This window comes from Leptidea sinapis, chromosome 22 (genome assembly GCF_905404315.1).
Source record: "Leptidea sinapis chromosome 22, ilLepSina1.1, whole genome shotgun sequence".
Lineage (NCBI taxonomy): Eukaryota > Metazoa > Arthropoda > Insecta > Lepidoptera > Pieridae > Leptidea > Leptidea sinapis.
In genome coordinates this window covers 7,985,696-8,274,053 of record NC_066286.1, presented here as the reverse complement: position 1 = coordinate 8,274,053, position 288,358 = coordinate 7,985,696, and the positions used below count along the sequence as shown (strand labels likewise).

Below are 288,358 nucleotides of genomic sequence, written 5' to 3'. Positions count from 1 at the left end.
ACACAATGGAAGTGCCCAAACTGTGTGGCAATTGCCAGGAAAGGTGGAGACAATAGTAACACACCGATCCGCGTAGACAAATCGAGTAAAGTAGCACGCTCGACACGCACCGACTCTGCCGATCCGACGATATCCGTATGTGATGACACAAGGGCAACTACAGCCGCCAATTCTATGTTAATTGGTCGTTTCGAAAGTATCTTAGACGCTAAGTTGAAAACAATTAAGGATGAAATTGTTGAAGAATTGAAATCGACAGTCTTTACTGAACTAAAAAATGAAATAGTTTCTTTGTCTTCAGAGCTCTCCCAACTTCAGGTTGCACAAAATCATCTAAAGTCAGAAAATGACCAGCTAAAAAGTGATTTATGCACGTTGCAAGCTCGTGTCACCTTTTCTGAGGATCAGCTTTCCGACTTACGCTCTCGTTCGGTAGGCAACAGCAACAGGGTAGAATTAATAATCTAGAAATCGTAGGACTGCCCCAGATGACTAGCGAATCGCCCACTGATCTAGTGCTGAAAATAGCGGAGTATGCCGGCGTCGAACTCAAGCCAGATGACATCGAATTTGCGCACCGTATCCAGCCCCAGAGACCCACAGCAGGAAGGCCTAAGCCCATTGTTGTGAAAATGAGGGACCGAATGTATAAAGATAAAAATACTGTCGGGTTTAAAAAGAAAAAAGGGTATTTGCACAAAAGATATAGGGTTCAGTGGACTGGAGAAAAAATTTTTCGTGAACGAGCACCTAACACCAGAAAACAAACAGCTTCTTAAAAAAACTAAAAGTTTCGCACAAAAAGAAGCATTCAAGTTTGTTTGGGTTAGGAACTGCAACATTTTTTTACGAAAAAACGAAGAATCACCGGCTTTGAGCATACGAACGGAAAACGATCTGATCAAGTTAAAGTGATCTTCTACAAAATGTCTCATGCTACATCCACATTAAACACAAACACGAAAACACAACATGTTTCACTACACTTTCAACAACAACTATCATCGCACAAGCTTAACATAACCGCCAGACATTACATTACCATCTTAGGAACATTCATAAATCAAAACCACGTACATTACTCATTAAATAATCATCATATCCCTATATTTTTTTATTATTATAATATATTGGTACATTCTCTAAACTCACAGGCGTTAATCCTTTAAGTGTATTATATCAAAATGTGCGTGGCTTACGTACCAAAACTGAAGAAGTACATCTTAATATTCAAAACCTCAATTTTAGTTTAATCCTTATCACAGAGTCTTGGTTAACTAGTAGTATCTACGACCGTGAAATTTGCGATAGTAGATACGATATCTTGCGTCATGATCGAAATCCTGAAACCTCCAAAAAGACATTAGGTGGTGGAGTATTATTATGTGCTTCTAAGAATTTGCAAATCTTACATCAACAAGATTGGGTTTGCCCTGGCGTCGAGTCTGTATGGGCGACCATACCAGCAGAAACTCTTCACATTCAAGGAAGACGCAATGTCCACATTGGCTTAATTTATGCGCCACCAGACAACCTCTTACCTGCTTGCATCAATTGCTGAAATCAACCCGTCTTGCTGAAATAATTTCTCTATATCCTAATGACTACATACTCCTTACTGGTGATTTTAATCTGCCTAACATTACATGGTCAGAGTCCGGGCCAGCTATTCAGAGCAGAGGTTCAGTAGAACTACAAAATGCATTTCTGAATTTCCACGACATATGCAATTTGGCAGGCCTGAAACAGCAGAATACAATTTGTAATTGCAAACAAAATACGTTGGACCTCTTGTTTAGTAACATCGATTTTGAAGTCAACCACAGCTCCTTGCCTCTTGTCTCTGAAGATAAATACCATCCATGCCTTGAATTCGATCTGTCTAACTTGCTAATTTGTAATACACAGCGTAAACCTACTAAAGGCCCAAATTTTTTTAAAGGTGATTACACTAAAATAAATGAACCTTTGTCCTCAATTAAGTGGGACGAAATTCTATCAGCGGATTCAATTAACGACATTACCGATATTTTTTACGCTTGCTTAAAAGAATCTATAGACAACTACATCCCAGTTAAAGTTAAGTCCAAATCTAAATTCCCTGTATGGTACTCTAAATCTCTGATTCACATAGTAAAGGAAAAGCTTAAAAAACATAGAAATTGGAAGGAAACTAACAATCCTCGCGACTATGATGAATTTGTGATACTCAGGTCAAGGCAAAAAAATATTCAAAAGAAGTGCTTTACAGATTATACAGAGCGCATGCAAGATTATATTCGTAAAGATCCTAAAGTCGTTTACTCCTACATAAAATCACTCAAAAACAATAACACTGGGTATCCTGTAAAACTCACGTTGGGACAATCTACATATTCCGATGAAATAACAGTATGCAATGGCTTTAGTAAATACTTTGAAAGCGTATTCGTAAAACCAGCAAATTCAAACTACTAAAAAATTTGGATACAAATAAGGGAGCCGGTAGTGATGGCATTCCCTCAATTTTTCTACATAAATGTGCTTCTTCCTTGGCTAAGCCCCTTTCCATAATCTTTAATCTGTCCCTTAACGTTTTCTGCGCCTTCCCAGATAAATGGAAAGAAGCTTTAATAGTTCCCATTCATAAAAGTGGATCAAAAACTAAAATTGAGAACTACCGGCCAATATCAATCCTCAATGGGATAAACAAACTATTTGAGACGGTTATCTGCAAGCGGATTACCCCAACAATTGCTAGGTCTATCCCCTTCGAAAAACATGGTTTTATGAAGGATCGTTCCACCGTGACTAACTTAGCGGTATTCACCGATTACGTTTTAAAGTGCATGGATGAGAGGTATCAGGTAGATGTGATCTACACAGACTTTGAAAAAGCATTTGACCGTGTGGATCACATAATATTACTACAGAAGTTAAATGCACTCGGAATTTGTGGGAATCTGCACAGATGGTTCACCTCATATATCACGAATCGTATGCAGGCTGTTGCGACGGGTAGCGCCAGAAGCGACTTCGTGTCAATACCATCAGGTGTGCCACAAGGCTCTATCCTTGGCCCGCTTTTGTATAATGCCTATTTATTCGATATAGGAAGTGGCTTTACTCACAGCCAACATTTAATGTTTGCAGACGACAAAAAAATCTTCCTCAAAATTCGTGATATTGATGACTGTTACAAGTTGCAAACAGACCTGAATGCTTTGTCTGAATATTATAGTAATAATAGGATTGTCGTTAACGTTAAAAAATGCCACTACATAACATTGAAACGTAAAGTAAAACCAATACTTTTCGATTACAAGATAAACGGCGGATCAATATCTAAAGTGAGCTCAGTTAGAGACTTGGGAGTCAAAATTGATACTAAGCTTTCTATGAACGACCAGGTTAATATCGTAGCAGATAAAGCATATAAACAGCTGGGATTCATCAAACGCGCAACTAGTAATTTCAGCAACATAGAGTGCATAAAAAGTCTGTACTTCAGTTATGTTCGCAGTGCACTTGAGTATGCAAGTAACATCTGCTCACCTTACTATATCATACACAAACAAAGGATTGAATCCATACAAAAGCAATTCCTAAATTATCTAGCGTCTAGCAATTTAAAAACTTTTCATGCTATGAAGAAGCTTGTAAGCACTACGAAATTGACACTTTAGAGAATCGAAGAAAACTAAACGATATGCTGCTATTGCAAGCAATCCTAAATGGTAAAATTGATTGTCCCTCCTTATTAGCGAGTTTTTCATTGAACGTCCCATCATTTAGAACTCGTCACACGCACTTTCTGGCTGTACCAAAAGCTAACACCAATTACACACAAAACTCTGTTCTGCAACGTCTGGCTCTCACCTACAATAAAGCTTATTTTAATTTAGATATGTTTTGCTTGTCCAAAGTACAGCTAAAAAAAGAAATAAGAAATATACATCGACTGCAATGATTATCCAAACACACACACCTATACTACATACACCCTCAAATACACTACACACAACCTTACATACACGCACACACACTCCTGTAACCTTATTTTGTAAAGTTATTTTCTAAGTAGCTTATTATAGTAATTGTAAATATTTTGTTAGCTTATTCTGGCTTGTTTAAATCATAAAATGTTACTTCTTTTGTTTAATACCTATATACTGTAATCAGTTTTTGGCCTTATTTTTATACTTAATAATGTAATTATATTGTATATAAATTGTGACGCTGTAGATTATATGAAAATAAATAAATAAATAAATAAACAGAACATCAGTATCGCATCAGCATCGCAAAACGTATTTTCGGACTTCTTGAAATATTTATTTAGTATACTTAGTATACTATTGTTACAAGGAGATCTAATTCATATATAAAAACTTATTGTTATGCTGTTGACCGTAAAAGTGGAAAAATCTTTTTTTAAACTTAAAGGACACAATTAAGAGACAATCGAAAAGGAGACACAATATCTTAAAGTGGAGTATGAACGGTCGGTTCTCAACCTAATTATTTTCATTAGTTAAAATAATAAAACAGAATACAATAGACATTTAAATAAAATAAATTTCAAAGTATTAAAACGCAAAAGCGTAATGTAAAAATACAGTTTCAATTAAAAGGCATAAAAGGCATGTATTTTCTCAAAATTGATTCCTTTAGAATTCTTTTTGAGTTTATTTCTAAAAAACTAGATACTACTAACACTTCGGAAACAAATGGCGCTCTGAGAGAGAAGAAGCGGCGCAAGAAACTCTCGTTTTAATACTTTGAGCAGTATTTTATTTAAATAGAATACAATGTTTCATTGTGCTATGATCCCGCGTGTGAAGGAAGGGCAAACACGTTTCAGTATTTAAAAATATGTAAACGTCATTCTACTCGTATTTATTTTCGTTACTTTGACTCACTCGGACTCTTCTGCTAAATTATTTAATACAATCCCACCATACATTGTTTTCTTTTTTGTTGCATCTTCAACAATCACGCTTCAGCCACTATAATAATCATAATAATCATTTATTTCGGATTCATTCATGATATTACATCCCATTTTTGTTAGTACACAAACTTACAAAATAGAGTTAGTAATAACTTATTAAATCACATATTTAGAAAATAAATAAAATAAAATAACAGGCTGGTCCGAGTGGACCTCCTGATGATGACGGTAAATTACAATACGACTGCGTGCAGCCGTATCCAACGATCCAGCATTGGGGAGTCCCACCGGTCCCACAGCGCACGCCATATGGTGTTGGGACTATCGCGCATGCGGCGCATGGTAGAAGCGCACCGCTTGCGCATGATGGCCGCAAAGCCATCTGTGTGAGCTGCCGCGAACATAGCGGAGTCGCTGCAGTGGCGCGGCAGTCCCATCAGCAACCGGAACGCGTTATTATATTGAACACGCAGATCGCTGTATGTCCGCAGTGTATAGTTAACCCATAGGCTGCAGGTGTAAAATGACTGCCAGTACGATTTAAAAAGCGCAACTTTAACAGTCTCCGTGCATCGTAAAAACCTGCGGGCCAACATGTTGCATCGGACAGACAGCGCTCTGCGCTCTCTTTCAATGTCTATATTGTCATTGAAGTCCTCGGTAACCCAGTGACCCAAATACTTCATTTGCTTAACTTTATTTTGAGCTGTACCACATAAGCTGAATGTCGGAACGAATGTGTATCGCTTTTTATCCGGCCAGAAAATCATTTTTTCACTCTTTTTCGCGTTGTATTTGAGCCCGTGTGCCATCGCATAGCACTCACAAATTCTCAGTAGCGCTATACACAATGCCTTTACCTTAACTTATATCATGAATCACCGTCTTTTAATAAAAAGTGCATTTTACCAGTAAAAACTACAAAATTTACCATATAACTGCATTCGATTGGTCAGCTTGCGCGCTCATCTATATGAAACGAAATTGCAATTTTTGTTTTGCCATATAAAGGGTCTATAGGCTCCAAAGGGCTCCTTAGCGATGGAGGTATTATCTGTAGAAGCACACGTTAGAATCGTCCATAAATTTTCGCACAAAGTTTGTATACATATAAATGTATTGCATGAAAAACTTCACGACACCGTTACTGAAGTACTTCAAGGAGGTTCGATGGTATTTTTCAGGTAGGTAGCCAATGAGATTAACGAACCATCGATTCCTAGGATGAAGTGTGCAAATTTTATACTGGTATGACTTAGGAACCTTCAAGAGTAGGTCGTACAACCACTCATCTCTGGACATGGACATCCTCAAAACCCCCATACGTTTTGTCCATAGGCAGTAACCTCACCATTGAGATTTTCTTGCGCTGCTTCTTCTCTCTCGGAGCGCCATTTGTTTCCGAAGCGGTGGTAGTATCTAGAATATTAAAAGACATAAAAGGCATTTTTTTTCTCAAAATTGATTCCATTAGAATTCTTTTTGGTGTCATTTCTTATACAACTAGATACTACTACCGCTTCGGAAACAAATGGCGCTCTGAGAGAGAAGAAGCGGCGCAAGAAACTCTCCCAGCATTCTTTTTTTGCGCTCTTTTCAATAACAATATACAATATTGTACAGTCATTTCTATCGCTATAAAATAATCACAATCTAGTCCCAGGTTGTCCGATCATTTAGATATTCAGCAGTGGATTAATAGGATTTACGACAGAGCCATTTTTTTATAAAACATTTAAATTTATTTATAGATAATGCCTGAACTGTGGCTGGGACTTTATTGTAGAAGTGTATACATTTACCCTTAAAGCTATTATGTATCTTATGAAGCCTACTAGAATTAGTTACAAGCAATCCCTTATTTCTAGTGTTATAATAATGAAAATCACTATTAAGAGCAAAAAGGTGACGATTTTTGTGAACATATATTAAATTTTCATAAATGTACTGACAATGAACAGTCATGATATTTATTTCTTTAAATTTTTCTTTGGGAGACTGACTATAACCAAGCTAATATATAGCACAAACAGCTCTCTTTTGCAGAGCAAACACTATATCAATGTCAGCAGCATGACCCCATAGTAATATACCGTACGTCATGATGCTGTGAAAATAACTAAAGTACACTAATCTAGCGGTCGCAACATTCGTGTACTCTCTAATCTTTCTAACTGCATATGCCGCAGAGCTGAGTCTATCTGCTAGATGGACAATATGTGGACCCCACTGAAGCTTTGTATCTAACGTGATACCCAATAAGACCGTAGTGTCCACAAGTTCCAATCTCTGGTCATTTATAGGTACGTTGGTTTGTACCTCCGCTGTGTTTGGTGTAATGAACCGTAAACACTTTGTTTTTTTACTGTTTAAGTGCAGATTATTCGTCTCAAACCAACGCACTATCTTTGAGAGTGCATTGTTTAACTCGTTATCAATATCCGTACGTCGCTTCACTTTAAAAATAAATAAAGTATCATCAGCAAACAATACAATCTCATGGCTATCATCTACCACAAACGGTAAATCGTTAATATATATAAGAAACAAGAAAGGACCGAGAATAGAACCCTGTGGAACACCTATTTCCACAGGTTTTCCCGGAGACCGTTTGCCATTTACATTGACTATCTGAATTCTTTCGCTTAAATATGATTTTAACAGATTTAGGGCTCTATTGCTGCGGAGAAATCACAAAAAATGCCCAATGCATCCTGTGACTCTTCCCAGGCGAAGATGTGCTCAATGAGTCTATTACCCGCATTAGTTGTTGATAAGCCCCTAGTGAAACCAAACTGATTTTTGTTCACTAATTTACAAAAACGCATTTGTAGCTGTTGAAGCAAAAGTTTTTCAAAAATTTTACTAAAAACAGGCAGCACTGAAATAGGTCTGAAATTAGCAGGATCAAAAGAACTGGCCGATTTAAACAAAGGTATAACTTTGCTGTATTTCATGACGTCAGGGAACACACCCTCATCTATGCATTTATTAAATATTATTGCTAATTCAGGTGCTATAATGTCAAGTATGTATTTTACAATATAAGTCGAATGGCCCCATAGGTCTTTTGTATTTTTTAGGTTAATTAATTTGAAGATTTTTATTATATCGCTACCTGTAACATACTTAAATTTCATATTAGAAATGACATCAACAAGAATTCTAAAGGAATCAATTTTGAGAAATAAATACCTTCTTTATGCCTTTATTGAACGTGATGGATCGCGTGATTGTTTTACTCATTTCCCTCTTTTATATAAACAAAAATTGGCCTCCTGGAATAAAAGACTGAATATAAAGGGACAAATCTGAAATCGATTGCAATTTACATTTTTAAAAATTTCGTATTGTAAATTAGATATAAAATAGGTTCTACTACATACATACTTTCAATTGATAGTAATTATTAAGTACATAGTTATATGTTATGAAATACAATAAAGTAGTAACGAATGTAGTGTTTCATTATGATTTGAAAACCTTTAATTGAAATCATTTAATTGTGATGAAGTGATAATTAAAATTGTGTTTGAGTCATAAAGTTTAATAATAAAATATGGAAGTAATTGCGTTGAAAACGAAACACACTCATGAGACAAATAGGGCTAAGCTAAAACCTTTTTTCCCATAAAGAATTCTTATTGGATAACGATAAATTGCTATACTAATAACCACAAAAATAATGAAAAGATGTAATCCCGACTATAGAGAGAATCGAACCCCATTTATCCCGTAAGCAACAAGATACAAGTAAAGCATGCGAAAATATAACTCAAAAATCCAAATTTGTCTTTCATTGTAAAGCTAACTTTATATTCGTACATCAAAGTTCGAAATTGTTTGCCATTTTATTTTCGTAGGCAAATACAAAAGGCAAATGACCCGTAGGTGTTTTCGACCGCTATAATGACGTCATCACCGGCCCAGAGCAATCGAGGGATGTGGCTCTTTCATTGTCCAATAACAGCTCCTCAAATACACCGTATGACTACTAAATAAAAATGCTCACGGGTCTTAAAATTCGGTACCAACGTTAGGAAATATAGACCATAAATCTCGCTAATTAAGGTCGAGTATAACATGACTTGCTGTTACATAAACTAACTGTTTACAAATTTATTATTTCTTGTTGATTTTTATTTTTTTATTATTATTACATTGTTCGATATCATTCAAGAATAATCCTAAGGAGTTTATACAGATTGCACACTTGATTCATTTATTTATCCAGGATACTTGCGACGGGTTTTCCTTCCTGAAAAAAAATCAGTGTGATTTTATCAAGTTCTATAACTTCGAGTGCGTTATTAGTGACCAGTAACTGTATTACATATTAATGGTACCAAGTTAGAATTATTTTTGTGACAGCCGAATCGTGTTATAAATTATTTACGAAACTGTACTGGTATATGCTGGATACTGCCGTCTTGACACGTATAATAATGTTGGAAGAACTAACCTATAAACTGATGTGTACAGTTGTAAAAATGCTTTTTTTAATTAATAATAGTAGTTAGGGAGTATTTTATATTTCGCATATTATGTCGCTTTACTCTATAATGAAAAATGTTAATAATTATGAGTGTATATCTGCCTTTATCGTTAGTACTTGATATTAATTTTAACTTGATATCTCTACGTTATTTTAGAGTAAAAAAAGTATAAATGGATAACTGGAAAACAAAGAAGAGTGCCAATTCTTAACCGACTTCAAAAAAGGAGGTTCTCAATTCGTCGGCATGTTTTTTTTATGTTTGTTACCTCAAAACTATCGACACGGTGAACCGATTTTGACAATTCTTTCATTATTTGAAAGGTGGTGCTTCCCGTGTGGTCGCATTGTAATTTGGTCCAGATCTGACAGTGGCATCCATGAGAAAACCATATAAGTCTTCAATTTTCTATACATATGTTTAGCAAAGTGGATGATAAATTTACGAATAACTCAATATCGCGCCAACCGATTAGTTTGGTGAGAGTTTGCTTAGGTTCTGATTACGGAATCCATGACAAAGTAACGGAACTCTTCAATTCTTAGGAGCAAATTAAAAAATATACTCGGCCGAATCTTTTTTATGCTATCCGGATATTTAAGTCATCTACCATAACATAGTTATGGTCAAGTAGTGAATTACAAATTACTGCTTCTATTGAGCAGTGTAATGGCTTGTTGGACTCTGCTCCTAATGAGCAAAGTAATTATTTGATAAACACTGCTTCTATTGAGCAGTCTTATAGTTTAGTTTCTGGTTTGGAATATGTTCCAAATTATTTAAATTAGTCAATAAGACAATAGGGGACTCCTCTAGCAATATAAATACACAATGTACAAGTAATAGTAAACATATTAAGTGTAAAGTTATAAACCTGATGCACCAAAATATGCAAGGATTGTTAGGTAAAGAACTGGAACTGTAGTTACTAATGAACCATGAAAATATTGATATCTTATGTTTTACTGAACACTGGCTTAGAAAATATGAGCTCATTTTTAACTCCAGTAGTCATCGGGTGGCAAGTGTGTTTAGCAGAGAAAAGGCAACACGTGGCGGCTCTCTTATACTTATAAGTAAATCACTTAAATTCAAAGACCGTAACGATATTGTGGGCCTCTCTGTTGAACGTACCATTGAAATAGCGTGTGCAGAGCTTGAGTGTGCCATTGTTGTAAGCATATACAGACCCCCCGATGCATTATATGAGTTATTTGAGAATGTATTGGAGGAGATTCTATCAAAATTATCAGAATCTAAGAAATATATTCAAATATTTGTTTAAATCAATAATTTATCAAATATTTTCTTAGAACCTACTAGAGTAACCAGCACCTCTAAAAGCTGTATTGATAATATTTTTACTAATTATAAACCTATTTCTCAATCAATAATTAGTAAACTGAGGTCAGACCACTTTGGTCAATTAGCCTCTTTTAATATTGAAAGAAACAAATGTACTTCAACTAAAAAGTTTATGTTTGTTCCGGTAAACAATAGGCAAATGGAGAAATATAGAGGCAATGTTTCAGAAAAACTCTCAAACTTGTATTTGAATTATAACAGTACTCCAAATGAGATGTATTGTAAGTTATTAAAAACAATTAAAACAGAGTTTGCTTCTATATGTACTTCAAAGACAGTCAACTCGGGTGGTCTCTTGTCATTTAACAACTGGGCAACAGCTGGCATTCATAGGAGCAGACAACGGTTATATGAACTATATAGTGAGAGATCATCATGTAATCATGATGTATCTTTCCTTGTATATGTGAAAAAATATTCAAAATTATTTAAGAAAGTATGTACTATTGCTAAGTCAATGCATATTAGAGAAATAATTAAAAATGCTTCAAATAAAATAAAAATGACTTGGAAAGTTATTAACTGGGAATCTGGAAGAGCGAAAGACTGCAAGTCTGAATATAATCTAATAATAAACAATACAAAAATCCACTCTGAGCAGGAAGTAGCTTCTGTTTTTGACAATTTTTTTTCTGACATTCCAGTTTCCATCTCAAGCACCCTTGTCTCCTCCACCAGTGTTGCCGAGTCACTTCTTTTGGAAAATGTTAAGGAATGTAAACAAAATTTTAAATTCAGTGTTGTTAGCCCAGCAGAAATAATTAAAACTTTCAGATCCTTAGAAATGAAAAAAACTGCTGATATATGAGGCATATCTGTAAAAATAATAAGTTGTGTTATTGACGTCATAGCACCATATCTAGCACTAGTTTTTAATAGCTGTATTGAACATGGCGTGTTTCCTGACCTTCTGAAGTATAGTAAAATTACATCAATATTTAAATCGGAACTCACTTCTGACCCGAATAACTATCGCCCTGTTTCGTTGTTGCCAACCCTTAGTAAAATTTTTGATAAAATTATTTTAAGCCAAATACTTCCTCACTTTAACACTTATAAGTTACTTCATATAAAACAATTTGGCTTTACTAGGGGACGCTCGACTACGGATGCAGGTGTTGAACTCATCAGGAATATTTTTGAGGCCTGGGAGGAATCACGGAATGCACTTGGTATCTTCTGTGATTTATCCAAGGCTTTTGATTGTGTTCAACATTCAACGCTGGTCAGGAAGCTATGCCACTATGGTATAAGAGGATCTGCACTCGATCTTCTGATCTCATATTTAAATAATAGGATTCAGAGGGTCGAGGTGAATGGCAGGAGATCTCCTGGGACTCCTCTCGGTATGGGGGTACCACAAGGGTCTATTCTTGGACCCTTCCTCTTCCTAATTTATATAAATGATCTACCTAACCTTGTAGAAAAAAAACACAAGGTGGTATTGTTTGCGGATGACACTTCACTTATATTCAAAGTGAAACGAAGCCAAGTTTTGTATGACGAAGTAAACAATGCTCTATCTGACATCGTGTACTGGTTTAGCGCCAATAACTTATTGTTAAATAATCATAAAACCAAATATATTAAATTCACCGCGCCAAATGTCAAAAATGTAGATGCGAATATTTTATTAAATGGAGAGGTGGTAAAACCAGTGGAATCTGCTATATTTCTTGGCATTACTCTTGATTCCAAATTGCAGTGGGGCCCCCATATTGAAGGATTGGCGAATAGGCTTAGTTCTGCAGCATATGCGGTTAAGAAAATTAGATGGTTAACTGACATAGATACGGCGAGATTAGTATACTTTAATTATTTTCATAGTATTATGTCCTATGGTATATTGTTATGGGGCAGTGCGGCCGATATATAATACTATCTTTGTGCTGCAGAAGAGGGCTATTCGTGCGATTTATAACCTAGGTCCTAAAGAATCGTTAAGAGAAAAATTTAAAGAAATAAACATTTTGACTGTTGCTTCTCAATACTTTTTTGATAATGTTTTGTATGTTCATAAGCACATTGAGGAATTTTCTAGAAACTGTGACATTCATAATGCTAACACGAAGAACAAACATAAACTTGTTATGCCTACTACTCGGTTGGGTCGAGTTAGTAAGACTTTTGTTGGGCGATGTATATGCTTCTACAATATGATTCCAGAAAATGTACAAAACAAATGTGTTACGAAATTTAAAAGAATTGTTAAAAACGTTTGTGTGGGAAAGGTTATTATAGCATAAACGCGTTTCTTAATGACACCACGGACTGGGAATAAAGTGGGTGTTCACTTTAATTATAAATGTTTATTGTACGATATTACATTGTAATCCATATTTAATATTTAAAAAAAAAGTCCGCTGAGTTTCTTGCGCCCATTCTTCTCAGGTCTGAGGCAGTCTCTTTTGAGTGGGTGGTAGATTTTGACGTTCAATAAGTGATTTTAAATCCTATTTTGAATAAAAATATTTGAATTTGAATTTGACTGAAAATCCAAAAATAAAAAAAAAATAACAAAAAAGCAACCGACTTCAAAAACACTATTCCAAAACAATAGATGTAATATGCACTAAAAAGTATAAATATAATTGCGTATATTTATACAATCTAATAATTAATGAATCTTATTCTAGTTACGATTATTTTAATTTTTGGAGTCGGTGTCATCCAAGATAGGTCTGTAACTACATACATAGTTATAGGTGAGTCTTGAGAAGGCGAGAGGCGAGAGCGGGTCGCGGTGGAAGGACACGGATTCCAAAAATTACAATAATCGTAACTAGAATTAGAGTAATTAATTAGATTTAACTGTCAACCTTTTTGCGACGTTCTCTCAGCTGTTATAGTCTATCTAGACGTATAAATGATTTAAGTTTGAATCATTGTAGAAAAGCTCTTCGGTCAAGACGAAAATATTTAAAACTGCGGTGTGATAGTCGGAACCCTTGTTCGTTATAACCATGCGAGCCACAAACAGCCGTGGGCGTACCTTTTGTATAATTCTTATCTGAATTGTGTCTACATCCCTTATAGGTGATTTGGACCCCTCGATTTTGTCATTCTTATTTTAATTATATATTTCTTAATCTGGAATTTTAATGTAATGCAATGGAAGCACTAACGAATGTGAAATTGTCTGTTTATGTAAACATTTTACCAATTTTTAATTAGTAATTACACAATTTTGTATAATATTTATCACTTACTAGCTGACCCGACAGACGTTTTTCTATATATAATAAATAAAATAGTGTTTTTATATGAATTTGTCAATAATATATAATAACGTGAAAAATTACATCGTAAAATATGCACCCTGCTGTCGTAATGAAATTGTTTCACAGCAGAACTGTCAAACCGTGCGTCAATAAATTCTCTCATAGAAATTATGTATGGACACATCAAAGGAAAAACAAATTTGTTGTTTGTATTTAATTAAGCAGCATTTTCCTATTTATTCACCTTTTAAACCTTCTCTGGACTTCCACAAATAATTCAAGACCAAAATTAGCCAAATCGGTCCAGCCATTCTCTAGTTTTAGCGAGATTAACGAACAGCAATTCATTTTTATATATATAGATTACACACACACTAGATACATATAGACTTAAGAGTAATAGCGAACTGATCTTTAAAAGTGGCATTCAAATATATTGGCCAACATTGGAGATTAATAATTATTTAGACGATCTACAAAAATTTCAGAGTTTAGTAATATATATATCTGATTCTCCCTATCTATAAAGTAAAATAGGATTACACTGCAGAAGGCCTACATCACGGTGTAAAGATGTATTAGATGCGGCCTCCGCGACAGTACACGGAAAGAACAGGTTTATAATTTGGGCATGTAGCTGTTACAATAGAATATACGACATATTTCATGAAAAACTAAATAGTTTCAGATCGCTGGTTTGTGATAATGAAAAATAATTACTGATTTTCTTAACCCTATTCTTATATTTCTTTCTATATCCTTTAGGCGAAGAGTAAGCAGAAAACACGCAAACATAATGTTTTTAGACAAGTTTTGTGGTGAAAATATAGCATTACGAGCTATGAACACTATGTAATCGTGTTACATATCCTTAAGTCTAATTTGTAGGTTGCTAATGCTTGCTGTTGGTTATAGTTAACACTGTCGAGCCTTTTTGAACTACCACTTTCTTTGAAGTTAAACAAGTTTTATGGCATGGCGTGACGCATTTTTCTGGTACTTCTCTCAGAAAAGTTATTCTTATAGCTTGTACTTTTTTGTGTAGGTTCATTTATTCAGATAAGTAGTGAATAACGAGGATTGTAAGCATATAAACTGTTTTCCACGCAAGAATTTTGAAAATTATGGCTTTGTTACATAGATGGCGGGCAGGCAGCCGTGAACTCACATCGCTCAAGGTCGCTGGCATTTAGTGTCGCCTTAAGTCATGGTAACTAATTCATTGTAGTACTGTGTAATAGGAGTTTGTAGTATTGTGTAATAAGAGTCGTGTTGTAACTTATCGTAGTTATTATCATGTTAATTTGTATAACTTTTAACTAAAAGTGTTGTATAATTTTTGGTAACTTCACTGTTGAAAGTGCTAGTTTCAAGTTTTGTTCATATTTATTACTAGCTGACCCAGCAAACGTTGTATTGCCGATATTAAAATCGCGATACAAAAGTAACTGTTGATCGTAGATGGGTGAAAATTTGAAGTAGTATGTATTTTTTAGTGTTGACTCATAATCAACAAATTTAAAAAAAATATAAAAAAAAAACCACCCTTAACATTTAGGGGGATGAAAAAAAGATGTTTTCCGATTCTCAGACCTTACTACATAGATACAATATGCACTCAAAATTTCATGAGAATCGGTCAAGCCCAGGTCATGACACGAGAATCTTATATATTAGATTGCAATACTGTTTATTTCCTATATATAAATAAATATAGATCAATACTTACGTAGGTATTTAGTTTTCATTTCAAAAATTCTTTATTAATAAATGATAATTCAACAGAAATGTACAGTGATTTTCGTTTGAACATTAAACATGAGAATGGCTACACAACTTTGAAGCTAGGAAAAAGAAGGAACGCCTATTAAAGTTTTAAAAACATAAGAATATTGATCTCGTTAAGACAATGTATAGGTGCTACAATTACTGAAATAAATTGCGTAATTATGTATTAAGTAATTTCCTACCAAATGATTGTAAGTATTAGGCGCCGTAAAGATTTCCTGTACAACCAGAGCAAACGCAAGAGGCGTACGTCCGTTTTCTATTTTAAATTGCAATCCTAAATTGGCGATCCGATAATATTTCAATTCATTTTCTTCTTTTAGAATTTTAATAACCGTTCAAAGCATATAGATGCTTTGATGAAAATGACATAATAATTCAAAAACCGAAAAAACTTTAGCAATTTTTTGAAGAGTTATATCTCAGAAACGGTGGCTCGTAGGTAAAAAAGTATAGACACATTTTTCATAGATCATTTTATGGTTTACTATTTTTGTCTAAGGTACTTTTATGATAAAACTTACCATTAAAACGCGAAAAACTCGACTTTTTGACATATATAACTTAAAAAAATTATTTAAAATTATGTTTTGAACAACTTTACTGATTTTCAGCTAATCGGGAATTTATGCACCTACACCCTCATTGCTTGGTCTTGATTGACCGTACTAGCCGTTGTGGTACCCATAATGGCATCCTGTGCAAAGGAGCCTTCCATTGTTAAATACCCTTAGTCGCCTCTTATGACATCCTTCAACCTGGGACTTCCCCATTCTTTATATGCCACCGGGAACCACAAGGCTAGATTCTATTAACTAATTAGATAATCATTTAAAGCTTAATAAGATATATTATTAGGCTATAGGTGCACACATAGCAATCATAGAAATATTTTTTTTTTTAATGGAATAGGAGGACAAACGAGCGTACGGGTCACCTGGTGTTAAGTGATCACCGCCGCCCACACTCTCCTGCAACACCAGAGGAATCACAAGAGCGTTGCCGGCCTTTAAGGAAGGTGTACGCGCTTTTCTTGAAGGTACCCATGTCGTATCGTCCCGGAAACACCGCACAAGGAAGCTCATTCCACAGCTTCGTGGTACGAGGAAGAAAGCTCCTTGAAAACCGCACTGTGGAGGACCGCCACACACCGCCATCTGGATGATGGTGGGGATGATATCGTAACTTGTGGCGTGTCGTGCGAATGTGAAATTCGGCGGCAGGAAAGGTTGAACAGATCTTCGGAACACTCCCCGTGATAAATGCGGTAGAAGAAACACAATGAAGCGACGTCTCTACGCAACGCCAAGTGATCCAGCCGTTCACAGAGTACTGGGTCCCCGACAATTCGAGCTGCTCTGCGTTGCACGCGGTCAAATGTATCGAGCTGATACTGGGGTGCGCCAGACCAGAGATGACAGCAATACTCCATGTGAGGCCGGACCTACGCTTTGTAGAGCGCTAGAATGTGGGCCGGCTTGAAGTATTGCCGTGCTCTATTTATGACGCCCAGTTTCTTTGAAGCCAGTTTGGCTTTGCCCTCCAGATGGCCATGGAATTTTCAATTGCTCGAGATTTCGAGACCCAGTATTCCGATACTAGGCGAGGCTTTAAGGGAAGTGTTCTCGAAGAGCGGTGATACGGCAAATGGGGTTTTTTTTGTGGTAAACGCGCAAACTTGAGTCTTCTGGGGGTTAAATTGGACAAGGTTCAACTTACCCCATTCCGCGACCTTCTCGAGAGAGGACTCGATAGAAGACACAAGTTTCTCCCGGCACTGGTCGACGTTTTCCCGAGAGAGACCTGCATGACCCGTGTATACGGCATCACCAGTGCTGTCGTCTGCATAGCAATGCATGTTGGCGGTGTCCAACATATCATTGATATGCAGAAGAAACAGCGTGGGAGATAGCACACAGCCTTGGGGCACTCCAGCGTTCACGGGCTTGGGATTCGAGCAATAACCGTCGATAACGACCTGTATGCTGCGCCCAGTGAGGAAGCTGGAGGTCCACTTGCATAAGCTCTCGGGAAGCCCAAATGATGGAAGTTTTGCGAGGAGCGCCTTGTGCCATACACGATCAAAGGCCTTCGCTATATCCAGACCAACTGCCAGGCCTTCCCCCTTGCTTTCAATAGCCGCCGCCCATCTATGTGTTACGTATACCAGAAGATCGCCAGTCGATCGACCATGGTGAAAGCCGTACTGCCGGTCGTTGATCAACTGGTGACCCTCAAGGTATACCAAGAGCTGGCGGTTAATTATGCTCTCCATGATTTTGGAGAGTAGGGAGGTAATAGCAATAGGCCTGTAGTTTGCCGGATCCGAACTGACTCCTTTTTTTGGGATCGGATGGACAAGGGCTGACATCCATGAATCAGAGTGCCGGAATAAACGCGTTAGCACCGATTAGCGATTGGAGAAATGCCATCCGGCCCGCTCGACTTCCTGACGTCCAACGAAAACAGAGCTCGCCTAACAGTTTTCTGTAGGAACTGTACTTCAGGCATGGAGCTCTGACACCGCGGGATGGTCGGCGATGTTTTTCCGTTGTCGTCAAGAGTGGAGAGTTGGAGGCAAAAAGAGTGCACAGGAGATCGGCTTTCTCTTTTGCCGTATGGGCCAGGGTGTCATTCCTCATGTGAAACGGCGGCATGGACGGCTGGTTGAAGTTACCAAGAGCAGCTTTCGACAACGACCAGAACTTGCGTGTTCCGGTCGGGTAACTGGAAAGCTGCTCGCCAATTTTGACGACGTGCTTCAATTTCGCACGGGCGTTTTGCTGCTTAAAAATTCTGGAGGAACGGTTATATAAAAAAGGAACGCATCCTATCCCAATCTGCTGACTTGTAGTGCCAAACGCGGCGGGTCGCTGGTGGTCTGCGACGTTGGCGTCGGATAGGCACTACACTCCTGACCAGACAATGGTCGGACGTTCCGAGAGGGGCGTCGACAGAGACCTGGTAACCATCGGGATGTGTAGTCAGCAGAAGATCTAATAAGGACAGCATGTGGCTATCCACATCCAGGGGCCGCGTCGGCGACTCAACCAATTGGGACAGACCATACGCCAATGCAAAATTATGCACAGATCGCCCTGCGTAGTCTGTGGTACGTGATCCAAGCCATTCGGCATTGTGCCCGTTGAAATCACCCAAGACTACGATTTCAGCGGAGGGGATCTGAGCAAGCACGTCATCAAATGCCGCTTGAACGCAGCCCATGAGGTGATCCGTTTCTGCGTTACCACTATGGGACCTGTAGACACACGCATAGATGCGGCCGCGGTTCTCTAAATCTACGCGGAGCCAGAGAGTAGACAGGCCCCTACCCTCAAAATTGCCGAGACGGCGACAGCAGATATCCTCCCTAACGTACACACATACCCCGGCATGAGGCATGAAATTATGCTCAATTTTGTACCCGGGGTACGTTAAATATGACGTATCGCTAGGTCGAGATATCTGCGTCTCCGTAAGGAAACACAAGGCCGGCTGCGCCGTCTCAAGGTGGTGGTGGACGGCGTTTAAGTTGGAGTGAATTCCGCGGATGTTACAAAAGTCCACATTAAGCGTGGAGCGGGGTGCCGTGGTTATTAATAGTTAATTAGTCTGCTAAATAAGAAACACACAAAATCACTAATAAAGTACCATGATCTTTCTGTGAGTAGTGAAATACGATCTATCGTATAATCATAATAATATCTACACTTAAAATTAATAATATTCATGCATGCTGTGTTAAAATAATTAATACAATAGAAAACAATACTTGTACGGTTAGATATAATGGCCAATATTGTATGTCATGAAAGTTATTATGAGTGTTTACGGCTGCTAATTAGCATAACTCGTAGCTAAATGTATGTTTGTTGGAACTTCAGTGCCATAACAGCACTGTTATATATTCTAGATAGCAATAATGATTTATATTTTGTCTTTTATCATAATGATTAAATAAGCCAACAAGTCACTGTTTTTCAGGCAATGCGAGCCGATTAGATTCAAATTATGTTTTCAAATTGTAATTAACACTATGCTCTGAAAGAAAAATTATAGAAAAACTAAAAAATATGCTTTTTATAGCAGGCCCAACTACAAGTTAACAATAACTTTAAATATGTAGATTTCATAAGAATGTTAGGACCCCTGAGACTTTTTTGTATCATTCATCTTCTGTATCTATACATATAAAAATGAATTGCTGTTCGTTGGTCTCGCTAAAACTCGAGAACGGCTGGACCGATTTGGCTAATTTTGGTCTTGAATTATTTGTGGAAGTCCAGGGAAGGTTTAAAAGGTGAATAAATATGAAAGTGTTCGGAATTAAATAAAAACAACAATTTTGTTTTTCTTTTGATGTATCCCCCGTCGTCCGATATTTGTTTTGTATGGACATATTTTCTATGAGAGAATTTATTGACGCACGGTTTGACAGTTCTGCTGTGAAACAATTTCATTACAAAAACATGTGCATATTTTACGGAGTAATTCTTGATGACATGAAATATTATTGACAAATTAATAAAAAACATTATTTTATTTATTATATACAGAACAACGTCTGTCGGGTCAACTAGTATTTTATAAATTTCGGGATAAAACTGTGTCATTTTCAACGAAAGGTTTGTGTAAAATTTTATAATTGACAGCTGCCTCGTAAACGTGTATAAGCATAAGAAATAAACTCACATAGAAATATAAAATAATTTGAGTTTTGTTTCATACTGTTATCGTTAGTACGCTTATAACAGCACGCCTAGGCTCAATAATAAAAATAATAGCAGTGCCCGTCATAATCATAGGAAATAATAATTTCCAATCATGGAAAATTTAAAAATTGGTATTGACGAATGTTTTCCTACATAGGAAGACACAATTGATAGACTTTTTTATAATATGATGTTGGAAATTATGGGGTACATTTTTATTTCTTTTTGTCTAATTTCTTTGGACGCTGTGTTTTTTATCTTTTCATCATTCTGATTCGTAGTAGTTATGTCATTTTGTTTGTCATTTGTATATTATATTATAAAAGTATGCATCATAGCAAAAAACATAAGTTTTTCAACAATTTGTTGTAGTTCTAGCAAAGTCTTAGATGATAGAAAAATATAGGTGTGTTTGCGGCAATTTTGAAAATTACGATATTAAACTAAAAATAACAATATTTTTAATCTACACACAGTGTTATGGTGGATATAAACTAAATTTTATTTTTATTCTCTCTTTTCAGCACAGCTTAGGGTGCCCTAATATGTGTTTTTTTCCGAATGACGCTGACAGCTTGAAATAGTTTTTCCAGGCCAACCACTTGTTGTAGGTTCCATGTGTGTCTAAAGCGTAAAGCAAATCCTGTGAGATGCGGACCACGACCTAGCTGTATGCTAGAAGGAAGCGAAAAACGACATTTCAGTCTGATTTAGCACTAATCAACATGTTCTCGGTCGGAAACAAGGGACCTCGCCTTCACCGGCGACGGTGGTGTAATGACCTACATATAATTTTATTAACTAAATTATATTAACATAAGAGGAAGGATCATAGATTTGGTAGTAGTTAGTTATATGGTAGTGTTTTAAATTGACACACTTTTACACAAATTACCTTGCCCCAAACTAGGCATAGCCTGTACTGTGCGTACAAAGACAGTGATAAATTTAATACAATATACTTAAATAAACATCACCCAAGACTTGGAAACAAATATCCATATTCATCATATTATAAATGTTGCAGCTACCGGTATTCGAGCGCAAGACGTTGAAATGCAGCAAGACGGAATTTACATTGTAGTCGTAAATTTGAGTAAGTTGGATTTTAGTCGACTCTGATGAAGTAAGTTGAATAGGTGATGCTTCAAGCCAGCCCACTTTCTAGAGATCTACAAAGTGCAGGTCAGGCCACATATTGACTATTGCTGTCATCTCTGGTCTGGTGCATTCCAGTATCAGTTCGATACATTTGATCGCGTGCAATGCAGAGCAGCTCGAATTGTCGAGGACCCAGTGCTCACCCAGCTGGATCACTTGGCGTTGCGTAGAGAAGTGATTTCATTGTGTGTTGTCTTCTACCGCATTTGTCACGGGGAGTTTTCCGAAGAGCTGTATCACCTGATCCCTGCAATTGAATTCCACCTTCACACGACACGCCATAAATTAGGATATCATTCCCACCATCTGCATGTGTGGTGGTCCTCCACAGTGCGGTTTTCAAGGAGCTTTCTTCCACGTTCTACAAAGCTGTGGAATGAGCTTTCTTGTGCAGTGTTACAGAGACGATTCGACATGGGTACCTTTCAAAAAAGCGCGTACACCTTCCTTAAAGGCCAGCAACGCTCCTGTGATTTCTTTGATGTTGTAAGAGAATGTGGCCGGCGGTGATCACTTAACACCAAATTACGCTCGTTTGTCCTCCTTTTCCATGAAAAAAGGTGATAAACTGCAAAGAAGATCCTGTATATGGGGCCACAGCCCGAGAGTTGAAAAAACATACCAAGATTTACGCGGCATACGTTATCAGTTCAGTTTGTCAGAGCGTGAGCATAATCGGAATGTTGTCGCGCGTTCCAGCCCCGCATCGTTCATAAATTTTGGAACATATTCAATTTGTATCAGAATTGAGAGAGATCACTTACAAATAACAAACTGTTTTCATTTTCATATTTTTTAATTAATCCTTGTTAAAAATACAAAATGCAATACGATGAAGAATAATTTATTTCTTCAAGGCACAAATTTTTCACTTATGAAAGTCAATATTGGTGCCATCGGTTTGAAGGATTACCTTTTATTTTTTCTGCTCGGAACATAATAAAATAATTATTATAATGTTGCCGTACTTATATTACAATTTAGCCTCAACTTAGGCTAATAAGTAATCGTACTTTAACTTAAACTGCTAGACGGATTAAACTAAGAATGAGTCCATTAACACTTTTCTTAATGTATTACGTATGTACTCTATTAAGGGGAAGTCACTATATTCTTGTGTCTATTATGATATCACTATTTTAATACTGTTTTACACTAATTCACTAGAACTCATATGGTTTTGTTCGTCCTTAGTCTTCTTACTATATCAGTGTTGTCAAGGAGCTGGATTGCTTCGACTTTCACGTGATGATGAAGTCTATGTTGAGGAGTTTCAGCGTATATTTATATTACTTTGTGAACGTACTCGATGTTAAGGTTTCGATGGAGGCCTCTGTTTCGAATGTACCAAGGTGCGTTTACAATTTCCCTTATTACTTTATTCTGGAATACCTAATATATTTCTTCACTTAGGTACTAAGTAATTTGTAAACTTATGGAAGTAAATTTTGAAGCCATTGGTACAAGGGACTAAGGCCGAAATATAAAGGTGTAGAATTAATAAGCGAAAAGGCTACGTGTAGCATTGCTTAAGATCGATAAAGTTTGGCAGAAATCCAGGTATGTAGAAGGAAATATGTTTACCGGTCGGCTGACTGGCGTTTCATTGTTTTCACCAAACTGCAGATGACGCAAACAGGTAACAGAAAATGAAGAAATAAACTTATTCGTTCGACTGCTTTATTGGTCTTTGTATGAATTTGCAGACTTATTGATCACTAAAATACGGTTAAGCCGATGAGATTTGAACTTGTTTCGGAATTTGAACTGAACTGGCTATTGTTATTTTTGATCCTCGTTAGTAAATCATTAGTATGACCTGTCTGATTCAAATTCAAATTTAAATATTTTTATTCAAAATAGGATTTAAAATCACTTATTGAACGTCAAAAACTACCATCCACCGATTTCGACTAGAATCGAAATAATACAACATGTTTTATCTGAATTCGTAATATTCATAACGAATTTTCATTATCTTAATTCATAGTATTTATACATTATCTTAATTCATAGTACCTACTTATCATGAGTGTAGACTATTCATATATTATATTAGTTCGTAGTATTCATCATAAGTACTTTATTATTAAATTATCTTCAATTATAGTATAAATACTATAAATACTACAAGATAAACTTGACCAGATCGTCGGTCCATCTTGGCCTACCAACGCTGCGTCTTCCGTTACGTGTGCGCCATTCGAGGACTTTACTGCCCCAACGGCCATCTGTCCGTTCAACTATGTGCCCTGCCCACTGCAATTCAGTTTCGCAATCATTTGGCCTATGTCGGTAACTTTGGTTCTCCTATAGATCTCCCTCATTTCTGATTCGATCTCGCAGGGAAACTCCGAGCACTGTCCTCTCCATTGCCCTCCGAGCGACCATGAGCTTTCTCATTAGACCCATACGTAGCAACCACGTCTGCCTACCGTAAGTCTTCACTGGCAACACACACTGGTTGAAAACCTTCGTCTTCAGATACTGTGGTATTTGAGACGAGAAGCCCATCCGAGTTGGATTCCACGAGTGACCTCTTTCGTGAATACGATGGATGAGGGCAGCGCAGGACCAATCGTCATGGAGATTTTTGGGGGAGGATAGCAGTGGACGTCTTCCGGCTGATAATGAAAATAAAATAGTATTTATCATGATTCTAATAGTTTAACAGTATCTTAATTCGTAATACCTACTTATCATGAGTGTATACTATTTATATATTATATTAGTTCGTAGTATTCATCATGAGTATATTATATTCAGAGACACTGTGCATAGGTAAAGATGTAAGCCGAACAATTATTAGCGACTATAAAAATATATTATAAGTAATTATATAATTAAATATTATAATAAATTACTTAAGCTAATCACAATCACTAAACAGGATATCCGTCAATAGAGCTAAGAACCTGTTCATGAAATCGTAAGGCTTTGTAATAAATTACCAAATGATTTAAAAGGTTAATTTCCTAAATTCCATTATAATTAACATTAACTAAGAATACTTAGTGTTTGATGGCAAAACTTTTAGGTGGGGTCTAATTAAATCCGTCCTATAAATAAACTACAGCGATTAATAGCTGGTGGCGCCAGTTGAGCTTTCAATGAAATATTGTTCCGTATTTGTTACTACCCCATTTGTTGGTACATTGGAATTATAAAGGCTTACTAGCTGTGTTTATCCTCATACCAATATCAACCCATACATGCAAATGTCGACCGCTTTTTAGGAAAAAACTTCTTAAGATGACTCTACATTAATCGTGATTAATACTTATTTTAACTTCAAAGAAAAATTTAGTCTTATTAAGTACAATATGTTTTTTTTTTTTCAAAATAAAATAATATAACTTAACACTGAAGCATGATTTTTAAATTTGCACTATTTTTTGTTGGTGAAAAAAATTATTTTCAATCTGACAGACTTTATTTTAATTTATAATATCGAAGTAGGTACATACTGGATAATTATTTTTGGAATATAATTTGCGTCATTGTGGAATTTAATAATATTACCATTATATATACAAATGATTTAATTTTAATTAAGTTTTCTTTAGTGTTAATTCCGCCAATATTTGTTTTTAAAACAATTCGACACATGTTTCGCCTCTACACGAGGCATCCTCACGACGTGTTGTCTCGCCAAAATCTGGCACGAGATTTTGCCAGATCGATTAAAAACAAATATTGGCGGAATTAACACTAAAGAAAACTTAAATCATTTGTATAATTATGGATTTCCGCAAAGTAACGCCTAATTCAATATATTACCATTATATTAAAAAGTTATTTCTAATAATTATCGCTTTCTTGTATAAACGTACTAGCTTTTACCCGCGACTTCGTCCACTTTGAATAGTAACTTTCGGATTTTTTTTCATCTCTTAGGATACTTTCCAAATAATACACATACAATCTGCTCTTTCCACTGCTGGCAGCGCTCTTCTGTGATACAGCGGATATCCCTTGTCATTGTGGACAGTCTCCTAAATAGTATTTCCCTGTGAACTTCACTCTCCTATTTCATCCCTATGTAGATCAAAAATGCTCGTACAAATATTTATAAATTATTTCTTATCAAGTGCCTAAATACAAAGTTTCATGGTTTTATCTTCGATAATTACGAATTTCCAAACAAACTGCCATCCCCTATTTCAACCCCACCACTTATTTTTCTATCCAAATAGGTTCGTTGATTAAGGCGTGAAAGCGTTACAAACAAACTTACATTCACATTTATACTATAATATAAGGAATTGAATAGAATAAGGGATAACTTGTAAAGTACGCTGTAACTTGATCTATCTTAGGCTTTTGTAAATGAGAGAATTAAGTTAGGAGGTAAAAAAAGATATAACGTGTTTTCCCAAAAATTACAAAATGTTACAATAATTTAACAATTTAACAGTTGGAAAATTACTTTGATTATATTGCAAACTAGCTTCCCGTGTTCATCTTCCCCGTTACTTCGTCCGCATACACACAGCACTGAGCACGTAGTAGCGGAAGTTCAAATTTTTTTTTAAATAAAAGTTTATTTATAATATTTAAGCTGACGCGAAACTTCACCAGGGGATAGCGTAGTTTCCCTGTAACGATAGAATTTTTCAAATTGGTTCAGTATTTTCGAAGCCCATTTAATGCAAGCAAACAATCAATTCTCTCCTCTTTATAATATAAGTATAAAATCCCTACAATTGTCACATTTTAACCAAGAGATAACATGATAATATATTAGCGATCCATTAATTATCAAGTCTTAAGAAAGTCTTTTTTTTTAATCTTCCGTAGCTTAAAAACAAAGAGAACAAATAATAACTCAAAATTCAAAGAACCTTTTGAGACGTATTTTTTAAAGACTTCAAATATTACTAATGTAAATTGCGTTTCGCCTCGGCACTACAACATAAATCTTAAAGCAATATCTTCTCTTGTCATACCAGTGGCTTGTTTTATTAACTAAAAACAAATTTAGATGCGTAATACCTACTTATCATGAGTGTATACTATTTATATATTATATTAGTTCGTAGTATTCATCATGAGTATATTATATTCAGAGACACTGTGCATAGGTAAAGATGTAAGCCGAACAATTATTAGCGACTATAAAAATATATTATAAGTAATTATATAATTAAATATTATAATAAATTACTTAAGCTAATCACAATCACTAAACAGGATATCCGTCAATAGAGCTAAGAACCTGTTCATGAAATCGTAAGGCTTTGTAATAAATTACCAAATGATTTAAAAGGTTAATTTCCTAAATTCCATTATAATTAACATTAACTAAGAATACTTAGTGTTTGATGGCAAAACTTTTAGGTGGGGTCTAATTAAATCCGTCCTATAAATAAACTACAGCGATTAATAGCTGGTGGCGCCAGTTGAGCTTTCAATGAAATATTGTTCCGTATTTGTTACTACCCCATTTGTTGGTACATTGGAATTATAAAGGCTTACTAGCTGTGTTTATCCTCATACCAATATCAACCCATACATGCAAATGTCGACCGCTTTTTAGGAAAAAACTTCTTAAGATGACTCTACATTAATCGTGATTAATACTTATTTTAACTTCAAAGAAAAATTTAGTCTTATTAAGTACAATATGTTTTTTTTTTTTCAAAATAAAATAATATAACTTAACACTGAAGCATGATTTTTAAATTTGCACTATTTTTTGTTGGTGAAAAAAATTATTTTCAATCTGACAGACTTTATTTTAATTTATAATATCGAAGTAGGTACATACTGGATAATTATTTTTGGAATATAATTTGCGTCATTGTGGAATTTAATAATATTACCATTATATATACAAATGATTTAATTTTAATTAAGTTTTCTTTAGTGTTAATTCCGCCAATATTTGTTTTTAAAACAATTCGACACATGTTTCGCCTCTACACGAGGCATCCTCACGACGTGTTGTCTCGCCAAAATCTGGCACGAGATTTTGCCAGATCGATTAAAAACAAATATTGGCGGAATTAACACTAAAGAAAACTTAAATCATTTGTATAATTATGGATTTCCGCAAAGTAACGCCTAATTCAATATATTACCATTATATTAAAAAGTTATTTCTAATAATTATCGCTTTCTTGTATAAACGTACTAGCTTTTACCCGCGACTTCGTCCACTTTGAATAGTAACTTTCGGATTTTTTTTCATCTCTTAGGATACTTTCCAAATAATACACATACAATCTGCTCTTTCCACTGCTGGCAGCGCTCTTCTGTGATACAGCGGATATCCCTTGTCATTGTGGACAGTCTCCTAAATAGTATTTCCCTGTGAACTTCACTCTCCTATTTCATCCCTATGTAGATCAAAAATGCTCGTACAAATATTTATAAATTATTTCTTATCAAGTGCCTAAATACAAAGTTTCATGGTTTTATCTTCGATAATTACGAATTTCCAAACAAACTGCCATCCCCTATTTCAACCCCACCACTTATTTTTCTATCCAAATAGGTTCGTTGATTAAGGCGTGAAAGCGTTACAAACAAACTTACATTCACATTTATACTATAATATAAGGAATTGAATAGAATAAGGGATAACTTGTAAAGTACGCTGTAACTTGATCTATCTTAGGCTTTTGTAAATGAGAGAATTAAGTTAGGAGGTAAAAAAAGATATAACGTGTTTTCCCAAAAATTACAAAATGTTACAATAATTTAACAATTTAACAGTTGGAAAATTACTTTGATTATATTGCAAACTAGCTTCCCGTGTTCATCTTCCCCGTTACTTCGTCCGCATACACACAGCACTGAGCACGTAGTAGCGGAAGTTCAAATTTTTTTTTAAATAAAAGTTTATTTATAATATTTAAGCTGACGCGAAACTTCACCAGGGGATAGCGTAGTTTCCCTGTAACGATAGAATTTTTCAAATTGGTTCAGTATTTTCGAAGCCCATTTAATGCAAGCAAACAATCAATTCTCTCCTCTTTATAATATAAGTATAAAATCCCTACAATTGTCACATTTTAACCAAGAGATAACATGATAATATATTAGCGATCCATTAATTATCAAGTCTTAAGAAAGTCTTTTTTTTTAATCTTCCGTAGCTTAAAAACAAAGAGAACAAATAATAACTCAAAATTCAAAGAACCTTTTGAGACGTATTTTTTAAAGACTTCAAATATTACTAATGTAAATTGCGTTTCGCCTCGGCACTACAACATAAATCTTAAAGCAATATCTTCTCTTGTCATACCAGTGGCTTGTTTTATTAACTAAAAACAAATTTAGATGCAAGGCAACGAGCCAAAGGAGATACTGTCGTGCCGTGATCCCCATGAGAATAAACTTGGCATCATTCTGGGTATAGTTTAAATTCAACTTTTATCCAATTTAGGCAGCAAGCGTCTTACACGTAAAATATTGCGGGCATTTTGGTAAGATCCTACATTTCCGTTATGACTGTAACGTGCTTAAGTACTGTCTGGTTAGATGTTGGATACAATTAGGGGCTTTAATAAATGGTGATCTGAAATTCAGATTGCCGAGCCGCAAGTTAATTCTTAATTTTAATATTAGTGTTCGTGGAATTTTGAATTTCTTATTATTTTGAGTTGAAATTTATTTTATTAAAGTATACATTTTTATAATTTTAACTTTACAAGCAGTTGAAATCTTAAGGGGATTCCCACATGGTCAAATAACTTGACTGCAAGCACGTATTTTTGTTTGGTTTGCTCAAGCAGTTTGATGCAACTGTGGAGAAGGTTCAAACCTTTTTGAGGCAAGCATTTCTCATTTCTCATGTCAAGCAGTCGAATAAGGCTAAGAATATAAGATCACATCGATCGCGAGCACAAGTGAATGATTTTTTTATCTAGTGAAGGAAGGAAGCTTTTTAAAGTACGTCACTCGAGCTTCAAATATTATCGTATCCGTTGTGGACTATACAGTTTATCACGTTGTATGAGAAAATATATAATATAATATGTAATTTTACATATATATATGTCATAGTTAATAATGTAGAGCCACGAGCGAGTACGAAGAAGTGTCGCTACACGTCTTGGCTCGGGTGTAATAGGCGTGATCGGGTTCTGGGCGAGCGCTGAGCAGTCACTCAGGGAGAAGCAGTTGTGTTGCACGCGCATGCCGGGAACGCCTCCTTCTTAAAATGTATTATCATAAGACTTGGTGATGTATTACAACTATTACTTTTGTACAACGTAGGAAAGTTTCAGACCTTGTCTTTTTACACAAACTGATTCGTGGCCACATAGACTATTCTCTATTATTAAGTAAAATTGGCTGTCCCACAGCACTGCAGTCGTATTATTAATTAGAAAACATTCAGTTTACCCACATCTCGCACAAAGTATGGTCAACATTCTAGTTTATATCGCATTTCTTCTCTGTATAATGAAGTATGTCAGAAGGTAGACATATTCAATCAGTCAGTCCCTAGGCTCAGAATACTTCTGCTAGAAAAAGCGGATTATTGGTGACTGTGGGGTTGAATTGTGTTCATCTATAGCTTAAGTTATTGTGTTTAGTTTTATATAAAATCTAGAACACATTTAAAAGTATGCTAGGTTCACATCCAGAAGGAGGTACTCGCCCCTATATCTTAACGTATTTTTCAGTTTTATACAATATTTAGAGTGTATCCCGTGTAGTGAACCTAATAAAAAAAATACAATTGTAATGTTTATAAGAATGTGTTCTACTTGCTGTCATTTAACATGACACCCACAAAAAAAATGGACAACAAAAGAGACCCTGATCCAATTTTGCACCGTCATATAATATATACTCATGAAGTAGTATAACATTTATTTATTTACATACCTACAGTTAGTAACAATAAGAAACAGAAACAATAAGAAGTTTTAAATGTTTTTAAATGAACAATAATGGAAATTATGGTAGTTATCGAAGTAAGCACGGTAACAACTTTATTACTTCCTTCCGATAAAAAATACAGGAATAGATTAAATAATTCTTTGAAGATTTATGAATGTACTTGCATTTTGCAAAGTATGAAATTGTCATATTATGCTATATTGTATTGTTGAAGTGATGTGGATAAACAAAACACCACGTAAAAAAAACTGAATTCAAAAACTAAAGTTATGGGGCAGTGCGGCCGATATTAATACTATCTTTGTGCTGCAGAAGAGGGCTATTCGCGCGATTTATAACCTAGGTCCTAAAGAATCATTAAGAGAAAATTTTAAAGAAATAAACATTTTGACTGTTGCTTCTCAATACATTTTTGATAATGTTTTGTATGTTCATAAGCACATTGAGGAATTTTCTAGAAACTGTGACATTCATAATGTTAACACGAGGAACAAACATAAACTTGTTATGCCTACTACTCGGTTGGGTCGAGTTAGTAAGTCTTTTGTTGGGCGATGTATATGCTTCTACAATATGATCCCAGAAAATGTACAAAACAAATGTGTTACGAAATTTAAAAGAATTATTAAAAAACGTTTGTGTGGGAAAGGTTATTATAGCATAAACGATTTTCTTAATGACACCACGGACTGGGATTAAAGCGAACACCCTCAGGCTCTTTAATTATTAATGTTTATTGTACGATATTACATTGTAATCCATATTTTATATATATAAAAAAAACCCGAGTTTCTTGCGCCCATTCTTCTCAGGTCTGAGGCAGTCTCTTTTGAATGGGTGGTAGATTTTGACGTTCAATAAGTGATTCGTTCAACATTTGAATTTCAGCGTTCAATATTTGAATTTGAATTTGAATTTGAATTTGAATTTGAATTTGAATTTGAATTTGAATTTGAATTTGAATTTGAATTTGAATTTGAATTTGAATTTGAATTTGAATTTGAATTTGAATTTGAATTTGAATTTGAATTTGAATTTGAATTTGAATTTGAATTTGAATTTGAATTTGAATTTGAATTTGAATTTGAATTTGAATTTGAATTTGAATTTGAATTTGAATTTGAATTTGAATTTGAATTTGAATTTGAATTTGAATTTGAATTTGAATTTGAATTTGAATTTGAATTTGAATTTGAATTTGAATTTAAATTTGAATTTGAATTTGAATTTGAATTTGAATTTGAATTTGAATTTGAATTTAAAAATGTAAAAAAGAACTTTATAAGAATTTAATTTAATACACATCATATGCAAACCTTTACCAGTGTGTGTCAGTTAACAATAATAATACATAATTAACCTGAATGAGAACTCTTAAAAAAATCGTACACAAACTATAATTACATCATCCACGTAAACAAAACTTTTTTTTAAAAAATGTTCATTAAATTAAAAGTATGGGCCAAACTATGTATTTTTTATGGGACCAAATGGCATCTATTCTGCATCGAACTAAAGAAAAGTCACGTAAATGAGGTAACAATCGGCGTAAATACATAAAAAAAATACCTATCGAATTGAGAACCTCCTCTTTTTGAAACTAACTTACTAACTAACTTTTGGTTGAAAATACTAACTGTGTGTCACATTTTAGTGACCGATACAACTTTCGACAGGTTGCCTAAGCCATATATAGCATTTATTTACTTTTAAATTATATTAAAGATGTAGTGTTAACCGGTGCACGATTTACAGTACCTAAAGTACAGCTGTACCAGTTTCCGGAACTGCAGTGCTTCGAAGCGCTAGCCCGCGAGAACATTGATGGGGAAATTCTAACCCTGAGGGAACACCTCCTCACAGGTCTGCATGACTAGAATTACTCCATGGGAGGCACTCCCCATGGTTAAACATTGAGACCAACACTTAAGCCACGGTTAATTGGTGACACTTTCTTCTTTTGTCAGTGTTTTTTTATATTCGTTAATCGCCTAATTGAAAATATTAATGTTTTTTCTTCTTTATTTTTCACAATAAAAAAATATACGAGAGAAAATACATACAAAGTCATAGTATTTTCTTTGATTAACGCGAGTGTTACACATTTAAATAAAACACTTTTAAATGATTAAAACGCGTGTAATTGTAACGGTTTTACATTAGGTGTTTGCGTAAAAGTTACATTTTTATTTTAGTTAACCCGACGTTTCAAGACCTTTCCAGATCTCGTTTTCAGGGGGACTGCAGATGAAGTGAGTCAAAGATAGTATTTGTCATAGTTGTCATTATGAAGTTTAGCGCCATTTATTTCCTCGGAGGTGGTATTTGCTGTACATAGATGGTAGATAGCAATTAAAATTACACACGTTTTAATCCTTTAAAAGTGACTATTCATATAAAGTCACCCAAAAGAAACCATGTAAGGTTTATACTTATTATTAAAAATTATATAGTTAGTTCACTAGCTACAGAACGATATTATAGTCTGTCCAACCTTGTTGGTCATCGAAACTTTAAATAACAATATCCACATTACAAATTCGAATCACTTCTGAACTCTAGGGATTAAAAATCCGATTTTGTTCCTGTTTACTAACTAGATATTGTTTAATATAAGTTAATATATTGCTTAATAAACTTAATGAAAATATATAGAATTGAATTATCTTATTTTTATTATACAAAACTAAAATACACAAGATTATATCTTGTTGATTAGCATTGAAGAATTTTCCCATGGAAAGAGTGCGTGCTTCTTTTGTTAACTGACCTCAAGATTTAAAGGACTATTTTGTATCGAATGAGGGCCACCTCGAATAAGATTTATGTAGTTTAAATTATTTTATATTTAAGTAAAGGTTAGTGTCGAGGACCGGAGGCCATACCCCCCCCCCCATAATTATGACAGCGGTGCTCAAAGAGATTTACCCCAGGAGGGTACCGGCTGTACCAGAGAATCCCTACCCGAGCATTCTTGCTCGGGCTGCCTGTCGTATTCTGGGGAGGGCACAGAACCGCGCATGACCGAGGCAGTAACACCACGGCAACCCGCTCCATGCTCACGTGGACTTTTTCAATATCAGGGGAATTCACTCCAATTTAAACGCCGTCCACCACCACCTTGAGACGGCGCAGCCGGCCTTGTGTTCCCTTACTCGGATTATGGGCGGCGGTGATCACTTAACACCAGGTGACCCGTACGCTCGTTTGTCCTCATATTCCATAAAAAAAAGTAATAAATGTTATTTTCAATAGAATTTTTTTTCCTTTGTTGTAACAAAGGAAAAAAAAATCTATGTATATTCTTGCCATAAGTACTGTAGTACTTATGGCAAGATTTGGTATTTAATACAATCGTTGTGACATTTGCTAGAGATTTACATACATATAAAAAAGTAATTTATTGTACAAATAAAATTTACAAAGCAAATTTTATGGACAGACGGGATACATCCCAGCGCTTTAACCACTAAGCCAACAGCCCAAATGACGAATTACCCATAAATTTTGGTATGTTTGTTCTAATCTCGAGTTGGTGAGTAGAGCGGTAGTTGATGGTTTGGTTAAGTGGTTAAAGCGCTGGGGTGTATATCGAGAGGCGTGGGTTCGATTTATGCGTATCTCATAAAAACTTTAACGGCCTTACAAATAAACTTGACATAAAGATATACCTTAGAATAAACAAAGAAAATACACAGTGTTGACTATATGGCTGACAACACTGTCAATACAATGATAATTCTGATGTTTTCCGTATGTCGAGCAGCCTTAAAAATAAACGCGGGAAACGTTAAACATCTGAATAAACAAATCAAAAGCAATATGTCTATTTGTAAACATTTTGCATATTCTTAGTATATGCTTAATTATAACTTTATGCCTATTTTATTTGTAAGGCCGTAAATATTTTGACATTTTGTATATATAATAATTCTAGAAGTGAGTGAAGTGATTCTAGAAGTGACGAGACGAGCAGGACGTTCAGCTGATACGCCCTGCCCATTACAAAAAACCAAAAATTCTGATCGGCACCACAATTGAGCTCGTCACCTTGAGACATAAGATGTTAAGTCTCATTTACCAAGTAATTTCACCGTTTCCAGTTTTGGATAAATTAGTTTCTCGGCTTGAGCTAGTAAGAAATTGAAATAAAGATGAAAATCCCAAAAATAAGGTCTCGTTTTGTCAATAAAACACCAACTTACAAGCACGCCTTACAAATTTTATGCCGGCCATTACGTCCGTACTTGTACACATTTTTACGCTACGCATCGCCATTAAGGACCATGATAGGCCGCCCCTGCCATAGAGCAAATGTATCAGTTGGATTTTGCAAATAAACGGATAGTAATTTTTTTTGGTAGAAGACAACAAACGAGCGTACGTATAACCTAATGTTAAGTGATCACTGCTGCCCATATACTCTTGTAACACCAGAGGGATCAAAGGAGCATTGCCGTACTTTTAGAAATGTGTACGCATCGTAGTTTGTTTAAGAGTACCCAATATGAGATTCTCCGCTTAAGCCTAAAGTTAAATTTATTTGCTTTAAAGATAAATGCAGGATTAATAAATTGTGTTAATTTACTGAAATAAAAATTAAGTAATTCAGTTGTGTAATACAGGTTATAATCCTTTAATTTATATTTATTTTACGATATTTTTAATAAAATACAATAATTAGCTAATAAATATCTATTACGTCTCCTGTGACAATGTTTTTTATATTTCCAAAAAAAATTTTTTCAGTAAAACGTTTCAATTTAAACGTAAATATCTTTGCAATAAATTTATTTAAAAACTTATATCTTTATTATATATATTAACTTTTTATTAAGTTATTATTATTATTGAGCAAGATTTCCAATCCTTAGGAACGACGATGAGGCACATTGATGGGGCCAAGGTCCAATAGGTTCTAGCGCAATGATTGTAGTATTCTCTTCTTATAGAATCATTTTGGTGCACAATAATCAAAACGAGATTTTGGAAAGTATGTATTGTCGTACTCTAAAATATGTTTTAATAAGACTTCAAAAATGGTGTAAACTATTAGCATATATTTCATTTCTTTTTAATTAGAACTGACGCAATTCAGTCACACAAATAAGTGTCTGAAGACAAAGGTTTTTCATCAATGTGTGTTGCCAGAGATGACATACGGAACACAGACGTGGTCGCTAACTATGGGCCTTATAGGGTAGCTCATTGTCAGTGGGCATTGGAGAGGGTTATGCTCAGAGTTTCCCTGCGAGATCGAATCAGAAATCAGGAAGTCCGTAGGAGAACCAAAGCTACCCAGCCCAGATGGTTGCGAAACTGAAGTGGCAGTGGGCAGGGCACATAGCTCGACAGTTAGATGGCCGTTGGGGCAGTAAAGTCCTCGAATGGCGACCATGTACCGGAAGAAGTAGTGTTTATAGGCAGGATGGAGCGATGATATGGTCAATATCGCCAGAATAGGTTGGATGAGGGCAGCGCAGGACCGATCGTCATGACGATCTTTGGGGAAGGCCTTAGTCCAGAAGTGGACGTCTTCCGGCTAAATAATGATGATAAATAAACACCGTTTGAAATAAACATTCATATTTATCATTTACAGAATTGTATCTAAGGGGATTCGTACCCGGGCTTCTAATTTAGTAGTCCAGGTCACTAGCAACTCAGGGCCAAGAAGTAAAGCTTATTCCGCGTGGACTTAACTCTGTCTTCGCCTATGCATTTTTTAAGTAAACGTTTTGATACTCACAAAATAGAGTTCATATTTCAGAAATACTACTTATATTCCAATAAAAAACGGCAATGGGACGAATAAAAAAAACTTCTTTCTATCTTTTATATACTACTAGTTTAATTATGAAATATGCAAATACCTTTGATGTACAATGGAAAGGTTAATCTAGGATTTTATTATATTATTATATATGGATTAACATGCTGTTAAACTTATACTATGACCTTCAGTAGATAAAACTTGACTGTGGCTTGCATATTTCATACCAAATGAACTGAGTAAAGGTTCTAATGCTTTTCCATTTCGCTAAATGCAACAAAGGGATAAATGTTATGTTGTAATATGTTAGAAGTTCTTTATATTTCTTAATTTACGGAATGAGGTTTTTGGATGGGTCTGTTTCTGCAAGCTTGAACTCAAGTCCTGAATAGTTAATAGAATAATAATTATGCACGACATTTACTTATTCTTTAATTTTATGCTATAATTTTTATGTCAGTTGTTTACAACTCTGAAATTTATTTCAGAGTTAATTTCTCCTTTGATTTTTCAAAATTCTTACTCTTAATCCCGAAAGTGACCATGAAATATATATTGCAAGTTCTTACTCTTAAAAATTCAGTCAGTTATTGTGGCTGTAATATTACTCTATCTGTTAAACATTAAATACATCATAATTAACCTTTTAACTAAAAGTGTCGTATAAATTGTTGGAAACTTCACTGGTGAAAGTGTAAGTTTTAAGATTTGTTAATATTTAAGCATCATAATACTGTTTGTTTCCTATACATGAATAAATAAATAAATAAATAAATAATATTCTCCAATTATTTTATGAATATACATTGTATATTATCATTTTGGCGCCAACCTGTGCTTAATATTCTTGTGATATTAAATAGATAAATAAATAATAATAAAAAATATATAGCAGACCGCGAATGTGTCTAAATAAATAAAGTGTAGATATATTATTCGAATAAAAAAAAATATTTCCTATTTTAGTTACCATGAACCTATAGTTTCTAATTTAGATTGTAATAATTTTAATGATAATGATGATGAAACAAGGGTTGTGGAAATTGTTAGCGATGATTCATAAAAGAATATTATATGTATTTTAAAGTATAAAGTATTTTTTGATATTTAATAACATACAATTCATAAATAAAATGCACCTAATAACCTCAGGATCCATCTAAGAAATGTCTAACGCGCCAAAATAAGTTTTTACTTCTGTCGGCAGTTCTGGAGTGCAACCCATTTTTTTTTTAATTCTTTTAAGTGTTAGGTAACAATCAAATATTACAATTTATTATTATTTTATTTATGGTAGTTTACAGGTATCCATAAATTTTATTTAAATTTGAGCGACACATTAAAATGATGAAAAAAAAACTAATTTGCTGTGATTGAAGATGAAATTAAGTATGCAGGAAAATGCAATTTATTTTTACTCTTCATCGGACAGATTTTTGTCGAATATTTGGATACCGGTCTACTGATAGGATCGACATTACTTAACGGCATTACTTGTGACAGAAAAGGACCTTGTCGTGTAGTATTAGTACTAAAAAGTGCATAAAAAGTTGATAATTCATGTCTGATAGTTTTTCAAATCTTAAATGTAGCAAACGTGTAGTAGACATTACAAAATAATACAAGAAGGCGACTTTTATGTAACATATAGTCACGCCATTATTCGACAAAACCGTAGAAACGTGGTCGTAAAATCTAGATCCTTCTGGAAATATATCGTAGTTACATTTATTTTCCTTACAATTTCTGTTAAACATGTGAATACTTTTTTGTATTTTAGTGATTTTTTTATTAAAAAAAAAGTAGTACCATAAAATTTTATAGATTTTATGTTACCAAAGCTACGAATAAAACAGATCTAGAATTGTCTGTGGGTGTCATGTCGATATCGTTATATACAAAAGCAGCATAAACAGAAGGTATACCTTCTGTTTCTGCTGCTTTTATCTCTGTTGTCTCATTTTTGCGGCCTTAATAGTATTTCTCTATATTATCTGATTTTGTATTATGCTTGTCCTAGTGATAATAATAATAATATTGACACACTTTTTACACAAATTATCTTGCCCCAAGTTAAGCATATATAGCCTGTGTTATGGGTAACAAGACAATGATATATTTAATACAATATACTTACTTAAACATACATAAAGTCATATAAACATACATAAATACATTTAAACATCCATGACTAGGAAACAAAAATATCTATATTCATCATATAAATGCTTGCACCTACCGGGATTCGAACCCGGGACTTCAGTGATTGCCATGGTTTACATTTATTTTTATTTATTTATTTAATAGGAAGCCCGCGTTGTATACAATGTGTTGCATTATGGTATATTTACACATTAATTACTTATATTTTTCAACATCGTATACCCCATTTACGGGCTAACTCTACATGCAATTAATTAATTAAATTACAAGTACTTAATAACATTATTAACATAAGACAATTTCCTTGTTTACTTACTATCTAAATTACTCTAGAAAGTAGTTAAAAACCTACACTAGAATATAAAAAACTTATAACTATAAACAAAACAACTAAATTTATTATATTATTATATAATTATATAGATAAACTAAATTTATAATACAGCATCTATTATTAAATACGAAAAAGCGAAAGATATTATTTAATTAAATGATTTTTAATTATGCGCTTGAAAATCAATGCAGAGTTCCAAAACATGTCCAATTCTGCTACATATGTGAGTAGAAGGAGTTGGTAATTTAAACGAACTTAATAAAATTTAAATATCTGTATTTTACAGTTTCCACTAATAATTATAATAATAACTGACTCAATACAATTTGGGCAGCGTTACCCCTTAGAATTCACAATAATTAATGTCTACTCGGGCTTTTTTTTCCCCAAACAAAGGGAAAGGGTTTACCCTCCGGAATAACGACGGGAGGGAAGTGGTGAATGCTCATGCATATCAACGCAGCCTAAGTCTGCGTTGGTTATGTGGGACTCACGTAAAACCTAGGTGCCTACCCACTAAACACCACCTAAGGTTGGTTTAGGTCAGGTGCCCTCTAAGCCTTCATCGAAGGCGACCTTCTCTTGGGGAGAGAGAGGCGCAAGCGGCACTATCTATGCAGTATCCGCTGAGATACAGTCTACTCGGACTTAGCGCTCTGGCTTATAAAGGGTACGACCGTCTACCATGATGATGCTACCAACTGTACATGAATCAAGTTAACAAAAGATCTGAATAGTATATGCTATCATAGTTATTTCTAATTAAAGTAATATTCAAATTCAAATATTTTTATTCAAAATAGCATTCAAAATCACTTATTGAACGTCAAAAACTCCCACCCATTCAAACGAGACTGCCTCAGACCTGAGAAGAATGGGCGCAAGAAACTCAGCGGGCTTTTCTTTTTAAATATAAAAATATGGATTACAATGTGATATCGTACAATAAACATTTATAATTAAAAAACCTGAGGGTGTTCACTTTATTCCCAGTCCGTGGAGTCATTAAGAAAATCGTTTATGCTATATTAACCTTTCCCACACAAACGTTTTTTAACAATTCTTTTAAATTTCGTAATACATTTGTTTTGTACATTTTCTGGGATCATATTGTAGAAGCATATACATCGCCCAACAAAAGACTCACAAACACGAGCCAACCGAGTAGTAGGCTTAACAAGTTTATGATTGTTCCTCGTGTTAACATTATGAATGTCTCAAGTAAGTTATTATAACTAAAATATAATAAAGCATTATAATATAATCTATACTAATATATAAACCTGCAGTGTTTGTTTGTTTGTTTGAACGCGCTAATCTCTGGTACTACTGGTCCGATTTGAATGATTCTTTCAGTGATGGGTAGTCCATTTATCGAGGAAGGCTATAGGCTATGTTTTTTTTTTTCAAAATTAGGGATCCGTAATAAAATTGCTATTTTGTAACACAAGGTGTAAAATCGAAAACCTATTTTTGCGTGCGCTGCAAAAACTATTGACAATAGAACAAAATGATGTATACAGGCTATAATATAGGCAATATTTAATTACTTATAAAACTATCGCGTGAATTATACTTAATATGGCAAAACAACGTTTGCCGGGTCAGCTAGTAATAATATAATATGGTAATTTTATAAAATAACATTACTAACACAGTAAGTAGTTAAATAAATGTAATTAAGTATTAATTGGGATATATGTTGGTAACCCTTGTTAACACATCAACTCAAATCAAATGATGGTGGTTGCTTGCGGCTTTGCCCACATACATTTTGTTTAATGTGTTTTGCTTATTCATTTTATAAAAAATTAATGTAGCCTCAGTTATTCCCATGTTCTATCTACCAGTGTAATAATAATAATTCAACATAACTACAGTGATCATATCTTTGTTTATTCACTACACCGCTTTGTCTATTTATCAGATTACTTATAAGTCGGTTTGGCAACCTTCAATTCCATAGTTCGGTTTGAGTTTAAAATAAAACTGTTTCTAGTACGTAATGAGGTAGCGTTAGCTTAATAGTAATTAAAAAGGTTTTTACTACAATATATTGGCATATAGCAGTATCTATAGAACTTCTACAACTCTTTTCACAATAAAATCAAACATCATAATATAGTTGTTTTGCACTTTCGCTTAACAGAACTTACGAATATGAACTAACATATTTTTTATGACAATAAGGGACTATATGAGGTGTACGTTCAGTTGATGGTAATTGATATGCCCTGCCCATTACAATGTAGTGCCACTCGGATTCTTAAAAAATCCAAATTTTCTGGTGACCACTACAATTGCGCTCGTCTCCTTGGGACATACGATTTTAAGTCTCATTTGCCCAGTAATTTCACTGGCTACGGCGCCCTTCTGGCTGAAACACAAGAATGCTTACACATTACTTCTTCACGGCAGAAATGGGCGCCGTTGTGGTACCCACAATCTAGCCGGCATCATGTGCAAAGGAGCCTTCCACTGGTAAAATTGTTTGATTTTGCATGTTTGAAGTTTATTTTTCCAATAAGCTAGCCTCTGACGATTCATTATATTATATTTATAATCGATTAGCCCTCAAATTAAATCATCAATAAACGTCGCTGTAATCAAAATTTTGCCTAGAACCACGTGGAAGCTGTTAACTAAGTAAACGAAAAAAGTATGTGTGTGTAACCTTTACGCGGTATAGAAATAAAACTTAATAATAATGAACTTTAGGAATAATTAACAGATACATAAACATAATAAAATATATAAACATTATAAGAAGCCGTGTTGCCAACTAACCACTCACGTATTACTGAAGAGCTAAGAGCATTGTTAGATTTTTTTTCTCGGAAACGCTGACGATATACCTACGTCTTTGAGCAAAGTTGGCATTTTCTCTACCTAAAATAAAAAATGCCTTTATTAATATATATTGATATTATTTTATCAAGTGAGATTTTACATATTTTTTTACAAAGAATGCTATAATGTTATGTTTCGATATTATTATTCATCAGAAAATAAACACTTACTTTACAGGTCAAGTCATTAACAGGTTCTTGATTTTCTCTTTTTTTCGTATTGATGAAAGAGTATAAGGTTACTGGGATTCCTCCATTTTATTTGACAGTTCATTATTTTCATTTTATATTCTATTTATAATTTACATTTCAAATTTTCACTCATTAAATAAAATAATTGATAGTAAGAAATTGAAGGTTTAATTATTTTTAGCACATTTCAATATGATGTTGTTATTGAATACTAACAAATATGGCTGTATGGGCTCCAACCCTTTGCCTGTCCTAATAATGGGCGAAGAAACCAAAAACAAATTAGCGAATGTTGGAAATGTCAGAAAATTTCTGAATACTTATATAATATTATTTATTGCGATGATAGTAATAAACAAACAAACGATACACCTGGAGATTTAAAAAAAAATATCACTGAACAATTTGAAATATTTTTTAAAACCATTAAATTATATTGGCTAAAAAAAATTCTTTGAATTGACTTTTGTACTGAGCGTTTCTTCCATCAAAAAAAAAAAATCTGCGTACCACCAAGTCACGCCTAGAGAAGTTTTACTTCAAAAACACTTATTATCTATATTATGTTGAATATGTACATATTATGTCGATTATTTCTTGTAACAAATTTATACATACTATAGGAATAATCTACCTTCTTATTAACACAGTATTTAATAAATGAAGTCTATAAATATTCTCTTGAAGTTATAATAACTTACAAGCGACTGAAGCACTTAGCTAAAAAGCTAAATTAAGTAATGATTAATAGGCAATCTTCACAGGTGATACAAAATTGATGTGACGTCACTTCCCGCTGCCAGATAATGGACTGCTCGCTCTTATAACGTAATAGTTTATTAGTATTAAATGTTTGTAGAGAAAATAATACTCACAACGATAAAATATATACTCTACGCTCACCTGTAAGTAATACAGAGAAATTGTAACTTATAACTAGAGGTCCCGGGTTCGAATCCCGGTAGGTGCAAGCATTTATATGATGAATATGGATGTTTGTTTCCGAGGCGTGGATGTTTTTTAATTTATGTATGTTTAAGTAAGTATATTGTATTAAATATATCGCTGTCTTGCAACCCATAACACAGGCTATATATGCCTAATTTGGGGCAATATAATTTGTGTAAAAGTGTGTCAATATTATTATTATAACTTACTTAAAAAAACATTATCTGTCCTCTATTTGATAGTATCTGTATGTATTGTATCCATCAACATAATTCAACAATTCAAAAAATTTAATTATTGTTTCTACTTTTTATTTACGTATTATTTTACTTTCTTATATATCTATCTATATTTTGTATGGTATATATTAGGTATGTGTATATTTTTGACACTTTTCTCACCCTTTTAATATACTATCTTTCTCTTGTATTAAAAATGGTTATGTATTAAATAAGGCCGCTATTTGCACCATTATGTATGTTAGTATTTAAGTTATTTTTGTAAATGTGGTGTCAAAAAAGTGTTGTAATTAAAATATAAAACTTAATTAAAAGACTATCACGCCAATTTGATATTTTTTATTGATTATCAAGATCATAAAATTTAGATTATTTATTAAAAAGATAGAGATTGGCTGTTTCGTATATTTATCATTGCCTGTTTTGGTTTGATGGATGAAAAGCAATAGCCAAATATATATAGAATTATTCATTATTATCCTATCCATTTCTAAGTTAAAGAATAAAAATACTCCTTGCATCCTATTATTGTATTTCCTTGCATTAACTACCATTGCAGTTTTCTAATTTCGTGAGCGCTGGGTTCTAGCTGAATAATGGAGCAGTGTTGAAAAAAAATTTACTTATAGCGTACAGTAACTGATTTATGAGTTGTGACATGTTATACAATCTTAGTACTTAAAAAGTTCAATATTATAATTCTATTTATAATACTTTCCGAAATATCATTGTAATCTTTGAGATCTTACCAATATAGGTATATATGTGTAGTTCAAAATAATTCTATGAAATTAAAATATTTTGCCTTTTGAGAAATAATATTGTAATTGATATTATAACCTACATGAAATCACATATCTATTTCTCTATTTGTCATCAGTAGACGCGCTAAATTACAGATTTCCAACAGGTATGGGAAAGTCGGCGGTAGCTTTTGACGTTCAGCAAGTGAACTTAAATCTTATTCTAAAACATTTGAATTCAAAATTCAATGGTCCTTTTAGAAGAACTAAGAACCGAAAAGGAAATTATTTCACATATTTTCTAGTAGTTTATTTCCTCTGGCCTTGTTTCGTAACCATGGCAACCATGGCAAACTGTGCCAGTATTTACTTTAACGAAACATTTTAATATCCAAATAAGAAAGTTTTCATCACAATTATAATTACATAGGTACAAAATTACAAAACTTAAGTTAACACTACTCTCGTAAAAAGTTTTAAAACTTTCAACCTGATCCAGCTAAAGTAACTATTCTAAGAAAACACGGGTTCATTAGGATTATTAACCGCAAACTTGTTCTACAACTTTTCTATTTGGAAAGTATTGAAAATGTTACAAGTTTATCTCTTCAATCTTCTTATAACTTGACGTTAAGAGTGTTGAGATATCTTATCGTAGAACATTTTATACTAGCAAGTATACTGATGTAAGATCGCTGCTATTTCTGGAAAGGATTATCAGATAACATAACTAATTGATTCCACCCGCGTTTGTTTCTCCCCACCATTATATTATAATCTAAGCTAGGCATGGTATATCCAGTTACCTACTCAATGTTTATCAATTCTTAATAATTGGATGTTGCAATTGTATATTCTCTTTGTTGTAATTTTTCCTATAGCAAACTATAATGCAGATATTTCCTGTACAAATAGAGAGATACCTTTAGACAACAGATGTATTGGTATCTGATTAGCTAATCTAATAATGAATAAGGTAAATTGTCTCCGAGCACCGAACACAGATCGCACGCAATACGCATAATACTAATTAATAATACATCAGTGGTCAACGACCTAATCGCATCGCATAAAAGTTCTCGGTGTAACGCAATGCATATTTCATTCTACAAACGCCAAGAGGACACAAAGCAAACTTTAGCACCAGGAGTTCCTAGAGGATTAGCATGGTTTCCCAGCTGCAGATCATTTCTTCCTCGAACCTCAGGTATGTCTGTCCATCGTTTCGTCTTAATTCATTTTCATTATTAATATCATATGTTTTTTTACGCACGCGCTAATACAATGCTAAAACATTGATTGATAAAGTACGTTATTAATTTATTTGGTTTTAGGTCTATCAATAGTTATTACAATAAAACTTATGCAAAAGAAATACAAGTGTACAACTTTAACTAAATATATAACTAATTATAGGTCAACACTGTATGATTCGGCTTCTTAAGGCGCGGACTCACTAGGACCGACGCTACAGTATTTGTGTTGATCATGTGGCTAAGCTGCAAATGGGCATTTATTTTACTGGTTTTCTTTTGTTTCTTCAAAGTTTACATATTAATTTTGAATAATTGTTCGCCTTAAGTTTTAGAAAAGTACTAATTCTATTAAATTCTTTAAAAGAGGATGTTGCTATCACTGACAATTCAGAGATTTTATTATTCCAAAGCTTATTTTTTAGAACTTTTTTTGCAACTTCCAATTTTTTTATTGAATATTCAAATTATATATAAATATTCTATTTGGTTCAAAATTTTCTTTAATTCATTCTTTGTGCACTGTATTTCTGCGTCGGAATATTTTCATAGCGCTTAGTTGTAATCGACTCTCTAAGAAACCAATTTTTGTGGATATTGAGGTGTGACCGCGCCTTAACATAAACAAAATAATGGAATACAAAATATATTATGTATAAAGTTATGAATAAAAAAAAATATGAATATATTTTTCTACTCTTCTTCTTTTATCTGACATTTATACAGCCGCGATCATTAATTTAAGTACTTACTTTATATTTGAGTCTTTGAAGAAGTCTCTACTCTATGGCCTAAAAAAGCTTTCTTTACCGTTATATAATGTTGCCATAAAAGCGCAGTTATATCGTTGCCACAGACAACTAAATCTAGGTAAGTTATAGTAGGTTTGTAGAAATAGAAGGTAATAATTGGAAGCAGGTTTAAATAATTGGACGAAGGTTTAAATAATTGTACATAGTTCCTGATAAACGTTCCAAGCCACAAACATCACATTTTAAGGAATTGGTGTTTAAAGTTTAATAAATAGTAGTTTATTCCATACATGTGGGTTGGGCTACTAACGCTGTTATTCAAAGAGTGACAGTAGGGGTGCCATTTTTTGTCAGTCCGTTAATATTAATCACGTGACCACATTTGAGTTTGTAACTCAATTTCGACATGATTGTGGTTTGGAAAGTTTTTCTGGAATTACGTCCAATTAGACTAAAGATTTTAATGTAAACTAAAGTAAAAAAATATAATATGCAAATAAAAAGTATATTCAAATTAATAATATTAATTAATTTTCACATTTTCCGTGATGGCTGTACGGGTGTACTTTTGACATTCCTTGAAGTAAAAATACACCAGAGATAAGTACCTATGTATATACATACAATACATTTCCGCCCATTTAAGGGCAACACGAAAACTTGTGGTATTTGTTTTGTAAGTGCGACACGTTGCATAAAGAGGGTAAAAAAACGCGAGTGGCGTGGGTTGCGCAGGCGAACATCGCAATGAACGACGCCACGAGCGTTTTATACAACTGTTGCATAAATACTACTCTAATGTTGCCAGCACATAATAAATAAAAGTGATTTTAATTTTCTACAATTAAAGAATAATGTAAGATAATATAGAAATAAAATATAATATTAACAATCTAGGATAAGTGATATAAATAAATTATTTTACTTATTACGTTTTGGAACTTCAGACAGTGTTAATCACCTTCATTTGAATTAAATAAAAAATGTTCCTATCAATTATCTGCGAATATGTAATCTTTGCCCATTTTTCGTGATTCGACATTAGAGTGATACCCTAGAAATGGGAAAAGACAAAGAGGACGTCAAATTAAATGGTGGGAGGACGATTCACCAACAGGATGGAGAAGGTCACCTAAAAAAAATTATTTATCATCTACCTCTAGAAATAAAATACTTACCAAAGAAACGATTTACTGGACTTCTGTTTAAATGGTTAATCGACAAAAATATAGTGTTAAGGATTTTTTAAATGTTTAGTATACTTTATGCATGCTTATTTAAATTAGCCGAATAGACGACACTAAATTAAATTTGAGATCTTTATACTGTATTCGACGCAATAAATAAATTTCATTTCGAAATATATATAAATGAAAGAAACTGGGAACTGTGGGAAACGCCTAATATGTCGAAATACAATCTGATCAACAAAGTGGGTGCTGAATTATTAATTTTATTTTATGTATAGATTTAATAAAACATGTTTTATTAATAGTAAGTATATTATATAAAGGGGCAGGAGGGCCTTCATCAAAACTCATCATGTGTGATGTATGTGGGTAGGTAGGTAGGCAGGTGGGTGTGAGCACAAAAACCACAAGTCCTTGTTACAATCACAGTAATTAATCAGCACAGGGTTTAATAAACGAAATACAGAGTCAAATAAACAATGTACAGTCTAAGCAACACGAAACCAACTTAATTTTAACGCTAGATTAAACTATCACTCGGATGCAAAGCGATTCGTCACAAGCGTGTTGTGCGGGCGCCGTCTCGAACAAAAGTGAGTCAAGATGGCCGCCCTCACAACCATCGCCAATGACGCTTCGCTAGGCTGATTTTGACAGCTAAAAGTCAACCTGACGTAGACGTCAGGTTGACGTTAGAACGTTGGCGGATGCGCCGTCATATAAGTTAAAATGTAGTATCTTCAGTGAATAAAGGCTTTTATTATTATTATTATATATTTAATTTCTTGGTAAGTAAATGCAAGCTTGTTTATACTTCAAAGAAAACTTATGATATTGTGGCGGCCACTATATTTTCGCCTGGCCACACTAGATTCAAGTTTTTATTATTATGCCCGTCAGGTTGGATATAGAGATTTTTAGCTTGGGGAAGCTATGTAATGTAACGAGTTAATATTGTGTGAATATAAGTTAAGTTCCTTGATGTGAGTCGTTTTCATTAACCAAAAACCTAAGTGATAGTCTGTTCAGTTATTATTGCAGTTAATAGTGAACCTCGACAATTGATGACCCCGAGGTGATCGAACGGTGTTTATAACTTTACATCATCGACGCCAGATTGAAGCGTCGCACTACAATATGTAAATAGATTAGTGAATTACTACGCCTTACACTTCAAGACTGTACTACATTACCATCCTTCCCTTCGTATGCTACGGGGACATATTGCTGGACGACGCGCGCGCACAATAAACACTATTAAGTGTTCCTGCGTTTGAGCGGTAATGGCGGCCAGGCATATCGTCAATAATTAATAATTATCCCTTTTGGTAAATATTACTATCTACTTAATTAGTGTTGTGCAGTGAATTGTGAAAAGCAAAAATCAGTGCTACCAAGTGTCATATAAATTGAGACTTGCAAATTCTCAACACATTAACCTAATTTCATCATGCCATATTGTTTTCACGTTTTGTAAACCAACTAGGTAGGTACAAACTACAACTCATGTGAGATCTTTTGTTAGTTCGCGTCAAGTGTCAACGAACGTCAAGTGTCAACAACCGTCAAATGTCAGTTGGAAATTGATCATAAATGACATAGACATATAACATGTAATTATTAGAGAGTTGGATTTGCTACTCAACCATTTTCTATCTCCGGTTCTAAGTGATACAGGTACTAACTTTACCCAAATTTCCATAGATTAAGCGAAGTTATTTGTTGTATTTTTAATGTATCAATGAGAATTTTTACTGTGACCTACATTAATTCTGATTATTATATTTTATATTATAAAATGAATAGTTTTGTAATTAGTATTTAACATTGACACAATTTAATTTAATTATTACTTCTTTTTTTTTTTTACTTTTGCATTTACTGTATAACATATTAGTTATGTAATATGTACTATCTTGAGCACCTAATTTTCAGTATTTTACATTTATATAATTATAAGGTGTGTTGTTAGTATCAAGATTAGTATATAAGGATAGTTGTTTTTTTCTTTTTTTTCAATTGTATTTATTTTATTATGTTCATTTTACCTTTTTGATTTACAATTCTACTAATGCATATTTGTCTGTATGTGTACCTACGGTGAAGGATAACCAGTTTAAATATTTCTACTATACTCCCCTTACTAAAATCTTAGCTCATTAGCTTGAACAACACGCTTAACTTTTGTCGCATCATCATGTCTGAAGAAAAATATAGGAAGGAAATAGAGGCATTAATTCAAAAGAATGAGGAGCTCCAAAAACAATTGGAGGAGACCCCAAAACAGATATACAAAGTGTCCGCAAAATTACCACCTTTTTGGGTGGAACGCCCTGCCATGTGGTTTGCTCAAGCCGATGCACAATTTCATTTGGCTGGTATTGTTGCTGATTGTTGATGATTCCTTAGGCACCTTCGCTCCCTCGCTGGAACTACTCTGAGGGATGATAATATATTGCGACAACTGTGGCTTCGTCGACTGCCTACCAATGTACAAGCTATTTTAGCGGCTCAAGCAGACCTTACCTTAAATAAGATAGCAGAGCTAGCTGATAAGATTATGGAGCTGCCTGCAGGCACCTCTAAGGTTTTTAGTGTGGAAGATAGTACAGCCACTACTACACTTACATCATTAATGGAGTGTGTACAATCGCTAAGTTTACAGGTAGCTAGTCTTACAAGAGAGCAGCGGCGAAAAGGACAGCGGGCAAGCAGTTGAAGCCGCTCTTCTAGTCACCACCGAGATAGAACACTAAACGGCGGCATGTCCAGGCAATGCTGGTATCATAGACGGTTCGGTAACAAGGCGAGTAAATGCCTCAAGCCATGTAACTGGAATCCGGAAAACTCAAAAAGCAGCAGTCAGTAGAGGCAGGAGCTGATTGCTGTGCGGTAGGATCCTGCAGTCACCGTCTTTTTGTTAGAGACAAAATAACTGGCCGACAATTTTTAATTGATACAGGTTCTGATATTTGCTGTTATCCCTACAGCTGGTTCCGAGGACAGAGGACACCTACTGACTGGGTACTTAGCGCTGCTAACGGCACTAAGATCAGAACCTATGGTCAAGTCTCTCTCAAGCTGGATTTCGGACTGCGACGTGAATTCGGCTGGCAGTTCGTCCTTGCTGATGTCAAAACTGCTATCATTGGATCGGACTTCCTTGCACGCTACAAACTGCTCCCCGACTGTAGTAGTAAAAATCTCTTGGATGGCACTACTGGTTTATCTCGCCTTGTTTCTTCTGCTTCTTCTAGCCAACCTAGCGTCAGGGCAGTCGTTATCCCGGACTCAGTCTTCGCACAAGTGCTTGCAGAGTTTCCAAATATTACACGACCTCCAGGTCTTCCTCGTGTGACGAAGCACCTTACGGTTCACCATATCAAAACCACGGATGGGCCTCCCATTTCTTGCCGACCTCGACGTCTTGCTCCGCACAAGTTGGTAGCAGCCAAGAAGGAGTTTGAGGACATGGTGAAAAATGGAACAACCCGGCCCTCTAAAAGCGCTTGGTCATCACCACTGCACATGACCATCAAAAAGGACCAGTCATGGCGTCCATACGGTGACTACCGTGCCCTGAAAGCTAGGACAATTCCGGATCGTTATCCCGTTCGGCACATCAATGACTTTGCCCACAACCTTTCTGGAGCCAAGGTTTTCAGCACATTAGATCTGGTTAAGGCTTATCACTAGATCCCTGTTTTGAAAGAGGATATACCGAAGACAGCCATCGTAACCCCGTTTGGCCTCTTTGAATTTCCCTTCATGACTTTCGGGCTACGCAGCGCTGGACAAACTTTTCAGCGATTTATCGATGAAGTCGCGCGGGGTCTAGATTTCTGTTTTCCGTATTTAGATGATGTTTTAGTTTTTTCTCCCGATGAATCTACACACCAAGAACTCCTCCTTCAAACGCTTTCAAGACTACGGAGTTATCGTAAATTCATCCAAATGTGTCTTTGGTTCCAAAGTAGTTGTTTTTCTAGGTCATTTAATAAATGCTGATGGTACGTTTCCTCCACAGGAGCGAGTACAAGCACTGCGAGATTTTTCCCCTCCAAAAACCGTTCAAGGCATGAGACGTTTCCTGGGCATGCTAAACTACTATAGACGTTTCATTCCGCATGCTGCCAAATTCCAAGCTCCTTTAATTGATGCGGTCGTGTCCACCAAAGTAAAGGAGCAAAACCCTTTCCCTGGACACCCACTCTTCATAAAGCTTTTGAAGATTGTAAAGATCATTTGTCCAACGCGACACTCCTGCAACACCCGGTGAATGACGATCGTTTGGCCCTCTTTACAGATGCTTCCAGCGTACATATTGGATCTTGTTTACAGCAGGAAGTGGACGGGCAATGGCGACCACTCGCATTTTTCAGTTGCAAGTTGACTCCACGACAGTCGCAATGGCCCGCCTATTATCGAGAACTCCTAGCAGTGTATGAAAGTGTTCAGCACTTCCGCTACATACTCGAGGTCCAACACGTAACAATTTTTACGCTTGTAAAAAGTCGCTGATGCAATGTCGCGAATTAAGACCATCTCGTTAGAACAAGATTATGAAACACTTGCAAAATCACAGGAGAACGATCAAGAACTCGCTGACTTACGAAATGGAAATTCAAATCTTCGGATTTCGGAAGTCGTCATCCCCGGTACGAACGTGAATGTTGCCTGTGATGTATCCACTGGAAAGTCACGGCCATATTTGACCCCTCCATTTCGACGTGCGGTATTTGACAAGTTGCATAACCTGAGTCACCCTGGCGTTCGCGCTACTGTTCGCCTTGTGACTGATCGCTTTGTGTGGCCTTCCATAAGAAAGGACTGCCGCCTATGGGCTCAATCTTGTGTTGCTTGTCAACGGTCTAAGGTTACTAAGCATATCACTTCTCCTCTCGGCAAGTTTAACCAGCCTTCTGGTCGTTTTATGCATGTCCATATTGACATTGTTGGGCCCCTTCCTGTCTGTAACGAATTTCGTTATTGTTTAACTGCCATTGACAGGGTTTCAAGATGGCCTGAGGTCTGGCCTATGCGGTCAATTACCGCGGAAGAAGTGGTGGACACCTTCACCCGAGAATGGATTTCACGATTTGGTGTCCCGACTACTGTTACCACCGCTCAAGGAACACAATTCGAATCTGATCTGTTCAATCGGTTACTTCTAACTTTTGCAGCAAAACGGATTCGGACCACCTCTTACCACCCGAGTGCTAACGGCATGATTGAACGAGTTCACCGACAACTAAAGGCAGCTCTGATGTGCCATGGTGATTCTTGGGTCAGATCCCTTCCGTTCGTTCTTCTCGGAATGCGAACAGCTTTTAAGGAAGACTTGAAAGCTACCGTCGCTGAAATGGTCTATGGAGAAACGTTGCGCTTACCCGGAGAATTAATAACTCCAGGCCCGAGCCCAGATCTATTGGATCCTGCTGATCTGGTCGGACAGTTTAAACAGAAAATGTCCACTATTCGACCTCTCACAGTTTCTCACCACTCCAAACCTGCAACATTTATTTTCAAGAGTTTGTCTTCAGCAACGCACGTATTCCTGCGAGATGATACTGTCAGAAGATCATTACAACCACCATACCACGATCTGTACGCGATTTTAGAACGCTCTCGTGACGGCAAGACTTTGACCTTAGATATTAAGGGCAGGAAGGTGGTGGTTAGCATCGACCGGGTTAAACCAGCATTTATAGATAACAATAATGAGGACACTTATCATCTAGGCTTAAATACTAACACTTCTTCGGATAACACCCATCAAGAAGCGAATGCGATCTGGTCGTCGTGATAGATTTAAAAATTCAGATGATTTTTATTATTTCTAGATATGGGGTTATCCTTCTCCGTGGGGGGGTGGTTGTGGCGGCCACTATATTTTCGCCTGGCCACACTAGATTTAAGTTTTTATTATTATGCCCGTCAGGTTGGATATAGAGATTTTTAGCTTGGGGAAGCTATGTAATGTAACGAGTTAATATTGTGTGAATATAAGCTAAGTTCCTTGATGTGAGTCGTTTTCATTAACCAAACACCTAAGTGATAGTCTGTTCAGTTATTATTGCAGTTAATAGTGAACCTCGACAATATTATGTATTTCGCTTAATGCCTTAAACCTCACACAAGCTAGCTAATTCGCATAAACTTCTAAGCATTGTATATCAAATTATCTCAGAGTGGTGGAAACGTTGAAAGTTTATGCGGGAATCTTAGAACTATGTAACTGGTTGTATCAAATATCCGGGTAAATAGTTGGGTATGCTTATGCACGACGTAAATCAACAGTTGCTGCTTGTTTTAAACTAACATGGCGGCTTCACGCACTGTAAATAGATTTATGTATAATTACTTCCCCGACCATTAATGTATTCAGTATATTTGAAGGTATTATAATAATAGATTGAACTGTTTAAATTGATTCCTGCCGCCGAATTCCACCTTCGAACGACACGCCACAGGTTAGGATATCATCCCCACCATCTGGATGTGTGGCGGTCCTCCACAGTGCGGTTTTCAAGGAGCTTTCTTCCTACTACAAAGCTGTGGAATGAGCTTCCTTGTGCGGTGTTTTCGGGACGATACGACATGGGTACCTTCAAAAAAAGTGCGTACACCTTCCTTAAAGGCCGACAACGCTCCTGTGATTCCTCTGGTGTAGCAAGAGATTGTGGGCGGCGGTGATCACTTACCAACAGGTGACCGTTCACTCGTTTGTCCTCCTATCCCATAAAAAAAATAGATTGAACTAAAAAAGGGTGGTGGCAGTAGGTTTCTAGATTTTTTTTTTGTGTAAGTAAACCATTTACTTGATACTGATTGAAATTGAAAAATATAATTATAAATACACAAAAACACTCAAGTCACATATTAAAAACTAGAAAACATAAATTCTTTAAAATTTTGAACTCTACAAAATGTCGGCACTAGTCATTGCTCAAAGTATCTGTTCATCATCGATATATGATAAATGGCATCAAAAAGAATTCTAAAGGAACCAATTTTGAGAAAATAAATACCTTTTATTTAATTGTCATTAGAATGATATTCGGTTGTAAAGTTTTTTAAGCATCGGTTCATCGCAAAGAATCGAAAAGTACTACACAAATTAAATTTCAAAACAATTTAATTTGTGTAATTAATCCCAGAAGTGAGGGTTATCACTGTAAAAATAATAAATAGCTTAGAAGAAATACTTGTACAATATTTCAGTTGTATTTTGTGAAAAAAGTTAAATTTTATAGTGATGCCATTTTAAAGCACAAAAGGCTTGATACGTGATAAATCAGGACAGCCCCAGGTAAAGTTTCAAACTAGGCAACAATTTTAAGGCTCTTCACGCATTGCAGGAAATATATAATTTTATATTTATGTTCAGAAATTTACAGAATAACGATATTATTAATATGTTTACAACAACATAGCGAGTAGATCGTCTGAAAAATTTCTGTCAACGCCATTATAAATAAAAAAAATATTTTGTATTGAAAGACGAGGGACAGTCGCTTGATTTAAAATCAAAAAAGCGAGAAAGCCAAACTGGTAAAAATTACTTTCAAATTTATAATTTTCTATGAACCTTTAAATTTTTATCAATTGTATGAAAAATTAATTAAAACGAAATTAATTTCGTTACTTATATTATTATCTTATTAAGTAAAAGTGACTGCTAGTTGCGAGTTTGGTAATTATTTAAAATCTGATGACCGTTTGTGAAGTATTTTCGCTGGTTTAATTTATTTTTGATACAATTTTGAATACTACTTTACTAAACAGGATTCCAAATAATATGATTGATAGAGTTAATTCTTAAATAACTTGCATGTTAATTAAACAGAAATACAGAAATAAACGAGATCAAAAACAAATCAGAAATGATCCGTGGGAGAACCACAGTCAACGACTTAGCCCAAATGATTGCGAAACTGAAGTGGCAGTGGGCAGGACACATAGCTCGACGGACAAATGGCCAGTGGGGCAGTAAGGTCCTCGAATGGCAACCACGTACTGGTAGACGTAGTGTCGGTAGGCCCCCCACAAGATGGACCGTCGATCTGGTCAAGATCACCGGAATACGTTGGATAAAGGCAGCGCAACTCCGATCGTATTTTTTTTATGGAATAGGAGGACAAACGATTGTACGGGTCACCTGGTGTTAAGTGATCACCGTCGCCCAGATTCTCTTGCAACACCAGAGGAATCACAAGAGCGTTGCCGGCCTTTAAGGAAGGTGTACGTGCTTTTTTTGAAGGTACCCATGTCGTATCGTCCCGGAATCACCGCACAAGGATGCTCATTCCTCATTCGTAATGGCGATCTTTGGGAGAGGCCTTTGTGCAGCAGTGGTCGGCTTCAATGATGATGATGAAATTAAACAACGAAAGTTTCTTTAATAACAACAAAAAAATGCATTTCATTCACATTGCACAGCTGCTGCCCGCGACATTGTCCGCGTGGATTCTATAAAGAAGCACAGAGACTGTGCCTGCATCTGGTGACAATATTAAGCCAATATTGTCCCAATCTCTTAGATTAGAATAAAATCTATTCAGTGGTTTTGGCGTATTGCCTGGAAAACCAGACAATTCTAAAAAGGTACTTATTAACCGACTTAGAAAAAGTATGAAAGGTTCTCAATTCGTCGATATGTTTTTTTTACGTTTGTCACCTCAGAACTTTCGACTGGGTGAACCAATTTGGATAATTCTTTTTTTTTAATTGTTATTTTTCCAAAAATAACAATAATCGGAACTATAATTAGATTAATTAATAAGATTTTATAAACATACGCAATTATTTTTATACATTTTAGTGCCTATTATATTTTTTTTCCGAATAGTGTTTTCGAAGTCGGTTGTTTTTTGTTAATTTTTTTTGGTTTCAGTATTGTTTGTAGAAGGTGTGGTTTGAAACAAGTATTTTTTTTAAATGTTCAATATACCTATACTTTTTTACTTTGTTTATATTTTATTATGTGTGTACATTACGTATTTCCGCTTTGGTGTGGACCTGCACGTTTTTGTCGGGGTTCGATGACAATATTTTCCACCCGTAGTGCGTATACACCCCAGGTACAGCGATGCCCCTTGAATTATGAGTCACTCGCATTACACTTGGACCCGTGCCACACTTTATTGATTGCCACTTCGGGAATTTTCAAACTATACTTTCATAGATTCAACTTACAATGCGCTCTTGAGAAAGCGATTCTATGGTTATTTGACGGATTTATAGCTCTCATTTGGCTCATTCAGTATATCGGATTTTCACTTTAATTGAACAGAAATTTTAAAATTGAATTTTTCGGAAATAGTCTCGTATTTAGTATGGCTTACAATATGCTATGCTTAAGAGTACAAAAGCATAATATCGAAGTATCCTTTTACCAGTGGGAGGCTCCTTTGCACAGGAAGCCGGCTAGATTATGGGTACCACAACGGCGTCTATTTCTGCCGTGAAACAGTAATGTGGAAACATTACTGTGTTTCGGTCTGAAGGGCGCCGTAGCTAGTGAAATTACTGGGCAAATTAGACTTAACATCTTATGTCTTAAGGTGACGAGCGCAAGTGTAGTGCTGCTCAGAATGCAGACTGACTGGTGGTGTGTTCACTCGCGTGGTGCCATGGATAAACTGTACTTGCGCCTGCATCGCAGGCTGTTCTCTCGCCATCCTTCCACTAGAAGAACTAGGTCGTGTAGGGACGGGTAAGAGAAGCTTGGAACTATAAGGTATATACGGCGACCTGTAAGTGGTAAGCGATCCTACCTACTAAGCTAGAGGTCCCGGGTTCGAATCCCAGTAGGTGCAAGCATTTATATGATGAATATTGATGTTTGTTTCCGAGTCATGGATGTTTAAATGTATTTATGTATGTTTAAGTAAGTATATTGTATTAAATATATCGTTGTCTTGTAACCCATAACACAGGCTATATTATATGCTCAACTTGGGGTAAGATAATTTGTGTAAAAAGTGTGTCAATATTATTATTATTATTATTATTATCATAAGGAATAAGTTAGTGCGAGGACAGTGTCTGTCTTCTGCATGCATTAGCCTAATAAAACCAAGTAATACAGCAATCATATGTATAAGAAGTAGGATTTCAATCAAATTTCTTATATTTTAATTTTTGTTTTAATTATCCAACACTATACATCGAAATCGTACGTTTTTAGATTATCTGCGACAATCAGATGACAAAAAATAAAAATATTTTTTCTTGTATGGTTTCAATTCGTAAATACATTACGTCAACCATTTTTATAATAGGCCGACCCATCTGAAAGTATAGTAATAATAATAAATAAGCCTTTTATGCATACTATTAATAAGCTTATATAACATAAACTAGTTTTGATTGATGAAATATATATTCAAAGAATTTTATATTATTTTACACCAGCTATCTACTAAAATATTAAAAAAATAGTCAATAGTACCTACGGCATAGGCCTTCTCCAACTACTTCAACATCCACTTCAACGTCCATAACTTTCCACCTGTCTTACTAATGTTGTCACTCCATCTTTTATTTTGCCATTATCCATTCATTTTCCTATTCTTAGGTAGGTACCAAGTTGTAACCTTTTTTACACATTCAAATGAAAAAATAAACAATTGGTTGGTAAAGAGACAGACATACTCTAAATTAGTTTAAAAAATTATTTATGCAAATTGGAGGCTCCTTTGCACAGGATGCCGGCTAGATCATGGGTACCACAACGGAGCCTATTTCTGCTGTGAAGCAGTAATGTGTAATCATTACTGTGTTTGGGTCTGAAGGGCGCCGTTGCATGAAATTACTGGGCAAATGATACTTAACACATTATGTCTCATGGTGACGAGCGCAGTTGTAGTGCTGCTCAGAATTTCTAGGTCTTTCAAGAATTCTGAGCGGCACTGCGTTGTAATGGCGAGACCGTATCAATTTCTATCTGCTTCACGTTATGCTCGTCTGATTTTCTTATATGACCTTTATTTTCAAAAAAAAATAACATAAAATCATATTTATTCAAATTTCAAAATATTTTTACTCCTTACATATTATCACAAGCAAAGAGTTAAAGTAACCATCAAATATTTGATTCACAAACACAGCGGAATGCAGACACCTTTCTTTTGTTCCACATTTCTTCATACAAAGAAATAGAGTCTTACAAAAGCTTACAACGAGATGTAAATAAGTTGAAACTTTACCTGAACGCAAAGTTTCTCACGTAGTGAAGAGTTTATTCAAATGTTATTTGAGCGAAGCGATTTCAACGCTTTTTAGGAACTTAAGTTCTTAAGAATATTTTATTCACATATTGATGTAAATGAAATAGAAACGGACAGTAAAAAGTGTGTTTGTGTCAGCTCCGACGCACGACTCTAGTTTACTCCTCAAGAACGATTGTCTTTGAACAGGTACTAAACAAAATCAAATCCAATGGAGTCGGTTACAAACAGGCATACAGCAGAAGCTTATAAAAGCGTATTAATTAAAAAAAAGATCGACATCATAATATGTAAGGGTAAATAAACGCATTAATGAAAATTCACTTCACACTTTTTATTTTAAAAGATCCATCAAGGAAGTTAAATTTTGGCATACCATAACAGGTATGTTATACTATATGAGTAAGCTACTACGCTACGCTACGCAGTATACTGTGTACGCTAGCCAGCACAAGAAAGAAATGATGCGCAACAAAAACGCAACTAACCCATTTGATGAGTAGGTTTTACTCTCCATATTTTTCTCATAGCGGGCGCCTTATATGAAAATCGATTCTTAAATAGTAGACTCTTAAAAAAATATTTTTCGTGATCCTCCCTTACTTCTGGCCATTTAAATACTGGCCAATTTAAAAATTTAAAAATAATAGTTACATAATGCTTGGCTGACCAAATGGCACATAAATGTAAGCGCCCCAAAGTCTCACCTCACCATGTACTAAGACTTTTAACTTGTCAATCTAGGCTTCGACACACCGCCGCAATCAACCTGCGTTAAATACCTTGGATTTCATATGGGCCATAGGATGGTATTGAAAGACTATAGAAAAACGAAGTGGCCAAGAGATGCGCTGCCGGCCTTTCTTACTGTTATTATATCTTTTTCCTTGGCATATTATTTCAAATTTATTTCTTAAAATAGTTTTTTTGTGTATTTCTTAGTAATTGGTAAGTCTTTTGATCATTTTGACTTTTATATTATATTCAAAGTCAAATTCTAATATTTATATTCAAAATGGGATATGAAATCACTGATTAACAGTCAAAATCTACTACTACCTATTTGGAAATGAATGCCTCTGAAAACTGAATAGAATGGGTGCAAGAGTCTCAGCCCACTTCTTCTTTGTTTAAATAAAATTTCTAATTTAAATAGCCTGACGCTCCATTCCCAATCTGTGGTATCATTAAGAAAGTCATTTATGTTATAGTAACTTTACCATGTAAGCGACATTAACAATTATTTTGATTTTCGTATTACCGGTGTTTTGAACATTTTCTGGTATCTTGTTATTGAAATTGAACACTGATTTGCGTTTGAATTGAAATTGAACAGTTCCGTCACTTTGTCATGGATCCCATAATCAGAACCAAACTCTCATCAAACTCCCGTTGAAGTATATCCTTTTGCATAGATTTCGCATGGATACCAATATCAGATCCAGACCAAATTGAAATGGTTCTTTATGGAAAAAACCAGCTTTCAAATATAAAAAAATATCTAAAACGGTTCACCCAGTACAAAGTATTGAGGTAACAAACATATAAAAACCCTATTGAGAACCTCCTCCTTCTTTGAAGTCGATTAAAAATTAATAAACGATCAACGATCAAATAATATTTCTTAATACATAATAATTTTAATGAAATAAAAAGATTTTGAATGCGAAAGCTTTTAAAAGTGATCTTTTCTAATAAATATAGAAGTTTAAAGTAAAAAACAGCCCATACGAATGAGCATTTAGCTTGAATGATAGCAGCGTTAGGAAAGCAATAAATGAAACGAGACACACTGTGCCATTCGTCCACAGTTACTGTACATAAATCCGATGCAGTGTCGACTATCCATCTGACAACTGAGCTCTGGGCCTCTGTTATAGCTTAAGAGACATTTTCAAAATTTGTTTTAAATAAAATCTGATATATTATAACTTCATGGTCATATGATTGGGTTGGAAGTCTAGTTTAAATAATTACCCCTGATAAGATTGTGTTACCGACATGCAGTAAGTAAGTAAGTTTATCTTTAGCCATAAGTATGGTACATGAAAGTAAATTAAAATTCATGTCAAAACATATTATAGTAGTAAATTACGCTACGAATACTTCCAATAGCCCTGTTAGACCAAAAATGTCGTGGTGATATTATATTCAACATTGCTTGAAAAATTAAGGTAAGGTTTAACTATTATTCTTGCTAAAGCACAATTCTTTAGCTTGTGAAGTAATATTTCCTTCAGTTATCATTGATTGATTGAATATTCTCGTGCGCATGATTAATTGAACATACTCAAAGTTCAAGTTAGAAGTATCTACTTTGAAAACAATTAAAACAAACGGGACGTAAACAGATCTTTTGCGACACTTCTTTTTGAAGAGCGATAGCAATTGATCAAAATATATATAACAAATAATGATACAAAACTCACCAAAATCTTAATATATATAAATTACGTGACACGTTGTTTGTGTGGACAATGGACTCCTAAACTAATGAACGGATTTTAATGGGGATTACTTCATGGAGTGCAGTTTGGTCCAACTTGAGAGATTGGATTGTTTTTATTTCGATTTGGGACCCATAATTATTTTTATTATCAATATTTGTTTTGTATGGACATATTTTCTATGAGAGAATTTAGTGACGCACGGTTTGACAGTTCCGCTGTGAAACAATTTCATTATAACAACAGGGAGCATGTTTTACGAAATAATTCTCGATGTATTTAAATTTTATTGCCAAATTCCTATAAAACAGTATTTTTCTTATTATCTGCAGAACAACGTCTGTCGGGGCAGCTAATAATATTATAAATTTGACTCGCTGTCATACTACTCGTTTCTTACTTATTATGTACCAGAAATGATCAATGCAGTTCTACTTTCGATTTTTCTTGAGAGGTAGCAAGTATTTTGTTTTTATTCATCGATTTGTGAACATTAAAACTCTGATACTTTTATCCTAAGTCTTAAATTTAACAACCGAAAGATGTGTTCTCGTCTAGAATTTACTAGATCTTTCACATACTCACTAAACAAAAACTATCTGATACTTTTATAATAATTTAGTTTCTGAAGTTTATACGAAATTAAAGTATCTCTATCTCTGAGTCTAACTGCTCTGTCGAACGGATATAAACGTTTGGCGCACAGAGGTTATAAATTAGACAATTAATAATAGTCTGAAACTGGTGGCGGTCATTATGCTTCGAGACAATGCGGCATAACTGTTTCATATTGGCTTTAATTAATTTTGTATAGAGTTTTCATCGACACGTACTATTGGACGCTTTAAAAGGGGATAAAGTCATGTAAACGACTTTTAAAACTTCATTTATGCTACTTCCCTTTGGGATTAAGGCAAAGGGTTTTTGGTACCGTTAGCACGAACCCCCTTGGCATAATTATCAAAACATCTTATCAATTTGGCAGGTGACCTGAGATAAGTTTAGTAACGTTGCAACTTTTAGGATACCTTAATTGCGGAGATCTTAAATCTTAATGATGTACGTTTTACAAGATTAAATTGTATGTAGCTTTTTACTTGTTTATCAATAGTTATGCTTGTGAAACTTTTAAATAACATTAACAGATAAATTAAAACGATGTATTTATATTAATCACTTCGTATATTGAATAGCTTTTTTTGATTTGTTAAATTCCAATATGCTATTCTATCATGGAAGAGGATGACTAACACCAGAGGATACTAAGGAGCATTGCGGGCTTTATATGAAGTTGTAGGTGCATTTAAAAGGCACTTATTTCGTAACGTCCTGACAAGTGTGCAGAGAGAGACGAGGAACGTTATCCATTTAGATGGAGAGGATGAAATACAAGATTGCGGCAGGTTGGGTGAAATACATTTTCCATAATCAGGTCAAACAGCTCTTCAGAATACTTTCCGTGATAAATACGTCATACGAGCGTCGTCTCTATGCCATTCCAAATCATCTAGCTATTCACAGAGAAATGTGTCGATATCCCTGACAATTCGCAGCTCCGTTATGGTTTGTGATGATACTGGGTGCACCAGACCAGATATGACCAGACCAGTTATGGAATATCGTTTTAAAGCATAAGAATTACAAGAGCTTATAAAAATATCACAGAGAATATGAGTATCCTGGAAGTACAGTATTGAATTTGAATACACTTGAACTAAACAATAGTCGTGGACTTTTTTCGACAGAAAAGATGAGTGTGACCTCACCTCGATCTCAATGTGGATTTATTCGTCAAAAATATTCAAAAATATGCAGACGCTTATGAGCTAAGATTTCACTTTCATGTGAACGCCGAGGCTATCTAGCTTCTCGACTTAGTGAGGAGACTCAAAAGAACCTTTTGAGTTAGTGTAGTGAAAATTTAGTGTAGCGTAGTGGAGTGAATAGTGAAAGTAAAAAGTACTATGTGTTACTTACGGCCTTACAAATAAACTTTTACCTGAGAATAAACCGAATATGCAAAATGTTTACAAATAGACATTTTGCTTATGATTGGTTTATTCGGACATTTAACTTTTCTTACGTTTATTTTTATTTTAATTATTCAATGAACAAAATTATCTTAATATATATAATAATAAAGACATACTCGCAAAATCTCTAAGGCTTATGTGCGAGCGGTAAGTTCGCATTACAATCATTGTTTTAATTACTTAAGACTTAATATAACATATAGTAGTAATATTAACAATATACATTATAGGTATTCCTGGTTATTAGCTTCTAGATAGTATTTTTTTTAGCTTTACTTTGAAAATTTTCTTTTGCAGATATATATCTATTAGATCATTAGGTAATGTATTTAATATCCTTGGTAATATATAGTTACAGGTTCTTTTACCATATACATTGTTTGCAAGGCTGCTTGACATTCGGAAAACTTCAGAATTATCATTGTATTTACTGTGTTGTCAGTGATATAGTAAAAATTTTGCATATTCTTGGTTTATTCTCAGGTATAACCTTATAGGAAGTTTATTTGTAAGCTCAATAGTACCTTCCCGTTTATAGAGACAATAAGAATAGTGCTAATTGATATTTGCTTAGTTACGTTGAGCCACGGACTAGTAAAAAAAGAAGGATTCCGCGCCTTGATATAAGCAAGTGAAGCACCTTTATGCTAGTAGTGTAAGTGTGTGCGTGGGTCTATGTATTTACACGTTAATCGGCTTGTTTTGCTGCTACACTGTTATGTAAGGTGACACTGAGTCCTTATTTTTTACTAGTCCTTGCGTAGAGCATACTTAGTAAATTAAGATATAATTAAATTGCTTATTCGATAAAACTAAGGTTTTTATCATAAAAAGTCAATAATGAAAGTTTTTGAAGTAATATTTCTTAAGCGCGTTTTTAAAAACTGATGAGAGTGAAATTTTAAATGCGCGCGCATCACTGTAATGCAAAGGTAACAGGTTGAAGTTGGTTGCTAAAATTTTCTAACGTTTGCGTCATTCGTTATTTTTTTTTTTGTTTCTTGGTCCGTTATTAAGACAGCAATGGGTTCAAGCCCATACAGTCAAAGCCATCTATGCAAGATTCTCACAAAATTGTTGTTTCTAAAAACGTAGCTAAAAATATCACGAGGAATAAATCATTTTAATGATTTTTGCTTCAGCCAAAGAAGTATAACTTCTTGCGTATAAGTACATATATTATTATTTTATTACTATATGGCTTTACATAGAATTTTTTATTGAATGTCCTCGAAAATCATTAAATTTGCTCATATCTAAAATCAAACAAAATTGTTTATCCAAATGATATCCATCCGGTGGAACGCAAAATGATGAGATACTATCTCGTCACACGCTTCACTTCGGACGTAATAATTTAGACGTAGCTCAACTCACAACAATGGTTCATCAATTAAAACTTTGCTTGTACGTGCTCGTATTAATATATCCAGCCATGGCTCAGGTGCAAAGAGGTGAGTGTTTATAATTCCTTTCAAAAATCAATTCAATTTTTACAAGGCAGCATTCAAATTCAAATATTTTTATTGCAATTACTAATTTTTATTTGCTTATTCAGTGTCACAAACTTTTCCTTTATGTAAATAAGGTACGAGCTGAGCATAACATTCAGCTGATGGTAATTGATACGCCCTACCCATCACGATGCAGTGCCGCTCAGGATTCACAAAAAACCCAACAATTCTGAGCGGCACTACAATTGCGCTCGCCATCTTGAGATATAAGGTGCTAAGTCTCATTTGACCAGTAATTTCACTAGCTACGGTGCCCTTCAGACCGAAACACAATAATGTTTACACATTATTTCAAACTTCACGGCAGAAATAGGCGCAAACTACTGTCCGTTTGAAAAAATTCGTGAGACCTGATAAAACAGGCGCAGAAACTCAGCAGGTCTTTTTTCTTAAATAATATTTTTTTTTATATATTGGCACACTTTTACACAAATTATCTTGCCCCAAATTAGGCATATAGCCTGTGTTGTGGGTTGCAAGACAAAGATATATTTAATACGATATACTTACTTAAACAAACTTAAATACATATAAACATCCATGACTCGGAAACAAACATCCATATTCATCATATAAATGATTGCACCTACCGGGATTTGAACCCGGGACCTCTAGCTTAGTAGGTAGGATCACTAACCACTCGGCTATACGGGTCGTATATTTTATCTGGGGTGTTCGCTCCATTCCCAGATATGGTCCAATTTGTATTTCGCAACATGCGTATTTTGTACCTATTCTGGGATCCTGTTGCAAAGGCTTTTCATTATCACTGTTGCTCCGTAGTAGGCGATATACATCGCTTAACAAAAGACTTTACTTACTCAACCGAGTAGTATTCAAGGTATTTTAAATTAGGCACCATCTCAAAGAAATTCGCTTTTCAAATTGACATAGATTTCATTTCGGAAAAGCTTAGTTGCTGACCTTTGGTTGAGAGACATTATTTTGTGTTCTCCACTGTATCTATTATGTGGAGAAGAAGGGCTACTCTCCCTTGGGATAGGTCTTAGGTAATAACCTAATCACACATATTTTGTTTGCTCAAAACTAACATCCATCCAATCGGCACTGCTGGTAGAATTTCTGAATCTGGTAAATTTCCTGCTCATCTTCTCAATTCTTCGATTTCTTTCAAATTTTTTTTTTTTTTCAAAATTCAAAATCACTTGAATAAAGTACTTGAATATGTAGGTCACTGAAATGACACTTATGAATGTCAAAAAAAAATATTTTTTCTTATTGAATCTCCCGCTACTTCGTAAAGGGTTGAGCTAATGAGAAGAAGTAGCAAAAAACTCATTGCCACTCTTTTAAATCAAGATTTACATTTTCATTGTTTCACAAATCATTTCAATTATAATATAATATGTAAAGTGATACAACAAACATACTCAAACATCAAATAGTCAATGCCTTACAAGAGTAAGTCAAAAAAGTAAATGTTAATTAATGCAAAAAAAAATTATTGAATTAGGCGTTACTATGCGGAAATCCATAATTATACAAATGATTTACAATAATCAGTTTCGTGCCAGATTTTGGCGAGACAACACGTCCTGAGGATGCCTCGTGTAGAGGCGAAACACGTGTCGAACTGTTTTAAAGACAAATATTGCGGAATTAACACTAAAGAAAACTTGTATCATTTGTTAACTAATACAACAAGTTATTTGGTACAGTAGCTGCATCATCCACACACACCGTAAATAAATAAAGGTAATCTGTGAGCATTCCTATGGGGCATTAAACTTCCGTGTACTCATAAAGAGTCACTTTTTTCGAATCCAGTTTTGTCCATCCAGAATTGTCGTTAAATTTACGAAAATCCTATACAGTCCACTCAAAAAATGTATTTTAACCTTAAACAACCTATGCTTGAGAAAAGAAGTTTAAAAGATAGTAATATGATGATCCTAAGATGCATTTGCAATTCTGAATTTTAATAAATCCTCTGGTCCCTCTTTAATTTTCGCGTGGAACGATATATTGCCTTACCTACATGTCGCAATAACGCAGGTCAAAGAAGTCCTTTTAGAAGAATGTGCTATGATTTAAATTGTAATTTTATTTTATTAAGAAGAGACTAACCAATAAGGTTTACGTCCACATAGTAGTATTGTGTGTTGTGTTTGTTTTTTGCATATTTTCTAAAAGATTTTTTAATTAAATAATGTAGCAGTATTTAATTTCAAGATCTTTTTATATCTTCCAGTAATTTGCATATTTTCTAAAAAGATTTTGTAATTATCCACAAATAAAATTTGAAAAACAAAGTTTTATGAACAATGCGGCATTCGAACCCACGACCTCCGGCGTTCCGTGCCGGTGCTCTAACCAACTGAGCTAACCGTTCGAGTACCGCCTCGTTATAAAATTCTGTTTGCTTTGTTCGACTTTCAGGTTGTGGCTTCATCTATAGGATCTACTTTACTGTTACACTTTTTAATTTTTTTAGATTTACCAGAGCGACATCTCAAGTCTATTTCCTAATATGTAAATATTGGGGTTGAGCAGGTTATCAACTGTAAAGTAGATCCTGTAGATGAAGCCACAACCTGAGAGTTGAACAAAGCAAACAGAATTTTATAACGAGGCGGTACTCGAACGGTTAGCTCAGTTGGTTATAGCACCGGCACAGGACGCCGGAGGTCGTGGGTTCGAATCCCGCATCGTTCATAAACTTTTGTTTTTCAAATTTTATTTGTGTATTAATCCTAGAAGTGAGGGTTATCACTTTAAAAACATAACATATTGTTTTGTAATTATATAATGTAGTAGTATTTTATTTCAAGATCTTTTATATGTCTTCCAGTAATCTGCTTATTTTCTAAAAGATATTTTAATTATATAAAATAGTAGTATTTCATTTCAAGATCTCACCTCATACTTACACTTCCATAATGCTAACTGAGGCTTTTAGGCTCAGTAAGTGGCTGGATGGTGTGCTCGAGAGTTAATTCGTCCAAGTCATTAAGCATTGGTATTTAATAAAATATGTTATTTCAGAAAGCTCAATCAAAGCTGTTGTTCATAAAGCATTGAAGTCTATGGCAAGAGACTGCATGAACAGTGTCAATGCGACTGAAACTGATCTGGAATATATACGGAAAGATCCCCCGTTCCCTGAAAAGGCGTCATGCATTATTAGCTGCTTGTTAGAAAAGGTTTCCACATCTAACTAAAATATAGCATTAAGTTTATAGTTATGAATACATATTATTATAAAATAAAGTCCTCTGTCGCGTCTGTCTGTCTGATCGCGATAAACTCAAAAACTACTGCTCCGATGCATACTTGTTGTTTCCACCAATGGATAATATGGTACTCTTTTAGTATATAATTTGTTAAGTTTTTGTATATATATAAATGATATTTGTTGGAGGTGTCGGAAAAGAATAAGCCGCCTGGGAGCTTTCAACGAAAACGCTGTCTTTTTTTAATGAAAGTAAGGGACGAGACGAGCAGGACGGATGGTTATTAATACGCCCTGCCCATTAGCCGATTATAATGCATTAATTGCGCTCGTCATCTTGAGACATAAGATGTTAAGTCTCATTTGACCAGTTATTTCACTTGCTACGGCGCCCTTCAGACCGAAACACAATAATGTTTACACATTATTGCTTCACGGCAGAAATAGGCACCGTTGTGGTACCCACAATCTACCCGGCATCCTGTGCAAAGGAGCCTCCCACTGGTAAGTGTCTAAGCCGAGGTTAACTGTGAACCTCTATTTTGAGCAATGCACGCACACAAATACAAATGCACAGTGTAAGACGTAGCTTGTCACGCACACTAAAGTAATAAACCTGGCCTGTTTTGCTCGGTTGTCTAGCAGCAAGAGGCTCTTATCTAGATGTAAAAATTATTTAAGATTTCCGATAACCAATGTATTATATTCCTTTTAACTTTTCTTATTTAAATAATAAGAATAAACAGCTTGATGAATGCTTATTAAACAAATTATTATCAAATTTTATAGAAAATCGAGTTAAAATTAAAATTCATATCTTATACTAAGATTATCACACTAACTCCACAAGATATAGCATTTCTCTTGATTTAATTTCATATAAATATCTACATAAATAATATTATTTGTCTATGTGAAAGTTTTCATCTTACCATATTCAATAAATATCTTTCTAAAGCTATCTACTCCTTTATGTGATATTTTGCACAGAAAATATCATATTATATTTGTCATTCATACTCTGTGAAACATGTCATATTTTGTAGACTCAGAAATGTATAAAAATGAATTTGTACGTTTTACTAAAAGAGAAAAGTATCAAACTAAAAATAAATAAATACGATTAAATAATATTTCTGCCATTTTGTATGAAGAGAATTAATTACGCACTACCTCTTTAATTACATATGTAGATTTGATGTTTGATTTGAAATATATTAAAATGAATGGGCTTATTTGAGATGACTTTTAAAATGAATTATTGTATTTTCTTTGATTAATGCGAGTGATACACATAATAAAAATAAAATTCTTTTTAAAGGATTAAAACTTGTGTAAAATCCCGGTAGGTGCATGCATTTATATGATGAATTTGGATGATTGTATCCGAGTCATGGATGTTTAAATGTATTAATGTATGTGTATATGAATTTATGTATATTTACGTAAGTATATTGTATTAAATATATCTTTGTCTTGTAACCCATAACACAGGCTATATGCTTAACTTGGGGCAAGATAATTTATGTAAAAAGTGTGTTAATATTATTATTATTATTGTAACTTAACGTTTCGTGACCTTTGCAAGAGCAAGTTTCCGCAGGGATTATGGCAGACAGAAGTCGTGATAGTTTGCCTTGTATTCATTGTGAAGCTTAGTAGTTTGTTGCACAGATGGTTTTTATCAAATTATACTGACATGTATTTTATTTATATGAATTGTAATTACTCAACTCCTTATAAAAATTATAAAGTTAACAAAAACAGTTATGAGTTAGTATCATCGTAAACAGATGGTATTCATTGTTAAATTTTCGATTTTCAAACAAGATAACTTTTTAATTGAAGTATTTAGAACTTTTATAATATTACTAGCTGACCTAGCAAACGTTGTATTGCCGACATTAAAATCGCGATACAAAAGTAACTGTTAATCGTAGATGGTTCAAAATTTGAAGTTGTATGTATTTTTAATGCTGACTCATAATCAAACAAATTAAAAAAAAATAATAAAAAATTTTTGGCGTGGACCACCCTTAACATTTAGGGGGATGAAAAATAGATGTTGTCCGATTCTCAGACCTACCCAATATGCACTCAAAATTTCATGAGAATCGATCAAGCCGTTTCGAAGGAGTTTAACTACCAACACCGCGACATGAGAATTTTAGATATTATGAGATATAATAAATTTAAAGAAGTTTTACCACAATTAATATTTTTTTGTGACAAATATTTCTTTAAGAATTTGAATGAATCATCCAGACACCTAATAATAAATCCGGTTAAAAAAAAAGTTAAGATAATTTTTCAAGTTAAACTATTCTTAATTAACAATTTCTTCTAATATCTGTATCTCATATAAAACCACATTAGTTTAATTAATATATCTGAAATTTTTGGCTTTGTGAAACCCTTCTTATACATTACTAGCTGACCCGACGGACGCTGTTCTGTCAAAAAGAAAAAAAAAATGATGGTAGTGATAATAAAAAATGATTACAATTAATATCGTATTGTATCGTGTGTAAACAGCTTTCATCTACACCCATGCTTTAAATCCTCTATTAAAGATTCTAAAACAGTTAGCTTATTGCCAACATTAATACACTCAATGTCCTAATAACCATTACATTATCCAAACGAGTGTTGTAATGAAATTTAGTACAACATTATATCATCCGTTTTCATTACAACACTCGTTTGGATGATGTAATGGTTGCTAGGACTGGCTTTTTTAACGTTAGCAGTAAGTTTACTGTTTCAGAATCTTTTATACAGGATTCATATTATGGGTGTAGACAAATTCTTGTATGCTTTCATGCTCGTGAACGGGCGCTGCTTGTGGTGGCAGGATGATCCTGTTGCCGGAGACTCGGTTTCAGATTCTTAAAAGTTATTGTGTGTGTATATATGTATGGATATATATATATATGTATTTATTTATAATCGCTTTTAAAATGCTCACAGAATGCCTTTATTTATTTATGGTGTATGTGGATGATGCAGCTACTGTACTCAATAACTGTTGTATTAATTTACATTTACTTTTTTGACTTTATTATTATTATTTGAAGAGGGTGGCTATTTCCTGGTCCTAAAAGGTTCCTAGTAACACCGCGTCCAGAATTGGACTATTGTGTTCGCCACTCATACTAAAGCTCATCGTCAAGCCCTGCCGCCTTTACGAACCGCAGTAGTTCCTTGACGCGAGTGTTGCAAACACTATCTGGTGGTACGAAGTAGTTACCAAAGATTGTGTTACGCTTATGCATTAGTGGGCCGCAGTCGCAGAGTAGATGAATAGGTGTTTCATCATCCTCAAGGCAGAACCTGCAAGCTTTGTCGCTTCTGATGCCGACCACACTGAGGTGCTTGTTTAGGCGACAGTGCCCGGTTAGCATCCTAGTGAGTATGCATAGATTTTTCCTGTTCAATGATAGGGCTTCATTCGCATAGCTACTGTTGAATGCCCTTATCAGTGCTTTAGAGTGGTTTAAACCTGAAGAGTTGTTCCAGCGATTTAGTGCTTCTTGTTTACATTGGTTACTCAGGGTGTGTCGGATGGCGCTCTTGGGCAGTCCACAAATGGGTTCCGGACCATATCGGACTGCTTTAGCCCCAGCTCTTGCGAGCTCATCGGCCATTTCATTGCCTATGATTCCGGCATGCCCTGGGACCCATCTGAGAATCACTCTGTTTTTCATGCCTAATGAATTCAGGCATTCAACGTAATTATTGACTAACTTAGACGACGTCAAGTCAGCGTCTAAAGCCAACAATGCTGCCTGACTATCAGAGTGAATGTATATGTTATGATTGAAGTAGCCTTTTTGGATATTGGTTTCCGCGCATTCCAGGATGGCGTACACCTCTGCTTGAAATATGGAGGTAAAGCTTCCCAGGTTTGTGCTGGATTTAAACCTGGGGCGTTCTCCATAGACCCCACAGCCGACTTCATTTTCCATTTTGGACCCATCGGTGAACCACATGAGGCTCCCGTCCTTCCACGTGACTTTGTTGTTCATCCAGTCGTCCCTGGAAGATAGTTCCACGATATAGTGTTTAACATAGATTAATTGTGGAATCATCTGATCAGGTAACATGCCTAATATGTGGTCTCGCAGAACTGAGTCCTCTAAGGTCCTAAGCGTTTGCGACATCCAGTTACATGAACCCCCCTGGGCGATTGCCATCAGCATGCTTGCCTTCGCCTCTTGCTGTATGAACAGTGGAAGAGGCGGTAGGTTTAGCATTGCTTCAATGGCCGCACCAGGAGAAGACGTCATGGCTCCGGTTACCAACATACAGACAAGTCTCTGCAGGCTATTTAGTCTGTCTGCAGTTGTTTTCTGGTTGGCTTTGTTCCACCACACAATGGAGGCGTATGTGATTGTTGGTCTCACAATTGCTTTGAATAGCCATAGGAGGATCTTGGGGCGCATTCCCCAATGTCTCCCTACCAGTCGTCGACATACACCCAAGGTTGTTTTAGCCTTTTTCACGGCTTTGTCGATGTGAGAATTCCATGTGAGTTTCTGGTCGAATGTGACTCCCAGATACTTAACCTCAGCTGAGAATCCCAAAGTAGAGCCGTTCAAGGTGAGACTTCAGTTTGTTAAGTGTCCGTTTCCTCGTGAATGGCTCAATAACAGTCTTTCCTGCGTTGACTGACAGTTTGTTGGCTGTACACCACTGTGAGATGGTGTTTAGCGCCTTTTGCAATATAGAGCTTAGTAAGCTTTGGCAGAAACCTCTGACGATAATAACTAGGTCGTCTGCGTACCCTAGTGCATCAATTCTGAGTTCTGCCAGCTTATTAAGTAGTTCGTCTACTGCTAGTGTCCATAGAAGTGGCGAAAGAACGCCACCTTGTGGGCAACCTCGCGTAGTGTATAGCTCCAGTGATGTCAGATATTTGACTTACTCGTGTAAGACATTTACTATTTGACGTTTGAGTGTGTTTGTTGCATCATTTTACATTTTATATTGTAATTCAAATGATTTGTAAATCGATGTAAATGTAAATGATATACAAGATTGGCAATGAGTTTCTTGCTACTTCTTCTCATTAGCTCAACCCTTTACGAAGTAGCGGTAGATTCAATAAGAAATTTTTTTTTGACATTCATAATTGTTATTTCCGTGACCTACATGAATAAACTGATTTTGATTTGATTTGATTTATGCAACTGTTGATAATTAGGTATTAAAAGACCCATGTGATACGTGTTTTAATACTCCTTATTACACAACAGTTGCATAAGTAACTATTACATTACCACTTTATTAATGACAATTTTTAAAGTGTTAAAATGAATATTATTATGTTATCCTTAAGAGATAGACATAATATACCATCGCAGTTTCTATAGGCCAGTATAAGATACAAAATTCCACCATACATTATTTTGTTATATCTCAAAGGGCTTAGACAGTGTTTTCGAAGCTCGCAGACGGCTTATTTTATTCCGACACTTCCAAAAAATGTTGTTAATGTATACGAATATATATAATGTCAAATTTTAACAAATTTAACACTTAAACCTTTCTCAAGAACCAGGCTATCCATTGGTGCAAACAGCATGAAGATTGGTGTTGTAGTTTTTGAGTTTATCGCGAACAGACAATCAGACAGACGACGACAATATCAATCAATTTTATATGATATACGTAACAAGATCACGCTATAAGACTTAGTTTAAGTTTATTATTTTGTGATTTACAATTTTTAAAATTTTAACAAAATTACTATTTGAATTTTTACACAATGTTATTTTTAATATTATAATCATATTATATGTATTTATTACAATTATTATCTTATTGTATTTTGATTAATTATAATATTATTTATTAGATCGGCATAATCCATGAAGACAAATATTCCAAGAAAGGGTTCATGATGGCTGTTACTCCACTGCTGTTTTTGAATTCAAAAAAAATGGACCATATGAAAAATGTATCAGAAAATTGTGACAATGAGGTAATTATTTTTCAATTTTACAATCTTGGCGTTTGTTACTTACATATCTTACTCATGTGTAAACTAGAAACTGATAATTAACTATAAAACTGACACTTTTTGAAAAGCAATTAACAATCTTTTCAAAAAACTCCCATGTTCTGCCACACATAATCGAAAAAAGTTAGAACATATAAGAGAATTGGAAAGTAGCACAATTGGCATTAAAAAGAGGATAAAGTACGAAGAAGCTAAATAAGGGACATAACATAATCAATTGATTTGTATCGGATAAGATAGAGGGCGCGTGAGGCGACGTAGCTAGGCTGATTCGAGTGATGACAGAATATTACCCTGTCTCTCGGGTAAAAAAGTAGAGGTAGGAAGCATGATAATGAAAATTTGTTTTGAATTTTTGAATCTCTTAGTTGATACTGGAGACGAATTAGAATGGACAGTGGTTAATGAAATCTAACACATGAGGCTTATATTTTAACGTAATTTTAAACGTTTTGCTCACTGTAGACCCAATTTACCAGTGAGGAACTGGCAGCTAGATTATGAGTACCACAACAGCGTCTGTTTCTACTGTGAAGCAGTAATGTGTAAAATTATTGTGTTTCGGTCTGAATGGCGCCGTAGCTAGTGAAATTACTGGGCAAATGAGACTTAACATCTTACGTTTCAAAGTGACGAGCGCAATTGTAGTGCCGCTCAGAATTTTTGGGTTTTACAAGAATGCTGAACGGCTTTTTATTGTAGTAGGGCTGGGCGTATCAATTACCATCAGCTGTACGTCCGATATTAACGAATAGTTATGGTTTCTGGCATTTTAATTGATTTCCACTCATTCTCGCTACAGGATTCCAAGTTATAGTTATACCATGAACATAATTAGGCTAAGAATTGATAAATTATTAAAAAATGGACTGATTATTTTGTATTTTTTTGTCAAAAGTGACGTAAATACAGGTAAAGCTTTTATAAAGCATAAATAAAAGAAGTCTTAGTAATTGCCACATTTTCACATTTCTAAATTCAAATCTCAAAGCATTATCTTTCTTTCTATTTTATTTAATAGGTACAAAGGATGTATTTAAAAAAACTACGTTTAAAAAAACCGACTTCAAAGATTCAGTCTTTGTAAGTATCAAATAACTAAAAATTTAGTTTAATACACCTCTTATGCAAGCCTTTACCTTTAATAAACTACTTAATAATATTATTTATATGTGCTACCTATTAATAGATTTTGGGTCGGTGGTAGTAATTTCATTAGTGGTTAAAAATAATAATATAACATCAACCGGAATGAAAACTCCTAGAAAAGCCGCACACAAAAACAATTATATTATCACGTAGACAAAAATTTTCATAAAATGAAAACTACTGGGTCAAACTAGTAATTTTTTGGAATTGACCAAATGGCATATTTCCGCATCGAACTATAAAAGAATTACGTAAATCGGATGATAAATCTCAGTGTAATCGGTGTACATACATAAAAAAATACCGATCAAATTGAGAATATCCTCTGTTTTGAAGTCGGTTAAAAAAAAAGAAAACGATTGGAATCGCGTAACTAATCCATGACGTAATGAACTCCAATTTGATTTCCAGATAAACCATCACGAGATCTCCTCTTGTCAGTTGGGAAATGAAATAACTACGTGCATTTTCAAGTACGCACCGGAATTGCATTTCAAGAGCTGAACGCGATCGTTGAAGAGTAAAATTTTCGAATTTTATCATGGTGTTTTCTTTAAGCAATCCACTTCATCATCTTTTGTTCATTTTATTATGAAATTGAGGTGAATTAAGTTGCATACAATGAATGGCTTTATCAATAACTAGCTGACCCGTCAGACGTAGTTCTGTTCACAATAAAAAAAACTTACGGATGGAATTTCGTAAACCCCGCTGATCTCTACTCGGCGAAAGGAATATTTCTACCATATTTCAAGTACACCTTATGGTTCCAGAGATATCGCGATGAGTAAATAATATATAGGTGGAAATCTCTTATATATAATATATATCCTTTGCACAGGATGCCGGCTAGTTTATGGGTACCACAACAGCGCCTATTTCTGCCGTGCAGAAGTAATGTGTAAGCATTACTGTGTTTCAGTCTGAAGGGTGCCGTAGCTAGTAAATTACTAGGCAAATGAGATTTAACATCTTATGTCTCAAGGTGACGAGCACAGTTGTAGTACTGCTCAGAATTTTTGGGTTTTTCAAGAATCCTGAGCGGCACTTCATTGTAATGGCGTATCAGTTACCATCAGCCGTAAGTCCTGCTAGTCTCGACCCTTATTTACATAAAAAAATATTGATAAAATAGTTTGTTACCTTTGCTAATATACATGTCATCATCGTTATTTATACTTTTATACATTTGAGAGGACAAAGAAGCAACTGTATTACCTGATGGTAAACGAATATCACTGACCATTTGTGTTACCTGAGGTCCTGATCCTGAGAGAGTTATATATGCCTGTTTCAAATGCCAACGTATGATTATGGTCTTGACGGTTATCAACTCGTAGCTATTGGAGAATTTTGTAGCCAACAGGTAATTCCAAAAAGTTTGAACTAAATAGGAATAATAAAACATCAAATAACAATGCTGAAAATATTGTTGAGAAATACAATTAACGAGTATAAATATTTCATTGCGTATGTTTCATAACGCACTGTTCATTCATCACGATCTTTTCAGTTTCTGTACACTACCTTAAAGTATTTTTTAGTATTCTTAATATTTTATTCAAGGTTTTGTCCTACGTGGAATACATATATCGCAAAGTTCTGGAACGGTGCGTAAAAGGCTTCAGTATCGGGTCGCACTATATCAAAAGTTCGATACGCTGACGACTCTTTTTTCAACTCCTCTGAGGACTACAATCAGAACTTCTTTCAACTTTTTAAGTTGATGAGCTTTGGGTTTGGTATTAAAACAACATCATTATCCATCCGTATTAAATTTAGACACATTAAAAGTCGTATACTACGCGCTTGCAGACTTATTAATTAATTATGGTTTGGTAGGGCGAACATTTACATCTTACATTAGAGACATTAAGAATCTACAAATTCGGTTGATTAAATATTTAGTAAGTAATAAAGTATAAATAAGCATGCAAAAAAGAGTACAATAAGTTATTTTGTATATGTGAAATACTACAGATTGAACAGAAATTCGAATATTAAATAGGCGTGGAATACTACTGATGGTGATAGGTATAAAGAGACTCTGCATAATAAATATAATACTAGAAGGGTTAGGGAACAAAAGTTAATTAATAATAAAATATAAAATTATTACGGTAAACGTACAGATAGATATATGGTACCCTATGTATTTAATAATATAGACATATTAAGACAGACCCCCAAGATAAAAATTTGATTACTTAAGAAAAAGTTTAAGAATGTATTATTAGACAATATTAGGTAATAAGTATAGAAATATAATATATCATAATAATATAGTTATTCGCAGCTTGCATTGTTATACTTTACATAAAGTTTGGCGAGTAAATAAATGTAATTTAAATGTAAGTTGATATATGTTAATAAATAAGAAATAAAAAAAAAGAAAATCCACTTTCATCATTTTTGTTTTGTAAGTAAATAATGATGCCTCTCTGGGAGATGAGGACGCTGTTGCTGAGTTACTTTCTTATGATCTGTCTCCATCGAATCTCTAACAACCGAGGACTTAGACAAGGCTAGGCCCTGGCAGGGGACCCTCTGCGGATCATTTGTCTTCAGTTTCCCCAACTACGATCAGCTTTTCAAGGATCAAAAATGATGATAGTGCTAGTAAAGATGCTAATAGATCTGGTATCAGTATAATTTCAACAAAAAATAGTACAAAGCTACATCAATTTGGGATCTACAATCACAAAAACCTGGAGTTATGACGAAGAATTAAAGAGAAGATAACTATGGAAATACAGGGAGATTAAGAAAGATCACCGAATAACTTAAAATACAGAGATATATTTTATGAGTTCTTTGATTTTCAAATATTTCTAAATTAAGGACCTTTCGGCAGAAATACCGCTACGGGCTACCCCATTGATATTGATATGTGGTACTAAAGACGAGTGCTAGGGAGAAGTTGAAAGCGTATCCCACCAATGAGTTTATTTTAAAACAGCTTCTATTCAAACGAAAACTTTTGTTTTATTTCATGGAAAAGGAGAAAAAACGAGCGTACGGGTCTGGTGTTAAGTGATCACCGCCGCCCACATTATCTTGCAACACCAGACGAATCACAGGAGCGTTGCCGGCCTATAAGTAAGGTGTACATGTCGTATCATCCCGGGAACCTCGCACAAGAAAGCTCATTCCACAGCTTTGTAGTATGTGGAAGAAAGCTTCTTGAAAACCGCACTGTGGAGGACTGCCACACATCCAGATAATGGGGATGATGTTGTAATTTGTGGCGTGTCGTGCTAAGGTGAAATTCGGCGGCAGAAAACTTTCTCTGTCTGTAAAATTATGTCTATTTAAATTTTTAAAAATTGGACAAGTATACAATTAAGTATACATCAATTTATATCAATTGTAAACCTTATAAAAACCAACGTGGTTCTTAGCTTTTAATATATCAACATAAATTGAGCACATTTCAAGAAAAACCATATTAAAGATTTCCTCGAAATATTTTTCGTAGACTGTGACACAGCAATACATACAGCTGTCGTTGAAACAAAAAATGTATGTAAATATAATTCAAAGGGAATGTCATATCTATGTAAATTGGCAATGTGTCAGTCGCGAAGCTTGTAAGTCAGTTCTGACGAGGGTAGTGTCCTGAATATGTAATTAATGTATGCTTTGATAAACAAAGGAGGCGAAATTATTTATAACGCGGATGTTGAATTAATTATAAATTGAAATTGAGAGAATACGTCCCTTGATTCTAAGTAATGCTGGAATTAATTTGGTATTAGGCATATTATTTATATATTAAGAGCCTTAATTATTTTCTATTTTAATATAAGTTTTTGAAGTGAAAACTTTTTTAGATACTCTGAATACTTTTGGGTATTTATGTGCTATGCAACACGTGATCGGGTAAACTCTGTTTGAGACGTCTAAAGGAGACTCGAGAGGTAACTACTCCCGACCGTTTCATATAATGTCAATATATATTATAATATTTTAAAGACAAATGATTTGAGTTTTCTTTACTGTTAATTCCGCCAATTTTGTCTTTAAACTATTCGGCACGTGTTTCGCCTCTATACGAGGCATCCTCAGGACGTGTTGTCTCGCCAAAATCTGGCACGAGACTGAATCAAGTGAGCCGGAAGCCGCTCTTGTATACCCTCGTCCCATGAAATGTCGCGCAGTGGTTGGTCGGCTGTTGTGACGTATTACGTACCCCCGGAAGAGATACGCAACAAAGGTGATAGGACTAGATTTGTTCGTTCATTCAGCAATGTAAACATGTTATTTTTGTGTTTTATTATTTCTAATTGCTCTAACACATTTAAGCGGAATCCTTTTTCACATGTATGTAAAATATTAAAATTATTATTGTTTCCCAGTGAGTGACCGGTATCAATTAAGTGTTTCGCAAAGTGTGATTTTTCGGGATGATTATTTCTAAATGCGGCAATATGTTCCTTTTAACTAATTTCGAAATTTCGACCTATTTGACCCAATATCCCCCATTGTTGTTTAAAGACAATACATATAATATAATAATAACAATAAATAGTGGCGGAATTAACAATAAAGAAAACTCAAATCATTTGTATAATTATGGATTTCCGCAAAGTGACGCCTACATCAGTAAATATTTTAAAGAGGTAAAACTTGTGAGTTCGGTAGATTGTAGGGGTAATTTCTGTATCTACTGAAACATTTTTGAAAATTCTGTTACCAATGAAAAGGCATAATATATTTACTCAAATGAAAATCTTTTTCGTTTTAGTCAGTAAGCAGCAGCTCGAATTGTCGGGCACCCAGTGCTGGATCAGATGCCTGGACCACTTGGGGTTGCGTAGAGATGTCGCTTCATTGTGTGTCTTCATCCACACTTATCACGGGGAGTGTTCCGAACAGCTGTTTAATTACGCAGTCAAAGAAAGTTTTCTGCTGCAGAATTCCACCTTCGCACGACATGCCACAAATAAGAATATCATCCCCCCATCTGGATGTTTGGTAGTCAACCACAGTGCGGTTTTCAAGGAGCTTTCTTCCACGTACTACAAGGCTGTGGAATGAGCTGCCTTTTGCTGTGTTTACGAGACGATGCGACATGGGTTCCTTAAAAAAAAGCGCGTACACCTTCCTTAAAGGCCAGCAACGCTCCTCTGATTCCTCTAGTGTTGCAAGAGAATGTGGATAGTGGTGATCACTTAACACCTGTTGAACTGTACGATCTTTTGTCCTCATTTTCCATTAAAAAAAGAAAAAAAAACAGCCGAGCCAACGCGGCTCCTCCGAATGCTGCCTTAACGATGAGATTATTTTCTATATATTATGAAAGAGATGAAAATAAAGGACAAGAAGAGCAGGACATTCAGCTGATGGTAATTGATACGCCCTGCTCATTACAATGCAGTGCCGCTCAAGATTCTTGAAAATCCCCAAAAATTCTGAATTAAACCTAAGATGTTAAGTCTCATTTGCCCAGTTATTTCACTAGCTACGACGCCCTTCAGACCGATATACAGTAATGCTTACTCATTACTGCTTCACGGCAGAAATAGGCACCGTTGTGATACATATCACATAGTGTGGTTGATGCAGCTACTGTACTCAATAACTTTTGTATTAATTTTCATTTACTTTTTTGACTTACGTAAGACATTGACTATTTGACGTTTGGGTGTGTTTGTTGCATCATTTTACATATTATATTGTAATTGAAATGATTTGTAAATCGATGTAAATGTAAATCTTGATATAAAAGTGTGGCAATAAGTTTCTTGCTACTTCTTCTCATTAGCTCAACCCTTTACGAAGTAGCGGTAGATTCAGTAAGAAAAATATTTAATATTTTTTTTGACATTCATAAGTGTCATTTCCGTGACCTACGTGAATAAACTGATTTTGATTTGATTTATCTAACCGGCATCCTTTGCAAGGGAGCCTCCCAAATGTGGCGTTGGAACACAGGATTAGGACGACGTGATAGGATACAGCTAGTGACAGAAATACAAATTCAAATACTTTGGATATGAAAACTTACATAGTTTAATAAAGAATTGACTATGGACATAATTAGGTCATTGTAATTAGTATATAATTCTTGTTATAAATTATACACCTTACCTTATACCTTAATTAGCTCTTGGGGCTTGTGGAAATTTTTCAAAGAGGTTTTAATTAATCGGTATAAGTGCTGCATAACGAAGGCTCAAAAGCTCGAAGGATAAAAATATTGAAATTTGCTTGCGATCTAATTAATGATGGTTTATAGTTATAACGGTAGAGGAACCACGCTATATTAATTAATTGGTGTTTTCTTTGTACACTTAAAATGAGGTTATCTTTATTATTAAACAGTGTTAATATTTATTAGACTTTTTTTAATGAAAATATGGAACGAGAGGAGCAGGACGTTTAGCAACATTGTAATTGAAACGTCCTGCCCATTACAATGCAGTGCCGCTCAGGATTCTTGAAAAGCCCAAAAATTCTGAGCGGCACTACAACTGCGCTGGTCACCTTGAGACATAAGATTTTAAGTCTCATTTGCCCAGTAATTTCACTAGCTACGGCGCCCTTCAGACCGCAACACAGTAATGTTTACAAATTACTGCTTCACGGTAGAAATAGAAGCCGTTGTGGTACCCATAAACTAGCCGGCAGCCTGTGCAAAGGAGCCTCCTACTGGTGACTTGGTTCGGGTTGAATTTAATAGAATAAAACTAAAATAGAGTAGGTGTTTATGCCGCTAAGGTTTGTCTGTAACCAATTTGACATGACTGTGTTTCGCTTCTACATGAGGCATCCTCAGTAGTTCTCTTCTTCTCGTTATCACAATTACTAACGAATCCGCTTTTGTATCTTTGACCTTTAAATATATTATTAATAAATAAATTAATTTATTATTTAATGAAATGAAAGAAGTAAAAAAAATCGCTCAGCTACTTAAGTTAAGACCATTAGACTATCCATAAAACGCCCAACTATTTCAACGAAAACACTTACGTCGACTTTACTGATCGCTATGCTTAGAAATATTTAAAATTATATATCCTTAACTTGTTCCACGAAGTTAAATCTGAAATAAACAATATTTCAAGAAACATCAGAACTGCTACGCGTAAAACGTCTTACTACACCAGAATTGTAAAATACGAAATAATAAGTAGACCAAGATATGCTGATATGAAAAATATCAAATTAAGATACGATTGTATACGGTGGTAGTTTTTGACTTCAATAAGTGATTTTGAATCCTATTTTGAAAAAAATATTTGAATTTGGAAAAAAATTTTATTAATAAAACTCTAAAATCATACATGTTGGCTAAGATTGAAGTGATATATATATATATATATATATATAAATATATATATATATATATAAAAATATTATATAAATAAAATCATTCACTTACAACTTAATTCAAAGTGAGATGTTTTTGGATACGTACTTCTTTTTTCCTATTTTTCAAAATTAAATTTGACAATTTAGATAATATTTTATAAAAATTAAGGAGGCATATGAATCCTCCCTATAGACCCATGAAACTACTCATTTTATGCAACTCTAAAACGAGCAGGTGGATTTTATTCTACACAATTAATAATGAGTTTTACGTTTTTGATATAAAATGATATTATGTATAACATAGTGTTAAAATATTATATTAACTCTTTAACTATATTACATAATATAATATTGACACACTTTTTACACAAAATATCTTGCCCCAAATTAGGCATATAGCCTGTGTTATGGTTTGCAACACAACGATATATTTATTACAATATACTTACTTAAACATACAATAATACATATAAACATCCATGACTCGGAAGCAAACATACATATTCATCATATAAATGCATGCACCTACCGGGATTCGAATCAGGGACCCCTAGCTTAGTAGGTTGGATCGCTAACCACTCGGCTATACAGGTCGTAAACATAATATAGTTATGTTGTAAGAAACTAAAACAACATGATACTTTATTATTACTTACGGCTATATTTTGAATTTTAAAACGTATCTAGCTCCTAGTCTACAATGTATACAGTAAAATGTGTGTTGAGAACGCTCATTAAGTAGAAGCGGTTTCCGCAAACGAACGCTTTGTGTTATGGACTTGTGTGTTGCAAAATAATTGCTCCTTAAAGAATATGGGTTCTGCTTTGGGCGCTGTGCCTACAATTTTAATACCAGATAGTTATCATTGCTCTGTTTTAGTAATGTGTGGAAACTGTAAAAAGTATTCGAATATATTTTTTGTCGTAGTTTTTTGATGGTAGTAGTAGTTTTAAAAGGAAAACATCATACATTCACCCACGGCCCTTCTGACCGAAAGACAAAAATGTAACTGCTTCACGGCAGAAATTGGCGCCAATGTGGTCCCCATAATCTAGAGGCATTTTCGTTTTTTATCCCGAGCGGCACTTTAATGTCCACCACATAATGTAAGTTGAACAATTTAATATTGAAATTGTTTAACTGTTTATTGAGAAAGCTTAGGCTATTACTTACATTTAATGTATATTAATAATTATAATAGATAATAGATAAAGAAATCTTTAATTGAAAAATATATTTTTATCTTAGTTACAACTTTTGAAAATGTACATTGGAATTTTGTGTAGGTACATTATTAGTCTTATCTAGGCTACAGGAGTTTGGCCTAGGGATTGGTGTACAAAAAATATTTTACCTCTACACAAAAAGGGCTCTACAACCAAATGCGACAATGATAGAACTCTGACTTTGATATCCCATGCCAGCAAAGTACTTCTCCATGTCAGCAATGCCAGGGTCCACCATTATCTGGGATTTGGGAGCAGGCAGGATTTGTCAAAGGCAAGGGGACGCCCGAACAGATCCTCAACATCTCACCCCTCGTCATGTGATTTATTGACTACAATAAAGCCTCCGACTGTGTGATTTGGACTGAATTATGGAACTTCTGGAAGAACTTGAAGTACCTCAACATCTCGTTCCTCTGATTTGTCCTTATACATCTGTAATCAATTTATAGTCAAGATCAACCAAACTGTCTCAGACGCTTTTAAATTCGAGAGGGTGTCAGAAAAGGGTGCATCTTATCTCCGATTATATTCACAATCAACGGAGAATACATTATAGCGTTAGCATTAGCGGGGCTTGTGAAGACTTTTTTTGATGTTGTAAGCGGCACTACAACTGCGCTCGTCACCTTGAGACTTGGAAGGGGGCATCACCATTGGAGGCGCTTACAAATCTGCGCTATGTTGAGTATACCACGCATTTGGCAGCCAACGAATCTGAAGTGGTGGAATTACTCAACAGGGTTGGTAATATTAGCTTGGAACTAGGCCTTAAAACAAACCACACCAAAACTAAGCTTATGGTAGTCGACCGCGCCAAAAAGACAACAATGACTGGGGCGCTGAATCTAGAACAGGTTGACAATTTCGCCTAAATCGGGTCTATCAGCAACAACGGGTCATACGAGCTGGAAATCAGGCGTCGCATTGGAATGACCAAAACTGAAATGTCTCAACTCCGTAAGATATGGCGTGACCGTAACATGTCACGAAGAACTAAAATGAGGTTAGTCAACACTCTAATTCTTTTCATCTTTAGCTATGAGGCTAAAACATGGACACTAAAGAAGGCCGACAAAGATCGGATTAATGTCTTTGAGATGTGGTGCTGGAGGAAGATGCTTCGTTTCCCTTGGACAGCATTCCATACCTAACAATTCAACTTTCACACTCTAGGTGTAAAAACCAGACTCTCATCCATTTGTCTCCGTAGAATCTTAGAGTTCTTTGGACATATTGCCAGAAAAGTAGGCCACAACCTCGAACAACTGACCGTTACTGGGAAGGTAGACGGACGACGCCCCAAAGTTCGCAGCCCTATAAGACGGTCTGACCAAATCCGCACATCTCTGGATACCGGACTCTGGTGACGAACTATTTTTAAAAAGTTGATTCTTCAGAGAAATCACGACCCTTATTATTGAGAAATACGACGCGAGGAGTGAATGACATTATTAGTATTATTGTTTAATCCTATAAAAGTAACTATTGGATAGAATGAGAGAGGAGGAGCGTGCCTATCGCTGCCGTATGCGTGAGAGGCGACAGACTGGCGCCGTAACGCGTTACGTTACGAAGCGGTCTACCCTCCCTTAAGAAATTTTCACTTCAAAAATCAGTACTTTTGGAAAGCGCCAATAACAGAAATAACAAATTACGCAGCCTGTAAAGGTTGAAAATAGTTTTAAGTGACGGTATGCACTTAACTAACCACTCTATACATTCCCAAACGTAACTTTTTAAATATCTGTTTGACCTGACGTTTACTTGTTTAATCATTATTCTGATACCTTTTTTATATTTGCTTATTTAATCAAAACAAATCTTATAACTATATTTACAATACTACGACTACATAAAATTAAAACTATCATTACGTGGAAGCGTACCAAGAATACTGGCACCATTACCGCGTTGGATAGCAAGGCTGATCCGTTGACCGAAATAGCTGCCAGCGCTTGGGTTTCCAGTAGCCTTATTGAGGCGCGAAGATAGTATTTTGAACATTCTCCGTGCCTCTGGGCCCCACGGGCCAAGTGTCTCGACACCAAACGGCACAAATATGTATGACTCACTGAGACCAACATATTTTCGACGCTTGCTGTCTTCGGCAGTCGAAGCAGCAGCCCCAGCACCAACTGACGTAACTTGGACATGAGAAGGAGCCAGAGTGTCGACGCAAGTAGCGTCCCACACCAGCGCCCTTCCCCGTGCCCAAGCCACCAGCGTCATTCCATCAGGACGCTTGCCATCGCGGCGGGTAATACCATTTGGCTCTAAAACAGCTGGTATATTAAGAGCGGCAAATGCCCTGCGGATGACTTCATTAATGCTGGCGTGACGACTGATACGGCCTGCCGATTTTAGGCAGGATAACCCGTGGCGTCCAAGAGCATCTACCTGAACGCCACATCTACATTGATGTGGTTCATTCAGTTTTATACCTAGCCGGAGTGATACGCATATTGACAATGTCATATTGTCAAGTAGCGTTCCAATCGGCGCAGAAGGCAAGGCTTGTAACCAAAAGCCCGACTCATTTTGTGTCACGGCCAAAAGACGAGTAGATGAGATCAAAAGATCATCAAAGGCTGACTTACAAAGAAGTGCGTCCCATGCTTTTTGACACTTTAAATCGTCTGGAAAATTTTGAATGTTTGCAATATTTAGCCAAGCATTGTTAGCTTCGTTCAAATACACAATCTCTGAGTTACCTGGTACATGATTTACAATTCTAGTAACCAAAGGCTGCGCACTATGAACTGAAGATAGAAATGCTGGTAAGGCAACGCCCGAAACTTTGCGAGTACCCAAACCACCAAACCGTATCGGTAAAGAGGCTTGAGACCATGCACGATCTGTAAACGCGCAATTCAAAACGGTTTCTAAAATATTTTTAAGTGAAATATCAATCACATCAAGCAAATTTGGAAATTTCCATAACGGGCTAGACCTTAAGAGGTACGTAAATTTTGGAACAAATAAACAAGACCGAATAATAGTTAAGGCCATATGAGAATTAATTTTCAATAATCTGTCCGAAACGTTATTAAATTTATTAATGTGATCGTTTAAGATCGTTGGAATTGAAACAGGAAATAATGGCGCTCCAAGAAGGTCAAGTGAATTCTTATCCAAAACTTTAATATTGGGGGCCAGAACATTAAATTTATTGGTAATATCAACCCGGTCTGAAATTTGGAAATTTTCGCCGATAAAAAGCTCGCATTTCGAAAAATTTAACTCAAGGCCGATTGAGCTAAAACTTTCTATTACAACTTTCAAATCATCTAAAACAGAGTCCACTTCACCACCCAAAGTACCATCATCCAAGTACCAAACATTAAATTTTGATTTTAGTTTTGTTATGGCGGAATGAATGGCAAGGCTAAATATTGCTGGACCAAGAGGGTCGCCTTGCTGACAGCCAACAGAAGACCAAATATTATGATTTTTGAATAATAATTTGGATGGTTTACTATAACATTGCCAAATATAATGATACATTGAAGGAATTGAATTTTTAACTTCTCTCAGCAGAGCTCCCCTATCAACAGAGTTAAAAGCATTTTTCACATCTAATTTTAAAAAGACATCACCAGAGTTCCTCTCCAAAAAAGTTCGCGCAGCGTGGACTGCAGCTTCGCAACCACTTTTGCAGCCGAAACCCAACTGAGTTGGAATGAATTTAGTTGATAGGAAAGGAGAAATATGTTTACAACAAATTTTAGAAACAAGGCGTCGAAATGTGCAGCCCACGGCTATAGGACGAATACCACCATCTTTTTTCTTAAGAGCACATATATTCGCACCATATAAAATTTCGGTAATTTCGGTATTAACTTTTCCAGAAAGCATGAGATTTACTAAGAGAACAATGTCCTCAAGCAACGCTCTACCCGCATCCCCTGTGGGAGGACATACCAGATCTTTAAGATGCCATCGGGGCCGCCGGCAGAACCAGTCTTAAAGGACATTATTGCTTTTACTACATCACCATCATTAGCCCGTATATGATTATCGGAAAAAGATGGTTCCGGAATAACACAATTAGCATCTGGTGATGGGTGTTTACTTTATAAAGCCAAAAGTGTTTCATTTGAGTCGGGTGCCAGGATATCATTTGAAAAAAGTATAGATGCAGCACCTTTCACGTCACCGTCATTAACTTTCTGTTCTACTTTTCGAAAAATGTCGAATTTTGAATTTTGGTTACTATTTAAAATATTGCCAAAGATATTTGGGTCAGAACAATTTGATTTTATTTTCTGTGTGAGTTTTTCCATGTAAAGTTGAATATGCGAACATGAACAATTGCTCCCAAATATCTTTTGAATTTTGGTTTACTGTAGATCGAATGACTTTGGAGAGTGCAGTTGCAACAGTAATGCGAGCCCCTTTTGGAATTCGCTTTACTACTGGAACCGATTTCTTTAATTTTCCTAATAATTCCGAAAAATTTGTTGTAACATGATATGCGTTATTTGTCGAGGGCAAGGTGCTATGATGTATATCCGAAACTAACGCGGAACTGTGCTTTTTACCGGTGTGAATTTTTAAGCCTCTTGTACCTCTAAAATAACGTGTAGGAGAGCATAGGTCACATTTCACAAGATCACTGGCTTGGCTACAAACATTGTTTATATTTTGATTATTATCACTCATTAATTTACTATTCACTATTGGTCAATTTAACAGTCACTTCACACACAAGCTCAGCTATTGGTCCTCGAATGACACGATCTGCGCGTTGCTATGTGCAGAAGACAAATCTGAAAACAATAAATACCGTAGCAACTATATTTACAGGACAAAAATACTTAGGAAATATACTATCCTAAAACATTGTGATGGGTAGCCACACCGACACACCAACACTTGTACCGATGCAGCACCACTTTCTGAGGCTGGGATGGGACAGCAAGCGCTGATTTGCAGCGAAAATAATCTGAAACAGAATTAAAATATGGATCAGTAGTATGTTCTGCGTGACAGCTCAATGACATCCCTACATACCATTAATTACATTACATTAATCCCAGAAGTACAGATTACCACTTTAAAAACAAAACAAATTGCTTAGATTACTAAGAGCGGCATCTTAAGTCAATTTCCTAATATGCAAATATTAGGGTGGAGCAGGTTATCAACTGTAAAGTAGATCCTGTAGATGAAGCCACAACCTGAGAGTTGAACAAAGCATACATCTAAGATTTTATGACGATACGTCACTCGAACGATTAGTTCCTTTGGGAGAGCACTCGCACGGAACGCGAAAGGTCGTGGGTTCGAGTCCCGCATCGTTCATAAAATTTTGTTTTAAAATTTTATTTGTGGACTTTTTAATAGCTATAATATCTACTTCAAAATCGATAAAATGCAATTCGGACTCATCCAGTCATGTTATTTTTATATAAGATTTTTTTAAAGTTGTTATAAGCATAATATAGTAAATACAATCTATTTAATAAAACAAGTAATCGCCTGAACAACTAAATCTAATTTATTACTTTTACATTAAGATATACCAGTGTTTTCTAAGAGTACAAATGAATCTAAGGGATTAGTTTGGATTACGGAGCTTAGCTGCGGACAAAATACAATCAGGTAACTTGATCGAAATTCTGAGCAATAATGAGAAAAAAGGCTGATAAATATATATCAATACAAATTAGAAAACAAAGTCCTCAAATGCGTCTGTTTCTCTGTCTGTTCGCGATAAACTCAAAAGCATTTTCATGCTGTTTTCACCAATGCATAGAATGGTTCTCGAGGAAAGTTTTAGTGTATCATTTGTATATAACTTAATAGTTTATGTACATATTACCGATATTTATTAGAGATGTTGCAAAACATAAGCAGTCTTAGAGATTTGAACGAAATCGCTATCTAAGCCCTATGAGATATAATAAAATAATGTAAAAAGGCATAAAAGGCATTTATTTTCTCAAAATTGATTCCTTTAGAATACTTGTTGATGTCATTTCTAATATACTAGATACTACTACCGCTTCGGAAACAAATGGCGCTCTGAGAGAGAAGTAGCGGCATAAGAATCTCTTTCAGCATTCTTTTTTTGCGCTCTTTTCAATAAAAATATACAATATTGTACAGTCATTTCTATCATTGTATGGTGGAATTATGTATCTTATATGGGACTACAGAAAAGTACGCTATGATATGTTATGTTTATATCTTTTGGATAATATACTATATATAACCCTTTTAAAACTTAAAAAATATTGACAGTTATAAAGCGGTAATGTAGCAGATTCATATTTTTTATTTTACACAGATACGACAAAATTTTTATAAATTTAATACAATCATTCAGAAAAATGTTTTAGTTTCATTTTAAACTCATGAACTTTGATTACACATTTCCAATGGCTATAGACTATATTATTCCCGAAGACCTACTTAGATTTCTTTTCTATTGATAGAACAGCGTATGTGGAGACGCCTAATATATATTTTTTGTTTTTTTTTTTAATGCAATAGGAGGACAAACGAGCGTACGGGTCACCTGGTGTTAAGTGATCACCGCCGCCCAAATTCTCCTGCAACACCAGAGGAATCACAAGAGCGTTGCCGACCTTGCAGGAAGGTGTACGCGCTTTTTTTGAAGGTACCCATGTCGTATCGTCTGGGAAACACCGCAGAAGGAAGCTCATTCCTCAGCGTTGTAGTACAAGGAAGAAAGCTCCTTGAAAACCGCACTGTGGAGGACCGCCACACATATTATAATATATATTTATTTGCATGATCTTTTTATACTTTTATAACGTCCCAATGTGTTTTTGGTTTGCGAATTCATATTTTCGTTAATTCGATGCATTATTAGGTAACGTATTAGGTGACCCATATGCAAATTCATTTGTCCTCCTCTTCTATACAAAAAAATACTGATTTGGGGTACCAATAGCTGAAAGACAGATTAACGCATAGTCTTCGAATACAGAACCGTGAAAAAGATCGCAACAAATTAACAAATGAATTGACAAATCTTATTTATAAAGGCTTGTATTCGAAAAATATATGCAGCAATAACAATTTCAGGCAAAATATCGGAGCACTAAACCATAAAAAGTCCCGTCAAAATGTGTTTGAACAGTGTGCCGAGGTAACAAGCTGCTGGCTTTGACACGAAATTCAAATTTAAACTAGATGACCTGAATGATTCCAGTCATTTTGTCTAGCTGCACCACACATTTTCACACGCCAATTTCTACTTTAGATTGTTGCCAGTTTCATTAGGGTATTTCAAACAGAATATCAGTAACATGGGTGATTTATTATCAGCTCTAGTTGGCTGATTTTTGTAGAGTTGAGTCTGAAAGTATCACATCTAACATAACACAGTATAATTCTAATACATATTCAGGTTGTCATAGTCAAGTGCGACAGGTTGACTATGTCATAACTATTAAAGATATATATAAAAAAAGTGTGTGTGTACTTATATATATATGAACGCAAGAAGCTATACTTCTTTGGCCTAATAAAGAAAAAATCCTTAAAATTATTTATTCCTCGTGCTATTCTACGTTTTAAAAAAGAACAATTTTGTAAAAATCCTGCAAAGATGGCTTTGATAGTTAATTATTAAAATATCTGGACGACCAAGCCTTGCTCGGATTTTTAAGAATGTACAAAAAATGAAAAAAAAATACTATAGGACATCTGGATTCGAACCAGGGTGATATCCTACGCCCTAACGTCCATCTATCCTTCGAGCTATGTGCCTTGCTCACTTTAGTTTCGCAATCATTCAGTGGTTTTGGTTACTTAGATATTTGTTACTTTTGAAAGAGCGACATCTTAAGTCAATATCCTATAAATATAGGCGTCGAGGAGATATAAATTCAGTGTATCTCCGGTTGTGGCCTACTTGAGATAAAAAATCGTAACTATCGTTGACTTTCCTGTCCCAACGAACTTATTGACGGTAGTAAGTAAGATGAGTTCATCTTATCCGTACACGATGTCTATCAATGTGAGGACGTATAGCTTACCAGCGATAGAAATTTGTATGGAAATTGTAATTCACACGTCCCAATATAAGGCAATAAGAATTACTTATCGGGTATATCGGGACAGCTTCAGACTATTGACAGCTAATTACTGACAGTAAAAGAACTGTAGATACAGTTAGAGATAAATTACTACCGACCTCCTACTACAGATTGGGAACGGCCGTCTGTCGTTGTATGAGGATGTTGGAGGCGGTTATTACTCAAAATCAGGTGATTGGTAATATCGTTTGTATTCCCTTATAGAAAAAACAAATTATTTATTGAGTATCTAATTAATTAAAACCAGTCGTTTCTCAAGCCAAAGCAAATTCTACCATTTTTTTCCATTTCATTTTCATCGTTAATTAAAGATTCTATCGAAGCGAGTGTAATGACACTTAAAAGAGCTTCTCCAGTTAAATCTATTTTAAGCTCAGTTTGCGTGTAATGTTACTCATAAATTCATTGTAATTCTGTTTGACGGTTCGGGGTCATTGCGTAATAGTCCGCTTCAACACAAAATAGTGTATTGGACTGCCAAGTTTCATTAAATCATATTAATAATGAACACAACTTCACCCTTGCTTTAAAGTCTTAACCAGTGATTGCCCGCGGTTCTGCCTGCGTAGGTATACGAGTAAATATAAGGAATTTTGGTCATTGATTCATGCATATTGATTTTAACGAACTCATTTTCTTAAAAATTCCATATAGCGTGATTGTACATTTAACCATATTAAAGATAATTTGTTTTTTTTTAATCTACCAGAAAACAGGCAAATGACTTAAATGATGGGAAGTCAGAACTGAATAGAAGCTCTTAAAAGAGTGTAGCCATTTAAGATATTAGCTGGAACAGAATATAGATGGAAGATATGAACAGATATATGCTATATAATATTTTTCTAGCATACTTATGTTGGACAATAAAAATTTTGACAATTATACAGTTCAAAACAGTTACCTCGATGCAGTTCATTTCTTTATGTATAAGCTGTTAAGTATGGCTTTATGATGGTACGTGGTTAGCCCAATAACAAGATTGTATAAAAATTCATCGTCTTGTGAAATCATTATCATTGAACTCTACTGGTTAGATTAATTGGACGTAATTCCAGAAAATCGTTCCAAACCACAAAACAGTAATATTTAAACATTAATTTTTTTTTTGGGCAAACGAGCAAGAGGCTCACGGGATGGGGAGAGGTGAGGCAACCGCCCATGGACATCCGCAACAACAGGTGTGTCAAGAAATGCGTTGCCGGCCTTTACGGTATGCTTTTTTCTTGAAGGTCCCTAAGTCGTATCTGTTCGGGAAGACCGCTGCCAGTAGTTGATTCCACAAAGTGATTGTGCGAGGCAAGAAATTTCGAACAAAACGCGCGGTTGTGGAATGCCAGACGTCTACGTGATGCGGATGGTACTTTGCACGTAATGTCCGGTGGTGGAATTCGGCCACTGGAATCAACCCGAACAGCTCCTCTGAGCACTCCCCGTGATAAATGCGGTAGAAGATGCAGAGATAGCCCACATCTCTACGCAATGCTAGAGAATCAAGCTGATCGGAGATGACTTGATCGTCGATGATTCGAGCTGCTCTTCATTGTATGCGGTCAAATGGAAGAAGCTGGTACTGGGGAGCACCCGCCCAGAGGTGAGAACAGTACTCCATATGAGGCAGAATTTGCGCCCTATAAAGTTGCAGACGGTGGCTTTAGATTCCTTTAAATGTGATGTTTGTGGCGTGGAACGTTTATCAGGAACTACGTCCAATCATGAAGATCTCAGAAAGAAAAGGCGAATCTTCATCGCAAAATGTAACAACATAAGGCATATTACATTATTAGCCTCCGAAGGGTAGCCCCTTCGAATCAACGATCAAAAATGAAAACGCACTAGCTACTAATAATAAATGAAAAAACAAGGCTGATAAAGTGATACGGAACCCGTTTCTAAGACCCTAATTAAGCCAAGTCATTACCGTAAGAGATTTGTGGCAGTCCTCAGGTAGAATGCCAATCAAGCTGAGAACTTTACCTCTCTTTACGGTCAAACTTATTCTGTGACAAAGGTCACGTACCAGACCTTGGGTCACTTGTCAAAACTCTGTTATGAGTTTTTGTTGTAATGATTTTATCTTTCTTTCTTTCAACTTAAGAGGGGGAGGCTCCTTTGCACAGGATGCTGGCTAGATTATCGGTACCACAACGGCGCCTATTTCTGCCGTTCGGCAGTAATGTATAAACATATTGTGTTTCGGTCTGAAGGGCGCCGTGATTTCCCTAAATTTCTCTAGCTAACGCGCCCTACAGACCGAAACACAGTAATTATTACAAGTTACTGCTTCACGACAGAATAAAGCGCCGTTGTGTTACCCATAATCTAGCAGACATCCGGTGCAAAGGAGCCTCCCACTGATGAATATTATATTAACAGTGATATTTCCTACATAATCATAGATATTATGGCATCATCATACTAAACTAGGGAATTGTCGACTAACTTCTAACTATTGGAATTTGGTGACTCTGAGTGTGCCCAGAGGGCAATGGAGAGATTGAATCAGAAATGGAGAGATCGGTAGGAGAACCAAAGTTACCGACATAGTCCAAATGATTGCGAAACTGACGTGGCGGTGGGCAGGGCACATAGTTCGACGGACAGGTGGCCGTTGGGGCAGTAAAGTTCTCGAATGGTGACCATGTACCGGAAGACGCAGTGTTAGTAGGCCCCCCACAAGAGGGACCGATGATCTGGACAAGATCGCCGGAATACGTTGGATGGGGGAGGCCTTTGTCCAGCGATGGACTTTTTCCGGCTGATGATGATGATGAGTACGCCCATTGTAAGAAATTTTCTTCGTGTGTTTTCTTCTTCCCAAATGTACCATAAGTGGTATAATTTTAAATGCTTAAGCTCAATGCTAAATGTATAAACCAAGCATCGTGTGAAGTTAATATAAATGTCACTTTGTAGTGGGTTAGTAGTAGGCGTGGTCAGTAGGTACTATAAGGTTAAATTTTGCATAGTACACAAATAATATAGGCCATAGCAACACGGCGTTTTCTAACACGAAGCCTCGGGCATAAAACTTAAGTGACACTCGCATACCGCTTACGGCACTTCGTAGTATCTATGTAGTTCAAGAGATAGGAAACTTTAATTAATCATGCATAGTTGTGAATATAAACGCCGGAATCGTTAAGATTGTTTTGTGAATTAAGATTAAACTTCAAATTATATCTTATTATATTTATAGAATATATTGGATTAAACGAATAGTGCTATTTGAATAGTGATAGATAATTTATTATACATTTTAATTACGGAATCGGAGTTAAACTCGTAAATAATCAAAAAATTTTTGCTATTTAGGTGTAAATTTAAAGTCGCATTATTCCATCCGTATAAAACATATCACTTTTAATAAGTCATATCAACAATAAACACTTATTTGATAGATTAAAAAATAAGTTGAAATAAATAAAACATCTAACAACATGACAAAAAAAGATAAATAGCATTTCAGCGCAATCGTTTGATGTAATCGGTGCATCGATACAGTGTCTTTCTAAAACTACGAATTATCATTGTATTAAATTGATTCTATATTTTTTTAAATTAAAGTATTAATTTTATAATAACATAAAATGTACTCATACCAAAATTAGCCAACGGATATTACGTCAAAATACTAAATACTACCCGCATCACGTTGACGTCCGGCATTCCACAAAAGCGCGGTTTTCAAGAAATTTCATGCCTCGTTGTGTCCAGCCATTTTGTGGAATCAATTACCGGCTTCTGTTTTCCCGAACCGATACGACTTAAGTACCTTCAAGAAAAGAGCATACCTTAAAGGCCGGAAACGCATCTCTTGACACCTGATGTTGCGTATGTAAATGGGCGGCTGCCTCACCAATCCCCATCACATGAGCCTTTTGCCACTTATATGTATATAAAAAGATAGAAGAAAATCGAAAAATGTATTTCTCATAGGTGTATAAGCGCGTGCATAGAAGAAAATGATTATGATATAAAATGAAATTAAGTTATGGCCAAACAATAGGCAGACATACCTTAGTTTGGCATAAGATTAGCCAATCAGATACCAATGCGTCTATTGTCTATAGGTATCTCTCTATTTCTACAGGTACTATCTGCACTATAGTTTGCCATAACAAAAAACCAATAGATAACTTTCGTTTTTTTACAGAAATAAATCCTTCCAATCGCGTTTTCTTATTGCTGGGCTTAGGCATTGAAATTCTTCAATATAAAGACTATACTATTTAGTTTTTTTTAATATTGTAGGTTTTGATATGTATTAAATAAGTTGCTATGTTTTCATATAAACTTATAACATTATACGAACCATAAAGTTACATGCAGTGGACAATATACGTTAAGGTATACTTACCCCAACTACTATCGGTTTCGTACGGGTAATATACGACCGGGTACTTAGCGCTACATTTCTTGCACATCGCTTCCGGCTCTTTCACTTACCATCCATTTCATTCAATAGCAGTTGGGTCCGGGTGCTTCCTTTTACGTTACTTGGTCTAATTAATTGAAGTTCAGTTGTTAAAGGAAAGCGTATATATATATGTAATGGTTATATGTTACTTTTGTGATAATTTTGATATGAACTAGTACAATATAATAACTGTTTTATAGTTTCTTGTGGGTGAATTACATTCGATATGAATTATTATATTCATATTGTGAGCTTATTTTCCAAATTTGTACATTAATTAATGTAGATTATAATAATTTTGCTATGTTATATCAACTCAAATGTATTTCTCAAAAAAATAATTCTATTCAAAAATGACATGAACTACCTATCAAGAGAGTATGGACAGTATTTGTCCTCCTCTTCGATAAAAAAATCTGCAAACTCGTCTGCAACATTTAAAGTCAGTGACTTTTTTTGCAACCTGTACCCTTTATTGTGACTTCACACAGTGAAGTGCATAGTTAAATCGAACGGAAAATATGTAATCGTGCCTTCACGCATTATATAATGTTCCATAACAATGTTATGCACGAATTTTCTTTAACCTTCACTAACATAATATTTAATAAGCGTTTTTAGCTGATTTAAATTTTTAACCTTAAAAATATTTATATTTATTATTTTTAAGGTTCACTTCTTCAATAAGTTTCTTTCTGTATTTTGAAAAGGCTAGTTAGGTTCTGTAACCTCTTCTGTAACCTGCGTTATAGTTTTTTAAAAAAACTAGTCACTTTTAGCAAAAACTGACACATGAGCATAGAGTAATGCGTACTTCTTTTATGAAAAAGGAGGACATAAGAGCATTCGGGTCACCTTTTCTTATGTGACCTCCGCTGCCCATACTCTCCTACCATACCAGAGGAATCGCGAGAACGTTGTTGGCTACCACTAACAACCAGGTAAACCGCAAGGTCATGTTATATAAATTAATTTATTTTTTAAGTAACTCATCTCAAAATTTTTTAGCTCACCTAAAATAAAGTAAAGTTTTATAATGTACGGCGTTGGATTTGACAAGTGCCTTCTTGCTTAAACTTGATCAGTGCTAACAACTTTATGCGTAAAGTTATATAAATCAGCCGAGCCAAACTTTATGATTAGAAAATATGCCGGAAAAATAATGACATTAAAAAAGTACCAATCTCTTAGACTCGATGCAGTATTTCCATACAATATGCATAAGATGTGTATGACAGTAGTGTGGACTCTTGACACGAAAATGGCGCACGACGGTCCGTGTAGTGGTGAACCTAGCTAATGAAACATCTAACGTTTTAAATATTTAATTACTTGCATACTTTTAACTGTGATTTTACTTACGGGGATACTTAAGAATTTTTAATACGGTTGGGCATATTTTTTATGATAATAAGGGACAAGACGAGCAGGACGCTCAGCTGATGATAATTGAAACGCCCTGCCCTTGAAAAACCCAAAAATTCTAAGCGGCACTACAACTGCGCTCGTCACCTTGAGACAAAAGATGTCAAGTCTCATTTGCCAAATGAGACTTGACATCTTACGTCTCTCTCGTCTCGTTTATCGATAATCTTGGCCGGTGCTGCACTAGAATGGGTAGGGCGTATCAATTACCATCTGCTGAACGTCCTGTTCGTCTCGTCCCCTATTCTCATAAAAAAATATGACAGTGTAAAGGATGAATTCACCATTGAAGGGGTACTCAATTAAAACACTTTGAACCATGTTTACGCCTGTAACCAAGTGTATACAGTAAATTTCACCAAAGTTTCACTGATACACTGAATTTGGATGTTTAACATTTTGATCGCGTTCAAGAGCCGGCATTGTTGATCAACTGTTGGTAACAGAAACTTTGACATATTATAAAAATTTCGATTTGTTTCATACTTATCGATGGCAGTTTTGACAATTACTTGATTCATTAACAGCCGTTCCCAATACTCAGTCTAGCGCTTACTTGAGATAAAAATCGTAATTATCGTTGACTTTTCTGTCCCAATAAACTTATCGGCGGTAACTCACCTTATCCGTACTCACTGTCAGTCAATGTGATGATATATAGCTTACCAGCGATAGAAGTTTGTATGGAAGTTCAATTCACGCGTCCCAATATAAGGCGATAAGAATGACTTATCGGGTATATTGGGACAGCTTCAGATTATCGACAGCTAATTACTGACAGCAAAAGGTAGTAATTTATCTCTATCTGTACATAGTAGATTGGGAACGGCTGTAAATATATTATTGTTTATGAAATATAAACACAGTTTTTGTGATCCGGTATTCGGCGTTGCCGGAAGGAAACTTGAAACACGCTTTATAACTATTTAAGAAGGCTTCATTGTAGTTTGGCCTGGATCTGCCAGAGGCTTACTTTATTTTACACCTAACAAGTAATGGCATCACACACACTGCGCGCTTTCTGTTAGGTCTGAAATTCCGTTCATACGAATACGTCACTCCATCACACGATTTATAGAGTACTCTGCCTTTCGCCTTGGACTAATGGTTCAATTATTAATAATGACGTCGGAATGTAGAGGTCGGAAATATAGGATTGTTCAAAATATAACTAAAATCACGTATTTTTTTCTCTGAAATAGTAACATTGCATTAGACAGGGGCGTATTAGTTTTTACAAGCGATGATGAATAAGGATTTCAGCGAACATTCGTTGTGTATGGGAGAAATGGCAAAGATTTGAATGATTTTCAGGTATACGTTAATTTGCCGTTCAATCTCTTATATTTGATGGCTCACTATACCTTAAATATTTTACATGAGGTCCAAAAAACGCACTATGCCACCTTCGCACGACACGCCACAAGTGAGGATATCATCCCCACCATCTGGCTGTGTGGCGTTCCTCCACAGTGCGGTTTTCAAGGAGCTTTCTTCCCCGTACTACGACGCTGTGGAGTGAGCTTCCTTGTGCGGTGTTTCCGGGACGATTCGAAATGGGTACCTTCAAAAAAGCGCGTACACCTTCTTTAAAGGCCGGCAACGCTCTTGTGATTCCTCTGGTGTTGCAGGAGAATGTGGGCGGCGGTGATCACTTAACACCAGGTGACCCGTACGCTCGTTTGTCCTCCTATTCCATAAAAAAAAACATGCAAGGACAAACAGCCTACAATATAGAAAGTTGTACCATACATACAATCATACATACCATATATGTAGTAAGCAATTTTAGATCATTTACATGACAGCTGTGAAAATGACGTCAAAACAAATGAGTTTGGAACTAACCTCTATTTTGAGCAATGCGCGCACACTAATACAATGTGTCATACAAATCGCGAATGTAAGACGTATCTTGTCACGCACACTAATCTAATATTTCTGGCCTATTTTTATCAGTTGTTTAACAGTAAGTGACTCTATCTAGGCGTATAAATTATCTTACGAAGCAAAAATATTTTGTATTTCCTAACTTAAGCTTATATTGGAATTCATAGTAGTTCGAATCTGATCCAGTTGTATTCGAAACTTTCTCTCACCAACGACTCGTACAGAGCTTGGCAAAATAAGACATAAAAAGGCATTTACTTTCTCAACATTGATCCCTTTAGAATTATTTTTGATGTCAGTCACTTCAGAAACAAATGACGCTCTGAGAGAGAAGACAAGGCACGGCACAAGAAACTGTCCCAGCATTCTTTTTTTGCGCATTTATTGCTATAAAACTAGTACCACGTAGACAATCTAGTACCACGCTGTCCGATCGCTTAGATATTTCAACTGTGGAGTGTTAGGATTAAAGACAGAGCCATTTCTTAATAAAATATTTAAAATTATTTGTAATGCGTCATCAACAGCGACTGGAACTTTATTATAAAAGTGTATACATTTACCCTTAAAGCTATTATGTATTAAGATACATAACAGCTTTAAGGCTTCATAAGTGAAGCCTACTAGAATTAGTTACTAACAATCCCTTATTTTATTCTGTTATAAAAATGAAAATCACTGTTAAGAGCAAAAAGGTGACGATTTTTGTGAAGTATGTTAGGTTTTCATAAACGTACTGACAATGAATAGTCGTAATATTTTTTTCTCAAATATAGACACCACACCTACTTGTATACCTAATATATACACAAATAAAATTTGAAAACAAAATTTATGAAAGATAAAAAATTAAGAGACTCGAACCCACGACGTCTCGCGTTCCGTGCGAGTGTTCTTTCAAGTGAGCTAACCGTTCAGTGACTTATCGACTCAAAATCTTGTATGCCTTATTCAACTCTTATATCTACATATATACAAAGTCAAATGAAATAGCAAAGCCAGTTATAGCTTCAGAATGGCTATCTAAAGTGCTTGTAGTCACAGCCGTGCAAGCCGCTACGTAGCTACATGTGGCTGCTAGGCAATGGGCGATTATGTTATAATAGTGGTTAGTATGCCTATGTTACTCGAGGGAACAGCAAATATTCTGAACTCTTAATAGAGTTCAGAATATTCTACAGTGGAGTCTGATGTTCAATAGTTTTAATTTATGCGTCAAATAGTTAGTATGACATTAATTATTATTTCAATTTCAATATGTAAAAAAATCTTTCTCATTATGGTATGCAGATAAACATAAAGATTATAATATAGAGACACGAACGGGTAGAAAAGTAAGGACTCCGTGTTACTTAACATAACAGTGTAGCACCAAAACAAGCCGATTAACGTGTAAGTACATAGCCCCACGCACACACACTACTACAGGCCGTTAGGCGGCCATTATGAGAATGGTCATCGTCTGTGACAGATCAGTTTGCGTCTCAATAAAATATTTAAAAAATGCCGTAGTGCGTTGTGAAAAAGTGTAAAAACGATACTTTATATTAAGTATTTATGGCCATATAATTATGATTATTTAAGGAAGAAAATTTATGTAACTAGTATCCCCCGTAACCGCACACACACTAGCATAACATAATTCACTTGATAATATCACGACGCGGAGTCCTTCTTTTTTTACTCGTCCGTGTATTGAGACTATAAGCTCAATCAATGACATAATAGTATATTATCATACAAATGAGCTAAGCTGCTCATTATACATGAGGCTGTGGGTTGCAGCCCTAGCCGTAGGCGATGCCGAGGGCATAGGTCAGCCAAGTGTCTAATGAGAAAGTTGCTCACGAGTTTCATACGCACATTTTCAACAGACTTGCGAGGAAAAACAAAAATGTATTACATAAATCGTTCAAAAAGGGTTTTTGAGTTTTTCAAAAATCCTGAGGGGCACTGTATTGTAATGGGCAAGGCGTCTCAATTACCATCAGCTGAACGTCCTGCACGTCTCGTCCCTTATTTTCATAAAATAAAACGAAATATGAAAATTATAGGCCATTTCACGCGCCACATTTAATATGAATGATTACATATAGCCATACAGCCTTCTTCAATATTATAATCTTAGTGATAAAATGCATATATTTAATAACAAATTATTGTGAATTATAAATAATAAATGCTTTTTCATCTTAATTAGAAAGACTCTACTGCACCTTGTCACAAGTCACGAACTACTCAAGCCTCGCTGGAAGTTAACTTCCGGACTTTTTAAAAGCTCAAGAGTAGCCCTCGTCTAGCCTAGATCCGACTACAAATTATAGTCAGTTTTCGAAAACATGGCCTTAAAAACACGTCGATATCGAGTCGCGAAAATTCTTGAAAATCCATAGATTCGGGGTCTGACAGATTAAAGGACTGAATTAAACCAACATATTTACGTATTACGTACGTATTTAAGTATTTTTTAGAAAATCTTTGAATGCAGAATTACAAAATTTTAAAAATAACATAAAGTCTTATTTCAGTACAATACCCTATCTACGATATTTAAGGTACTTTCCCTTCATGTCCCATAACTTTGGGACAGACTGTATACCAGTTTTATTAGGATTACATTACATCACAAAAATTTATTTGTTACAGAACTTATTCTATATCTTAGTTGCTCTAAACAGCTCTAATGATTTGCTCATGAATGTACTTATATATTATATAGTTAATACTTCACAGATGCGCGAAGTAATTATCCTTGAGCACCTAACCATTGATATTGTCAACTGACCTATAAAAACAAAGTCTCATACTAGTCCATCAATGGTTAACGAAAATTCAAACAGAGTCATGTATAATTATGTACAGCAACAGCCCCAAAATAAAACATGTTAACAACAAGTTATGGGACATGAAGTGAAAGTACCTTAAATATCGTAGAGGTATTTTACTGAAAGAAGACTTTATGTTATTTTTAAAAGTTAGTAATTTTGCATTCAAAGATTTTCTAAAAAATACTTGCCTCGTCTGGGACTTGAACCGACTTAATGTAATGAAAACGATGTGTCATGTATAATTATGTACAGCAACAGCCCCAAAAATAAAACATGATTTTTAATTTAACTCAAAGTGACCCAGAATCCACAGTGGCTTCTTCATTATAAACTTTTAATGAGTACATAAATGACCCTACAGTTTTTCTACATAAGTGCTGTTATGAAATTTTGTGCTATCATTGAAATGGTCAGCGTGAATTTCGTTTTTGTACACTAACGTTATTACGTAAGTGTTCTCATAGAAGTTTCCTATTTTGTTTTTTGTAATTTAAAAAATATAAATTAGGAATTGAGTTGGCCACATTTCAGGCACAATGGTCCATTACCTAACTTAAGTACAGAAATTTGTTCCACTTAAAGCAATGACCATTATAACCGCCGTCTGTCTGTCTGTTTGCGATAAACTGAAAAACTACTTCACCGATTTTCATGCTGTTTTCACCAATGGATAGCGTGGTGCTCGAGGAAAACTTTTAGAATATACTTTGTTAAGTTTTTGTATACATTTTTGTAACGATATTTATTGGAGGTATCGGAAAAAAATAAGCCCTTTGGGAGCTATCAACGAAAACGCTTTCTAAACCCTTTGAGATATAACAAAATAATGTAAGGTAGAATTGTGTATCTTAAATAGGTCTACAACGAAGTCCTCGAAGGCATATAAAGGCTCTTAAGGATAACATACTATATGGATTTTAAATTAAAAGCCGTTTAGACAAATACGATATGAAGCCTATTAATTTTTTACTACTTATTATAAAATCCCTTAGAAAAAGTTTCATGTTTCATTTATAACACATTAACTTTGATTACACATGTCCAATGGCTTTAGACTACATTATTCCCGAATACTTACATCATTTTTTTTATTGACAGAACAACGTCTGTCGGGTCAGTATAGCTGTCGGGCTAGTATTGAATAAAAATTATGATAGGTACAAGCTAGTCACTGTATTCGCGTGATGTAAAGAGTACGAGAATATTATAGTTATTTTATAATGCCTTCGTGTTGAGTTAAGCTAAATTATTGTTTAAGGCCCTTAGAATATTAACGATGTCGAACAATAATTAATAGTTTGGCTCAAAGTTAGTGAGGACTTCCGGCACAAGAGATTTCCGCCGACTTCACAGCTGAAGTTGTCTTAGTCCAACTTTTACCCCACTTTAACTGCTTCACATCATCGCCGTTAATTGGATTCACTAATCTCTATCATGATAAAACGATTATATTTTGTAAACTTATAGAAACTATAATAAATTGTAGTTTGAAAAACGAAATAAACCGCTTCGGTAATTAATACAAGATTTTTCTAAATAAGGGACGCGACGAGCAGGACGTGCGGATGGTAATTGATACGCCCTGCCCATTACAATGTAGTGCCACTCAGAATTCTGAGTGGCTGCTTTTGATAACTGCGCTCGTCCTTGAGACGTAAGATGTTAAGTCTAATTTAGCCAGTAATTTCACTAGCTACGGCGCCTTCAGACCGAAATACTGCTTCACGGCAGAAATAGGCAATGTCTAGATTATTACGTCTCAATATATTCTTAACTAACTCCGTGTTCCGAATAGCTGTTTCACTTGATTCCTGCCGCCGAATTCCACCTTCGCACGACACGCTACAAATTAAAACATCATCCCCACCATCTGATAGCTTGGCGTTCCACCACAGTACGGTTTTCAAGAAACGTTCTTCCACGTACTACAAAGCTGTGGATTTAGCTTCCTTGTGCGGCCTTCCTTGTGTTTCAAGGCCGATACGACATGGGTACCTTCAATAAAAGCGCGTACATTTTTCTAAAGCGCCGGCAAAGCTCTTGTTATTCCTCTGGTGTTGCAAGAGAATGTAGGCGACTGTGATCACTTAATATCAGGTGACCCGTACACTCGTTTCTCCTCTCTTCCATAAAAAAATATACTCAGCCTGATGAATGACCTCCAAATAGTCTTTAACTAGTCGGTACAAACACTGAATAGGCATATTAGCAAATTTTCTAGAAATTGTGTTAATTATATTGTACAGAAACAAACATTAACTTGTTATGCCTACTTCTCGGTTAAGTCAAGTTAGTATGTCCATTGTTGGGCTATGTATGTGCTTTTACACCATGCTTCCGGCAAAGTTCCAAAACAATTAATATGTAATGAAATTCTAACGATTTGTTCAAAATCAACCGGTTGTCGATTCTCCGGGCCTGCAACGTGTACGGCGAACGAACTGCCGATTACCTAATACCTCGCTTGCTACATGAGCTGCCCTTCATTGAGCGACAAAATTTAAATACTATAAACATTAATTATAGAATAAAGGATTACCTATTACATAAATTATAGCAGCTATGAGAATTTGAACCTGCTAAGTTATATATATTCGTTTTTATGTCTTTTAAAATATTTTCACTGTTGTTCATTTAATTTATAGCATAAGTTGTGACGTATTACTAAGTGTTATAAGCATTAGTTGTGGTTTTTTTAGATGCTTAGTTGACCAAGTTTTATATCGGTATATGTAAAATGATAAAAAAAAAAATAATAATCTTCATCGTCACAATTTATTTAATAAGAAAGAGAAAGATTTTGATGTTCAGTAAGTGATTAAAAATCCTAATTTGAATAAATATATTTAAATGTGAATATGAGCCGGTAGGATTAACATCCTTTTTTTAAAGTCAAGTACTTCTTTCATTTTTTATGTTTAATTGCTATACAATATTAATGTATATCATTTTTAGTGACATTGTAATGTCACGGATACACCATAGTGATTCGATAGTCGTTAGTTTATGAGGTTGTTTCTGTTTGTAGTGTTTCTTGTATTTATTGTACAGTCATTAGTTATGCATAAGAATAATTAGTTAATTGTTACTAAGCGATCCGCCTTTGTTCACTAGTAGGTCCCAAAAACAAGTTTAGACTGTTGACCACAACGCAGCAGCCGCGCGTAGCGTGCCGCAGCAGCGGCCGCGAGTGCCAGAACCGAATCGGCCCTTGATTACTAGTAGGTCTCAAAAACATATTAACACAGTTTATCACAACGCTAGAACCGAATCAGCCCTTGTTCACTACTATTTCAACAATAAATTCAGATAGAAAATTACATACACGCTCCAATGTTATGTATTACTGTTTTGCACATTGAGTAAGAAAAAAAAATGACCAATCAGAACGCGCGACGTCTCAAACTGCTAACTTCATTTGTAATATTCCTAGATTTATTACATTACAATGTCACTAAAACTAGGCCGTTAAATTGTAATAAATGAACTCGATAAACAATCTAGTGAAATTGTAATATCATGGGTTTAAAAATATACCTACGACATATATATTATTTTAATAAGTGAGATTTTATTTATATGACGGCGCATCTTACCTTGACATCTTGACTTCACTTTTTGTTCGAGACGGTGCCCGTGCACCACGTGACGAATCTCTTTGCATCCGAGTGATAGTTTAATCTAGTGTTAAAATTAAGTTGGTTTTCGTGTTGCTTAGACTGTACATTGTTCGTTTAATTGTGTATTTCGATTATTAAACCCTGTGCTGATTAAACAACTGTGATTGTAACAAGGACTTGTGATTTTTCTGCTCACACCCACCTGCCTGCCTACCTGTAGTTCTAATGCAGGCCCTCCTGCCTCTTCATATATATTTTTACAAAGAATGAAACATACACCACTTTGACAGGTCGCTGAGTTGTCTTCGTTTCTCTCGATGTGACAGCTGGCTCTAACATATTGACACGAGAGTGGGTCAGGGATTGGAAATAATACTCCGCTTATAGGAACGAGAGTCTTTATTTGCGTTCACTTTTTCTGAACTTGCACTTCGCCGGTCTGCCGCTGTTCCTCTTGTGGGCCGGCAGTACCATCAACGTGTCACACTGCACCGAACACTAGGTCTCTTCTTCTACCTTCTTCTTCTTGGAACACTTCCACTTTTCACTACATCTTCTTTTCTTCTTCTTCTTCTTCTCTTCTTCTTCTTCTTCTTCTTTACACTTTCGAGTCAGAACTAGAACTGCCGTAGGCCACGCTTAGTACGGCTTATATACCCCCGGATCTGTTCCATTTTCAAAATGATTCCCCCATTCCATCTTTAAATTATTGTACTAGAAAATTCTTTTAACTATTTTTATCCTGCTTACACATTTTCCATCCCTTTTTTTCTGTTCGATTTGATCCTGAACTTACTAGAAAAATCCATTAACTTTACAAAACCCAAACAATTCCATAATCTGGTAGGTGTATCGAACCCGGGTCTACAGCTGCAGCGTCTAAAGTAAACACTTTTACTCTCGTCATAAACGTCGAAGCGTTGCTACGCGACAGTATCATGCTATATCATGAGATATGTCGTCTCCAGGGAGTGATGGAATCTTAAATTTTCTATCTCTTATTATATTGATATTCGCAATGCCAAAATGGTTCTTATGATCGTTACAATCAAAGAGGATGTAAATACTACGTAATTAGAGGCGGGACTGCCTAAGTAAAAATTGATATTTAGTTTTGTATGAAACGTGCAGTCATTTGATATAAGTTTGAAATAGTAGTTATTATTGTAATCCGGCTAAGTTTACAAGCGAACAGTTGCTTAAAACGTAGTGGATTTTGGCTATCTCCGTTTTTTACAAGATTATAGCAATCAACTGTCAATCTATCAATGACTGCACGTTTCATACAATCAAGTGAATCGCATTTTTCTTAAGTGAGTTTCAGTAGGCTGGTTATAATATAATGAATGACCATACTGAAACTGTGTGACTCTATTCCAGGCTGATTCTTTTTTCCAGGAGCACTAGGCGTCCATGGGGAGCGTTAAGTACATTTTATGAAAGAGGAATACAAATGGGAGTAGAAAGGGTTCACCTGATGTTAAGTTATCACCACTGCCCACATTCTTTTGCAACACAAGCGGAATCTCAGGAGCGTTGCCAGCCCTTAAGTAAGGTGTACGCGTTTTTTTTGATGTTACCAATGTCGTATCGTCCCGGAAACACCGCACAAGGAAGTTCATGCTTGGTTTCACGTGGAAGAGAGTGAAGGTCAAATAAACTTTATTCAATTAGGCTTACAATAAGCGCTTTTGAATCCATGAAGTTTCTTAAAAAACACCACACATCCAGATGATGGGGAATGATGTTTTAAATTTGTAGCGTATCATGCGAAAGTCAGCGTCATGAAATAAACATCAAATACAATTACTATCTCTACTACCGCCTATAACATTTTAGTTAAGGTACATCCTGAGAGTTGAACAAAGCATACAAGATTTTATAAACGATACGTCACTCGAACGGTTGACTCAGTTGGAAAGAGCGCTCGCACGGAACACGAGACGTCGCGGGTACGAGTCCCGCAGCATTCATAAAATTTTGTTTTAAGTTTCATTTTTGTACACTAGAATCACTAACACACAATACTTTTGACTGTTTCTTTTTATTTGATAAAAATTCATTAGCGTGCGATATTTAATACAGGCAGCTGAGTCTATCAATTAATATTAAGCTCAACCAATCAAAGATACGAAGACCACATTTTATTATTTAGTCTACTTAAATACGTATAAAATAAAAAAAATATACATTTACAAAAGAATTCAAATATTACAAAGAATTGTATTTTATAAACAAAAATTGTATTTTTCTTATTATGTGCTTTTTATACCAATTTAATATTCTAATATATAAAATTCTCGTGTCATGGTGTTAAACTTTGAACTCCTCCGAAACGGCTTGACCGATTCTCACGAAATTTTGAGTGCATATTGGGTAGGTCTGAGAATCGGACAACATCTATTTTTCATCCCCCTAAATGTTAAGGGTGGTCCACACGATTTTTTTTTTTAATTTTTTTGACATTGTTTATAAATTTGTTTAATTATGAGTCAACATTAAAATACATACAACTTCAAATTTTCACCCATCTACGATCAACAGTTACTTTTATATCGCAATTTTAACGTTTGCTGGGTCAGCTAGTTGTTATATAGGATTTTATGCGACAAAACGTTTTGATTTTAACCCCTAGTAGAACATCCCTGCGCGCTTCGCGCTTCAGGCATGCAATACTTTGAATATATTGTTATATATATATATATGTATTAAGGGACGAGACGAGCAGGACGTTCAGCTGATGGTAATTGATGCGCCCTGTGCATTATAATGCAGTGCCACTCAGAATTCTTGAATAACCCAAAAATTCTGAACGGCACTACAATTGCACTCGTCACCTTGAGACATAAGACGTTACGTCTCATTTGCCCAGTAATTTCACTAGTTACGGCGCCCTTCAGACCGAAACACAGCAATGCTTACACATTACTGCTTCACGGCAGAAATAGGCACCGTTGTGGTACCCATAATCTAGCCGGCATCCTGTGCAAAGGAGCCACTGGTAGATTTGATACGTATTTAAACGTATCAAATAAAAAAAAATACAAAAGTATTTAAATATTAGAAAGACAAAAATATATTGTACGGTTATGCCAAACTCTTTATCGTGTGTGACTCAACTTGTCTCCACTTTTGTTTCAAACTTTCCTGAAGAAACTATTTTTATAGTCAGAATCAAATGTTCATAAAAAAACATTCCAAAAGCCAATCGAATAATTGGTAACAATAATTTTTAGGCAAGCCTTTGCCTCCGACATCTTGTACGCAACTGGGTCAAAGGCATTGCGCTCCCAAGCAAATTGTTCAGGCAGTTAAATTGAGCGTAAGAATTAATTTTATGGCTATAAGAAATTCACTATGACAAAAAAGCTTGTTGTTTTCTTAACGAAATTAATTTTGTTGATATCCTTACCAAATATGCTCTCGGGGAAAGAATTTATCGAATTGTATATTATTGATATTAAATTTGTTATCTTTATTTGACTCTCTTTATCAAATTATGATAATACCAAGTCTATAATAAAAGGCATAAAAAAGACATTTATTTTCTCAAAATTGATTGCTTTAGAATTCTTTTTGATGTCATTTCTAATATACTAGGTACTAGTACCGCTTCGGAATCAAATGGCGCTCTGAGAGAGAAGATGATATTTCGATCAAAACAAGCGTATTTTTTTTTATTGAAAACAATCATAACTGGAACTACGCATTATAACAATATTTTTTTAAATAAAATAAAAATAACATTACTTAACAGAAATATAAAACGTTATTATATTTAAGGCCACGTAATAAAAACTAGAAATAAATGACTTTACTAAAAGATTAACGCTACTGGCTTAGATTAAGAATTGGTGTCCTTTTCGCTCCAACTAGATACCACAGGCGTAGTCTTACAAGTGCGGCAACTTATACTTCGCCCAAGTGGGTGAACTCGAGCCAGTCTCGCACAATGTGTGAACTGAAATGAAATTATTCATTTGGCCTTGGAATAGGGTATGTCCAGATCTTAAATATTACAATGTTGCTACTGTGGGAGGCTCCTTTGCACAGGATGCCGGCTAGATTATTGGTACCACAACGGCGCCTATTTCTGCCGTGAAGCAGTAATGTGTAAGCATTACTGTGTTTCGGTCTGAAGGGCGCCGTAGCTAGTGAAATTACTGGGCAAATGAGACTTAACATCTTATGTCTCAAGGTGATGAGCGCAGTTGTAGTGCCGCTCAGTATATTTGGGGTTTTTCAAGAATCCTGAGCGGCACTGCATTGTAATGAGCAGGGCGCAACAATTACCAACAGCTGACCGACCTGCTCGTCTCGTCCCTTATTTTCATAAAAAAAAAAAACTATTCAGATTAAATTAAAAGCATGCAAAAAAATTAAAAATAATTTAAATATTCATATTATTGAAAATATAGATTTTTTCACTCCAATATTTTTCCAGGTCATGTTAATTTTTCTGGTTAGTTTATGTCTATGTGAAATATGCGTTCTTGATTTTCTGGATTTGTATTCCAAGTTGTATAGAGTTCTATTGTGTTGTTTTTTTTTGACATGTGATTTATTTAAATATTCATTAATACTATAAAAATTAAAAACGTGACCTTAAGTGACGTTAACATGCCACATGTTCTGTTAAACTTTACTAATAATTGAAACTAAAATGCCGGGTGACGTAGTAAAACATTGTAAAAACAATACTACAAGAAATAAGAAAGACACAGATCAGTAAGTATTTTATTTTATTTATGTAAAAGAACACGAAGCGTATGTTACAAAATTTAAAAGATGCCATTGAGTGTCAAAATGCCACGCACATAAGCATCTTATAGTTGCCGTAATAAAAAAGCTATTGCTCTTAGGTAGTGCGGTATCTATATGGAGCGCAGCGAAGACCAATCGTTTACCTCAGTATAAAACGTTTATTATATTAAATAGCAAGTCATATAAACTTGCAATAAATGACATTACTAGACGATTAAAGCTATTGGCATAGTAATATAAATGTTTGTATCCCGTGTGTACCATAGATCACATGTTTTACTAAAAATTACGAATTCGTTTTGCAATTTTTTATTAATCTCTTTCGGTTCTTATAAAAATTAAGTTAAAAAAAATTACTGTACAAAATAAATATAAATTACTCTAAACTGCTTATGAAGTCCTGGTACATGTTGCTAGGATGATTACAACCGCTATGAAAGAGATTACTATCACCGCTTCCATATTTATGTTCTCCTGGTGTCTATGCAGTAATACGTCATGCGCATGACATCAGAATATATTAAGGTATACTCGCGCAATACATAAGACAATCTCTTATTCAATTATGATCGCCTGGTACCTAAACACTGTATAATGTTTCCTATCCCATTTTCTCCCAAGTAATCAATCTTCTGCTTCATAAGATACATAATAGCTTAAAGGGTAAATGTATACACTTCTATAATAAAGTCCCAGCCACTGTTTAGGCATTATCTATAAATAAATTTAAATGTTTTATAAAAAAATGGCTCTGTCATAAATTCTATTACTCCACTGCTGAATATCTAAATGATCGGACATCCTGGTACTAGATTGTGATTATTTTATAGCGATAGAAATGACTGTACAATATTGTATATTTTTATTGAAAAGTGCGCAAAAAAAAGAATGCTGGGAGAGTTTCTTGCACCGCTTCTTCTTTCTTAGAGCGCCATTTCTTTCCGAAGCGGTAGTAGTATCTAGTAGTTATTAGAAATGACATTAGAAAGAATTCTAAAAGAATCAATTTTGAGAAAATAAATGCCTTTTATGCCTTTTATGAATTTTTGTGTCCGTCTCGTTATCATCTATATTTTTCGTTACATCCACTTTCAAATTACAATGATGCTAAAGAAGTTTTCAATTTTAAAATTGAGTTGATGAAAAATGAATAAGATACCGGGAAGAGACGCAGATAATTTAATATTTAAAAATATATTCATCGTAGATTGGTTGGTGAGTACCAAGTGACAACAAAAACAATGAGTTCGCAAGTGATATTGCGGGTGCACCCTACGTCAAATTGCTTAGCAAGATATTGAAGTTTGTATCAACCATTTCTATGTCAATCACATTGATAAATATATATGTTTAAATTCAGGATATGATCTAGCGAAAGTCTTATGTGGCAACATGAGGGCATAAAAGTCATCGATAGAAAAAATCACAAACTTGACTCAGAGAAGTATTCACTAATGCATAACCTTACGCCTTACCCCTTATATTGCAGCGCAACTAAAGATTCTTGAGCGAACCTTAGATTGTGAAAGGCATAGGAACTGCACAAAGAGACAGAAGAGAGTCTCATTAGTCCAGTTATCTCACTAGCTATCATGCCCTTCAAAGCGAAACACAAGCTTACGCATTACTGCTTCACGCAATACGTTTTTACACGCTTTTTAAAGGCTTCACCTGTATGTATGTTTGTTATTAACCGACTCATTTGGGCGCGATTTTGACCCACTTTAAACGTGCAGATTTCGTTAAAATTTAGTAGATTTAAGACCGATGACAATACATTAATTTGATAAAGTTATTTCAATCTTCAATTTGCAGAATAAGATTTTTGATAATTCATATAATTTTTTCTTCTTTCCTCGACAAGGCAGGAATTGATATTCATTTTAAATTTCAATCATTATCTTTTCAACCACAGCGTGTTTTTTAGTTTTTCTTAAACTATTTTTTAGTATTATATACATATTAATTACGTAGTTTAAGTTAGTAGAATTAAAGCCGAAATATGGAACATGCTAAGATCATTTATACGTCTAGATAGACAATGACAGCTGTGAAACCATCGAAAATAATGAAGTTTAGGACTAACCTCTATTTTAAGCAATGCACGCACACTAAAACAATCTCGAGTGTAAGATGTAGCTTGTCACGCACACTAAATTAATATTCCTGGCCTGTTTTAATCGGTTGTCTAGCAGCAGGAGACTCTATCCTTAGGTATAAATTATCTACGGGAACATGCCACAAATTAGACCATAATAATCTTCGACTATACGAGGATATACAGGGTTTTCCCAAAGTTATGGGACATGAAGGGAAAGTACTTTACATATCGAAGGTAGGCTATTTTACTGAAAGAAGACTTTATTTTATTTGTAAAAGTTAGTAATTCTGCATTCAGAGATTTTCAAAAAATTACATGCCTCGTCTGGGAATCGAACCGACTTAAATGTAAAAAAAGACACCCCTACACTTATTACTACTAACGTACGTACTAACTTTTAAAAATAACGTATTACGTACTAACTTTTAAAAATAACATAAAGTCTTCTTTCAGTAACATAGCTTATCTTCGATATTTAAGGTACTTTCCCTTCATGTCCCATAACTTTGGGACATCCTGTATATTTTGCAGCATTTACTCCAGTTGCTAAAAATATTCTTAGTCAATGAGCAGCAATTTAAAACATTTATTCAGTTCAGGCTACGTATGTTAGTTAGAACCTGATTCGGACAGTGATAGTTGATACACTACTGAGGAGAAAAGTATACTGAATTGTCTTTTATTACAATTTTGCCATTTTGCTATCAGACTGCGAATGATATTTTTTTTATGATATTAAGGGACGAGATGAGCAGGATGTTAGCTAATGGTAATTGATACGCCTTGCCCATTACAATACAGTACCACTTAACATTCAACAAACAAAATATTCTGGTTGGAATTACAACTGCGCTCGTCACCTTGAGACATAAGATGTTAAGTCTCATTTGGCCTAGTAATTTACTAACTATGGCGCCCTTCAGACCGAAACTCAGTAATTCTAACACATAATCTAAATAGGCGCCGTTACCCATAATTTAGCCGGCATCCTGTACAAAGGAGCCTCCTACTTGTATATGTCGTTATATGTGATAGAACCTCATAGGCTTCAAGGAAAGAAAAAGGAGCTGTTATACCAACCTATTCGGCATCTTGTGCAAAAAGGCCCCCACTGGTAGAAACTGGTGATCCAATATTGGTTCTAGGCCTTTATTATTTTCTTCTGCTGCTATTAATAAGTACCTGTTACATCCAGTTCCAACCGCCGCCGTGTTGTCAGACGTAGTTCATCCAGCGTTGAAATATCCGTAGCGCCGTCTACTGTTTGCTCTTAGAGGACTTCCGAGGACTGTAACTGTCCCACGAATCTTTGTTTCCATTATTCTTTGTATTATGCTGCCGCATTATAAATTTTATATAAAAATATGATCTATTGCTAACTTTTTTGTACATAAAACAATTTATATCCTTTCGTGTAATAATACCCTTCACAAGTTTAATCGATTGTATCGGCACATTATGTAAACTTGATACGTTTATTTTTCGGCTTATGTAAATCGGTCTAATTTAAGTATTTTAGTTGCTAGCTTTTTCGAGCACTACACAATTTATAATTTATGTTACAAAATGTGGAACTCTAGGTCTGTTTGCCTTCGTATATTTATTGTCATATTTGTTTAAGACTGTCTGTTTCCCAAATAAAAGAAAAAAAAATCTTGTCCATTCTCGCATCGTATCCCGCTTACGTACTTTTGTATGGTGAATACTAATTTACGCGCACTTTATGTGCCTCGCGTCGACTAACGGCCGTTCCCAATATTCAGTCTATCTCCGGTTGTGGCCTACTTGAGATAAAAATCGTAACTATCGTTGACTTTTCTGTCTGTAACTCACCTTATCCGTACACGCTGTCTGTCAATGAGAGGACCTATAGCTTACCAGCGATAAAAGTTTGTATGGAAATTGCAATTCACGCGTCCCGATTTAAGGCGATAAGAATGACTTATTGGGTATATTGGGACAGCTTCAGATTATTGACAGCTGATTACTGACAGTAGAAGGTAGTAATTTATGTCTATCTGTGGATAGTATTGGGAACGGCCGTAGATGAGACCTACCAGCTAGAGCAGTTTACTCAGTTATTTGAATACAATAATAAATAAATTTACAATTAATCTAAACCAACAATTTTTGTTGTGTTATATATACTTCGCCTTAATGAAGTTATAATTTCTGTCGTGCCGTCTTACGTCCATTCCCAATATTCAGTCTAAGTTTAACTTGAGATAAATAACGTAACTATCGTTGTCTTTTCTGTTCCAATAAACTTATCGACGGTCACCTTATCCGTACACGACAACGTATAGCGTACCAGCGATAGAAGTTTGTATGGAAATTGCAATTCACGCGTCCCAATCTAAAGCGATAAGAATGACTTATCGGGTATATTGGGACAGCTTCAGATTATTGACAGCCAATTACTGACAGTAATTTGTCTCTATCTGTAGATAGTATATGGGAACGGCCGTAAGAGAGCCCTACCTGCTGGAGCAGTTAACTCAGTTATTTTTATTTGTATACAATTATAATTATTAATCTCAACCAAAAATTTCTGTTGTGTTACATACTTCACCTTAATGAAGTTATTATTTCTGTCGTGTGGTCTTAGACCTATAACATTGAATACTTCTTCACAAAGAGCCTAACTTTAAAATACTGTACACAGAAGGAATACAATCTTTCTCATTATATCGTTATGTATTCTGATGACAAGAGTCGTCTTAAAATTTTTGAGTGTATTATTTAAATGGACAATGCCAGAAAATCTATAGAGCTTTTCCCCACCTATTCAAATTCGTTTACAAGCACATCAAATGCGGCATTTAATTGCTGTTTTATAACTGATCACCAAACATTTAAACATACACCTTTTAAACTTGCGATTTCTTATTAAATCTCAGCTACAGTTTCAAAACGATTGTTAGGACTAGGGTTACCATTAATCTGGATTAATCCGGACTTTTAGACTCTAGTAATACTTTACTCTCTAAGTTGTTGGGATTTTATTATTAATTTGAATAAACATAATAGTAAAACTACATATTTTATCAAATAAGTTTTCAATCTTTACGAGAAACGAAATCTTAACGAGATCAACAAAAAATTCCGGACTTCTCACGAAATACAAGGCCACAAGAAACACAAGCCACAGCGGAACAATGATGGTTGACACATTTATGACGTTTTCTTTCACAATAATTGTGCAAAGCGAAGTTATAAATACTTGCCATATACATATTTAATAATTTAATATTATTATGTGTGATTTACTATAGTTAATAATATATAATAATTAATTTAAACAAATAATTAATTATATTTATTACATAATATTCAACAGGAATTCTTTGATTAACGCGAATGGTACAAATTTAAGTAAAACACATTTAAAGGATAACGTGAAATTGTAACTGTGTTTTTTCATTAGAAATTTGCGTAAAAGTTACATTTTTATACAGTCCCCCTGAAAACGAGATCTGGAAAGGTCTTGGAACGTCGGGTTAGCTAAAATAAAAATGTATAATTTACGCAAAAATCTAATGTAAAAACACAGTTACACGTGTTTTAATCCTTTAAAAGTGTTTTGTTTCAATTAAGTTTATTGATCTGTTTTATTGGTCGTTTATGCGTAGAAAGTGATGCAAATGGCCGCCTGAGAAATATGAAGTCGACGAGAAGGGTTGAGTTACTTTTTTTTTATCCGTGAGTTTTGTCTTATTTATTTAATTTTAAATGGTCATATTATATTCATTCCATAATTTTCGAATTTTAAGATTTTGTGAAAATGATGCAAATAGGTGGGGCACAATCTGGCATGGTCCTTTGAAGATTAAATTAAGCTTTATGCTTGTATTATATTTAAACTTTTGAAGAAAATCTTGGTACGGATTAATATTATTACTAATTGCATAATTTTTTATATTATGGTGATTACATTAATTGTTTTTGGGTGGTTTTGTGTGTATGCTATTAATTGTTTTAACTGGATGGAAAAGGGTTTTACCATGCGGTTAATCCCATGCCGTTTCAATCTATTTTTAATAAGTGCTCTTAAGAGTCCTGTATGATTTGAATACACAGCTGCAATTGTTGTTCAATTATTATAGGATTAACAGAAATTAATAGGTCGTTTCTTAAGTATATTTCAATTGTTAGCGAATTTGGATCAAGATAAAGAAAAAATTATGATGCATTTGGATTATAAAATAAAACAACTTAATGCATATTTATGTGATCAGATTTATTTTACATCATATGCTTTCAAATAAAATTAGAAGCTATCGTCTGTCTAAGTCAAAATTAGCTTTATACACAAGAGTATAGAGACGAAAATAAGACAAAGGGATCAGTCTTATATTTGGGAAGATTGTATTACATGATAAACAATATTTACAAAAGTTGGGAAGACAACATGCAAAGACGTAAAGGAACAACTAGTAAACAAATAAGTCAAGACTAAGTACTTCATTACCATCCCAACATACGAATAACAAGTTTGTTTACAGACTCGTAATATTGATAACAATCTTATATTTAAATCTCACAGGATGTCACACATCGCTCACGCACGCTATTTACAAATTAAATCATCCATTTCAAATAGGTATTCAATTTAATAAAATTTGGGAATAGTCTAATTGACATTACTGTAGGGTACCAGGTCACCTCAAATTTGAGGCGTCCAGTACCAATGGCCTTGGCTAAAGGGACACAAATTCAGGCGGTGGAGGTGGAAGGGATAATACGGGTGTTTCAGATGGCTCGTTTTCTGATGTTGGTCCTGGTAACGACCACGTTGATGAACTGCCAGTTGCTGTTACTCTAGGTCCCATGTTGTCATAGGCTGGAGCACCACAGCATGTTTTTGTTCGTCGAGGTAGAGTAGCTCCCCCACCTAATAAATCTGGATATTTCACAGGCTCACCTCTACCAGCTACTTGAACTGATATAAATATATTTCCATATGGTACAGGCACCGCGAACTCGGCTGGAGGCGGTGGAAATGCTCCGGGAGTACCTTCAATAGTTATGTGTACAGGTTCAAAACCACAATTCCGTGGCTGCTCATCAATAGATAAAGATCTTTCAGTTAATTCAAAATTGCATGGAGATGCCATGTCAGCTAAAGAGCGATCACAACTAACAACCACCGAAGCATCTATCAAACGTTTCTCTTGGTCCATAAAACTTCGACTTGGTGGAACTGTTCTTTTTCTAAAATGCCAACAGGCAACTGCTGCAACAAAACCAAGAGCAGTAAGTGCACCCAATGCACCAAATACTACACCTAATAACTGTGGTATACCAGGTGCGGTTCGCGCTGTTGCTGTCTGGGACCTAGGTAAGACCAAACTAATAACAGCACGCGTTTCTCCAGCTATGCTTTTTGCTAAACAGGTCCATTCACCAGCTGCACTTGAAGTCACGTTATATAAAGTTATATTAACCCATCTCGCGCTACCTGGTACTCTTTCTTCAAAATTGTTATCTTCTATTATAGTTTCTGTTTCTTCTAAATCACAATCCACACTACTATTATGTAAAACTACACCATCAAACAACCATGTTACTTTAGGCTTAGGAATGCCCTGTACCCAACAACCAAATGTCGCAGTTTCTCCAACTTCTGCTCTTACAACTAATGTACTCGATTTCACTTCAGGTGGGCACGTCATGACCTCACCAGGCACGTTACGCCATTTGTTCCCTGACTGCGTAGATGGCTCTACGCAAACTAGTTCTTCTGTCCCTAATTTACTCTCTAGAAACCAGTCCTTAAATTCACGTAATCTACAATCACACTTCCAGGGATTTCCAGATAGTGACATAGTTTTCAGTGCTGGCAAGGAGAATGTTGCCAAGCGTAGATATGTAAGTTGATTTCTGCGTAGATCTATTGTTTCTAGTGATTTCAAATTTCGTAGTGCATTGGGATGTATTGTTCTCAATCTACAGCCATCTAACAATAACATTCGCAAATGGGGCAGCGGTGGGAACTGATCAGAAATTAGGGCTGTCAAAGGATTATTGCTTAAGACAACTAAGCGCAATCTTTCGTTCCCTCTGAATATATCCCTTGGTAGTATAGCAAGGTCGTTATCAGCTAAATCAACTTCAATTAAAATCCTTAATTCTAAAAACGCATCGGGATGTATAGATCTTAGTTTAGTTGCCCTTAAGTTCAAACGCTGCAAGTTTATTAGGCCAATGTTGACAAAAACTTCTTGCGGTAGGTTTCGGAGAGGGTTGTCATGTAGATCTAGGACTTGGATATCTGATGAGAGAGTGGGTGGGCGGCGTAGATCGCCAGAGGCGCACCAGGCGGTCTTTTTGCCGGATGACCACTTGCAGTGGCAGCTGGTGGATATGTTGGAGCAATCGAGCCAATCACTGGCTGTCCTTGCAGTGCACGTTGTGAAGATAACTATCCAGCACCACCTTGCCCACGACACGCGCATACTCATCTCATTTCGACTTTGTGTTTACGTCGGACGGCTGCCTGAAACAACAAAGGATACGTTAATCATACGAGATTAGCTTGACGTCGGCGCACAATGGATTTGATATTCGCTTGTCTTGCTATAATTATTATCTTAAGGTTTATTACGCTATTGATTCAGATGGCCTAGTTTTTCTGGGTCAAACGGCTGCAGACAAGAAAACACGCTCATTATGAAAAGAAAACTGCTAGCTATTGTTTTTCGGAACGCAAATATATCGTATGAAAATTATTGTGATTAAATCGATGTGTTTCTGTGAATTGAATGATTAAATTGGAATGTAAACATTATATTTTTTTAGTTTGAATGAACAAGTGCGATTCTGGATAGAAATTAAAGTTTAAAAAATATCTCGACAATTTTAACATAAACTATTTGGAAATTGATTTAAAGGTGTACAAACGAGTAATATGTGTGGAAAGTGGATATTTACATATTAAAATTCTGTAATTTTGTAAATAATTTTATTTTGATGCATCCTTTCTACACCAAAGCAACAAATTTTCAGCTCTAAGAGTAATTACATGTAATTTTCAATGTTCCCATGGAAAAGAAGGACATACAAGCATACGGGTCTTATACACCACCAGAGGCATTGCCGGTCTTTTAGCTGTAAGTACGTGTTCGTTTGTATGTACCCATATCCTATCGTTCTTGGAACACCACGCAAGACAGTATCTAGTTGCAAGTTGTAAAGAAGGCTCCACAATTCCACCTTCGCACGACACGCCACAAGTTAGGATATCATCCCCACCATCTGGATGTGTAGCGGTCCTCCACAGTGCGGTTTTCAAGGAGCATTCTTCCTCGTACTACGAAGCTGTGGAATGACCTTCCTTGTGCGGTGTCTCCGGGCCGATACGACATGGGTACCTTCAATAAAAGCGCGTACACCTTCCTTAAAGGCCGGCAACGCTCTTGTGATTCCTCTGGTGTTGCAAGAGAATGTGGGCGGCGGTGATCACTTAACACCAGGTGACCCGTACGCTCGTTTGTCCTCCTATTCCATAAAAAAAGGCTTTCTTGTACAGGATGTCAATAAGGTAGTTGCACCTTTTTCAGCCATGAAGCAGTTTTGAGGCCATCGTTGCTAATAAAATTACTAGGCTAACGAGACTTATCATCTAATGTCTCTTAAGATGTGCATAATAATAAGAATTGTGGGTTCAATTAAGAAACCTGGCAGGGTTTGTGGCCCTGGCATGGGCAGGGCGTATCACTTACCATCAGTAGGACGTATTGTTCGTCTCATCACTTGTTCTGGTAAAAAACATTTATCTACTGTATTATGATTTATGTATTAATGAGAGAGCCAGAGCCAGAATTTGGCGAAGCTCAAAAATATTCTTAGAAACATTCATCTATTTCTTTGTACTTGATTACTTATATTTATTCCACTTCAATCAGTTCACAATAAAAAAGGCCTATTTGTAAGTAGACTCCGAGATAATATTTTAAAAGATCCAAAATATATTTAGAATTTGTACTAAAGCAGCGCGTGCGAACCGCCAACACAATATTAAGGTGGAGATTTATTCGAACCCTTCATTATGGACCATGATAGCTTACAAATGCACTATGACCCATTGTTTTGATAAATGCCTTTACTCATCCCGCCCCGGAGGTTTTCTGTCGAGATTAGAAGGATTAATGGTTCCACTGGAGTATTTGTCTTGTCCAGTCGTTCGCTGCCTACAGATAACTAACTATTGAAAGAATTCATTTTGTAGATGTCTTATTCCAATATTCTTTTGGGGGCAATACGTTTCCTGTTTGCGGTAACATCGAGGCTTATCGATAATGGTTGTAGTAATATTGTTTTGTCTGTTGGGATTTCTTCGACAAATATACTTCAGTTGTTTCTTGTTTTATAGGCTTCGTATTCTCTTGTTTGGTTCAGAGTTTTATTATTTATATCCTAATTTCAACTTTGAGTATGTTTTTGTGAGTTATATATTAACTTTTTTGTATCATAGTCAGACCTTCACCAGTGGGAGGCTCCAATGCACAGGATGCCGGCTAGATTATGGGTACCACAATGGCGCCTATTTCTGCCGTGAAGCAGTAATGTGTAAACATTACTGTGTTTCGGTCTGAAGGGCGCCGTAGCCAGTTAAATAACTGGGCAAATGAGACTTAACATCTTAAGTCTCAAGGTGACGAGCGCAGTTGTAGTGCCGCTCAGAACATTTTCCCATTAATTTCACTAGCTACGGCCCCTTATGGGTACTTAGACTATTCTAGCCGACATCATGTGCAAAGGAGCCTCCCACTGGTAAACATGTGGTACAAAATGCCTCCAATCATACATATCACAACATAAGAACAAAAAAGATCAAAGTGCTTATAGTAAATTATGTATGAATATACAGTACGCTTAAAGTATAAAATCCCCATTTTCACCTTTTCAAACAATTTCAAACTTTTAATGAAACAAAAAGCTTCCACGTCGCAACAGAAATACATTTAAAACCACGCTTTAATATTATACGCTTACACTTCAAGTCTGCTTGAAGTTGCATTTCACGAAATATATTTTTTCTCGACACTTCATTTACATTTGAACTAATTATATACCTGTCATAATAATTACAATTATTTATTTAGTGCAATTCTAAATAAAGTGTCGAGAAAAATTATTCAAATACAAATACTAATATTTATTTATTACAACAAAATACAATCAGTGTTGGGGTCTCCTTTTAAGCAAAGAGTTGCATGTAGTAGGAGGCCCCGGTCTTCCATAGCAAAAACATAAAAATAACGTGTAATAATAAACAAGTTAATTAACTAAGGGAAAGCAATCTACAAACAATAATAACATACTAAAAATTTATTTATTTGTAATCTAAACTTAATGTGCTGTGTGTGTATGTATGTATGTGAACGAGTGTGTGATTGTATGTATTGGTGAGTGTGTGTGTTTGTGTGGGTGTGTGTGTTAGTTTGAAAGAAAACTTAAAGATTTAGTACCTAATACCAACCTTTAATTATATTTCTATATAAGTAGAGCTTCATGGACATACTACTTGCTGACTGCGACTTTCATCATATTTAATACTTATTTACGATTAGAAATGGATTATGTAGGTTTCATTTTTTCAAATGAATCCTATAATTTGAGATTTTAAACTGATAATATATTTTGTAAATGGTTATCTTCTAATATATAAAATTCTCGTGTCGCGGTGTTTATAGTTAAACTCCTCCGAAACGGCTTGACCGATTCTCATGAAATTTTGTGTGCATATTGGGTAGGTCTGAGGATCGAACAACATCCATTTTTCATCCCCCTAAGTGTTTAGGGTAGTCTACCCCTAAATTTTTTTTAAATTCTGTAGACGTTTTTTTAAAATTTATTTAATTATGATTCAGCATTAAAATACATACAACTTTAAATTTTCACCCATATACGATCAACACTTACTTTTGTATCGCAATTTTAATATTTTTCTAATCCATCCACAGACGCAATAGAGTTGCAATATGGCAATCGAATATGATGATTATGTTAGCACGATAAATTTTATGTACGATATATTTGGTAGGTCTGAGAATCGGTCGTCATTCATATTTATACCCCAAAAATTTAAATTATTGGATCGTTTTTATTACTTTATATGGCAATACAACGTTTGCTGGGTCAGCTATTTACATTATAAATATTTGAAAGATAAATTGAGATTATATCAGATGAAATATTTTTAGGGTCCCGTACCTCAAAAGGAAAAAAACGTAACCCTTATAGAAACACTTTGTTGTCCATCCGTCCGTGTGTCTGTCCTTCTTTCAGGTATCGAGTTGAAATTAAAACTATAATAATATTTTATACTCAAGTCTACTGTCTTTTGAAGCTGTGAAAGTATCAAACGTCTAAGTCATAGAAAAAAAGAAAGACGCCGTTTCTGACGCAAAAAATGTATTATACTATTCGACACTCTAGAAGGAATCAAAGTTTATGGGGAATTTTCCGTTGACCAAGAACTATGAAAATGGGCAAGTAATATCGTCATATACTACAAGTGTAAGGAAAAATCTGAAACCTATACAGTTGTAATTAAACCATAATAAATTGATTTAACTATATATGCAATGCTTACGTGAACATAATCTACTCACAATTGTAACATTTTACATAAATAAGCCCCTAACTATAGCTGGTACATAAAGGCGCCAGAAAAAGTAAATTTGATACAATATACATACATAAATCCACGACTTGGAAATAAATATTCAATTTATCATAAAAATGAACCGAACTTTACTGCAACTTTGGCATAGCATTTCGCTTAACGACCCCAAAAATAGTTATATGGTTCGTGTGTGCAGTTTTAACTCTTATTATTACTTATTATAATATTCAGTATTCATAGAAACATAATATATAATAAAAGTTGCTTATTTAATCAAAACAAATCTTATAACTATATTTACAATACTATGACTACATAAAATTAAAACTATCATTACGTGGAAGCGTACCAAGAATACTGGCAGCATTACCGCGTTGGATAGCAAGGCTGATCCGTTGACCGAAATAGCTGCCAGCGCTTGGGTTTCCAGTAGCCTTATTGAGGCGCGAAGATAGTATTTTGAACATTCTCCGCGCCTCTGGGCCCCACGGGCCAAGTGTCTCAGCACAAAACGGCACAAAGATGTATGACTCACTGAGATTATTTATTACTTATTATTATATTATATACTACGACATGAACCCAAAAATTCAACAGAATTTATGTATTTCAATATATTTCCTAAAGACGTGGAAAAACGCTTAGCACCACTACGTTATTACAAAAAAAAAGTTAGCTGGAAAATCACAAGACAGTAATATTTTTTTTTATTCTTTCAAATTTAATTTTTCCTTTCCGACCGTTACCGGGCCCCCATCGGTGTGAAAGAGCTGAGTGGCAGATTGAACAAGCGAATAGATGCTGACGCCGAACTTCGATTGTCTATAATATAATATTTTTATAATTCACTTTCGCTCCAGTCTTGTTATAAGTAACACGTCATATTTTAATATCATTGTAATTAGTTTTGTGTAATAAATAATAATTTTTAAAAAGACCTTTTATGATCGTCCGAACATATCTCGACTTAAATATTTATTATTCAAGCAAAACAAATCTTATAACTATATTTACAATACTATGACTACATAAAATTAAAACTATCATTACGTGGAAGCGTACCAAGAATACTGGCAGCATTTCCGCGTTGGATAGCAAGGCTGATCCGTTGACCGAAATATCTGCCAGCGCTAGGGTTTCCAGTATATAGGGGTTCCAATAAGGCGTGAAGATAGTATTTTAAACATTCTCCGCGCCTCTGGGACCCACGGCCATGAGTCTCGACACCAAATGGCACAAAGAGACTCACTGAGACCGACATATTTGCGACGCTTGCTGTCTTCGGCAGTCGAAGCAGCAGACAAAGACAGTTAAAACTTTTCGCATATTTAATATTTTTTTTATGTTATATGGAATATATACGCGCTATTTTTTGAAGTATCCATGCCGTATTGTCCTTCTACGGTTTGATTTTACGTGGCAAAAATAAAACATTTAAAGCACACTGTATGTGGGTAATACTAAAAATGTTTAGAACTGGCCAGTTAGAAACATTGCTAATAAAAACTTTTTTTGAATTTCAATTTTAGAACTCTTTGGTAACCTAATGTCGTATTCATTAATCATTTTGTTTTTGTGAATTGGCGGAAAATCTAAAACTTTTGTTACACGTGAAAATGAAACTAACGCGAGGAAATTTTCGGTCAATGATTTATTATGTCTTTCCTTGTGGGCTTACTCAACAACAAAGCTATGATAGGCTGCGATTGGCATTTCTTAATGAAGCGCCATCTCGTGCCACTATTTACAATTGGTTTAACGAGTTTAAACGAGGCCGCATGAGGAATGTCCTTTAACAGCCAGAGACTACTGAAGATAACATCAGTGCTGTGCGACGCATGATAGAGGAGTGACCCATCAGCAGATACGGGCAAGCCTAGGCGTTGGTATGAGTCAAGTACAAAAAATATTACACGAACATTTAGGCGTCAGGAAGCCTTGTACCAGATGGATTCCCCGATACTTTAACCGACGGCCAGAAACTCCTTCGCATGGACTGGTGTCGCCAAAATGTTAAATAAGTTCAACGGCGGTGACTCAAATGCTGTATTTGACATCTTCACAGGTGATGAAAACTGGATATATTGCTACGAACCCGAAACCCCAACCCCCCGAATGCCAACTAAGGTAAAGAAAGGAAGAGTCAAAGAAAAAAGATGATTGCCTCATTCTTCGGTAGGAAAGGTCATTTCGCGACAGTTGTGCTAGAAGATGGAAGTACATATACTGCAGACTGGTATTTCAATCGCTGTTTGCCTGTTGTCTTGAAAAAAATTCGACCAGCGCCCTCGAAGCAGGATCCTCCTTCACAATGCAATGCTTCAGCGCACTCCGCAAAACGGACTGTTGAACATTTGAGTATGGCAGGTATTAAGATAATGAGTCAACCGCCATACAGTCCTGACCTGGCGGCCTGCGACTTTTTTTATTCCCAAGAACTAAAAATAAAATTCGAGGTATTCCCATTACGAGCCCTGAAGATGCGGTGAAAGCGTACGAAAACGCTATAGAAGAGACTACATTATGCCGTTTTTCATTTTCTAAACATTTTCAGTGTTACCTAGGTAGAGGAACACATCCAGATGTTGTGGATGACATCCAATATTGTAAAGTGTCGGGTAAAGATGGAATTCGGCGGCTGAAATTATACATATCTTTCAAAATCTACCCATGATCATGCGGTAAACCACACAATTAAATGCTTTGAGCTGAAATTGGGGTGCATCAGAGTACTGAGATGAGAGCAATACTCCTGGAGGCCGCTTTGAAGAGCACTAGAAAGTGGGCTGGTTTGATCTTTGCTTTAATCTACTTTGCTTTATTAATTAAACCCAATTTCTTCCAGATAATTGGCAATCGCTTTTGATCAAGCGAGCGTACGAATCACCTGGTCTTAAGTGATCACCGCCCTCATTCTCTTGCAGCACCAGAGGAATAGAAGCGTTGCCAGCCTTTAAGATGCTTCGTCCTTTAATATTTCGATACTTAGTGAGTAATTATGGGGAGTGTTGTGCATGAGAGATGGTTTGATAATTTTTGAGCCAATAATGTTAAAATGTTGCTATATTTGAAAGTAAAGCAGCTATAAGTATTTTTTTCTTTATTATTGTAAACACTGCTGTTCCTTCCATTAGGTAAACTGTGGTAGACTATAACTGGCTATGTTTTTGTATTTAAGTATAAGTTATTATTTTGTATTAAGCTGTTGTCAACCCCAATAAAATAAAATAAAAAATAAAATAAAATAAGCATTCTGTAAATTATATAAATAAACGTTATTGACGTAGAACAAGTACATACTTAGAATATGCTTTTAATTAAGTTATCAAGAATGGCCAGTGTCTTCCTCAAAGTAAAAAATTAAACCCACTCAACAAAGGAAATATGTTCATGCCAAGTTCTTACCCGAGAAATTTGAGTTTGGCAAAGAAAAATAAGATCTTAACGCTTTTGTCCGACATGCCCTTAGAGGTTTTTGTAATGGCTTGAGGACTTTCAATCGTTACTATAAAAATTATGGCAACTTTGTTAACTTGAAAATGTATCCTTATATTTTTAAAAGGCAAATAATTGTTTGAAGTATTTTAAATCTTGAACAATCGTTAAATTAAAATACCAATTTACTTAAAAATACATTTTAAAGTTTATTTCTCGTTTAGTTTTAATTGTAACTGTATTTTTACAAGATACAGTCTTACAGTATTAGGTTTTTGCGTAAAATTAAATTTTTATTAGTATTCTATTTAAACCGACGTTTCGTGAACTTTGCAAAGCGCGTTTACAAGAGGACGGTGGCTGACAGGAGTCGAGGTAGTATTTATCATAGTTGTCATTATGAAGTATAGTACCATTTGTTGCCTCGGAGATGGTATTCAAATAGTAGGCATACAATTGATTGTAGATTTGACAATCAATAAGTGCTTTTAAATCTAATATCGATTAAAAAAACTATGAATTTATTTCGTCTAGAAATTATTCTTTTTTTTATGACAGTAAGGGACGAGACGAGCAAGAGTAAAGCTGATGGCAATTGATATCAATATATATTGATCCTGCCCATTACAATGCAGTGCCGCTCAGGATTCTTGAAAAACCCAAAAATTCTAAGCGTCACTACAATTATTGCGCTCGTCACCTTGAGACACAAGATGTTTAGTCTCATTTGCCCAGTAATTTCCCTAGCTGCGGTGCCCTTCAGACCGAAACACAATTATAATGCTTACACATTACTGTTTCACGGCAGAAATAGGCGCCGTTGTAGTACCTTTGGCCGGCATCATATGCAAAGAAGCCTTCCATTGCTAAATTATTATTGAATTTTCGTTTTTGAAGTCAGACAGAAACTAATATACTAAACATCCTTAAGGGTAAAATCCCTTTCGCTAAAAAGGCGTGATGTTATTGTGATTTAAATACCTTACCATTTTCCCAAAATACTATATTAATATTATATACTGTGGGTAACAGCGTTAGTCCTAAATCAACATGCTCCTATTTTAGACGTATGCTTACTCGTGAAAGGATTACATTAATACCTTTGTTTTATCAATTATTAAAGTTAAGGGCTTTCGTGGCAACGGATAACATTGGATATCATACCTTCAGTATTTTACACTACAAATATTAATAATCTAAAGAGATTGTATTGTTTAAAGTAATCTACGTCCTTGTTTCAAAATTATACTTAGTTACAATTTTAGAACAAAAACAAACAAGTTTATCCCAATTATTCGAAATAATTAAATGAATTTTTACTTTACCAAGGATTTTTGAGTTACGTTACTCACGTGATCACAGATAGAGATAAATTACTACCTTCTACTCTCAGAAATTAGCTGTCAATAATCTGAAGCTGTCTCAATATACCAGATAAGTCATTCTTTTCGCCTTATATTGGGACGCGTGATTTGTAATCTCCATACAAATTTCTTTAACTGGTAAGCTATACGTCGTCCCATTGATAGACAACGTGTACGGATAAGGTGAGTTACCGTCGATAAGTTTATTGGGACAGAAAAGTCAACGTAGTTACGATTTTTATCTGAAGTAAGAGATAGACTGAATATTGGGAACGGCCGTAATACTGCTACGATCAAAGAGAATGTAAATAATACGTAATAAGGGGCGGGACTGCCTAAGTAAATATTAAAATTAAGTTTAGTATGAAACGGGCAGTGATATGATATAAGTTTGAAAGAGTAGTAATTACAGTATGGCGATTGGAGACGAATTATATTCCGGCTAAGTTTGAAAGCGAACAGTTGCTTAAAACGTAGTGGATTTCGGCTAACTCCGATTTTAACAAGATTATAGCCGTCACCTGTTAATCTATCAATGATTGCACGTTTGATACATTATAGTGAATAACTTATATCTTACAGCCGTTTTCAATAACCTATCTATCCTTAGTTTAACTTAAAGAAATTGCTGTCACCGTGTAATGACAAGATCTTATCCATCCATAGTTATGTCCAATACAGTTACGGCCGTTCCCAATATTCAGTCTTTCTCTTACTTGAGATAAAAATCGTAACTATCGTTGACTTTCTGTCCCAATAAACTTATCGACAGTAACTCACCTTATCCGTACATGCTGTCTGTGAATGGGACGACGTATAAGCTTACCAGCGATAGAAGTTTGTGTGGAAATTGCAATTCATGCATCCCAATATTAGGCGATAAGAATGACTATTCGAGTATATTGGGACAGCCTCAGATTATTGACAGTTAATTACTGACAGTGGAAGGTAATAATTTATCTCTATCTGTAGATAGTATATTGGGAACGGCAGTTAGATAGTTTCGCTAGGCTTGCTCCGATAACTAGTTGCTAGCAGGGCAGTCTATGTTAATAAAATTATTCATAGATATATTTTGTCTGCAAAAAAATTCAAAGATATAAAACGTAAAGTCGTCACAAAAATGCTTTTTAATTAATGGTTAGTTATTGGTTAAAATATTTAATGTGAAGTCTTTGTAATTCGACGAAAATAATACATACACATGAAGTTAACTCGAGTTGCTTAATGACCTGTTTTGCTGCCAAGTCTAGAGAAAACGTAATTGGGAGATAAAGGCAGTCTAAGCACGTGCGTTTTTAAGGATTGTATTTTTGCACGGAATTTTTTCAAAGACTGGTTCTCTTTCTAACAGGGCGAAAATACTGAACGTTTTAAGTAAACAATGTTGAGTCTTTCGTCGATATTAATTTATTACTAGCTGACCCGACAGATGTTTCTTATGGATTGCTCAATAATATTTCATAATATCAAGAATTATTGCGTAAAAATGCTCCCTGTTGTTATAATAAAATTGTTTCACAACCGAACTGTCAAACCGTGCGTCAATAAATTCTCTCATACAAAATATGTGCATACAAAACAAATCAAAATAAAAATAGTTATGGATCCCACAATCGAAATAAAAACTATCCTATCTCTTAAGTTAGACCAAACTGCACTCCATGAAGTACTCCCATTAAAATCATTTCCTTAGCTTAGGAGGTCACTGGAAACATACATCAGGACACTGGATTTATATAAATTTCGAAGATTTAAGAGTATAGAGGCTATTTGATAAGAAAAGTCAAAACTATTCGTTTGAGACATTAATAAAAAAAAATTGTATGCAGTTGAAGGTAAGTAACCAAATTAGAATAACATAAGACGGCTGAATACCAGAGACGCCTCAAATATCAATACAAACATTTCAATAATTTCCGCATGCCGCAATTGTGCGTTGCGCAATATCTAATACTCACACTAAACATATACATCCACTTGTAGCTAAGCTATAAAAATAAACTATTGATATTTTTGGAGCATCGAATTTAATACTTTCTTCGATTAGATTTCTTAATTTCAAATTTCAGATATTTGTAAGCACAAACACTCTAATTGAAGATTATCGAAACCTCGGGATAAATAAATGAAATTCATTTTAAGAAATAATTAAAGTTACTACTCAATTAACATTACATGCGCTCTTAAACTTTTTAAAGTTTTTTATTTATTTTTATAATTACATTTAGCTTTTTCATATATTTTTCACACAGCTACCTGTACAATATCAAAGTAAGTTAACATATAAACATAGATATAATAAAAAAAAACCTATCAAGTTATTAATTTGGTATACCATACATTTAATAGCAAACACGGAAACAATAAAGATTTACATCAAGTATAAATTAATATTATATGATACACTCAATTTAAAACGATGAAAATTAATCAGTTAATTATCCGTTGCACGTTACTGTCAAGTAAATTGAAACCTAAAACTGGCCAACAGAGAAATTATCTATTCAAAGTTTAAACAGTCTTGAGACCGCGACACAGTTCTAAAGTTATTTTGATAATTGGAGCAGAAAAATTATAATTCTACACACATGTGGTTCTCCTAGCGACGCAACGTTTAAATTATTTATAATATTATACATACCTACGTATAATTTAAAAAAAGCATGTAAATTAATTAAAAAATTAATCGAGTAAACCAACAATTTTTAATAAAAATCGCTTAGGCGTTAAGAGAAATCTTTGCTTGCAGTGGAAAACAGACATATCGGTCATGGAATTAGTACCGCTGGCAAGACGCCACCGTGAGACTATTTAACTATTCCGGGCATCGACCCCATTTCGACCCCATCCTACCGACTAAGAAGTCAATACTTTCCTTGATTCTAGTTGCGAATGTCTTTGACTGTTGGCAGCAGTTTTCATATTCGCGAGTTTTGTAGAAAAACACTAGTAATCTATCATCAAACGTTTCGATTAAGAAACCTGAGAAATCGTTAATTTCAATTAGATTTACATATTTGACTTTGACACTTCCACGTCATCAAGATCTAAACACCAGTGGGAGGCTCCTTTGCACAGGATGCCGCTAGATTATGGGTAACACAACGGCGCCTATTTCTGCCGTGAAGTAGTAATTATTACTGTGTTTCGGTATGAAAGGCGCCGAAGCTAGTGAAATTACTGGGCAAATGAGACTTAACATCTTATGTCTCAAGGTGACGAGCGCAGTTGTAGTGCCTGTTCATCCTGTTCATCTCGTCCATTATTTTCATTAAAAAAAAGACAATGTGTACGCGGACGATGTCGTGGGCATCAGCTTGTATTAAATATCTGTATAATTTTCAAACTTATGTATAATTCGACGAACTACTTCAAAAAACTTTGCTTAAATTGTTAACCTCAGTGATACCTACATTATATGTATATATCTATACGTGCACAAAAGTTAATTTCTCTAGTTATGTTTATAATCATTGTAATATCTTTATCATTCATCATTATTATCTATATATATAAAAATTAATTGCTGTTCGTTAGTCTCGCTAAAACTCGAGAACGGCTGGACCGATTTGGCAAATTTAGGTCTTGAATTATTTGTGGAAGTCCAGGGAAGGTTTAAAAGGTGAATAAATATGAAAGTGTTCGGAATTAAATAAAAACAACAATTTTATTTTTCCTTTGATGTGTCCCCCGTCGTCCGATATTTGTTTTATATGGACATATTTTCTATGAGAGAATTTATTGACGCACGGTTTGACAGTTCTGCTGTAAAACAATTTCATTACAACAACAGGGAGCATATTTTACGAAATAATTCTTAATGTTATGAAATATTATTGACAAATTCATAAAAAACAGTATTTTTTTATTATATACAGAACGACTGTTGGGTCAGCTAGTATGTAATATTTTTAATACAATTTTCCGCCGTAATATTTCGTTTCTGAATTCAGTTCTTAATAATACGGTATCTCATCACAATTTCATACTCGACCCAAAGGTTCACCGCGGAAGGTGTCTAAATGTCTAGGTAAGCTGAATTATGCTACCTCTGGGAGCCTCTGGATAATATTGCTACACAACTGTCATCTAGGATGATAAAGTTCCATTTGAGGTTTAATTACTACCCTCTCTAGTGCCGGCTTGCTTATACAACTCTACCTTAGAGTTGTCGAGATTACTCGCAAAGATAACTTCGAATGTTTATGGATTATGCGTTATAGCAAATCAGATAATATTGTTATAATAATTTATTTAGTTACTTATAATAGTATTAATTCAAAATTGATATAAATTTCTTACCCAAATACCATATAAAAGGTACGGCAAAAGAGATCAAGTAATTGTTAGTTCATGTTCACACCAGAAACAAACATAAACTTTTTATGCCTTTTGGGTTTTTTAAGAACTCTGAGCGATACAGCATTGTAATGGGCAAGGCGTATCAATTACCATCAGCTGAACGTGCTGCTCATTTCGTACCTTATTTTCATTAAAAAAAAAACCAGATATAGACGACGACCTATATAGCCGAGCGGTTAGCAATCCTACCTACTCGTACTAAGCTAGAGGTCCCGGGTTCGAATCCCGGTAGATGCAAGCATTTATATGATGAATATGGATGTTTGTTTCCAAGTCATGGATGTTTAAATGTATTTAAGTATGTTTATTGTATTAAAAATATCTTTATCTTGCAACCCATAACACAGGCTATATATGCTTAATTTGGGGCAAGATAATTTGTGTAAAAAGTGTGTCAATATTATTATTATTATTAATGTAATTGTCAATATTTTATATGTACAGAAAATCTAATAACTTTACTTTTTAAAAAAACGCTGAAAAAAATATGAATCGATAGGGTCTTAGGGTACTTGACCTTAGCCAATGCGACTCACCCCTATTACCTAAAATGCAAGTATTATACTAACTTTTTTTTACCTTTAAAGATTAAGTTACCACAAAGGAACTAAAATATAAAATTATAATTTAAACTATAATTATTAGCGACGGTGCAATGTTTATGTCCCGGGCAACAGTTAGTTAAGAAATATAATCAATTTGCTAATTGCTTCTACATTAAATATAATTCTTTTGTATTTATGGTTATTAAACACCTTTTCAAAACTGTCCCCTACAAGTTACAATATTGCCATACATAAATAATTTAACCCCAACGCACGCTGTTTCTAATAAAAAGCGGCGATAACTCACTCGGCAACATCGTAACCCGGTTTCTTTTAAGACGCGAGCTTAATATTTGTATTGTGTGTATGAAGCTGGTACTGTAAAAACCAATAGCTTATATTAAAATATATATGTGGAAAAAGTTCGCGAAAGAATAGCACAAAGCCGGGTTCTCCTACATCATGACAACGCTTCTTCACACACGCCCAACAAACCTTTTAGTCATTTTTAGCTTCCGAAAAAGTACAACTCGTCATCCATCCGGCACATAGTCCCAACCTAGCACGCTGGGATTTTTGTATTTTCCCCAAAATCAAAGATTTGATGAGAGGTTTCACTTTACAAATTCCGAAGAGGCAGTGATAGCGTTCAATCAGCACGTAGAAAACATGCCGTCAGATCTGTTGTCCTCCTGTTTTAAAAAATGGTTCGATCGCATGAAAAACTTTTTAAAATGTAAAGGAGAGTATTTTGAGTAATAAACATAATATTTTGGTTATGACATTGTTTTTTTTTTTAAGTTACGCAAAACTTTTAGTGTGACCTACGTATACAAAACAATCATAATATTATATATTTTATCTAGGCAGCGTTCGAAAGAATCGTTTTCGTTCTACCGTTTTTTACCCTCGTCACTCGGACGGTTGGGTCAGTTGGTAAGAGCGATCGAACGGATTAATTTTGTCAATTTAATCCCAGAAGTGAGGAATATCACATAAAAATAACAAACTGTTTTGATTTGAAAGAGCGACATCTCATGTAATTTTTTTCTAATAGAAATTATTGGGGTTGAGCAGGCTATCAACTGTAAAGTAGATCCTGCAGATGGAGTCACAACTTGAGAGTTAAACAAGATTTACGATCAATGTGTCACTCGGATTATTGGCTCAGTTGGTAAGAGCACTCGGGCGAAACCTGGAAGGCGCGTGTTCGACTTCCGCACGTCCATGAATTTAACCACTAAAAGGTATTTTAATTTTTCGGCTTAATGGCTAATGGTACTCAGAAATAATAAGGCTTTCTATTGGTAATAGAATTTTCAAAATTGGTTCAGTATTATTATATAAGTATTTAAAGATTAACCCCTACAACCTCACAAACATTTTTTTTATGAAAATACGGGATGAGACGAGCAAGGCGTTCAGCTGATGGTAATTGATACACCCTGCCTATTACAATGCAGTGCCGCTCAGGGTTCTTGAAAGGCCCAAAAATTCTGAGCGGCATTACAGTTGCACTCGTAACCTTAAGAGATAAGATGTTAAGTCTCATTTGCCCAATAATTTCACTAGCTACGGCACCCTTCATACCGAAACACAGTAATGTTTACACCTTATTGCTTCACGGCAGAAATAGCAAAGGAGCATTTCACTGCTAAATAAACTGATCTTTGAAATATTATATTCAAATTAAGTTTTATATATAAAATTATTCTACATATTAAGTCCCGACATCAAAGCCATAACTCCTGTCGCTTCAATATTGGTGTGCCCCGGGGTACGGTCTCGGATTAATCTAAACGAAATGAGCGAGAAATTAGATGCTATTTGCAGTTAGCATAGGACAGAGTTTATTCCCAACTCCCAGTCAACGTTTTGTTAACGCGGTCACTTTGAATATTGAAATGCATATTTGTAGTTCCTGAAAAACGCTTCAAGCCACAAACATCACATTTTAAGGAATTTGTGTTTAAAGTTTAATAAATATTAGTGTATTCCATACATGTGGGCCGGGCTGCTAAGTAAATTTTTAAGGAGGACAGTTACAGTAGGGCTGCCATTTTTTGTCAGTCCGTTGATATGAATCACGTGACCAGTTTTCTGTTCTTAACTCAATTTCAACATGATTGTGGTTTGGAACGTCTTTCTGGAATTACGTCCATTTAGGCTTAGATAGCTTAAATATTTAGATAGAGACTACTGATAAAAACAGGCCAGGTTTAATACTTCAGTGTGCGTAACAAGCTACGTCTTACAGTCGCGATTTATATGACACTTTGTGTTAGTGTTTGTGCATTGTTCAAAATAGAGGTAAACTGTAAACTCTGTTTTTTTAGGTCTTTTCACAGATCTTATAGTCTATCTAGACGTATAAATGATCTAAGATTTAAGGTGTTTTATCTAAACATCGAATTTAAACAATTTGTTTTTTTTTAAATGATATCCCTCACTTTTGGGATTAAGTATACAAATAAAATTTGATGATGCAGGATTCGAACCCGCGCCTATCGGGTCACGTCCCAGCGCGCTTACCAACTAAGGCAGCATGGTCCGTAACTCGTGGTTAGATGTTTTTTAAACTAATCTGTTTTCTAATCCTTCATTCCTTCTTTCTTATCCTGAATCGTATTTACGGTATAGGTACAAATTAAATTTGCGAAATCGAATTGCTAATTATATACTAAGGACAGAGATAGTAATATATCATGTATTACAATACATCTGTGCAAATATCCAAGACTTGGAAGGAGGTTAGTAGTTACATCCTTCATAGATGCACCAAATGGTATTTGGAACTCGGTACCTCTATCTAAGAGGTCATAAGGATCGTTAAATATATTAATATAATGTAATATATAATTATTATTGAAGTAAAAAGTTCTTCAACTGTGTTGGGTACTTTTTGGTAGGAGAAAATCTTAAGGCTTCGCGTCTCCGACAAGCTCATGACTGGTGCTCGCGATAAATAAATAATTAAAATAAAATAAATATATATATCTCGGAGATTAATTTGGATTTAAAATCGGGCGTCACCGTGTTGGTATCCGCCATGTTGTTTTAAGTCGATCAGTGCGCACAACCGGCGCGGGCGCTAGCCTGAAGACGACTGCGACTTCTAAATGAGCGCTCTACTGATGGACAATAATAACTAGCTTCAATCACGTCACCGACATTGACGTACACAGTGACAACTTCAAACACACTTTGAACGATGACGTTCGCCATCAGTTCAGCCCAATACAACATTAGTGCTGTATGTATCTTATAATGGATTTAGTGAAAAGTTCAATATGAATACTGTGCGTTGTTGAAATAATGTTTTTGTTTGATTAATATAATATTTAAACATTAATTTAAAAATAAATTGCAATAAATAATTTAATTGTTCTGAAACATTATGATATTTCAAATACTAATACTTTTGATCTTGTTCTATCGGCAGCCTCTACAACTGTCAATTTTTTATTTAAAACTTAAACAGCCTTTCAACATTAAAACATAAAAAAATATCAAAAACAGTAATCTATTCAGAAAACAAGGTTAAAAAGACATTATGTTTATTTTTGTAAACGCCGTAAACTCTGAAATATATTTAGTCTTTTTTTTTGTAAAATCTTATCAAACAAAACCAAGAAAAATTCTATTGGATATCAAATTTAAACGTATGCTAATGTAATGGCCACGACCGCACTGAAAACAAAATGGAGTCTTTAGAAGATGAGATGCAATCGACTTTCACACTACACTCGCGGTTTGAATATGACTCATAATTTTAAATAACACTTTTGATTTAAATTTGTATTACACCTCCAATCGAAATCTGTTTGATTTTATATCTTAATATATATAAATTACGTGACACGTTGTTTGTCCGCGATGGACTCCTAAACTAATGAACGGATTTTAATGGGGATTACTTCATGGAGTGCAGTTTGTGCCAACTTGAGAGATAGGATAGTTTTTATTTCGATTTGGGACCCATAATTATTTTTATTTTCAATATTTGTTTTGTATGGACACATTTTCTATGAGATAATTTAGTGACTCACGGTTTGACAGTTCCGCTGTGAAACAATTTCAATTATATCAACAGGGAGCACTTTTTACGAAATTATTGTTGCTGTTTTGAAATATTCTTGGCAAATTCCTATAAACATATTTTCGTTCGTCGTTATCTGCAGAACAACGTCTGTCGGGTCAGCTAGTCTTTATATATATAATTATTCTGTACGTGTGCTGAAAGTAAACTCCTCCTAAACGGCTGGACCGATTTGAATGATTTTTTTTTGTGTGTTCAAGTAGATTCTAGGATGGGTTAGATTCACAATTGAACCTCCAAAAGGGCTGGACCGATTGTGATAATTTTTTGTGTGTTCCAGTGAATTTGAGATTGGTTTAGATTCTCGAATCAGTCCATATATAATTCTCCTGTCCATGTAGTGTATGGTAGTGAACTCCACCTAACGGCTGGACCGATTTTTGACTGACGTGTGTATAGCGTCTGTTGGGTCCGCTAGTTTTGTATAATTTTTGTAAACTTGTTCAGCGAAATGCAATAATTCAGAGAGAATAATATTATGATACGCTGAGTCGTGGTTCATGAAATAGCAAACAGTTTAATGGAATGATAAAGTCTGCTGCTTCTAACGAATTTATGAGAGGGTAAGTTGGGGATATCTATAAGTAACGTTATACATTCATACTGATATTTGTGCAGTTATTGTACTTTTAAGGGTGCCGTACCCAAGGGGTAGTAACGAAACCCTATCACTAAGACTCCGCTGTCCATCTGTCTGTTAGTCTGTCACCAGGTTGTATCTCATGAACGATCACAGTCAGACATATGAAATTTTCACAGATGATATATTTATATTGCCGCTGTAACAACAGATACTAAAAAAACAGAATATTAATATTAAAGGAGGCTCCCATACAACTAACATGATTTTAATAGATGATGTTTTTATAAATAATGGTACGGAATCCTTTGTGCGCGATTCCAACTCGCACTTGCCTGGATTTTTGTATAGACTGTAGAGTTTATGCTGGTGGTAATTGCCCCTCCAGCATAATGTGTATTTTAAGAGTACGGTAAAGGTGCGTCTGGTGTCGCACCAGAATAGCACCAACCCGTCTCCTCCCATGGGTGTCGTTAGAGGTGACTAAGGGATACAAGGAACGGAGGATGGGCAACAGTATCTTTCGTTGGGAGCCACACCACCAACCCACCTGCCAAGCGTGGCGATTATGGCAAAACCTCCCAAATCAAGAACTTGATAGACACTATAAGGCCCCGGCCACATAAGCGACGGGGCAGGGGTGCCCCAGGTACGGCAAAACGCTACAACTAACGAAGACCATTGGCGCTGGCAACATATAATGTCAAGACACTGCGGACCGATGAGAAGTTGGAGCAACCGGGGAAGCTGTCAGCAGATTACGATGGGATGTCGTGGGGTTATCTGAGGTCCGAAGACAGGGTGAGGACTCGTTAATCCTAAATTCCGGACACCTGCTCTACTTCCCGGAGGGCGACCAACAGTCCCAGGGTGGTGTCGGATTCCTCGTTCACAGCCTCGTTCGTTTGCGGCATGTCTATAGATAATAAATCATTGTTTGTGTGCAGTGGCAGTGAATTAAATTACCATGTATATATATTTGTATTTGTTTTGATAAAATATTTGATATTTAAATTGTTATTATGATAAGATTCACGATTAGATTTAATCTAATTTATCATATTTATTAAAAATATTATAAAATATTTTCTGGTTTGAAAAAATGGCAGCATACTATCTTGTTTGTTCGTTTCATCGGCTCTCTACTTTTTCCGAACATTTAGAACAAATTTAATAAAACAAACGAAAAATGTAATTACGATTTAAAAGCAGCCCGTACTAAGCCCATTTCTATACAGTTCTTTTAATTGTATCTCATTTCTTTTTAATAACACTTGATAATTTAAGACTCATACATTTCCCAAGAAAATTGTGTCCCAATTAATTTGCTAACAAAGTCACGTCGTCCACGTCTAGGGACAAAAATTACTAATCAAACTCTGTGATCTGAGCGCCGTATTAAACGTAATAACATAGATTAATTAGAATCTGAGACTTAAGGTTTATTCTGATTAATTTTAGAGGATAAACCATTTACTATATTAATATTTTTTATTTTTATATTTTTCTGTCTTAGCCTAACTTTTTGTACCAGTTTTACTGCTCCGTCAACCGTCCTATACTTTCATAATGAATAATGTTATATGTAAACAATATGTTATGTTTTTAACGGTCGGTGCTTTAACCAACTGAGCTAACCGTTCGAGTACCGCCTCGTTACAAAATTCTGTCTGCTTTTTTATTCAACTCTCAGGTTGTGGCTTCATCTACAGGATCTACTTTACAGTTGATAACCTGCTCAACCCCAATATTTGCATATTATGAAATTGACTTGAGATGTCGCTCTTGTAAATCTAAACTATATGTTATGTTTTTAAAGTGTTAGCCTCACTTCTGTGATTAATACACTAATAAAATTTGATAAACAAAATTTTATGAACGATGCGGGATTCGAACCCACGACCTCCAGCGTTCCGTGCCGGTGCTCTAACCAACTGAGCTAACCGTTCGAGTACCGCCTCGTTACAAAATTCTGTTTGCTTTTTTGTTCAACTCTCAGGTTGTGGCTTCATGTACAGGATCTACTTTACAGTTGATAACCTGCTCAACCCCAATATTGTAATAATGTTAAATCTGTTCAATTCTTCCTATTCAAATATTCCTACCTATGAGGGAGACCTTTAAAATAGCAAAATTTTTATTACATGGTACATACAATATTATATTATTTGTTTTAGTTTTTCTAATACACTATATAATATAATATAATATTATGTGTTCAGTGGTTATACTGTTATATTTTACAATACAGATAACAAGTAATACACAGTGATATAAAACTAACCGAATTTTGTCATAAATTGGTCGCAATTAATCATAATCCTCATTGGTATCGCAACCAACGCTGACCTTCCAGTGGGACCAACAAATGACGTGTCACGTTGTTATATGGAGAATATTAATAATGTCACACGGATGCTATAAGTAGCGACCGGCTTTGTTCACATGACATCATAATAATAGTGATATTTTATTTGTACACACAGAAAATAAAAATAAAGATCAAACTTCAACATGCAACTTGATCGTAAAATTGGCTTCAAATAGATGATTAACTAATACCGTAAGCATGAATATGGTAGATAATATTAATTAACAGAAAAGAATAGAAAACACTTTATTAGCAATAAAAAATACAGAACTTCAATTTACAGTAATTTAATAATTAATTACAATGTTAAAATAATAAATTAAATTAAATAAGCAACAAAAATTATATTCTTTTTCTATATATAAATAATGAAAATGGTCTATGATTGACGCTCTATCATCCCTAAACCACTGATCGTATCATCATGAAACTACGAACATTCGATGCGAATAGATGGTTTATGGCTACTTATTTTTCGTTCTTTTAATTTCAAACGTTCCTTCATTAATTTATTTCCATTTGAAATTCGCCCAGCGAAGCGGGCAGGAACAGCTAGTTAAAATATGTTTTTTTTCCGTTATTGAGACCTGCGATCAGTCCTCAAGACTATAATCAGGTGAGTTGCAAGAGGTTGAGGTTTGGCGAGGTGGAGCCACTGCCCCATCTCCCCTTGGTTAAGTAGCACATCGGCTCTCTTGAGTCTTCTAATCGGATTTTGCTGCAAGCGCATACTTGATAGCGGGTTTGGGTGAGTTGTCAAACGAGCGTTATAGTTGATTGAGTATCGTTTTACTTTGTCAAATATGGTTGGGATTTCCAGATACTCATGGATTTCCGAGTTTCGAGTGTACCAAGGCGCCGATGAAAGTACACTAGTTAAAATATATATATAAAAAATGTGCGGCGCGGGATTCCCTGCTAAAAGGAACTGACTCAGTACTCAAGTAGTACAGGTGACAATTGGAGTTGACAGTTGTAGTCTTCATATAATTAATTTTGTTGTCAAAGGAAATGAATGAATGTCATAATATGTTGATTTTGTCTTATAGTGAAAATGTATAGAGTCATATTAATAATATTTTACTAAAGATACCAATGAGGGAAACTAGATTGCACTGGTTTGATCAATATTTTCACTTCTTTTTACTTTCAGGTAGTCTTGATCCAGCGCAATGGTTAGTGACCCTGCTTTCGGTAAGTAAGAGGTCCCGGGTTCGAATCCCGGAAGGTGCAAACATTGATATGATGAATATGAATGTTTGTTTCCGAGTCACGGAGGTTTACATGTGTTTGTGGGTGTTAAAAGTATTTAAACTTGATTCCTTTAGAATTCTTTTTGTAGTTCCTTCTAATACTTCCACCGCTTCGGAAACAAATGGCGTTCTGAGAGATTAGATGCGACGCAAGAATCCTTACCAGCATCTATTTTGCGCTCTTTTTAATAAAATATACAATATATAGTGCACATGTCATAATATGCACTGATAGTAAAGGTTCTGCCTAGTTTGCGGCATGATATTGTGTGTAATTGTGTCAATATAGGTGTAAAGATCATTAAAAACATATAAACTGTCACTTACATGAGAACAATATTTATACATAACTAGCTGACCCAGCAAACGTTGTATTGCCATATAAAGTAATAAGGAAAAAAAAATATTTAAAATGTTTGGGGTATATGAGAAGTAGATAATGACTTAAGATTTATCCATCTACATAAAGATAGTCTGATAGATAGTTACTGTAGTTAATCTACCAACTATAGTTAGCTAAAATTAAGTTTAAGTTTATTTTTTACCTAAGTTGAGAAACTTAGAAAGATATAAAAATTCTAATAAGTTATTCATTTGAAACTATTCTGTCAATTTGATTTCTGAACAACAGGGGACACATCAAAGGAAAAACCAAATTGTACTTTTAATTTAATTCCGTGGATTTTTATATTTATTCAACTTTTAAACCTTCCCTGGACTTCCACAAATAATGCAAGACCAAAATTAGCCAAATCGGTCCAGCCGTTCTCAAGTTTTAGCGAGACTATCGAACAGCAATTCATTTTTGTATATATAGATAATCTATGAATCGTCCGTATGATAAACATAGAACTAAATATTTGTGTGTGCACTAGACAAAGGAATTATCATCTGTAATAAATTTGGCTAAACGGAGCTTACTATATAAAAAATGAAAACAAAATATCTTTATTTTAAAGCTCTAATTAATATTTATTACATGTTGTCAACGTTTTAGGCAGCCCAGAACTCATTTGTCCTTATATATTATAAAAATAAACATTTAAAATTTATAATAAATTTTAATAAAGCTTATAACATGTACCACAATCCATTCCTATTCAATGTACACTCAATTACATCGTGGTAAGCCAGGATACTCACAGACGAGTTTAACATTTTATCCATTTTGTATTTTTTGCGGATTAAGTTAGAAATAATTAATTTTTATGATGAAAGGATTACATGAAAATTTTCGCATTTTAAGCTGCTTTGATTTCTAACAAAGAAGACTCAAATTTTTAATTAGAATTTTCATTTAATTCAACGTAACTTTTTAGAAGAAAAGGAAAATTTGTTTTATGGAAAATAAGGGACGAGACGAGCAGGACGTTCGGTTGATGGTAATTTATACGCCTTACCCATTACAATGCAATGCTGCCGAGGATTCTTGAAAAAACTCAAAAATTCTACAATTGCGCTCGTCACCATCATATAGGATGTTAAGTTTGATTTGCTTAGTAATTTCACTAGCTACAGCGCCCTTGAGACCAAAACACAGTAATGTTTACACATTACTGCTCCACGGCGGAGATAGGCGCCGTTATGCTACCCATAATCTAGCCGGCTTCCTGTGAAAAGGAGCCTCCCACTGGTAAAAATTAGTGTACCTATTCCAATTCACCTGATGGTTGGTGATGAGTAAAATCAGAATCAAGCAGTTATAAGAAGTAAAGTGATCGTTTTAATTATTGATATACTTATAATAATAATAAAGCCATTTTATGCCGAACTAAAAAAAACATTTAACATTTGGATAACCAATAATCTTAAGCTATAAAGTATAAACTATAAAATGTCTCTTAGTTCGGCATGCCGATTGGCAAAGGCCTCCTCCAACGATTTCCACTTTTTCTGTTTTGGGCAACTCTTCTCTTGTTTAGTCCTGCTGTCAATTTTATTTCATCTTCCCACCTTGTGGGCTGTCTTCCTCACTTTCTTTTGCCATCTCTTGGGTACCATTCGGTAAGTCTTATGCTCCATTTCCCCACCTTGTCTCGCATCATGTGCCCTGCCCATCTACACTTTTGTTGGTCGATTTGTTTGTGTACGTCGGTAAGTTTCGTAATTTTCCTTGGGTCAGTGTTTCTTATCTTATCCTGCAGTTTATAACCAGCCATACTCCTCTCCATTGATCTTTGTGTAACGGCAAGTTTCTATCTCAATGTTTTGGTTAGGGTCCAAGTTTCGCAGCCATATGTTAGGCAAGGTAATATGCAGGTTTTGAAACTTCTCGTTTTTATATACATTGATATACTTATTGAATTATATTGTTATGACTTCTTTCCCAATATATTCTTGATGACGTCCTTATGTCGTATTTTCTTTGATTAACACAAATGTGACACATTAAAATAAAACAAAATTTATTGAAGTAAGCGTTACTTTGCGGAAATCCATAATTATACAAATGATTTGAGCTTTATTTAGTGTTAATTCCGGCAATATTTGTCTTTAAACAATTCGACACGTGTTTCGCCTCTACGCGAGGCACCGGCAAAATCTGGCACGAGACATTGGCGAGACAACACGTCCTGAGGATGCCTCGTGTAGAGGCGAAACACGTGTCGAATTGTTTAAAAACAAATATTGGCGGAATTAAAACTAAAGAAAACTCAAATCATTTGTAAAATAAAATACTTTTAAAGGATTAAAACGCGTGTAATTGTAAATGTGTTGTTGCATTAGATTTTTATAATTATTTCAGTTAACCCACAAGAATAACACATTTTGTTGTAATTTTGTATAATCGCAAAGTCATCGACCACCGTATCGCAAAAAAATTACGAACACCCAGACCCTGACTAGTTTAAGAATGAACAGACACCAATAAATATTCATAATAATTTTTTTTTATGGAATAGGAGGACAAACGAGCGTACGTGTCACCTGGTGTTAAGTGATCACCGCCGCCCACAATCTCTTACAACAACAGAGGAATCACGTACGCGCTTATAATAAGATTAGTTAAGTCTTAATAGTACTTATAATATAGGCATTAGTAATGTATAATTAAGTTTATAACACTCCACTTATAATAAATCTATTATATTGTATACATTCACCTCATTAAAGTAATTTAAATAATATTAAACGGTAATATAATTGCCTGTTTGCATTTCATAACTGTCCCATTAATCTGTTGTTAAAAGGCTCAATGTTTCAAAAGCACATTAAGCTCACGGTAAGCTTAAATTTAGTTTGACGTAAAGTTACGAAATTCCACTACCAAAGCAACCTAGATACATGTTCAAATTTAAGAGAGCTTTAACAGACTATGCTTTCATGCTAAATTCTTTTCACTCATAGCTTATTATTAAGCTTTGAAAAGTTAGTGAATTTTATGTTTTGTGAATGTGAACGCCCCTTCGAACATTACTTTGCTTCAAAAAGATACGAAAATGTCATCACAGGATTGTCAAAAAATATTTCATGAGCATTTCCGAATTTTCATGATTTTAATTTAGAAACTTCTCGTATTACGTAACCATTGTTATGTATATATAAGTTTAAAATAGAAAACATTTTTTTTTATTCTTATTAAAGTAAAAAGTGTTTAAGCGTGCTGAACAATTAATTATTTGGGTATTCGCAGAGACTGAACTGTAAGGCTTGAGTCGACTAGAGAGTGCAATTTACAAGAGTAATTTATCATCATCATTATCATATTAGCCAGAAGACGTCAACTCCTAGACAAAAGCCTCCCCCGACGTTATCCATGACGGTCGATCGTGCGCTGCCCTCATCCAAGCAGTGGGAGGCTCCTTTGCACAGGATGTCGGCTAGATTATGGGTACCACAACGGCACCTTTTTCTGCCGTAAACCAGTAATGTGTAAGCATTATTGTTTATCGGTCTGAAGGCTGCCGTAGCTAGTGAAATTACTGGGCACATGAGACTCAGCATCGAATGCCTCTAGGAGACGAGCGTAATTCTAGTGCCGATAAAAATTTTGGGATTTTCAAGAAACCTGAGCGGCACTAAAGTGTAATGGGCAGGGCGTATCAATTACCATCAGTTGAACGTCCTGCTCGTCTCATCCCTTATAAAAAAAAGACACAACTTCCTAAAAGCAACTCATCGAAGTATTGGATTAAAAAAAGCTACCAAGATTAAAATACAATAGTACAATATATAAACATCACTGACATTACTTCAAAAAGCGAAATTCCATCATGTTGACGTCTGGTATTCTATAGCCATGCATTTTCCGAGAAATTTCATATCCGGACAGTCCCTATAAGGAATCAATTACCGGCTGGAGGTTTACCCGAACCGACACGACTTTTAACCTAACGCATCTATTGACCCTTAGTGTTGCAAACGTCCATGGACGGTTGCCTCACCACTCCTCATAAAGTTACCATTAGTCAAGTCAAAGTCAAAGTCAAAATATCTTTGAAATCATATTTGATCATTTTGTATCGTCAATTTAAGGTTTCTTATTATAATAAGAGCTACATAATGTAGTTTGTAAAAATAGTACATAAAATACTTATACTCTACAAATTTATAATACATATTTCGTTTTAGCAAAACAGAGTTAGAGCATGTTCATTCCCAAGCATTTTTATCATCTAAGTAATCCGTTATTTTATAGGAAGCTTTTTTATAAAGTTTTCATTTAATTGAATTTTTAAATTTGTTTACTGTCAGATTAAGCATTGCACATGGGAGTTTGTTATCAAAGCGTTTATATTGCCCTTTAAATGATTTATTTTTACAACTTTTACAACTTTATGGAGCCTGTTGGTGGTAACAGTAATCTTATCTTTATTAAACTTATGACTATCGACTTTTCTTAAAAAAGTTAATATTCCTGTGCACATACATCAGGTATTCATAAATATATTGACAAGTGACGGACATCAGTCCGTTAGTCTCAAAAAAAAACACGTCAAAATCTAAAACATTTTACGTACCAAAATACGAGCACTAGTATCATTTTAATATATAAACCACAATCTATTCTTACTCAAGAGTATTAAAACATCGTTTTGTACGTCATCAGACATCCCATGACCCAGTTGCGGCGCTCCCTTGGGCATTATACTTCACAACAATGAAATCAGCGGTACAAATGTTTATACAAAATCGCTGTAAATATGATGGGATTAAACTGGCTTCGAAAAAAATGTTAAAATAACAAACTCGTTGATAGATTGTTGGCTTGCGGTTCAATTTCCGCTGGGATTTTCCTTTTTGTGAGCGATTATTAGATTAGCTATTGAGAGAGGAATGACTTTTGTCAGGACGTTACACTAGCACTTAATTACCTTGATTTTATTAAATGCGATTGAATAATAGTTGATTTATGTAATTCTTAAAATTATTTATTTTATTACACTTACGTCGCTTCATTGTGTGTCTTCTACCGCATTTATCACGGGGAGTGTTCCGAAGAGCTGTTAAACCTTATTCCTGCCGCCGAATTCCACCTTCGCACGACACGCCACAAGTTAGGATATCATCCTCACCATCTGGATGTGTGGCGGTCGTCCACAGTGCGGTTTTCAAGGAGTTTTCTTCCACGTACTACAAAGCTGTGGAATGAGCTTCCTTGTGCGGTGTTTCCGGGACAATACGACATGGGTACCTTCAAAAAAAGCGCGTACACGTCTCTTAAAGGCTGGCAACGCTTCTGTGATTCCTCTGGTGTTGCAAGAGATTGTGGGCGCCGGTGATCACTTAACAACAGGTAAGTACCATAACTTTTAGCTAGGGACGCTTAGTAGCATAGTTACGATGCAAGTTGTGCTTACATATTATATTTAGTTATATAATAAGTAATAATTATGTAAACTTTTGTTGTTGTTATAAGTTTGGTTGTTATAACTGCTGGTAGACCTAACACCAAATAAATAATATTTTTTAAACTGCTGTTAAACTAGACAATAATATGAAGATAAATATAATATTGTGTCGTATTGTTTTGTTGCCAAACCTTCATGCTATAAAGGCTTTGTTGATGTCAAAATATTGCGTCAGAAACTTTATTGAAGTAGGCGTTACTTTGAGGGAATCCATAATTATCCAAATATTTTTAGTTTTCTTTAGTGTTAATTCCGTCAATATTTGTCTTTAAACAATTCGACACGTGTTTCGCCTCTACACGAGGCATCCTCAGGACATGTTGACTCGCCAAAATCAGGCACGAGACATCAGTCTCGCCGAGGCAAGGCGAAACACTAAAGAAAACTCAAAACGTTTGGATAATTGCGTAAAATACTTATCCCAAAGTTTAATAAATAGACGATATTTCTATAGAACTGCACTACAGTAAAGGTAATATATCTCACCGAGTTGGAAGGAAGCACAACTTAAGGATATATGTAACTATTCTTCGAGTTCTAAATTTAAAATTTTCCTGAGCTGTAGTGCTACTTGCATTGTTGCGTCATAAGCTTGTATTTGTATCGAATGAATCCTATTGATATATAGAAATATGAAGAAACATTTGTACTAGCAATGTAGAGTTGCGCTGCAACGAGTAATAAATCCTGTTTTATTGCGTCGTATATATCATTTTGAACGTTTTGCATCAGATTGTGACTGCTTCGCAACATTAACATTGTATACAACTACTTTGGAGAAAGGTTCTAGGTTGATTTAAAGTTGTACTCGAATTATTTGTGTCAGGAAACTGTTCGAATGCCATCTGGTTTTGTCTTAAAGAGAGGAAGAATGAAAGTAAATTTATAGAGCAAATATTGAAAGTGTTGAGTATCGTCGAGATAAGCGTGTCGGTGTTTGATAAGGTCGGGGATGTGCAGAAAATGGCAAAGGTCAAGATTACCAACAGCAGTTGTATGAGAGCTAAATGCGAGTGGAAAAAGCGGGGGAATTATTCCAAGGACTGTGAGATTCTAGAATAATAAAATAAATAAAATTTATAGAGAAACAAACTAACAAAAAAATAACAAAACATTTTGTTTTCAGTTTTATTTTTGTAATTCATCCCAAAAGTGAGGGTTATCACTTGAAAAACATAAGAGCGACATCTCAAGTTAATTTCCTAATATGAAAATATTGGGGTCGAGAACGTTATCAACTGTAAAGTAGGTCCTGGAGATAAATCCACAACCTGAGAGTTGAACAAAACGTACAAGATTTTATAAAAAGTCACTCGAACAGTTGGCTCAGTTGGAAAGAGCGCTCGCACGGAACGCGAGAGGTCGCGGATTCGAGTCACGCATCTTTCATAAAATTTTGTTTTCAGTTTTATTTGTGTAAAACATTTTCATCATACTCCCTACAGAATAAAGAGCATTTTGTCTAAAATAGACACTAAAACCTCCGTACTAACGAGATTGGTGAATTATAAATCATAATTAATTAATTGTTAAATTCACTAACATGATGAAGCTGGGTAAAATATATATATACCGGCGTTAATTATTAGCAAATAATTGCGGATTGTGGTGTGATCTTCTTGTGTCAACATAATAACAATTCAATCAATAAATAAGGCCTCATTCTGACTTTCATTGGAATTAATCTATATATTTAAGAGATTTCCACTTATGTATTGACTGATCACGATATCTCATATGATTAAGGCGTAGAGACTTGTAATTTGGTAGCAACATTCGTTTCGCCGAGTAGAGGTCAGCTTAGACTGGATTTTACGAGGTTCAATCCACGATTTTTTTAAATGAAGATACGGAACGAGATCAGCAGGAAGTTCAGCTGATGGCAATTGATACGACCTGGCCTTATAGTGCAGTGCCGCTCAGTATTCTTCAAAAACCCCAAAAAATCTTAGTGGCACTACAATTGCGCTCGACACCTTTAGATATTATATGTTAAATCTCATTTGCCTAGCAGTTCAGACCGAAACATAGTAATGCTTACACATTAATGCTTCATGGCAGAAATAGGCGCCGTTGTGGTACCCATAATCTAGCCGGCATCCAGTGCCGGTTGTCGCCTCATAAGACTTAAATTTATGTCTTTGCTTGTAAATGGTAAGCAAAATAAATGTGTTTGAAAAAATTACTAATATAACGTAAGCTGTAATGACGCTTAAAATGTGCTTAAATTAAATAGTTTTTAAATAAATGTATGTTTTTCTGTTGAATTACTTCAAAAGCTATATTGTAAACGCTTTTTTATGTTAACAAGATAAAAAGCCACCAATAGATACTAGGGGACACTCACAAAAATTTAAGTGTATCAAATACCTTGAAAAATATGATGAAAACCTCATATTGCTAAAAGTATTTAATTTTATGCCCAGTAAGTTAAAAATAGTATATTATTTTCCTTCTAAAGACGATTACTTGGCTCGAATGTCAAAGAAAAGCCTTTGCTATTCTTTAAACAAAGTATTTTACAACGTAAACCTCTTACTGCAAGACTTTTTGCTAATTAATGACTCATGTTTCATGCAAGACATTTTTTAAGCCATTAATTACTTACTGACTTATTTTAACAACATATCATAAAACAACGTCTTCCGCCGTGTCTGTATGTGGGTCTGTTCGCGATAAACTCAAAAACTAATTCACCAATTTTCATGACGATGTCATCAATGGATAGCCTGGTTCTCGAGGAAGGTTTTAGTATATAATTTGTTAAGCTTTTGTATACATATTTGTATATATTATCGATATTTATTGGAGGTGTCGGAAAATATAAGCCGCCCCGGAGCTTTTAACGAAAACGCTGCCTAAACCCTTTGAGATATAATAAAATAATATATGTGGGAATTGTGTATCTTATATAGGTCTACAGAAAAATCCACGATGGCATATATCTATCTCTTCACACTATATCCATTTTAATACATTAAGAAATTACCACTTATAAAGCGGTATATTTTTTTTAATGAAAATAAGGGACGAGACGAGCAGGACGTTCAGCTGATGGAAATTGATACGCCATGCCCATTACAATGCAGTGCCACTCAGGATTCTTGAAAAACCCAAACATTCTGAGCGGCACTACAATTGCGCTCGTCATCTTGAGACGTAAGATGTTAAGTCTCATTTCCCAGTAATTTCATTTGCTACGGCGCCCTTCAGACTGAAACATAGTTGACACATTAATGCTTCACGGCAGAAATAGGCCCCGTGACCCATAAACTAGCCAGCAACCTGCACAAAGGAGCCATTGGTAAATAAGTAATGTAAAAGTTGTTTACACAAATACGATATTAATCCTTTTCATTTTATTACTACATAATATTATTATAAAACCACCCAGAAATAAGTTTTTGTTTCATTTTTAACTCATTAACATTCATTTCACATTTTCGTTGGCTTTACGACATTTTTCCCGAAAATTTACCTCTTTTTTTATTAAAAGAATATCGTCTGTCGGGTCAGCTAGTTAATCACTTCTAATATTATATATATGAATGTAAGTTTGTTTGTTACGCTTTGACGCCGGAGCTACTGACCCGATTTTGATGAAATTTAGTACAGCGAGAGACTAGAGCTTGGGATAGATATGCTACATTTTATCCCGGAGAACCATCATTCCATGATTCCTATATGAATATGTTGGGAACGGGATCAAAAACCGGAACCGGAAATGGAATAGGACATGAGATAATCTTCAATTCTGATAATAATTAACTGGTTTCATGCTGTACATATGTTTTCGATTTTCAAGTACATATTGTAATGTTTATTTGACTCTTATGAAAAACATTATAACCAACTTATACTGGGCCAGCGAGTTCCGTCAATACGGGCTTAAAAGTGATTTAAATCATGGGTGGCTATCACGCAAACTGACTGCAGATGTCGGGTAAAATAGCGCAAAAGCCTTAGATCATTTCTATATCTAGATACACTGGGATAGCTGTGGAAATGTGGAAAAAAATTTAGGTTGACAGTTAACCTCTATTTTGAGCAATGCACGCATATTAACACAAAGTTCTATACAAATCGCGAGTGTAAGACGTAGCTTGTCACGTACACTAAAGTAATAAACCTGGCCTGTTTTCATCGGTTATCTAGCAGCATGGGGCTCCATCTAGACGTATTAATTATATAAGAAACTGAAACCGTTTTGAAACAATTTAGTGTCCATTAGTCTCCTGTTAAATTGAACCGCATTTTAATTTTAACCCCCTTATTCATAATGGTCCGCTAACTTTAAACAGCCGCTAAGGAGTGTTTTTTCTCTTTCTGACTTCGGTCAATAGAAGAAGACAGAGTGAGAATTAGCAATGCTTTAAGTTAGCGGACTATTATGAATAAGGGGGTATGTGTTTTTATCGTTATTGTTATGTGTTTTAACGGATATTTATTAAAAAATATAATGGTGTCGTGTTCTGTATTAAATTGTGTTTTTACATATAGGAACAATCCAACTTAAAAAACAATTCACTGGTAAATACTGATTCTTCAATACAACTTTCATGATGTTTATTTTCGTAGAACACATGCACTACAATACTAAATATTAAATTTTATATACGCAAGAAATACTCTATTTTCTTTAGATTATAATCATTTAAGAATATATATGTTAGATAATAAAATATTGTTTACCAGAATATGACGTCATTTATCAATTCGTTATAGAGATTCTAAAAGCAAAATACTACACACTTCACTAACACATCCGTAAAATTAGCACCAATTCCACCTTCGCACGACACGCCACAAGTTAGGATATCATCCTCACCATCTGGATGTGTGGCCACCACAGTGCGGTTTTCAAGGAGCTTTCTTCCTCGTACTACGAAGCTATGGAATGAGCTTGTGCGGTGTTTCCGGGACGATACGACATGGGTACCTTCAAAAAAAGCGCGTACACCTTCCTTAAAGGCCGGCAACGCTCTTGTGATTCCTCTGGTGTTGCAAGAGAATGTGGGCGGCGGTGACCACTTAACACCAGGTGACCCGTATGCTCGTTTGTCCTCCTATTCCATAAAAAAAAATCACACATGAACATTTTAAATTTAGTCTCGCCGTAATAAGGAGAATGCTTGTCTATTACGCTAGTATAAAAAGCATTTTTTTTCTCAAAATTGATTACTTTAGAATACTTTTTGATGTCATTTCTAATAACTACTAGATACTACACGGACGTAAGATGAAAACGGAAAAAGATGTAAACGGACTTTTGGTCTACCCTGTACTACCGCTTCGGAAACAAATGGCGCTCTGAGAGTGAAGAAGCGGCGCAAGAAACTCTCTCAGCATTCTTTTTTTGCGCTCTTTTCAATAAAAATATACAATATTGTACAGTCATTTCTATCGCTATAAAATAATCACAATCTAGTCCCAGGCTGTCCGATCATTTAGATATTCAGCAGTGGAGTAATAGGATTTACGACAGAGCCATTTTTTTATAAAACATTTAAATTTATTTATAGATAATGCCTGAACAGTCGTTGGGACTTTATTATAGAAGTGTATACATTTACCCTTAAAGCTATTATGTATTTTATGAAGCCTAGTCTATAGTTAGATAGTGTGCTATACAGTACGCTAGATAGTATAGAAAGTTTATGCTTAATTATTGATTGGATTGCTATTAGTTTGACACAACAGGATCCCACCACAAGCCACAAGAATTTCCTAATAATTACCGACGGTATATGTATTTTACCGACCTATTTGTGATATTAGTGTATTTAGCGATTAATTCATTAGCAAATGATTAATTATTCATTAAGCTCGTTAGTTCGAAGGTTTTAGTGTCTGTTTAAGACGAAATACTTTGTATTCTGATGGGAATTTGAGAAAATGTTTTCCAATTTGTGTTAGTTTGCTCCTTAATAAACTTTTATGCCAGTCATCAACACGGTATTATAGGGTTCATAGAAGAAACAAAAATAATATTTTATTGTAAATAATGATGAGTTCTACCAAGTCATAGTACATTATTTTATTCTATCATCAATAATATTCGCAGCGCACGCGATGTAAAGAATGTTTTAGCTATTTTTTTACACATGGGGTTACATAATTGGAGTTTTAGCAAGGATCCCATTTTTTTTAAATATAACATTTACCAGTGGGAGGTACCTTTGCACAGGATGCCTGCTAGATTATGGGTACCACAACGGTGCCTATTTCTGCCATGAATCTGTTATGTGTATGCATTATTCTGTTTCGGTCTGTAGGGCGCCGTAGCTAGTGAAATTACTGGGAAAATGAGACTTAACATCTTATGTCTCAAGGTGACGAGCACAGTTGTAGTGCCGCTCAGAATTTTTGGAGGTTTTCAATAATCCTGAGCGGCACTGCATTTTAATGGACAGGGCGTATCAATTACCATCAGCTGAACATATTGAACAAGCAGGAGCTTGTCTCGTTCAATTTTCATAAAAAATACAAGCTTTTAACCCACCGACTTTTTATTGGGTTTTATTTTATCACAGTGACAAAATACAATAAACTACCTTTATTTATGTTAAACGGGGACAAACTTGTATACTTGTATAAGGTAAGTGATCACCTTAGACCATACTGTCTGGTAACACCAGTGGATTCACAAGAGCGTAGTCGACCATCTTAAGTGTCAAATAAACATAATTATAAAATCGAAAACCGAAAACACAACTGTTCAACCTATTGCGCCACCACAGCTTATATTGAAATGGTTTTCAAAGGGTTTTATTGAACCCATACCATGCTAACTTTAAAATTTGTTTACAACTACATAAACTGATACATTGTTCATTTCACCTTCGAAATTCTCTTTGTGAAGCATTAATTAAATGTTTTAAATTTAGAGTTTGTTTTGTGCGTTGGAATTGGACGGTTTTTCTGTTATTCTGTTTATTGTTGTCAGTTCAATTTAAGAAAATCCCCAAAGAAGTGGATAAGGCTCGGAGCTATTTCAATTTGGATGAGATAATCTTAGCAAAGAAGCCTCTTATTTTCTATTTATAATAATATTTACTATCTAATTTTAGATATAATATGTATTACTTGTGATATAAATTGTGTTTTTAATAAGAAAAAAACAGGTTGCTCTTCGGTAGTGCTGGCCCAAGTGAAAACTTGAACATTAACGTTGTGCATTTTTGAATATTTTGGAATGTTTAGGCAATAATTTCGCACCTTTTTTATTTATCAGTATAAAAGTGCTTGCATTTATGAAGATAAATACAATATTCACTTAATGCGCTATCGTACACAAAAATGAAAATTTATATTTTATGTAAATAAAAATATTTAACAATTCTGAACTACTATTACAGCTATTTAACATTAAAAAGTTTATCTCTCACAAATATCAACTTTCATCCACAATTTTAACCACTGTCTTGACGCGACTTTAACATTTTATTCCCATCCCAAGAAAAGTGTTCAACACCGCTAAATAAGTTGTCACTTCAATAAAAGGGGTCCAGTGTCTTTTCACGCGATGGCAAAGTCAAGCTATTTATTTAAAACATAAAATATTTTCAATAGTAATAAGTTCACTATAAGATATTATAAGGTTTGCTAATTACGTAATAATTTAAGGCAGAATAACCTTTATGTAGGTACTAAATAAATTGACCGACTTATGAACGAACTGTGTTGCGAGACTTGGTTTTTTTACAACTTATGTTTTTGATAGCATTGATGACTAGCTTTCAGCTAGGGACAACAAAATACAAATAAAGAAACATATAACCACCTGTATAGCCGAGTGGTTAGCGATCCTACCTACAAAGCTAGAGGTCCCGGGTTCGAATCCCAGTAGGTGCAAGCATTTATATGATGAATATGGATGTTTGTTTCCGAGTCATGGATGTTTAAATGTATTTATGTATGTTTATATGAATTTATGTATGTTTAAGTAAGTAATATCATTGTCTTGTAACCCATAACACAGGCTATATATGCTTAACTTGGGGCAAGATAATCTGTGTAAAAAGAGTGTCAATATTATTATTATTATTATTATTATATACAGACAAGACGTTCATCTGATTTGATTTGAAGTCTATATCTCTATAGTTATTTATTTCAACCGATACACAATAACCCTTGCACATATCTGCTCGACGACAGAAAAAGGCGACGCTGTGGTCAATTTCCCCAGCATTCTGTGCAAAGATGCCTCGTATTAATGAAAATGCGAATCTATTTTAAAAAGTTAAATATGCAAGCATCTATGTAATATATAAAGCACAAAGAAATTTTATTCCTCAGCAGCCATAATAGATACATACCGATAAATAGATAAATACCCATACATAGATACATACCCATACATTCATACATACATCATTGGTAATAAAATTTTAAAATAGTTTGTGTTTCTATTTGGTCGGAATTAAAAGCTATTCAGAATCCAACTTTACCCATAGAGTTCCATTGAAAATATTTGTTCTATAGAATGTGCCTCCTTTTTAAACTAAATTGGAGCATTTTTTCTCAATTTTAACTACAATGGCATAACATGCGAAACTGAAGTAGCAGTAGGCAGGGCACATAGTTCGACGGACAGATAGCCGGTGGGGCAGAAAAGTCCTCGAATGGCGACCACGTAGCGGAAGACGCAGGGTTGGTAGGCCCCCCACAAGATGGACTAACGATCTGGTCAAGATCGCCGGAATACGTTGGATGAGGGCAGCGCACGACCGAGCGTCGTGGAGATCATTGGGAGAGGCCTTTGTCCAGCAGTGGACGTCTTCCGGCTGATGATGATGCATAATATGATCAACTAGGCATGCATACACGAGCAGGAGATGCAGAAGGGCAAGCGTTTCGTCACTAGTACTATACAGAATGTAATCGTTTAGTGTGACCAGTTGATTAATCCGTAACATTACAGATATTTAAAAAAAAGTTTTAAACTCATATCCAAAGTACGTTACCTAATCAGTAAAATGACCTCAATAACTTTTTAAAAATCAAACGAGAAGAATCCGAAATTTTGATATTCAAAGTCAAAGTCAAATAAACTTCAATTAAGCTTAAACTAAGCGCTTTTGAATCATCACTATAAATATTTCTTTTAAATTACTGAATCTACCATAAATGTTCGAAAAAAGTTGAGCTCGTGAGAAGAACATACAAGAAACTCAACGGCCACTTTTTACAATCAAATAGAGTATTATTACAATACACCAAACAAATCCTGTATAAAAAAGGCTAAATAGTCAAGTGCCCAGCATTTTGTTAGCCAAGTAATCAAATTAACATTGTTTTAGAATCTTTTATAATATTAACTATGGGAAAAGAGAAAAACGCTGGATAGTGCCCACTGTCATAAATGAACTGCCACAGGATTTGTTAAATGATGTTTTGTCTAAAAATCACGTTAAACAAATTCTCACAAAACATTATTTCTCACTGTGCCCATGAAATGAATTTAATATAAGTTTATTTAATATTTCATTTATAATTATAACTTTACTATGCCGTGTTAATTTACAAATACGACATAAGTTAAATGCTGTACATTAGGTTTAATAGTAGTTTTAGGTTAATACTGTAAATTTAGTATTATTGTAAGAAGTATAGTTAGTATTGTGTTTATTATTGTTAGTATTATCTTTGCACGAGAGCTGCTGCCGACAAACTACTAACGTAGTTTGGCAGACTGTACTCATGAAATTTGTAAAGGCTACTGCAATAAATGAATAAAAAAAAATTGAATTATCTTTCTAACTTTCATAACGCACAGGCAGAGAAAGGGGGATAGAGTTATCCGTGGATAATTACAAGGACCGGAATAATCAGTAAGGACGACACATTGTTGTCAAAATGAAAGCAAGTTTGGTAATTAATCACTGCGCGTCTCTCATGGTAATTACCGGGCGTCATAATTATATTATCATCAACGTGTTTATTTTTAAACTTTTATTGGAGTTGTTCTAAACTTTAGTTGACGACAGTTTAATCAACTTTGGTTGCTTTTATCCATATTTTTAATATTAAAAACAATAGAGTTTACCAACAAACGCTTCTTACTGGAAATTTTATTACATACATAAATTATTATTCTTATAGTTCTCTACAGACGTTGAGTGCCGTCACGGGACGCCTGGCAGATGTGAAACATCGAAATTATTTAGTACAAGTAATAGGCACAAAAGTATAGATTATGACAGGAACTAAATATGGCATGATAAAAAAATACAATATTACGAATATTCTACAGAAAATGATGTAATACTCATATTGTTAAAATAATTATGTAAGTTCTGTTTTACCACAATAAACAGAACTTTTGAAATTCGGGTTATAATATGGACAAATTTTAATAATGTAGGTACTAGGTTAGAATCGAATAATAGAATAGGTTATATCATGATATGTTAGAGCCAGCTGTAACATAAAGAGAAACGAAGACAACTCAGAGATCTTTCAAAAATCTAATGTAAAAACAGTTACAATAACACGCGTTTTAATCCTTTAAAAGTGTTTTATTTACATCAGAATCATTATTTTAATAACTAAACATTGTGTCTTAATAAATTACCCTATAAAAGCCTCAACAAATATTTGTAAAATTAAAAAACTGTACGTTTTCCCGTAAAATATTTTCCATTCGATAAACCGAAGCCGCAAACTAAAATTCATTAGTTGTTCTGAACGATAAATCAAATACTAAGCGTTAAACCCAAAGCATAATCTATGAATGGATACATTCACTCTAACATCTCCCCTTCATTTTGTTCGTACATTTTTCACTCGTTACGAAACTCAGCAAATTGATTCAGAGGACTCGAGCATTTCGAGGTTGGCTTTGAGAGATCAGTTTTGTGTGATGAATGTTTAAATTTAAAATGAAAAAAAGCTTGTTATTCATGAAATTTACTGTTATTAACTAAAAGTTTGTTTTTCTTATTTTATTCTCCATAATGCTTATAAATTTTTTTACCCATATAGATGAGTGATTAGTGACCCTATCTACTGAGCTAGATAAAAGTCCCGGTTTTAAATCACTGTACATTCCAACAAATATAATATGATGAATATCTATTGAATTAGGCGTTACTTCGCGGAAATTCATAATTATACAAATGATTTAACTTTTCTTTAGTGTTAATTCCGCCAATATTTGTTTTTAAAAAAACAATTCGACACGTGTTTCGCCTCTACACGAGGCATCCTCAGGACGTGTTGTCTCGCGAAAATTAATTAGTCTCGTGCCAGATTGTAGAGTATGTGCCTCGTGTAGAGGCGAAACACGTGTCGAATTGTTTTTTAAAAACAAATATTGGCGGAATTAACACTAAAGAAAACTTAAATTATTTGTATAATGATGAATATCGTTAAGTTCTAACAATGCGAAGGGCCTTTGGCCAAACAATTTAACTTCTAATGGCTACTATATAAGTTAGTGAAAAAACTTTATGAAATGATTAACCTTTTTTTTTTATAAAAATAATGGACAAGACGAGCAGGACGTTCAGCTGGTGGTAATTGATACGTCCCACCTATTACAATGCATTCTCGTTCAGGATTCTTGAAAAACCTCAAGAATTCAGGGTGGCAGTACAATTGCGCTCGTCATCTTGAGACATAAGATGTAAAGTCTTATTTGCCCAGTAATTTCACTAGCTACGGCGCTCTTTAGACCGGAACGCGTTTAGACATAGGGTAAATTAAGGCTTAAGGCAAATAATTTTTTTCGAATTTATTTAATGATGATTAGGGCCTATTCTAATACTCAAAATCTTGATAATTATAAATCCTTAATTATCACACTACATCTACAGTAACACAATTAAATACTTTTTTTATTACAAATAAAAAAGCTGTTATCATAGATTTTATTTGGTAATTACTTGTATGTTTTTTATAGGAATTTAGACTGGAAATGTACATATTATGTAAACTTACGTTATTAAAAATATTTTTTCAAATCTAATCCAATCAATTAAAACATACATTGTAAGTAAAACTATTGAGAGTTATGCAGGTATTTGTTTAATAAATTTAAAGGTTTTTAATCCCTGTAAAATACTGGCTATTTAATACTATTAATATTTAATATGTTAAAATATTTAATATATTAATAATTAGTTGATACTAATGTATATTAATATTAGTATAAACTCATTATAATAAATACAAATAATTTATTTTGTCTCAAAAGAAAAACGTATTATACAAAAAATAAATAATATCTAACAATATATTTTACGAAAATTTAAATTAAACAGTTAATTTATTACTTACACAACTTTGCATTGTACCCATATTTTTATGAAGTCAATTCTGAACCAATCATTGTCCTAAACTTAAAAATATAAAAAAAAGTTGTTGATACACAATCAATAAAAAAATAAATAGTAATAAATCACCCTCCATAGAATGAGCTTTACTATAAATATTAAAAAATACCATGTTTATCTAAATTTACTCATTTTCTCATATATCTTTGATATATTTTAATTATAATCAATTAACATTGCTCGAAGAATTAATTGAATAAGAGATTCATTAATAACTTCAAACGAAATATAATAGCAGCAAAAAATTATAAAAATCAGCGAGCCCCACTAATAATTTATACAGCATGTTATGTTTTAAAAAATAAAAACAGTTGTTAAATTATTATGTTTAATTATGTTACAATTGATAAATAATTAAAGATATATATCAAAATAATAACTTCAATTATTAATTAATCTGATGGACGATTGTTATTGATAAATTATTAATAATAAAAAAAAATGAGAAACAGTACTCACCATGTACGGAACCCAAAGATCCCTAGAATGTCACAAAGCACATCACTATGTATCGTAGCACACTTCACGTCACATCACTACAGGGACAGGACACAACCGCACTGTCCGACAATAGACGAGCTTATGGAAGCCACTAGCTGGAATACGCGTCGCCCCGCTCTCACCCCGCGCAAGTGCTATCAGGAATACCATAAAAATATCACCCTGTATTGCGCAATGCATAAAGTGCCTGTAAATGTATGTACAACAGAGATTTTTATTTCGCTCTTTTAATATTTATACCAATATTTGTCGACTCTGATGCCAGATATAACAGTAACACTGTTGAAATTTTATATTTGTTTTTGTTGTTTTCATGGTCACTAATTGTTGGGACTGTAATTTTTTTACGACATTTTATGACAATAGGGAACGAGACGATTAGGACGTTAAGCTGATGGTCACTAATAGGCCCTTCCTATTACAATGCAGTGCCGCCCAGGATTCTTGAAAAACCCGAAAATTCTGAGCAGCTTTACAATTACTAACTCAACTCGTGTTAGCAATCCGGGCAAAATTCGCGATTTTTGTTTTGTTGTTATATTAATGTAAATTTGTAAAGTTTAAAATAAATATATTTAAAACAAATTGCGGTCGTCACTTTGAGAAATAAGATTTTAAGGATTAGGTCTCATTTGCCTAGTAATTTCACTAGCTACGGCGCCCATCAGACCGAAACACAATAATGCTTACACATGACTGCTACACGGCAGAAAAAGGCGCCGTTGTAGTACCCATAATCTAGCCGGCATTCTGTGCAAAGAAGCCAGCCACTGGTAAATGCCTTTAGTCGCCTCTAATCTCTTTATAACCCGGGAAAGCACAGGGTTATATGGGTATTGTAAAGTTTTTTGGGCGCGATTTTGATCACTTTAAACGGCTAGATTTCGTTCAAACTTTGTAGATTTATCGAGGACCGACGACATTACAATTTGACTAAAAAATGTAAAATAAATAATAGTTAAAAAAACTACAAAGCACGCTTTATATAAAATTCAACTAAAAAATAGAAAATAAATTTAAATTGAATATAGTGTAAAAAAATATATGTAGAAGAATTATTATTTTAATAATATCTTAAAACTTAACAATCTTTTTCACAATAAAATATATTTTTTTACACTATTTTCAATTTAAATAAATTTTCTATTTTTTAGTTTTTATATAAAGCGTGCTTTTTAGTTTTTTTTAACTTTTTTTATTATGTTAATAAGTAACGAGATGGTCAGTGTTACGCCCTGTCCAATACAATGCAGTGCATTATTGTTCTTGAAAGCAACATTCTATGTAGGACCCCGATTGTGCTCGTCATCTTGAGGTTTAAGAGACTACTTTCAGTAGCCCGGTACAGCATGACTTATGAAAAAAATCTGGAACGCCATTTTGAGTTGTGAAAATATTTAAATCTGATCAGATGTTTTTTCTTTTTTTTTAATAAAAAAAAGCGACGAGACGATCACGACGTTGAACTGATGGTAATTGATACGCCCTGCCCATTACAATGAAGTGCTGCTCAAGATTATTGAAAAACCCGAAAATTGTTAGCATCACTACAACTCAATTCTCAATTGCACAGTAATTGCACTAGCTACGGCGCCCTTCAGACCGAGAAACACAGTAATGCTTACACATTACTGCTTGACGGCAGAAATAGGTGCAGTTGTGGTACTCATAATCTAGCCGGCTTCCTGTGTAAAGGAGATTCAAACTGGTAATGTTGTTTAATCTGTCATTAACTTCACTAGATAATAGGTGATCGACCTGTTGCATTACATTATAATTAATAATGCGTAGTGGATAGGGCTTTTTTTTTCATCAAAAAATATGTTTGCACAGAAATATTGTACAATTACACTTGACTAAGCCGAGAAGTAGGCATAACAAGTTTATGTTTGTTCCTCTATTCCCTATTCGATTCATTATACAGCCGGTCCTTGATTTGAGTCCCGTCGGGTAACGCTCCACGCTGTGTATCTTTCAGCCCACCTTGGCCGCGCTCGTTTCGCTGGAAAAGCTATTGAAGCTACCGCCATTATGGAAATGTTTAGTAGGTACAGGGTGTCGGTGTAAGCGGACACATACTGCCAGCACATGCTAATCACGTAAAAAAAATGTATTTTTCATTTCTCATACTCGGAAAGTAATGTTGTTTTGATCTGATTATTGGGTGGAAAATGCTGCTTCCCTCCATAGAGAGGGAATAACTCATACAAATTACTTCCCATCCTTAGGCCGGAATGAACTTTGAAAATAGAACTGTTGTTAGCTGTGAAAAGTTTTATGTAAAAACAAACTAATAAAAAAAATGCTGCGGCCATGTGACTTTCTAAACAGCCAGTGTGAACTTAGCGCAAAGGCACTACTAATATTATTATATTATATTATCAATAAATAGTTTAGATAAACAACTAGTTTTATTTTTCTCATATTCGAAATGAAAAGTAGAGTGTTTTCGTGCTCGGACTATAGCCGCCCTCGCTGCGCTTGGGCGTCTAAATACCTCGGGAATTGATCCTTTCGACCCTCGGTTAACAATCTACTATTCCTCCTCTAGAAAAAAAAGGAGTCATTTAATACATCTTACTGTGGAAACTCTACCACCACATGCAAAATGAAAATGTATTTTAATATATTGCTGTCACTTTATGTTTGAGATTCTTAATTCATTCGTTTTACTGTCATGTTCCACATCATTCCTGCTCAAATTCTATAAAATCAGGAGCGTTGCAAGCAAGCAAGTACGTAGCGATGTATGTATATATGTCACAGGTATAAATATATATATATGGTCATATCATAATTAAACGGTAGATTGTTAATCGACTTCATTTCTTACAATTTAAAGGCCTGGTTTTAGTGACATTGTAATGTCACGAGTACACTATAATATATAAAAAATCTAGGAATATAACAAATGAAGTTAGCATTGTGAGACGTCCGGCGTTCTGATTGGTAAAATTTTTTTCATGCGCAATTTGAAAAATCATAATAGTAAACATTGGAGCTTATACACATATAATTTTCCATCTGAAATTATTGTTGAAATAGTAGTGAACAAGGGTCGATTAGGTTCTGCCACTCACTAGCCGCTACCACAGCACGCTAAGCTCGGCTCGTGCGTTGTAATTAACAGTGTTAATTTGTTTTTGGGACCTACTGGTGAACAAAGGCTGATTTGCTTATATAATAATTCGTTGATTACACTTATGCATAACTTAAAAATAATAACTAACTAATAAATACAACAAACAGACTAATCAGAGACGGCCTCGTAAACTAACGGCCAGTAAAATTGTCAAAAAATCAAAGGAGAAGTATCCAAAATTTATTATAAATTACCAGAGCATGTGAGATACTGGCCTAAAAGGGAATTTAAACATAAACTTAACATATATTTAGCGCATAAATTATTACAAGATAAGTGAATTTTTAAACGAAAATTACTTTGAAGCTTTGAAGTAACATTGACAAATAAATATGTATTTGGAACATAATTTTTAATTTTACTATTATCTATATAATTATATTAAAATTTAGAATAATACTTTTTCTTAATAATGATGTGATCAATCTTATTTTGAACTCCACGATGCGTTTAATTTTATTTAACTATATTTAATGATGTAATCAATTTTATTTTTTAATATAATAATTATTATTGATTTTTGTTTCTTTATGTCAAATATTTTTATGTTCAATAACGGGCACGACTTGGAGAGCTAATATTTTTTTAAATCATTTATAATATATTACCCTTGTCAACAAGTATAGGTCTTACTTACTAAGTTACTTACTTACCTCCCTCAATCATATTCTTGTGAATGAACGAGTTTACTTAATAAAGTTTAAAATTGATGCAAACACATTTTTTCTCTACACACATATTTAATTTTATGATTTGCCAAGATGTTGAAATCTATTTTTTATGATTACTATAAGAAGCAGACTATTTTATTAACCGACTTCAAAAAAAGAGGAGGTTCTCAATTCGTCGGTTTTTTTATGTTTGTTACCTCAAAACTTTCGACTGGGTGAACCGATTTTGATATTTGAAAGCTGGTGCTTCCTGTGTGGTCCCATTGTAATTTGTTCCAGATTCTGACACTGGCATCCATGAGAAAAATCATAAAAGTCTTAAATTTGATATACATTCGTATAGCAAATTGGATGTTAAATTTACGAATAACTCAATATCGCGCCAACCGATTTCGATGATTCTTTTTTTATTGGAAAGGATATACTTCAAAGATAGTTTGGTGAGAGTTTGGTTAGGTTCTGATTACATAATCCATGGCAAAGTAACGGAACTCTTCAATTAAGCGCTTACGTTCATTGCTGCATTGATAAATTTTGTATATCTATACATATTTAGACAAATTCTTAGTAAGTGTACTTCAAATTCACTAAAAATCAAAAAATAAAAAAATTTATTAACAAAAAAACAACCGATTTCAAAAACACTATTCCAAAACAATAGATATAATATGGACTAAAAGGTATTAAAATAATTGCGTATTTTTATACAATCTAATTAATAATAAGTCTAGGTGAGATGTGCTTGAGTCGTGAGGAGGCGAGAGGCGAGACCGGGTCGCGGTGGAAGGACACCGATACCAAAAATAACAATAATCGTAACTAGAATTACTAGTACTAAAATGTAGGAAATAAAATGGAAAAATTTATACAAAGACTATTATTATTATTAGTATTGCTGTAATAATGATTTTAGAACCAAGAAACAAGATGTGCCAGATGTGAAGTAAAATTCGTAGAGCGATGTAAACAGTATTTCTATTAGAGGAAATTATTCCTAGCCGGCACAATCGGACAGCAATTATTCTTCGTTCTATTTTCGTGCAACAGTGGGTATGTCGCTTATGTCAATGTAGCACAGTGAATTAAATACAGTAATATATTTAACTGCGTTGTCTTTTTCGTAGAGCTTTCTAAAGAATTTCATTATTTAAACTTTTTTTTTGTTTTCCAGTCTATATAGGCACTTACGCAAGCTATCAGATGATTTATAGGTGTTTTTTAATGAAAATAAGGGACGAGACGAGCAGGACGTTCAACTGATGGTAATTGATACGCCCTGTTTATTACAATGCAGTGCCGCTCAGGATTCTTGAAAAACTCCAAAAATTCTGAGTGGCACTACAGCTGTGCCCGTCACCTTGAGACATAAGATATTAAGTCCCATTTGTCCAGTAATTTCACTAGCTGCGGCGCCTTTTAGACCGGAACACAGTAATGCTTACACATTACGGCAGAAATAGGCGCCGTTGTGGTACCAATAATCTAGCCGGCATCCTGTGCAAAGGAGCCTCCCACTGGTAATGTTTGCAACCAACCAACTCACAAATTAAATTGTAACCACGATGTTTGTCTTAACTATAAATAGCAATGAATTGCAGCTGTGGGCACGGCGGCAAACTCAAACATTGAGACCCTGCAAAGGTTTCAGTCAAAGATGCTAAGAGTGATAGTTAACGCACCATGGTATATCACCAACCACAGATTGCATCATGACCTTAACATGAAAACAGTTAAGCAAGAAATAACGGACAAAATGAAAACCTTGAAAAATGAAAAAAGAATACAAGAATTTCGCACCATCCAAATGTACTTGCAAGGCACCTCCTGAGTGTCACCATAACGAGAAAGTTAAAAAGGAAAAAAACCACACGATCTTCTACAGTAGACTGATTTTAATGAAACGGACTTGTCAATGTACGAGTATCGCACAAGCCTGATATATATATATATTGATACATACATATATAAATGATATATATATATATACGTATTGATGAATGTCGTCCAAGACAGATTGCAATATATTATTTCTAAAAATAATGTGAGTAGATAATTTGTAAATTTGTATTTATATTGGTAAAAATCTTGTATCTAGCTTTATTTAATTAATATCGATGATCAAACCCAATAAAAAAATGTTTTGTTTAATTTATCTAACACATCAGTTACTTTTTGTAACAAACCCGCTTTTTTTGCTCACTCAAGAAGCTTATCCTCTGTACCGTTTATTTAATCATGTGCTATCGCTATCTCATTTATATATCTATTGGTTCTTTCTATACATATATTTTTTGCCAAATTTGGCAATTGTGCTTTTTGTCAAATTATTAAAATAAAACAATTTATACATAATGAACCTATTGTTATTACTAGCGAAGGATTGATCATCGTGGAGATCCTGAGGGTAGGCCTTTGTCCACCAGTGGACCTCTTTCGGCTGATGATGATAACGACGCTGATGAAACCTAATAATAGGAAATATTATAAAATACTAGAACATCATAAATTAAAATATAAGGTAATATCACGAGTGGGAGGCTCCTTTGCACCAATGGGAGTCTCCTTTGCACAGCATGCCGGTTTGATTGTGGGTACCACAACGGCGCCTATTTCTGCCGTGAAGTAGTAATGTGTAATAAATTGAAAAAAATTTAATTGAGATCCGGTCTGAAAGGCGCCGTAGCTAGTGAAATTACTGGGCAAATGAGACTTAACATCTTATGTCTCAAGGTGACGAGTGCAATTATTGTTTGCCGCTCAGAATTTTTGGGTTTTAAGAATCCTGACTGGCACTGCATTTTTATGGGCAGGGCGTATCAATAACTATCAGCTGAATGTCCTGAGCGTCTCGTTCCATATTTTCATGAAAAAAAATAATTCTAATTCTGTTCCGGTTAATACCGGAAGTTAAAATTATGCAACCACTTAAATCGTAACTGTTCGTCTTATTATGAAAACAGACATTTTAATATAAAGCATTCAACAAACTGAATATTTGAGTTCACATCAAAAACTACAGCTTACACCACACTCCCGTGTCAATCGTATCACAACTGTTATTTTAAAAAACAACTCGACTGTGAAACTGTCAATATGCAAGTAAAAGCCACAGTACATTAATAACAAATGTTTTTAGGATATTTAATTTCAACATAGTAATTATTATGACGGGTACGCGCGATATTAATTTGAAGCCAATTTCAATCCAATTGCATGAATCGTGTTACCCGTCATAATAATTAATATTTAATTTGAAATTTTTTACACGTTTAATTGTTGACTTTTAACATGACACTTTACCCATTTACCAGTGGGTGGCACCTTTGCATGCCGGCTAGATTATGGATTCCACAACGGCGCCTATTTCTGCCGTGAAGCAGTAATGTGTAAGTATTTCTGTGTTTCCGTCTGAAGTGCGCCGTAGCTAGTAAAAATACTGGGCAAATGAGACTTAAAATCTTATGTCTCAAGGTGACGAGCGCAGTTGTAGTGCCGCTCAGAATTTTTGGGGTTTTTCAAAAATCTTTAGCGGCACTGCATTGTAATGGGCAGGGCGTTTGAATTACCATCAGCTGAACGTCCTGCTCGTCTCGTCCCTTATTTTTATAAAAAAAAAACATCATCCTTTTATGTTGAGAGACGCATAATTAGTTAGAAATACTAATAAAAAACAACAACAGGCAAAAGGACAGCAACAACTATGTTCTTTTTGAAAATTTTAAAACACTAATTACAAGACTTATGAACTTAAATGATGTAAGTTTATAAATTATCACTTTGGCTAAGCATATATTTTACTTCTGACAATTTAAGAGCCAATCATTATGAGAAATTAAATTGATTATAAAATGTTCTAGAATTTTCAATTTGAAAATCCGTTTGAACGACTTGTAACATAGTTCCCAAACCACACTAATAGAAGGATTACGGAGTAATAAATAAATTTGATAATATTTTACTAACGAGAAACAAATATATTAGTTTTTTTTATATTTTATTGATCTTTAGTATTTTTTTTTTAATATTTGTTGACCCTTAAGATTAACTTTGATTGACGCCAAATAACAAGATTTATACCTATCCAAAAAGTCAAACAAGATACATTTAAGTATACACTCATTGTACACACAATGTATAAGTGTATACATGCGTGTACGTATGTGCAAACGTAATACGTCACGAGTATGTCAAGGTCAACGGTAACACGAACCATTAAGTTTTTCTCCTATCATAAAGTGATAGAGAAGTGTTCACTTCATAAGCAAATAATAAACGCACAGCACACCAAGTACAAGTCAAGTGATCACCACCACCAAGATACAGACTACGATATATTTAATGTACTACACAATATATTGTAAACATCAATAAATATGAATGTAAACAAAACCACATAAGTCGGCGTAGTTATTTGACTCCCAGTTTTTTCATTGTCTGGGCCAATTATTATAGGACAAGAAAGCACAACCAGTCACACCATGATTTTCGAGAGAGTGTAAAGTCAATATCTCCGCAAGATTAGGTATACCTAATCTTGCCATAAATACTGAAACAAAGAAAAGTTTTGTACAATGTATTGGTGCCAAAATGAGAAATTTCAATGAACATGAACAAAAATGACAGATTCCAAATTCAAATGTAATATTTAGTTTACTTTTAATTGTAACAGTATTTATAGCCAGACTAAGTATAATAGCTAGCTGATACTTCTGTACTGTGGCGAGACTAGAATAAAATTGTTAACTGCGAGAACGTTCATGTTATTTCTGTCACGTTATTACAGGTCGTTCTCGTTATTTTGATATTTTTCGATAAGCGCTCGCCTCTCGCGATAATTAAAACGTGCGGATTGCAGAGTTCGAATGTTTCCAGTTATGATTTTCGGTTTGTTTCAATTATTCAAAATTTCGAAATAGAACAACACGTATTTGGAAAATACACGATAACTCGAGTAGTCTTTTTAATTAAGATACATTTTTTTTGTACTTGTCTAACTCATGACATTTGAGTATTTTTGAGATGGTTTTTAAAATAATTTGTAAGACTATGGAAAATAATTTGGTTATTTTGAGATCAATAAAGTAGTATTTAGGTTTCCGTAGGCAAATGGAAAATACGCAACCCTTAAGGCGAAATGTGTGTGAAAAGAGAATGATAAATCTAAAACAAGTATAGGATGCACCGAAATTTGATTTGAAAGAGATCTAGTATGGATTTTTTTAATACGTCAAAAATTGTACACTGCAATTTACCTTTTTTTCATTCAATCAACACAAATATAAAAAAATATATACATATTATGTTACTTGCTGCTACGGAACCTTTCATGGGTGAGTCTGACTGGCACTTGGTCGCTTTTTTTGATGATTTGCACAACGCAGAGCTGCTAAGTATAATAGCCTTTTATTTGTAAAAGACGCGGCCTTTTCGTGTTGAGTTGGGACGGCGTTTTATTGTGCCATCGAATTTCAACAACACACTATTATTATATACCACAAAAAAGAAACGTAACATTCTCAATATCACGCGGCGTATTTTGACATTGAATGCCTTAATTTAATACTGATAAGTTATGTGTTGCGTGAAACAATATGCTTTAAATTTAAGAACATTGTTTCAAAAATATTTATTTTAAATAAAGTGCGGTGTAACATTGAAACTCTAATCATGTCATGCTCGAAGAAATGCCATTGCTTGCAACGTCGTCGTGTGCCGGGTGGTCCCCTTCATTCAGGTCATATAGCTCGGTCTACGCAGTCTTGATTGGAAACGAACGCTTCAGACTTCATCAGAGCTGAAGACTGGCCGTCGTCTAATCCCGATCTTAATCCACAGCATTATGATTTATGGTCAGTTTTAGAGAGTACGGCTTGCTCTAAGCGCCATGATAATTTGGCAGTGAAGAATTATCCCATGGAAAGAGTGCGTGCTTCTATTGATAACTGACCTCAACGTTTAAAGGACTGTATTGCAGCCAATGGAGACGACTTCGAATAAGCTTTTATATTTTAATTTTTTTTTATATTTATGTATTAAACTAACACAAAATTTTTCTTTCTTTGTTTACGGCAAGACTATTTGGCTAATAGTATTGTTTATTTATTTATTTAAAACATCACAAAACCCACAGAACTTAAATTATGTTATAATAATACTATTTTGTAGTCTTACTTCTAATAACGGATTTACAATATTTATAATAAGAGGTAGTATTTGTGCGCGTATGGTTTGGTGAGAGTGCGTGTGTGTGTATGTGTGTTTGTGAATTACACTTAATTTAACCTTCCTTTAGATTTTTGTTAACACTCCATAAAGAGCAGCCTTTACTGTTATTAAAGAGTTCAGTACTGTTACTGTGTTGTCTTATATTGAGATTAATCGGCGAAAAATTCTGTACTATAATATGAAATATTAGCCAACATTACGATATAGCCTACTTACAAATTCTTCTTGAAGTGTTCCTGATATTATAATTTAGGAACTTTCTTCAAAACTAATAATAATAATAATAATTTATTCACGTCTTATAATATATGGTTACAGAATATTTAACTCTACTCTCTGCGGTAGGATAACCTGAGTTGCAGAGGCTAGGTTAAGTCTAGACTTATCAGCAAACAAAAGCATTCCACCTTCGCACGACACGCCAAAATTTAGGATATCATCCCCACCGATGTGTGGCGGTCCTCCACAGTGCGGTGTTCAAGGAGTTTTCTTCCTCGTACTACGAAGCTGTGGAATGAGCTTCCTTGTGCGGTGTTTCAGGGACGATACGACATGGGTACCTTCAACAAAAGCGCGTACACCTTCCTTAAAGGCCGGCAACACTCTTGTGATTCCTCTGGTGTTGCAAGAGAATGTGGGCGGCGGTGATCACTTAACACCAGGACCCGTACGCTCGTTTGTCCTCCTATTCCATAAAAAAAATCACTAAAAAGGTGTGTGCGCGGGTTGTGTGTATGTGTGATTATTTTTTGCCTATGACAGCTTGTACTTTTATTTTGTATCAGATATGACGTATAAAAACCTTTTAAGTACTTACAGAGCACTTAGAGAGAATAAATAATACATTGAGCTTATTGTCGCTTTTCCTCTTTTTTATTCCCGTTATAAGATATTTTAAATATTCAATTAAACTAATATATTTTGTTTGTTGTCTCCTCATGAAACATATTAAATATCACGGGAGTTAAGCGCGATGGTGTAGCTCCTAAATGAAAAGTTATTAAAAAAAAAGCCCGCTGAGTTTGTTGCGCCCGTTCTTCTCAGGTCTGAGGCATTCATTTTGGAATGGGTGGTAGTTTTCGACTTTCAATAAGTGATGTCACATCTTATTTTGAATAAAAATATTTGAATTTGAATTTATTCAAATAATCTTTTAAGTAACTTGCTACTGTGCTGCTCAGAATTGTTTGGTTGAGCCTAAAATTCTGAACGTCAATTCCACCTTCGCACGATACGCCACAAATTAGGATATCATCCCCACCATCTGGATGTGTGGCGGTCCTCCACAGTGCGGTTTTCAAGGAGCTTTCTTCCTCGTACTACTAAGCTGTGGAATGAGCTTCCTTGCGCGGTGTTTCCGGGACGACACGACATGGGTACCTTCAAAAAAAGCGCGTACAGCTTCCTTAAAAGCCGGCAACGCTCCTATGATTCCTCTGGTGCTGCAAGAGAATGTAGGCGGCGGTGATCACTTAACACCAGGTGACCCATACGCTCGTTTGTCCTCCTATTCTATAAAAAAAACGGCATCACAATTACGCTCGTTATTTTGACAAACATACATAAGATGCTAAAGTCTCGTTAACCCAGTTATTTTACAAGCTACGACACCCTCCACAATTATTAGGCTACAAAGCTCTAAGTAGTTATTATAAAGAGCTTCTTCTCTGCAAGTGTTGCGATATCAATTGAAATAATTCTAAATTTTGCTGCTAATCGTACACTTGTGATTGGTTAGTTGAATATAGCTTAAAATAAATACGTCACAGCTTAAGCCATTAACAGAAACGTCCTTACATTAATTGGCTGTAACGGAAACTTACAAAAGGAAAAGTAGGACACATAACTCAGTAATAAAATCTCAGAGTAGGAATCGCGCTTCGAATGCTACACAATCCGGACACCTTCAGACGGGCGCTAAACACGCTTTACGTGTACAAATTATTTAAGCTTTCTTCAGTGTTAATTCCGCCAATATTTGTCTTTAAAACAATTCGACACGTGTTTCGCCTCTACACGAGGCATCCTCAGGACGTGTTGTCTCGCCAAAATCTGGCACGAGAGTCTCGTGTCTCGAAACACGTGTCGAATTGTTTTAAAGACAAATATTGGCGGAATTAACACTGAAGAAAGCTTAAATAATTTGTATAATTATGGATTTCCGCAAAGTAACGCCTAATTCAATAAAACGCTTTACGTGCTTTTGTGCGGTTTTTCATTGATTCGGTTAAACTAGTATAATTATGCATTACCCGCAACTGACATAAAAATATTCCGTTAAAATTTTATCATGTTGCTATGATTCTTCGTATTTAAAATATACTAAATATGTGAAAAAAAAATATCTGACATGTGCTCAAAATCATACAGTGCAAATGAGCTCTTATCATTAATACGTATTAAAAAGAACTACTTACTAGATCTACTACTCATTCAACCTAATTTTCGGTGGAAGTTTGCTTAATAATGGGGGGGGGGGGATATATTTACCACTTTGGAAGTGTCTCTCGTGCAAACTAATCAGCTTAAAAAAAATGATATTTGAAAACTCAATTACATTTTTTATGACCTATAGATACCCTGTATACCATAGATGGGTTTGATGAAAAATTTTTTAATATTTGCAAAAGAGAGGCTGTGACATACACGGCCAGGCAGACAGGCATGATAAGGGTTCCATTTTTTACCATTTGGCTACGGAACCCTAAAAAACAGCGTCAGACTGATCTATTGGTATAAAATTTATGAGTGTATAGACGAAGAAGAAAACGTGCAAGAGAGAAGAAAATCTCTTAAGGACGTACAGCAAGATATAAAAGGAATATTTTGTTACTGTAACTGATTTTGACTGACAGTTTGTAACAGTCACCCAAGCTTAGCATTAACTCCATAGTAATTTTTCGACAACTGACAATTGAACAATTAAAATTGATCACGCATTATCGACCAGTGAAGTCGTCTATGTCGTAGTATATTCTAAGTCTATAGGTTGACCAACATATTTAATTAGAATTTATAAAATATGTTAAGTTTATATTATTTAATTCATACAATAACAACTTGAAATTTGAATATTAAAAAAAAATCTATATTAGTTTTTTTTTGTAAATACATGCAGTTGTACCAGAAAAACAATTTTTTAATTCAACTGTGAGATTATTATGGAAAATAATTTTGCGCGCCAACTCTAGCCAATGAGAGTGCGAAATAGAGATGAATATGAAAATGCTATCTAATATAAAAATCAAATAATCAGCGGCTAAAATAAACACGCAATCAGTGTGGTGATACCATTATACTTTACTTTTACGTCCCCAGGAAAGATATGAGCTAACTAATTATATACGTGTCATATTGCCTGTTTGTTTCACAAACTGGCCTTTGATCAAACAAAATTAAATATTTAATCAAAAATGATGCGTATTACATTGTAAAGTTTCATAAATCTATGCTTTGAAACTTCCGTTTGTATGACCGAGACTTTGCCTTGTCAACAGACATAAACTTATAATGCCTTCTACTCGGCTAGGTCGAGTTTGTAAGTGTTTTGTGGGGCGATGTATATGCTTTTGCAACATGATCCCAGAAATAAGTTCATAACAAAAGTATTACGTTATTCAAAAGAATTGTTAAGAAACGTTTGTGTGGTAAAGGTTACTATAACATAAATAACTTTCTTAATGATACAACAGATTGGGAATGGAGCGACCGCCCTCAGGCTATCGAATAATAAGTTTAATTGTATGATATTACTTTGTAGACACATTTCTTTATGAAAAAAAAAGCACGCTGAGTTTGTTGCGTCCGTTCTTCTCAGGTCTGAGAACTTGTATTCTATTTGGAATGAGTAGTAATTTTTGACTTTTAAGTAAGTGATGTCAAATAGGATATTTTGAATAAAAATATTGTTTGAATATAAAAGCTAGTAGGTACTAGGAAACTATAACTGAGAATGGATATAATTTATGATTTCACCAAAAGACTATTCATTTTTAATATGTATAATAAAATCCTAAAGATTTTTAGAGTTTCTCGCTTCACATCATGATTTTTTTTTCAATTCATTCACATTCAGTCAAAAATATTAAAAATCATTCGTGACATAGGTTTATCATAAATATTGGTGTCAGTGAGACATGAAACGAAGATTTATTATGTACAGACAGAGCTTATACAGATTTATATAGTAGTTTAAAATATGATATTTTGACGAATAGCTTGTGTAGACGTGGCGAGATATCGCGACAGTCTGACTACAGATTTACGCCCGTTCCAAATATTCAGTCTACCTCTAACTTGATATAAAAATCGTAACTATCGTTGACTTTTCTGTCCCAATAAACTTATCGACGGTAACTCACCTTATCCGTACACGCTGTCTGTCAATGGGACGACGTATAGCTTACCAGCGATAGAAGTTTGTATGGAACTTGCAATTCACGCGTCCCAATATAACGCGATGAGAATGACTTATCGGGTATACTGGGACAGCTTCAGATTAGTGACAGCTAATTACTTACAATAGAAGTAAATAATTTATCTCTATCTGTGGATAGTATACTGGGAATGGCCGTTAGAAGTTAGAACTGAAATTAATTAAAAATCTCGAGGCAATTTGATGTCTTATATTAAATGTTGTTATCATTATGGCCGCTATTCCAAGAAATCGCCAAAATAGGGCGTAGTTGAAACTATTTCTTGACGGTTATACAATTTGTACGGGAACGTAGAACGGGAAGTGCTTTCGACATCAGTTTAAACTTTTGGATATTTGTAATAGTTACGGAATTATTGGTCACACTTTACGATTATACCCTAACAATTTATTTTTTTGTTCTTTGGTTTTTCAACGAATTTAATAAAGATAAAATCTCGTTGTGAACTCAATGAGGCGATTTCACAATGATAGAAGATTAGATACAATTTCGTATTTCAAAACTGCATTTCCTTTGTGACAAATCGAAGTTGGCAGTTATCCAAACAGAGTGGCCTACAGAAAATTTGAACGTCAATGTTTTTGCTTTTGTGTCCTACGCAGGTCATCCAACAAATGATTCGATATTTTTTCCCCTCCAGCGTGATTTTATAGAAGATTTTGAAGCGAAGCTTTTATACGAATGTTCGGGCAGCTGGCAGCTCTAGCCGTCCTAAGCATCACATTTTAGCGTTACATGAGAGCGTCAGATTTAGGACCGTTACACGATATTATGTATAGGTGTACAGAATGGCATTTCGGTATGGAATAACGGTTTCGATGTATAAACTATGTATTTTTGAATAATATATTAATACCTTAGTGTTATTCTTACCAGTCTTTACAACGCGTTTTTGCGGTAAAGTGTTAGGCTGTGAATATAATTAATTATTATTTTTAAGTATAAAATTACTATCTAAGAATTTCTACCGCGATATGTGGTATACGAACGGTGGTTCGTTGCCACGATGGAATTAATGAGTTAAAATTTCTATCACCTAATGATATTTATATATATTCTATCACCAAATAATGTAGGATTTTTTTTATTGTATTTTCTTTGATTAATGCAAGTGTTACACATTTAAATAAAACACTTTTAAAGGTTTGAAACGCGTGTAATTGTAACCGTTTTACATTAGATGTTTGCGTAAAAGTTACATTTTTATTTTAGTTAACCCAACGTTCCAAGACCTTTCCAGATCTCGTTTTCAGGGGGACTGCAGATGAAGTGAGTCAAAGATAGTATTTGTCATAGTTGTCATTATGAAGTTTAGCGCCATTTATTTCCTCGGAGGTGGTTTTTGCTGTACACAGATGGCTTTTTAATTTCGATGGCTTCACGTAACAGTCTTGGGAGAAATCTATTCTCTCACTCAGACTGGTACGTGAAACCATCGAAATTAAAAAACACCCAAATTTCAATAGAGAAGATGGTCTAATATTATCTAACACCTGGTATCCAATAATCTCTAAATTAAAACCCATAACTACACATATCAAAAAAGAAGAGGACACTGTCAGTAAATTTTGCCAATATACCAATATAACTAAACTATACCAATAGTAGGTTTAGTTTGCCATGGCAATCTTCCTCTAAAAAAGATTCATATAATATGTTGGGAACGGGAGCAAAAACGGGAACCGGAACTGGAATAGGACATGAGATAATCTTCAATTCCAAACTTGCTTATTATTTTTAAAAACCCTTTATCTACGCGGATGAAATCGCGGCATGAGCTAGTATTCCAGTAAGGATGGCTGATACCGTATTGTATACTCTTAATTTATTGAATTTCTAATTAATCTCAATATTCAGTTCAAAACAGGGTAATTTCTTAAGATTAGTTTCACCACAATATATTAACCTGAAACTTCAATTACATCGCCTCAATTTTTTCGTCCATCTATCACATTACAGCCTGCCGTGCAGTAAGGGTTAAGATGAATCAATAATTTCAACTACCGCTTTCACGTCAAGTTGGCCGAATAGTCGAAGGCGCCATATTTAAGATGTGGTTCCCGAGAGAGAGTGTGTTTTCAAACCACACACCATACAATGTTTTTATTACATTATATTATTATTTTATGTTTAAGTAAATTGTTTTTTTTCTATCAATTATTATTTTAATATAATATTTTATTTTGAGAAAAAAAGTTTCACTTACATTGTGATTTCATAAACCACAGAATTATCATTTTTTATTTGACTCCAACATTGTCCTCATACGCATTATATCTACCCTGAATTTGTAATTTGGTAGTTAAAGGATTAATTATATCTTTTGGGTACGCTTTACAAGTTCCACTTGAGTCTAAATTGGTTCTTGTTCCAAGTTTACGAAAGCAAATAGCTTGTACATACTTAAGTCTAAATAATTCTTTACTAATTGGAGAAAATTTTGCCCTTGATGTATTTTTCTTGTGATTCCTCTGATGTTATGTAAGTATTTGTGAATTTATGATAATTCTTTACTTTTTTTTGGAAGAGGACCAATCTGCAACACCAAAAGAACGAGAGTAGCTTTATCGACGGCTTAGAAAGGTTTATGCGATGTATGAAGTTTTCCATGTCATATTGGGCCGGGATCACCGCACAAGAAAGCATATTCCACAGTTTGATAACAGGAACGCAATTTACAAAAGTTCCTTGAAAACCATTGTAGAGGAATGCCACACAACCAGAGGGTGATGCTGATATCTTAGATATTAGAATTTGGCAGCAGAAATTTACAGAACACTGGGATCCCTGAAAACTTCTCAATCTGTTTCTAAAAACGTCTTGAGCACCTCTAGTAGTATTAGCTATAAATGAATTTTTAAAGTGTAGTATGCATTTAAATAAGTTTTAAAATTCTGAGACTTTGAATATCTCAATTTTAATCAATAGAATACACCTTAGGAACTAAATGATATTATGTGTACTGTATGGAATAATATTTCTCACAGTATTATTTATCATTTTGGGAAACTTTTAGCAATTCATCATGAAACGCCAAAAACATGCGCCAAACGTGCTAGCACTCATCTATTATATACATTGATATATAATACTAGATACGTAACAGCAAAAAGGTGTTTTAAATATGGCATTAATTACATCAAATACAACTCATTAATCGTGTACCTTGATTACTTATAATTACTTATAATAATAAATGTTCAAAACTAGCTATAATTTTTTAAAGTGAAAACGTCTTTGGTCAAATTAGATTATTCTGTCGCGCTTGGATATGGAGCAGTCTGAGCATAATATACCGATTTATAAAGTATTTTACGTACATTATCGTTTGTTTCGTTCGTGTGTCGTGTTCTTTTAAGCACATACCTAATTTTAAAGTGAAACTCTTAGTACATCGTCTCAAACTTTTTCGTCTGTGTGTCTTTGTGTCGCGTGCCGGTCGGACGGCGCCTATAATTCGCAGCAGCTGACCGTGTACTGTAAAGAATATTACTAATTTGTGCCAGTTCTCCACGCTATTTTCTTTGTTTTTATCAGTGTTTAATGTAAATGTTGTTATTTATAAAAGTGAAACTTTTATTTGCTTTTGGTAAACAACGACACAGCTAGTGAGTCCAAATAACTTATCAATGAGGAAAACAAAAGAATTGTACAAAAATGAATGACGATGAATTAATTTTACGCCGTCAAAAACAGGCCGACAGAGCACGTGCCAGGGCTAAGACACAGAGTTCAATAATAATATTAGTTGGAGACTTAGTCTACTTTTATTATTTCCCACTATCATTTCAATTTTCTTAGCATAAAATTAAGATTGATAAAGCGATTTTTATACCCTTGATGGAATAATATTCCAAAAAAATTTAGTTTAATGTCTATAATGTGAAAATAAGTTTCACTTTTAGCGTGGTTTCATAAAACCACACAATCTTTTTTCTATTTATGCTATTTTACTTCAAGTCTAAACTTTAAAACTTTGTTGATAGATCTTCCAGGGTTGGACGCTGCTATGTCACCAGTGTCAGAATGTGCTGTCATGGCAAAAATTGCATTATTTGTGAGCAGCTCGTCAGCGAATTGTCCGCTGGCCAACTGCGCATGCACAGTTTGCAAGCGAGGGGTCCCGGTAATTCATTTATCCAAGTTTATCTGATCTTTGGATTGTTAAGCATGGGTTGCATCATACTAGCTTTTTAACATTATTAGCCTATATAACGTTGACAGTAACGCTGACTTTAACAAAGATTGCGGAATGTATTGCACCATCGTATTCCATGGCATAGTTAAAGTTAAAAAGTGACATATCATAGTGCAAGATCACACTGCACAATTCTTCAGGTCCTTATGTGTATTTTAAATGAACATTGACGGAGTATGGTACGTATAAGTGTAAGGTTGCCCCTAAAAAATTTTCTGAAATAATTTGCAGCTATACTTTTTTTTTTAATAATTAAAGGAAATAATGTAATGAATTAAACAAAATATGGTTTCTAACTCTTAGTCAGCTTCAACGTTAGGGTTGCCTGGTGTTAACAGGTATACCTGTTATTTTTGGTTACTTACAGTCGCCTATGTTGTTAATACAAATTTGAATTTTTATTTTAGAATTGTTCAGAAGCAGATCAATGACTCAGTAACTCTTAAAACTATGGATATAGCATTTTATACTAATAGAAAAGATAAAGGTATTCAATTAAAATTCGAATAATATTTAATCCCTTAAAATATGACGTAAAAGTAACATTGATAAAAAGCTTGTTGACAAACTTACGCTTATGAAATTTCACGCAAGATAGCAACTTATTTTTAAATTTAAAGAGTGTTGTTTTAAATGTTGTTGGAATACTTATAATATTATGTCAAACTCAATAAAAAAATACGTAATCCGGGAGTGCTGACAGAACTGAAAACTAATTTTGGCGCGTTAGACATTTTTTAGATGGTCACTAACTGGGTTATTGGGCTATGAATTGGATTTTATTTATGAACTGTATTTGATTAATTATTAGAAACTTTAAAATAAATTTATTATTTTTTTATGAATCATCGTTAACAATTTCAACAACTCGAGAGTTCATCGTATCATCATCATTATCATTAAATTTATTACAATCTAAAATAGAACTATAGGTTCTTGGTAACTAAAATAGGAATTTTTTTTTTGATTCGAATAATAAGTAATAATATATCTACATTTTATTTATTCTACACGCTCCCGGTCTGCTATATGTACATGCATATATACACACATAAAAATATGCATATCGCGCATAAAAAAAAGTTTTTACTTCAAAAATTGTCACATCCAGTAATTTACAGTTCCGTGATCGTGTGCTTGTAAATATTGTAAGTCAGTGGGTTACCATCGATATCGGAGTTCACGCGGTTGTTTTTGTGAACAATAACTAAACCACAATTGCTTATTACGGATATCATTTTTCAAAGACGTGATATGTAATAATGTTGATCTAATTTTCCGGTGCAATTACGAGATATGACATTAAACCTTAAGTCTTAGCGTGATGGGAGCAGTAAGATGTTGTTGACTGGCAATCGATCGTGGAACTGAAAAAAGACGTTCAAGAGAATTGTTGAGCTTTATTTAAAATGCTAAAAATTTGAAGTAACACAATATAATATATTTCTCCCAAACGAGAGAGTTTAAAACTAAGGCCGGTGAGTTTTATGCAAGGCTTGGAAACTGAAAAACCTCGAATAAAATGAGATGCTTCGGTTTTGTACTATATGACGACCCATATAGCCGAATGGTTAGTGACCCTGACTACTAAGCCAGAGGTCGCGGGTTCGAATACCGGTAGGTGGCAACATTTATATGATTAATATGGATGTTTGTTTCCTAGTTATGGATGTATAAATGTATTTTATGTATATTTAAGTAAGACTATTGTATTCATTATATCGTTGTTTTGTACCCATAGTATAGGCTATGCTTAGTTTGGGACAAAATAATTTGTGTAAAAGTGTGTCAATATTAATATTATTTTTAACTTAAATTATTTATGGTGGATGTAACTTATATTAAGTGAGAAACACCTGTGTCAGAAAACCTAGCTCTTTCATATCACTTATTAATATTAAAAGAACCAAAAATCCTAGGCTTACCATTTAAGTGTATAGAAAACATATAACAAAAGAGAAATAATATAATAGGAACAGGATATCTGTGTGTATGTTTGTTTCTTTTCTTTAGGTACTACTTATTGTTTTATTTTATACTAGCTTGTAATTTTAAGTAGGAAGTACACTTAAACGTTAACTTTATATATGACAAAAACGGACGAGACACGCAGGACTATCAGCTGATGGTAATTTATACACCCACCCATTACAATCCAGTGCCGCTCGAGATTCTTGAAAAACCCTAAAGTTTTTATTGGCAATACAATAATTTGCGCTCGTCACCTTGAGACATAGGATATGTCAAGGTGTCGAGCGCCTTATTTGCCCAGTAATTTCACTAGCTATGGCGCCCTTCAGACCGACACACAATAATACTTATGCATTACTCCTTCACGGCAGAAAAAGGCGCCGTTGTGGTACCCATAATCTAGCCGGCGTTCTATACTAAGGAGCCTCCCACTGGTAGTAGTAACTCTGTATAATTATAGCTTTTCTGTTTCAATATAATAGGTTATTGTTTAACAAACCGTTTCAAAATGGTTTATCCATCACCGAGTCGTTTGTCAGAGCATAGTTTCAGTTCGATTGATAATAACTTATTTTTTTTAAAACACCGCACCGTACCTTTTGATAGATATAATCTTTTTACTTACATTATTCCGGAGTGAACCGGTAAATTAGGATAATAAAACAACTCCCATATCATTCTCACTCTGAACAAATAAATTGACAGACAGATTTTAACTGGTAATAACCATTAAATTAAGAACCGTCTCCAGGCCTTGGTCTCTTATATCTTGTGTAAATTCAATAAATTAAATTAAAATGTTAAAAGGTACTCGAAAACGCTTAGTTGAAGCTCAAAAGTTCAAAATTATTTTCGTGTATCAATATACTATACGTATAGACAAAATGCGTGCGTGAGGATTATCCCTAACGGAGCTATAGGAAGATAGAAAAGCTAAGCAAATCTACTTTTTATCAAAATTAATTAGGGACGGGAAATTGATACGCCCTGCCCATTACAATGCAGTGCCACTCAGGATTCTTGAAAAACCCAATAATTCTGAGCGGTACTACAATTGCGCTCGTCACCTTAAGATGTTAATTCTTATTTGCCCACTAATTTCATTAGCTACGGCACCCTTCAGACCGAAACACAGTTATGTTTACACATTACTGCTTCGCGTCAGAAATAGCCAATAGGCGCCGTTGTGGTACCCATAACCTAGCATATCCTGTGCAAAGGAGCCTCCCACTGGTGAACTGTTACTGTAACCGATTTTGATTGGCAAGTCGTAAGCAGTCAGCCACACTTGACATTAGTATCGCTCGCTCCTTACATTGAATATAAAATTAAACAACAACAATCGCACACACTGGTAAATGTAATTAACATCCCTACTCTGTGATGTAATTGATCCATAGAATATTAACGCTAGTATTCCAAGAATTGTTCACCCATTATTGGGTTGTCAGCTCTAAGACTGTTCCTAAGGGCGAGCAAGATCCCCGACGTAGACATGCATTCGGTTGTCAATCGCACGCTGCTAAGCGTGTGCCGTTTTTCTTTTTTTTATGATAATAAGGGACGAGACGAGCAGGACGTGCAGCTGATGGTAATTGATACGCCATGCCCATTACAATGCAGTGCCGCTCAGGATTCTCAAAAAACCCAAAAATTCTGAATTCATACAATTGCGCCCGTCACCTTGAGACGTCACGTTAAGCCTCATTTGCCCAGTAATTTCACTAGCTACGGCGCCCTTCAGACCGAAACACAGTAATTCTTACACATTACTGCTTCACGGCAGCAATAGGCGCCGTTGTGGTACCCATAATCTAGCCGGCTTCCTGTGTAAAGGAGCCTCCCACTGGTGAACTTCTAGTCAAAGGTAATAATATTATGAGATTGTCTTCTCAAATGGAAAAGCTTAGATAATTTATACGTAGATAGAGCCTCTCGCTTATTTAATATCCGTTGGAACAATAACTATAAAAACACTAAACTTAAAACCTGATCCAATTTGACAGGAGACTAATGGGCACTAATTATCTCACTCTCACACAGGGTTCGTCTATTACAGTATTGTTCTAAGTTTATGTAATTAGGTTTGTTCTGTGTTAACCATTTTACATGTCCATATAGTATATAAAAGTACTTTTTATGCTTTTGTCTTATGATCTTGCTGCTGGACAACCGATGAAAACAGGCCAAGTTTATTACTTTAGTGTGCGTGACAAGCTACGTCTTACACTCGCGATTTATACGCCACTTTGTGTGAGTGTGCGTGCATTGCTCAAAATAGAGGTTAACTGTCAACCTCAATATTTTTTCGACGTTTTCGGCTGTTACAGGCTATCTTGAAATATAAATGAACTAAGTAGAAAAACATAAAAAAAGTGCTTGAAAAACAAAACAATGTAATCATAACAACTAGGTTAATTTATTGAAGTAGGCGTTACTTTGCGGAAATCCATAATTATATAAATGATTTGAGTTTTCCTTAGTGTTAATTCCGCCAATATTTGTCTTTAAACAATTCGACACGTGTTTCGCCTCATTATTTCTGCTGTTATGGTGGAGTTGTAAGGTTATTGTGGCATTAATATTTTTTTTTGCACGCCTCAGGTTTGAGTTGGTAGCCAATAAGAATGTTAGAGTAATTATACAAATAGTGAAAATCCACAGTAGCTGCTCGTACGAGGCAACCAATAAAATGAATGATATGAAATTTGTTTATTAACAATATGTTATGTTTTTAAAGTGATAACCCTCACTTCTAGGATTTATACACAAATAAAATTTTAAAAATATATTTGTGTGTTAATCCTAGAAGTGAGGGTTATCACTTTAAAAACATAACATATTTTTTAGATTTACTAGAGCGACATCTCAAGTCGATTTCCTAATATGCAAATATTGGGTTGAGCAGGTTATCAACTGTAAAGTAGATCCTGTAGATGAAGCCACAATCTGAGAGTTGAACAAAGCAAACAGAATTTTATAACGAGGCGGAACTCGAACGGTTAGCTCAGTTGGTTAGAGCACCAGCACGGAACGCCAGAGGTCGTGGGTTCGAATCCCGCATCGTTCATAAAATTTTGTTTTTTAAAATTTTTTTTAAGGAGTTGTTTATTGCTATGACTGCAGTAGTTCTAGATCTAAAATATGTAAAACTATCATTCGGCTTACTGCAAAAAGTAAGAAATTCTTAACACTATAAAAAATTCTAAAAGCCAAAAGTAGCTGTTCAGGCGTGAACATCGCGCCTTTGTCACTGACGTGAAGACGGCAGCGAGACAGCTCAATACGGACACCTATCGTGCACAACTTTGGCCCATTACTTCAGTACTCTGGCGCAAGGCGCACGTACCTTTGCTTAAAATATAACCTTATATATATTTATATAGAATTTGTGGACGTTTTACTCATTCGCCCACAAAAGTGGCGACCGTGACAGGACTGCAATCTTCGGATTACGAAACAATTAAACACGAGACAACGTGGCATCGCGGCTTGTACTTTGCACCCATTACAACAAGATTGCGTACTATCGAGCAACTTCAACTGACCCGTGCGAGAGCAGCCTGCATATTATAATCTTTATTGGAATTTTGAAAGTCATCGCATCAGCTGATTCAATTGAAGGGAAGTAACGCTTATATATCCTATCTTTCCTTTCCGAATATTCATCTATTTGTGTAAGGACTGCTAGTTACTAAATCTAAATCAGTTACTATTTGTACTGCATTCGTAATATCATTAAACTGTTTATACTACATTATAATTACATTAATTTAAATAGGTACGCGCTTTGTTGCATTTTTATTAGAATTGGACACAATATTACACTGCTATTCTTGCATTTTATTTTCGATTTCACATCAAAGGCTCTAAAATACCTACTATATATACACTTCATAAAAGCAAGTTGAATTTTTTTTTCTGCTTTGAATCCCCATTATCAAATATCAGGTTTCCATAATTATTAGCTTAGCTTCACATCGATTTGCCGAATGCTTCCAGGTGGTACATCGAGTTGATGACTGCTTGTCGCTGTATTAATTACCAGCCGATCAGCTGATGTATTGAAGTCTACGAGTGACTCAGAGTTGGAACATTGACGAGTGGAGCGTAGTACAAAGGTCTTGGGTTCGATGCACAGATTATTATCTGGTTCATTTGTATGCACCAACACAATTAAAGGTCAGCTAGTTTGATTACTATTTTTTTTTTGCATTTGTCATCTTAAAGCTAATTGTCAGCATTTATTACTATGTCTGAGAAAGCAAAGGCTGCATTAGCACAATTAATTAGAAATCGGGGAAATGTAAAGGGTCGTTTAACAACAACAAAGCATTATGTAAGTTCTTTAATGCAAGTGGATATTAAAACTTTAACGACAACTAAGATATTGGAGTTAGAAATCCGATTAGAAAAATGTCAAAGGTTGTCCAATGATTTTGATAATATACAAACTCAAATTGAATCTATGCTTGAGGCAGAATCAGACATTGCCGAACAATTATCACTGAGAGCTGAGATTGAAGATAATTTTATCCAGGTCTTAGCTAGTTTGAAAAGTGTGATTGGTAAATGGAATAAATTAAATACTTATAATGACGACTTTTCTCACCCAGATAAAAACGATTCTATAAAATTGCCAACTATAAAGTTACCGGTTTTCGACGGAACTTATTTGAAATGGCTTGAGTATAGAGACACTTTTTAATCATTAATCCACTGTCGAGCTTCGATACCCGACATCAATAAGTTTCACTATCTCCGATCCCCACTAGAGGGCGGAGCAGTTGAAGTTATAAAATCATTGGAGTTTACCTCAGAAAACTATTCTATTGCTTGGCAATTATTATGCGATAGATATGATAATAAGAAGATGCTTATAAATAATCACCTTAAAACGTTATTTAGTATTGAACCACATATTAAAGAATCTTATATATCATTACGCAACCTAATAGACCATGTGTCAAAAAATTTGAGAGCGCTCAACTCCTTAGGTCAGCCAACAGATAAATGGGATCCTCTTATCGTATTCATGATTACGGCGAAGTTAGATTCCGTTACGAATATAAAATGGGAAGAACACCGAAATAATTTGTCCGATATTCCGACTTTAGAAGAATTTTATAAGTTTATTCGTGATAGGGCAAATATTTTAGAGACTACTGCAGCGACTTATGATAAAGGAACTTGTAATTATTTAAAAGGAAATTAGAATAAAAATCAGAACAATTTATCCCAAAATTATTGCAATTCAAATAAAAAGGAGAATTTTAACAAAACAAGTTCTTTTGTCGCTTCTACAGCGAATTTGTGTGATATCTTGTGTTTGATTTGCAATCAACAAGGGCATCGTATATATGACAAAATTCAAGAAATTAGATGTTCCTGATAGGATTAAAGAAGTTGCAAAGCATAAACTATGTACTAATTGTTTGCGTGAAGGTCATAATGCCAAAAATTGTCGTTTAAAGGCTTCGTGTAGGCAATGTAAATATGCTCACAATACTCTATTGCATTTAAGTAAGTCAAAGGAATATAACTCACAACCATATACAAGCACAACAAATCCACAGTCATCAGTCGCGCTGTCAGCAGCCACCTCTAATCAGGTGTTGCTGTGCACTGCTGTAGTCAAAATAATTAATAAAGAAACAAATCAAACTCACTTTGCTCGGGCTTTGTTAGATACCGGCAGTCAATCATCATTTGTAACCTTTACCCTGAAAAACAAATTAAATCTATCCTTGCAAACTTCTGAACCGCTCCGTATTTTGGGCATTAATAATTTGTCTTTCAGTATTAAAGAACGATGCAACATAACTTTGCAATCACGTGATAACTTATTTAAGAAAGAAATAAAATGTCTTGTTGTACCTAAAATAACAAGCGTTTTGCATAGTGCTCCTGTGAACATAATTAATTTGAACTTGCCTCACAATATTGAACTTGCAGATCCTGAATTTCATCGCCCTTCAGAGATTGACCTGCTATTAGGTGCTGACATATTTTGGGATTTGATAGGATCCAAGCGCATTGAATTAAGTGTAGGTAAACTGGTTTTACAAGAATCTCACTGTGGCTGGCTTATTAGTGGTCCTTTGGACAACTGTGCCCCACCTAACAATCATGTGATTTGTAATTTTACAAGAGAATTTGATAATAATTTATTACAAAGGTTCTGGGAAGTTGAAGAAGTTAGTCAAAGTTCTAATAATATAACATTCACTCCCGTGGAAAGGTTGTGCGAGTCACACTTTATAAGAAATACAAAACGATTATCAAATGGTAGATTTTCAGTTCAAATACCACTGAAAGAAAACCCTGAAGAAGCACTAGGTGACTCGTACTACTTGGCTAAAAAGAGGTATCTTAGCTTAGAGAAAAAATTTGATAAAAATCCCATATTAAGACAACGTTATACAGAATTTATTGAGGAATACCGCAGCTTAGGACATTTAAGTGAAATTAAAAAACCTAAGTTCGGTCATTACTTGCCACATCATGCTGTGCTCAAAGAAAAAAGCGAGACTACTAAACTCAGAGTAGTTTTTGACGCTTCCGCAAAAACTACTTCTGGAAAATCTCTGAATGATATTCAGTGTGTAGGGCCAGTCATTCAAGATGATTTGTTGTCTATTTTGTTGCGCTTCAGGTGTTTCCGATATGTTCTTACCGGAGACATTCAAAAAATGTACCGACGGGTTGAAATAGATCCTTGTCAGCGTCACCTGCAGCTCATTTTGTGGAGAGACAGTGAACCTTCCTTGGAAGTTCAATCACCAGAATATAATCGTTTACAATCGAAAATAAAACCGGTTCATAATAAAAATAGGTCTTATCAGCCACTCAAGATATTGCAGCTGAATACTGTTACGTACGGGACAGCTTCGGCGCCGTATTTAAGTACACGCTGTTTGCTTCAGTTGGCTAGAGAATGTACCGACCCTGTTGTTTGTACTGCGATAGAGCACGATACCTATATCGATGATTTAACCACTGGTTCTCAATCTAAGGAGACCTTAAAGAGGATATATGATGGTGTCAGACAAGTTCTCAATTCTGCACATTTTCCCCTTCATAAAATAAGAAGTAATTGTCCTGATATACTTCACGGATCGACTACATCTCAAGATCTAGAATTATATAAACGATTTTCTGTGTTAGGTCTTAATTGGTCACCGCATTCAGATTTTCTGCATTTTGTAGTAAACTTAGAATCTGAGAAGAAAATTACAAAGCGCTCTATCATTTCTATGACATGCAAAATATTTGATCCGTTAGGACTCTTATGTGCATGTATAATCAAAGCAAAGATTATTTTACAGCAACTATGGAGCGAGAAGTTGGATTGGGATGAACCAGTTCCGCCAGCTATAGCTAAAAGGTGGTCAGAGCTTGCTAGTAATTTATCAACATTATCTGATATTAACATTCAACGAAATGTTTTGTGTGATTCTTTCATTGATATAGAATTGCATTGTTTTGTTGATGCGTCACACCAAGCTTATGGTGCATGTGTCTATTTACGATCCACTGATTCAAACAATAAAGTTTCAGTATATTTATTATGTGCTAAATCACGGGTTGCACCCCTAAAGGCCATGACTACCCCTCGTTTGGAGTTATGTGGAGCGTTACTTGGTGCACGGCTGGTCACAAAGGTAATACAGTCAATTCGTTGCTGTGTTACTAAGAAGGTTTTATGGACTGACTCAACAGTTGTACTAGGCTGGATTAAAGCTCAGTCAAAGCTCTTGAAAACCTTTGCAGCAAATCGTGTTGCAGAAATTCATGAGCTTACTAAAGGGTGCACCTGGAGGCATGTGCCTACTGACCAAAATCCCGCTGATCTGGCCTCACGGGGCTTGGATCCTCGGAAACTACGTTCTGCTTCCTTGTGGTGGGAAGGACCTTCCTTCTTGAAGGAAGGATCTGCTGCCTGGCCTGAGTATCCTCATACTTTTACGCACTTACCTGAACTTAAAGCTTTCGTGCAAGTAGAACAAACCCATATTTCAAACTCTGTTATTAATTTTTCGAACTATTCAAGTTTTCCAAAACTTAAACGTATTTTTTCGTATGTGCTAAGGTTTATAAATAACATTAAAAATAAAAATAATAGATTGACAGGTACTTTGCAAACTGAAGAAATGCATACTTCATTACAAACTCTTATCAAGCTGTGTCAAAAGGAAAGCTTTTCAAATGAAATATCGTCTATAATGTCAAATAGTGAACAGTTACATAAGAAATCTAAACTTCTACCTTTAAATCCGTTTCTTGACGAACATGGATTACTCAGAATCGGTGGTCGTATAGGAAACTCCTCATACTCTTACAATAAAAAGTATCCAATCATTTTGGATGGAAAGCACAATTTTACGAGTTTAATTATGCAATATGAGCACCGCCGCTTGTTTCATGCAGGCCCCCAGCAGTTATTATCTTCTGTTCGTGAAGTATTTTGGCCTATAGGAGGAAGATATCTGGCACGAAGGGTGGCAAAGAATTGCGTTATATGTGCACGTTATCGTGGTAGATGTGTTCAACCAATAATGGGTAATTTGCCGTCAGCTAGGACAAACGCTACCTTCCCATTTTATACAAGCGGTATTCTTATTCTTCGACTTCGCCGGTCCGTTTATGGTTTCTAGTAAGAAAGGACGAGGCAATCGAATTACTAAATGTTACTTATGTCTTTTTGTGTGTTTGAATACTAGAGCTGTACACTTAGAGGTGGTGAGTGATATCAGTACTGAAGCATTTTTACTATGCCTGCGCAGGTTCGTATCTCGCAGAGGTAAACCCCATGTTATCTTTTGTGACAACGGGACTAATTTTGTGGGTGCAAATAATGAACTAGTTAAAATCTTACGCTCTAGTCGAGACTCTGTCATTGACTTCTCTAGTAGTGAAGGAATTAAATTTAAATTTAGCCCTGCTTATTCACCTCATTTTGGAGGCCTCTGGGAGGCGGGTGTAAAGGCAGCAAAATATCATTTAAAAAGAATTGTTGGAAACGTGTCTTTAGCATTCGAAGAATTGACAACAGTATTTACACAAATAGAATCCATTTTAAACTCTCGTCCTTTATCTCCTTTGTCCTCTGACCCATTTGACCTGAATCCGTTAACCCCTGGGCACTTTCTCATCGGGCGTCCATTGATGTCGATGCCTTCTCTACCAGCAGAAGACGGACGACCAAAGTACAAACTCATAGAGAAACTACGTCGTGAGTTTTGGGATCGCTGGAGAAAAGAATTTCTTACAGAGTTGCAACAGCGAACAAAATGGAAAGTCCATTCAATTAATCCCAAGGTAGGAGATATGGTTATAATAAAGGAGGAGAATCTGCCACCTCAGCGTTGGCGTCTGGGACGAATATCACATTTGCATTTGGGAGCTGACAACGTCTGCAGAGTTGTAGACATCTACACACACGACTACAGGCACGATACGGCGAGCCATTCACAATATTGTCCGGCTTCCTATTGAAGGAAATGTTGAAAGTGAACTCTTTCAAGAGGCGGAAGATGTTCAGGCGTGAACATCGCGCCTTTGTCACTGACGTGAAGACGGCAGCGAGACAGCTCAATACGGACACCTTTCGTGCACAACTTCGGCCCATTACTTCAGAACTCTGGCGCAAGGCGCACGTACCTTTGTTTAAAATATAACCTTATATATATTTATAAAGAATTTGTGGACGTTTTACTCATTCGCCCACAGTAGCTGTTTCTTTGAATGTTCAAATTCTGTACTACTTCTCTTTATTCTGTGGTATAAGACACTTAGTTTGATGCGTATAAGCTGTGTTAGTGGTTATAAATATAACGTAAGCAACATTGTAAATGTAATAATGAAAATTCATACATTAACTGTTATTTACAATCACGATATTAAACAGATTAAAATAAAGTGCAACGCATTAATAAAATGTCGCTTATGCGAAATATTAAATATTGTACTGGAAACCAAATTGTATCCGGCACTTAAATCATTGTAATCTTTAATAATTTAATGTGATTTCATTGTTGAGGTGATGTGGTCGTATTAAAGAGAAGATTAATGACAGTAGATTGATCGAACAGATTTATAGAGAAGGAAGTATTATCAAGTTTCAATTATTGAGAATATTTCGCTCGAATGCCTGTGGTCAAGATTATTTCACTTGAACCCAATTAATGGTACCTATTGATTAATTATCATCACCATAATCATAGTCAACATTTCAGTCGAAAGACGGTCATTGCTGGACAGGCCTAACCAAAAGATCGCCATGACGATCGGTCCTGCGCTGCCTTCATCCAACATATTCCGGCGATCTTGACCAGTTCGTCGGTCCATCTTGTGGGGAACCTACCAACACTGCGTCTTTCGGTACGTGGTCGCCATTCAAGGACTTTACTGTCCAACGGCCACCTGTCCGTCGATCTATGTTTCCTGCCCACTGCCACTTCAGTTTTGCAACCATCTGGCCTATGTCAGTACCTTTGGTTGTTCTGCGGATCTCCTTATTTCTGACTCAATCTCGCAGGGAAACTTAATTATAATATTCTTATAAAATCTTTCAGGATAGATATTAAAATATTAACTGAAACGAAATAGGCAACGATATAATAGGTAGTATAAGTCACTACACGAACACATCAATTAATAAGTTAACTAGAGTTAATGGCAAATGATTTAAGTCTTCTTTAGTGTTAATTCCACCAATATTTGTTTTTAAAACAATTCGATACGTGTTTCGTCACTGCGTCTTTCGGTACGTGGTCGCCATTCAAGGACTTTACTGTCCAACGGCCACCTGTCCGTCGATCTATGTTTCCTGCCCACTGCCACTTCAGTTTTGCAACCATCTGGCCTAAGTCAGTACCTTTGGTTGTTCTGCGGATCTCCTTATTTCTGACTCAATCTCGCAGGTAAACTTAATTATAATATTCTAATAAAATCTTTCAGAATAGATGTTAAAATATTAACTAAAACAAAATAGGTGACGACGACGTAATAGGTAGTATTAGTCACTACACGAACACATCAATTAATAAGTTAGCTAGAGTTAATGGCAAATGATTTAAGTCTTCTTTAGTGTTAATTCCACTAATATTTGTTTTTAAAACAATTCGATACGTGTTTCGCCTTTACACGAGGCATCCCCAGGACTTGTTGTCTTGCTAAAATCTGACACGAGAGTCTCGCGTGTAGAGGCGAAACACGTGTCGAATTGTTTTAAAAACAAATATTGGCGGAATTAACACTAAAGAAGATTTAAATCGTTTGTATAATTATGGATTTCCGCAAACGCCTAATTCAATAAAAAGAGTTAATGGCTCCTATAGATATTGGTATTCAATGTGACAAGAAAATACCAAATAGTATATTAGGACTCACTCAGTACAAATTCAAAAAATATATTAAAGCTTCTTTTACAAAGAAGGCTTAGTATAGTATAAATAGTAGACTATATAGAGGATAATGTTGCATGGTTCTTGTCTAGTTCTGCGCAGGCCATCTAAATTTGTATAACACTATATTAAATAGGCTAAGTTGTTATATCATTTAAAAGATCGGCTGGGAAGTTAGTTCTTCTCAGTCGTTCTCCCCATGTCAAAGCCACATTATGAACTGATGTAGCTTCATGACGTTTACCAAGTGTGTTGCAATATGTTATGTTATTGTCACTCCCAATATATATTTCTATTCAAAGAACTATTCGTTATAAATTATAACTCAATATATCGTATATTTGTCTAGTTCAACAAACTTTATAATTGTTGTAAAACACAAAGTAAATACTTACATAGTCTTCACTTAAAAGGCATTTATTTTCTCAAAATGTATTCCTTTAGAATTCTTTTTGATGTCATTTCTAATAACTACTAGATACTACTACCGCTTCGGAAACAAATGGCGCTCTGAGAGAAGAAGCGGCGCAAGAAACTCTGCTAGCATTCTTTTTTTTGCGCTCTTTTCAATAAAAATATATAATATTGTGCAGTCATTTCTATCGCTATAAAATAATTACAATCTAGTCCCAGGATGTCCGATCATTTAGATATTCAGCAGTGGAGTAATAGGATTTACGACAGAGCCATTTTTTATAAAAGATTTAAATTTATTTATAGATAATGCCTGAACAGTGGCTGGGACTTTAATTTTGAGAAAAAAATAACCACCTTTTAAAATATTATTAAAAGCCAAAAGTACCTGTTTTGTTAAAAATTATTCAATATGTTAAAATTCTGTACTCTTTCTCTTTATTCTGTGTCATAAGACACTTACTTTGATGCGTATAATCTTGTTTATGATAATAATTAATGTAACGTAAGCAACCTTGTAAAAGGATTAATGAAAATTTGTACATTAAGTGTTATTTACAATCACGATATTAAACAGATTAAAATAAAGTGCAACGCATTAATAAAATGTCGCTTATGCGAAATATTAAATATTGTACTGGAAACCAAATTGTATCCGGCACTTAAATCATTGTAATCTTTAATAATTTAATGTGATTTTATTGTTGAGGTGATGTGGTCGTATTAAAGAGAAGATTAATGACAGTAGATTGATCGAACAGATTTATAGAGAAGGAAGTATTATCAAGTTTCAATTATTGAGAATATTTCGCTCGAATGCCTGTGGTCAAGATTATTTCACTTGAACCCAATTAATGGTACCTATTGATTAATTATCATCACCATAATCATAGCCAACATTTCAGTCGAAAGACGGTCATTGCTGGACAGGCCTAACCCAAAGTTCGCCATGACGATCGGTCCTGCGCTGCCTTCATCCAACGTATTCCGGCGATCTTGACCAGTTCGTCGGTCCATCTTGTGGGGAACCTACCAACACTGCGTCTTTCGGTACGTGGTCGCCATTCAAGGACTTTACTGTCCAACGGCCACCTGTCCGTCGATCTATGTTTCCTGCCCACTGCCACTTCAGTTTTGCAACCATCTGGCCTATGTCAGTACCTTTGGTTGTTCTGCGGATCTCCTTATTTCTGACTCAATCTCGCAGGGAAACTTAATTATAATATTCTTATAAAATCTTTCAGGATAGATGTTAAAATATTAACTAAAACAAAATAGGTGACGACGACGTAATAGGTAGTATTAGTCACTACACGAACACATCAATTAATAAGTTAGCTAGAGTTAATGGCAAATGATTTAAGTCTTCTTTAGTGTTAATTCCACCAATATTTGTTTTTAAAACAATTCGATACGTGTTTCGTCACTGCGTCTTTCGGTACGTGGTCGCCATTCAAGGACTTTACTGTCCAACGGCCACCTGTCCGTCGATCTATGTTTCCTGCCCACTGCCACTTCAGTTTTGCAACCATCTGGCCTATGTCAGTACCTTTGGTTGTTCTGCGGATCTCCTTATTTCTGACTCAATCTCGCAGGGAAACTTAATTATAATATTCTAATAAAATCTTTCAGGATAGATACTAAAATATTAACTGAAACGATATAGGCAACGATATAATAGGTAGTATAAGTCACTACACGAACACATCAATTAATAAGTTAGCTAGAGTTAAGGGCACCTTAATAGATCTTAGTATTCAATTTTACAATAAAATACCAGATAGTATATTAGGACTCACTCAGTACAAATTCAAAAAATATATTAAAGCTTCTTTTACAAAGAAGGCTTAGTATAGTATAAATAGTAGACTATATAGAGGATAATGTTGCATGGTTCTTGTCTAGTTCTGCGCAGGCCATCTAAATTTGTGTAACATTATATTATACCACCAGTGGGAGGCTCCTTTTCACAGGATGCCGACTAGATTATGAGTACCACAACGGCGCATATTTCTGCCGTGAAGCAGTAATGTGTAAGCATTACTGTATTTTGGTCTGAAAGGGACCGTAGCTAGTGAAATTACTGGGCAAATGAGACTTAACATCTTATGTCTCAAGGTTATGTCTCAAGGTGACGAGCGCAATTGTAGTGCCGCTTATAATTTTTGGGGTTTTTCAAGAATCCTAAACGGCTTTGCATTGTAATGGGCAGGGCGTATCAATTACCATCAGCTGAACGTCCTGCTCGTCTCGTACCCTATTTTCATAAAAAAAAAAATTAAATAGGCTAAGTTGTTATATGATTTAAAAGAACGCATGGGAAGTTTCTTATAAGTTCTTCTCCCCATGTCAAAGCCACATTATGAACTGATGTAGCTTCATGACGTTTACCAAGTGTTTTGCCAATATGTTATATTTTTGTCCCTCCCTATAATATATATATATCTATCGACGCCGGAAATCATTATATATATCTATTCAAAAAACTATTCCTTACAAAGCATATCAACATACATACCGTATATTTGTCTATTTCAAACACCTTTATAATTGTTATAAAACACAAAGTAAATACTTACATAGTCTTCACTTACTTAGGCAAAGTAATTTCTTGACACATCTTCAACCTTTCAGATCCTCCAAAAAAGTTTTACTACGCAACCCGGCATTTCAATTTCATTTAGCATAAGTTATCTGTTAGGAAAAATGATAGGAATAAAAACAGTGCGATGAGATTACACTTGATTTTAATACTATGAGCGATAACAAACAAGACAAGTGCGTACATTACCAATGACCATTAGCAGAGAACAGGAAGTTAAAGGGCTGACGTCTATTTGACATTACATATGTCACACTGAGCACAGACAAAATAAACTTTTAGGTTGCGTTTACATTTAAGCAATAGCTTCAACACTGGCCCTTAAACGCAAGCTAAACATAAACTACAACTTAACAAAGTTACATTCTAACTTAGTTCAGTTAAAACACAAACATTATAAGTTAACCTATGAACTTGTTAGCAACTGACTTGTGAAATAATTATGCTTTTCTTTACAAAGTGCTTTAGTTAATATGTCTGCTAACATATTTGCAGTTGACAAGTATTTTATTTCAACAACACCTTTATTAACAATTTCTTTAATAAAATGATGACGTATATCAATGTGCTTTGTTCTGGAATGAAATACAAAACTTTTACATAACTTAATAGCAGATTGATTGTCATTATAAATCGTGATTTTAGCCATGGTACCAAAAACTTCAAATAAAAATTTTCTAATAAATAAAGCTTCCTTACATGTGTCTGACAACGCCATGTACTCTGCTTCAGTGCTTGACAGAGCAACAGTGCGCTGCTTGCGGCTCTCCCAAGCAACAACGGACTTGCCCACGGTAAAAATGAAGCCAGTAAACGATTTACGGTCGATGTTGTCTGACGCCCAGTCAGCATCTGCGTAGGCTGAAACGTTCAAACCTGATTTGGAAAATACAAGGTTAAAATTAATTGTACCTTTCAAATAACGTAGTATTCTTTTGGCAGCTTTCCAGTGAGTTTCGCCGAAACAATCATTGAATTGACTGAGGTAGCTAACTGCATGACTGATGTCAGGTCTGGTGCAAACTGCCACATACATCAAAGAACCAATCAAACCTCTGTAGTCGTAGGTCTCGTACTGCTTGGGTTCTTTGGTAAGTTTAAGACCTGTCTCCATGGGTGTTGCAGCTGGTTTGCAGTCCTCCATGCGAAACTTTTTCAGTACCTTCTGGATGTAGTTCGACTGATTTAGGTAAATTTTGTTATCTTCCCTCATCAGCTTCATGCCAAGTACATGCTGAGCTGGCCCTAGATCAGTGATTTCGAATTCCTCCTGTAGTTCCTTCTTTATTTTATCCTTTCCTTGAAAATCTGGTGATGAAAATACAATCAAGTCGTCCACATACAACGCTATGATCATCATTGATCCATTTTCACACTTAAAGAATACGCATGGCTCAGAAGTCAAGCGGCAGAACTTTAATTTGTCACAGAGCACCTTAGTAATTTTATCGTACCAAGACTTGGAAGCTTGTTTAAGGCCGTACACAGCCTTGTCGAGCTTATATACCATATCTTCGCTCCCTTTAACCTTGAAACACTCTGGTTGCTCCATGTATACTGTTTCCTCAAGATCTCCATTGAGAAAAGCAGTTTTCACATCAAGATGTTCCAAATCCAAGTTGTATTCTGCTGCTAGAGCAAGAAGCATTCTTATTGTGGAGTACCTTACTACAGGTGAAAAAGTATCCTGGTAATCTATACCATATTTCTGGGTATAACCTTTGGCAACCAAACGAGCTTTAAATTTTATGAGCTCACCATTAGCACCATATTTCCTTTTAAAAATCCATTTACATTGAACGGGCTTATGGCCAGGTTTACGTTTTGTCAAAGTCCAACATTTGTTCTTAATGAATGAATTATACTCATCTGTCATTGCCCTCCGCCAACTGTCTGAATCCGGTCCCTTCAGTGCTTCGGTTGCAGTCTGCGGGTCATCAGGGTAACCATCAGCCAGTGCCACAAAATTAGCAATTAGGCAGGACCCATCAGCTTCTTCGTAGGAGGTGTCTTCCTGCTCTGCTTGAGCCAGCGTGTCATCTCCTGGAACGTAAGTATAATCCAAACAGTTCTCCGTTTCAGAACTTGTGTTATCGCTCTCAGAATCATACAGTGTGATCATGCTGATCCTCTGTTCCTCTCTCTGTGATAATCTCATGTCATCAGATTGATCAGAACTCACAGTGGATGATTCTGATTGCTGAATTTCATTAGAAATCAGACTGTTGATGTCAACAATAGGATGTTGCTTGAAACTATCATCATGTGACATGTCTTTGTTCCAAAATTTATTTTCTATGAACACAACATTGCGAGAATTGACACAGTTTCTGTGGTTCTCAGTATCTATTAGTCGGTAGCCTTTCGACTCTTCATTGTATCCCACAAAAATATATGGTTTGCTTTTAGGATCAAGTTTCCTCCTATTCTTTACCATAGAATAAGCTACACAACCAAAAATTCTTAAATGGTTTAGATTTACCTTCTTGTTTGTCCACTTCTCCTCGGGGGTTTCACCAGGAACGGCCTTGGTAGGACTGCGGTTCTTTAAGTAGACTGCTGTGTTCACTGCCTCTGCCCAGAATTTCTTTTCCAGTCCAGCGTCACGCAGCATGCATCTAACCTTCTCCATCACCGTCCTATTGGCCCGTTCCGCGACGCCATTTTGTTGTGGGCAGTCGGGGATGGTCTTCTGGTGTTTGATCCCGCAGGTCTTTAGGTATTCCTTAAATTTAGAACTCATATATTCTCCGCCTCTATCACTTCTAAGAACTTTTAACTTCTTCCCAGTTTCATTCTCCACAAGGGCTTTGAATTTTTTGAAATTAGCAAAAGTTTCATTTTTTGATTTCAAAAAATAGACAAACTGCTTTCTTGTGTAGTCATCGATGAAACTAAGTATGTACCTAGCACCACTTATAGAGGGAACCTGTATGGGACCACATAAGTCTGTATGTATTAAACCCAGCACTTCTGTCGCTCTACTACTTGATTTCTTAGGAAAAGGGAGTCTACTTTGCTTTCCTTCAACACAAGACACACATTGCTGAAAATCAGAAGTATTAAAATGAACGCCAATTGCCATACCTTTTTGCAAAAGTTGCATACTTCTTAGATTAAGGTGACCGAGCCGCTTGTGCCACACTTCCTGGGATTTCAAGTCTGCCGCAGCTGATGCCATCATACTGCACTCCTGTTCCTCTGCAGTACAAACGCTATCAGACACAGTATCTAGCTGATAGACACCATTGACATGGGTACCTGTAGCTAAAATCTCGTTATTATCATAGATAGTACATGATGTACTATCAAAAGTAACAATATAACCTTTTTTGGTCATGGCACTGACTGACAACAAATTAGTACTTAAATTAGGAACATAATAAGTATCACTTATTGTCCTTACACAGTCTTTCAGCTGCACTTTTACTTGACCTAACCCCGCAGTGGATAGCTTTGCACCGTTTGCAATGCACACATCCACTGTTTTTTTCGGATCACATCCTACCATCACTTTTGCACTGTTACACATATGATTAGTGGCTCCGGAATCAATGTACCACTTGTTACTATTCACATTCACAGAGAGAGCCGTCACAAGCGCCTTGTTTTTAACAGGAACCTTCTTCTGCGAGCTCCTCGGTGGATGCCTCGTTCCCAGGCTGCTACTGTAGTTGCTTGCAGTTGCAATCTTTCTCTCCGGACAGTTCCGAGAAAGGTGTCCTTTGCCGTTGCACTTAAAACATTTGAATTGTTTCTGTGTGTGTGTGGTGACTAAGGCTGTACCACCTTCGTTCTTGTCTTCACGCCTTTGTACCTCTTGTAATAGTTTAGAGGAGATGGTATCGGTCGTCAACTTGGAACTAGAATTCTCAATTGCCATGATGAGCGGGTCGTAGTCTTCTGTGAGTCCACTCAACATTATCACTGCAACAAATTCATCATCCAGAGGTGATTCTATTTCCTCCAGTTGGTGAGAAATCTCCTTAATTTTGTGTAGGTATGACTCCATCGAGGGATTTTCACTCAACTTGGTGCTGAAAAGACTCCGCAGCAGGCCCAATCTTCTGCTCAGACCACGTCCTTCATAAGCCTTTTTCAGTATGTTCCACGCCTCAAACGCGGTTTTGGCAGAACGGATGTACGGTATTACCGTCGGTGCCACAGAGAGCGCGATCCTCGCCAACGCTTTCTCACCATTATTTTTGTCGCTTTCGTTATTGGTTTCAACGAAGTCCCACAATTCCTCGTGAATTAATAGCATGCGCATAGTAAACTTCCAAGTGGAGTAGTTTTCTGCCCCTTTTAGTTTCTCCATACCTTGTGCAAGCGGGGACGCCATGTTGTTCACCGAAGCAACGAAGTAACGCGTGCGTGATGAAAAATTGGTACGCGTAATCTCGCCGAAATAAATATTTTTTCCTATTCTCCCAACCACGCTCTGCTACCATGTTAGGAAAAATGATAGGAATAAAAACACTGCGATGAGATTACACTTGATTTTAATACTATGAGCGATAACAAACAAGACAAGTGCGTACATTACCAATGACCATTAGCAGAGAACAGGAAGTTAAAGGGCTGACGTCTATTTGACATTACATATGTCACACTGAGCACAGACAAAATAAACTTTTAGGTTGCGTTTACATTTAAGCAATAGCTTCAACATTATCTACTTCGTAACTACAAAAAATAAAGAAGCTTTCTTTAAAAAACCTCGTTTTATTTTGTAACGAGTCGAATGAAGTGAGCAGCAGGTGCTTGAGAGGTGGCGCTGGTGGAGCGGTGTGAAGTGTGAGGCGAACTCGTGGAGGGTTGAGGAGAGGAGAGGGGTGGCGAAGGGTAAAAAATGCCTTGCTCGGAATTAAATGAAAGAATCTATACGGTATTGTATATAGTTGTAGAAGTAGTGTTCACAGCTACAAGATTTAAAAGTAGAACGGCCTGGAACATAATATCACTACTCTCACAATTACGATATAAGTATTGGCCTAGAATATAAGCCTCTTGGCTACAAACTCGGCAGATCCAAGGAGCAAGAGATCTAGGGGCCGTCCATAAATAAGGTGGGGTTGAGGAAATTAAAAAAGGACAATGAAACCAAAAACAAGAAAGATCTGTAGGAGGCCTAAATCGGACAGGGGCGTTGACAAAATATATGTATTTCAGTGTATATGAATTTCATTTATATATTTAGTATTAATTATAATTACATACGTTTTTCTTCATGCTTAATATAAATTAACAGTATCAGGCTCAAAAACAAAAACAAAGAGGCACCTTTAATGTATTAAATTCCTCTGGATGGCTCACTAGGAAACCCTGTGCAGAGCCAACAAGTGATTGCTGTCTGCTATGTAATTTAGTTTAATGCTAATAATGAATGGAATAGAACTAAAACTAACAATATTTGTCAGTCCTCAAAGTTTTTTTTTAAATACAATACAGTTATAGCTTACAATATAATAACACACACTGAAACTTTAGGAAGCTTATCTGTGTGTGAAGCCGCTTAAAATTAAATTACATAATATTTAAAAAGAAAAGAACAATTATTTTCACTTAATACAGTTATTAAAAGAGCTTATTTTAAACAATGTAGTATAGAATCAATAAAATGCAAATAAAAAATAATTATCAACTAAATGTTAGTAATTACAAATTAGTTGTCTACTTAGCTTACCGCAGATAAAATTATATTAATGAAGGATTTTGTAAAAAATACTTTTTTAACGATGACTTATATTTATTTTTATTTATATATAATTTTTGAATCTCGTTTAAGTATGGAGGAATGACGTAGTTGTTTGCTCTGGTGCCATATATATTTGTAGATTTAGGTAATTTAAATCATATCTAATAATAAGAAACTTTATAAAATAAAATAGTAACAGATAAAGCAAACTAGTAACAGATAATAAAATAAATAAATATATTTAATTTAATATAATTACATTATGTAATATTAATTTTGAGTTGATAATTTTAATTTGCTTATTAAAATTAGCTTTAATTGAAATCTGATGTTTTAAATATAAGTTAAGGAAAAAAGAGGCTTTATTATAATTATTAGTATCAAATAAGTGTAAAGTTTATAAAAGGTTTGCCAAATCCCATCGCTAAATCAAGTTGAACATAATTTCCCGGAACGTCCAAAACAAACTAATGGTCATCACAGATAACTAGATACCGCAAATTGAATCCAATTAGTGTGGAGATTTAATGAACACTCTCGAATAAACATATAATTTGGAATTAATTTGCAGTTGTAATATATATTAAGCAATTAAAATTTTGGCAGTTTGTTGTGTATTAATAACTTTCTAAAGTCAATTGTAAAGAAAAAATGTCAAAGTCAATGTCAAATAAACTTAATTAATATTAAAATAAGCGATTTCAATCGTCACTATAAATATTTATTTAAAATTACTGTATCTACCATATGTTGGGAAAAAGTAGAGATCGAGAGAAAAACATACAAGAAACTCAACGACTACTATTTTCGATCAATACAGTATTTAATAATGGCTGTAATAATATACAATACAAATTAGTTTTAAGCTCATTTGTAAAGTGCACCTTAAGCTTATCAAATCAAATATTTGAATCAAGTCACAGTTAAAAGCGTATTAAATATTTTATAAAAAGTAATAAAAACAAGTAGTATAAATATAAATTATCATATATTTGACGCATCAACCTCTAGGACTTGAATTTATTGTTTGTGTAAGGTTGTTTTGTGAACATGATGGTCGTGATTACTGTTGTAATCAGTAATCGCATCAAACAAATACAATGATTTATTAACTACTAGCTGACCCGGTTTTGCCATATAAATTATTTTTAGAGTTAGACCGTTTCTTGGCATAACAACATTAATTTAATTTTCTAAAATAAAAGAATTTTTCTCAAATTAACGTAACGTAGCCTAAGTTACTCCTTATTACATCAGAAAGCTGCCAATAAAAGTCCCGTCAAAATCGATCCATCCATTTCAGAGATTAGGTGGAACAAACAGACAGACAGACAGTTAAAAATTGTTGTTTTGGTGTATTTACCGTATATATATTCATATACATGAGGTAAAAAACAGTTGTTTCAATATTACAAACAGACACTCCAATTTTATTTAGATGTACAGAACAGGTCGACAAGCAGCACCCGTTCATGATTTGACGCATTGACCAGCGACATTCCCTTCGCGACAAGAAATACAAATTTATGTAAAGCTTTTTCTAAAACGCGCCCGTTGATAGCCTTTATAGCTCTAGTATATTATATTTTATTTTGTGTACTTCATTAAAATAAGCTTAAAATATATTTAAAATTCGTTTCACTTTCAAAGTTAGGTTTATACAGTAATTGATGCTGAACATCTTGCCGCAGAATTCTACCTACGCCGACACCTCTCAAACTTGGATACCTTGCTCAGTATCTGGTTGAGTGGTTTCCACGGTGTGTTTGTCAAGAAACTTTCTTCCACATTGAACTAAAATACTAAATGAGCTTCCTTGTCTGGTGTTCCCAGGATGTTTTTTTATGAAAATAAAGGACCAGACGAACAGGACGTTCAGCTGATGGTGATTGATACGTCTTACCCATTACATTACAGTGCTCGCTTCTTGAAAAACCCAAAAATTCCAAGCAGCACTACAATTGCGCTCGTCATCTTGAGACATAATATGTTAAGTCTCATTTGCCCATAAATTTCACTAGCTACGGCGCCCTTCAGACCGAAACAGTAATGTTTATACATTATGGAAGAAATAGGAGCCGTTGTGTTACCCATAATCTAGCCGGCTCCTGTGCAAAGGAGCCTCCCACTGGTGATAATTATATTCCTGGTCCCAATAATATTCGCAATACGCCAACAGCACTCCTTTGTCTCCTCTGGAAAAATAATTTGAGTGGCGGTGATCACTTCAAATCAAGTGAAATGTACCTCATTCATCATGAAAAATCCTCTTCTTCCATTAAATTAGTAAAAGTAGTAGAAGAGGCAAATAAGAAAGAACCTTGACTACAAATACATTAGATACATTCGAAGTCAGATAGTAAAGGCAAAAGTGTGCTTAGAGACAATGTGAACACACTTTTCTCGTTAGCGTGTGTCAACTGTCGCTGTCCGAATCAAACCTGAACGGAATAAATGTTTTACATTGCTTTTTTTGACCAAGAATATTTTAAACAATTACAGTAAAAACCGCAATGTATAGATATATCAGTCGAAGCTTATAATGGCGTAGTTAATGTGGCATGTTCACTATTTCAGCTATAAAAGGCATAAAAGGCATTTATTTTCTCAAAATTGATTCCTTTAGAATTCTTTTTGATGTCATTTCTAATAACTACTAGATACTACTACCGCTTCGGAAACAAATGGCGCTCTGAGAGAGAAGAAGCGGTGCAAGAAACTCTCCCAGCATTCTTTTTTTGCCCTCTTTTCAATAAAGATATACAATATTGTACAGTCATTTCTATCGCTATAAAATAATCACAATCTAGTCCCAGGTTGTCCGATCTCTTAGATATTCAGCAGTGGAGTAATAGGATTTACGACAGAGCCATTATTTTATTAAACATTTAAATTTATTTATAGATAATGCCTGAACAGTGGCTGGTACTTTATTTTAGAAGTGTATACATTTACTCTTAAAGCTATTATGTATCTTATGAAGCCTACTAGAATTAGTTACAAGCAATCCCTTATTTCTAGTGTTATTATAATGAAAATCACTATTAAGAGCAAAAAGGTGACGATTTTTGTGAACGTATATTAAATTTTCATAAATGTACTGCCAATGAACAGTCATAATATTTATTTATTTAAATTTTTCTTTAAGAGACTGTCTATAACCAAGCTGATATATAGCACGAACAGCTCTCTTTTGCAGAGCAAACACTATATCAATGTCAGCAGCATGACCCCATAGTAAAATACCGTACGTCATGTTGCTGTGAAAATAACTGAAGTACACTAATCTAGCGGTCGCAACATTCGTGTACTCTCTAATCTTTGTAACTGCATATGCCGCAGAGCTAAGTCAATCTGCTAGATGGGTAATATGTGGACCCCACTGAAGCTTTTTATCTAACGTGATACCCAAGAAGACCGTAGTGTCCACAAGTTCCAATCTCTGGTCATTTATAAGTACGTTGGTTTGTACCTCCGCTGTGTTGGGTGTAATGAACCGTACACACTTTGTTTTTTTACTGTTTAAGTGCAGATTATTCGTCTCAAACCAACGCACTATAAATATTTTATACGACGTCATTTGTCTATATAATATATAGAACGTCATTGGAATTAAAGTAGAGATACTGTTTATACAACTAGCACAGAGATACAAAGCTATTCTACAGCAAAATATAACAAATTCATTATACTTCATTAAAGTATAAACGTTGTCAGCACAAGATGGCAGCAAACACTTTGGGTTCAGCTTTCGAGACCCTTTGTGAGCTCCGAGCCACCGTAGCATGTTTGATGTGAACTCCGTAGTTTGCAACAAGTATATCATTTAAACAATGCATATCGTTTTAATCATATTACACTACAATAAATGCTTTTTGCCAGTAATATTATTAATATATTAATGTTAATCTGAGGGACAATTTGAGAAAAAATATCAGGAATATATATATAATACCAAAAATATGTAACTACTATGGGGAAAGATTGAGGGAATATATTGTGCCTAAAATTTTTAATAGTATAGAATGGTTAAGAGAGGATAAAAAAGACTGTAAAGTAGTACTTAAGAAAAAACTTAAAGAGCACTTTCTTAACGTCTCCACATAAGCCTTAATATTTAAAGTAGAATAGTTTAGTTATATGTATACAGGTAAGATTTTTATATGTTTTTAGGAATCTTATGAATTGATAACTAACTAATGGCTAGATAGGCTAGAGGGCGCTAAGCGAGTGTAAACATTGACTTAGTGTTTAAAAATTGAAATTAATAGAAAAAGTGCACATATAGGAGTGAATTAAGTTAATAAATATAGTTTAAGCTCCAATAAAACATATATAGTGTTAGCAAAACTTGATATTCGTTAAGTATAGTAAAAAGTGTAGTTAAAATTCAGTGATCTTGTGCTCGGAACTATTGCATCATCCTTCAAAAGCTAAGTGACTTGTTGTAATATACCTACACAACATTACATTACAGCCACCTGATTGAAGGAGATTTTATAATCTCCTTATGAGAAGTACTTTTTGTAGTGTGAACAATATAAATTATTTTATTTAGTATCTGTATTTGTTAATATAATTGCTATATGCTAAGAAATTTTAAATTCTTAAAATAAAACATACTAGCGCCATCTAGGTTGTCAACATAATATTATATTTATAAGGTTGTTTATAAATCTTTTGAATACATAGCTTAAAAATATATTACCTAGGCATTAAAATAGCAAAAAGGAATTTTACTGCTTGGTCTTTTTCACGATGAACTCACCCCCGAAATGCTCTGGATGCCGAAATGCCTTACCTAAGAAAGAATATTTACAGTGTTTAACATGTAAAGGGCAATACGACTTGGATTGTGCCAACGTGACGTACAAACTGTATTGTTTGATGCAACGTAAGGATAAATGGAACTGCCCTGAGTGCCTTAAAAAAATACCAAAAAGAGGCAATACCAATACTCCAGTTCGAAACATTGACACAACAATGGACGAAGTCCGGCAACATGTAACGAACAAGTGTGAAGGATCCAAGCGTACTCAAATAAATACAGAAAATGAAAATGTCACGTTGCGTGTAAAAAATCCATCAGCTCGGTCTACAACTACGGATACTACAGCAGAGTTCTCAATAATGGAAGAACTGAAACTACACATGAGTGAGCTATTTAACTCACAAATGACTGGCATTAAGGACGCTATTATTAATTTGACGGACACCATTAAGGCGCAAAACTCCCGTATTCAACAGCTTGAAGATCGACTGTCGCAATTAGAAAAATCGACCGATTTGTCAGTTTTGGAGAACAAAATACAGAAGCTCAGTATAAAAATAGTCGAACAAGAGCAAACATTATTAGCAAACGATATTGAAATCTCTGGGTGTCCGGAAGTTCAAAACGACAGTGCAATGCATATTATTAAGACCGTTGCACATAAAATAGGTATCAGTATCAATGAGAAAGATATTGTCAACGTGGAGCGAGTCGGGCCCAGGCGTCCAGAAGAGAAAGACAAACCGTATAGACCACGACCGCTTATCGTGCGTCTTACACGCCGTGAGACTAGGGACGCGTTGCTAACCGCCGCCCGCGTTCGCCGTGGCCTTAACACCGAAGGCCTGCAGCTTCCAGGTCCTACACGCTCTCTCTATATAAATGAACGTCTCAGCGGACACAACCGATACTTATTTCAGAAAGCCCGCTTATTAGCCAGCGAACTAAAATTTGAATATGTATGGACACGCGACGGTAAAATTTATGTACGGCAAGAGCAAGGAAAAGAACGTTTCAGGATACGTGAGGAGAGTGATTTATTCCGGGTTTTTGGAAAATCTTAATATTTGAGCCTTTATTTTCCTATCATTCTTATTTTTAACTCACATTTAAAGCTTATATTTTTATAATGTGCAACCTTCTGTTATTTCATACTTTTTCTACACAACATAGTACAAATAATGCTCACACTCTAAACAGAACTCACACTAAACACACAGAACTCTTAAACACATATTCATATAAACATACACAAATGTTAAATATTAGTTGCACATTGTTTATTAAAGTAGTTCATTTAAAAATTCCTAATGGCTAACCCTTCAAAAAAATGTTTGAAAATAGGTTTATTAAATGCAAGATCATTGAATACAGGGACGGATGAGTTATTGATAAGTTTATTAAAGTATGAACCAGATATCCTTGCGCTCAATGAAACGTGGATAAAAGAAGGGGAAGAAGCTCTTGTGCCATCGGTGACCAACTACAGATTTATTCACAAGGCTCGAACCGGTCAAAGGAGAGGTGGTGGAGTTGGTTTCTTTATTAGAAAAGGGATAGTCGTTCGCATTAAACAACTTCCAAGCACTGCTCTTGAGCAGTTATGGCTGGAAGTTCAATAACCAGGTGCTATTATGGCTATCGGTACAGCTGATAGACCCGAGAGTCTCAGCGTCCGTGATACGATAGATAACATTAGTGAATCACTAAACCTGATGGGGCACTGCAACTATAGCTGTCTTCTCGGTGACCTCAATATCAATCTCCTCAATGAAGATCTGCCACAGGTAAGAGATTTATTATCTTTTTGCTATCAACATAATTTACATCAAATAGTTAAGGATCCGACTAGGGTTACGGATAACTCGGAAACATTGATTGACATTATCTTAACTGACACTCCATCCAAATGTCAGAAAGTTGATATAATTCATAACAGAGACCTAAGCGATCTACAATTGGTCAAAAAAAAACTCGCTGTCACTTAATCCAGCTAAATCACAGATGTTAGCCCTTGGAACAAAAAACCAAATTAAATATATATGTAACTGCAACGAAAAAGTAAAAATAAATGATATACCAGTAGAATATGTCACAACTGCACGTAATTTGGGCCTGGTATTAGACGGCGAGCAAAAATTTATGGAACATGTTAACAATAAAATAAGAACTGCTTTCTTTAAACTAAAAACACTATATAAAATAAGGCCATACCTAAAAGAGGAACTACGTACTTCATTGACTGAGTCACTTGTCCTCTCCCAATTCAACCACTGCAGTACAACATATGGTCCCAGACTTAGTTATAAATTGGAGAGAGCAGTGCAGCGGGTACAAAATGCATGTATTCGAATCTCCTTTCATGTTCCAAACAGAGGCTATATAACTCAATATTTAAACAACAAACGAATCCTTAATATGAAAGCTATGAGAGAATTGCATTATGCCTGTAGTATAAAGAGAATTATCTATAGCAAGCGCCCTGAATATTTATTTGAAAAATTGTCCTGGAGCCGAAGTTCTAATTTAAAATGTACACGTTTTGCCTCTCAAAACTTATTAAATATACCATACTACAAAACAACAAGATATAGATCCAGTTTCAAATTCATGGCTTCCCGTATTTGGAATGATTTGCCACCACCTCTTAGAATGATAAAAAATATAAATCAGTTTAAGGGTAAATATAAAATGGCATTGTTAAAAAAACAACAGGAAGCTGAAAATTTTAATTATTGTGTATGGAAAGAACTTCCCTTATATAAATATTTTTCATGATTAAACCATAACATTTGCAACTCGTTTCATATTACATTTAAACTGACACATTGACACACACTCATATATTTATACAACACACACACTCACACTCACAAATACACTCATAATTAATACAGAGGTTGATACATTTAGAAAAAGTTTAGATCTGCATTGTTATCGTTATTAGTTTGCCCTCTTTACTATGTATCCCACCTTACATCTTAGGGAGATGGGAATGGCTGAAAACCAGCGCTGCATGATAATATTATTTCAAGCAGCATAAGCTGAGCCTACTCCCTTTTGTCTTAATGTATGTTTTGTAATAAGCTGATATTGTATACTTAAATTAAGTTCAAGGCAATAAATTTATTATTATTATTATTATTAATGATATGTGTGTAATGTAATGTATTAGTAATAGTGTATATAACGAAAAAATTAGGTTAACACGCGCTACCAACGTAATGAACTGCCATAAGATATCCCAATTAATAATTACATTTATATATCTACTTACTGTGTTAGTAATGTCTAATATATAAAATTCTCATGTCGCGGTGTTTGTAGTTAAACTCCTTCGCAACGGCTTGACCGATTCTCATGAAATTTTGAGTGCATGTTGGGTAGGTCTGAGAATCAGACAACATCTATTTTTTTCATCCCTCTAAATGTTAAGGGTGGTCCTCGCCAATTTTTTTTTTAAATTTGTTTGATTATGAGTAAGCATTAAAAAATACAAACAACTTCAAATTTTCACCAATCTACGATCAACAGTTACTTTTGTATCGCGATTTTAATATCGGCAATACAACGTTTGCTGGGTCACCTAGTTATTTTATATAATTATTATCACAGTTTAGAAATAACTAATAGCATATAATATTCAGATCTTTAGTTAACTTGATTCGTATAATTTAGTTGGCACTACTGCATTGCAAACTAACAGTTGGTAGCATCATCACGTTAGACGGTCGTACCTTATATAAGCCAGAGCGCTAAGTTTGTCCCATTATTTTCGAAATTAATAGCCTCATCCCGCGCATCGCGCGACCTATCTTTAAATACGGTAACGCTAAATGGGACACTTATAAAATTATATTATTATAACACAATTATATGTTATAACACATATTAACGAAGCCCTCCCCTCCCCCGGCTCCTTAAAATTACACCGACCCGAATTAGTGGACAACGCCATACAAACACTGACTGACGCTATAATCAAAGCCCGTAACGCGAACATCCCGACGTTCACACCGAAACAAACAAACAAACTTCCACACGACATAACAAGACTCATCAAACTAAAAAACCAATACCGACATCACGTACAGAGACTTCATACGCGTCGGTTTAACACGATTGTTAATTCACTCCAAAACCAAATATCTTTTAAAATAAAATCTCTCACTTCCAACGAATGGAACAAGAAGCTCGAATCGCTTGACACCCGCGACAATTCCCTTTGACAGTTCGCGAGACGCCTTAAAAACGTACACACCCCTCTACCCTGCTTCAGCACCCCCTCGGGCCCCGCCCGGTCGGACGCTGAAAAGGCCGAGGCCCTAGGTACACACTTTGAGCGACAGCATAGACTCACCGTGGATTTGAGCGACCCCGACACCGAACGCGAGGTGTCGCGGTCTCTAGACCACTTTTACAAAATAAACGGACCGACCGCACCTACGCCAGTTGTACCTCGCGAAGTCAAATTAATTTTAAAAACCTGTAAACCGCGAAAAGCCCCCGGGCACGACGACATACAGAATATACTTCTAAAACACCTCCCTTCAAAAGCAATAGACACCTTAGTTAATATATTTAATGCGTGCCTCCGTTTTACCTATTTTCCCTCGTCCTGGAAAATAGCAGTAATCACCAGGATACACAAACCGGGAAAAGACCCCACCTCCCCCGCGAACTACAGACCAATTAGTTTACTTTGCACACAAAGTAAAATATTAGAAATTTTAATTAATAATAGAATAAACTCACTTATAGAATCAAACCTACCTGAGGAACAATTCGGTTTTCGAAGGTCACACGCGACTACTCACCAACTGGCGCGCGTAGTCGAACATAAAACACACCAATTTAACTTGAGACACCAGACTGGTATGGTTCTACTCGACCTTGAGAAAGCCTTCGATACCGTCTGGCATGATGCCTTAGTTCACAAATTATTCGAAACACAAGTCCCCTTTGAATATTGTAGAATAATAAAATCATACCTTACGAATAGATTTCTTAGAGTTAGAGTCAAAAATAGTTTATCCCCCCCACATCCAGTAGTAGCAGGTGTTCCACAGGGCTCCATCATCTCACCGAGGGCATTTTTACTCTATATGAGAGACATCCCAAAACCTCCGAACACGGTCCTCGCCCTGTACGCTGATGACACAGCTTATCTGTGCAGCAGTAAGAACATCAAATCTATAGTCTCCCACCTTAATACAGCCCTACATTGTGTAAGCAACTACTTCTCTAAGTGGAAGCTTAAAATCAATGACACAAAGACCGAGGCGGTTCTTTTCTCATACAAAACTTTCTGTAAACTCAATCTCTCTTTAAAGCCACATGTTAATAACCACCCGGTCGAATGGCAGTCACAGGCTAAATACCTAGGACTTATCCGACTGAAGGATGGAATAAACCGCACCCTCCGGTCGACTTGTAGTCGTAAGTCACTCACAGAGTACTGCCTCAGCATAAAACGTTATAAACATGCATTACCACATCACAACTGGTTAGAGCTCACAGAACACTAGCGTATACACACACACACACACTCACGCACACAGAGTTCTAGCTAGGTCTGAATAAATGTAAAACCAATATATAGTAAATTGGTTTAGTTATAAGAATTAAATAACGGCGAAAACTGGTCTCCTATTCCCTCTCCCTCCTTCCCTTTCCCAAATAACCCCACCCCACCCCACACCCCTCTTATATTTATATATTTTATATGTATGTATATATATCTATGTATTTATTTAAGTTAGTTTTAAGTTCTAGTCACTAGTCTTAACTTAGGTTAAGTGATAGGTTACGATTAATATTACGTTATATCAATAGCAAATAGCCAGGTTTTCCCAGTTTCCCGGATTCCCTAATTCCCCACAAACTTTATTTATTAGTTTTTTAAGCATAATAAAGTTTTATCCCTCAACACGTAGATGGGGTTGTAGAAATAAGTTTTCTGATACCTACATATATAAGGCTTAATTGTAAATTGCTATAATAAGTAGATTATAAGTAATTTTGAATATATATTTTACTATCAAATACAGAAATTTGTTTTTTTTTAGTATGCCTTACTTACTGTGAATTCTAAGGGGTAACGCTGCCCAAATTGTGATTATTAGTGGAAACTGTAAAATACAAATATTTCAATATTCTTATGTGCGTTAAATAATCAACCCCTTCTTCATTTGTTTAAAATAGTTATGTAAAGACTCATATAATTTTATAATATTTTTCATTCTTCATACGATTTTCTACCTTGCAAATTCAAATTCAAACATTTTTACTCAAAATACGACGTGATATCACTTATTGAAAGTCAAAAACTTATTATTTAATAGCCTGAAGGCGGTCGCTCCATTCCCAATCTGTGGTATCATTAAGAAAGTCATATTGTATGTTATAGTAATCTTTACCACACAAACATTTTTAGCAATTCTTTTGAATATCGTAATACTTTTGTTTTGAGCATTTTTAAAGATGATTTTACTATTGGAACGTTAATTATTTTGTCTAGCATTTCAAAACTTTAAGCATATTCAATACTCCCACCTCAAAAGCGAGCAACCCATCTCTTCATAAAAAATATAAGCAATGTAATCACTTACCTCTTTGCACTTAAAGCTACCCATAGTGAGTTCGAGACAACATCAACTTTTATGAAGAAAACTTTGCTGTTATCATCTTAACTAGTAACAGAGTGTTTCTTCTGGCGTACCGAATACTTTATAATAATTTCAACAATATTAAATTTGTGATCTTAGATTAAGGATTGGTCTCCGCTGCGCTCCAACTATATACCGCAGGCGTAGTCGCAAGGTGTGGCAACTAATACCACGACCAAATGGGCGTACTCGAGCCAGTTTCGAACAATGTGTGACGTTGACGTGCCACATGTTCTGTTAAACTTTGCTAATAATTGAAACTAAAATTCTGGGTTGCGTAGTAAGACTTTGTAAAAATAATACTACAAGAAATAAGAAAGACACTGGGGTCACATATCATGAGTAAGTATTAAATTATTGTATTTAATTAATTTCAATGTAAAATAACACGAAACGTATGTTAAAGAAATTGAAAGGTTCAATTGAGTGTCAAGATTCCACGCACACAATCATCTAATAGTTTCCGTAATAAAAAGCTAGTGTTCTTAGATAGTGCGGTATCTAGTTGGAGAACAGCAGAGACCAATCCTTAACTAAGGCGGGGTATTGTAATGGGTAACAATGCTATCAACTGACAATTTTTGGCCAGTAGTTATAAGGGACGATTGAACGATATTGTACAAACAGAAAATATATAATAAAATATATAACACATCAGTTTGTTTATTTTTAACCGACTCCAACAAAGGAAGAGGTTCTCAGTTCATCGGTATTTTTTTTGTTGCCTCTGATTCTGATAATATTTTTTATATTAGAAAGCTGATGCCTCCCATATGATCCAGATCTGAAAATGGCATTCATGATAAAACCAAAATAGTAATATTTTTACTACGCAACTCGGTAGTTTAGTTTGATTTATTTGCAAAGTTTAACAGAACATGTGGCACGTCAACCTCCCATTTGGGTGTAGTGTTAGTTGCAGCACTTTGCGAAACAACCAATTCTAGATATCTTTCATTATTCCTATGTGACAAGCGAAAAATTGTGAATACAGATTAAAGAGAACTTTTAATATATCTTAAGAATCAGTGTATATCTTAAGTATGTAATCTAGAATTGTATATTCATATAAGTGCTTTTAAAAAGTGTTAACGTGACAGTAAATAATAAATAAATTAAAAAAAACTCAAACTTTGAAAATAAAATCTTTGTATTTCCTTTGATGTCCAGAATCAAAGGGAAATTACGCTCTGCGTTAAATGCCCTTTTAGATTCGAAATTAAGAATTTCCTTACTTACATCTACTAAATAAGAAAATTTAGTTACTTGAATTAGGGGCTCGCTCGCTATTACAAGAAAGCGTTGCCAATTTCCGATTAATTAAAATGATGTACGTCATAGTACAATTAAACAAGATTTAGCTGGAAAATATATTTAAACGTTTTATCAATTCCATGTTCCTTGAAGAAACGGAACTCTTCCCTTCCGCCAATCTTTGTTTTAAAAACGAATATTGGCGGAATTAACACTATCATTTGTATAATTATGGATTTCCGCAAAGTAACGCCTAATAATTCAATACTCTTTTTTTTTTATAAAAACGCTTAAATTTGCCTGGGTATCTCTTCGTTATATCCTGAATTTTTCTCTTAGGAATTAACTTGAAATAATTGCATCTTGAATTTGGAATAAAAGAGAAAGGTTTTGTACAATACAACGCACGACCAATTCTCGTTACTTACTTTTGGCGCCCGTAGAAACAAAATGCCAAAATGCCAAAAACCAAAAGAAAATTATATTTTTTTAACTTACTCGTGAAGTACCGTTTTACCAATGGAAAGGAGACTCCCACCCGTCTAGATTATGGGTACCACAACGGCGCCTATTTCTGCCGCGAACAAGTAATGTGTAAGCATTATTTTATTTCGGCCTGAAGGGTGCCGTAAATAGTGAAATTACTGGGCAAATGAGACTTCACATTATACAACACTTATGTCTCAAGGCGAAGAGCGCAATTGTAGTGCCGCCCAGAATTTTTGGGGTTATTCAAGAATCCTGAGCGGCACTCGATTGTAATGGGCATGGCGTATCAATTATCATCAGCTGAACGTCCTGCTCGTCTCGTGCCTTATTTTCTTAAAAAAAATCTATTTAATGTCACCCCTGTAACTTCACGCTGTTAATATGGTACATGCTTGATTAGAATTCTGAAGTGCCTGTGATCTCTTGGACAGACAATTTTTTTTTAAATTGTAATTATAAATGTAACATATTTAAGGATATCAACGCGAAAGAAGCCGCGAGTTAAGGCTAGTAATATCACATATGTAACTGCAAAAGTAATTTAAATAAATTTAAATTCTTTTAATTGATGGTAAATACGGGATTTCAGTGACAAAATAGCTCAATTTTGGACGCTCAACTGAGGCGTGGAATTAACCGAATTTCAATTCGTTCAAATAAATTGCCTCCTCCACATGACTCCCAATTAAATAACTAATTATCACTCACAATAATTAACATCACTTACGGACTCACAAAATTTAAAACCAATGCGTAATAAATAGTGACTGAAGAGGCTTTGACAAAATGATTTTTTATATAATTCGGGGTAAGGACGGTCAGATGGTCAGAATCTTCGTAGTTCAGCATTGTTGTGGGTGTTGATCACGACAGCAAGTTAAACACAGTCTACTAAACACACTGTCTCATTATTAGCGACAAACGTTTCACTTCACAAAGCATTTACTGTACTTCACAGCTATAATTTCTTACGATATAAGAACGTGGTGTTCCCAGCATGCACGTGTGACACAAGCGCCTCGCTCGATAGTTCTTCCCAGGGGTGGGACAGACGCCTTATACTGACGTTTTCAGAAGACTGTAGTGCCATCTGTTAGTTGGCCCGAAAATGAAAGCTTTGTCAGCTGTCACTCGCTTTGAAACATTTCAACGTTTTTTTATTTGTGTCACGGCCCACTGGTCATAAAATGGCGGCTACTTCTAGCGTTTGCGCATGTATAACGTGACGTGTTCCATTTTGCATATTTACACTACTAAATCTATCCTTTATGTTCTATGTTGTGACAAAAATAAATAACTCTACGCGCAATTTCAACATGGTAAAAAATTGCAATACCTACATTAAAAAGTAGAGTTAGTTATTTAATTGCGTCACAACAAAATGAATTTTATAATTTCGAGCTTATATATAGTTATTTTCGGGGCCAATCTCCAGATGGCGCTAGTTTTCAAATAGACAGCTCATAATGCGTAGAGAGGGCTCTCTTTTCCCTTTATATTTTTATACTCTTTGGTTCTTCCCTAACTTCTGGCTCGGCGCTCACCCGGCGTCCGCTCTCGCCCGTATTCGCACTGCACGCCGATTACACCCGAGCTAAGACGAATGCCGAATCATCTTCGTACTCACTTGTTATGCTCGATGTTCTTGACTTCGAAATATTATATATATTGCATCAATGGAAAAGAAGACTTTATCGTCTATCGCACGTCGCATTACAGCCGACCAGAGAGTGTGAATGAACTTGAATCATTAATTTCAGTTACTGCTTTCAAGTCAGTTATCAATAACAACACGAAACTATAACATAACATAAATGGTATTACCCACCGCGATGGCAAGCGTCCAAATGGTGGAATGACGCTGGTGGCTTGGGCATTAGGAAGGGCGCTGGTGTGGGACGATACTTGCGTCGACACTCTGGCTCCTTCTCATGTCCAATTAACATCAGTTGGTGCTGGGGCTGCTGCTTCGTCTGCCGAAGACAGCAAGCGTCGCAAATATGTTGGTCTCAGTGAGTCATACATCTTTTGGTGTTCTTCCCACGTATCTCTCTCTCTTTTTGTCTCCTTTCGATGTCTCTCCATATATTAAAACATCAAACTGTAGTCAAAAATAAGTTTATAAGTCAGATAATATAATCTTGTAACTCCCGACATATAAATTGTTTCAATACTCAATTAATAATTGTATGTTGTAATAAGCTATTTAATATACAATGCAATTTATTTAAATGAATTTACAATTCGCTTGTGCATCCGCAATTGAGCTATTTAGTAACTGAAATCCGAGCACGGTTACGCCATCAATAATTCGAATTAAAATTTATTTTATGTAATATAGAACCTTTTACTCTGTATAGAACGTTTAGGGAAGTGGTATATTTGTATTCTTGATTTACCTACATACGTTGTTTATCAAATTTTACTTGTGTATTAATCCTAGAAGTGAGAGTTATCACTTTAAAAAACAAAACAAATTGTCATCAATATTGATAACAGAACCTATCTATAACAGTTCTCAAAAAAACCCTAAGCAAATTCGAAAGTGACGTGATTGTTACAAATATATGTATGTAGGTGAACAAAAGTTAAAAAATACAAATGTACCACTTCCCTATACAGGTTATATTATAATGAAAATAAAATCCAGAGTAAACGTTATATATTACATAAAATAAATTTCAATTCGAATTATTGATGGCGTAACCGTGCTCGAATTTCGGTAACAAAATAGCTCAATTTCGGAGGCTCAAGCGAAGTGTGAATTCATTTGAATAAATTGCATTTCAGATTAAATAGCTTATTACAACTTACAATTATTAATTGAGTATTGAAACAATTTATACGTGCGGAGCTACAAGCTTATATTATCTGACTTTTAAACTTATTTTTAACTACAGTTTATAGAGAGATAATGTATAGAGAGATATCGAAGGGAGAGAAAAAGAGAGATATACGTGGGAAGGGTTGATTTGTAGTTGTGAATATTTGTGAATTGAGAATGTTTTTTCGAAAAACATTTAAGCGCATAGAGCAGTCATCATCATCAGCATCAGCCGGAAGACGTTCACTGCTGGACAAAAGCCTCCCCCATAGATCTCCACGACGATCGGTCCTGCACTGTCCTCATCCAACGTATTCCGGCGATATTGACCAGATCGTCGGTCCATCTTTTGGAGGGCCTACCAAGACTGCGTCTTCCGGTACTTGGTCGCCATTCGAGGAGTTCTATGTCCCACCGGCCATCAGTCTGTCGACCTATGTGCCCTGCCCACTGCCACTGCTGTTTCGCAATCATTTGGGCTATGTCAGTGACTTTGGTTTTCCTACGGATCTCCTCATCTCTGATTAGATCTCGCAGGGAAACTCCGAGCATAGCCCTCTCCTTTGCCCTCTGGGCGACCATGAGCTTTCTCATCAGGCCCATAGTTAGCAATCACGTATGCGTACCGTAACACGCACTGGTTGAAAACCTTCGTCTACGCTGTGGTATTTAGGACGAGAAGATTTTACGGAGCTTTCCGAACGCTACGATCCGAGTTGGATTTGACAAGATAGAGCAGTCTTTGGCAAATTTTTCAAACAAAATTTACAACTCCGTATCAGTGTGATAATGGCGCTACAAAGATTCCAAAATTAAATCAAATCAAACCAAAAGATTTCTTTCAAATCCGTAGTAAATTTTGGATTCCGATTCTTACATGTTTTCCGCTCCATGTCATAATGTTTAATATTTTCATTCACGCATAAATATCATCTTACGTGTCAAATGGTCCAACTATGTCACGTCATAATAAAGTTCTTCGACGTGCGTTAATACAGCATGGAGATCTTGATGGCTACCTAAGGCTTTCCTGTTAAAAGCGCAGTTCCGACGTGAAACATCTTCCTATCTGTATTGCATACAGCATATAACATCATACCTACTAATAAGTGGCAAGAAGGGGTTCTTGATCTACTGCTCCAAGACCTAAAGCGTTCTTTACTCATATTATAAGGAGATGTCTAATAGCGGAACAGCAAATGTGTGCTTAAAGACAATGTAAGCATACTTTTCTCCTTAGTCGTGTGCCAACTGTCACTATCCGAATAAAATCAGAACTGTATAAATGAGTTACATTGCTGCTCATTTATTTGTAATGAAAAAGGGGGACAAACGAGCGTACGGGTCACCTGGTGATAAGTGGTCATCGCCGCCCACATTCTCTTGCAATAGCACAGGAATCACAGGAGTGTTGCCGGCTTTTAAGGAAGGTGTACGTGCCTTTTTATGAAGGTATCCATGTCATATCATCCCGGGTACCAACGCACAAGGAAGGCACAGCTTTTTATTACGCGGAAGAAAGCTCGAATGCAATGATCCAAAAGATCCAATCTATTATTATATAATTGACCAAGAATATTTTAAGCAATTGGAGTAAAGACGGCAATGTATAGATGTAGCGGTCTAAACTTATGGTGTAATTTTTGGCTTGTTCCATGTTTCGGTATTTTGTCTATATCTATAGAATGTCATTGCCAAAAGGAGTATAAATGTTTGAAGACGCTTGCTTTGTACGATTTTACCCACGTTAAAGGAATACATCGCAACGGTTGCCACTTGCCAGTCTTGGATACGATCCGAATGACATAAAAACCGTCAATGTATCACTAGAATGACTATAATTCATTCGATTTAAGAAAATACATTCAAACTAGAACGAAAACTCATGGAAGTATCAAAACCAATTCAATGTAGTTTACCTAAACATAGATGTACATATAATTACAATATACCTAAAAGCGAAACTTGTCGGACCATAAGAAAGAAAGAAGAAAAATCGTTTATTTAATAAGGTTAAAATGACACGTAGAATTGTCAAAAATTTTGTTTAGGTATAAACCCTAGCTTATGACAAGTAATACGACGAAACACACGCATTGTATAGATGGACCCAATTAAAGGTCCAATTCAAACCCACTTGCACACACTCACTCAAACACACACACACACACACTAACACACACACACACACAATTAATTGTAAATTGTAAAATTTGGTTTTTAATCATTTCTGTTTATTTCTATATTGTTTACTAAATAAAATGTATTTGCTAAAGAAGTTGCGAGATATTCCCAATACAAGTGTCCTAAGACAATTTACTGGGAAGTCTCAACCACTAAAACATGTGTATGTAATCTTTGAAATAAACGAAATTTATTTATTTATTTATACGATATAGAAGTGTATCATGCCATTGTTGGGTGTCTACTTACTTGATAGCAGTAGCTGAAATTAATGATTCAACTTCACTCCTACTCTGCGGTCGGCTGTACTGCGACGTGCGATAGACGGAGAAGACTTGTTTTATTTACAATTAGTCATTCTCACCCTCGGAATATAAGTGTGTATACGATTTTTTTAACCAACTTCAAAAAAGGTGAAGGTTCTCAATTCGTCGGTATGTTATTTTTTTTTTTTTGTTGCCTCAAAACTTTTGACTGGGTCAACCGATTTTGATAATTCTTTTTTTAATTGAAAGCTGGTGCTTCCTGTGTGGTTCAGATCTGATAATGGCATCAATGAGAAAAAAACCATAAAAGTCTGAAATTTAAATTGTTTTTTTTTCCCATCGGGATGAAAAGCTCGCTTTTAGTCCCTGGTACGAGGGGCAAAAGTCATATTGCCTGTAGAGAATCGGCCAGTTTTCTCCCTCGTACCAGGGACTAAGGGACAGCTTTTCATTGAGGTGTGATAAAAATATATATTTCAGCACACTTGGTGGTACATTGAGCCTTATTACACCGTTCTTAGGAACTTACACCGAATAATAATACACGCGTGATTATAATATTACATACTAGTGCATATAAGAATTATCCCTACAAAGTTAAATTAGTACCTAACTGCAAATTAAATAAGAGTACACAGAGCATTTTCAATTTAACCGGATGATACAGTTGTTTTTGTAACAACAGAGAAGTTTGCCGCTGTAAATACATTTACTTTTTTGGAATAATTAAATGTTTCCCTCATAGAAGAATTAACATTAGTAATTATCATATTATTTATAATTTACAATAATTTATTATAGAATATATTATGCATTTTATCACTTAAATTATAATTTTCATAATTATTAGGCGCGTGAAAAAACACATGCGCGCCATTTCCTATAATCAGCCTAGCGAAACTCTAAAAGGAAAAAGCAATTCACTCTTTTGTATGAAACGTGCAGTCATTGACAAATTGACAGATGACGGCTATAACCTCGTAAAAAAGGAGATAGTCAAAATACACTACGTTTTAAGCAACTGTTCGCTTTCAACCTTAGCCGGATTTTACTTAGTAGCCAATTGCCATACTGTAATTACTACAACTTCAAACTTATGTCAAATGACTGCACGTTTCATACTTAACTAAATTTCAATTTTTACTTAGGTAGTACCGCCTCTTATTACGAAGTATTTACATCCTCTTTGTCAATAATTTTCATATTTTGTTTGTATCGCAATTGTCGCTGTGTGGTACATAAATATTATTGCCCTGGCAAGTGTTGAAAAATTATATAATAAGAAACTAGTGTGCAACTTACTCAATAGACCATAGGTTCTCAACGTCGGCGATAACGCCCCCTTGTGGGCGTTTGAGACTTTCGGGGAGGCAGTAGAAGACCCAGAGAAAATTAGGGGGCATTGAGATGGCGCAGATGGGGCGTGGGTAGATTAAAAAATTTAGTCTAAAAAGGCAAAAAAATACACGAAAATACTCTAGAAAAAAACATATTCTCAAAGTGGGCGGTGAGCAAAATAAGGTTGAGAAACTATGCACTAGACAATCTGTTGTTTTACGCCGTCACCTAAGGCTTGGCCTGCAACCCACTGCCTCGTGTATAGTGAGCAACTAACCTCACTTGTATCAAAATATACAAATATAAAATCATTGAATCAAAGCCTTTTCAGTCACTATTTATTACGCATTGGTTTTAAATTTTGTGAGTCCGTAAGTGATGTTAATTATTGTGAGTGATAATTAGTTATTTAATTGGGAGTCATGTGGAGGAGGCAATTTATTTGAACGAATTGAAATTCGGTTCATTTCACGCCTCAGTTGAGCGTCCAAAATTGAGCTATTTTGTCACTGAAATCCCCTATTTACCATCAATTATAAGAATTGAAATTTATTTAAATTACTTTTGCAGTTACATATGTGAAATACAGGGTTTTTTTAATATTGACAGTTAAATGTATTATGTATGCCAAATTATTGACGAACTGTGCTGTGCATCAAACATAATCAAGAACAATGTATAACGTATTTCGATGATTCATGTAAATAAATAAATTTAATTTCTAAACGATAAGGCAGCCTGGTTACAAGATTATGATTGTTTTTAGCTCTTCGACAACACTTTCCTTACAGCCTCCTCTAGTATCTTGAAATCTCGAGCGATTGCCAATTCCGCGGCCATCTGGAGAGCAAAGCCAAATTGGCTTCGAAGAAACTGGGCGTCATAAAAAGAGCACGGCAATACTTCAAGATGACCGACTACATTCTAGCGCTGTACAAAGCGAAGGTCAGTATCAGCTCCATCCAATTGACCGCGTGCAATACGCAGCAGCTCGAATTGTCGAGGCCCAGTCCTGTGTCAACGGCTAGATCACTTGGCGTTGCGTAGAGACGTCGCTTAATTGAGTGTCTCCTACCGCATCTATCACGGGTAGTGTTCCGAAGAGCTGTTCCACCTGATTCCTACCACCGAATTCTACCGTCGCACGACACGCCACAAGTTAGGATATCATCCCCACCATCAGATGGATGTGTGGCGGTCCTCCACAGTGCGGTTTTCAAGGAGCTTTCTTCCACGTACTACAAAGCTGTGGAATGAACTTCCTTGTGCGGTGTTTCCGGGACGATACGTCATGGGGTGACCCGTAAGCTCGGTTTGTCCTCCTTTTCCAAAAAAAAATTATAGCAATTACTCATATAGGTAAAGTAATTAACATAAAATAATGTAAAATGAATATTGATAGTTTCTTGCGCAGTTTCTTCTTTCACTGACCACCATGTGATTACTGAAGGGTGGACATTAATTTAATTGAAATCGCAACAATCAATTCTCAAGTATCAATATTAAAAAATAAATGACTATAATATCTTTATTATGAACATGCGGCTATTCTTCATGCTACATGCACGATGCGCCTCGGCAACTTGCATTGCTTGTGGGTGCGCCATAATAATTATGCAGTTAATTCTATTAAAAAAAACAACGGACTTCTAAAACACTATTCCATAACGATAGATATAATATCCGCTAAAAAATAATTGCGTATTTTATACAATCTAATTCTAATTACGATTACTGTTTAGAACCTAACCAAACTCTCAGCACACTACATTTCAAGTATATCCTTTGCAATAAAAAATGAATAATCGAAATCCGTTGGCGCGATATTGAGTTATTCGTAAATTTGTCGTGTATATACTTAATTTAAGACTTTCATAGTTTTCTGGTTCAGTTGATCTAGTCCAAATTGCTATGGGACCAAACGAGAAGCACTTCAAATTAAATAAAAATGGCAAAATCGGTTCTGAGGTAAAAAAAAACATAAAAAAATACTTTATAATAAATAAGTTAGTAAACATTTTCAAGAGTAACAAGGTCAAAATATTTACAATTACGTAGACTCAAGTATTTAGCTATCCGTTTACGTAAACTTGAAACAAGAACCAATTTGGACTCGAAGGAAACTCGTAAAGCATTAAGGATCCTGATAGAGACAATTAATCCTTTATCTGCAAAGTTACAAATCAGGGATCCGTAGATATCGGGGACCAAAACTTGGATAATTTGGGCCGTTTAATGAATATTCCACTGGCTTTTATTGAATTTAATTCTATTTCCTTAAATATTTCACAAACTCTTACCGTTTTTATGTTTCTAGTTGACAATTTCAATCGCCGTGTTCCTAATTTGGACGAACCTCGACTGTATTGTAGGGGAAAGGCCAGTAGACGTATCTTTCTTATTTAAAACGATGGACAAATTTCAAATTTTGTGTTTTTACTATAAATTTTTGTTGTTTTATATTACAACAGTTAGTTAAAGCTTAAACAAATAAATGAAACAAAAAACCCTGCAGTTTTATAATAAACTTTATTTATTTAGTAGTACCTATAGATATGACAGTAGGCAGGGCATATAACTCGACGGACATATGGCTGTTAGGGCAAAAAGTCCTCGAATGGCGACCAAGTACCGAAAGACACAGTGTTTGAACGCCCCCAAGGTTAAACGACGATCTGGTCAAGATTGTTGGAATGGGTTGGATGAGGACAGCGCAGGACCTATCGTCATGGAGATCTTTGGGGGAGGCTTTGGACGTCTTATAGCTGAAATGATGATAATGATGACCTAGAGATTGGTGTTTGACAAAATCATTATCAAATTAGTTCGGACGATACGATACAGCAAATAGCAGGAAATGTTTTCTACGCTGAAGAAAATGCTAAAAGATGAAAAATGCACTGGGACTCAGGGAACAAACTTCAAGTCAGCATTTTTATTTATAAGGGGGGAAACCGGCAAAAGACTCACATGATTGGAAGTGGTAAGGCCACCGCACATGGACATTCGCAAAACCAAGAGTCAAGACAAGAAAATGTGTTATTCTAAGCGATGTGTTATATCTTCTTGGCATAAGCAAATGCGTACTACCCCAGTGCACCAGCAATCTGACGGCATGGTGAAGAGATTCAATTGACAGCTGGAAAATCTTTTGGTCAAAATCAGCGAGATTGTGATCAATACATACCGCCGTTACCTTGCCCCTTCGCACTGCAGTGCATGATTCAACCGAGTTACTCCTACCAAGGTGAACATTGAAAGTAAGATACTAAGAAGAAATTAACGACGTAACGTTCATAAACCTTGATATGTATTGTTCAACTCTCAGGTTGTGGCTTCATTTACAGGATCTACTTTACAGTTGATAACCTGCTCAACCAATTCGCCAATCCGCATACAAATATTTGATTGTCAATATTACAATGTTCATGTGATACCCCTCACTTCTGGGATTAATTACATAAATTTAATTTATATATAAATTTTACGAACGACGTGGGACTCGAACCCGCGACCTCTCCCCAAGCCGATCGTTCGAGTGACGTAACGTTCATAAATCTTGATATTCAACTACTTCACGAGTTCACTCTCAGGTTGTGGCTTCATTAAAAAATGGGTAAATATAATGACAAATGCAAAAAAACTGTATTTATCATTAATTAACGTTAACGCTAACGAGAATTATCGTCAGCAAAATGAACTCTATGATTTAGTACCTAATGAATAACATGTTTGCAACAAGCATATTTTGTCATAAACGACCACAAGTTTTACTTAGACTCAGCCGATTTTCTGCCCAGGTATCCAACAATAGCATTCAGCTGTTATTATTTTCTGCAAACCATTTAGAATTTAAGCTTATTCAGTAAATTGTACTGCACTCGGATTCCGCTAGATCGGCTGTTAGCCGGAGCTCTACAAGCTGTGGTTTGATGACTCAGCTATATTGTGAACCTCATTCGTAGCCAAAAGTGCTGCACCGAAGTATAAAGTGGTCAGCTCGCTCGAGTATATTAAAATAATTGCTTTAGTAACACGGCTCTAATGTGGAAATATATAGCTCTAAAGTTCTGAGATTTCAATACATAAGTTTCTATACATACTCGTTCTTTTAGACACAATATAATTTAATTAAAGATTCAAATATAATGGAGTTAAATTGTTTAAGTATAATCAAAGAAAATATAATGAAGAAAATAAAAAATGTAAGTTGTAACCTACACATACCCTTTGTAAAAGTTCGGGAACGTAATTCCTTCTCATTCGTGATATTATAATAAAACGGTAGATTGTTAATCGACTTCATTTCTTACAAATTAACGGCCTGGTTTTACGAAGCCTCATTTGCCCAGTAATTTCACTAGCGACGGCGCCCTGCAGACTGAAACACAGTAATGCTTACACATTACTGCTTCACGGCTGAAATAGGCGCGGTTGTGGTACCCATAATCCAGCCGAAATTCTGTGCAAAGGAGCCTGCCACTGGTAAAAATTTATTTGTGCTATAAATTTTATTATAATTCTATATTCGTGATTTCTTCGTAAAACCGGCCCAGTGCGAAAACATCATCTATAGAAATCACATTTGTTGTATGGCCCCTTAACCTTTATTTTAGTACCTACATTTTATTCTGTATTTTAGTATTCGTTGTTAAAGCGGCAACACATACGTCATTTGTGAAAATTTCAACTGTGTTACTATTATGGTTCATGATATACACGCTGGTGACAGACGGACAGACAGCGGAGTATTAGTAATAGGGTACCGTGTTAACATTTTTATACGGCATCTTAAAAATGTATAAATAGTTACAAGCATACAACAATAGCGCAACTTAACATCACAGCATTTCTTACTCTTACGTAACCGTTTTAACAAAATATTACGCGGCCCTTCCGGGGTGGGGTTGTTGACCCGCATCGCTCGGCTAGTGTCTCAGCCATACCCGCGTCGAACGTATATCTAACGCTATAGATAAATACGTTCGAGTGATTTTTGCCTAAAGTGTTGGGAAAACCTCGCCTTAACAATTGATTTGCACTTACATAGTAGTTCTGGGTTGGTTATTCTAATGTAGGTACCTAACATTCAACATTTAAAAAAAAAATTCAGTAACTTTAATCTTAACTCTAATGTGAAACTATACAATGTAAATAATTAAATGTGAAATTAAAAAAAAATAAATTACGAACTAATAAGTACTTAACAAACTACTACTATTAACTATCGTATTCATGATTTTTTCCAAAACTTTTATCTACATGAACTAAACGTGTCGTGAAAAATAACTTATGATCGTTGATATCGTTAATATATCGATCGTTGTAGATATTCTATTAAATGGATTGTATATTGTTTCACATTCGTTCTAGAGTAACTATTTGAAAATATTTTATTAATCGGTTGTCTTGGTAAACATCTTGGAATGGAGAAATTTATGTAAGACTAGCTGACCCATCAAACGTTGCTCAACCATCATACTTAACAACTGTAGTTAATCTACCAATTGTAGGTAGCTACAATTAAGCTAAAATTATTTTTACCTCCTAAGAAAGTTAGAAAGATTCTAATTAGTAATTCATTTTAAACTATTCTTTCAATTTGATTTCTGAAGTACGGAGGACACATCAAAGGAAAAACTAAATTGTTGTTTTTATTTAATTCCGAACATATTTTAATATTTATTCACCTTTTAAACCTTCTTTGGACTTCCACAAAGAATTCAAGACCAAAGTTAGTCAAATTGGTCCAGCTGTTCTCAAGTTTTAGCGAGACCAATGAACAGCAATTCATTTTTATATATATAGATATTACATTAGGTTCTTAGGATCCGTGTACAATTTTAAAAAGACCGCTAGGTTTTCATAGAAACTTTCGTCTGTTTTATAGAGAAACTATCTTAAAATGTGACATCTTATTGACTTTATTTTAAGAAGTTATCTATCTATATATATAAAAATGAATTGCTGTTCGTTAGTCTCGCTAAAATTTGAGAACGGCTGCACCGATTTGGCAAATTTTGGTCTTAAATTAATTGTGGAAGTCCAGGGAAGGTTAAAAAGATGAAATTAAAACAACGATTGATTTTACTTTGATGTGTCCCCCGTCGTACAGAAATTAAATATAAATAATAGTTTAAAATGAATAGCTGATTAGAATTTTTATATCATTCTAACTTTCTCAGGAGGTAAAAAACAAACTTAATTTTAGGTAACTATAGTTGGTGGATTACTTACAGTTGTTAACTATCTATCAAATTACCTTTATGTAATATAAAGTGTGGCGTAGTTTTGATTTAATATAAAGTTAATAAAGTTTTACGAAATAAAGATCTTTATAAGTACTAAGTGCTTCATGAGTGTACATGGACGAAATTGCGGGTATCAGCTAGTATTGAATAATACAGTGAAACCTGGTTAAGTGAGACATCAAGGGACCTGCAATGTCGTTTCACTTATAGAGGTATTCCACTTACCCAGTGTCTCAGATATACAGGTATAAATAAATATCTGTCTCATTTACAGAGGGTTCCATTAATAGAACTGGTAGGTCTTCAATCCATTGGCTACATTTGTTAATATCAACAGCGTTACTTTCTCCACAAATTGCTTTGAAAACTATACCGTTTCTCTTCTTAAACCCTTCCATCCAACCATTGCTGCTACAAAAATTATGAATATCGAGCCTTCGCGCGTGTCTTCCCACTTTCATAAACGGATATTAACTTCAGTTTTTCACGTAATGATAACGATTGTAGCTTTCGTTTTGACATTTTTCAAATAAACATGTGTATGATAGTAAAGCGAAACTAAAACTGAAAGTAATTGAAGCTCAAAATTTGTACTTACGTACTTGGAATTACGTGTGGAATTTGTGGGTAGAATAAGAATGAGTAAACAAACAATGTTATCTATGATGATAAATCGAAAGAACAAATCCCAGATATAGAGGTTTACCTCGTCCCACTAACAGAGGTAATTCAGTGCCAAAGTGTTGGGACCTCAGCATGAGTTCCAGTTATGGAGGTTTCTCACTTATCCAGGTCCCACTTAACCAAGTTTCACTGTATTTGTAAAGTAGGAACCTGAGTTAGTATGTGATGAAAGGTCTTTTCTACCTTTTTTTTCATTGTTTCTGTTTGTGAGACCTAAAGCATTTTCGTATCTATAGTTCTTATTGCCAAAGAGGCTTTATTCTCGAAGCCTTAAAATTATTATTAATCATCATTTATGTTGTTTTTTTTAACTAACTGATATTGAATAAAACAGAAATTTATATTTAGACTTGGATATATATGCTTATGTACCCATCTCAGATGATATAGCATATTATAGTAATCTCTTAGCCTTGGAATCAGCCTTCAATGGGCAGAAAGTTTTCAATTATTTCATTTTATCCTTTTTTTTTTCGAACTATATGGACAGTACGAATAATACCACCATTAATCACGATTGCATATGCACTCTAGAATACTCATTATTTTCCCGAATCGTATGCACTCAATTTGTGGTTGCAAATTATCTGTTATTTGCATTAGATTATTTGGACGTGATTGAAAATTATGGACGTTATTACTAACCATTTCTACGAGGTTGTACCAGTTTTTATCTAGACGTTTTTTTTTTCTATTAGGAAGAAAGTTTCTTGAACCATTCTGTAGAAGAACGCCAGATATTCAGATAGTGGGGGTGATATTTTAGTTTCTGACTTTTCATGCAAAGGTGGAATAAAATCAGTTCATACATCTCTTTGAAACAAACACTCCCCTTGATAAATGCTGTAGAAGACATACAATAACAAAGTGAATCTACGCAACGTCAAGAAATCTAGTCGTTTCCAGAGCACTGGATCCCCGACGAAAGGTTCTGCGTTGCACGCGGTCAAATGTGAGAAATTATAAAGCAACACTCTATAATGTGATTGCGCTCCCTTAGTTGACTGTAACCGATTTTTTTTAATATAAGCGTTACATAACAATGCATATGGTAGGCGGAAATGGGAGTATTTATTGCCAGACACACTAAATGGTTTGCCACAGCAAACGTTTTAGAAAGCATTGAGAAAAAACCGGAAAAGGCAAAGTATTTATTAAACAAACAATTTTTAATGTAATTATGTATATTATAAGGCGTGTTAATACAATTGGTATACGAATTTAATATAATAATGTAAGTAATTAAGAGCGATCTCGTCCCCACGGATAAACCTTACATGGTTTCTTGTGGGTGACTTTATATGTATTTTCTCTGTAATACTTTTAATTGTGAACAATAAAGGAAAAAAACATAACCACGAGTGACAATCCCATTCAATATGTACAATATAAACTACTCAGTGTGCGTTAAAAAAAATTTCCCGTCAAAAAATGTTAAAGATCTTATAACAGCCTGAGTGAGAAAGTACTTAAGAGCTCCGAAGTCAAGCAATCATTTATAAAAATTGAACTAATTGTTCGAAATGCTAAGCTGAATCGAAATATTTCGTGCCAGCATAATGTGTGAAATATAATACATTAACGCCATTTATCATTTAGGCGTCTCTTAATGTACGACGCTAATCTATAGTGGGGGCGCCAAATTTATTATAACCTCTATCTAACCTTTAATAAATTTACAATGAATTAGTACTGTCGAAATTCGATATGCGTCATATTGAGCCATTTTTTTTAGCCAAAATTTAATTTATCAAATATATTATGCAGACAGAAATATTACAATGAATTAGTAATTACACAAATTGAATTTGAAAACAAAATTTATGATAGATGCGGGACTCGAACCCGCGACCGCTCGCGTCCCATGCAAGCGCTCTTCCACTGAGCCAACCGTTCGGGTGATTAATCGTTTGTGTAATTAATCCTAGAAGTGAGGGTTATCACTTTAAAAAATAACAAATTGATTAATAAGTAACTGTTAGCACGTTGCTATAATTATTAATAAGAATAGTTATTATTAGGCTATTAGTGTTAATTAATTTATTGGTTAGTTAATATAAATAACTCTCCCTTATGTAAATACACATTGTTTTATATATTAAAGCATAAGTGATTACGGTAAAGAATTACGATAAATAGACACCTTCATTTTCATATTTCATAAAAAAAAAAGACATTGAATTCTTTTCATTTATTTCCACTCAATAAATTATTATCATTTAGATTACTGCCGGAAAACGATAGTTGAATCAATGGTATAGCTTTAGGATTAAGGTTGCATTGTAAAATAAACTGACAATATTAATTTTGAAGCATAACCTTATTATTTATCATTAAGTAAGCCTGTAGCTGTAGCTTCTGAAGCATGCTGCTAAGAGTCATATTTTTAAAAACACAATGATATGTTCATACAAATATCAACAGATAATACACAAAAAAAAACTTTGCCACTACTTGTATATTACCAATTGTAACAGTAAAAACCTTAGATTAGCAAGAGCGACATCTCAAGTCAATTTCCTAATATGCAAATATTGGAGTTGAGCAGGTTATCAACCGTAAAGTAGATCCTGTAGATGAAGCCATAACCTGAGAGATGGACAAAGCATACAAGATTTTATAAACGATACGTCAATCGAAAGGTTGGCTCAGTTGGAAAGAGCGCTGGCACCGTTGCGGTTTTCAGTCCCGCACCAGTCATAAATTTTGTTTTTAGTTTTATTTGTGTAATCTCAGAAGTAAGGGGTATCACATTAAAAACACATCAAATTGTTTACATATGACAAGCTTTTCGTATCATTAAATAATAGAAATTTTGTTGTTACGACTATAGATTCAGCACAATTCTCTGTCTCAGAGTCTTACTAATTTTGTAAATTGGCTCTATTAATGCGATGAGCGTTTCTATCAAAATGCGAAATATAACTTGACTAAATGAAGAGTAACTCCAAACTCCAGAGACTAGTAGAGCATTATATAATTAGTGAAAAAGTCCAAGATCCATTTTAGCTTATATTTAGAATTATTAAAGTTACTTTAACAGTAACACTATATTAGTCGTTTGTTTTAATTCTTTGTTATAAGTGTCCACGCAGACTATAATACTTTTTCATTATAGTCAGATGACGTTCAGCTGATGTTAATTGATACGCCCTGCCCATTACAATGCAGTGCGGCTCTGGATTCTTAAAAAACCAAAACATTCTGAGCGGTTGTAGTGCCGCTCACAATTTTCGGGTTTTTTAGCTGGACTAGCACAAGGGTTCTGTAAAATCGTAAATTATATGACGTAAAGAAACATTATTTTATCATCCTGGTTTTTTTTATGACAATAAGGGACGAGACGAGCAGGACGTTCAACTGAGGGTAATTGATACGCCCTGCCCATAACAATGCAGTGCCGCTCTGGATTCTTGAAAAACCCAAACATTCAGAGCGGCACTACTATTGCACTCGTCACCTTGAGAAATAAGATGTTAAGTCTCGTTTTCCGAGTACTTTTACTAGTTACGGCGCCCTTCAGACCGAAACACAATAATTCTTACACATTACTGCTTCGTGGCAGAACTAGGCGCAATTGTGGTACCCATAATTTAGCCGGCATCCTGTGCATGGGAGCCTCCCATTGGTTAATACATATGCTATACCTTAGGTAGTTGCTGGTAAAATAAACTTGGCAATAAGTTGCAAAAAGGAAAGAATAGAAAGAAAGAGTGTAGATGTCACAACACATTCTAGCGAAGATATGAAGAAGAAAGAAACATTAAAAAATATGTTTCTATAGATTACTAGCTGACCCAGTAAACGTTGTATTGCCGATATTAAAATCGCGATACAAAAGTAACTGTTGATCGTAGATGGGTGAAAATTTGAAGTTGTATGTATTTTTTAATGCTGACTCATAATCAATAAAAAAAAATAAAAAAAAAAATGTTTGGACCACCCTTAACATTAAGGAGGATGAAAAATATATGTTGTCCGATTCTCAGACCTACCCAATATGCACTCAAAATTTCATGAGAATCGGTCAAGCCGTTTCGGAGGAGTTCAAAGTTTAACATATTGACACGAGAATTTTATATATTAGATATTGTTTGGAAAAACAGGCGTGGTAGGATAGTATATAAAGAATGAAGAAACATAAACTTGTTATGCCTACTACTCGGCTAAATTGAGTTCGTAAGTCTTTTGTATATATGCTTTTACAACGGATCCCAGAAAACGATCAAATCAAAAGGAAGCCCCTTTTTCGATTTTTTTTTTGACTTTCAATAAGTGATATCATATTCTATTTTGGATAAAAATATTTGAATTTGAATAACATAAGGGTAAAGCCCTTCCCCAATCTGGAGTGGGATTTTGTGAGTCTAAATACTTTTAATACTATGTTTAATAATTAATATTAGGATAGATTTATAACTTATAATGTCTCCTCGGTCAGTTGTGTTTTACTCTGACGACGTCGTCATTAGTACATTATGCAAGGGTTGTATAATATTATAATAATAATAAATTCTATGAATTGTCATAATATTTAAAGTGCTAACCCTAATAAATTCAGTACGTAAGTAACAAAATTGTGCATGAGAACACAAAAACATATGCAACTAATTTCGTTTTCTCGATGCTTAAATGTAAAAGTACCGATTTGCAATAGAGCAAACCGGAGTACCGGTGATAGTAGGCGTATCGTCGCGGTAGGAGGAGTATGTTGTTCTACTTCATATTGCAATTCATTTTTGTTGCTTCTAGTTTTGGAGTTGACTCATTGTAAGGAATATATTTGTAATACTGCGCCAGAATTGAGTCTTCCAGGTGGAATCCAGTTGGGGACGGTGATCAATTGTAACGATATGTCCAAATTTCATAAAAGACACAGTTATTATAAGGAGAATGGATGGTCCAAGACTGGGAGTAATCTATCTTCTCATTGAGGAGGGCTATTGTCCTCTATCCCCGGCGTAGATTAAGGACAGCCCATGAACTCCAGAGAGGGCGCGCGAGAGGTGTGTGCGTCGAAGCATAATCCCAGGACCCCACCATATCCGGGGAGACGGGTCGAAAACCCGTACTGACCGCTGAGCACAACAACCTCAACACGGTGGTAGAATTAGAGCGGCTCTACCACCACCACCGCTTCACTGTGTAGACACTCATTATGTACACATAAAAAGATGAATCTATATACCTCCGGTACAATCCTGTGCTAAATAATTTCACTAACGTGTTATGTATTGAGGCTATCACAATAAATAACTATATCATGAAAACTATTATTATATATTGTGTGTAAAAATACGTTTTTCCAAAACTGTATCTAACATAACAATCCTTTGAAAAGTTTTGTGAATATAATCCCTATTTAAAATTATTTATTAAACATCCCTTGCACAAAGGTATTATTGTATTTTTATAAAATTTGCTTACAAAATGAAAGGGGTTCACAAAGGAGCCCTGTTCGTTCATTTCGCGGGTTTTATTAAGTTCTCATTCTTTCTTATTTCACTCCGGAGAAAGGATATTACAATTTCGAACAAAAAAAGCGCTAAAGTACGAAATGTGCGCGTAAATTGATTATATTGAAATGTCTCTTGGGTTTTTATGTGAAGGGTTGAAGACAATATAAATGCATATTCAGTTTTATTTGTTTATTTGGCTTTTGCGACGATACGGCTCCTTTGCAGAGGATGCTATATAATCGGTACCACAACGGCGCCTTTTTTTGCCGTGAAGCAGTAGTGTGTAAGCATTATTGTGTTTCGGTGTGAAGGGCGCCGTAGCTAGTGAAATTACTAGGCAAATGAGACCTAATCCTTAACATCTTATGTCTCAAGGTGATGAGCGCAATTTTTTTTAATTATATATATTTTAAACGTTACAAATTTACATTAATATAACAACAAAACAAAAATCGCGAATTTTTTCCGGATTGCTAACACGAGTTGAGTTCATAATTGTAAAGCTGCTCAGAATTTTCGGGTTTTTCAATAATCCTGACCGGCACTGCATTGTAATGGGAAGAGTGTATCAGTGTCCACCAGATTAACGTCCTAATCGTCTCGTCCCCTATTGTCATAAAATGTCGTAAAAAAAATTACAGTCCCAACAATTAATGACCATAAAACATAACAAAAACAAATATATAATTGCAACAATGTTACTGTTATGTCTGGCATCAGAGTCGACAAATGTGGGTGTAAATATTAAAAGAGCGAAATAAAAATCTCTGTTGTACATACATTTACAGGCACTTTATGCATTGCGCAATACAGGGTGATATTTTATGGTATTCCTGATAGCAATTGCGCGGGGTGAGAGCGGGGCGAAATTACTGGGCAAATGAGACTTAACATCTTATGTCTCAAGGTGACAGAAATTTTGGATTTTCTCAAGAACGCTGAGCGGCACTGCATTGTAATGGGCAGGGCGTATCAGTTACCATCAGTTGAACGTCCTGCTCGTCTCGTCCCTTATTTTTATATAAAAAATATATTTAAATAATTGTAAGTTGACTAGTATTATACAAACTTGCATTTTAAGTAATATATTATTGTCAGTCGATTAAAGCATATGTATGGATACATTATTTTCCCATTATTAGAGTCTGTGCCAATTTTGTATGAATCTTCTCATTACTCATAGCGGTTTGGAGCAATATGCTTGGTGGCCGGTTTGTACGGTGCACTACAGATATAAAAGTCACTTTGTTCGATGCGTTCTGTCATTCCTCCTACCGCCGTTCCCAATATTCAATCTATCTCTTACTTGAGATAAAAATCGTAACTATCGTTGATTTTTCTGTCCCAATAAACGTATCGACGGTAACTCACCTTATCCGTACGCTATCTGTCAATGGGACGACGTTTAGCTTACCAGCGATAGAAGTTTGTATGGAAATTTCAATTCACGCGACCCAATATAAGGCGATAAGAATGACTTATCGGGTATATTGCGACAGCTTCAGATTATTGACAGATAATTAATAACAGCGCTCTACAAAGCGCAGGTCCGGCCACACATGGAGTATTGCTGTCATCTCTCGTCTGGCGCACCCCAGTTTCAGCTCGATCCATTTGACCGCGTGCAACGCAGAGCAGCTCGAATTGTCGGGGACCCAGTGCTCTGTGAACGGCTGGATCACTTAGCGTTGCGTAGAGATGTCGCTTCATTGTGTGTCTTCTACCGCATTTATCACGGGGAGTGTTCCGAAGAGCTGTTTAACCTGATTCCTGCCGCCGAATTCCACCTTCGCACGACACGCCACAAGTTAGGATATCATCCTCACCATCTGGATGTGTGGCGGTCCTCCACAGTGCGGTTTTCAAGGAGCTTTCTTCCACGTACTACAAAGCTGTGGAATGAGCTTCCTTGTGCGGTGTTTCAGGGACGATACGACATGGGTACCTTCAAAAAAAGCGTGTACACCTTTCTTAAAGGCCGGCAACGCTCCTGTGATTCCTCTGGTGTTGCAAGAGATTGTGGGCGGCGGTGATCACTTAACAACAGGTGACCCGTACGCTCGTTTGTCCTCCTATTCCATAAAAAAAAAAGATAATTACAAACAGTAGAAGGTAGTTATTTATCTCTATCTGTGTATATTGGGAACGGCCGTTACACTGCCGGTCTGTGGGTGACATATATGCCGGTCCTACAACGCCTTGCTTGTACAATATAAAAGGCATTTATTTTCTCATTTTTTTGATGTTATTTCTAATACACTAGATTCTACTACCGCTTCGGAAACAAATGGCGCTCTGAGAGCATTTTTTGCGATCTTTTAAATAAAAATATACAATATTGTACTGTCATTGCTATTGCTATAAAATAATCATAATCTAGTCCCAGGCTGTCCGATCACTTAGATATTCAGCTGTGGAGAATTAGTTACAAGCAATCCCTTATTTCTAGTGTTATAATAATGAAAATCATTCAATTAATAGCAACAAGGTGGTGAATTTTGTGAACGTATATAAAATTTTCATAAATGTACTGATGTTCACTGTCATAATATGTATTTCTTTAAATTTTTCTATGAGTGACTGATAACCAAGCTGATATATAGCACGAGTAGCTCTCATTGCAGAGCAAATACTACATCAATGTATAACAAAGCCTTTAGGATGCTGTTGAGATTGCCGACTGATCGACGATCTGCTGCATCGACTACGTGCCAGCGACAACAGCATCCTAAAGATGATTGCTGCCAGGCCCGACATCTCCATTCAGCGTCACTGACTAGAGTAAAGCATAGGCCGGATTAGAATAGTATTATCAAATTTACTAACAATACTAACGTAGAATAATAAAACTGTTACTGACACATTAACAACCTGTGGGTGTCTTGTCCACGTGCGAATTGATTGATTTATATATAATTCAAAGAGAAAATATGGTGGTAAAATTGGTCCCACCGTGTCGAATGAAACAAAACAATCAATTGACATCAATCAATATCCTTGACTTGGCCCGTATTTTAGAACAACTATGCAGGATTCTTAGTACTACGAAATAGCATAAGTATTATAAACGGTTCATGGCCGGTAAATGCTCTCTGCCTCTTTTGCTTCCATAACCACCAGGACTTGTCTGGTCACATGGAATTGATTGCTGCGCATTATGTATCCAAATCAGTCAACTATTTTGCAGTATTCTAGCTGCTTTAATAGACAGATATACATAATTATATATATTTGAAAAATAACAGGTGACAATTCCCTGATTTAAGTATAATTTGTATTAATTGATATTTTTTTAAATTCAGTTTTTCTTTATCGGCGAGTTATGGATTTTCAAAATATTATTTAGTCATAACAGATATAATATACCCTACATTCATATGTAAATTAAGAATGAGGATGAAAGTCGTGGCAGAGTCGTCTAAAGACATCTTTTATAACAATATAGATCTCAGTAATTTCTTTCAACCAAAAAAAGCCAAGCAGTTATTTCTTAATAAAGCTGAAAGACAAGAAAATCTACGAGACAAGCTAAATCCTGCGCGACACAGCTTTAATGTTCTCGTCAACACGCCTACCAAAAAACTGTAAGGCGTTGTGTAAAGTTGAAGATACACAATCGCCATATAACGAAGTTATTACATATATACATAGCGATTTTGCTGCGTAAAATGTGTATTGCACTCAATGGAAAACCTTAAAAAAAGATGCCATGTTGACTGAACTGAACAACTGAACACCTCGCAGTTGTAAAAGAACCCTTAAAACTTCGTGTCATTCGGCGACCTTGGATTTATTAAAATATGATTCCAAATTGGTTCTCTGCTACCTCAAGAACCTCGAAAACGATGCCCATCTTGTAAAAGCGTTGGGTAGAGTATGTGGGTTCTAACTGCATCTTTTACTTAACTTAACTTTAATTTGTGTTCTTCCCTGCGAACATTAAAAATGATATACATATTGATGCACTGAAAATGTTGAGTGTTAGCCACCTTAGATTTACCAGTGGGAGGCTCCTTTCCACAGGATGCCGACTAAATTATGGGTACCACAACGGCGCCTATTTCTGCCGTGAAGCAGTGATGTGTAAGCATTATTGTGAGACTTAACATCTTATGTCTGAAGGTGACGAGCGCAATTACTGTTGTCAGAATTTTTGGCGTTTTTCAAGAATCCTGAGCGGCATTGCATTGTAATGGGCAGGGCGTATCAATTGCTATCAGCTGAACGTCCTACTCATCCCTTCTTTTCATAAAATAAAAAAATATAAAAGATTTCACAAATAATAAGAAAATCATTATCCGCCATTCCAAGAATCTTAGAAATGATATTATTTGTATAACTTCAATGGTTCGCAGCCACCCCGAAAGCCTTAGAATAGATATCCATAAGATAAAATTTATGAAAATACAATTTAAGTCCCGGATTATCTGGTAAAATTTAAGGATTATATTTGGCATCAACGAGTATATAACTTTCCTAATTGAAAAACTCCTTCATCTTTTTAAATATTGTTCATGAGAGAGGAAGAAGACGCGCTAATGTATGTAGGAGGGTCAACTGATGATATGTGGTCACCACGGCTCATAATAACTTGTAGCACCTGAGGAATCAGCATTGCCGACATCTGATAAACGTTTACCAGTGGTAAGCTCCTTTGCACAGGATGCCGGCTAGATTATGGGTACCACAACGGCGCCTATTTCTGCCATAAAGCAGTAATATGTAAACATTACTGTGGTTTGGTCAGACGGGCGCCGTACTTAGTGAAATAACTGGGCAAACGAAGTCTCGTTTGTAAAGTCTAACATCTTATGTCTTAAGGAGACGAGTGCAATTATAGTGCCGATCAGAATTTTTCTAAATCTTTCAAGAATCCTGAGTGGCACTGCATTGTAATGGGCAGGGCATATCCATTCCGATCAGCTGAACGTCCTACTCGTCTCGTATCTTATTGTTTTAAAAAAACGTACATGTGAATTCGAAAATCAAATAGTGGGCGGGGATCGAATCGAGGCACCGTGGATACAGTCAATGGCTTAACCAATCGCGTTACCGATGCTTTTCTTATAATTTCGCAAGGACTATAACTTGTGGCACTTTTATTCAATATCTTATGTTATAAATTCCAAGCTAAGTTAATTTCAGCAAATTGAAACTAGGCCTAGGTGGACCTTTGTCACTGTCAAACACATTGACTAGTTTTTATCAACCAAATCCCTTGAATTATATGTAAGGTCGAATAAGATATGAGCTACATTAGATTCCCAAAAGCCTGAAATACGCTCACTTTTTACTTATTAATTATTCACTATTCGCTTCAACTTAGTGCTAGGTAAAATATGACCTTATGTACTGTTGTATTGAATTGTAAATTGTCAGACACTTGCATATTATATGTTATACCTATATTTCAGTTATTTGTCGTTAGAGTGGCATTTATTTATTTGAAGAGGCAGGAGGGCCCGCATCAGAACTCATCTTGTGTGATGTATGTGGGTGGGTGTGAGCAGAAAAATCACAAGTCCTTGTTACAATCACAGTTGTTTCATCAGCACAGGGTTTAATAATCGAAATACACAGTCATATGAACAATGTACAGTCTAAGCAACACGAAAACCAACTTAATCTTAACACTAGATTAAACTATCACTCGGATTCAAAGCGATTCGTCACAAGTGTGGTGTGCGGACACCGTGTCGAACAAAAAGTGAAGTCAAGATGTCCGCCCGCACTGCCATCGACAATACGCTTCGCTAGGCTGACTTTACAGCTAAAAGTCAACCTGACGTCCATGTTGGCGGATGCGCCTTCATATTTATAGGGTTTATTTACAATCACTAACAATAATACACACAAAATATATGTATGTAAACCATCGGTCAAGTTGGATTCGGCGAGTGACCTCTTTCGCGAAATTGGACCTGCCTAACTGGATTGTTAATCTTAATTTGAATAATTTATACTCAGTTAAATTAATTTATTTGTATGTCTCAGATCTGAGAAAAGCAGGCGTAAGAAACCCAGAGTGCTTTGTTTTAGATTTCGTAACAATTTTATATGTAATATTTATTATTATTTAGCCTGAGGGCGATTGCTCTATTCCCGATCTGTGGTATCATTAAGTAATTAATGTTATAGTAACCTTTACCACACAAACGTTTTGAAGAATTATTTTGAATTTCGTATCACATTTGTTTTGCATATTTTCTGGGATCATGTTGTAAAAGCTTGTAAATCACCCAAAAAAAGAGTTACCAACTTGACTTTACCGAGTAGTAAGCATAACAAGTTTGTTGCTCGTGTTAACATTATGACTATAACAGTTTCTTGCAAATTGTTTTATGTGCTTATGAACATACAAATCAATATACAAATATTCTGAGATGAATAATTTTAAATTTTCTTCTTAATTTAACCTAAGTTATAAATTGCGCGAATAGCCCTCTTCTGCATCACAAAGATGGTATTAATATCAGCTGCAATGCCCCATAACAACTTTCCATATGACATAAAAACAACTTGTAACAGTAATCAAAGTTTAAATTGGTTTATTTTCTGTGTGTAATTTCGCTCTCATTACAATATTTAATATGCTGTAAGTGCTTATTTTATCATTGCACTGCATTATATTTAGTCAGTTTAATATGCTTTTTATCTCTAAAAGGTATTTAAGCTATGTTAATGGTAATGTAACGAAAATAAGCACATAAAAGTACTATATTTCGATTATATTATGACAAGTAGAACAGTATGATATAAAAATGGAGTAAGTCAACAAATACTTCAATTTATTTCAGGTAGAAAAAATGTATAAAGGCTCATTGTAATGTCGGTCCATTAGAATAGTGTAGATCTCTATTAGGAAAGTACCGTCTCTTATAACCTTCACTGCCTTTCATATTATATTAGAAATCAGGATGTTTAAAGCCTTGTTGAAGTATCCATAACAACTATTCATGCTACGCTGTAGGTTGCTTTACCAAAATAACGCAAATGCTATGTGTATTAAGGTCTTTAATCATAATCTAAAAATATTAGAGATATGCCTTTGTATGCGCTGGTTTTTTTTTTATGGAGTAGGAGGACAAACGAGCGTACGGGTCACCTGTTGTTAAGTGATCACCACCGCTCACAATCTCTTGCAACACCAGAGTAATCACAGGAGCGTTGCCGGCCTTTAAGGAAGGTGTACGGCCTTTTTTTGAAGGTACCCATGTCGTATCGTCCCGGAAACACGGCACAAGGAAGCACATTCCACAGCTTTGTAGTACGTGGAAGAAAGCTCCTTGAAAACCGCACTGTGGAGGACCGCCACACATCCAGATGGTGAGGATGATATCCTAACTTGTGGCGTATCGTGCGAAGGTGGAATTTGGCGGCAGAATCAGGTTAAACAGCTCTTCGGAACACTCCCCGTGATAAATGCGGTAGAAGACACACAATGAAGCGACTTCTCTACGCTTCTCTCTATCTACGGTTTTGGATGAATATTTTATTTTTTGGAGGCCAGTTTGAGGAACAATAGAGGAGGACTTACCAGAGCAGCAGCGATTCCGTATTCATGTGCCGGATCGCGGTTTTTACCCCTCTTCTTTAGTTAAGTGGTCACTTTTATTCTTATTCGGCGCTTGGTTTTATTCTTTTTACGATACCAATATCGTAAAATGATCGTCTTTGAAGGCCTAATGTTTTATGTTGGCAATTACATATTTAATTGACAATTTATTGGCACCATTTGTAAAACTACGATTTTTAAGGCTTTCAATGATACGATACGACCACGATTTATTAATTAATACAAATAAATAAAATTTCATTTCAATTACGAGTTCTTAGAATGAAAAGAAAAAATACAAGTTCTTACTTTTGTCACAAAATATTTATAGGGCTTGTGTTATTGCAAAAAGTAATTCAACTGAGGCGTGATTAAATATTTGTTAAAAGTAAAGGATCTTTGAAAACAATTTGTATGAAAAAAGGGTAAGAAAGGATTTTGTTTAGATCTGGAAAATACCATGTTTAAAAATAAATACAAAATACAGATCGCAAGAGAAAGCTTTTGACTTTATGATGCGTTGATGTACCTCGGGCTTCAAACATATTTGGTGTAAAAAAATATAAGATAGCAAACAGTACTTATATTTTATTAACATAATATATAAATTATGAATAATTGATGTAGTAACATCACTATTTACTACCATATAATTGCCCTGTACTTTTCCCGGGGCGTAAAAAGAATAGGGGAGTCCCAGGCCCATGGATGTCGTAAGAGGCGACTAAGGGCTTTTTAGAAGTGGGAGAGTCACGCTGCCGTCTTTTGACGTCAGCACAATCGGGCCAGGCTCGTCCGGGTTAATTACCACACTCGCACAGAATACCGGCGTGAAGTAGCGGCCTAGTGCCGCTATGTTTCGCATAGGTTAGTGTCGAGGACCGGTGGCCATTCCCCCCCCCCCCCTCCACCCGAATATGACAGCGGAACTTAAAAAGATTTTACCCCAGGAGGGTACCGGCTCTACCAGAGTCGGAATCCCTCCCCGAGCACTTTAGCTCGGGCTGCTCTTCGTATTCTGGGGAGGGCACAGAACCGCGCATGACCAAGGATAAACGAGGCAGTAACACCACGGCACCCCGCTCCACATTCAACGTGGACTTTTGCAATATCAGGGGAATTCACTCCAAATTAAACGCCGTCCACCACCACCTTGAGACGGCGCAGCCAGCCTTGTGTTTCCTTACGGAGACGCAGATATCTCGACCTAGCGATACGTCATATTTAACGTACCCCGGGTACAAAATTGGGCACAATTTTTTGCCTCATGCCGGGGTATGTGTGTACGTTAGGGAGAATATCTGCTGTCGCCGTCTCGGCAATTTTGAGGGTAGGGACCTGTCCACTCTCTGGCTCCGCTCAGATTTAGAGGACCGCGTCCGCATCTATGCGTGTGTCTACAGGTCCCATAGTGTTAACGCAGAAACCGATCATCTCATGGGCTGCGTTCAAGCGGCATTTGACGACGTGCTTGCACAGATCCCCTCCGCTGAAATCGTAGTCTTGGGTGATTTCAACGGGCACAATGCCGAATGGCTTGTATCACGTACCACAGACTACGCAGGGCGATCTGTGCATAATTTTGCATTGGCGTATGGTCTGTCCCAATTGGTCGAGTCGCCAACGCGGCTCCCGGATGTTGATAGCCACATGCCGTCCTTATTGGATCTTCTGCTGACTACACATCCCGATGGTTACCAGGTCTTGGTTGACGCCCCTCTCGGAACGTCCGACCATTGCCTGGTCAGGAGTGTAGTGCCTATCCGACGCCAACGCCGCAGACCACCAGCGACCCGCCGCGTTTGGCACTACAAGTCAGCAGATTGGGATAGGATGCGTTCCTTTTTTGCATCCTACCCTAGGGGCAGGGTTTGTTTCCCTAGTGCCTGCGCCGTTGCAGTAGCTGATGTGATACTGCAGGGCATGGATATTTTTTTACCAAGCTCTGTAGTACCCATCGGTGGCAGATCACAGCCCTGGTTCGATGCGTCAGTTAAAGCAGCATCTGTCTGCAAAAAACAGGGGTATCGAGCTTGGGTTGCGGCGCTGGGCGCAAAGGATCCGAACTGCATAGTTCTTAAGAGGAAATACAACCGTGCGTCCAGATTTTTTAAGCGGCAAATCGCTCGTGCAAAGTCAAAACACGTCGTCATAATCGGTGAGCAGCTTTCCAGTTACCCGACCGGAACACGCAAATTCTGGTCATTGTCGAAAGCTGCTCTTGGTAACTTCAGCCAGCCGTCCATGCCGCCGTTGCACATGAGGAATGACACCCTGGCCCATACGGCAAAAGAGAAAGCCGATCTCTTGTGCACTCTTTTCGCCTACAACTCGACTCTTGACGACAACGGAAAAACACCGCCGACCATCCCGCGGTGTCAGAGCTCTATGCCTGAAGTACAGTTCAGACAGAAAACTGTTAGGCGAGCTCTGTTTTCGTTGGACGTCAGGAAGTCGAGCGGGCCGGATGGCATTTCTCCAATCGTGCTTAGAACGTGTGCCCCTGAGTTGACGCCGGTGCTAACGCGTTTATTCCGGCACTCTTATTCTAAAGGCGTAGTCCCTGACTCATGGAAGTCAGCCCTTATCCATCCGATCCAAAAAAAAGGAGACAGTTCGGATCCGGCAAACTACAGGCCTATTGCTATTACCTCCCTGCTCTCCAAAATCATGGAGAGCATAATTAGCCGTCAGCTCTTAGTATATCTAGAGTGTCATCAGTTGATCAACTATCGACAATTCGGGTTTCGCCATGGTCGGTCGGCAGGTGATCTTCTGGTATACCTAACATATAGATGGGCAGCGGCTATTGAAAGCAAGGGGGAAGGCCTGGCTGTTAACCTGGATATAGCGAAGGCCTTTGATCGTGTATGGCACAAGGAGCTCCTCTCCAAACTTCCATCATTTGGGCTTCCCGAGAGCTTGTGCAAGTGGATATCCAGCTTCCTCACTGGGTGCAGCATACAGGTCGTTGTCGACGGATATTGCTAACGAACCCGAAGCCCGTGAATGCTGGAGTGCCCCAAGGCTGTGTGCTGTCTCCCACGCTGTTTCTTCTGCATATCAATGATATGTTGGATACCTCCAACATTCATTGCTATGCAGACGACAGCACTGGTGATGCCGTATACACTGGCCATGCAGGTCTCTCTCGTGAAATCGTCGACCAGTGCCAGGAGAAACTTGTGTCTTCTATCGAGTCCTCTCTTGAGAAGGTCGCGGAATGGGGAAAATTGATACTTGTCCAATTTAACCCCCAGAAGACTCAAGTTTGCGCGTTTACCACTTAAAAAAACCTCAATTGTCGTATCACCGCTCTTCGACAACACTTCCCTCAAAGCCTCGCCTAGTATCGGAATACTGGTTCTCGAAATCTCGAGAGATTGCCAATTTTGTGGTCATCTGGAAGGCAAAGCCAAATTGGCTTCAAAGAAACTGGGCGTCATTAATAGAGCACGGCAATACTTCAAGCCGGCCCACATACTAGCGCTCTACAATGCGCAGGTCCGGCCACACATGGAGTATTGCTGTTATCTCTGGTCTGGCGCACCCCAGTATCAGCTCGATCCATTTCACCGCGTCCAACGCAGAGCAGCTCCAATTGTCGGGGATACAGTGCTCTGTGAACGGCTGGATCACTTGGCGTTGCGTAGAGACGTCGCTTCATTGTGTGTCTTCTACCGCATTTATCACGGGGAGTGTTCCGAAGAGCTGTTTAACCTGATTCCTGCCGCCGAATTCCACCTTCGCAGGACACGCCACAAGTTAGGATATCATCCTCACCATCTGGATGTGTGGCGGTCCTCCACAGTGCGGTTTTCAAGGAGCTTTCTTCCACTTACTACAAAGCTGTGGAATGAGCTTCCTTGTGCGGTGTTTCCGGGACGATACGATATGGGTTCCTTCAAAAAAAGCGCGTACAACTTCCTTAAAGGCCGGCAACGCTCCTATGATTCCTCTGGTGTTGCAAGAGATTGTGGGCGGCGGTGATCACTTAACAACAGATGACCCGTACGCTCGTTTGTCCTCCTATTCCATAAAAAAAAAATTAAATGAAACAAATATATGTATATAAACCAACTGAAATAAGACAAATTTTCTTTTTTCATTTCTCATTTTCGCTCTGTTTTTTATATTTTTCCGCTTAAATCTTACTTTCAATCGTTTCTGTGTTCTGTCTTTTATTAAACTATAATTCATTCACTATACAAATATAAATATAAATTAATTTAACTGTATAATATAAAGACATAATAGACATAACATTAGTTAATTTTATTCAATATTTCTCAGTAGCTTGTTTAATGGTAGGTAGTAGGGAAAAAAACGATTTTGAATATACACCTTCATATTCGTTCGATTTCAGTTATGTTACAGATAATACATACAAGAAATGATTGCTAACACATTTGGCACGTGTTTTTGGCGTTTCATGATGAATTGCAAAACACTTCCCTGCCCGTAAATGAAACTATGTGAAATATTATCCTGTATAATGTGATGCTGTTCAGGTGTATCAGAATTTACAACATATAGTTGCAGATATCGATAGTAATAGCAAAAACGTATTGTGAATGAATAGAAATTTGACAAAATGGTACTGAAAATCAGTGTCAGGATTCGGGTCAGCTATTCGAACCGCTTCTTGTAGTGAGGCGATGCGCTCCCTCTCGTGAACTAGATCTTAAATATGGCGCCATATACTAGTCGGCCAACCTGGCGTGGTAGCAGTTGTTGAAAAATTATTGATTCATATTTACCGTTTTTTTTGCGCCCAAATAAAGGGAAAGGGCTACCCTCTGGGACGGGAGGGAGGTGGTGAATGCATACCAATGCAGCCTAAGTCTGCGTTGGTCATTTCGGACTCACGTAAAACCTAGGTGACTACCCATTTAACACCACCTGAGGTTGGCTTTGGGCAAGTGCCCTCTAAGCCTTCTCTTGAGGAGAGAGAGGCGCAAGCGGCACTCCCTATGGAGTATCCGCTGAGATTACAGCATCCGCTGAGGTTTACCCCTACTCCACGGCAAGTATAAAAATGAACGGCCTTAAACTAAGTAAAATTCAATTAAGTTCTATATTGGAACAAATTTACTCAACGGGACTTTTTTATCACTCAATGTCGCACTACTTTACAACACAACAAGACCTACACTATGTCTGCCAACTGTCAGTCAACATCTTTCACGTTTTTAACGTTGTTTTTCTTAACTAAAATATTGTCGAGTCATGGAGGAAGTATTTTCAACTTTCCGCTAAGATAATTTGAAATTTTTCGGAAAAGTTATGGTTTTACCCCGTTTTTCAAAAATCGAGTTGCCATCAGACGTCAAAAGGTCCTAGGAAGCTTCCCTGACTATTCCCGCGATGGTGTCAGTACGTCTGTCTGTATGTGTGTGTGTATGTATGTATGGATATATGTAAACCTCTTATATCTTTTGAACGACTCGACCGATTTCATCGTTGTTGGTGCCATTCGAAAGGGCTTTAAGAAATTTTGCAAACGATGACAAAAAAAATTTTCATATGTGGTATTTCGGAATAATTTCGAAATTCTGAGTTCGATCAATTAAAACTCAACGATTCTTTATGAGACTTAAAAAATGTCGTCGAATGTCGAAACCACTTGAAAATCGGTCCCTTCAATCAAAAGTTATTGCCATTTGAAAATTTAAATTTTTATAATAGGGTCTCACTTAACTTTTGTCAGACATTTGAGCTGAAAGAGTTGCGGTGATGGCCTTCAGGGTCGACTGTTTTCCTGATTTCTCATATAATTCATTTTATTAAAATTTTAAGCATAATATGAGATAAGGAGATGAACTAGAGGCTATACAGAATAATAAATAATTTGGTATGATATTCATCCCGAAATTTTTATTATATAGCACATTTATAAATTTTATATTAAAGTTGACTGTTGGCGCCTATTTATTGTAACTTAATAGAGCTTCTATTTCGAAATTTCTTGAATTATATTCAAATATCATATTAATTGAATTAATATGCCTTGGACTTTATTTTTTATTTTATTTAATTTAAATTTTATTTTTAAATTTTCCAAAAAAAATACTAATTCTTTTATACTACCTATTATTATTTAACTACATAAAAATTTACAACAAAAACACTGCACTAATATCTGAGAATTTAAATATTTCGAAAGCCACGGTAAGAGTGAATTTGAAGTAAAATAATGGTGAAAATTGCAATTTTTTTATGTCTGTTATGAACAAAAGGGGCCAACCCAAACGACAAATTTTTCAAAATACTTTGAGTTACTTTCGTGTGGAGACCATCCACTCCATTAACTTCTTGCCCCATCTTCCATCGGACCTACGAAAGATGTGGCCCACCCACTTCCACTTCCTAGAGGCTTTGGTTTTTGCTATGTCAGTTAGTCCCGTTCTCTTGCAGATTTCAGTGTTCCGGACGTGATCACGTAGAGAAATCCCCAACATCGCTCTTTCCATAGCCCTTTTTGAGACTTGTAGTCGATGCACGAGCTGCCGAGTCTGCATCCAAGTCTTGGCTCCATAAGCGTGCTGTTGTGCCGAGATTTAAATTATATCTTCGAGACCTATTACTTTTAAAAGGCGTAGGATTCTCAGAGGGTTGAAGCAGGGCACGTCTTCTGCTTTACGTGAAGGTATTTTAACACACCCCTGGCTTAATTCTGGCAATGGTGTTACGTTAAGAGAAGTGTTGCTTTAATTTTGAGCCACAGACGCCTTACTTTTTTTGTCTTTTACACATGTGCATCCTTAAATAACGAAAGATTTGATTTTTGTTAATTTTACGCCTCGGGGTTTAAAATAAGGCTTGAACAGTGAAAGTAAACTAAAATCCTCATCATCCTCAAATCATAATAAATTCTCTCTTGTTTTCAAATTATGAAAGTTTCATATTATTTTAAATTCTTATAGCTTATACGTCTTAGTTCTGCGGACATACAAAGCTTACCTTGAGGCATACGCTTAGTATAAAACTTTTGTTAGTGGCCTCGGCTAAATGTGTCACTAAGCAAAACTCGTGCCTCGCTTTGCGGTTTTAATTGCTACACAGAATTATCTTAAGCTTAAAAAAATTAATAACTAATTTAATGACCATGTTCACATAAAGAGGAAGTTATAAATTTAGGTTTATTACATTTTTGTAACTTAGGATCTCTGTCAATTTGGATTTTTTTTTTATTTAAAACGGTAAAATTTAGATGTGAAGGCATTTGTAATATTTGAAATACGCGTTTTTCATGGAAACCCAAATGAATAAGAAAAACCGAAATGCAGGCATGAGATCTCCTTATTAATAGTATGGGACAAGACGAGTAGGCCGCTCAGCTGATGGTAATTTATACGCCCTGCGCATATCAATGCAGTGCTGTTCAGGATTCTTGAAAAACCCAAAAATTTGTGCGCGGCACTACAATTGCGCTAGTCACCTTAAGACATAAGATTTTACATCTCATTTGCCCAGTAATTTCACTAGCTACGGCACTCTTTAGACCGAAACACAAAAATTTTGCACGTTACTACTTCACGGTAGAAATAGGCGCCGTTGTGGTACCCATAATCGAGCCGGCATCCTGTACAAAGGAGCCTCTGACTGATAAAGCTGTAAGTAAGGCTGTGTTTGAGCTGAAATAAGTGTAAATATTTACAAAATCAATGCCTATTTTACTCTCTTATTCAAAAACATGGTAACTAAAACAATTAAATTCCTACAAGATTCTTGAAGATTGTGGTAATTAATGGCGGGGCCGGTATATTTCATATTAGCATTACGTATTTAATTTTAAAAAATTATATTTCATTTGGCACCTACTTCAAAATGTTCTACGGAAAATTTACTTTTGCTAAAAAAAAAATAGATTGCGATGGTTTTTTTATTTACTACTGCGATAAACAATATATTATTCAATGATTTTAAGGTGCTCATAAACACATTATACTATCATTTACCGTTTTAAATGCATTATTATATAAAAAGTATAACTAAATAACAAATCGTAAAACACTTACATCAAACTTAATAAAATTTATACAGTTTTATACAGACTAAGAAAATATTACAAATCAAAAAATATATTACATACATACATACAGACTCACGCCTTGTTCCCGTCGGGGTAGGCAGAGACAATAGAATGCCATTTGCTTCTATCCTTACAAACCTCACGCGCTTCCTCTACATTCATTACTCTTTTCATGCATGCTCGCCGGTTGCGGGTGCTTCGGACCTCTCCTTTTCTCAAAACGTCCGCGACCGACTTGCCCACACACACTTGCCTTATATATTTGATGCGTCATTCTTTCTTCACTCATTCGCTCCACGTGTCCAAACCATTTCAGCATTCCTTTTTCAGTCCTTGTCACAACATCCTCTTTCAAACCACAGCTTGTATTACCGCATTCGGAATTCTATTAGTCAGTCTTACCCCACACATACTACGCAGTGATCGCCTCCTACCTGCGTTAATTTTACTTTTATGCTTCTTCTGCCATACCCAACTCTCACTTCCATACATTATATATATTATATAATATATATATTAAATATTATATATAATATATATTACTAATACATTTATTATAAAAACAGGGTGAACATATTCACAATTGGTTAAACAATAAATTAACTTGGTATAGTATTTAGCTATCCGTTTACGTAAACTTGAAACAAGAACCAATTTGGACTCGAGGGAAACTCGTAAAGCGTTAAGGAGCCTGATAGAGACAATTAATCCTTTATCTGCAAAGTTACAAATCAGGGATCCGTAGATATCGGGGGACCAAAACTTGGATAAGTTGGGGGCCGTTTAATGAATATTCCACAGGGTTTTATTGAATTTAATTCTATTTTCTTAAATATATCTTTGAAATAGTTGGCTAGGATTTGTAACGGTTGGGTGGGTGTCGACTTCTGCCTGAAATTATATTAGCAAAGGGTTTTCCATTTCAATTTAAAGTTATAGCATACAGAGTCCTTGATAATGTATTATGTTTTTAAGCAAAGTAGTGTATTTGGATTAATTATATTGTCAAGGAGTTAGATGCAGTAAAATAAGTATTGCAAAGTGTCCAAATAATTTGAGTTGTCTTTAGTGATAATTCCGCCAATAGTTGTCGTAAAAAAAAAAGTCTTACAACGAGAAATAGTCTCATCCCAGATTTTGGCGAGTCAACATGTCCTAAGGATGCCTATTGTAGAGACGAAACACGTGACGAATTGTTTTAAAGACAAATATTGGCGAAATTGACACTAAAGGAAACTCAAAACATTTGGATAAATATGGATTTCCGCAAAGTAATGCCTACTTAAACAAATTTGATTGTATAGTGTTCAAAATAATCACAGTTAATAGTGAACACCTGCTGTTTTCACTAGATGTATTGCTTTTTATTAAGTCTAGTAAGCTCCATAAAATACATAATTACTTAAAAGGTATCAAAAGCATTAATTTCCTGAAAATTGATTCCTTTAGAATTCTTTTTGATGTCATTTCTAATATTCTAAATACTACTACCGCTTCAGAAACAAATGGCGCTCTGAGAGAGAAGAAGAGGCGCCAGAAACTCTCCCAGCATTCTTTTTTTGCGCTCTTTTTAATGTAATATACAATTATGTACTGTCATTGCTATTGCTATAAAATAATCAAAATCTAGTCCCAGGCTGTCGAATCAGATATTCTGTTGTGGAGTAGTGGGATTACGACAGAGATATTTTTTAATAAAACATTCAAATTTATTTATAGATAATATAATAGCCAGGAAAGTGACTGGGACTTTATTAAAAAAAGTGTATACATTTACCTTTAAAGCAATTATGATTCTTATGAAGCCTACTAGAATAAATGACAAGCAATCCAATTCAATGCAATGTTATTCAACTTCATTTCTTAAGATTTAACAGTTTTAGTGATATTGTAATGTCTATCTAATTTGTCCTACATTTATATGCCTTTAAATTTGAATTAATATCACAAGTTTAATATTATGTAAAACCAAAAACGTTTTTCCCTTAACGTTGAATCCTTAGTCCGACTGATATTCTATTTTGCCACTTAAAATATCTGCGTTAAATTATGAGCCAGGTTTACATAATTGAGTTTTGTGACTAAGATAAACTGGATTACTGTACCGAGCGTACCTGTGCTAAACTTAAATTTTAACCAGCTTTTATAACTTATATTTCAGTTTAAAATAAACTCGATGCAGATTTTGTGAGGTAAAACGAAATCGTACTAATACAGACAGACAACCCTCAATAGAATATTAACGATATCAGCTGATATTTGGGTGATCGTGCTGGTCAGATTTCTTTTGATAATCACCAATAACTAAATCAATATGCAACAAACAAAACTGTACTATTTTAGGTCTTAAAAAATATGTTGTTTTATTAAATTTGGGAGGAATATCTTGGCATAGATATCAAAGGGGAAGAGATCCATTACCAGTCTTTGAAATGTAATTCTGCCCCAGAAAATTCATTCAATTAGGCGTTACTTTCCAGAAATATATTATTATACAAATGTTGTAAGTTTTCTTGAATATTTATTCCGCTAAGATTTGCCTCTAACCAATTCGACACGTGTTCATCCTTAGGAGATGTTGACTCGCGTACACCACCTTATTTGTTCCACAAATTGGAGTTCTCACGACGCCAGGTGCGTATGGCTACACGTTTGGTTTGCCCAAAACACCGTACAACTGCATTTCGTGGCAGCTTTCGGTATGCTTCCACGAAGTGTTGGAATAATATTCCGCCTCCCATACGGAACTGCGTTAGTTTAAGGCTATTTAAATTAAAATACAAGGAATATCTCATTAATGTCCAAAAATCAATTTAAAATATTTAAAAAAAATTGTTTGTTTTGTGTGGCACTGGCAAGTTTAAATCAAGTTAAATTGTACTGTTCCGAAAAAAAAAATGTTGCTTTAGTTTTAATTTTAGATCCGAGTTTCACAATTTTTTGTGCTCTGTGCTCATAGAGAATTAATAGTTTGTACACCTTCGTGTGATAGGACTGCGCGTTAGTAGCGCTCTCTGGGTTTCCACGGAAGACCAGCGTTGTGGATGCTTTCGAACCCACAACTATGCTGACTTGGGGGCCCATTGGCGTCATTAGATCATAATTAGATTAGTATAACTTTAAGAACTATTATCAGAATGTATAATGACGTCAATAAACATTTTTTCTTTCTTTCTTTCTTTCTTTCAAATTCTAGCACGAGATTAGTCTGTCTCAGCGGAATTGACACTCAAAAAAACTCACAACATTTGGCTAATTATGCACATGACTCGATTACTACTCACTCTTATCGTTCAAAAGTGCATTCCGTAATGGCTGGTATTAACTTCATATTGGAGAAGTTTCGCATTTTTTTGTGATAAACGTTTGGGCTATGCTCAAAGTCTCCCTGCGAAATCAAATCAGAATTGAGGAGATCCGTAGGAGAACCAAAGTCATTAGCATGGCCCAAATGATTGCAAAACTGAAGTGGCAGTAGGCAGGCCAGATAACTCGACGGACAAGTGGCCGCTGGGGTAGCAAAGTAATTGAATGGCGACCAACTGGAAGACGCAGTGTTAATAGGCCCCCGATTAGATGGACTGATGATCTAGTCAAGCTCAGGACCGATCGTAGTGGAGATCTTTGGGAGAGGCCTTTGTCCAGGAGTGGGTGTCGCCCGACTGATATGGTGATGATAATATGTTGGTGAAAATCAGCTGCTGGTATATTTAACCTGAACAACTCCTCTGAACACTCCCCGTGATATGCAGTAGAAGATGCAGAGAGATCCCTCATCTCTACACAGTATCACAAAATCAAGCCAATCGGAGATGACTTGATCGGCAATGATTCAAGCAGCTATTGGTGTGTGCGGTCAAATGGAAGAAGGTGGTGCTAGGGAGAGCTTGCCCAGAAGTGAGTGATGGGGAGAGGTGAGGGTGATACTTTACTACATGTGAGGACTAATTTGGACCTTATATAATTGCAATCGGGGGGGAAGTGAAGTACTGTGTCACCCTACTGAGCGATGTATCGATGCCATATGAACCAATACAGGCTGTAGCAAGTAGGAGAGTCTTTCCAAATCAATGACATGCGACAAATTAAGACTATGCACAAAAGGCACAAGTCTGTATCTTCTTAGGATTTAATTGGACAAAATTTTGCCAATCCCGTTATTATAATTATAGATACTTTGCATGGCACATTCTTGATTGCAGAAACAAGTTTGATCCGGTTTGCATCGCCGCAATCTCAGCAGATGTTCGCACGGACGATGTAAGAAGCATATCACATGCTGTAGTCTGCATAGCAACGATTGCCACTGATATGCAGGTAAAAACCGTAGCAATTATCGTTAATTTTATAAGCAGTATAATATATCTGATAATAGGACACGTATGAACACCATTTCTTGGCAAAACGGACACATAATCGTTTTAATAGTTCAAATCCACCTGTGTCCAATTCCTTTAACCTAGAGGTGCAGTGCCCACTTGACTTAATGTTTGAATTATTTATCAAAGGATTCTTCATATTGAATTATATCTTTAATAAAGTTATACATACGGTAGTTTATTTTGTGATACTATGTAAAATAATAACTTACCTCTCAATATTATATGAATACCTGAACTCACCAACAATTGAAAACAACTTTGTTCCATCTGCATACGTTATATAAAAAGATCAAAGTCCACTTTTGCATAGGGAGCTCTGTTGGGAAAACTGCCAAAATGTTTTACGAAAAAGGAAAACACATTTGTAACAGGAAATAAAATAGAATCTTGTCACTGAGCAATATACTGTTATAACGTTGTGGGGTTGAACAATTATCTGAAACAATTATCGAGGTAAGCGATTGCTGGTCCATGGTTCATACACATGAACGGGCACTACTTGTGGTGTCTGAATGATCCTTGCTTGCTTGTTATTAAATTTATAGCTATATTGTCTTTGAATATTTAATTTTTGTATGAAATCTTCACAAAAAATCACATTGGTTGCATCAATTTACAGTGTCTGTTAATTGATGTAACCAATGTACTCAACAACTCTTAAGGTTTTTCTTACTATTTATTTATTTAATAAGTGCAACCACATTATACATATTATTATTCTTACAAACTAGTCGCGCGTCTGATATATATAATAACTAGCTGACCCGACCGACGTTGTTCTGTGCATACTAAATAAAATACTGGTTTTGTCAATAATGTTTCATAACACCAAGAATTATTATGTTGAATATGCTCTCTGTCCATGACGGTCTATATTATGTATAACTGTATATATCCCTGTTGTTAACTATAATGTAATTGTTTCACAGCAGAATAGTCAAACCGTGCGTCATTAAAATCTCTCATAGAAAATATGTCCATACAAAACAAGACCCAAATCGAAATAAAAACTATCCTATCTCTCAAGTTGGACTAAACTGCACTCCGTGAAGTAATCTCCATTAAAATTCGTTCATTAGTTTAGGAGTCCATCGCGGAAAAACAACGTGTCACGTAATTTATATATATTAAGATTACGGTGTACATAACTTTGCCAAATAACTGTAAAATTATAATTAAAGTAAATGATTTTTAAAATTTAAATAATTAATAACAATAAAATGGATTGTGTGGTTTTATGAAACCACGGTAAAAGTGAAACTTTTTTTCACATTATAAACATTTAACTAAAAATTTTTGGATTAATATTCCATTAAGGATATAAAAAATTAAAAATCACTATATCAATCTTAATTTTATTCTTGTAGAATTGGAATAATAATGGGAAATAATAAAAACAAACAGCAGTGACTACAGCTGACCGTGTAGTCTATACACTACACGGTCAGCTGCTGCGAATTATAGGTGCCACCCGACCGTCACGCGACATGCAACACACAGGCGAAAAAGTTTGAGACGATGTAATAAATGTTTCACTTCACACTACTAGCTACTTGTGTTAATTCCGCCAATATTTGTCTTTAAACAATTCTACACGTGTTTCGCCTCTACACGAGGCATCCTAAGGACATGTTGAGTCGCCAAAATCTGGCAGATTTATGACAGACACAGAATATTGGCGGAATTAACACTAAAGAAATTTCAAATCATTTTGGAAAATTCGGACAAATGAGCATACATGATGGTGTGCGATCCGTGAGAATTAATCCTGTTTTTGCGTTACAAAAAATAATTGTTTTTACTTGTTATCGTTTTGGTTTGTCCAAAAATTTTATCCTCAAATAGATGTGTTTATTTAATGGCTTAAATCATTATACACAAAACGTTATTCATTATGATTATGAATCACTTGTTGCAAGATCCGTTCAGAAGTGAGAGAGAAGTGCAGATCAAACATGCCTCGCTGGCTCGGAGCTAACAAAGGGAGTCCAAAGCTGAACCAAAATTATTGTTTGCTTGTTCGTTATCTTTAGTTGACAACGTTCATAATTTAATGGAGTATTATAGAATTATTCTGTTCTCAACATAAATATTTAATGTGAGACAGATGCTATGACGTATATTATATTACCAGCCTTTTTATTGATTGGTTTATTAAGATACTGGCTGCAAGGATAGACTCCTTTGTATCAAAAGTTTAAAATAAAAATAAATAAATATAATGTGTTTTCGAGCACAGACCTCTACTGTTAATACCACTGGACTGGCGGCTGTCAAAGTACTTTTGTGCCTGTTTGAATTTTTCTTATTACATGTTGTTTTTTTTAAGTTACGCAAAACTTTTAGTGTAACCTATGTATAAATACTTGCGGTTGTATCGCGTCATGTGAACTCCATGCTATATATTGTATAGAATGAGGTCCTGGCTATACTATATAATACTATTGCAATAGTATAGCGTAGTCTGACAAGAGCTTCATTCTGATATCTAATACAGAACGAATTTGCTGGCACGTATTTTTTATGAGATCCATTCAGTTGTAGTGCGGTATTGATTTTAGTTTATTGTTTATTTGATATTGGGTGTACTAACTAGTTTTCTCTGCTCTGTGGTTTTAAGTACTCTGTCAAATTTGCGTCTGTGTAAATATTGCAGCTTATGAAATACAACCCGCGAACAAGCAACGGACGCAAGGGCGGAATGCACAGTTACAGTAATCGGGTTTCTATTCATGCTGATAAACCTAGTCCTAATAAAAACAAATTGGAACTTTAATTATATATGCACCAGATAAATCGACATAATAGCCGAGGGAAAAAGTTTCTTCGCATGAATTTCTTATATGAAAAGTCAAGACATTTTTTTCACACGTCATTTCCATTTAAGTACAGTATTTACTTTTTGCCATCTTGAAGGAATTGACATGATTCCGTTGCTGTAGATATTTGGGATTTTTTCTTTCTTCACAATTAAAATGTGATAATTATGTAGTTTTGGCAGACCTTTCTTGAGAGTTAAGCTGACATTGCCCAAAGAAGTCTGAAGAAACTGATTCAGGTGGAAATCTGAATGTGCATGGTCAGGTCTATATGGCGCTCACATAAGGACCTGGCACATAAACTGTTCTAATTTTTAAAGGTGTGTGATTTAGCGTTATTGTGATGAAAGACCACACCTTTTCTACTGTTCAACTTCAGCCACTTCCTCGAAACTTTTTAATTTTATCTCATCAATTCTTTGCTATGAGATCGATATTTATCCCGCCGGTAAAAAGCTCATAAAGAGGCTCTTCCATTCCCAACATGCACAAAGCATCAACTTATTACGAGTTTTGGCCTGGCCGACCTTTGACTACTTTTCGGACGTTTTTGTCGTACCTGGTTAACTTTTCATCAACATATATAAATCTGTTCAGTTTCATAAAGTCTTGATTCAGAATCGCAAATGAGTAGGTTTGTTCAGCTTCCTTCTGAGCAGGTGTTCTTCCTGTGAGCAGGTGAGGCACCCAAATATCAAATTTACTTGCGTTTTAATAATGGATCAAAATTGTTTTGTGGTCAATTCCCAGCTCTTCAGCTATTTCGTAATTACTAGTATTCAAAGTTTGCTCTAATTGTTTGAAAATTTCATTTGTAACAGGGGTAAAAATATGAGGAATTGAAAACGCATTAACTTTTTTTTTTTTTTGGAATAGGAGGACAAACGAGCGTACGGGTCACCTGCTGTTAAGTGATCACCGCCGCCCACAATCTCTTGCAACACCAGAGGAATCACAGGAGCGTTGCCGGCCTTTCAGGAAGGTGTACGCGCTTTTTTTGAAGGAACCCATGTCGTATCGTCCCTGAAACACCGCACAAGGAAGCTCATTCCACAGCTTTGTAGTACGTGGAAGAAAGCTCCTTGAAAGCCGCGCTGTGGAGGACCGCCACACATCCAGATGGTGAGGATGATATCCTAACTTGTGGCGTGTCGTGCGAAGGTGGAATTCGGCGGCAGGAATCAGGTTAAACAGCTCTTCGGAACACTCCCCGTGATAAATGCGGTAGAAGACACACAATGAAGCGACGTCTCTACGCAACGCCAAGTGATCCAGCCGTTCACAGAGCACTGGGTCCCCGACAATTCGAGCTGCTCTGCGTTGCACGCGGTCAAATGGATCGAGTTGATACTGGGGTGCGCCAGACTAGAGATGACAGCAATACTCCATGTGTGGCCGGACCTGCGCTTTGTAGAGCGCTAGTATGTGGGCCGGCTTGAAGTATTGCCGTGCTCTATTAATGACGCCCACTTTCTTTGAAGCCAATTTGGCTTTGCCTTCCAGATGACCACGAAATTGGCAATCGCTCGAGATTTCGAGACCCAGTATTCCGATACTAGGCGAGGCTTTGAGGGAAGTGTTGTCGAAGAGCGGTGATACGACAAATGGGGTTTTTTTAGTGGTAAACGCGCAAACTTGAGTCTTCTGGGGGTTAAATTGGGCAAGGTTCAATTTTCCCCATTCCGCGACCTTCTCAAGAGAGAACTCGATAGAAGACACAAGTTTCTCCTGGCACTGGTCGACGATTTCTCGAGAGAGACCTGCATGACCCGTGTATATGGCATCACCAGTGCTGTCGTCTGCATAGCAATGAATGTTGGAGGTGTCCAACATATCATTCATATGCAGAAGAAACAGCGTGGGAGACAGCACACAGCCTTGGGGCACTCCAGAATTCACGGGCTTCGGGTTCGAGCAATATCCGTCGACAAAAACCTGTATGCTACGCACAGTGAGGAAGCTGGAGGTCCACTTGCACAAGCTCTCGGGAAGCCCAAATGATGGAAGTTTGGAGAGGAGCGCCTTGTGCCATACACGATCAAAGGCCTTCGCTATATCCAGGCTAACTGCCAGGCCTTCCACCTTGCTTTCAATAGCCGCAGCCCATCTATATGTCAGGTATACCAGAAGATCACCTGCCGACCGACCATGGCGAAACCCGTATTGTCGGTCGTTGATCAACTGGTCACCCTCTATGGGCCAGGGTGTCATTCCTCATGTGCAACGGCGGCATGGACGGCTTTTGACTTTGCACGGGCGATTTGCCGCTTAAAAAATCTGGAGGCACGGTTGTATTTCCTCTTAAGAAATGTGCAGTTCAGATCCTTTGTGCCCAGCGCCGCAACCCAAGTTCGATACGCCTGTTTTTTGCAGTCAGATGCTGCTTTAACTGACGCATCGAACCAGGGCTGTGATCTGCCACCGTTGGGTACTACAGAGTTTGGTATAAAAATATCCATACCCTGTAGTATCACATCGGCTACTGCAACGGCGCAGGCACTAGGATCATCCGAAGGGAAACAAACCCTGCCCTAAGGGTAGGATGCAAAAAAGAACGCATCCCATCCCAATCTACTGACTTGTACTGCCAAACGCGGCGGGTCGCTGGTGGTCTGCGACTTTGGCGTCGGATAGGCACTACACTCCTGACCAGGCAATGGTCGGACGTTCCGAGAGGGGCGTCGACAAAGACCTGGTAACCATCGGGATGTGTAGTCAGCAGAAGATCCAATAAGGACGGCATGTGGCTATCCACATCCGGGAGCCGCGTTGGCGACTCAACCAATTGGGACAGACCATACGCCAATGCAAAATTATGCACAGATCGCCCTGCGTAGTCTGTGGTACGTGATCCAAGCCATTCGGCATTGTGCCCGTTGAAATCACCCAAGACTACGATTTCAGCGGAGGGGATCTGTGCAAGTACGTCGTCAATTGCCGCTTGAACGCAGCCCATAAGATGATTGGTTTCTGCGTTACCACTATGGGACCTGTAGACACACGCATAGATGCGGACGCGGTCCTCTAAATCTACGCGGAGCCAGAGAGTGGACAGGTCCCTACCCTCAAAATTGCCGAGACGGCGACAGCAGATATTCTCCCTAACGTACACACATACCCCGGCATGAGGCAAAAAATTGTGCTCAATTTTGTACCCGGGGTACGTTAAATATGACGTATCGCTAGGTCGAGATATCTGCGTCTCAGTTAGGAAACACAAGGCCGGCTGCGCCGTCTCAAGGTGGTGGTGGACGGCGTTTAAATTGGAGTGAATTCCCCTGATATTGCAAAAGTCCACGTTGAGTGTGGAGCGGGGAGCCGTGGTGATACTGCCTCGTTTGTCCTTGGTCATGCGCGGTTCTGTGCCCTCCCCAGAATACAAAGGGCAGCCCGAGCTAGAGTGCCCGGGGAGGGATTCTCCAACTCTGGTAGAGCCGGTACGCTCCTGGGGTATTAATCTTTTTTAGTTCCGCTGTCATATTCGGGTGGGGGGGGGGGAATGGCCACCGGTCCTCGACACTAACCTATGCGAAACATAGCGGCACTAGGCCGCTACTTCACGCCGGTATTCTGTGCGAGTGTGGTAATTAACCGTAACATTAACCCGGACGAGTCTGGCCCGATTGTGCTGACGTCAAAAGACGGCAGCGTGACTCTCCCACTTCTAAAAAGCCCTAAGTCGCCTCTTACGACACCCATGAGCCTGGGACTCCCCTTTTCTTTTTACGCCCCGGGAAAAGTACAGGGCACTAACTAACTTTGTCCTACCTTTGCTGACACTTCTAACTGTATTAATTAATATCACAATATATTTTTTCGCCGCTTGCGTTGATTCAAAACCAACTAGAAACAAATTTGCAAATAAATTTTATTATAAGTTTATGCATACTCTATGCGTAAAATACTTTTTCCACTACACGATATGAATTATTTCTAACTCATTTGACGAACTACAAAGTTCGAACGTTACACAACCGAGCGCGACAGTTAGAAATTAATAAGTTTTTCAATTTAATTGAAGCAAATTTGAAATCTGGTATCCATCAATTACTTAGCAGTTCCTTAAAGTGTGTCACTACACTAGTGATTCATAATTAGCTATTTAATCGGGAATCGTGTGGAGGCAATTAATTCGAGTGAATTGACGATCGATTAATTTCAGGCTTCGATTGTGTGTCCGATATTGGCCTATTTTGTTGCCGAAATCCCCGAGTGCCGTTTCGCCATCAATAATTCGAATTGAAACTTTTTTAATTACACATCACTGGCAACACACACTGGTTAAAACCTTCGTCTTCAGAGACTGTGGTATTTGGGAATTAATAATATAATTATGAAACGGAAAATACATTTATGTTGAGTTTTTGCCGAAGCTTCAGTAAGATCATAATGTTGATTATTTTGTACAAATTTGTACCAAAATTTACGGACGATGAGGCTTCCACTCTCTAATCCAACGGGTGTTACCGCTAAGCTAACCGTACTTAAAGCGCGTCACGCATAAATCTTAGTTTGTTTGTTTAACTCTTTATTCGTGATTCCATCTACAGGATCTATTTTATACATGATAGACTGCTTATCTTAGGAAACCGAAATAGACTTGAGGTATCGTTCTTTCAATCTTTATCACCTCTGATATGCCAACACGTCCCGCACGCTGGGCTGTTTTGGAGTGAAATCCGGCGCGGCCATTTGAAGCGTGATGCCACTTGTGTTTATAATACTCGACGTACCATTATGCGATTAATGTTGCGGAGAGAGCAATAATTATGCATTTGGTAAAAAATTCTCACTGGTGTTTTTGTCTACGGATACATAGATATTGGCAGTTTTTTGAAGGCTGTCTTGCCAGGTTCACGGGGATACGGTAGCATAGGACCATAGAAACGCTTGCCATGTACGCTTGTGCACTGGAGCGTATGGGAGGTTAAAGATTTCTTCAGAAATGAACTTCTTTCGATTTTATTATTAGTGATTTCTAAGATGAAGTTGTATAAGTTTGTAGAGCTAAAGACAAGTATTACAATTTTTATTTGGATGTTATATTCCCAAAAAATGACACTAAACTCATAAAAATCAATGTTTTGATTAGTTTGTACTAAGGCGATACAAAATTAGCTATTTAGTCAATCGAGAACCGTGTAGAGGCAATTAATTCGAATGAATCGACAATCGATTTATTTCACGCTTCGCTTGTATGTCCGATATTGAGCTATTTTGTTGGCGAAATCTCCGAGCTCGGCTGTGCCGTCAATAATTCGTGTACAGAGTTATTTTTAGTATTTTCTATAATTAATGCTAGTTTTGTTCAATTAAAAAAATACGAGAGTAATAAAAAGATCAAAAATGCGAACGTACATATTTTATGGCTGAATCTTAACACAAATTATTTCAAACATTAAAATTGCTTATTTATTCCGACAATAATTTTATGTTGTTTTTTTGTACAATAGAATACCAACTACTGTATTGTTTTTTTGCCATTGAAAGGCTTTTTTGCACAGAATACCTAGTAAGTACTTATTTACAATACTTACTTATATTATGGTTACTTATTTATCATGACGCATTGAGGGCTTTACAGCGTGCAAAGGCCACAATCCCTTTAGCATCTAGTAGGTACTTCTATAAAATTATTTTGGAATAACCTAGCTTCGTTTGATTCCTCAAGGCCATTGGTTCGGTCCAAAGCCTTAATTAAAACAAATACAATCCTCTTCCATCAAGGAAGCGAGAAAGGGTCACTTGTGAAGTTTATTACTTCTATATCAGAATGCCATTTTTTTGCAAGTAGTGATAGTGACATTAAAAGAAATTTGTTTCTTTCGTCTGTATAAGTAGTGTTAATGGTTAACTAGATAAACTAATTAGCACCAAAAACATATACCTAAATACTAAAATCTTTATTCACAAAAAGAAAATATCACAAAAAGATTTATAGCGCACCCCGCGTAAGGTCAACCTATCTTGACTTATTTGATTTACTAAGCCAAGGAAACAAACACGAACACACCGCTAAACTGTTGGGCAGTATGTTAACATTAAAATTACAAATATATGAAAGAATTAAAAAATAAGAATATAATTAAAATTGATTAAAGTTATATAATATTATATAGTTACTATCTGACCCAGCAAACGTTGTATTGCCGATATTAAAATCGTGATACAAAAGTAACTGTTGTTGTAGATGGGTGAAAATTTGAAGTTGGTTGTATTTTTTAATGCTGACTCATAATCAAACAAATTAAAAAAAATGTCCATTGTCCCATTGTGTCCGCCATCCAGTCGGTGTCAGCCAAGGTAGGTTTATAACTATACACATATCCCAATGATTTGGATTACCACCAGTCTCGTGCCAGATTTTGGCGAATGAACACGTCCTGAGGATGCCTCGTTTAGAGGCGAAACACGTTAAAGACAAATATTGGCGGAATTAACACAAAAGAAAACTCAAACTATTTGGATAATTATGGATTTCCGCAAAGTAACGCCTACTTCAATAAATTTACTACACACATAGTTATAGGTGAGATGTGCTTGAGTCGCACGTGCGACGTGAGGAGGCGAGAGCGGGCCGCGGCGGACGGACACCGATTCCAAAAATAACAATAATCGTAACAAGAAATAGATTAATTAATTAGATTGTATAAGAATACGCAATATATGTTATAAATAATAACAATACACTTAATTTTTGATCATGTCATATATATGCCATTCAGATGCCATAAACTGAGCTTAAGTTACTTTGACATACATAGAGTTTGGTGCATACGGAATATCTAGTGTGACGTCACATAAAGTTGACAGACTAACACACTTGAGGAAATCCCAGAGAAACTCCACTCGCCTTTGTGATTGCTGTTGTATTCAATTACTTAAGTCTAACTTGAAAACTGAAAACTTAACTCAGTTCTCAAATAAATGGTATGTGAGATAGTTAACAGATATGAATTTGTTGTGCAAGAGATAATCTATCTATATATAAGTATATAATAATAAATAAATCTGTAGAGATCACATTTCTGTACAATGAAAATAATCTTCAAAATCGAATCAGGGTGATTTAAGAAGAGAAATAGAACAAGACCCGATTTCTTTTTGAATTTTTTGTTTCTCTGTCTGTTTGTCTATTTGTGCGGGCTAATCTCTGAAACTATTGGACCGATTTAATTGAAATTTTGCATGATGATCCCTTACATCTCCAGTCAATATATAAGTTATATTGACTGGAGATGTAAGGGATTATAATGTATAAGATATATATATACTTGAGATATATATCTTATACATTATATCTGAGAATGAACTAATAGGTTGAGCCGTAATTGTCTATTGTCTTTTTGTAATTTTTGTTATGGCAAACTATATTGCAGAGAGTTCCTGTAGAAACAGAGAGATGCCTATAGACAACAGACGTATTGGTATCTGATTGGCTAATCTAATAATATTAAATTGTCACCGAGAACCGAACAGATTCGCACGCATTATTAATTCATCAGTGGTCAACGGCCTATTCGCATCGCATCAAAGTACTCGGTGTAACGCAACTTTATTCACCAAACGCAGAGCGAACAAACTTCAGCACCACGAGTTCCTAGAGGATTAGCGGGGGCCCCCAGCTGCAGACCATCTCCTCCTCGGAACCTCAGGTATGTCTATCTATTGTTTCGCCATAACTTATTTTCATTGGGCTATTCGCGCTATTTATAACCTAGGTCCTAAAGAATCATTGAGAGCAAAATTAAAAGAAATTAACATCTTGACTGTTGCTTCTCAATTCATTCTTGATAATGTAATGTATGTTCATAGGCACATAAGTGAATTTGCCAGAAACTGTCATAACCATAATGTTAACACCAGGAACTGACATAAACTGATGATGCCTACTACTCGGCTAAGTCGAGTTAGCAAGTCTTTTGTGGGGCGATGTATATGCTTTTACAACAAGATCCCAGAAAATGTTCAAAACAAAAGTATTACGTTATTCAAAAGAATTGTTAAAAAACGTTTGTGTGGTAAAGGTTACTATAACCTAAATGACTTTCTTAATCATACCACAGATTGGGAATGGAGTGACCGCCCTCAGGCTATTAAATAATAAGTTTAATTGTACAATATTACTTTGTAAACATATTTATTCGATGAAAAACAAAGCCCGCTGGGTTTGTTGCGCCCATTCTTCTCAGGTCTGAGGCAATCATTTTGGAATGGGTGGTAGTTTTTTTTTTAGTTTTTTGACTTTCAATAAGTGATGTCACATCCTATTTTGAATAAAAATATTTGAATTTTTAACAAGATATGTTTTTCTACGCACGCGTACACGTAATACACACTAAAATGCAAAATATTAACTATATCACTGACAACACTATCAATAGAATGATAATTTTGAAGTTTTTCGAATGTCAAGCAGTCTTGCATATGAACGCGGCAAACATTATACGTCCGAATAAACCAAGCATAAGCAAAATGTCTATTTGTAAACGTTTTGCATATTCTCGGTTTATTCTCAAGTATATCTTTATACCATAGTTTATTTGTAATGTCGTATGAATTTAGACAGGGCACAAATAACCAGTTTAGTCACATCTATTAGGGTATAGGATTAACCCATACAATTTCGTTGATGTTTTTTTTTATGAGAATAAGTCGTAGCAGATGTTCACCTATTGGTCAGTGATACGCCCTGCACATTACATAACAGTTTTGGTAAGGATTATTGAAAAATCCATCATTCTGAGTGGCATCACAATTATACCCATATAGTTAGTATTATTACAGGTGCTCCCAATTTATATTTCATTTATTTGAAGCCGATATTTCGATCCAAATGCATGAATAGTGGTCACGGCATAACTGTGGAGGCGGATGTGAATTGACACTTGATAATAATTCGTTTCGGTCTTTGATTCCCCAACTCACGACACTACTAACTACTAACGACGTCCATACATTCGTGCTATTTTGTTATATGTCTCCCTCTCGTCACTTAAATCTATAATAATAATAATAACTATAGCAAAGAGCCTCGACCATCATCTCAAGAGGCTCACTTAATAACTGGATAAAGGGTCAGTTACAGAAAGCAGCTGTTTTGGAAACGGCACGCATCGTGCGGAAGTTCCTCAGTCTGTTGCCCTAACCACCTGCACCGGCGGAATTGTCGTGAACCAACGCCGGCGGGACTCTATTTTTTATATTTATAATTGTAATATTGTTTTTTATAAATATGTTGTATATATAAATGTAGAAAATAAGATGAAGTTGTAATAAAGACTAATACTAAATAAATAAAAAATAATAATTTTAATAACTATGGTGCTCTTCAAAGCCCAATAAAATTATATTGATAATTGGAAAATTCTTCATCAAATCAAGATTTTTTCCTTATTAATGACGAAAAAAGCATAAATCTCTCCGCTAACGTCTTTGTGAAGGCCATAAATCAAGTACTTACTACAGATTGATGAAGTAGAAATAATAATAAAATATATTAATATACTATTGCAATTTTTGTATGTTTGTTGCATCATTTTACATATTATATTGTAATTGAAATTATTTGTAAATCGATGGAAATCTAAATCTTGATATAAAAGAGTGGCAATGAGTTTATTGCTACTTCTTCTCATTAGCTCAACCCTTCGCGGAGTAGCGGTGGATTCAATAAGAAAAATATTTTTTTGACATTCATAAGTGTCGTTTCCGTGACCGTTTATTCATAAAGTGATTTTGATTTTTGAAAAACTTTTACACAAATAATCTTGCCCAAACTAGGCATAGATTGTACTTTGGATACAAGACAACGATTTATTTAATACAAAATACTTAGTTAAACATAATAAATAAATACATATCAACATCTAAACTAACTCGGAAACACTCAGCAACCCTCATATTCATTATAATATAAATGTTTACACCCACAAGGATTCGAACTCGGGTGCTTTATCTAGCTCAACAGCGTCAGTAACCACTGGGCCATTCAAATGGAAGATTTAGATTATATTATGATGACAGGTAGATGACAGCTGACAACAATAATTGCGTTCCTTTCCTTTACTTGTTTTCTTAACAATTTTTTGTTTAATTTGTACAAAAAATAGTTGTTTGAGTACAATTTTAATACGAGTTGTAAGGTTTCCGTTATCCGTTAGCCAAAAATAGAAAATACGATGTTATTGTGTAAAATTAATTAAAAGGCATTTTATTTTTTTATTTTATTTTTATTCTATTCGGAAAACTTACAGCTAGGTTATTAACAAGTAGGTAAGTATATAATTAAGTACTGAAGGCTAATTACAAATTTTCACTTATAGTTCTATAAATAAAATTAAAAATTAAAACAAAGGAATTAAATTAAAGATGTCAGGAAAGTAACACTTAAAATAAATCAGGTTAATCACACGTATATTATTAAATAATTGATTATAATGAAAGAAAGGTATTGCTTCGCTTGGTTATTTATGCACGTTTAAAAAATTTTATAATTTAAAAGTTTTTTAAGGCCATGTCCAGTACGTGTTAAAAAAGTCGATTAAAATTTAAGTAACTATTTATTCAATAACTGCGCATTCCCTTGACATCTTTTCAGTATTCAATTGAATCAAAATTAGCTATTTATTGGAGAATCATGTGGAGGCAATTTATATGAATGAATTGTAAATCGATTCATTTATTTCACACTTCACTTGTGCGCTCGAAATTGAGCTATTTGTTACCCACGTTTTAAAAAAAGTACAATTTTTACACGCATTTTACTGGCTTCATCTGTATGTATGTTTGTTTGTAACCGACTCATTTGGGCGCGATTTTGACCCACTTTAAACGGCCAGATTTCGTTCAAATTTCGTAGATTTATCGAGGACTGGTGACATTACATTAATTTGATGAAATTATTCCATTTTTCAAGTTGCATAATAAGATTTTTCTTAATTTATATAATTTTCATCTATCGTCTGTAAGACAGGAATCGATGTACAAAAATCGTGTTTTTTTAGTTTTTTTTTAACTACTGTTTATTTTCCTTAATTGAAATTTAACATTAATTATTCCGGATAGGGTAATTTATTTAGTTAGTGATTCAATCTTAAACCTAAGAATTAAGATTTTTCAATCCATTTTCTGCTTTTACGATTTCAATTATCGTTTTACCATTTTTAGGGATTTTTTAACAATGATATAATATTTAGATTAAAAATGATCTAAAATAAATTTTTGGCAGTTAGAATGTCCCGAGTTCGAATGCCGGAGGTGCAAACATTTATAATATGATGAATATGGATGTTTGTTTCCGAGTCATGTGTATATGTATTTATGTATTTTTAAGTAAGTATATTGTATTGAATATACCATTGTCTTGTACCCATAGTACAGGCTATGCCTAGTTTGGGGCAAGATAATTAGTGAAAAAGTGTGTCAATATTAAATCATATTATTATATTACTAGCTGACCCGACAAACGTTGTTTTTTTCTTGGTCATCGCAACATTACTTTATTTTTCTAAAATAAAATAAAAAACTAAAATTAAAGTAGTCTAAGTTACTCCATATTACATCAGCTCCATCAAAATCGGTCCTGCCATTTTAGAGATTAGCCGGAACAACCAAACAGAGAGACACACAGACAAAAATTGTAAAAAAAATTATCTTCGTGTATGTGCCGAATATATATTCATATACGTGTAGTAAAGAACGGATATTTCAATATTACAAACAGACACTCCAATTTTATATATATGTATAGATAAACTTTAGCACATACCGAGAGCCGGTTTCATGCCTGACGTTTCAAACAGTTGACAGACTAACACATTTAGTGTCACTTGTTGAACTCCTAGAGAAACTCCACTCGCCTTTGAGAATGCTGTTTTATTCAATTACTGAAGTCTACCATGGAAACTCAACTGAGTTACCTTCTCAATCCCAACTAATATTATTAATGTGAATGTAAGTTTGCTTGTTACGCTTTCACGCTAAAGCCACTGAACTGATTTTGATGAAATTTAATACAGAGATAGGCTAGAGCTTGGAAAAGGACATAGGCTACCTTTAATTGAAAAAAATAAATGGAGGGGGTTCAAATAGGGGATGGAAGTTTGTATGGGAATATGGATATCGTATAACCGCTCTTCGACGACACCTCTGTTAAAGCCTCGCCCTAGTATCAGCTCGTATTTGGCCGGTATAAGAAGTATTACGTTGGCCACTTGCAGTCTTGGATGGAACATATGATATATGATGAACAGACGTCAAATATCTGTCAGTTGAGAATGAAGAATTGTGTCTGACATGAAGTCTGACTTTCTAAATATATATTTTGATGTTTACACATCCAAATTCTGTTGTATTTGAGTCTTTAGTTTTTAAAAGGTTCACGGATGGAAAAGCTAAAAGGTGCCAGCAGCTGTAGGTAATGTGTTTTTCAAGTGAAAAACATACTCATTTTGGAAGACTCATGGCATAATAAATATTTAAATAATTATATTTATATTAAATATTTAATATATTATATATATATATATAAATATAATAATTAATTAGAAACATATATATCTTATTAATAATAGTTATCTATTTAAAAGATTATTAATCGCTTTATCATGAATTTAATTTTCAATACGAATATTAGAAAAAAAAATAAGAGGAGAATATTAAAATAATGATAATTAATATTATTTTTTATATAAATTAAAAAAAATAATTATTTATATATAATAAATATAAATATTATATATACATATATATAAATATATATTAAATATTTAATATATTATATATATATAAATATAATAATTAATTAGAAACATATACATCTTATTAATAATAGTTATCTATTTAAAAGATTATTAATCGCTTTATCATGAATTTAATTTTCAATACGAATATTAGAAAAAAAAATAAGAGGAGAATATTAAAATAATGATAATTAATATTATTTTTTATATAAATTAAAAAAAATAATAATTATATATACATATATATAAATATATATTAAATATTTAATATATTATATACATATAAATATAATAATTAATTAGAAACATATATATCTTATTAATAATAGTTATCTATTTAAAAGATTATTAATCGCTTTATCATGAATTTAATTTTCAATATGAATATTAGAAAAAAAAATAAGAGGAGAATATTAAAATAATGATAATTAATATTAAATTTTATATATAAAAAAAAAGCTATTTAAAAGATTCTTATAAAGAAATAAAGTTTTACCATTTAAAAAAATTATTTTAAATTCAAATTATATACAAATTTTAGTGTTAATTTTTCTTTATTTTAATAATAATGATATAAAGTAGTAATTAAAATTAAAAATTTAAGAAATTAAGATTTAGGGATATTAAAATTAATAACCAATTTTGTGCCAGCAGTTGCGGTTATACAAAAATTAAAATAAATTTTATTAGTTAAAATAAACAATTAATTTAAATAAATTAAATTTAGGATTATTAAGTGAAATTTTAATTTGATTAAAATTTATTTTTGTGAATTATAAAATTTTATAAAAAACTAGGATTAGATACCCTATTATTAAAAAATTAAATAAATTAAACTAAAATAGTATATTAATTATTGAAACTTAAGTAATTTGGCGGTATTTTAGTTCATTTAGAGGAATCTGTTTAATAATTGATAGTCCACGATTAAATTTACTTAATTTTTAATTTTATATATCGTTGTTAAAAAAATATTTAATAATAATAATAATAATTAAAATTTAAAATAAAAATTAATTCAGATCAAGATGTCAATTATAATTAAGAATATAATGGATTACAATAATAAAAAATTAAATGAATATAATTTTGTAAAAGATTATTAAAGGTGGATTTAAATGTAATTTTATTTAATTTAATAAAATGATTAAAAATTAAAATATGTACATATTGCCCGTCACTTTCATTTAAAAATTGGAATAAGTCGTAACAAAGTAGAGGTACTGGAAAGTGTTTCTAGAAAGACAAATTAGAGCTTGATAAAGCATTTCATTTACATTAAAAAGAAATTATAATATAATTAATTTGAGGGGGGAAAATTAATAAATATTAGTATAAAGAAGAAATTTTAAAGTAAAATACTGAATGGGGGTTTAACTATTTTTATGGAATTTTTTTTTAATTTTATAGAAAATTAGTATTGTAAAAGAATTTTGAAAAATAATTAAAGTAAATTTAATAAAAAGTAAATTTAATTTATTGTATCTTGGGTATCAGAGTTTATTAAAAATAAATTATATTAATAATAATCTCGAATTTAAGAGAGTTAATTGATTATTTAAATTAGTGTTTTAAAATTATTTAAAATAATTAATTAGAAATGAAATGTTAATTGTTTTTAAATATATCTAGTTTTTTTAGAAAAAAATTTAATTTTAAATATTATTAATTTTAATTTTTATTAATAAAAATTAAAAAAAAGTAAATATTTTATATTTATAATTTGATAAGCTTTAAATTAAATTCTTACAATTGGGTTTATTTTTAAAAATAAAATTTTTAAAATTTATATTTTTTATAAATTATAATTTTTTATAAATAATTTTATTAAAATTTAAATTTAAAATTTATATTTAAATATTTATAAAAAAATAATTTTTAATAAAAAGAAATTAGGTATAATGATAAAATTAGTACAAAATTTTATAAATGAGAAAATAAAAATTTATATAATTAAATAAAGGAATTCGGCAAAAAAAAATATTCACCTGTTTAACAAAAACATGTATTTTTGAGAATAATTTAAAGTCTAATCTGCCCACTGAAATAAATTTAAAGGGCTGCAGTATATTGACTGTACAAAGGTAGCATAATCATTAGTCTTTTAATTGAAGACTTGTATAAATGATTGGATGAAATATAATCTGTCTCTATTTAAAAAATGAAATTTAATTTTTTAGTTAAAAAGCTAAATTAAAATTAAAAGACAAGCAGACCCTATAGAGTTTAATATTTTAAAAACTATTATTAAAATAAAGAAAAATTAACACTAAAATTTTTTAAAATATTTTATTGGGGTGATAGAAAAATAAAAAAAACTTTTTTTAAATAATAAACATAAATAAATGAAATTATGATCCATAATTTATGATTATAAGAAAAAAATACCTTAGGGATAACAGCGTATTTTTTTTTTAGTTCAAATAAAAAAAAAAGTTTGCGACCTCGATGTTGGATTAAGATAAAATTTAAATGCAAAAGTTTAAAATTGTGATCTGTTCGATCATTAAAATCTTACATGATCTGAGTTCAAACGGGTGTGAGCCAGGTTGGTTTCTATCTTGAGTAAAATAAAATATTTTAGTACGAAAGGATCAAATATTTAAAATAATTTTATATAATATGAATATTACTAATAATATATTTACTATTTTGGCAGAAAAATGTAATGGTTTTAGAAGTCATAAATATATAGTAAATTATATAGATAGTAAATGTTAATAATAGATTTACTTAATATTATTATTGGAATAATTATTTTATTTATTGGGGTTTTAATTGGTGTAGTTTTTTTAACTTTATTAGAACCAAAAATCTTAGGTTATATTCAAATTCGAAAAGGTCCTAATAAATTAGGTTTTTTAGGAATTATACAGCCTTTTTCAGATGGTATTAAGTTATTTAGAAAAGAGCAAGTTTATTTAAATTTTTCAAATTATTATTATTATTATTTTTCTCCTATTTTTAGATTTTTTATTTCTTTAATAATTTGGATATTAATTCCTTATTATTTTAATATAATTATGTTTAATTTAGGGGTATTATTTTTTTTTAGTTGTACAAGAATTAGAGTATATTTATTATTACTTGCTGGTTGGTCATCAAATTCAAATTATTCTATTTTAGGGGGTTTACGAGCTTTAGCTCAAACAATTTCTTATGAGGTAAGTTTAGCTTTAATTATAATATCTTCTTTATTTTTAATTATAGATTTTAATTTAATAAAATTAGAATTATACCAAGAAAATATTTGATTTATATTTTTAATATTTCCTTTAAGAATAATTATATTTTCTTCTATAATAGCAGAAACTAATCGAACACCTTTTGATTTTGCTGAGGGGGAAAGAGAATTAGTTTCAGGGTTTAATATTGAGTGTAGAAGAGGGAGATTTGCATTAATTTTTTTAACTGAGTATTCTAGAATTTTATTTATAAGAATAATATTTGTTTTATTATATTTAGGGGGTTTTAGTTTGAATTTAATATTTTATTTAAAATTAGTTTTTATTTCTTTTATATTTATTTGAGTTCGGGGTACTTTGCCTCGTTATCGTTATGATAAATTAATATATTTATTTTGAAAGGTGTATTTACCAATTTCTTTAAATTTAATATTATTATATTTAGGTTTAAAAATAATTTGAATTTACTAAATTAATTTAGTATAAATTAATAGAATATTTAAATTCTTTCTTAAGTTTTCAAAACAAATGCTTTATCAAGCTCATTAATTAATTAAAAATTAAATTATCTAATAATTTACTAATAATAGGGTTAATAATATAATAAGAGAAATATATAATAGTTAAAATTTGTCCAGTAATAATAAAAGAAATTTCTACTGGTTGGGCTCCAATTCAGGTTAGAAGAATAATAATTGAAATTAATAATCAAAAAATTATTTGATTAATTGGATAAAATTGAATACTTTGAATATTTTTATTAAATGAAAATGGTAAAATAATTAGAATAAGAATTGATATAATTAAGGCAATTACTCCTCCTAATTTATTAGGGATAGATCGTAAAATGGCATAAGCAAATAAAAAATATCATTCAGGTTGAATATGAATAGGTGTAACTAAAGGATTAGCAGGGATAAAATTATCTTGGTCCCCTAATAAGTAAGGATTAGTAAGTGTTAATAAAGTTAAAATAAAAATTAAAATAATAAATCCAATTAAATCTTTAAAAATAAAGAATGGATGGAATGGGATTTTATCTAAGTTTCTATTAATTCCTAAAGGATTATTAGATCCTGTTTGATGAAGAAATAGTAAATGAATTATTGTTATTATTAATATAATAAATGGGAGTAAGAAATGAAATGAATAAAAACGAGTTAAAGTTGGATTATCTACTGCAAACCCTCCTCAAATTCAATTAACTAAATTTGTTCCTAAATAAGGAATAGCTGATAATAAATGAGTAATTACTGTAGCCCCCCAAAAAGATATTTGTCCTCAAGGTAGAACATACCCTATAAATGCTGTTATTATCAATAAAAATAAAATAATAATTCCAATTATTCATGTGTATAGTAAATTAAAAGATTCATAATAAATGCCTCGTCCAATATGAATGTAAATACAAATAAAAAAAAATGATGCACCATTAGCGTGAAGAGTTCGGATTAATCAACCATAATTAACATTTCGACAAATGTAATTTACTCTGTAAAATGCTAATTCAATATTAGCACAATAATATATTGATAAGAATAATCCTGTAATAATTTGGCTAATTAAGCATAATCCTAATAAAGATCCAAAATTTCATAATGAGGAAATATTTGATGGTCTTGGTAAATCAATTAATGCTCAATTTAAAATTTTAATTAAAGGATGAGTTTTTCGTAAAGGTTTAAAATTATTTATCATTAGTTAAATGATCGTAAAGGGCCAAAAAAAATATTTATAATTTTAATAACAGCAATTAATGTAATAAATATATAAATAATTAATATTATAGTTAAAAAATTTGTTTGATTATTAAACAATTTAGTTAAATTTAAGTTATTTTCTTCAATTATTAAAAATATATTTAATAAATTATTTATTTCATAATTAATAAATAAATTTGATGAGTAGTAAGATTTATAAAAAAATCAATTAAAAATAACAAAAATAATTAAAATAAATAGAAATATTTTAAAATTTAAAGAAAAATTGATTAATTCATTTGATGCAATTCTTGAAATATAAAAAAATAAAACTAAGAGTCCCCCTAAGAAAGTTAAAAATAGAATATAAGAAAATCAATAAGTTCTAATTATTATTCCTGAAATTAAACATAATAATAAAGTTTGAGTTAAGATTATAATTCCTATGGATAAAGGATGGATAATATTAAAGAAGTGAAATTGTTGTCCCAGCGATCGTGTTCTCCGTGTCAAATAAGAATTAGCCTTTTTTTGAATGTCAATTGGAATTGTCAATGTACACTAGCTAGTCTACTTAGATCTTTTATACGTTTAGATAGCTGTGAAACCGTCGAATAACATTAAGGTTGACAATATTTTATGTTTTTAAAGTGATAACCCTCACTTCTAGGATTAATACACATATAAAATTTGAAAAACAACATTTTTTGTGGCTTGTCAATTGCTCAAGTCATTTTCCTAATATGCAATTATTGGGGTTGAGCAGGTTATAAAATGTAAAGTAGATCCTGTAGATGAAGCCACAACCTGAGAGTTGGACAAAGCATATAAGATTTTATAACGATACGTTACTTGAACGGTTGGTTCAGTTGGTTAGAGCACCGGCACGGAACGCCGGAGGTCGTGGGTTCGAGTCCCGCATCGTTCATAAAATTTTGTTTTTCAAATTTCATTTGTGTATTGACGTTGACGGTTAACCTCTATTTTGAGCTATACACGCACACTAATATAAAGCGAGTCTTACATTCGTGATTTGTATGTCACAAATCACGAGTGTAAGACGTAGCTTGTCACGCACACTGAAGTAATAAACCTGGCCTGTTTGCATCAGTTGTCTAGCAGCAAGATTCTACGTATAAAATACATCAGTTAGTACCTGCATGAGTCCTAATGAGCAACTAATAAAGAGTTTACTCTCTACTATCAAGTATCCTATACCCTTCTCGTCTGTGTATCAAAAAAATCAAATGTTATATATTTGAAAATATAACATGAGTTCATTTATCATGTAAATAAAGATCCTTCTGAATGAATTATTACAAAATAAAACAGCAATACGCGTAATTTGGTAGCGCCTATTTAAGTAATTGTGCTGATTTAGGAGATGTCGGTAATGAAAATCTTAATTAAGAGCCTAAAAGGGCATTTAACGAAAACAACAATTTAATTTCTGCTCTCAAGATACAAGCCTTAATAAGTAAGAAAATTATCACTATTATAATATTATATATATTATGTTGTTTTCAGACTTTTATTAAAGTAGGTTTTTAAAAATATTTAAAGGCTATGGTAAAGACAACTGATGATACTCATTCGTAAATTTTGTTGTTTATGTGAAGAAGAATGGGCAAATAAGTAATGGTGTAACAAAAAGATAAATTATGTTTAATAGGCTCGGTAAAATTTAATGTAGTTGCTGATAAACCTGTAGAGTTTACTAAGCCTAGAAGTTAAGTTAAGCATTAACAGTATGTTTCTGTGTCTGGTATTAATATTGTCTTCCATTTAATAAATATCTACTGAAGAATCCTGATATTTTTATCAACATATTATTATATAGAATTTCCATATAACTAATACGTTTTGGGTAAAAGGAATCATAAATTTTAAATCTTTAAATTTAGATCTGGCAATTGTCTTGATTCCATACTATATATAGCAGTTAATTACTGTTACTCTATGTGTGTTTGCAATGGAGTGCCATTAAATATTCCAATATAAGGATAGCAGTTTTTGTGTTGTTTTGGATCGCTGGAGGTACGGAGTTGTCTTAAGCTGAAGTGACATTACTATTTCGTATTTTAAATGGATCTGTAGCTTGTCTCTGTCTTTCATACAAACTATTTTGTGTTCCGAATGGATATTTCTTAGAAAGAGGCCTCTTATATTGTGTGTGTACCAGTGGGCGGGTCATTTGCACATGATGCCGGCTAGATTATGGGTACCAGAACGGCGCCTATTTCTGCTTTGAAACAGTAATGTGTAAGCATTATTTTAAATCAGTCTGACGGGCGCCGTAGCTAGTGAAATGACTGGGCAAATGAGACTTCACATCTTGTCTCAAAGTGATCACTTGTAGTGCCGCTCAGAATTATTGGGTTTTTTCAAGAGTACTGAGCGGCACTGCATTATAATGGGTAAGGCGTATCAATTACCATTAGCTGAACATCCTGCTCGTCTCGTTTCTTATTTTCATTAAAAAACATGTAGAATAACTAACTATAAGTTAAATTAGTATAAATTACTAGCTGACCCAGCAAACGTTGTATTGCCGATACTAAAATCGCGATACAAAAGTAACTGTTAATCGTAGATGGGTGAAAATTTTAAGTTGTATGTATTTTTTAATCCTGACTCATAATCAAACAAATTTAAAAAAAATGTCAAAAAAATATAAAAATAAAATTTCGTGTGTAATATTTAGGGGTATGAAAAATAGATGTTGGCCGATTCTCAGACCTATTCAATATGCTCACAAAATTTCATGAGAATCGGTCAAGCCGTTTCGGAGGAGTACGGGAACGAACATTGTGACTCGAGAATTTTATATATAAGATTAGAAAAGAGTCCCCGACAATTCTGTCATATTCGACACCCAGTATTCCGATACTAGGCGAGGCTTTAAGGGAGGTATTATTGTAGAACGGTGATACGACAAATGGTTTTTTTGTGGTTAACGCGGAAACTTGAGTCTTCTGGAGGTTAAATTGGGCAAGGATCAGTTTACCTTCCACGACCTTCTATAGACAGGACGCGATAGAAGATACAAGTTTCATCCAGCACTGGTGGATGATTTCCCGAGAGAGTGCTGCATGGCTCGTGTATACGGCATCACCAGTGCTGTCTTCTGCATAGCTATATATGTTGGAGGTGTCCAACATACCATTAATATCCAGGAGAAACAGTGTAGCACACAGCCTTGGGGAACTCCAGCGTTCATGGGTTTCAGGTTCAATAAATAACGATCCATCGACAATCACCTGTATACTACAACCAGTAAGGAAGGTGGAGGTTTACTTGCATAAAACGATTGAAGTTTTGAGAGAAGTGCTATATGCCATACACATTCAAAGGGCTTTGCTATATCCAGGATAACTGGCAGGCCTTCTCGTTAGTGTTAGGCATAGAGGTCTGACACCGCGGAATGGTCGGTGTTTTTCCTTAGTCGTCAAGAGTCGAGTTGGAAATGGAAAGAGTGCAAAGAAGATCGGCTTTCCAAGGTTGTCATTCTTCACGTGCAGCGGTGGCAGGGACGGCTGGTTGAAGTTACCAAGAGCAGGTTTCGACAACGACCAGAACTTGCGTGTTCAAGTTGGGTAACTATAAAGCTGCTCGCCGATTTTATTTCTTTAGTCATCAGCATTAAATCTTATTTTTTTAATGATCTTGAAGTGCCTAATCATAAAATGTACCTAGGTTATAGTTCTCTCATACCGCGTTATGAGCGAAAGTTTTATTAACTACCCGCATTAAGTTAAGAAAATGTTTCAACCACGCCTACACGTGAAATTTTAATGAAGCTCTTATTTAAAGTCTTAATTAAAAGCCTCACGAGCTATTTTTGAATGAGAAATGTATCATTCATTTTTACCCACATCATTAACTGGCACAATGGTTTATGGGACTGCGGTTTTTCACATTTTTACAAAGGTAATTGTGAAGAGTATACGTTCACATTTGAATGAATTTTAATCGTATATAGTTAAACCGACAGGCAAAGCTTAAGATTGATGCTTTTTACTATATTTTTCAGAATTTCGTACAAACATGTAAACTAGTAAAAGTGGACAGTGGTAAATAATTAGTAGCAAATCAGGGGCTTGTTTCAGTATAAAGGGTGTTATTATAATAGTCACATGAGCTGTTTCAATTTATGTGACGGGAGATGGGCGCTGAATGACAACGTCAGATTTATATCATACTAGCTGATGCCCGATCCTTTGTCCGCGTAGATAAAGGGTTTTTAAATATAATAAGCAAGTTCGGAATTGAAGATCATCTTGTGTCCTATTTCAGTCCGTTCCCATTTTCGCTCCCGTTCCAAACAAATTATCTCGAGGAAGATTGCCCTGGCAAACTAAATCTACTATTGGTATCGTATGGTTTTCCAAGCTCTCGTATAGACTATACAGCGATAGCGCTGTACCAAATTTTATCAAAATCGGTTCAGTAGCTCCGGCGAAAAAATATAATTCAGCTGCTGACTTACTACTTATAGTGAAGACTGTAATACTTCATATGAGCCAAATTTACGTGAATATAGAATAATGTGATCCATGCGGTCAAAAGCCTTTTCAAAATCCGTGTAGATAACATCCACATGTTTTCCTTTACTCATTTTATCGAAAGTATAATGAACAAGTAAATTTGTAACAGTTGAACGCTTCTTCGTTAAACCATGCAGTAGGTATAAATTTATGTACGAGAGATAATATAATACGTTTCTGTATTACAATCTCGAATTTTTTCGCCAATGAGTTGAAGATTGATATAGGCCAGTTAACGATCTGGTTTTGTTGTCTAGTTCTAAATATTTGCACAATGAGGGTCTCTTTGCATTTTGAGTAGGGAACTCTCCGTAACGATTTACAGACAAGGTTTATATAATTGATAAGGGTAAAGCTATAGTATCGGAACAATTTTTAAGAAAAACTGAAGGTTTGAACAACCAGCATCCTTATTTACTTTGAGTGATTTCAAAATGCGTTTTATTTCATATAAATCTTCTATCTATTTTCTTTCTAATTTTTAAATTATGTTCGTAGTTTGTGCAACCCGATTCATAACCATCATAAGAATCTGCGGGAGTTTCATAAACTCTTTCGAATTGTTGACTCATCAAGTCTCATTATTGTAATCTTTTCCATTGTATGACATAGTTAGGATGCCCTATATTATCCGTTGTTAGCGATTTAACGAATTTTTTTTATTGAATAGGAGGACAAACGAGCGTACGGGTCACCTGTTGTTAAGTGCCACCGCCGCCCACAATCTCTTGCAACACCAGTGGAATCACAGGAGCGTTGCGGGCCTTTAAGGAAGGTGTACGCGCTTTTTTTGAAGGTACCCATGTCGTATCGTCCTGGAAACACCGCACGAGGAAGTTCATTCCTCAGCTTTGTAGTACGTGGAAGAAAGCTCCTTGAATACCGTACTGTGAAGGACCGCTACACATCCAGATGGTGAGGATGATAACCTAACTTGTGGCGTGTCGTGCAAAGGTGGAATTCGGCGGCAGGAATCAGGTTAAACAGCTCTTCGGAACACTCCCCGTGATAAATACGGTAGAAGACACACAATGAAGCGACGTCTCTGCGCAACGCCAAGTGATCCAGCCGTTCACAAAGCACTGGGTCCCCGACAATTAGAGCTGCTCTGCGTTGCACGCGGTCAAATGTATCGAGCTGATACTGGGGTGCGCCAGACCAGAGATGACAGCAATAATCCATGTGTGGTCGGACCTGCGCTTTGTAGAGCGCTAGTATGTGGGCCGGCTTGAAGTATTGCCGTGCTCTATTAATGACGCCCAGTTTCTTTAAAGCTAATTTGGCTTTGCCCTCCAGGTGACCACGAAATTGGCAATCGCTCGAGATTTCGAGACCCAGTATTCCGATACTAAGCGAGGCTTTAAGGGAAGTATTGTCGAAGAGCGGTGATACGACAAATGGGATAACCATAAACGGGTAGTATCTTTTTTTTTTTTGCTTTGTTAAAACTTTGCTGTATTCATATGAGTTAGAGAAAAGACTTCAAAACTTTAATGTTGCGGAAAATTGTATAAAGTAGTTGGAACTGTAGAAGAACTGTTGTTAGCTGTGATGATACGTATTCAAAAGCAAAATTGCGCTCAATTAAATTTAATTTTGCCGACAGCACATTGGAGAATACTCCATTTCCTGAACTACTAAAAATGCGCTATTCTATTATTTTACAAAATAATGTGAAATGTTGAGTTTCCGTACAGTTTCCGCATCGTGAAAAGAAAAAAGAAACCCTAATAGGATGGATCACTTCATTGTCCATCTTCAAAGAAACTTTTTCTCAGGAACGCTTCAAAGAATGAAGTTGAAATTATACCTTCTTACTTTACGTTCCTAAGAAGCTATATAAAATAACTTCAAGCTTCTACTTCAAACACATCTTTTTTTATGGAAAGAAAAAGAGGGTAAATATCATCTCATGTTAAGTTATAACCACCCACATTCACAGGAGCGTTGCTTGCCTTTTTAAGGAGGTGTATGCACTATTGGAATTTGAAATGTTAACGCATTTTCAAAAAAAAAAACACAAAATATACCCTATTTATTTTGATCAAAAAAAAAATCTTTTAAAACTCCCATTAAATTCTATCTAGCTTAGTTTAGTTTCTTCTCTCTTTGTAATATTTGTAGACGGTCACTTTTAAGACCTATAAATAAAGGAACCGTGTTGTCTACAGCTGCTGTTAACAGGTCGACTTGCTAGGTACCTACTGAAAATCAGTGTTGGAATTGGGGTGATCCTTATTTCAATTCCAAAAAATGCTGAGTGGGTGTCCTTTTGATGACGCCGTATTTTTAAATTTGTTAATTTTACTATGTATATAATGTTTTGTTTTGTGATGAATAAATGAATACTTTACTTTACTTTACTAAACAAAAATGGACACACTCATTATATTATGTGACAAGTAAATAAAATTGCAATAGAATTTCTTAGTAGCAACCATTTTGTGTGTTTTTTTAAAACTATTAACATTTTAAGTATCTATAAAATTTAATTTGTTATTGTTTTTAAAAACATTTAGTTCTTACCAATTTTCGTGTTTCTGAAACAAGGTGGTAACTCCTAAAACAAAAAAAAAAATAATGACGATTAAATTTTTATTATTATTATTATTAGAATCTGTTTAATATATAAACATTTTATTAATTTCATATGGTTTAACAATTTAAGTATCGGAGCATTGAAATTATCAATAATTTTAAATAAGATAAGTATACAAAATTAAATAAACTATATTAATAATATTTTTTATGAAAGAGGAGGAAAAACTAGCATACTGCATAATGCATTGTTTCATTATAATATACTAGCTGACCCGGCAAACGTTGTTTTGCCATATAAAGTATAATTCACGCGATAGTTTTATAAATAATAAAATATTGCCTATATTATAGCCTGTACATCATTTTGTTCTATTGTCAATAGTTTTTGCAGCGCACGCAAAAATATGTTTTCAATTTTACACCTTGTGTTACAAAATAGCAATTTTATTACGGATCCCTAATTTTGAAAAAAAAAACATAGCCTATAGCCTTCCTCGATAAATGGACTACCCAACACTGAAAGAATCATTCAAATCGGACCAGTAGTACCAGAGATTAGCGCGTTCAAACAAACAAACAAACACTGCAGCTTTATAATATTATAAGTATAGATATAGTAAATGTATATTATTATATATTTATTATATGTATATCGATAGCACCACCTTCTGTTATCTTTTCAACTAAAACTACTTCATCACAGGTTGCCTGGTAAAATTCGCTCTTAAGCGATAAGGCCGCCTATTGCTTTTTGTATTATCAATTTTTGTTATACTTAATTACTTTATGGTGTGCAATTAGGTTATATTTCATTTTCATTTCATTAATTGTAATTGACATTTCCTTTTCGATATTCTCACACAGATTCCATTATTTTTGTCGTAAATTAAGCTTTATTAAAACGACCCATATAGCCCAGTGGTTAGTGACCCTAGCCTACTGAGCTAGAGGTCTCGGTTTCGAATCCCAGTAGGTGCAAACATTTATATGATGAATATGAATGTTTGTTTCCTAGTCATGCATGTTTATTTGTTTGTTTATATGTATTTATATATATATGTTTAAGTAAGTATTTTGTATTACATATATTATTGTCTTGTACGTACATAGTACGAGCTATGCCTAGTTTGGGGATAGTAAAGATAATTTGTGTGAAAGTGCGTCAATATTAAACTATATTATATTACTAGCTGACCCGACAAACGTTTTAGCATTAATAACCTATTGTTAAATAGCGAGAAAACTAAATTCATTAAATTTACCGTACCAAATGTCAAAAATGTAAATGCAAATGTTTTGTTAAACGGAGAGGTGATAGAACCGGTGGAATCTGCTATATTTCTTGGCATAACTCTAGATTCCAAATTACAATGGGGCCCCCATATTGAAGGATTGGCGAACAGACTTAGTTCTGCAGCATACGCGGTTAAAAAAATTACACAATTAACTGACATAGATTCGGCGCGACTAGTATACTTTAGTTATTTCCATAGTATTATGTCCTATGGTATATTGCTATCGGGCAACGCTGCCGATATTAATACAATATTTGTGCTGCAGAAGAGGGCTATTCACGCTATTTATAATCTAGGTCCTAGAGAAACATTGAGAGCAAAATTCAAAGAAATTAACATCTTGACTGTTGCTTCTCAATATATTCTTCATAATGTAATGTATGTTCATAGGCACATAAGTGCATTTGCCAGAAACTGTCATAACCATAATGTTAACACCAGGAACAGACATAAACTGATGATGCCTACTACTCGTCTAAGTCGAGTTAATAAGACTTTTGTGGGGCGATGTACATATATGCTTTTACAACAAAATCCCAGAAAATGTTCAAAACAAAAGTATTACGTTATTCAAATGAATTGTTAAAAAACGTTTGTGTGTTTAAGGTTACTATAACATAAATGACTTTCTTAATGATACCACAGATTGGGAATGGAGGGACCGCCCTCAGGCTATTAAATAATAAGTTTAATTGTACAATGTTACTTTGTAAATGTTACTTTAATTGTAAAACATATTTTTGATGAAAAAAAAAGCCCGCTGAGTTTGTTGCGTCCATTCTTCTCAGGCCTGAGGCATTCACTTTGGAATGGGTGGTAGTTTTTTTGACTTTCAATAAGTGATTTCACATCCTATTTTGAATAAAAATATTATAATTTGAATTTGAGTTATTTTGCCATATAAATTATTTATAGAGTTAGACCGTTTCTTGGACATCGCAACATACTTTATTTTTCGAAAATAAAAAAAAATCTAAAATAAAAGTAGCCTAAGTTACTCCTTATTACATAAGCTATCTGCTAATAAAAGTCCCATCACTGGTCCAGCCATTTCAGAGCTTAGCCGGAACAAACGAATGCAATTGAGTGCCATTAAATATTCCAATATATTGTTTTGGTGTTGTTTTGGATCGCTGGAGGTACGGAGTTGTCTTAAGCTGAAGTGACATTACAATTTCGTATTTTAAATGGATCTGTAGCTTGTCCCTGTCTTTCATACAAATTATTTTGTGTCTCTCTTATATTGTTTATATACCAGTGGGCGGCTCCTTTGTACATGATGCCGGCTCGTTTATGGGTACCAGAACGGCGCCTATTTCTGCTGTGAAACATTATATTTAAATGTGTAAGCATTATTATAAAGCAGTCTGACGAGCTCAATTGTAGTGCCGCTCAGAATTTTTGGGCTTTTTCAAGATTACTGAGCGGCACTGCATTGTAATGGGTGTAAGGCGTATCAATCACCATCAGCTGAACGTCCTGCTCGTCTCGTTTCTTATTTTCATAAAAACCATTTATAATATGTGCCCAGCATCATAACTAACTATAAGTTAAATTAGTAGAAATTATTAAAAAAGAGTCCCCGACAATTCGGTCATATTCTACATCCAGTATTCCGATAGTAGGCGAGGCCTTAAGGGAGGTATTGTTGTAGAACGGTGATACGACAAATGGTTTTATTGTGGTAAACGCGGAAACTTGAGTCTTCTGTAGCTTAAATTGGACAAGGATTAGTTTACCTTCCACGACCTTCTATAGAGAGGACGCGATAGAAGATACAAGTTTCATCCAGCACTGGTGGATGATTTCCCGAGAGAGTGCTGCATGGCTCGTGTATACGGCATCACCAGTGCTGTCTTCTGCATAGCTATATATGTTGAAGGTGTCCAACATACCATTGATATCCAGGAGAAACATGTAGCACACAGCCTTGGGAAACTCCAGCGTTCATGGGTTTCAGGTTCAATAAATAACGTTCCATCGACAAACACCTATGTGCTACACCCAGTAAGGAAGCTACTACTACTTGCATAAAACTCTGAGGAAGCCCGAATGATTGAAGTTTTGAGAGAAGTGCTATATGCCATACACATTCAAAGGGCTTTGCTATATCTAGGATAACTGTCAGGCCTTCTCGTTAGTGTTAGTTAAGTGTTAGGTATACGAGAATGATCTTCTCCGAACGATCATGGCGAAAGCCCTATTGTCGATCGTTGATCAACTGGTGACCCTCTAGGTATGGTTAATTATTCTCTCCATTATTTTGAAGAGCAGGGAGGTAATATCTATAGGTCTGTAGTTTAGTGTGTAGTCTCCTTTTTTGGATCTGAGGACAAGGGCTGACTTCCATGATTCCGGGACTACGGCTTTTCAATATGAGTGCCGCAGTAAACGCGTTAGCGCCGGCGTCAACTGAGGGGCACACGTTATTAGCACGATGGAAGAAATGCCATGTGGCCCGATTGACTTCTTCACGTCCAATGAAAACAGAGCTCACCGAAGAGTTTTCTGTCTCAACCGTGTATTTCAGGCATAGAGGTCTGACACCGCGGAATGGTCGGTGTTTTTCCTTAGTCGTCAAGAGTCGAGTTGGAAATGGAAAGAGTGCAAAGAAGATCGGCTTTCCAAGGTTGTTCTTCTTCACGTGCAGCGGCGACATGGGACGGCTGGTTGAAGCTACCAAGACCAGGTTTCGACAACGACCAGAACTTGCGTGTTCAAGTTGGGTAACTATAAAGCTGCTCGCCGATTTTATTAATTTAGTTGTCAGCATTAAAGGCTTATTTTTTTTAATAATCTTGAAGTGCCTAATCATAAAATGTATCTAGGTTATAGTTCCCTCATACCGCGTTATGAGCGAAAGTTTTATTAACTTCCCGCATTAAGTTAAGAAAATGTTTCAACCATCGCCAACACGTGAAATTTTAATGAAGCTCTTATTTAAAGTCTTAATTAAAAGCCTCACGAGCTATTTTTGAATGAGAACTGTATCATTCATTTTTACCCACATCATTACCTGGCACAATGGTTTATGGGACTGCGGTTTTTCACATTTTTACAAAGGTAATTGTGAAGAGTATACGTTCACATTTGAATGAATTTTAATCGTATATAGTTAAACCGACAGGCAAAGCTTAAGATTGATGCTTTTTACTATATTTTTCAGAATTTCGTACAAACCTGTTAACTAGTAAAATTGGTCAGTGGTTAATAATTAGTAGCAACTCAGGGGCTTGTTTCAGTATAAATGGTGTTATTATAATAGTCACATGAGCTGTTTCAATTTATGTGACGGGAGATGGGCGCTGAATGACAACGTCAGATTTATATCATACTAGCTGATGCCTGCGACTTTGTCCGCGTAAATAAAGGGTTTTTAAATATAATAAGCAAGTTCGGAATTGAAGATCATCTTGTGTCCTATTCCAGTCCGTTCCCATTTTCGCTCCCGTTCCAAACAAATTATCTCGAGGAAGATTGCCCTGGCAAACTAAATCTACTATTGGTATCGTATGGTTTTCCAAGCTCTCGTATAGACTATACAGCGATAGCGCTGTACCAAATTTTATCAAAATCGGTTCAGTAGCTCCGGCGAAAAAATATAATTCAGCTGCTGACTTACTACTTATAGTGAAGACTGTAATACTTCATATGAGCCAAATTTACGTGAATATAGAATAATGTGATCCATGCGGTCAAAAGCCTTTTCAAAATCCGTGTAGATAACATAAACATGTTTTCCTTTACTCATTTTATCGAAAGTATAATGAACAAGTAAATTTGTAACAGTTGAGCGCTTCTTCGTTAAACCATGCAGTAGGTATAAATTTATGTACGAGAGATAATATAATACGTTTCTGTATTACAATCTCGAATTTTTTCGCCAATGAGTTGAAGATTGATATAGGCCAGTTAACGATCTGGTTTTGTTGTCTAGTTCTAAATATTTGCACAATGAGGGTCTCTTTGCATTTTGAGTAGGGAACTCTCCGTAACGATTTACAGACAAGGTTTATATAATTAATAAGAGTAAAGCTATAGTATCGGAACAATTTTTAAGAAAAACTGAAGGTTTGAACAACCAGCATCCTTATTTACTTTGAGTGATTTCTTCGTTTTACTTCATGTAAATCTATTATCTATTTTCTTTTCAATTTTTGAATTATGTTCGTAGTTTGTACAACCCGATTCATAACCATTATAAGAATCTGCGGGATTTTCAAAAACTCTTTCGAATTGTTGACTAAAAGCTCATCAAGTCTCATTATTGTAATCTTGTCCGTTTTATGACATAGTGTTAGGATGACCTATATTATCCGTTGTTAGGGATTTAACGTATAACCATAAACGGGTAGGATCTTTTTATTTTCATGCGTACGATCGATATATAACTCATCACATTTTTTGTAATAGTTACAAATGATCTAGTGGATTTTTATACTTTTTAAATTTTTTGTGAAGCATGGAATTTTTTTGTAGATTTATTAAATATTATATTATTTAGATGCTGATAACCGTAAGAGTTATATGAATTTTGAAGATTGCATTGTCTGAAGTTTCTAACAAACTTTGCTGTATTCATATGAGTTAGAGAAAAGACTTCAAAACTTAAATGTTGCGGAAAATTGTATAAAGTACTTGGAACTGTAGAAGAACTGTTGTTAGCTGTGATGATACGTATTCAAGAGCAAAATTGCACTCAATTAAATTTAATTATGCCGACAGCACATTGGAGAATACTCCATTTCCTAGAACTACTAAAAATATCTATTCTATTATTTTATAAAATAATATTAAATGTTGAGTTTATGTACAGTTTCCGTACAGTGAAAAGAAAAAAGAAACCCTTATAGGATGGATCACTTCATTGTCCATCATTAAAGAAACTTTTTCTCAGGAACGCTTCAACGAATGAATTTGAAATTATACCTTCTTACTTAATGTTCCTAAGAAGCTGTATAAAATGACTTCGAGCTTCTACTTCAAACACATCTTTTTTATGGAAAGAAAAAGAGGGTAAATATCATCTGATGTTAAGTTATAACCACCCACATTCACAGGAGCATTGCAGGCCTTTTTAAGGAGGTGTATGCACTATTCAACCTATTCCGGCGACCTTAACTAGATCGTCTGTCAATCTTGTTGTGAGCCTACTAACACTACGTCTTCCGGTACATGGTCGCCATTCGAGGTCTTTAACGCCCCAATAGCCACCTGTCCGTCGAGCTGTGTGCCCTGCCCACTACCACTTCAGCAATCATCTGGAATGTGTCGGTTACTTTGTTAAAAAAAACATTAATTTAATTGCCTTCAAATTTTAAAAAAAAACTTTTCAAATATCACGAACATAAGGAAATATAATTGTTTATGTTTGAAAAGCCACATAACTAATTATTTCAACGAAACGCAATTTGAAAAATAAAGTAAGGATATGGTTGATGGGCCTTCAAGAGAAACATAAAACATGAAAATCCTTTTCTCATCTAAGGTACCATAAAAACGAGAGATTCATTCATTTCCTGTCAGTCTTGCTCATACATAAGAAAATATTTGTTATCAAAACAGAAATCCTAATGTAGGGCAAATAACTCAAGCTACGTAATTCCCAGATGGGCTCGCGGAAGCAACCAGAGTCCATGGGTATCAATCAAAGTCACTTGCAGGGGTTGGACACCACGGGGACACACTGCTGCGTAAAACAGCTAACAAATTAAGAGTAAATACAAATAAATAAATAAAGGTATCTATTTAAAAATTATCGTCAATTGTAATATTAATTAATAATGTAATAAAGAGAAACGAGTAGGCAAATTCATTTTTAAAATTAACCGAGGTATTATTTGTAATTCTTGAAACTGTACATGATTCTTAAATTTATTTGTTAGAGCACACATTATTCTAAATAAATTTAAATTTGTACAACTTTTGTCACTAGCCACTGGGCTATATGGGTCGCCGAGGTAAAGTGTACACACGTACAACAAAACTACGGCCTAGTTGTACATTGAAGGGAAGTAAAAAAAGCGGCCAAGTGCGAGTCAGACTCACCCATGAAGGGTTCCCTAGCGGCAAGTAGCATATTAAAAAATTCTTTAGTAATAATAATAATATTATTTGAGTTGATTGAATGAAAGGTAAACTGCGGTTTACGATTTATGACATTTAAAAAAAATTACTCACTAGATAAATCTAGATTCAAACCAATTCTAGGTGTAAGTTTGCATATATAATCTTATATTTTTTTAGTTTTATCATTCTCTTATTTTAGAAGTTACGGGGGGAGGGGGGACAAACATTTCACCACATTGGAAGTGTCTTTCGAGCAAACTATTCAGTTTAGAAAAAATATGATATTATGGGTTAAATACGATTTTATTTGTGACTTGTTCCATATTTTACCTTTGTTTTTATGCGACGTAATTTGTCTATATGTATAGAACGGCATTGTAAAAACACATATTAAAATCGAACTGATGGACTTCTGTCTTTATTTTTAATGTGAATTGCATTTCGAAAAGGAATTTCAATATTTAAATTTAGACAAGAAAAACATTTTGTACATCTATCTGTACGTAGAGTGTTATGTGGTTGAAATTATATTCACTCAATATGTTGGCCTAATTATTCAGCAGTATAGCTCAAGAAATCGGCTGTGACATTTGTGGCTTTGCTTGTGACGAATCTTCACTGTGTTAGATCTGTACCGCTTCCGTACTTTATTACGCATTCATTTGTGTCTAATGCACGTTTATATTGTTTTCTGTTTCATTGCTTCCAACATACATTACAACTGACAGTCCGACCTCAGTAAGCGAGCGTTGGATTCTATTAATTTAATTAAAAGATTTATCACATAGCATGATGTCACAAGGATGATGATGAAGTGACGTTCTCACTTAAAAAAATGCTACGAGTCACGCGAGAAAATCGCATTTTCAATTAATTTTATATATTTTTTTATTTATCTGTCTGTGTCTTCTAAAACTTCCAAAACATATAGTAAATTCCTCAAAATTTCGTTTCGTGTT

The 288,358-nt window shown here is 35.0% G+C and overlaps 2 protein-coding genes and 1 non-coding gene across 6 annotated transcripts; 1 reads left to right on the top strand and 2 right to left on the bottom strand.

Annotated features, from left to right (window-relative positions):
- Positions 1–66,801: 66,801 nt before the first annotated feature.
- On the top strand, positions 66,802–66,875 carry Trnap-agg (transfer RNA proline (anticodon AGG)). The gene has a single exon. It is a non-coding gene; the product is annotated as a tRNA-Pro (tRNA).
- A 49,604-nt stretch (positions 66,876–116,479) lies between these two features.
- On the bottom strand, positions 116,480–267,172 carry LOC126970816 (leucine-rich repeat-containing protein 24-like). Of its 4 annotated transcripts, none has more exons than XM_050816942.1 (2): positions 267,090–267,172; positions 116,480–118,735 (listed from the first exon to the last, which is right to left on the bottom strand). In XM_050816942.1, exon 2 carries the CDS (start codon positions 118,698–118,700, stop codon positions 116,937–116,939), a length of 1,764 nt encoding a protein of 587 aa, XP_050672899.1. In that variant the 5' UTR covers positions 118,701–118,735; positions 267,090–267,172; the 3' UTR covers positions 116,480–116,936. The 4 variants fall into 4 exon arrangements, with proteins under 4 accessions (XP_050672899.1, XP_050672896.1, XP_050672898.1 ...); XM_050816939.1 differs by lacking the exon at positions 267,090–267,172 and adding an exon at positions 159,534–159,651; XM_050816941.1 differs by lacking the exon at positions 267,090–267,172 and adding an exon at positions 159,534–159,644 and having other exon boundaries at positions 116,480–118,731.
- Positions 267,173–271,796: 4,624 nt separating this feature from the next.
- LOC126970897 (NADH-ubiquinone oxidoreductase chain 6-like) lies at positions 271,797–280,367 on the bottom strand (the record flags this gene model as incomplete). The annotated part of the gene is given in 2 exon segments (XM_050817049.1): positions 271,797–273,420; positions 280,346–280,367. Coding segments are annotated over 2 exon segments (498 nt in total), but the record flags the coding sequence as incomplete, so codon positions are not given.
- Between the last annotated feature and the right edge of the window lie 7,991 nt (positions 280,368–288,358).

Bases quoted from the DNA above. Each gene is read 5' to 3' on its own strand.
- LOC126970816 (XM_050816942.1), bottom strand. From the start codon at position 118,700: ATGAGTATGCGCGTGTCGTGGGCAAGGTGGTGCTGGATAGTTATCTTC.